At 42.5% G+C, this 273791-nt stretch overlaps 74 protein-coding genes across 74 annotated transcripts in view; 43 read left to right on the top strand and 31 right to left on the bottom strand.

The window, feature by feature from the left end:
* EAF02_010496 (uncharacterized protein) overlaps positions 1-899 on the top strand; it is a gene marked incomplete at both ends in the record, with an annotated part of 1140 nt that extends 241 nt beyond the window's left edge. Inside the window, one exon of the mRNA XM_038906544.1 lies at positions 1-899. This exon is cut by the window's left edge and continues 241 nt beyond it. Coding sequence (XP_038753808.1) covers positions 1-899 — 899 coding nt within the window.
* Positions 1-2244, bottom strand: part of EAF02_010495 (uncharacterized protein) — a 2574-nt gene extending 330 nt beyond the window's left edge. The window contains exons 1-2 of the mRNA XM_038906543.1: positions 1828-2244; positions 1-1604 (exon numbers count right to left, since the gene is read on the bottom strand). The exon at positions 1-1604 is cut by the window's left edge and continues 330 nt beyond it. Coding sequence (XP_038753807.1) covers positions 1210-1604; positions 1828-1954 — 522 coding nt within the window. The 5' untranslated portion in view covers positions 1955-2244 and the 3' untranslated portion in view covers positions 1-1209. The remainder of the gene's footprint in view (positions 1605-1827) is intronic.
* A 1061-nt stretch (positions 2245-3305) lies between these two features.
* Positions 3306-4404, top strand: EAF02_010494 (uncharacterized protein; the record flags this gene model as incomplete). The annotated part of the gene is made up of 3 exons (XM_038906542.1): positions 3306-4067; positions 4131-4205; positions 4303-4404. The coding sequence occupies 3 exons, from the start codon at positions 3306-3308 to the stop codon at positions 4402-4404; spliced, it is 939 nt and encodes a 312-aa protein (XP_038753806.1).
* A 1273-nt stretch (positions 4405-5677) lies between these two features.
* EAF02_010493 (uncharacterized protein) lies at positions 5678-9142 on the bottom strand (the record flags this gene model as incomplete). Its single annotated transcript, XM_038906541.1, has 3 exons — positions 5678-5810; positions 5867-8633; positions 8689-9142. 3 exons carry the CDS (start codon positions 9140-9142, stop codon positions 5678-5680), a joined length of 3354 nt encoding a protein of 1117 aa, XP_038753805.1.
* Positions 9143-9794: 652 nt separating this feature from the next.
* On the bottom strand, positions 9795-10823 carry EAF02_010492 (uncharacterized protein; the record flags this gene model as incomplete). The annotated part of the gene is made up of 4 exons (XM_038906540.1): positions 9795-9818; positions 9937-10116; positions 10171-10621; positions 10690-10823. 4 exons carry the CDS (start codon positions 10821-10823, stop codon positions 9795-9797), a joined length of 789 nt encoding a protein of 262 aa, XP_038753804.1.
* A 900-nt stretch (positions 10824-11723) lies between these two features.
* On the top strand, positions 11724-12217 carry EAF02_010491 (uncharacterized protein; the record flags this gene model as incomplete). The annotated part of the gene is made up of 2 exons (XM_038906539.1): positions 11724-11965; positions 12019-12217. 2 exons carry the CDS (start codon positions 11724-11726, stop codon positions 12215-12217), a joined length of 441 nt encoding a protein of 146 aa, XP_038753803.1.
* Positions 12218-12931: 714 nt separating this feature from the next.
* EAF02_010490 (uncharacterized protein) lies at positions 12932-14791 on the top strand (the record flags this gene model as incomplete). The annotated part of the gene is made up of 3 exons (XM_038906538.1): positions 12932-13772; positions 13872-14341; positions 14390-14791. 3 exons carry the CDS (start codon positions 12932-12934, stop codon positions 14789-14791), a joined length of 1713 nt encoding a protein of 570 aa, XP_038753802.1.
* A 230-nt stretch (positions 14792-15021) lies between these two features.
* Positions 15022-16194, top strand: EAF02_010489 (uncharacterized protein; the record flags this gene model as incomplete). Its single annotated transcript, XM_038906537.1, has 3 exons — positions 15022-15057; positions 15110-15448; positions 15499-16194. The coding sequence occupies 3 exons, from the start codon at positions 15022-15024 to the stop codon at positions 15934-15936; spliced, it is 813 nt and encodes a 270-aa protein (XP_038753801.1). The 3' UTR covers positions 15937-16194.
* Positions 16195-16602: 408 nt separating this feature from the next.
* Positions 16603-18080, bottom strand: EAF02_010488 (uncharacterized protein; the record flags this gene model as incomplete). The annotated part of the gene is made up of 4 exons (XM_038906536.1): positions 16603-17739; positions 17807-17835; positions 17892-17907; positions 17958-18080. 4 exons carry the CDS (start codon positions 18078-18080, stop codon positions 16603-16605), a joined length of 1305 nt encoding a protein of 434 aa, XP_038753800.1.
* Positions 18081-18694: 614 nt separating this feature from the next.
* EAF02_010487 (uncharacterized protein) lies at positions 18695-20021 on the bottom strand (the record flags this gene model as incomplete). The annotated part of the gene is made up of 5 exons (XM_038906535.1): positions 18695-19070; positions 19215-19271; positions 19323-19338; positions 19401-19758; positions 19950-20021. The coding sequence occupies 5 exons, from the start codon at positions 20019-20021 to the stop codon at positions 18695-18697; spliced, it is 879 nt and encodes a 292-aa protein (XP_038753799.1).
* A 3817-nt stretch (positions 20022-23838) lies between these two features.
* Positions 23839-24549, top strand: EAF02_010486 (uncharacterized protein; the record flags this gene model as incomplete). The annotated part of the gene is made up of 1 exon (XM_038906534.1): positions 23839-24549. One exon carries the CDS (start codon positions 23839-23841, stop codon positions 24547-24549), a length of 711 nt encoding a protein of 236 aa, XP_038753798.1.
* A 1043-nt stretch (positions 24550-25592) lies between these two features.
* EAF02_010485 (uncharacterized protein) lies at positions 25593-27481 on the bottom strand (the record flags this gene model as incomplete). Its single annotated transcript, XM_038906533.1, has 6 exons — positions 25593-25919; positions 26033-26241; positions 26689-26799; positions 26861-27006; positions 27170-27302; positions 27391-27481. 6 exons carry the CDS (start codon positions 27479-27481, stop codon positions 25593-25595), a joined length of 1017 nt encoding a protein of 338 aa, XP_038753797.1.
* A 184-nt stretch (positions 27482-27665) lies between these two features.
* EAF02_010484 (uncharacterized protein) lies at positions 27666-29635 on the bottom strand (the record flags this gene model as incomplete). Its single annotated transcript, XM_038906532.1, has 2 exons — positions 27666-29000; positions 29055-29635. 2 exons carry the CDS (start codon positions 29633-29635, stop codon positions 27944-27946), a joined length of 1638 nt encoding a protein of 545 aa, XP_038753796.1. The 3' UTR covers positions 27666-27943.
* Positions 29636-32044: 2409 nt separating this feature from the next.
* Positions 32045-35066, top strand: EAF02_010483 (uncharacterized protein). The gene is made up of 3 exons (XM_038906531.1): positions 32045-33562; positions 33615-34276; positions 34332-35066. Exons 1-3 carry the CDS (start codon positions 32789-32791, stop codon positions 34453-34455), a joined length of 1560 nt encoding a protein of 519 aa, XP_038753795.1. The 5' UTR covers positions 32045-32788; the 3' UTR covers positions 34456-35066.
* Positions 35067-35634: 568 nt separating this feature from the next.
* EAF02_010482 (uncharacterized protein) lies at positions 35635-36461 on the top strand (the record flags this gene model as incomplete). The annotated part of the gene is made up of 3 exons (XM_038906530.1): positions 35635-35691; positions 35752-35876; positions 35945-36461. The coding sequence occupies 3 exons, from the start codon at positions 35635-35637 to the stop codon at positions 36090-36092; spliced, it is 330 nt and encodes a 109-aa protein (XP_038753794.1). The 3' UTR covers positions 36093-36461.
* A 190-nt stretch (positions 36462-36651) lies between these two features.
* Positions 36652-39006, top strand: EAF02_010481 (uncharacterized protein; the record flags this gene model as incomplete). The annotated part of the gene is made up of 9 exons (XM_038906529.1): positions 36652-36878; positions 37011-37233; positions 37419-37616; positions 37662-37780; positions 37829-38047; positions 38097-38384; positions 38441-38558; positions 38606-38817; positions 38880-39006. 9 exons carry the CDS (start codon positions 36652-36654, stop codon positions 38983-38985), a joined length of 1710 nt encoding a protein of 569 aa, XP_038753793.1. The 3' UTR covers positions 38986-39006.
* A 1678-nt stretch (positions 39007-40684) lies between these two features.
* EAF02_010480 (uncharacterized protein) lies at positions 40685-42544 on the top strand (the record flags this gene model as incomplete). Its single annotated transcript, XM_038906528.1, has 4 exons — positions 40685-40913; positions 40978-41572; positions 41839-42120; positions 42178-42544. 4 exons carry the CDS (start codon positions 40685-40687, stop codon positions 42542-42544), a joined length of 1473 nt encoding a protein of 490 aa, XP_038753792.1.
* A 745-nt stretch (positions 42545-43289) lies between these two features.
* Positions 43290-46893, top strand: EAF02_010479 (uncharacterized protein; the record flags this gene model as incomplete). Its single annotated transcript, XM_038906527.1, has 3 exons — positions 43290-43582; positions 43851-43941; positions 44020-46893. 3 exons carry the CDS (start codon positions 43290-43292, stop codon positions 46891-46893), a joined length of 3258 nt encoding a protein of 1085 aa, XP_038753791.1.
* A 726-nt stretch (positions 46894-47619) lies between these two features.
* Positions 47620-48391, bottom strand: EAF02_010478 (uncharacterized protein; the record flags this gene model as incomplete). Its single annotated transcript, XM_038906526.1, has 2 exons — positions 47620-48036; positions 48104-48391. 2 exons carry the CDS (start codon positions 48389-48391, stop codon positions 47620-47622), a joined length of 705 nt encoding a protein of 234 aa, XP_038753790.1.
* A 478-nt stretch (positions 48392-48869) lies between these two features.
* EAF02_010477 (uncharacterized protein) lies at positions 48870-49406 on the top strand (the record flags this gene model as incomplete). The annotated part of the gene is made up of 3 exons (XM_038906525.1): positions 48870-48986; positions 49052-49154; positions 49252-49406. The coding sequence occupies 3 exons, from the start codon at positions 48870-48872 to the stop codon at positions 49404-49406; spliced, it is 375 nt and encodes a 124-aa protein (XP_038753789.1).
* A 445-nt stretch (positions 49407-49851) lies between these two features.
* Positions 49852-50519, bottom strand: EAF02_010476 (uncharacterized protein; the record flags this gene model as incomplete). The annotated part of the gene is made up of 3 exons (XM_038906524.1): positions 49852-49976; positions 50029-50350; positions 50517-50519. 3 exons carry the CDS (start codon positions 50517-50519, stop codon positions 49852-49854), a joined length of 450 nt encoding a protein of 149 aa, XP_038753788.1.
* A 192-nt stretch (positions 50520-50711) lies between these two features.
* EAF02_010475 (uncharacterized protein) lies at positions 50712-51957 on the top strand. The gene is made up of 4 exons (XM_038906523.1): positions 50712-50789; positions 51071-51253; positions 51442-51511; positions 51568-51957. The coding sequence occupies exons 2-4, from the start codon at positions 51121-51123 to the stop codon at positions 51755-51757; spliced, it is 393 nt and encodes a 130-aa protein (XP_038753787.1). The 5' UTR covers positions 50712-50789; positions 51071-51120; the 3' UTR covers positions 51758-51957.
* Positions 51958-52189: 232 nt separating this feature from the next.
* On the top strand, positions 52190-55722 carry EAF02_010474 (uncharacterized protein). Its single transcript, XM_038906522.1, has 2 exons — positions 52190-54949; positions 55006-55722. Exons 1-2 carry the CDS (start codon positions 53037-53039, stop codon positions 55070-55072), a joined length of 1980 nt encoding a protein of 659 aa, XP_038753786.1. The 5' UTR covers positions 52190-53036; the 3' UTR covers positions 55073-55722.
* A 5344-nt stretch (positions 55723-61066) lies between these two features.
* On the bottom strand, positions 61067-62161 carry EAF02_010473 (uncharacterized protein; the record flags this gene model as incomplete). The annotated part of the gene is made up of 3 exons (XM_038906521.1): positions 61067-61508; positions 61586-61739; positions 61813-62161. The coding sequence occupies 3 exons, from the start codon at positions 62159-62161 to the stop codon at positions 61067-61069; spliced, it is 945 nt and encodes a 314-aa protein (XP_038753785.1).
* A 149-nt stretch (positions 62162-62310) lies between these two features.
* Positions 62311-62829, bottom strand: EAF02_010472 (uncharacterized protein; the record flags this gene model as incomplete). The annotated part of the gene is made up of 1 exon (XM_038906520.1): positions 62311-62829. One exon carries the CDS (start codon positions 62827-62829, stop codon positions 62311-62313), a length of 519 nt encoding a protein of 172 aa, XP_038753784.1.
* A 1590-nt stretch (positions 62830-64419) lies between these two features.
* EAF02_010471 (uncharacterized protein) lies at positions 64420-66445 on the top strand (the record flags this gene model as incomplete). Its single annotated transcript, XM_038906519.1, has 7 exons — positions 64420-64443; positions 64498-64782; positions 64824-65020; positions 65116-65192; positions 65341-65793; positions 65839-65964; positions 66015-66445. 7 exons carry the CDS (start codon positions 64420-64422, stop codon positions 66443-66445), a joined length of 1593 nt encoding a protein of 530 aa, XP_038753783.1.
* Positions 66446-66709: 264 nt separating this feature from the next.
* On the bottom strand, positions 66710-70001 carry EAF02_010470 (uncharacterized protein). The gene is made up of 8 exons (XM_038906518.1): positions 69734-70001; positions 69476-69528; positions 69280-69423; positions 68249-69217; positions 68093-68200; positions 67525-67653; positions 67318-67473; positions 66710-67239 (listed from the first exon to the last, which is right to left on the bottom strand). Exons 1-8 carry the CDS (start codon positions 69844-69846, stop codon positions 67187-67189), a joined length of 1725 nt encoding a protein of 574 aa, XP_038753782.1. The 5' UTR covers positions 69847-70001; the 3' UTR covers positions 66710-67186.
* A 286-nt stretch (positions 70002-70287) lies between these two features.
* On the bottom strand, positions 70288-72729 carry EAF02_010469 (uncharacterized protein; the record flags this gene model as incomplete). Its single annotated transcript, XM_038906517.1, has 12 exons — positions 70288-70455; positions 70682-70761; positions 70822-71018; positions 71069-71087; positions 71140-71248; positions 71300-71365; positions 71415-71565; positions 71616-71775; positions 71828-72212; positions 72263-72345; positions 72428-72609; positions 72677-72729. 12 exons carry the CDS (start codon positions 72727-72729, stop codon positions 70408-70410), a joined length of 1533 nt encoding a protein of 510 aa, XP_038753781.1. The 3' UTR covers positions 70288-70407.
* A 271-nt stretch (positions 72730-73000) lies between these two features.
* On the bottom strand, positions 73001-75530 carry EAF02_010468 (uncharacterized protein). The gene is made up of 4 exons (XM_038906516.1): positions 75427-75530; positions 74511-75330; positions 74132-74464; positions 73001-74081 (listed from the first exon to the last, which is right to left on the bottom strand). Exons 2-4 carry the CDS (start codon positions 74551-74553, stop codon positions 73165-73167), a joined length of 1293 nt encoding a protein of 430 aa, XP_038753780.1. The 5' UTR covers positions 74554-75330; positions 75427-75530; the 3' UTR covers positions 73001-73164.
* A 564-nt stretch (positions 75531-76094) lies between these two features.
* On the top strand, positions 76095-77042 carry EAF02_010467 (uncharacterized protein; the record flags this gene model as incomplete). Its single annotated transcript, XM_038906515.1, has 2 exons — positions 76095-76576; positions 76646-77042. 2 exons carry the CDS (start codon positions 76095-76097, stop codon positions 77040-77042), a joined length of 879 nt encoding a protein of 292 aa, XP_038753779.1.
* Positions 77043-79480: 2438 nt separating this feature from the next.
* Positions 79481-80053, bottom strand: EAF02_010466 (uncharacterized protein; the record flags this gene model as incomplete). Its single annotated transcript, XM_038906514.1, has 1 exon — positions 79481-80053. The coding sequence occupies one exon, from the start codon at positions 80051-80053 to the stop codon at positions 79481-79483; it is 573 nt and encodes a 190-aa protein (XP_038753778.1).
* A 3523-nt stretch (positions 80054-83576) lies between these two features.
* Positions 83577-85061, bottom strand: EAF02_010465 (uncharacterized protein). Its single transcript, XM_038906513.1, has 2 exons — positions 84930-85061; positions 83577-84868 (listed from the first exon to the last, which is right to left on the bottom strand). Exons 1-2 carry the CDS (start codon positions 84931-84933, stop codon positions 84579-84581), a joined length of 294 nt encoding a protein of 97 aa, XP_038753777.1. The 5' UTR covers positions 84934-85061; the 3' UTR covers positions 83577-84578.
* Positions 85062-90152: 5091 nt separating this feature from the next.
* EAF02_010464 (uncharacterized protein) lies at positions 90153-93248 on the top strand (the record flags this gene model as incomplete). Its single annotated transcript, XM_038906512.1, has 6 exons — positions 90153-90197; positions 90251-90446; positions 90498-91879; positions 91929-92207; positions 92259-92814; positions 92863-93248. 6 exons carry the CDS (start codon positions 90153-90155, stop codon positions 93246-93248), a joined length of 2844 nt encoding a protein of 947 aa, XP_038753776.1.
* An 8133-nt stretch (positions 93249-101381) lies between these two features.
* EAF02_010463 (uncharacterized protein) lies at positions 101382-103274 on the bottom strand (the record flags this gene model as incomplete). The annotated part of the gene is made up of 4 exons (XM_038906511.1): positions 101382-101413; positions 101470-101814; positions 102075-102273; positions 102447-103274. The coding sequence occupies 4 exons, from the start codon at positions 103272-103274 to the stop codon at positions 101382-101384; spliced, it is 1404 nt and encodes a 467-aa protein (XP_038753775.1).
* A 16139-nt stretch (positions 103275-119413) lies between these two features.
* On the top strand, positions 119414-119926 carry EAF02_010462 (uncharacterized protein; the record flags this gene model as incomplete). Its single annotated transcript, XM_038906510.1, has 1 exon — positions 119414-119926. One exon carries the CDS (start codon positions 119414-119416, stop codon positions 119924-119926), a length of 513 nt encoding a protein of 170 aa, XP_038753774.1.
* Positions 119927-120192: 266 nt separating this feature from the next.
* Positions 120193-120508, bottom strand: EAF02_010461 (uncharacterized protein; the record flags this gene model as incomplete). Its single annotated transcript, XM_038906509.1, has 2 exons — positions 120193-120386; positions 120424-120508. The coding sequence occupies 2 exons, from the start codon at positions 120506-120508 to the stop codon at positions 120193-120195; spliced, it is 279 nt and encodes a 92-aa protein (XP_038753773.1).
* A 176-nt stretch (positions 120509-120684) lies between these two features.
* Positions 120685-121003, bottom strand: EAF02_010460 (uncharacterized protein; the record flags this gene model as incomplete). The annotated part of the gene is made up of 2 exons (XM_038906508.1): positions 120685-120833; positions 120880-121003. 2 exons carry the CDS (start codon positions 121001-121003, stop codon positions 120685-120687), a joined length of 273 nt encoding a protein of 90 aa, XP_038753772.1.
* Positions 121004-121466: 463 nt separating this feature from the next.
* Positions 121467-122095, top strand: EAF02_010459 (uncharacterized protein; the record flags this gene model as incomplete). The annotated part of the gene is made up of 3 exons (XM_038906507.1): positions 121467-121512; positions 121580-121999; positions 122055-122095. The coding sequence occupies 3 exons, from the start codon at positions 121467-121469 to the stop codon at positions 122093-122095; spliced, it is 507 nt and encodes a 168-aa protein (XP_038753771.1).
* A 564-nt stretch (positions 122096-122659) lies between these two features.
* Positions 122660-124455, bottom strand: EAF02_010458 (uncharacterized protein; the record flags this gene model as incomplete). Its single annotated transcript, XM_038906506.1, has 5 exons — positions 122660-123538; positions 123588-123736; positions 123786-123897; positions 123956-124016; positions 124337-124455. The coding sequence occupies 5 exons, from the start codon at positions 124453-124455 to the stop codon at positions 122660-122662; spliced, it is 1320 nt and encodes a 439-aa protein (XP_038753770.1).
* Positions 124456-124729: 274 nt separating this feature from the next.
* Positions 124730-125715, top strand: EAF02_010457 (uncharacterized protein). Its single transcript, XM_038906505.1, has 4 exons — positions 124730-124886; positions 124945-125017; positions 125129-125289; positions 125353-125715. Exons 1-4 carry the CDS (start codon positions 124820-124822, stop codon positions 125502-125504), a joined length of 453 nt encoding a protein of 150 aa, XP_038753769.1. The 5' UTR covers positions 124730-124819; the 3' UTR covers positions 125505-125715.
* An 814-nt stretch (positions 125716-126529) lies between these two features.
* On the bottom strand, positions 126530-128317 carry EAF02_010456 (uncharacterized protein; the record flags this gene model as incomplete). Its single annotated transcript, XM_038906504.1, has 1 exon — positions 126530-128317. The coding sequence occupies one exon, from the start codon at positions 128315-128317 to the stop codon at positions 126530-126532; it is 1788 nt and encodes a 595-aa protein (XP_038753768.1).
* Positions 128318-129050: 733 nt separating this feature from the next.
* EAF02_010455 (uncharacterized protein) lies at positions 129051-130102 on the top strand. The gene is made up of 3 exons (XM_038906503.1): positions 129051-129295; positions 129355-129418; positions 129484-130102. Exons 1-3 carry the CDS (start codon positions 129137-129139, stop codon positions 129678-129680), a joined length of 420 nt encoding a protein of 139 aa, XP_038753767.1. The 5' UTR covers positions 129051-129136; the 3' UTR covers positions 129681-130102.
* Positions 130103-130571: 469 nt separating this feature from the next.
* EAF02_010454 (uncharacterized protein) lies at positions 130572-133292 on the top strand (the record flags this gene model as incomplete). The annotated part of the gene is made up of 3 exons (XM_038906502.1): positions 130572-130932; positions 130990-131963; positions 132015-133292. The coding sequence occupies 3 exons, from the start codon at positions 130572-130574 to the stop codon at positions 133290-133292; spliced, it is 2613 nt and encodes an 870-aa protein (XP_038753766.1).
* Positions 133293-134994: 1702 nt separating this feature from the next.
* EAF02_010453 (uncharacterized protein) lies at positions 134995-136088 on the top strand (the record flags this gene model as incomplete). The annotated part of the gene is made up of 4 exons (XM_038906501.1): positions 134995-135121; positions 135426-135497; positions 135559-135766; positions 136007-136088. 4 exons carry the CDS (start codon positions 134995-134997, stop codon positions 136086-136088), a joined length of 489 nt encoding a protein of 162 aa, XP_038753765.1.
* A 1022-nt stretch (positions 136089-137110) lies between these two features.
* EAF02_010452 (uncharacterized protein) lies at positions 137111-140893 on the bottom strand (the record flags this gene model as incomplete). Its single annotated transcript, XM_038906500.1, has 2 exons — positions 137111-140533; positions 140678-140893. The coding sequence occupies 2 exons, from the start codon at positions 140891-140893 to the stop codon at positions 137111-137113; spliced, it is 3639 nt and encodes a 1212-aa protein (XP_038753764.1).
* A 1885-nt stretch (positions 140894-142778) lies between these two features.
* On the top strand, positions 142779-147428 carry EAF02_010451 (uncharacterized protein). The gene is made up of 5 exons (XM_038906499.1): positions 142779-144151; positions 144212-144411; positions 144476-144635; positions 144695-145439; positions 145494-147428. Exons 1-5 carry the CDS (start codon positions 143381-143383, stop codon positions 146369-146371), a joined length of 2754 nt encoding a protein of 917 aa, XP_038753763.1. The 5' UTR covers positions 142779-143380; the 3' UTR covers positions 146372-147428.
* Positions 147323-148369, bottom strand: EAF02_010450 (uncharacterized protein; the record flags this gene model as incomplete). The annotated part of the gene is made up of 1 exon (XM_038906498.1): positions 147323-148369. One exon carries the CDS (start codon positions 148367-148369, stop codon positions 147323-147325), a length of 1047 nt encoding a protein of 348 aa, XP_038753762.1.
* A 1339-nt stretch (positions 148370-149708) lies between these two features.
* Positions 149709-150823, top strand: EAF02_010449 (uncharacterized protein). Its single transcript, XM_038906497.1, has 2 exons — positions 149709-150321; positions 150376-150823. The coding sequence occupies exons 1-2, from the start codon at positions 149824-149826 to the stop codon at positions 150811-150813; spliced, it is 936 nt and encodes a 311-aa protein (XP_038753761.1). The 5' UTR covers positions 149709-149823; the 3' UTR covers positions 150814-150823.
* Positions 150824-151968: 1145 nt separating this feature from the next.
* On the top strand, positions 151969-152901 carry EAF02_010448 (uncharacterized protein; the record flags this gene model as incomplete). The annotated part of the gene is made up of 2 exons (XM_038906496.1): positions 151969-152409; positions 152655-152901. The coding sequence occupies exons 1-2, from the start codon at positions 152108-152110 to the stop codon at positions 152899-152901; spliced, it is 549 nt and encodes a 182-aa protein (XP_038753760.1). The 5' UTR covers positions 151969-152107.
* Positions 152902-152943: 42 nt separating this feature from the next.
* On the top strand, positions 152944-153123 carry EAF02_010447 (uncharacterized protein; the record flags this gene model as incomplete). Its single annotated transcript, XM_038906495.1, has 1 exon — positions 152944-153123. One exon carries the CDS (start codon positions 152944-152946, stop codon positions 153121-153123), a length of 180 nt encoding a protein of 59 aa, XP_038753759.1.
* Positions 153124-153568: 445 nt separating this feature from the next.
* EAF02_010446 (uncharacterized protein) lies at positions 153569-154678 on the bottom strand. Its single transcript, XM_038906494.1, has 2 exons — positions 154567-154678; positions 153569-154454 (listed from the first exon to the last, which is right to left on the bottom strand). Exons 1-2 carry the CDS (start codon positions 154585-154587, stop codon positions 153903-153905), a joined length of 573 nt encoding a protein of 190 aa, XP_038753758.1. The 5' UTR covers positions 154588-154678; the 3' UTR covers positions 153569-153902.
* Positions 154679-154932: 254 nt separating this feature from the next.
* Positions 154933-155898, top strand: EAF02_010445 (uncharacterized protein; the record flags this gene model as incomplete). Its single annotated transcript, XM_038906493.1, has 5 exons — positions 154933-154956; positions 155021-155150; positions 155227-155304; positions 155453-155671; positions 155726-155898. The coding sequence occupies 5 exons, from the start codon at positions 154933-154935 to the stop codon at positions 155896-155898; spliced, it is 624 nt and encodes a 207-aa protein (XP_038753757.1).
* Positions 155899-158157: 2259 nt separating this feature from the next.
* EAF02_010444 (uncharacterized protein) lies at positions 158158-160827 on the top strand (the record flags this gene model as incomplete). The annotated part of the gene is made up of 5 exons (XM_038906492.1): positions 158158-159141; positions 159209-159358; positions 159421-159756; positions 159809-159970; positions 160021-160827. The coding sequence occupies exons 1-5, from the start codon at positions 159127-159129 to the stop codon at positions 160825-160827; spliced, it is 1470 nt and encodes a 489-aa protein (XP_038753756.1). The 5' UTR covers positions 158158-159126.
* Positions 160828-162109: 1282 nt separating this feature from the next.
* On the bottom strand, positions 162110-164309 carry EAF02_010443 (uncharacterized protein). Its single transcript, XM_038906491.1, has 4 exons — positions 163995-164309; positions 163589-163938; positions 162887-163533; positions 162110-162834 (listed from the first exon to the last, which is right to left on the bottom strand). The coding sequence occupies exons 2-4, from the start codon at positions 163723-163725 to the stop codon at positions 162710-162712; spliced, it is 909 nt and encodes a 302-aa protein (XP_038753755.1). The 5' UTR covers positions 163726-163938; positions 163995-164309; the 3' UTR covers positions 162110-162709.
* Positions 164310-165512: 1203 nt separating this feature from the next.
* EAF02_010442 (uncharacterized protein) lies at positions 165513-169688 on the top strand (the record flags this gene model as incomplete). Its single annotated transcript, XM_038906490.1, has 3 exons — positions 165513-166438; positions 166490-167942; positions 168006-169688. The coding sequence occupies 3 exons, from the start codon at positions 165513-165515 to the stop codon at positions 169686-169688; spliced, it is 4062 nt and encodes a 1353-aa protein (XP_038753754.1).
* Positions 169689-171774: 2086 nt separating this feature from the next.
* EAF02_010441 (uncharacterized protein) lies at positions 171775-176733 on the bottom strand (the record flags this gene model as incomplete). The annotated part of the gene is made up of 4 exons (XM_038906489.1): positions 171775-171895; positions 171950-172335; positions 172389-176054; positions 176110-176733. 4 exons carry the CDS (start codon positions 176731-176733, stop codon positions 171775-171777), a joined length of 4797 nt encoding a protein of 1598 aa, XP_038753753.1.
* Positions 176734-178336: 1603 nt separating this feature from the next.
* Positions 178337-179078, top strand: EAF02_010440 (uncharacterized protein; the record flags this gene model as incomplete). Its single annotated transcript, XM_038906488.1, has 3 exons — positions 178337-178545; positions 178687-178826; positions 178945-179078. The coding sequence occupies 3 exons, from the start codon at positions 178337-178339 to the stop codon at positions 179076-179078; spliced, it is 483 nt and encodes a 160-aa protein (XP_038753752.1).
* Positions 179079-184824: 5746 nt separating this feature from the next.
* Positions 184825-185607, top strand: EAF02_010439 (uncharacterized protein; the record flags this gene model as incomplete). The annotated part of the gene is made up of 1 exon (XM_038906487.1): positions 184825-185607. The coding sequence occupies one exon, from the start codon at positions 184825-184827 to the stop codon at positions 185605-185607; it is 783 nt and encodes a 260-aa protein (XP_038753751.1).
* A 1324-nt stretch (positions 185608-186931) lies between these two features.
* EAF02_010438 (uncharacterized protein) lies at positions 186932-187603 on the top strand (the record flags this gene model as incomplete). Its single annotated transcript, XM_038906486.1, has 1 exon — positions 186932-187603. One exon carries the CDS (start codon positions 186932-186934, stop codon positions 187601-187603), a length of 672 nt encoding a protein of 223 aa, XP_038753750.1.
* Positions 187604-188555: 952 nt separating this feature from the next.
* On the top strand, positions 188556-189038 carry EAF02_010437 (uncharacterized protein; the record flags this gene model as incomplete). The annotated part of the gene is made up of 1 exon (XM_038906485.1): positions 188556-189038. One exon carries the CDS (start codon positions 188556-188558, stop codon positions 189036-189038), a length of 483 nt encoding a protein of 160 aa, XP_038753749.1.
* Positions 189039-190018: 980 nt separating this feature from the next.
* EAF02_010436 (uncharacterized protein) lies at positions 190019-191059 on the top strand (the record flags this gene model as incomplete). The annotated part of the gene is made up of 1 exon (XM_038906484.1): positions 190019-191059. The coding sequence occupies one exon, from the start codon at positions 190019-190021 to the stop codon at positions 191057-191059; it is 1041 nt and encodes a 346-aa protein (XP_038753748.1).
* A 1004-nt stretch (positions 191060-192063) lies between these two features.
* On the top strand, positions 192064-192396 carry EAF02_010435 (uncharacterized protein; the record flags this gene model as incomplete). Its single annotated transcript, XM_038906483.1, has 1 exon — positions 192064-192396. One exon carries the CDS (start codon positions 192064-192066, stop codon positions 192394-192396), a length of 333 nt encoding a protein of 110 aa, XP_038753747.1.
* A 126-nt stretch (positions 192397-192522) lies between these two features.
* Positions 192523-193757, bottom strand: EAF02_010434 (uncharacterized protein). The gene is made up of 3 exons (XM_038906482.1): positions 193486-193757; positions 193056-193417; positions 192523-192944 (listed from the first exon to the last, which is right to left on the bottom strand). The coding sequence occupies exons 1-3, from the start codon at positions 193638-193640 to the stop codon at positions 192691-192693; spliced, it is 771 nt and encodes a 256-aa protein (XP_038753746.1). The 5' UTR covers positions 193641-193757; the 3' UTR covers positions 192523-192690.
* Positions 193758-194371: 614 nt separating this feature from the next.
* On the bottom strand, positions 194372-196162 carry EAF02_010433 (uncharacterized protein; the record flags this gene model as incomplete). Its single annotated transcript, XM_038906481.1, has 3 exons — positions 194372-194429; positions 194487-195873; positions 195922-196162. The coding sequence occupies 3 exons, from the start codon at positions 196160-196162 to the stop codon at positions 194372-194374; spliced, it is 1686 nt and encodes a 561-aa protein (XP_038753745.1).
* Positions 196163-196770: 608 nt separating this feature from the next.
* On the top strand, positions 196771-198951 carry EAF02_010432 (uncharacterized protein). The gene is made up of 2 exons (XM_038906480.1): positions 196771-197217; positions 197269-198951. The coding sequence occupies exons 1-2, from the start codon at positions 196945-196947 to the stop codon at positions 198712-198714; spliced, it is 1719 nt and encodes a 572-aa protein (XP_038753744.1). The 5' UTR covers positions 196771-196944; the 3' UTR covers positions 198715-198951.
* Positions 198952-203560: 4609 nt separating this feature from the next.
* On the top strand, positions 203561-204638 carry EAF02_010431 (uncharacterized protein; the record flags this gene model as incomplete). Its single annotated transcript, XM_038906479.1, has 2 exons — positions 203561-203574; positions 203648-204638. 2 exons carry the CDS (start codon positions 203561-203563, stop codon positions 204636-204638), a joined length of 1005 nt encoding a protein of 334 aa, XP_038753743.1.
* Positions 204639-206946: 2308 nt separating this feature from the next.
* EAF02_010430 (uncharacterized protein) lies at positions 206947-208528 on the bottom strand (the record flags this gene model as incomplete). The annotated part of the gene is made up of 2 exons (XM_038906478.1): positions 206947-207894; positions 207950-208528. The coding sequence occupies 2 exons, from the start codon at positions 208526-208528 to the stop codon at positions 206947-206949; spliced, it is 1527 nt and encodes a 508-aa protein (XP_038753742.1).
* An 894-nt stretch (positions 208529-209422) lies between these two features.
* Positions 209423-211318, top strand: EAF02_010429 (uncharacterized protein; the record flags this gene model as incomplete). The annotated part of the gene is made up of 2 exons (XM_038906477.1): positions 209423-210343; positions 210395-211318. The coding sequence occupies 2 exons, from the start codon at positions 209423-209425 to the stop codon at positions 211316-211318; spliced, it is 1845 nt and encodes a 614-aa protein (XP_038753741.1).
* An 813-nt stretch (positions 211319-212131) lies between these two features.
* Positions 212132-214552, bottom strand: EAF02_010428 (uncharacterized protein; the record flags this gene model as incomplete). The annotated part of the gene is made up of 16 exons (XM_038906476.1): positions 212132-212354; positions 212431-212607; positions 212665-212769; positions 212823-212961; positions 213019-213046; positions 213096-213317; positions 213370-213393; positions 213449-213476; positions 213535-213540; positions 213604-213613; positions 213667-213761; positions 213814-213944; positions 214005-214074; positions 214130-214211; positions 214268-214309; positions 214363-214552. 16 exons carry the CDS (start codon positions 214550-214552, stop codon positions 212132-212134), a joined length of 1572 nt encoding a protein of 523 aa, XP_038753740.1.
* A 1123-nt stretch (positions 214553-215675) lies between these two features.
* On the top strand, positions 215676-217556 carry EAF02_010427 (uncharacterized protein; the record flags this gene model as incomplete). Its single annotated transcript, XM_038906475.1, has 1 exon — positions 215676-217556. One exon carries the CDS (start codon positions 215676-215678, stop codon positions 217554-217556), a length of 1881 nt encoding a protein of 626 aa, XP_038753739.1.
* Positions 217557-219699: 2143 nt separating this feature from the next.
* Positions 219700-221384, top strand: EAF02_010426 (uncharacterized protein; the record flags this gene model as incomplete). The annotated part of the gene is made up of 4 exons (XM_038906474.1): positions 219700-219748; positions 219814-220166; positions 220219-220852; positions 220906-221384. 4 exons carry the CDS (start codon positions 219700-219702, stop codon positions 221382-221384), a joined length of 1515 nt encoding a protein of 504 aa, XP_038753738.1.
* A 665-nt stretch (positions 221385-222049) lies between these two features.
* Positions 222050-222633, bottom strand: EAF02_010425 (uncharacterized protein; the record flags this gene model as incomplete). The annotated part of the gene is made up of 4 exons (XM_038906473.1): positions 222050-222147; positions 222205-222395; positions 222470-222510; positions 222565-222633. The coding sequence occupies 4 exons, from the start codon at positions 222631-222633 to the stop codon at positions 222050-222052; spliced, it is 399 nt and encodes a 132-aa protein (XP_038753737.1).
* A 950-nt stretch (positions 222634-223583) lies between these two features.
* On the top strand, positions 223584-225701 carry EAF02_010424 (uncharacterized protein). Its single transcript, XM_038906472.1, has 4 exons — positions 223584-223882; positions 223933-224096; positions 224155-224322; positions 224372-225701. The coding sequence occupies exons 1-4, from the start codon at positions 223678-223680 to the stop codon at positions 225422-225424; spliced, it is 1590 nt and encodes a 529-aa protein (XP_038753736.1). The 5' UTR covers positions 223584-223677; the 3' UTR covers positions 225425-225701.
* A 1262-nt stretch (positions 225702-226963) lies between these two features.
* On the top strand, positions 226964-227393 carry EAF02_010423 (uncharacterized protein; the record flags this gene model as incomplete). Its single annotated transcript, XM_038906471.1, has 3 exons — positions 226964-227041; positions 227174-227229; positions 227321-227393. 3 exons carry the CDS (start codon positions 226964-226966, stop codon positions 227391-227393), a joined length of 207 nt encoding a protein of 68 aa, XP_038753735.1.
* Between the last annotated feature and the right edge of the window lie 46398 nt (positions 227394-273791).

Below are 273791 nucleotides of genomic sequence, written 5' to 3'. Positions count from 1 at the left end.
TAAACTTCGAGATTACCAAATTGGAAACGATGGGCGACAAGAATCAAGTAACTGCTCTGCATGATTTCGGCGCAAAGAGTTTATGGACGCATGAACTTGAGGCTTTATTACTGGACAGGAAGTTGGATATTGTGGTTCACTGTCTTAAAGATATGCCGACGCAGTTACCGACTAAATGTATAATTGGTGCAATTCTTGAACGAGAGGATCCTCGAGATGCGTTGATCATGAAGGCAGGAAGCACCTATAAGAGCTTGTCAGAGCTGCCAGCAGGAAGCGTTGTGGGAACGAGTAGTGTGAGAAGAAGCGCGCAGATAGCTAGGAAGTACCCCGAGTTAAAGTTTGAGAACGCGAGAGGCAACATTGGAACTAGATTGAACAAGCTGGATGCGGATGATGGGAAGTATTCATGTTTGATTTTAGCGGCGGCGGGTTTGTTAAGAATGGGTTGGGGAGAGAGGATCACGCAGTATCTGGATAGTAAAACAGAGGGTGGCGGTATGTTGCATGCTGTGGGACAAGGTGCATTGGCTTTGGAGGTTAGAGATGGCGACGAAGAAATCAGCACGATGATCTCTGCGTTACAACATGAACCGACTCAATTGGCGGGGTTGGCAGAACGAAGTTTGATGAGAACTCTGGAGGGTGGATGCAGTGTGCCGATCGGAGTTGAGACGACCTGGATCGAAAAGGGGAAATTGTTAATGAAGGCTATCGTTGTCAGTCTTGATGGCACAGAGAGTGTGGAATCAGAGAGGTTGGAGGAGATCCTAACACCAAAAGACGCTGATGAGTTTGGATGGTCTCTTGCTCAAGACTTGGTTAGCAAGGGTGCTGCCAAAATACTGGAGGCCATCAACCTTAATCGACCTGTCATTAAGGAGGGTGGTAATGCATAGTTGAAGCCCCGAATGACTTCGTTTTTCACAGACACATAGGCTACAAAAGTAAACTTTTCCTTTACATAGATTGACTGGCTGGACCACCAATAGCTTTCAAACATGTTCCAAGAAGGCTACAAGCTGCATACATGTATAAATGTAGCAAATCCAGTGTCATTCCCCTCCAACCCTTATGTTTGTTGAATAAACTCCATTCCCAAATACACATTCATCAATGTTGAGTTGAATCCTCCGTCTATGCTATGCCCCGCCCGTCCATGCAATCATGCTCTCGTTTCTCGTCATACACCAACTCCCATCGCGCTGCTTATTCCTCAATAAATGTCTTGTAAGCACTTTCATCCATCAACCCTTCCAAGTCCTTAACTCCTTGTTCCCCAACTTCAACCTTGGCCACCCAACCTCCGGCACTTGTTTCATCTTCGGGACCCTTGTTGATGGTGCTTGGTGCTTCCTCCAACATCGTATTAGCTTGCACAATCTTGCAAGTGATAGGGCTGTTGATATCGGATGCGCTCTTGACAGACTCTACGGCCCCAATGGCATCACCAGCGCCGACCTCTAATGGGACGGTGGGAAGCTCAACATAAACGACGTCACCGAGAGCATGTGCGGCATAATCACTGATACCGATTGTGCCAGTCTTGTTATCGGAAGAGAGGAGAATCCATTCGTGGTCTTTGGTATACTTCTTGTTGAAAGCTGCGGTTGGGGAGAGAAAGTGTCAGTATTGGTGGGATATATGGTATGAAATGGGTAGAATCGGACTCCAATAAACATTCCCATGATAGTGATTAGATTGCGAGTCTTCCAAAGTCTCATCCACACGCCGTAGACCACATTGGCTCAACTTCTTCACTCTGCGCATAAAATCTCCATGACATAGGCCGGTGTCGGAGCACCTTGGATAAGAGGATCAACTTACCAGCTCTAGATACTGAGAAAGCTCGAACAGCTCCAAAAGATGAAGATCTCCACGACGGAACCGTCTTAAAAGTGCTGGATGTAATTTTTGAGGCACATGGCCTTAAACTCCTTGCGATTGATGCCATTATTGTATATGTAAATGGTGTTTGAGGGGTAGAATTTTGGGGTGGAGTTGAGCTTTAGTCAAGGAATCGTTGATTCAATTATCAGTAGAGTGTAAAGAGAGGTGTGAGATAATAAAAATTAGGATTGTTGATATGGATCAGAAGAGATTGAGCCAATCAGAGAAATGTCCCAAAATAAAGCCGACAAAAATCCAGGGCGGTCTCTTGTCTCTTGTCAAGATGTCTTTGTCTCTGTCTCCGTCTCCAAAGACAGGGAGGGAGGACAACGAGGGAACCCAATGGCGAGCTATTGAATTGAATGAAACCCCCACCTGAGGAAAAGGAATCTGAATATCAATAGGAGCAAGAATATCAATTGGCTAATAATATGTGTATCTCGTATATGTTTCTGTATAATGTATAAAATGACCATATATTAAAATACAGATATAATTACAAATGAAAATTCAAACAAAAATAACAATAACAATAACAAACACAATATAAATACAAGCACAAACACGATATAAAAACAAACACAATATATAAATACCTACCTAGGTAGACTCTATCGTATTACTTTCCCAATCTGAAGACAAAGTACTGGTCGAAGTGTATCTAGGAATACAGCCTTTTTCCTTCTTCTCCTTCAATACCTAGGTACTTTGATGATAATATCAATCAACATCATAATAAACAAACACAACCTTATTCTTTTCTCACATCCACAACAAACCAAAGAACTCTCAGAGGAAGACGCGTCGAAAGAAGGAAATACCTACTATCTCCTTTCCTCCCTCCCTCCCTCCCTACCTCCCTTCTTTATTACGGAGTAAACTGTCTCTGGTCGACCTGCCCGAGTTGCCTTTCGCACGCCCAAGCGCCGAACCACCGCATGACAATTATTTGCCTTGCCTTGTCTTCTGGCCTTGTCTTTGTCCCAAGCTTATTAGAAACCCCCTGGATATTTCTCACGAGGTATAACTTCAATCGTCCAAACCAAAATACAATTCAAAATCTCTCCGTGAATCTCATTAGTCATTCATATCTTGACTTTCATCGTGGTGGCTTTCATCTACGGCGGTTATAGATTCGTCGACAATTTTTGATACCAAAATAACTTACACACTACACTACATTACACTACCTACACTACCTACACTACTCTACAATCAGCCGTGAATGATCTACCATAACATCCCAGTGTTGATCTCCTTCTTCCAGCCGCCAATTCGAGATCTCACCCTTATAAAGATTCATAGGTAACCTTACACATTCATTCATCTCTATAATTACCCATAAATCAGTCAACCTGGATCCTACCACTTTACCAGTGAGCTCTCCCGCTCAATTTCACGACGCAGTAGATTCGATGGACGCCGAAATCGCATACGACAATCAGGGAGTCGACCCACCTCAAGACGATGCTATGGGCGGAATGGAGGAGAGAGCACATACGCCAACGCATAACAGTCGACACTCTGCGTCTGCATCTGCAGATTTTCAAACCCCATCACAATATCCACAAGAATATCCTGCGTCACCTCCACAAGAAGAACCTACAAATGGTCGATATGCTACCCCTCCCACGACTTTTCCCGCGTCACTTTCGCGCCCGGCTTCGGGTTTGTCAGGTCAAGGCAACTATGGCAACGCATACCAAGAACAAAATTCACGGGGCTCAGGTGCGAGTACAGATCAGCAACAGCAGCAACAACGGGGCTCGAAGAATAGTGTCGTCATCAAAGTCGGCATGGTAGGGGATGCTCAAATTGGCAAAACCTCCTTAATGGTCAAATATGTAGAAGGTAGTTGGGACGAAGATTACATTCAAACCTTGGGTGTTAACTTCATGGAGAAAACTATATCTATACGCAATACTGAGATTACATTTTCAATATGGGATCTGGGAGGACAGAGAGAGTTCGTGAATATGTTACCGCTTGTTTGCAACGATGCAGTAGCTATATTATTCATGTTTGATTTGACGCGAAAGAGCACGTTGAATAGTATTAAGGAGTGGTATAGGCAGGGGAGAGGTTTCAACAAGACTGCGATTCCGTTCCTGGTCGGCACAAAATACGATCATTTTGTGAATTTTCCGAGAGAGGATCAAGAGGAGATCTCAAATCAGGTTAGTTTGACCAATTCTTCGATTTTGTTTCGTTTTGAGGCGTGCTAACAGATGCGACATCAGGCTCGAAGATTCGCAAAAGCAATGCGCGCAAGTCTGATTTTTAGTAGTACAAGCCATAGCATCAACGTTCAAAAGGTAAGACCATCTATATTTCATTCTTATATACTTGCTTGCGGTCTACGCCATACTGCTTATATACCAAACCTTCAACTAACAAACCACCCAATTGCAGATTTTCAAGATTGTCCTCTCAAAAGCCTTCGACCTCAAATGCACAATCCCCGAAATCGAAAATGTTGGCGAACCTCTTCTCCTTTACCAATCCGTCGGTTAAATCGTTGTTTTAATCTTACGATTTGAATCGAATACCTATTTCTTTACGCCCCCAACCAATCTCTCTGTCAACCTCAATCCTCGATTCCGCGACCATCATTCATTCTCCTTCTACATTGTGTAAATTCTACTTATAAACTACCCACTACTCAATACCAACATCAACCTCTCCCACAATCCCAATCGAAATGCACAATGCAAAAGAGGAAAACACGAAACCTTCAACACAGGAAAGTCGAGGAAATCTTCACATACCACATCACACCGGATCATTCTAGAAATCTGGCAATTTTTCACATTACACACATCTCAACCAATGGGCATTCGGGAAAGGCGCGCGGGGAAATTGGAGGAAAAGGGGAAGAAATTCTTGTAATTTTATCTCTCCTACTTTCTATCAAGTCCATTCTTGTCTTATCTTGATCTGGCACTGCATTCGCTGCATGGCCAGTCATCTTCATCAGAGAAGGGGAAGCATAGTATTCATTGGTTTCATAAGACAGACACAGACGGGCAGGCATGCAGGCAGGAAGGGAGGGAGGCAAGAAATCAAATTTTTAAATGTAATAAGAAAATCTTCGTGTTCATGTTAGAATGAATCCATCCATACAATCAGTCAGTCAGTCAGTCAGTCAGTCAGTCAGTAGCGAGTGAAGCAAGCAAAGACTTGCAAAATATATCTTGGGCGACTCTTTTTGAGGTGATAGTCAAGTGAATATGAATGCGAATGCGAATGAATGAATACACGGTAGGTAGGTAGGTAGGTACCTACGAACTTGCATGTAATGAATGTGATTGCGGGACGGATTCTCGAGATTATGGGGTATATATGGAGTACGATGCAGGGCATATGCTTGTGTGTGTGTGACCTGCAGATGGGTCTGGACTGCGTATGTATGTCGTGCATAAGTTCTTTCTTGGAAATTTCCACCTCCTCTATAAATTACCAGCCTCCTTGTGTACACGCATCCATCACATATATCCACTTTCCAAATCTTCGACTGCCCAAGTGAGCCAGGCAAAATGTCATCATGATAACGAATGAATTTATTAAAGTATGCCTTTTCTTTCCGTCATCTCTCCTCTAGTATTCAATTCCATTTTGCGGATTCAAGCTATGTATGTATGTATGAATGGCATTTTGGAAACAAAACCCACAAAAGAATGTAACGGGAATGGATATTATATACATCCTCATCACGAATAATATCACCCATAGCATCACCACTCGTAACGATATGATCCGCTCCAATTCTCCCAGTCTCCGAATAATCTCAACTCAAAAACTCCTCCAGCTCCAATTCCTCAACTGATACCTGTTCAACAGCTCCCAATCCCATACTCCAAACTCTACTTGCATTTCCACTCTCAACCCCTCTACCGGTATTACCACCAACATCATCGATTCTTACAAGCATGTCAGCGCCGTCGCAATCCGTAAAAGATCAACAGTGGCCACTCACAACCCAGACGATGTCTTCTTGGAGCTACCGAATCCAAAGTAACTAGCAAACCCACTCCCCGCCGAACTTTGTTCCGAAGGAAATCTCCTCTTTTCTTTCCTCAGGCTCGAAGGCGTGATGGATGGCGGATAGGCGCCAGAAATATGCAACGGCGTGATGGGCGACGGATAAGGTGCAGCGGGTGATGGAAATGGTGCTGGCGGTGCAACGCTGCCTTTTCGGCTCGCCATACTCATGGTTCCATCCCCGTTAATTGGAGTCACACCGATAAAGGGATTCTCTTGATCTTCAGAAAGGACTTGGGCAAGTGTAAATCGAGCGTCGCTTTCGTGTGAAGCAAAATCGTTAAGTCTAGGTCTCCGACTCCCTTCTTTTCCGACAGTGGATTTTTCATTGAACTCAGAGCTTTGGTCGTTGAAATGTCGAGCAATCCTCGTAGTGTATCTTTCATATTCGGTGTCCCGACTTGCACTAGCTTCCATTCTCGCTCTGTCGGCTGGAGCAATACAGTCATCCAGACTGTGTAGACAATCCTCGTAGTTTGTATGAGTTGATTGGTCATTATCACTGGTATCGACGAGAAGTCCACCAGGAAGTTGAAGAGAATCATGAGATGTGCTGTTTGGTTGGCTACCCTCGGCTGGTATGATAGAGGGGCAACTAGAAGCTCTGTGCTGTTTTACCACGGAAGTTCTATTGCTTGAGGGGCTAGAGACGACACAACTTGAAATTCGGTGTTGTCGGAGAGGAGTAGAAGGGCCAGAATCTGCAGCACAATCTTCTAGTAAGTGCTCCTGTTCTTCTTCCAACACCGCCAACAGGTGTCCCTGCTCTTCTCCCGACACTGAAGTTACATCGCAGTCTATTTCATTGTGTTGCAAAAGTGGGCTGCTGATTTTAGAATCATAATCGCAATCATCGAGTAAATGCTCATTGCACTCCGAAATGGCACTAGAAGCGATGCAGCTCACGGCCCGATGCTGACGTGGGTTAGGAGTTGATGAGCCCGATGTGACATAGCCGTTCTCGTTCTTACTATTTGCTGAATTTCCGGAACCGGCATTGCCACCGCAACTCGCAATACGATGCTGCTTGACAGGGCTTGCAACTCCAGAAAGTAGACATCCATCTTCCATCAAGTGAGCCATCACCGCTGAACTTTTACGACTCGATTGAGGACTATCAGCCGCATAGCTTGCAAATCTATACGGCTTACTGAGAATAGGCGTAGAAGATCCAGTCGTAAAGCTGCAGTCTTCTAACCTATGAGACCCAACTCCATTGCTTTGGTTTATACTACCAGAAGGAATCGAGGCACAGCAGCTCGATATACGATGTTGTCTGGTCGTAACAGGACTGCAGCCACCAGACAGGGCAGAGCAACTCTCTAGGGAATGTTGCTCGCGAGAAGCAACAGGGTTAAGGGCCGTACAACTGAAAGCTCGAGATTTTGATGATAATCTAGAGATAGGCGAGCCGGATTCGAGAGTACTCTCGTCCAAAAGATGACCGTATTGTGAATATTGAATAAGAGGAGTTGAGAGTTTGGAATCATCCACGATATCCATGATAGATGTTGAGTGATTGTTTTGCATAACCGGAGAAGGTGAGCTTGATGGAGGTGCGGTCTCGACGGTGCAACTCAGCATGCGATTTTTTTCTGCAGAGCTTCCGGGAGTCCTAATAACCGGGGTGCCAGGTGTAGCAGGACAGCTTGCTATTCGATGTTGTCTTATTGACCTTTGGATACTAGACGGGTTCCTAGGCATAATGGAACAACTTGTGATTCGATGTTGTATTGGTATATCCAATAACCAAGCGGAATCCACCGATTCAGCGCAGCTATCGATACGACGCGGGTTGGCAAGCTCGGAAAGCGGCATTTCAGCAACATCGTCTTTAAAGGTATGCTGCCGAACAGTGCTTAAACCAGAGGATGTGGTAGATGGTACAGCAAGATCATCCAAGGCGGGCAGCAGAAGATTTTCTTTATCTTCACCAAAGTGAACGGGACAACAGACGCTTCCTTTCTCCTGCAAACGCCTTTCTTCCTTCGCATAATGATCCAATACAATCTTGGTAGCGGAGTAATCAGAGAAGTCATGTACGTAAGAGAGATTTCCTCTTGCTGGCATTCTAGAGAGCTTCTCGCAGCCTTTGACTCGTAGATAACTTCCATGAAGTGAAGGAGTGGGCGAATCTGGCTCAATGACGAATGTACTACAACTGGCAATACTGCCCAGACTGAGTCTCTCTGAACTTACTCGGGTTTTCTGTTTTGAAGATGTAGTACCATCAACAGCGGCACCGGCATTTCTGGAGTTGATAGCTCTCCTATGCGGCTCCATAAGCATATGATCCTTCAATTCCTCCATCTCACAATGTTGAGCGGTGCTCTGGTAATCCGAACCCCGACAGCTATGTTCACTGGCACTCAGAGCCACTGCAGGAACCTCTTGAAGCTCAGAGTTTGTAAAACGCCTTCCTTGATTGAATATCCTGCTTTCTATACCAGGATTTTCGGCAGAAGGTGCTTTCTGCGAGGTATATCTCATTGGCTGCGATAGTTTGGGTTGTATCCGAGACATTTGTGCTTCATTGGGGAATCTCGCTAGCCCTGAAGCACCTTCTCTAACCCGTACTTCTCGATCATGTTGCATCATAACACATGGACCACAGAAACATGACTTGATAACATCATTCCCCATAGACCCCAAGATTCTGTATTGGGCACGAATCCGGGCACGTTGTATAAGAGTAAGACCAACTATTTTTGCTGGTTAGCAGAGACATGATGAATAATGACCTGAGTGTTTACTGACTCGACAAACAACAAGCAGCTGTCAAAGCACCATGGATCCAACACATCGAGTTACAACCGTCAGAAGACTTGAAATTATGCGGATCTCGACCAAGAGCTACATTCTTCAACCGCCAGTGAGTCTTTCCATATAGAAGACAAGGAACGAACAATCCCTCCAAGGCAGTTGTGTGATCGCCCTCGGGATGATGGCAGAACGGAACCATCCAATCACTTTGTCCTTTATGCTCAGACTTGTTCCTGTTCATAGATAGCTCCGATCTTTGTGGTTGATCGGGAATGGCATAACGTAATTGAGGAGTGACAGCGGGCTGCCTAGCTTCAACCATAGCGGGAGCGGGGGCAGTAGTTGCAAGTGATTGTCGATGGACTGGAGTAGTTGGATCCAAATTATATTTCGTGACTGGTGGATTCTTGGCCAACTTCCGTTTCTCCCGGCGAGCTGCCATGGTCATTGGAGCGATATTTATGAATGAGCCTGTTCATTCAGGTTAGTAATAGATTTCAACGTGGTACGAAATTCTCAACTTACGATGCACTTATTATAGTAATGATTCGATGCCGAAGATAATAATTCTGATGATGTTTGGGTAAGGGTACAAAAGTGAAGGGGTAAAATACACATCAATAAACACTGGAGTTCTGTCGCTCCTTCTATATAGTCTACCACTGACTAGCAATTGCTCTTCCTAGATTGTATGGATACTTTGGCAGGTGTGACACTTATGTTTGGCTCCTAGAGTACGACTTTCACTTGAACTTTGAAGATTGGCTTTCCATCAGCAATTATGGTTGGTTCATGGAATTCCGACACTAGACAGTCAAATAACTTTTTATTATCAAAATCTGCTTCCCACTCTCGAATCCAACACAACTACAGCACCAGTAGTTATTCAGTAGAGCAGTCGCCCCAGTATGGCATTTAAATCGACCCATGAAGAGATGCACACATTGCGGAAGAAACAAGAGGAAGATACTGCAATTCATGATAATTCCCCCAGGAAATCTATCTTTACGCTTTTGTGAAGGATTTTGATACATTATGTACATTACGACGAGGCAAAAGACACATTATTGTATCTCAATCGAGATCATGAACATGAATATTTAAGAATCAGATTCTTCCTCAGGCTGGGATCATCGTTAGCATGGCTCATATCTTTCCAATGAAAGACTGTATCTCTCGTGAGCTCAAAGCATTGAGGATGCACAATCTTTTCCATAAGTTCGAATTAAATTTAGTTTATACCTGGGGGCGGTTTGGGTCGACGGTTCCCTTGACCTTGGCAGTCTCAGGAGCACCTTCACCCTTTTTACTCTTGGTAGGGTCGTTGGTGATATCGGTGGAGTGCTTTGTATCGGTGTTTGAAAGACCTTCTTGTTTGCCAGATTGAGTGTTCTTGCCTTGGGGCTCCTTTGAAGCAGCGGCCTAGGAGTAGAGATGTTAATTTCGGATATAATCCTTCGACGTGTAACAACATACCTTATCCGATGGCTCTCCCTCCTTTGCTTCTGAGTTATCCTCGCCTTGCTTAATGGCAGCCTTGCTCTCTGATCGAGCTTTGTTTCCGCCCTTTGCATCAGGAATTGACTTGCGGATGTTCTTGTCGGTCTCTCCTACAGTCTCTTCGTCATCGGAAGTAGCTGGTGTGTCTTGTTCCTTAGCCTCGTCATCACTGTCGGAGTCTTGGGTCTTCTCGGACTCCTTTGGCTCTTCCTTGTCCTCGGTCTTTTCCTCGGTCGTCTCTTCAGTCTTCTCTTCAGACTCGGCTGGCTTGTCTTCTTCTTTCTCTTCTACCTCCTCTTCCTTCTCCTCCTCATGCTCTTCATGTGCATGGCTATCCCCGTGTCCTCCATGACCGTGAGCAGGTTCTGGTTTGTTTGAGATCAGGAACCAACATGATGGAACGGTAACAGCTACTGCTCCGGCAGCCCTAAATTAATGACGTATTAGCTCACGAATTCTTTCTATTAAGGTCAGTAAGAACAAAGTAAAACATACCAGACGGCATCACCACCGGACTTTGCATGTCCATGACCTCCACTGGCATAAGCTCTTCTAGCGACTTGGTTGAATTGAGGACGTGCCCGGATGTTGCGCAAGTTGCGCACAATAGCTGCTCGTGAGAATGCCATTATCGGAGGGGTAAGATTGAAGGGCGGGTGTGAGTAATCTAACAAAACGTTATCAGTAACAATTTTAATGATAGTTAAAGCTTGAGAAAATAGCTGTATATATCAATTGATATGTGGGAGGAAGGATAGGAAATGTAGGTAGGTACTTTATGAGGTAATACAATATTATGGAGTGAATTGAGATTCCGAAAAAATCCTGGCAGATTAGTAGTTGGGCGAAAGATCACGCCAGCTGAGTCTAATTGGAGCTTCTCTGGAGCAAAGCTTGGTGCAGGTGGAGCTTCCACACTATTTTATGTAATAACCTGAGGCAATAATTGTGGGGAATGACTAAGCCGATCTCCCACTTTCCCACGGCGAGTCACGGCTAGAACCGCCAAATTACCTACCTAGGCACGTGCTAGAGTCTAGGTATCAAATCAACAGACACCTGCTGTACGGAATACTGTACGTACTAGCTCAACCCCCCACTACTTCTTCCGTCACCTCAAGGACCCATAAGCCATACTACACTACCTACCTAGTAGTACTTTAATAATTATCTATCAACTTTACAAACAAAATCAACATATACTCCGGATTGTCACTGTCTTTACGACTTCATACAACCCTTTCTCAATACACTATCTCACCAGGTAAGTTCGCAATTTCCCATTCCCTAACACTTTCTTGCTTGCTTATGGATCTTGGAAATCCAATCTCAAAATAACATCCAAAACTAATAGCTAACTTAGCTCGACCTCCTCAAGGCTCCTCCCATTCACGCCCGTATCTAAACTAGAAAAAAACAACAACAAATAACTACCAGTTTCTCCAAAATACAAATGGTAGTTTGAAATTGTCACAACACACATTTCTCCTTCTAGCTATCATCATTAGGCCTGCCGGTCCATAGTGAAGATGGCTTCCAGCTCAATAACCGTCAATCCGACTTCATCAACAGTTGCATCTCTGTTGCCAAAACTTCACGATGCGGATCCAGATTATAGATTCATGTCATTGAATGATCTTTTCCAGGTGTTGGAGAGTGGAAAACCGGATTTCCTTCACCACGATTACAATACAGCGGCAAAGACTGTGGATGGTATTATCAGAACGTTGGATGATCAAAATGGAGAGGTACAAAATTTGGCCATTAAATGGTTAGTCTGCCAACATCCCTCGATCTAAGTGGAACTCAATTGACTTGAAATAGCCTTGCTCCCCTTGTTGCAAAGTTACCCAGCAGTATAATCGCTCCGTTGATTGAGAGACTTTCGACATTAACAACTGAACATTCGGTTGACAACTCAATACCTGCTATGGCTCTGCGAACGGTTGTCATCACTTTACCAAGACCGATCAGTGTGTCACCCCCTCCAAAGGATGTGCTCGCAAGCATATTCTGCTATTAGCAGAGTTTTGATCCCAAGATTAGTCGGACGTATCGTTGCTCAAAAAACCAAAACAAGAGCCAGAACCTTCCAATCCCCCACCAGGAATGCTTGATCCTTCCACAAATACCGAAATTGACTCGGATGCTGTGATGTTTGATAGAAGTTGCAAGATGCTTCGGCCCTCTTTGCAGCACACAGAAGTCGAAGCACTACAAAGTTTGTTAGTGTCGGTATCTTAGAGACCGAGAGAGCTTAGTTCTGTCGTCAAGAAGCGGGCTGTTGTTGAGTGTCTCTACTTGCTATGTATTTGAGGATTCCGATCTCAGTGGCTTTGTATCTCATATCATCGAGTGTCTTCGTAATCCGCACCTGACCCCTGTACAACGACGTTTATACATTACCATTCTCGGATCGATGGCTCGATCCATACCCTTGAGGTTTGGACCTTACTTGAAAACTCTTGCGCCATTCGTGCTTTCTGCGCTGAGCGAGCAAGAACTTCAAGATCAGCTTGAGAACTCCGCGGAAGATGGTGAAAGTAACCCTGAGATGGACGATTGTGAGGGAATCTGCACTCGTGGCACTGGACGGCTTTCTAGCATCTTGTGGTGCAAGAATGCGAATTCATACAGAGAAACGATCTCAGCAGCAGTCTCAGATTTTGAAGTATGATCCAAATTATAACGACGACGATGACGACGAAATGGAGGAACTCAATCTGATGAAGATGACATGGCCGATTTTGACGATGACGATGATTTTGAGGCAGACGCTGGATTTGACGACGATGATGACGACGCAAGTTGGAAGGTTCGAAGATGTGCTGCGAAAACTCTGTATACCTTGATCTCAACTAGAGGTAGTGGTGACCTACTCGAGGATGGAACTCTATACGCCCAAGTGGCTCCAACTCTTATTCAAAGGTTCAATGAACGAGAAGAGAATGTTCGACTTGAAGTTATTGCTACCATGGCATGTCTAATTGGGAAAACTGGGGAGGGTGTCCTAGTCAACTTTTCGCCAGATGAGTCTTTAAGCCATGCAAATCAAGCGCCCCCAAGTCGAAAGCGCAGAAGAGAGAGTGCTGGGTCAGCCACTTTTGATACTAAATCTTTTATTTCAAGATCTGCTGGTCTGACATCACCAACCATTGAGCCGCTCCCTGCTTCAGGTCCCCGAACAGACCTGGCAAGATTGACCCCTGTGATTGTAAAGACTGTTGTGAGATTACTGAAGACAAGCCCCATTCCAACGAAGCAAGCTCTCATCAATCTTTTGGATGGAATGGTTTCAGTTCAGGTGGGAGGCTCTCAGAATACTTTGGCTCAGCTTTGTGGATCCTATCATAGATTCTATCAAAACATCGGGAGGTTTCATCGTCTACCGCAACTACTAGTGGCGGTGCTGCCTCGGCCACTGCACATACTCTGCGAATTGCTGCTCTCAAGTTATTGGGTTAATGTTGCACAAACTCATTCTTCGAGCGTTTTACAGCCACACCTACCTAAAATCATTCCATGTGTAGCATCAGCTGTACATGATAGGTTTTTACAAGATTCTGGTGAGGCTGTCGGTACAGCGAACAACTCGTAAAGGCTTTGACACCTCCGAGAGCGAAGCCGGCGAAGTCCAACTCAGCAAGAGATATATTTGAAATTATATCAAGTTATAGTCGATCGCGTATCCGCTACCGATGCAGATGTTGAAAGTTCGTCAACGTGCTATACATGCTCTAGGTATTATGCTTGCTGCACAGCAAGTCCCGAGGGCTTATCACTTCTCTCAGAAACTAACCGAAGTTCTGCTCTCACTCTGCTCAGTGATAGACTAAAGAATGAAACCACTCGCCTCGCTGCTGTAAGAGCTATTGATACTATTGCTGTCGGTTCAATTGAGGTTGGTCCAACCACTAAAGGCCAACTGCAGCCACCATGGATTCGAGATGTTTCTCTAGAGCTTGCAGCACAACTCCGAAAGGCCAACAGATCGCTTCGCGGTGCAAGTCTTGGAGCCCTTAAGAATCTCATCGTTTCTCCGGCAGCCAGAAATTCCCTCGACGCTCCGACTGTTCAAGGCCTTATTGACGCGCTTCTTCCGCTTTTAACCACAGTTGATCTTCACCTTCTAGGTCCGGCGCTTTTAGTACTGGCTACTTTGGTAATGATGAAGCAAGCTTGTTGTTACTGACAGTTAAACCTTGCTCTTTGCGGCTTATTGACTTCATCATTAAGTGGCGCTGTACTTGACGCTGTCCTTCTTTTGGTAGCCAATATCGGCAAACAAGGAGTTGGCCAACCTTTGATGTCTGGTTTATTAAGATATGTTAGTACTCGCGGAGACTCTACAGTCGTAGGAAAAGCTATTGGCACGCTTTTGGTATTTGGAGGATCCTCAGTCGGAGTCTCACTTGACAATTTCTTAAGCGAAGTACAAAATCCCTCCTCGGATGAAGCTAGACAATGCTTAGCCTTGGCTGTTCTCGGAGAAGCTGGATTACAGTTGGGTGCAAAATCGCCATTGAATCCATCAACCTTCACAGCTCATTCAATCCTCTTATGGACAAAGTTCCTCTTGCTGCAGCAATCGCATTAGGACGCGCAGGAGCTGGAGACACATCTTTGTATCTTCCAGAGATATTAAAAATGATTAAAGGTGGAGATGAATTTTTACTTCTACATTCTATCAAGGAAATACTTCAGCAAGCTGGCAACAACCCCACTGCCATCACCCAGCACACTACTACTCTCTGGGAAAGATGACTTGCCGCTTCGCAAGCTGAGGACAACAAGGCTGTTGGCGCAGAGTGCATTGGTCGTTTGACAATGATTGATCCTAAGGCATTCATGCCACAATTGAAGGTTTGTTGCGATTGGAAAGATGTGAATTTGCATCCGCTAATGATTTTAACAGGGCTATCTCTCCGATCCAAATGCTTCAATTCGAGCTATGGTTATTCAAGCAATCCGTTATACCTTATCTGCTAGTTATGACTCACTTGATTCAGTGCTGAAGGTCCTGTTGATTGATATGCTGAAGGTCATGCTGACTGATACTGAGTTGGAGAACCGTCGGTTGGCACTGACTACATTGAACGCTGCTGCGCACAACAAAGCAGATCTCATCAACCCCAATCTCAACCAGTTACTTCCATTTGTTATGAGTGAATCAGTAATAAAGGAAGAGTTGATTCATGAGGTAATGATGGGACCTTTCAAACACAAGGTTGATGATGGTCTAGAGGTCCGAAAGGTAAGACACTGCTTATAACTTCTGTGATACATCGCTAATATAGGTTGTAGAGTGCATATGAAACGTTATATGCTCTTATGGAGACCGCATTCTCACGTATAAACATTCTTGATTTTTACGATCGTATTATCGCCGGTTTGAAAGATGAGCACGACATCCGATCTCTTTGCAATCTGATGTTGAATAAGTTGGTCATCCTGGATCCTGATGAGACAGCTCGACGCCTCGACGCGATTGCAGATTGCTTCCGCGTTACTCTGTCGGTCAAATTGAAGGAATCAGCCGTCAAGCAAGAAATCGAGAAACAGGATGATGCAGCCAAGAGTACCCTCCGCTCAACGCTGAATCTGCATGCTCGGATTCCATCAGCGAGCACAGGCATGGGTGCGCAAAGCAGCCAACATCAGACATGGAGAACCTATTTTGAATGGGTAGAGAAGGATTTCGAAGCGCAGTTGAAAACACTGAGAGAAGAGAAAAAAGATTAAATTCTGTTTGGCGGAGCGGAGGAGATGTAAATTTGACTAATAATGCTGATGACATGAATGACGATGAAGACGAATGTGATGAAGATAGCGACGAATGATATTGGCATTGTTACGTATATGGTTTTACAAAAGTAAAGAGGCTTGCATACATGATTTGCAATGCATACAAAGTGAGCGAACATGAAGCAAAGGCGGTCGATTTTAAATAGTGGAGTTCAGTATGAATCCGTTCTCAAGCTAGATAGCTACTTACGAATCATTTACATTCTCAAATGACGTGCTATACATGTGTTAGATATTGTGAGTAGACTGTTAGGGAATCAAAAGAAACCATCACCCAAGGCAGAAATGAGAGGAGTTCTATCTTTCATTTCCGCTAAAAAGCCACCCAGCTATTGCTGTAATCTACAAAGAAAGGGTTTTAAATTTACATGTGTAACATTGAATAAACGAACTCCTTTCTCGCTATTCAAATATACAATAAAAGATCCATTTCTTCATAATCTTCCTTTCTTTCCCATCCCATTTTTCCACCTTTCCCTTTCGTTTTCATTGGACGTTCATTTTGTACGATGCGGTTGCATTGTATTTTCTCCCTTCCGTTTCATACACGTTATACGTCATCCCATTCGAGCCCTTCTCTGCTGTTTTAATGCATTATATGATTTACTTGATGATTCTGGTAACCAATCCAGTGGCGACGGTTCGTCCTCCCTCACGAATGTTGAAACGCTGACCAACGTCCAAAGCGCAAGGCTTCTCAATCTCACATTGCATCTCGACATTGTCACCTGGCATGACCATCTTGGAATCGGCGTCTTCAGTTCCGTCGGGGAAGTGGAGAGCAGCAGCTTCATCAGCAGTTCTGATGAAGATTTGTGGGCGGTAGTTTTGGTGGAAACCAGTGTGGCGTCCTCCTTCTTCCTTGGTGAGAACGTACATGGAGACGAGGAATTTGGTGTGGGCCTTGGTGTGTCCTGGAGCGGAAATGACCATTCCACGTCGGACATCTTCACGCTTGATACCACGGAGCAAAAGACCGGAGTTGTCTCCTGCACGAGATTCGTCGCAGGACTTCTTGAAAGTCTCGATATCGGTGACCTTAGTCTTGATGACTTGGTCTCCCTTTCCAACAATCTCGACTTCGGAATCCTTCTTGAGGACACCACGCTCGACACGACCAGAGGCAACAGTTCCACGACCTGGGATGGAGAAAACATCCTCAACGGACATGAGGAAAGGCTTGTCGAGGTCACGTTGTGGGGTTGGGATCCAAGTATCAACTGCGTTCATCAACTCATCGATCTTCTCGGTTCCAATTTCTGGTCTGCGGCCCTCGAGTGCGCAAAGGGCGGATCCAAGAATGATAGGTGTCTCTTCTCCTTCGAATCCGTATGTGCTAAGGAGATCACGCATCTCCATCTCGACCAACTCCAACATCTCAGGGTCCTCAAGAGCATCGACCTTGTTGACGAAAACGACAATCTTTTGAACACCGACTTGACGGGCAAGCAAAAGATGCTCACGGGTTTGAGGCATTTGTCCGTCAGAAGCAGCAACGACAATTACAGCTCCGTCCATGTTGGCAGCTCCAGTAATCATGTTCTTGATGTAATCTGCGTGACCGGGACAGTCGACGTGGGAGTAGTGGCGGGCTTCAGTGGCATATTCGATATGGGCAGTCGAGATGGTGATACCACGCTTTCGCTCTTCGGGAGCCTTGTCAATGGCACCGTATTCGAGGAAATTGGCCATTCCCTCTCTCTCGCTTGCCCTCTTGGTAATAGCGGCAGTCAATGTAGTCTATACAATCATGATCCAATTAGCATTTATTTGCCTCTGCGGGGCTTTCGAGATTGATATGATGTACCTTTCCGTGATCGACGTGACCAATTGTACCTGTAGAAAAATTAGCAAACGCCCAGTGGCATATATATAGAGACAGAAAACCATACCAATATTAACATGCGGCTTCGAGCGCTCGAAAGCGGGTAAGCATATGAGCGAGCAGCATTGATCACAGCAGCTCCATTTGTCTTCTCAAAGCATGCTGCAAAGGTACTGACAGCATTAACCCTGACGCAGCGCAGATCGTGCTGTCTGGAAGAAAGGAGTAATTGATCTCGCAAAACCCGGGCCTGCATTTTGAATGTGAGATTAGAGGAAAGAAAGAAAAAAAAGAGTGTTTTGGATGGGATTTACAGACACTGGTGCCACTGACAATATTTTGGTTCCATCTCGAAATATTTTTTTGGGCCATCTGAGGTCGCCGTAGTGGAGTATGAAGTTGGTCTGGTGCGAGGTTCTAAAATGACTTCAGGACTACGAAGTACAAACATGTTTGAACACAGCACCTAGTTAGAAGTTGTTCCTAATTTGAATAATATATACAATGGACGTTCGTTCTTCTTTCCTACCTCTTCCTTCCCTATTGCTTGATGATGGACAACCCCTCAACGACCTCAGTCCCTGAATACACACGTGACATTACATCAGGTTTCCACCAATTAAGAGATTCGGATTAGTGGTTGCAGATCCACTCCGCACATAGCTTTTCAATATCTGAATTGTTATTGAGATCGAAAGACACTGAGAATTCAAGTGTGCAAAAGTTATCCAGGCAGCTCTATAAAATAAAACGAAGAACGAGCCGTTCTTCAATCAGCATCTATATGCCTATCTCACCGAACTCCTAACTCCCGCTATGCTAATATATCAATATATGCTATCGTAAATCACAAGGCAATGTCAAACTCTTCTAACTCCCTCGCACCCAAAGATCAATTTGTGCAAAAGCTTCCCGGATACCACCCCATGCATCTAATCGCTCCAATTCTGCTGCCTCTACCTCGCTTGCTACACGAGCACTTGGTTGATATTCGTGCCATGGCCATTCATCAGCGGGACACTTTTCCCACTCCCCGTCAAGCAAATCTGATCCATTCCCTTTGAGTCTTGGAGCATCGGGAACTTTTCCCTCTCGAAAATACGCCCTGACTTTCTCAATGGTACATCTGGATTTCACAGCTATAGTGCAATGTTCCTTCGATTCTTGTTCAAAGAACCCCGCGTCCACGAATTTTGTGGCCATTTTTACTCCTGCGAATAATGGTGTAACGGGGTCTGCGCTGTTGCTAATATAAAGCAGTGGAAATGCAGTTATTGATTGGCTTCTGCCTGTGTGCTGGATGGTCATCCCATCGCATGGGGGGATCAATACTTTGGATATCATATCCAGAACATTGTATCATGAGCGACATCCATGCATCCGCAAATACTGATTGGGCTTCCATGTCTTCGAACATGCTCTCAATCTCAGAGTATGTGTGGTTGAGCTATAAAACAAGTTAGAACTTCAAAAGTAATTCGTGCAGTGATATGCTTACTGGTTACTTCTTGTCACTGCAAAGAAGACTCGTTGCGCATTCATTGAAATAACTCCAACTTTGGCAGGGAATGGTTACAAACGAGCCCGAGATCGTACGACGGATGTGTTGGAATAAAATCAAACCAATCTTCGCCGTTGCGTTCCAGGGCATCAAGCAATTCAGCGGCAGCTCGGAATCCGTACAGAGGAGCGTAGAGCATCAGGAAAATTTGATATTTGACGTCTGAATAGGTCACGAGAAAGGGTGCTAAGACGTCCTTTGAAATAACAGATATCGGGTTCTCTTTCAGTCTCTCCATAAAAGACTCGAACCTTTCCTCGATATCTGTTACTTTGTCGTTCTCCCTGTAGAATTGACACGCAGATTTCGCCTCGTGGCAGTATTTGAAAAAAGATGACCACACCTTGTCTGCATCTCGTTGACTCTCGAGCCACTGCAAAATTGAGAAGTCCGCATCGCTTATCACGGAATAACTTTTGAAGCAAAATGAGAAAAAGCGAGGTATAAAATTATATCGGGATCCCAAAAAGTACATGTTATAAAACATAAAAATGAAATTTGGAGATCAGGGATTAGGATCAGGTAGTAAAAAGAAAATGATTGTTGTGGACCGGTTGAACTTACAATAGGAGCAACATAATGATCAGCATCAACAACACCATCCAGGACAAGTCGGCCTACTCTATCCGGGAACATTGCTGCGAAGGTAGATCCCAAGAAGTGTCTAGAGAATTCAGTAATTATCACGAGATGGTGAAGATACATACCCGTAGCTGAAACCCCAATACACTAATTTACCCTTCGTTTTTAGACTTGCATCTTAGGGTTCATTTTCTGCTCTCTTTCATTAGGAAGATCAATATCGGTAATATCAGAGTATGGCGATTCTTTTTAATACTCGAGGTCCAATCATCCCACGCAATCTATGATACTAATCATATCTCTTGCAACACTTGGTGTTTCCCGTATGTCGGAAAATACTGCTTTGTCCACTCTAGAGAATCCTTTCTCCGCGCACAATTTTGCCATAGACTTTTGCACGTGCGTTAAGATGTCGCAATGCTGTGAACTCGTATTAGCCAGACTATTGCTTGGCCCGCGACGTGAAGAGTAGCATGTGGTAATCTCCTCGTGTCTGATCATCTCCACTCCATCATTATGTCCCTCCATACGAAGAAACAATCGGCTCGTGGGTGTCGTTGCTCCAATACCTCGAGGATCAAATCCAATCACATCTTGATCGCCACCAACAATGTTTTGAATCAATGATCCGGCTCCTAAACCAAACAATGTACCAGAACCTCCGGGGCCACCTGGATTCAAGAGTAACGGTGATTCAGAGAATTGATCTCCATTATGATTCCCAGGTATTAGAATTAACGCAATATGTACTTTAGGATTATCATCCGATTCATTAAGAGGTCGATGATAGTCCATAGGAACTGTGAGTCTTGGCACATTTGAACCTCGATCCAGGCTCGTCAAGCATGGATACCATTTAAGTTTTCACTCGGTATTATCTGTAAATATGTCAGACAACTGAGGGTCCATAAACCTGGAGCGAAAATTCTAAACCTCATCAAATTCAATAGTACTTGTTCCCATGGTTATCAGGTATTGGTTCCCCAGACTCAACTAAATCTGATATGACGAACCACGTCCACCAGACAAACAAAATGGTAGCAATAACGAGACCTGGCCATTTCGGGGAACCTCTAATAACCTTTACGTTCTCAACTCGTCTGATGGTTTTAGGAAGAAGACTTCTTCTTTCCTCCACCTTGGCATCATCAACATCGAAATCTTGAAGCGTCTTCATTGTAGAGTCCTATAAACTAGCTGGTTCATCGAAACGAGAACTCGCTAAAAAATCGAACACCAGTGAAAAGTCTGTGTGTCGTATTTGTAGATTTAGAAACGCAATAACTTCAAGAGCAGGCGCAAGATATGAACAAGAATGGTGGAAATGGAAGTAAAGGGGAAGTGTAGGTCTAAAGCGGTACAGTTCAAGCAGGCCGGGGGCTCGGGTGTAAGCGCATAGGTCTCATGAGGAATTACAAAGATCGAGCACGTAATAGATCGGATGAGTTGTGTCCAATCATAATCCTGGTGATGTTTCGTTTGTATCCATCAGCTGGCGCGTTTGATCTCCCTCCCTCGAGCGTAACAGAAGGTGGGACTGAATGGTACGTGCGCCGCAATTTCCACCAGGATCAGGTGATCCAAAGGTTGTGGAGGAAGGCGCTGAGTACCACAAGCGTTTATATATGCTAGAAACACTATCGACGACTTAACAAGCTTGGGTCATGTTTGATGCGCAACGAAATGCTCTGAAAATAACAAGACTCGAATCACCAGACTCACCAGTTTGAATAGCAAATAGAAAGAGCAAACTACCAACAATAATTGGTGGCCCAAGAATATAGGAAAAGCCAATTTTGTCGAAGGATTGGGTTTCGGCTGGAACGAAAGTAACGTTGACAATGAACTTGAATATCATTTACAGGAAAGCAAGAAGACCCTTCATATGCATACCTAGGCTGTAAACTCCAGCATTCCGGTTGCAGGCGTCGTTCTCAGTATGCGCATACCGCGCGAGTACGAACGGCAATGTCTCCCTCCAGATACATACCGACTTCAAGGCACATGGACAATTGAGATTTGGGAGATTTTGAAAGGCAGCGATACATCTGCATCGAAAAAGCTGAGAGTGACACGGCGTCCCTTAACTGCAACCGACGAACAATTTCCCATTGCCAAACTAATCGTGTAGCGAGCTTCTAGATAGTAATATAGCAAAGTTGTCTCTGCGATGGACACGCATAAACGAACAAAATGAAGCGCTTGTCGAATAGCACTGTGTGGTACCATTTACATGGATAACAAAGCCACACAAATATACAAACTAACGGCTCGAAGCTTGATAGTATACAAATAGATGACGGTTATATGGCACTGTTGCTCTGTGTTGCACTTCCAGCAAATGACGGAGCTTTTGCCTCCCGCCTTCAATTTGCATAAGGTCACCAGGCCAGTATCAAACCATTGGTTGTATCACCTTTACAATACAGACCCTTCCTTCGGAATATCCATGAACCACGGACTTGGGAATTCGCGTAATCAAGATAGGTGTGGAACACTCAGAATGTCCGCAACCTTTTGGTGACTTTGGTCTCGTGATACCCAAAATTTCGTCGTTGCCAGCCTGAAGCATTCATCCGAGCTCTATGCCCTTGTTTGAGAGGCTCAGACCCACTCCATATCATCGCTATCATACTGCAAAGTATAGAGTTGTGGCAGCATATGCGGACTTGCATGGACTTTTAGAACTGCAATCTCTCGCATTTGTAACACGAGAACGAACCTGAATCTACATCTCACACGCGTGTCATCCTTTCCAATCCCCCGAATGGTACTGGCATCATATGATATCAAGTCTACTATGTGCAAACGTAGATCTGTGTTTGTTTTCATGCAGTTGCAATGCAGTTTGCTAGAAATTGAAGGGTACCCGAGAAACCTTGTTTACGCCTGTACTTCCACGCACATCCGATATGGCACAACAGCAATAGAAGTAATCGCAAAATTGTATTCCATCAGAAGAATGTTCGACACGCCAGATATCGTCATTTCATGTCGGTGAGATCCATGTCTCTCAGGGCTAGCGCTAATCTGACTTGAAACTAGTCATAGCTTAGCGGATATCTATCCCTATCTTCATTCCCTCCACACTTCTTGTAATATACAACTTCATCTGTCAAGATGTATCATCACTGTGCAAGTTTTATAATTTATGATTGCGAGTCGTGCATATGAAAGGCTTACCATGTGACCTTTTGCGCTTCGTTGTTCTGCTTGGTTACAATCGTAACCAATTCACTAACAAGCTAGGAGGGTGAATTTCAGGGGTATTGTCCAACTCAGTCGGTTGCATCTTGATGTCCCTATTTTGATGTTTTTTCTATACTGCTACAAGACAGGTAAATTGTTTCTCCTTTTGGACCACTCGAAATGCATGAAAGACCTTGGACACCACGTTCTATGTCTGTGTCTCAATGCTTGATGAGCTCTTCATTTATCATGGTATGGCAGCTTGAAGTGAAAAACGTTGTTGCTACCGGTGTTCTACCCTTCTGATCTTACCACTCTAGTTTAGGGGTTTTGAAGTTCCCGATATCCCCTTTGAAAGGGGTACAATCAAGTGACAGCGGGTACCGCACGAGGAAGTTGCGAAGCCTTGTTATTCTACTGTACGCACAAGGAAGGCACGAGGTCTCGACATTTTCAAACACGGTTCGTTGACTCTACAGTTTACACTACAATCAATCAAGAACAAATGCACATAAAAACAGACCCAACTGCTCATCCTTCAACATCCTAAGTTGCTACCAACATCCAACACATAGAAATAATCAGAAAACATTATCACCCAAATGTCTCCTTCAGCTATCATCGACGAGACCAACTTCCTTCCAACTGTTGTTGACAATGCCAAGGCTGCTCCCCCTATCCCATGTCCACTGGCACCAGGAAAGGGAGAATTCCTTCTGTCGAGTACTACGATCATCTTGCTAGAACCTATGAGGGTGCTTTTTCCCACGACATCGGTCTCCGAGAATTCATTGAGAGAACCCTTCTGGAACTACCCCACAATGCAAAAGTTCTCGATGTTGGCTGTGGAACTGGCAAGCCTGTCTCATACACGATGGCAGCCCATGGTCATAATGTTCATGGTCTCGACCTATCCGGCGCCATGGTCGATCTATCCATGAAATGCGTTCCCACGGGCTCATTCACGCAGGCGCACATGTTGGATTATACCCCCCAATTCCAGAACAATACTCCTGACTTTGACGTCATCTTTACCATCTTCTCGCTCTTCTGCTTGTCTCGCGAAGATATGATGACAATGGCCTCAAAGATGTTCAATTGGTTGAAACCAAACGGACTCTTGTGTATCGGCACCATCTGCGCCGAAGACTTCAAAACAACACCTTCGATGTATGATGCGGATGGATTGTGCGCCACGAATGTTGAAATGACGTTCATGGGATCAAAGTGTTCTTCCATGACGGCATTCACAAAGCAGGGTTGGAAAAGCGTGATTGAGGCCGCTGGTTTTGAGATAATCCACACGAAGAGTGATTTATTTACGCCACGGCCAAGTGCAGATATTGCTTCCGATGATGAGATGCATTACTATATCATGGCAAGGAAGATGTAAGAGGGTTGGTCTTCTTAAGTTTAGTCTAGAGTGTATCAATTGAGCTTGCGCATCCACACTTATCTCTCATACTCCATTTTATAGTTACATTTCCACAAAACTGCATGCATGCACCGATCTACCTAGGTATGTTGTGTCAATCTAGATCCGAAAGTCATCAAATTCTACCAATTTATCCTCCCCCCGTCATTCACCGCCCAACATTCACTCTCAAAATTCCCACTCATTTCCCCTCATAAAACAAGTGGGTCCACCACCTCATCGTCGCTCAATCTCCAACCTCCCCCGCCCCTCAAAAAGAAAAACAAACCCCAAAAACCCAAGATAACCACCACCCAAAAAAACAGCAAAATGATGGGGTGGCCAGTCCCACCATCCCAGCTTCTCACGCGCGTGAGGCTGTGGCCAATACCCTGTTTAGCGCATTCAAGCCAGTCACTTCGACGACTTCCGAGCCACCAGAAGCCATCTCTATGCTAACTCCGCTAAACGAATACATATTGGTTGAAGATAATGCTGGGTATTTGGATATATGTATTGATAGCAAATGTGAGGAGGGGATATGAATGCGATACTAGGAGATTCATCGCGCCTATCGTCTTGATTGTAATCTTACTAAAGATTTCTGCAAGCTCGATTCTCCCGCCCATCGGCTGAAGGTGTTACAATTAAATATAGGATGCAGCATGTGCCAATTCAAATGATGTCTTTGAAACCCTATAACAATAAGCGCATCACAAGGAATAGATAGAATATGCGTATAAAATCAGAAATATTTGAAGTTGGGCTGTGTAGGTGTGGTGCAACGAGTATCTCGAAGTAGAAAAAATCGACTCTTAGTAGTAAAAGCAGACCTTAATCTCATCCGTACAATAGAAGCAAACGTCAGACAATCATTGTTATAATAGTTATGCCAGGAAAAGACCCAAACTAATTTTGCTGAATTGCGCAAAATGCCTCGAATTTCCACTTTCCCCATACCATTCCTCACTCCCATAGCCATAACCATTCCTGCAACCGGTTTATCGCTGTTATCTCAACATCTAGCATCTTCCCCAAGTCCAATTTCCAATCTCCCACCCTTGACTACCCTTCTTTTCAAGACAATCCTCTCCAAACCCAAAATTAGGTTGGTCATGATACTCATTCTCCACCACGAACAACTTAGTTTCCACACCACCCGTTTCCGTTCCTACTTTTTGCAAGTTGTCCGCGAAGGCTTTCACGTCGTCGACAAAGACTTCGTCTTCACCAGCTACGATTAGAATTGATGACACGGCGGTGGGAAGGCGTGACCACCATGATGAGGAAGCGTAGAGTGGTTCAATGTAGTTATCTGATGGAGCAGAAGCCTGATAATCACTTGACCACTTATGATTGATGAGTTTAGGTTAGCCGAGTAATAACGGAATTAATTGAACAGTGAGGTTGAGATTTGGTTAAAGAAATATGAAGGAAGTGCAATTGGAAAACGGAAACTTACAATTTTGATAGCGGAGGGATGAATTACATCTTTATATTCATTCCTCTCGTAGGATTTAGAGCTGGTGGCAAATGTAACCCAAGGTGCTAAGAGCACAGCTCCATCCAGTGGTTCCGAGAGGTGAACTCGAGGAATGCTTTCATTTGGGTGGCCATGCATGATGTGAGACAGCAGAGCGAGGACGAGATTTGCGCCTGCGGAGTCGCCGGCTAGGATTATAGAGGATGGAGCGTAGCTGGAAGAATGGAGATGTGACAGTTAGTCTTGGGAGCTTGTGATAATGTGACTTGAGCTTTTCCAATAATCTGGACTACAATTCATTTAAGATTCTAGCTTTAAGATTCTGAAAATACTATCATCGATATACAGATTCATCATTTCAAATCAATTTGATAATCAAAACGATTTCAATGCTTAAAGGGGATTGAATATTCCTAAAGCTTTGGTTTTTGGGATGCAGTCCGGACTATTGGACACCCACTTTCAGAAAATTAAAAGGTAAACTTACTTCAAAGTTTGAACGACATGATTCAGCAACGCGGCAGCTTGTTCCAATTGCCGAGGATAGACCCTACTCGGGAAAGATCTATATGCAATCATCAGTATTCACATATCAATACTCAAATTACATGCAGATATAAGATAAAATAGCATACCATAAGATAGGAACAATACCGCCAAACTCTTTCCCTCTTTCTCCGCACCATCCACAAGCCTAAACATATATTCGACGGCGTCGGGGCTTGCAGGAAGTGCAAACCCACCCCCTAATAGACACAAACAATTCAGACCTTGTACGCGATACAATGAGAGGAACTTTGGACGAACCATGGAAATTAAGAATTATTTTCTTCGCTCCTTTTTTGCCTATCCAGTGCGCCTGCGTTCCATCCTCCAAAGTCTCGCTCAAGGGCTCTACATCCCGCTGCTTGCAGACGGTTTGATATGCATGATCGGTGTTTGGATTGACATATCTTATTAATTAGCATTTGATGCCAAGCTTCTACCTTCGCTATTCATTATGGCAACTCGATAGCGAATTGGAATAAAGGCCATTGAAGAACTAAACACAAGATATTCCAGTGAACACCTCAAGCAAGTCCGCAATTTCCCCAGCCAGTTTCAAAGACAACTTACAAAATTTGCCTAGGACTCATTCTCCTACACATGGTCCTAACAGCTGTAAGAAGGACATATCTCTTATAACTTCCCCTCTTCGCATTTCTCGTACGCCATATACCGGTCAGAAGACTAAAGAATGTGTTTCCTACTATTTCGGGTTTCTCTAATTAGTCCAAGTTTGCAATGATTTGGTACATAAGAAAGGAAGCATTGGAGAAAATGAAGGGGTTGCATACAGATACTCGTGTATGCTAGCACAACATCCAGTTTCTCGGCAATAGATAAAGTATCAGCCAAATTTTTCTGCGAAATAGTCGAGGAGGACATTTTGAGATAAACTTTGTTGGGTTTTTGAGAGACAAGATTAATGAGTTGAGAAGAAACGAAACAAGATTTGTTCAAGAAAGACCAGCGATGAGCTAAACAACTCTTCAGCTGAACCCCCCCGCATCGATATGCAACATCACCAGGATCGATCCTACTGCATACAGTTAGTTGCATGAGCTGCAGCTGGCATCCGAGCGGAATGGCGGCTGCAATGTAACCTCCAATAGTCATTGAACAACAAGAGTAGAACAAATAATAAGAGAAGGATAAACAATAAAACAAGGATGAACAATGAGAATAGGAATAGTTTAGATAACGCGAATAAATTGAATGACGCACAAAGGCTAGCATAGGAAACAACATGTCCAGTATACAAAAACCTTCCGCTAAACCATCCGTACGTTGATTTTCTGGCGGGTATAAAAAAAAATTCATATTTGGGTATCATTGCTCTCTTTGAATTCAATTCAGCTTTTTCATGCCCCTCTTTCGCTTTCCACCAACTTCCCTTCCTTCCTCAATTTCTAACATAGCTTCACGTTTCTTCTCTCCTACCAACTTCAGCGATTCTCTGATTACTCTCGTTTCCAGGTTTACGCCATCCTCGGCCCAAGCTTCCATTTGTCTTCCTACTCTGCTCTCAATGGCCTGTATCAACTGTACATCCCTTTGGCCTACGAATGAAACAGCTTCTCCTTTCCTTCCAGCTCTGGCTGTACGTCCAACTCGGTGAATATAATCATCTGGATCTCTAGGGATATCGTAATTGATTACTAGACCAACCTCTGGAATATCAAGACCACGAGCAGCCACATCAGTCGCGACTAGAATTCTGGCCGCAGAGGCACGGAATCGACCCAAATTATCAATTCTTTGTCTTTGTGGAAGTTTAGAATGGAGGGCCGTAACTCGATGATCTAGAAGTCGCAATAAGTGGGTAAGGTAATCGGCAGTAGCGGTTCGATTGCAAAAGATAACGATGGATTTTGGTAGGTTTTTTTCAGTAAGTAGGAACATGTGCAGATAGTGCTCTCTATGTGTTACCGGTACCTGCAGATGCATTTGATTGAGGGAAGGTGGAATCGCCAAAGCCTGTGTATCCACTTCGCAAACAAAAACCGGAAGTTTTCCTGGTGTGCGAGGCATATCCTTCAAAGCTCGCACTTCTGGAGTGACTGTAGCCGTGAACAATAAAGTTTGTCGTTTGGCGGGAGGTGGAAGGATAGATAGACATTCTTCGACATCTGGTAGCATACTTCCTGCGCTACCGGATGCAAGTAATCGATCCGCTTCATCAAGAACCACCATGCGCACCCTACGTAAAGCACCAATCGTGTCTTCGCCCGAGGTTCGAATATGATCTGCCAATCTACCAGGGGTTGCGATAACAATATGTGGTCGTTGAGCAAGGGCCGTTGCCTGGGGCCGCATGTCCGAGCCTCCCGTTATCAGGACAGCCTTGAGAGATTGAGGAGATGAGATCGCTTTGAATTGCTCGTAAATTTGTAATGCCAATTCTCTGAGAAAGTGATGTCAGCCAGATGATACCATGTTTAACACGGCAAGGTCTTACCTCGTGGGAGTAAGCACTAAAGCAAAGATCCCGAAAGGATCTTCAGCCCATTTTTGTAGGATTGGGACAGCAAATGCCACTGTTTTTCCAGAACCTGTGCGACTACCTCCTATACAGTCTCTTCCCTTTAATATTTCTGGTATGCAGCCCTTTTGAATTCCTGTAGGCCGCTTGATAGCCATAGATCCCAGCGATCCCACCAACCATGGCTTCACATCTAAGGCCGCAAAAGTGGTTTGCGCATCTGTAGGAGCCAATATTGCGCCATTGCTAACATTTTTGGCATCGAGAGAATTCTTTTGCGATTTAACCTTCACCCGCGAAGGGACAGATGTGGTAGCAATCAAGGGGATATCTTTTTGCGTTGGCTCCTGGGATGTTTTTCGCCGTTTCCGCGAAGCTTGACTGTCTAAAGAATCTGAATCTGAATCTGAACCCACACCGGATTGCGAAATATCATCCTGTTCATCTTGTTCGTCATCGGATGAGGAATTGTGATTTGATCGTGGGGATAATCCGGGCGCTTCAATTGAAACTTGATCAACGGTCTTGGATCCTTGTATGGATTTTTTGGAAGGCATCTTTGGGAGGTCCACGTCGTTTTTGGTGATTTGAAAAAATCAGAGGAAATTATTTTTTTTCCCTTATTCCATGGCTCGCTCACTACCATTTGCTGACTGTACTATGGTACCTGCCAAATTCGCGCGCGCTAAAAAGCTTGGCGGGGTTCATCGCCTTTCTCAAAGTTTCTGGATTGAGACAAGTAGTTCAGCCAATAGGATCATCTGGATTCATATTTACATGGGCAGACTATTCGTAGGAGAAAAAACAGGCGGCATTCGACCATTTATAAAATATTCTTTATAATTCAATTATTTCCCTTCAATATTATATAAAATAAAATTTCGAAATATAATCTGAACAATAAAAAGCTGATACTTCTTTTGATTTCCTTGAATTTATATAAATCATTTATAAATTATTTTTTATTCAATTAAGTTAAAGGATTTCAATGAAAATTTGAATTGTCAAATTCCGCCTGTTTTTTCTCCTACGAATAGGCAGATACTCGTAAGTTCATGGTCTTGTTCTACGAATTACCAATCGTCTACGAGTACAAGCATCAATAATCTCAATTCTGCATAGAAATGGAAATAGAATCACTCATGCAAGATTCTCTATAAAAATAGCTCGGTTATCCTTTTCATTCTTGAAGAATTGATCTTGTGAGTGATCAGAGAAACAAAGAAAGCGATACTTTCTTTAGTTACAATTAGATTGATGTTGACTTCCGTCTCTTGAGCCAGCTATGATCTTCTCATATACGAAGTGCTGTATCTCGTGCCAGACAAGGAGATATGGGGAAGGGGAATTCCAGGAACCGGCAGTTTGGGCGGCTTACTACATACGGTTCAACTACTCCGTAAACAGAACATTGACAGCCTATGAATTGGTTTAAATGAGTTACTTGGCTCAGAAAAATCCAATAAGTCAACATGTACAGCTATTCAATTACTAGGTATCCATTATCTGATCACATTGAATAATGAGAAGCGAGATAGTAATGGAGAATTACGAAGTATGTACTCCTTTTGATGAATATACGAAGCGACTTGCAGAGCTTCTTCATTGCATATGTCCGGTACCGAAAATACTCTTGATGTTAATCTAATATGCAAATAGATACATGAGAGTGCTTCTGAAAATCGGTGCTCTCTGTATGACTGCATTTCTCTGACCACCATCATCTTACCTCTCCTCATTCATACCTTTATTACTGCACTTTATTCTTACGCCCCCCATGATCTATACCAGTGATTGGGTTGCACGGAGTATACCGAGTAGAATTCAGCTACGAAAGAGGGATTGTTACGAAGAGAAAAATATATATGGCTGAACCCTAATTGTCCAATTCGCTATGAAACACCGATGCACTCGAAGGTAAGCAAGCACCTCTAATTGATTGATGAAGGTAGACGACGATGCCAGCGACGACGACAGCTTTTCGAGCATCATCCACCGAATATCCGACTTGCCTTTTCATGCTTTTCGGGAAGAGTAGCCAAATGCAGCTGTCTCCATAGCAATCTACAATTAGTTTGGCGCTGTGCTGGATGTATATATATATATGCTACCCAAGCGAACAAGGTTGGACTAATTTACATAGGATAGCCGATGAGCCGTTAAGAGACAAGACTCAAAAGTCCCTGGAACTGGAGTAGATCCGTAGCTCGTGCTATTTTGATCGATAGCCAATCCCCGGGATGCTGTAAAAAGAATTCATGTTACGTTCTGTCCTAACTCGTTAGATTGTGCAGTAGTACTGATGAAGCGACGAGGTAAGGAGTGAAAAACAAACAGGCATTGAGTAGTATAGATTGGTAACAATGATTTGCAAAAGAAAAGAAGAGATCTTTTTTTAAATAGAAACATTCAGGGCGGTTGGTTGGGTTGGTTAGTTGAAGGAATGCCCGGTAGTTTCTTGGATCTCCATTGCACTCTCTCTACCTTTTGAGCCTCTCTACTCTCTACTCTGTACTCGTAGTTTCGCATGCCTCCTACCTTGGTAAATCCAATCCACCAGATCGGTCTCATCCGGTCACAATAATTCTTTCAATCCTCATCGCTCTCGTCCGTTGTTGTTGTTTGTTTGTTCCTTTTCGGCTACCATTTCTGACAATGCAATGCTCATGATAATATTTTATTGATCTACTCCATCTATAACCTTCTCTCCCTGTCTCCTTCGCTCCCTCCCTCCTTGCTCGCTCACCCCCCTCTCCCCCCCTCTCTCTCCAAAAAGATCCAACTGTCTTCTGTCTTTTACAAGGATTAAATATAAACTCTTGTCGTACGCGCATCGACCCCAATATTGCATTCCCTTGCAGCTTTTTAACGTGTATGCGGGCACGGCGGGCTTTTCCATCCAATCCCATTTCGATTCAAGGGAATCAAATCTTCCCTTTAAAACATTCTTTTACCACCTGCACCCATTGCTATTTCTTCTTCCACCATCAGTTCATTCACTTCTTATTGTTAAAGAAAAGAAACACAACATTGTTTGTGCATGTTGTGATCGATACCTACTTGTTATTGGATTCTTATTATTTATATATTATACCGACTTTTATATATCTTCCGATTAGAAAGAAGATCCTCTCCAATTGTTTCAAATATTACCATACAAAGGATTATCACATATCCTTTTCCCCTCTTTCCGCCAAATCCCTCCCAAGAACCATACCCTCAATTTACTATTTTATCGACCCACACTTCGTGACGATAAGCTTTGAAACGGAAACGAGTCTCGGTTTGAATACCCGCAGATTATTACGAGTACCTACCCAACATTGGAAACTGGAACTAGAAGTTGGAACAAATTACCTTGCCATCCTTACAAGAGTTGTCACAAAAATCCTTTTACATAACAAACCTTTCTCTGCCTACTATTCACTCAATTTATCCAACATCCAACCTAGCCAACTTTTTGAGAATTGGGATCAGTCACAAGACGGACCTCGGACTCATTTCGACCATATAAAAGCATTTCCTCATTTGCAGCAACAGTCTCTTGCAGCGGTGGACTGCATGCCGATGCAAGATCAGTGCAATAACATAAAGAACACCGGCAACGGTGTGACCCGAGATTCGGAACTTAAGACAACGGCAACGACTTCGAATCCTGCCGTGTCCGTTTCATTTTTACGCCGCAACCTTTCGACTATTCTGTGTGTACTATGAGTAGACAATACGAAGATCACACCACCGATTCGAAGACCTCGAGCAATCTCTCCCTCAACCCATTACCCAACATGTCTTCTCCAGCTCCATTGTTACGCCCTCCAATTCCAGGTAGTCGACAAAATGGCGGCGCAAGGACACCTAGGTTGGGCCTGGCCATACCACCTTCTCCTAATGCTAAGCCCGTCAATGCTCCTGCAACAAAAGGTCTCACACTTCAAATGCCTGGCTCGATGCCTGCGCGACCGGCATTGCCTCGATTACAACTAGCCACTCCTATGGGAAGTAATGCTACGCCATATGAACAATCTGGAAGGGGTGCAGTTGCACCAGGACAATCTGCAAGTGGAGGAAGCGAAAGTAGTGCAGCACATTCAAGATCAGGTAGCTTTGGGCCGATGGATGGGAAGGGAAGTGGTCCAACATCTGCAGGTTCCCAGTATTCTGCATTCTCATTAGCATCGCAATATGGTTTGAGCAAGCCGCAAGGTACACCCGATCCGTCATCAGCTGTAGGCTCATTATATTCGGAGAGGAGCGAGGGAGGTGTGGGCATGGAGCGGGATGGCAGCATGAACGGACTTGAAGCATTCGACAAACTTAGCTTAGAAAAAGGGAGAACATTAGATGTCGAAGATTTAGATGACGATGGATGGCGGATAGCAAGTATGGAGAAGAGGATTGAGGAACTCGGAAGCTTGGGAGAGGGAGCAGGAGGTGCAGTAACTCGATGTATGCTGAAGGGTGGAAAGACCGTCTTTGCGTTAAAGGTAATTTGTTATGCCTCACAATATCTTCTACGCCGCTTACTGACTCTCTTAGATCATCACCACAAATCCCGATCCTGATGTCAAGAAACAGATTGTCCGTGAATTGGGTTTCAACAAGGGTTGTGCTAACGAACACATCTGTCGCTACTACGGAGCTTTCGTAGAACCATCGACGGCTACCATTTCCATTGCTATGGAATTTTGCGAAGGTGGTTCTCTCGACTCAATCTATCGTGAAGTAAAGAAACTTGGTGGTCGCACTGGTGAGAAGGTCCTCGGAAAGGTTGCCGAAGGTGTCCTAAACGGTTTGACCTACCTCCATGGGAAGAAGATCATTCACCGAGATATCAAACCTTCCAACATTCTCCTGTGTCGCGATGGTCAAGTAAAACTATGTGATTTTGGGGTAAGTGGTGAGTTCGGTACAAAGGGTGATGCAAATACCTTCATTGGAACATCATACTACATGGCGCCTGAACGTATTACGGGTCAATCATACACCATCACTTCCGATGTCTGGTCAACTGGTGTAACACTTTTGGAAGTAGCCCAACATCGCTTCCCATTCCCAGCAGATGGATCGGAAATGCAACCTCGTGCTGGATTGATCGACCTTTTAACATACATCGTTCGACAACCTATTCCAAAATTGAAGGACGAGCCCGATGCCGGCATCAAATGGAGTGACAGCTTCAAATACTTTATCGAGTGTTGGTATGTTCAGTCCTAGTTCATTTGGGTGGAAAAAGTCATACTAACTTCAAATTAGTCTCGAGAAAGACCCTACTCGTCGTGCCTCACCTTGGCGAATGTTAGAACATCCATGGATGGTCGAGATGCGAGGCAAACGTGTGAACATGGCACACTTCCTAGCCACCGTATGGGGCTGGTGATCTAACTTCATGAATCATTCTACGACGTTATTATCGCAAAGTCTATCCGATATCAGAGGATGGAATAGCAAACCAATGTGGACCAAATCTACTTGGCGACGAGAAAAAAAAAAGCCAAAGCACACCATGATGATATATTACACACAACGACCTTGAGCCCTGACGATACGAGACGATTACGCTATTACATGAAATTCTACCAGATATGAGAAAGATCTACACCATAGTTTTATCATCATACCATCCATCTACCTATACTTTCCCTTTGTATCAACCACCTCCCTTCACCTCGCAATCTACAATCATCTGCATTTACCGGCGTCGCCATGTTTTTCTTCCTCTTGAATCGGGTTCGGCGAAGCGGCTTCTTTTTTTGGGTATAGGAGAAATGGTTTTGGGAAGCATCGAGAGTGAGCGAAACTGAGCGGATGAAGGGGATGCAATTTGCGTATGCGAATGAGTAGCAACTGTTGAAGGCTTCTCGTTCCAATTGTACTACTTACATATTCTTAGTTATCCACCGACCTACCAATCTATCTATACATTTATCTATATTTGAATCTCTTATGGCATAACATCATGTGCTTGAATTCTATCATGGCGATGCCGTAGTTGGAAAGTGGAAAGTGGAAATTGGATGAGTGATCTAGTGATAATCGAATTTACCGACTTCTCATTAGGTCTCGATCTTGTATACCTGGATATTTGGCACAAGATTTAAGGCTCGTTCTATGAAAAAATGCGCGCATACTTACAAACCCCCTCGAACCCCCCAATCTTATCAATGCCAGGGTTCTTGGGGACCAGAAAGAGCCTCGCTAGCAAGATTGTTCCCCCTCCCTCCCCCCTTTATCACTTTGAATATCATGTTTTGGCTTCAATATAAGTACAATGTTAATATCATAGTACATCAACAATAACCTAAATTATGATTCAATATACATCACCTTGTTGGTAATCTCATCGCCACCATCAAACCCATTTTTATAGCCATCTTGGTATCATATTAAGGGCACCCATAACTCCACTATGATTGGCTGACTTCAAAAATGCCGAGGTTGAATAATCCTTGGAACACATCCGAATGAGAGGGGTCTACAACCGAACATACGGAGATATGAACCTCACTATCAGCAAGAGGAATACACCACATCACATTTATTCAATTACCAATACATCATGTCACAAATAGATCTGATAGCAATCATCTTTCCCAAGGAGGGAAAAGCAGATAGAGTGAGCGTTGATCTCCCCCAACATGTGCCCTGGTGATAACTAACCCCTATACCTCACTAGGTTGCAGAACTCCTGAATGAAATCTCTACACATATCGAGGCAACTGAGCCTGGGACATTGAAGTATGAGATTAAGAAAGAAGTCAACAAAAAGACGGGTGCTGTAGAAATTATTATGCTTGAGAGGTGAGTTTGATCTCATTGACGTCATCTGCTACATGTGGATTATATGAAACTGATGAATGAATCAATAGTTACAAAGACGAAGCTGCAACCGCAGCCCATGGATCTTCAGAAGAATTCAAAGCTTTTGGCAAGATGTTAAAGGATGAGGATCTGATTGCCAAGCCCATGGAATTGAAGTTTTTGCAGCATGTTGGGGGATTCTCGTCGAGGTTGTGAACGCGGAGGGTTGCAGTATGAGAGACTTTAGTAATCGTATCTAAACTCTCGAATCTAAACTCTGCGAGGGATATAGAGACAATACAACTAATTTAAAAACTTGGTTGGTGGATTCAATCGATGCATACCTTAGATGTGAGAGTCGCACGTGACAGAGAAGTACCTCGTCATTGACCCTTCAAGAAGGATTTGGAAGAGAATGTAAAGCAAGAGAATAAGTCACTTTTGGTCTTATTATTTCCTTAGTTGCCACAAGCTTCCATGATGCATTCAAATACAATTTTAGTCTGCCATGGATTTCCAGAATAAATGGTGGATTGTGGAATATGGATTGTGGAATACAAAATAGTACCAATCTACTTCGATCTGGCCACCAGTCGTGACTTCCCTTTTCATTCTCACCACAACAATCATCAGCATCGATGACCAAATGACCTTACTCGGCAGATCCTTTCAAATCTACCTCTTTCAATGGGTGGGTTTGTTTCTCTAATAAATCATACTCCTTGAATCTTTTTGTCACTCTTCTTTCTCTATCAACTCATCAAATCTCGCAATCATGGAGCATGAATGTGAGCAACAACATTTCACGCCCTTGGTTTTCACCTCTCACACGGGAAAGGTATTCCAGGTGGAAATTGATGATATCGCACAATTGTCGCCAAAGCACGGCAGATCCAACAGTGTGGTATCAATCATTGAGCTGAGAGCTTCATCTCCATCCCCAAAGATATCTGCCTTGGGAGGTTTTGATGGCCATGGACCCGATGATCCACAACTTCCAAAGTATGTTCTCAACCCAAAAGTTAAACTGGAAGTTACGATGGCAAGATCAAAGCATAGTTGATACACGCAAACACTGATACGAATGGAAGGTGTACTTAATCCAGAACACACCATGCTGACAAGAATCTCTAGAGCCCTGCCTTCACACCAGCGGAAACGTTCCTCGTGCGGAGGCTCTCCTCTTGTTTCCTTCACGACTTCTACACAGTCGTGCGAGAAAATGGAAACCTCGGGCATGAAATCATCGTCATCTCGCAAGAAGCAACCGGAAAATTCTTTGTGTGATGATTTCCAGGAGGGTGAGGAGTTCGATGTCTGCAAAGCTTATATGGTTTATAATGAATATGGTGAACTGGTTGATGCTCATAGCCATCTTCAAACCAAAACACCCAGGATTTGTCAGTCACAGAAATATTGAGATTGATTAAAAAGCATATCACCATGATGTTAGTTCTTCCCGTCATCCTTGAATATTGTGAGGCTTGCACTTCGCATCGCTATAGGGAGTTTGGAATTTCATGCTGACTTTACGTTCAATAGTTCAGAGCGAGAATGAAAGATATCGAACAGATCAAGGGCCAAAGCTCATTGAGCTCAGAAAAGGACAACTTAACATCTGAGGAAAAATTGTCATATTGGGAATACAACCCGAGCCCATCGACGAAAACTACACCGGTCAGTGGAGAGCTGCAGTCTCGGTCTGTTCCTGTTTACCAAGGACCACCTCGGGTCTTGGAGGTATGTCTTTTCTGCTGTACATTGGAATCGTACTAAAAACCACAGATTGGGTGTAGCGATGGGAGTTGGTGTTTCAAAGTTAAGGAAGACCAACCAGATTGGACTGTGGAGGGAATCGATGAGACAGACCACTGGTCTTGTGTGCAAAGAGACATTCAACTTGAGTATGATGATTGTACTCGTTTGGAATCAACGTGCTAATTATTTCATAGGGATTTTATTGTTCCGACTCCCGAAATGGACATGTCCGATTATTTCAGCCGTGTCAATTCTTCACAAACCCAATCCGCTCCTGCCTTTAACGTTCGAAACCTCAATTGTCTACTGGCGCACGCGGATCCTATTCCACATAATCTATACTCCTTTATCCGTGGAAGAGATGTCTTCGACAGAGTTGAGAGTTACAAGAGCTTTTTGGATGATGTTCGCTTGTGAGTGAGTTCCTGGGATTTACTAGCTGCTACAACTAACGGCGAATAGAATTCTACAACCTGGTGGAGTTGTGGAATTTTTGGAAGTTGACCCTAGACCAAGATCAAAATTGGCAGGTCATACTACTGTGAATCGTGAAGAATATCACCGGAGCGTACCCCAAACTGACTGGACTGATAATATTGCCGATCGTCTTAAGCGGCCATCTTACGATAGCGAACTTGCAGATACAGTCCCCGGTTGGATGGAAAGAGTCATAGAACGCCATAAAGCAATATTGCGTCCACGTGATGGAATTCCCGCCGCCAATCTAAAGTCTTGGCTAGAAGGGGCGGGGTAAGCTAATGAATAGGCAATCTGTCTCATCTTAAGAAGAAGCTAACGGTACATAGATTCTGGGATGTCAAAGAGATTGTTCATCGGCTACCCGTAGGAGGATCTACAACTACCGGTCAACGTCTAAAGGAATTCATCCTATACCAGATTGAGCTCGAGAACGATATACCTCAGGTATTCTTTTTCTGGCCATTTTGAATCTCTCGGCTAACTAAACGTAGCTTCGCGAGAGGTTGTCACCTGTCGAAATTGAGGAGATTGAGAGTGGCAATCACTACCTCACCTTACACATCGTAACGGCACGTAAGCCGCGCTGCCCCCGAGCTGGCGATCTTCTCATGAATGGCACCAGAGAGGAAATGACGGATATGAAATATGATCAGATGGCTCGAGTCAATGAATTGCCAGTGAAGAACCAAGCAGGATGGAAAAGGTTATTCCAGTGCAGAAGTAGCCTCTTATCTCACACCTGCTAATTTGTCTGCGTCTTGATAGATTCGATCTCGGTCGTATTTCCGAAATGATGACATCATTCGATGAACATCACCCTGGAAACATCTCACTGTCATCACCACTCTCTCAATTAAGAGATGGGGCTTGATGTAAGTCAGAGTGAAGTAGGTATTATGAATGAAGCCAGGAGAATGATAAGGTTGAATGATGACATGGTTAGAGTGAGTATATGGTTTATCTCAATAGCTAGATTATATAAACTATAAGCATTGTACCGCAGGGTGCTTGCTTCCATGATACACAATTACAATCAGACATTTACAAAACTATAGCTCTTGATATTTGGCCATCCAATGAAAAGATTACTGAATTCGATCAAAGGCCAAGCGATCAACCATATACTCCCTTAGACTGTAGTTCAATTGCTGATTTCTTGATACATAAATTGTAATTTTATAGAAAGGATACGCAACCCGGCAGGAGACAGAACAGTAATCACTTAGTAGTTTTCGGGGACCGGATCAAGTCCTTGCATCTGAACGACATTAGGAATCAACAGCACAGATTCCCCCAATATATAGGGAATTTGCCGTTCTCATTCTGAAAGAATTTGCTTGACAGCAGTAAGGAGCTTACCACTTAAGCGAGTGGTCTACGCTGTGTTTGGTAACAAAGCATCACGACTTTCGTGAAATACACTAGGAAAGCTTAGTATGACAACAAGGTATTGTTATTTTCTTGGGCGGGAGAGGAAGTATCAGGCATTATCCGGCGATGGAGATGACATAAAATTAATGCTTTACGATTGACGTTTGACGTATCCTTGGACCACAGTTGGAATTAACCTCTAAATACAACAAAAGCCCTCGGAAACTCAGAAAATAATCTATCTTCGTGCATTGAGGGATTGACATTCCAATTTCTGGTTGATTGCCTCGATAATCCTAATCTACGGTGTGTAACTGCATCTCATAGCAGATTCGAACAGTAGGGATGATAGACCTCTTCATAATGGTAGAAATTATGGGTTGGCAATGAAAAAGACGCAACAAAGAAACAAAAGATATCCCACGTGAAATCTTGCAGAAGAATTGACGGAGACATCCACGCAACAACGTAAGAATCATGATATCAAGTATTTTATCATTGGTTTCAACCTGCCAATGTTTGTTCGCTTGAGATGAGAATGTGGAGATATCCTTCTGACAAAAAGGGAAGGGGGGTGATTCTACTTTGAAAATCCTTTCAAAATCTGGATTTTACCGTTTCAAGACATCGGATTTCGATATTCTACGTGTGTACTCTGTACAAAGAAGAGGTGTGAAGATGAACTGAGAGGATCATTCTCTGGACCTTGCATTGAATGTATGAATGTATGAGTGTTCTGTCTGCTCATGATATTATCATCCAGCCGAGGAAAAAACTATAGCCTTACGTTTGCTTCAACACCAATCTCTTCAGTTGATCTTTCCTTCTAATATCTCAAAAATACAAATATCTAATAATCAATCAACAAATCTTGGAAAGAAACATGTTTACTCAATGGCGATTCAAATGCGGAAGAAAATGTGAACCCCGAAAATTAAACACCGTCTACTTGACTTATCTCGCGGGGTGAAATTTGAATCACACTGACACAAATCTCAAGAGGAAGTGACTGTTCTCTAAACCTGCCTGTTATGGATTCACATACTATCTGTTCGCCATTTCCGAGAAGTTGCGATCATGCAGGTCCCATCGAAACACTTGCTTGTCGCAAGGACTCCAGAATAGACTTGAGCGATATCTGTCAATACTGTAACGCTTTTCATGTGTCACCCGAGGAGTGTGGAAACATTACAATTAAGATGAGTGAAGCCCTCTCAGATTACACGGTCACGTTGCCGAAGGTACCGATATATCTAGACACGATACAGGAAATCGACACTGAAAGCTCGACGACAGTGGCGCAGACCTTGAATCTCGATGGCTTTGATGGGACTCGGGAAAGGGACGATCAAACTTATGGTTTTGTTCAGCTTTCGAAGTCGGGAAAGAAGATTTCATCGAGACAAGTTCCAGCAGGAACTCATATGTGTAAGATAAAAATGCTTCTGTATTTTTAACTTCTAGGTGGAGTATCGCGCTGATAATATGGTAGCTCCGCTCCATCAATTTGTAACCTCTCCTTTCAATTTGATGCCATTATCTCCAACGTTTTCGGATTCTTCAGGTCAGTCTCTTTTGTACGGCGTATCGAAAATATCAGTGTTGTCGAATCCTCCACGGGAGGACGAAGATGACTACCGTCTTGAAAAGTCAGACTTTATACGCAAGGAATTGAGGAAGCCGGTATTTCCAATCAATGAGATACACACGCTGGAAAGTCTGATCGATGACCTACTCGATGAAGGACCATCTCTCGAATTCGAAGTTATCACTTATGCCCGGCTGGACAAGATAGTCGAGGAGATTTTGCAACACGTCCGGAACAATTTTCTCAGCCAAGGACCTTCATTCAGACAGATTATGAGGAAAGCGCAAAAGCTTCGCGAACAGTGGATTGAAACTTTCGGAGACAGGTTTCACACTATGGATGATGAGCGATTGAGGTTCATGAAGGAATCTGGCTGTCTTCGGGACATTGAGCTACAGACCACTTCTGAGATATCTGAATTAGATGGTCCTACGTGGAAAATAAGAAGGGCCGCAACATTTTCGGAGAAGGAGGCCAATGAGAATTTCGAGCCAGGAGCGTAAGTTGGAAATTTCCGTTGTTTCCCAATGCCTCTCATTGTACAAATCCCTTTCAATACACAAAAGCTTCTCAATGCACAAAATTCTCTCAGGGTACAAGAGCCTCTCAATGTATAAAAGCCTCTCAAAGACCAAATTCCTCTCAATACACAAATGTCTTTCAAAGCACGAATACCTTTTAGAACACAAATGCTTTTCAAAGTGCAAATTCCTTTCAATACACAAATACCTCTCATTGCAAAAATGCTAACCAGACAATGAGCAGTTGGTTTCTTAACACCCATTGTGCTGTTCGGGATGGGATTTTGCCTGATGCAAAGGATGGGTTTACTTGGGGAGTGAATGGTAAACCAATTGCATTTTCCATGCTTTCTGGGTTTGAAGTTAAAGGTTCCGGAAAGAGACAATGGGTACATATCATCGAATCGAGAGTCTGCGCATACCACGCTCGCCGGCTCATGTGTATCGGGAATGTGATCAGACTTCTGCGGGGCTACAAATTGAAAAGTGAAAGGGCACCCAGACTCGGTGTTCGATATGATGGCCTGTAAGTAAATTTCTGACACTCATTGCTTGATATATTTATATATGCTGACTTGTATAGCTATAAGATCGAAAGTTGGGGCCAAGTTCTCTTGAAGCTTTCGGCGGGACCTGACATCTATCGTAACACCATAACCCTAGTGGAACTCTCAGGACAAAATACAATGGAAGACCTGGATGTGATTCCAACTCCGTGGCAGATGGACAACTTCTTGATTTATAAGAAGATGATTGAGAATGATATCAAGGCACGCGAAGGTGAAGCTGCTTACAAAGAATACAAGTCCTCGGAAGGTAAAAAAGAAGCGGCTCGAAAGGCTTTTGTATCGAAATTGAAGTCCTACGACCAGCCTGCATACAAATTGCTACATTGTACGACTCACAGACTTGAGAATGCATTTCCGCTTCCACTATCATTCGAAGCATAACCAACCACGCCATCTTAAGTATGCTTAGTTTGAGAATACACACAACGTGGAGAGCCAAAACGATTTTGTGATGAACATGATAAGAATGGATGTCGAAGGAGGCCGGGAGAAAGAGCGAGCCCTTCTGCGATTATAACGAAGTATGATACATAATATAATATAACGAATTGACGAATCAAGATAGATTTGATGGTCCTCTGTGATCTTGATTCCAACAGCATTCTGTTCTCACCTACTCAGGCAGAATTTGCATTTAAACTTTGAAACTATCTTGAACATTGACAGAGCATTTGACTGTATTTGATCTTGACCTGTCTATACGTGAAAGAAAAACACGATTGGGATTGATCACTAGCGAAACTCTTCAACAATCCAATTGTTCCATTTCGATTCAGAGAATTAAAAGATTGTATATTATTATAATTATAGATTATTCAAGGATTTGTTCAATACTGCCAACCCTCATAGATTTTTTTTGTAGTTGATTTATTACAGAATTTGTTAGGGTGATCATTTTTGGCATCTTTTCCCTCGTACGCATATAGCCTGCATAAGTTACGGGATTGGCTGGTTGCCGTAGTTAGTGCGAAACGAAATCACGTGCAAATATACCTTGAGGAAAATCTCAATTCATTTTCAGTCTTCACTTCTCACCTCACCTTCCGTCGGAACCTTCCCAATTTGATAATTTGAGGTTCTTTCCAGTTCGAGATTTTGGACTAGCAAGTGAATTTTATCGACAAATATGGCTAGCTTAGAAAACAACGAACAAGGTTCGTCACCTCGCAAGAGACAGAAGCTCGATTCTTCTTTAGCTACCCCAATCTCTTCAACTTCTTCTTCTCAATTGAACATCGCAACCAGTTCAAATCCAATCGCAAATTCAAGCGACAAAATGGAGATTGATCCTCCAGGCCAAAGTTTGGTTTCTGACGTTCCATTATCTTCCCGACCTGAACATGCTCAAGAAGTTCGATCTGGAATTCTTCATTATGTCAATAAGAAAAACCCTGGATTTCAAGGTATATTGAAGCAGAGGTATGTTTATTTGTCTTTCCTTCCCCCAATTCAATGCGATGTTTGTCACTGCGGTTCAAGATGGTTGCTTTTACAATTCTGTTTGTTACCTGCCCTTTCACAAACTATGGCGTGTACCTTTCAGAATCCGTTGGAGATGTCCAATTACTTTGATTTCGCTTTTCATTGAAGTCAAACGGAGTGTAGTTATTGCCAATATGGCTTTACGATTTTATTTATATTGTAACTTTATCTTCAGTTTGAACTCTAGTTAATTATGGTGCATTAGATATACGGATTTCCTGGTCAACGAAATTTCCTTGAGAGGCGAGGTAGTCCACCTTAGGGATCTTAAAGCTCCCCAGAGCAACCAGCGCGGAGTGAGTTACTACCCCAAAAGATATCTTAGATCAATCTACCCTTTTCTAGCAGAACGTGAAACTAATGGTTGTGAACAGGATGCAGCAAATGCCATTGCCGTTTCAACAGAAATTGGTAAAGAGAACCAACCAACAGCAGGAGGTTCGGAGCAGGCTGAATCAGTACAACCTACTTCTACTGGCTCTGCTACAGCTGAAATTGCGGCTCTCGCAGATGTCACAAACAAAAGTGATTCTGTGGCTCCAAGCACTTCAGTTACTGCAGTCAGTGGTGATGTCACTACACAACCATCAGCTGAAGAACCAAATGTCGTCAGTATCAAAGAAATTCGACCCAACGATATGGAGATTCTTGTTGAATACTTTGGCGACGCTCTAGCACTCCAGATCATCGAGTTGGACAAAAAGATACAGCAGAAGCCCAATGCCAAAGCTGCTACATTTGGCTCCCTAAAATCAGAACCAATCGATGATAGACCCCGCCGTGGACGCATTCATGGCTTTGTGCGTGCGCGTTTTGAGTCGCGTCTGGAGACTGAGGCTATGGATGATAATTCTATCAGTATCTTCGCGGCAGCTCCACAGCAGCAAGAACGTGGCAGAGGACAAAACCAGCGCGGTAGAGGCCAGAATAATGCCGGTCGAGGCAATTTTCGCAGTCAACCAAATGGCCAGCCCAAACCAAAGGGAAAAGTTGGATGGGAAGAACTTGGTGGGGAATATCTTCACTTCACGCTTTATAAGGAAAACAAAGACACTATGGAGACTATCAACTTATTGTCTAAGTTGACTAGGACTGGCGCCAAAGACTTTGCCTACGCAGGTACCAAAGATCGCCGTGCAGCCACCGCACAGCGTGTTAGTGCTTTTCGACACCATGTCACAAGCATGGCTCAGCTCAACAAGACGTTAAGAAATCGGTGCAGAGTTGGCGACTTTAAGTATGAAAAGTATCCACTCAGACTGGGCGATCTCGAGGGCAACTTTTTTACCATCACACTGCGCGATTGCCATTTCGGAGACGATAATGATATGGACGATGCTACAAAGGTTCAATCGGCAGAAAAAGTTATTGGAGATGCTATTAAACACCTGCAAACTCGTGGTTTTCTCAATTACTTTGGCTTGCAACGTTTTGGTACCTTTGCAATCGGTACACATGAAATCGGCAAACTGATTTTGAAAGGTAACTTCAAGGGTGCTGTCGATTCTTTGCTCGCGTTCAACGAAGATGCACTTGCAGCAGCCCAGTCAGGCCAAGATAGTAGCACCATTGGTAGAGATGATATGGCGCGTGCCCTTGCTATTCATAAATTTCGGGAAACCGGCAGGAACTCTGGTGGCAGGGACTCACTTCCACCAAGATTTTCCGCAGAGCGAGCTATCATTCAACACATGTCTTCTGAGCGCAAGCGCAACGACTATGCGGGTGCTATACTCTCCATTTCACGCCATCTTCGTACTATGTATGTGCATGGATACCAATCTTTCATTTGGAATATTGTAGCCTCCAGAAGATGGGAACGCTATGGAGACAAAGTTATTGAGGGCGATCTTGTTCTGGTAGAGAGCAAAGCTCCGGAACAAAAAGATGAAGTTGATGAAAATGGAGAAATTGTGATTCACGCATCTGGAGGGGACGCCGCACTTACTTCAGATGAAGTGTTCCAGCGTGCACGCTGCCTTTCGGCCGAAGAAGCTGACAGTGGAGCCTTTACCATATTTGATATTGTCCTTCCTATGCCAGGCTATGACATTGAATACCCCAATAACGAAATTGGAGACTTTTACAAGGAGTTCATGGCTAGCGAGCAGGGTGGTGGTCTGGATCCTGCGGATATGCGTCGAAAGATCAAGGACTTCAGTCTTAGTGGTAGCTATAGGCACCTTATTGGCCGAGTTAAGGAGGGAATGAGTTTCGAAGTCAGAACTTATCACGATGAAACCGAACAGCTAGTCGAGACTGACTTGGAGATTATCGAGAAGAACAATCCTCAAGATCATGAGCCTTCCCATATTCAAACAACACACGTCTACGCTAGGAGAGAAGGCGACCCACACGGCTATGCAAACTTCCAAGAGAATAACCGCCATCAGAATGATAATCAACAGGAGAACGGACATCGAGATAATGGCGCTCAGTACAACCAAGGCGGAAGACAACAAGGTGGACGTGCTCGTCACATGGCTGATGCTGCAGAACAAGGTCGCCAAAACCATGCTGTCTACGGTGGTAGTGCTCAGCATAATGCTTGGAAAGCACTACCTAACAAACTTGCCGAAGAAGACAAAGCTGCAGCTGAAGCATGGGAGGTAGAAAAATTGAAGCCTATCAATGTGGATGCTATCAAGCAGCCAATCTATCAAGAGACATTTATCCAAACTTCTGTGGACGATGAGGGTCGCCGTACTGGAGTTAGAACTCAACAAACTCTCGGTTCGAAGAACGAGCTTCTTGAAGCAAACATCTTGGATAACAGAGTGGCAGACATCGAGAAAAAGTCGAAGGTTCAGGTCACTGAAACTCCATTGTCCGAATCTGATGATGACACCGAGACTCAAGAGGGAGGCGTCAAACTTGAAGTCTCGGCTGGTACCAAAAGACCTGCCGATGAGATCTCGAAGGGACCTGTTGGCGAAAGCAAGAAAGATCAAGTAGTCGTCAAAGTTATGGAAATTGAAGATAAGAAGGACGGCAATTCCGCTATAGTTTCTACTGAGATCAAGGAAGACACCCAATCATCCGAATTACCTCAGCCAGCATCCACTGACACTGAAATGGCAACCGCACCAGCTGTAGAGGAAGTTGCCGAGGAAGCAAAACCTGCTCGACTTGCAGTCATCGTCAAATTTGGTCTCGGCTCAAGTATGTATGCTACAATGGCTCTTCGGGAGTTGATGCAGCAAGGAGGCGTCCAGGTCTACCAACCAGACTTCTCTTCCGGCAGATAGTTTTTTTATTACATGCATTGAAGCGATTGTTACATAGTCAAAGGTTGGAGTTTGTGGCAAGATTTTCTGTGGTCAGATCTGGTATGATTTGTTGCTCATCGAATAGATGGATTTATTCTATGATACACAGGAAGGTCATGGATTTAGAAATACTGAGCAATGACTTGTTGATAGATAGACTATATCTCTGAATGAGACATGAATAAAAGTACATGTTTTAAGAATGAATTTCATGAAACAGTAGCTTGATGTAAATTTTGACGTGAATAACGATTCATCCCCCTCGTTTCTATCCTACAATTGCTTGTCATGCCTCGATAAAATAACGAGGTGTTAGTGTCCATTATGCTTTACATTATCTATGTCGTATACCGAGCTGGGTGTTACTGGACAGCTCGATCACACAATTTGACATTGCATGTCCAAGCCCACGCCAAGCATTGTTTTAACAGTCTGTACATATCTGGAGCGTCTGACACATAATGTCCAACTCTTTAAGATAGGCATTGCATTGCTGTGTTGCGCGGTTAAGGACGATCTAAAAAGCACCTACAATGATATCCAAGGACACCAAATGAGGTATCGTTTGTTCCATCCCAATTTCTAGATATCGTACAGCTTAAACTTGCATCTACATCTCCTCTCATCTCTAGATATTTGACAGACAAAATACAAAGTCTAGATCTCTTCTATCTCTAAATCTACAAAACAATCATACCATATAATTTACACCTGTCCGCCGACTCTTTCCCCAAACACCGAGTAGAAGTTAGACTGCGTAACATGGCTTTTCCTTCCCGTTTTCTCGTCAAAAATATGGCAGCCCTCTCGCGCCGCATTCGGGGGTGTGTATAGATGTAAACTCACAGCCACGTTCTCGGGATCGGGATTGGATATTCTGTGGAGGCCAAGATCGTCGGACATGTAGGTTACTTGGTTCGTGGTGTAGGTTGTAGTTTTTATTACTGTGGGGGGCGTGTTGAAAGGCCGGGATGCGGATGGGGAATATGTGGAGGAAGTGGAGGTGGATGGGAATGTGTATTGGGTTTCCGAGAGAGTTCCCGCGAGTACTTTCATGAGACAATGCGCATCTGCGTGGTCGTGCAGGGGCGAGCCTTTTCCTGGACTCCAGACCAGAATTAACTAGATAGAGATTTAGGGTTAGTTCGGTAGTATCGAGAGCGGAATGAGAGGGGTAGGTGTCCAGTACCAAATTACTCTTCCCGTTCCCTTCATCTACCAAATTTCTCGTGTAGCCTCTGCTTAAATCTGCAAATGCGTATTTTCGCCACTCGTCTTCGTTGGAGATGTAGCGCTCCATTAGGGAGCGAAGCTGCTGCACATCTACGTCCGCGGATGTGAGGCCGGAAGATGGGCCGAGAATTTGGGAGAGGTCTGCGACGAGTTGATGGAAGGAATCGGGGGGTGAGGAGGGTTTGGTGGATGAGAGAGAGGTTGAGCATGCGCCGGTAGCGTCGAGAGCTATGGATGGAGTCATTTTGAGTATTTAGTGAACTATTGAAGGTAATGTCTAGCGGGATAGGTAATTTTCCTAAGGAGGGAGGTCTTTCGGACAAATATATGAATTTGATATATGGAGATGATACAAGCAAGTGTAAAGGTATTAAAGGAAGAGGAAACCGTTTGTACAATTATAAATACATGAAACAAATAAAATGATATCCTACGTAAACGACTGAATGATTGTATGTACGAAAAAAATAGAATATCCAAAAATCATTCTTGAAAGAAAATTGTAAGTGAAGTCAAACTTTTGGTCACATCATCGGACTTTCTTTCCGCGGTCCTAGCAAGCATATCAAATGCCCCTCCATTCACATTCGGTTAGCCTAGATCAATGACATTGATATCAAAAAGTCACGCTCCGCTGACAACATCCAGCTTCAGACAATTGCAACCACCCCTCAACGCAACGAAACAAAAATCCGGTATCCTACATTGCCCAAACTATCACCATGCCACCAGCCAAGAAAGCCGCCGGGAAAGGAGGAAAGGGAAAAGGAAACGACACGGGCGACGCGAAAGAGACAAAAGTTAAAGGAGCCCAGCAAATTAATGTTCGACATATACTGGTGCGTCACCTGATCTTTGAATCCTTCCTCAGTGAATGGGATATTGATATGCGTACCTACAATAGTGCTCCAAACATAGTAAAATGACGGAAGCTCTCCAAAAATTAGAGGCGGGTGCAAGCTTTGATAGTGTGGCTCGGGAAATGTCTGAAGATAAGGCGAGAGCTGGTAGGTTTTTTTTTGTTTACTAGGTCAATTTTGTAGATATTTCCAGTGAGTAGGGGAGGATTCCAGGAAAAGAAGCTGACAAGGGGTTTTATCATAGGAGGTGCATTGGGATGGAAGGGGAGGGGAGATTTGGATGCTGAGTTTGAGAAGGTGGCTTTTGAGATGGAAGCCAGTACTACGGCGAAGCCAAAGTATAGAGACGTGAAGACGGGGTTTGGCTATCATATTCTTATGGTTGAAGGGAGGAAGTAGGCAAGAGCAATCTAATGGAGCGAGGAGTGAATATTGGAAGCTGATTCAAGGACGAGAAAGACTTTGGTGGATGGGATGTGCATTGTAAGGGGGTGATGAAATTACTAGCTGAAGTGTTGGGCGTTGTTTGCGTTTTCTCGATGGAGTGCATGAAAAGGTTCTAGATGAGCCCATGGATAGGGCTGAGAACCTAGCCTGATTAGAATTAATAAAATTTTCTCCACAAACGGCAGAAGCAAAGGTCAGAAAATGCGGCGCGACCGGTGGAAGGTTATAAAATTGGCCATTGAAGGTGCATGTTCACGTGCGTTCACTGTGCGAAAAAAGGACGAAAATTTGATGCTCCATAGCCAATGTCATTGCCACCAGTAATCCACGCTATTTGTGTGTAAATCCGAATGATACAATGTATGTCCGCTGTAGAAACTCCATATCCGTGGCGTATTTATTGCTCGGTTTGGAAGTAGTTGAGGAGCATGGTGCGCTCTTGAGACTCCTCACCCCAATCCTTGACGACAACGCAGGAGCAGTTGACAACCTTGCGTGCGTTACCCTCACGGTCCAAAACACCTAAATGTTTGTCAGTTAAAGCCCCAGGTGATCATATACCGGATATACTTACACAAACCAGCCCACTCGCCCAATTGCTTTCCGTCTGGAACCTTGATCAAGGGGATCTTGTGCTCGGAGCAGAGAGCAACGACCAACTTCTTGTATGCTTCCTCCTCGCATGCCTCGTTGAGAACACACATGTGTGCTTGGCGACGGTCGAGAGCCTTGGAGGCTTCACGGAGACCTCTGGCGAGACCATCGTGCATAAGTGCGAGCTTGAGGACACCCTTCAATGCGTCGATAACGGACATTTGTCCCTTGGATGCATCTCCGGAAACTTCGACCTCATCGGCCTCGGCGACAATTGGGGAGGTTGGCTCTTCTACGTCAGACTATGAGAGTATGATTGTTAGCGACGATTACTTTATGTAAAAACCCAAATCATTGAATTTCGTATTTTTGTGGGGGATATATCCCAGATATGCGACTTCATTGCGCCAATGGCGCATACAATCGATGAAGCTTTTCGACCAAGAAATAACAAAAAAACCAACTTACCATCTTGATTGTGATGATATCTTTAGGTCCTCGAAGAGTATGTTGATATATTTGGATTTTAATGTATGGAGAAAATTAGCTTCAGAATCTTGTGTTGTAATTATTCTGCGTTTAGCGAGACCCTAGCACAGGCGACCAATTAGGTAATCACGAAAAGTTCCCACAATGAATTTTAAAATTCTCCATAGTAAATTTTGATTGAAAATCTCACGATCTTGAAATTTATTCCGAATTCCCTTCCTACGACAACTTCAACGCCCATTCTACAACGAGGTGTGTAAATACTGCTACGATGGCAATTCTTTCAGAAAGTCCTTCATGATTGACAAAGAAGAGCAAATCGATCATCTACTCAACTGTAAATGTGGTATTCTTTGGTTTCGATAATCGATAAGCTTCGGCCTACTTTGTTTATCACCATGAATCCATAGCAGTTGAAAGATGTCGACACTACTTACTCTATCATTCGACACGAGCTTTAGAACCCTCTTGTCAATCATGAGGGCACTCTTTATGCTTGAGAAATCTTGAAGGCTAACATATCGACCCTGCAGATACCTCATCTTTGATCAAGCAGATTATTTGAGAATCTCTATCCGTCAAAATGGTTAAGACTTCAGTCCTCAACGATGCGCTCAACGCCATCAACAACGCTGAGAAGGCCGGAAAGCGTCAAGTTCTCATCCGCCCATCCTCCAAGGTCATCGTCAAGTTCCTCGGTGTCATGCAAAAGCACGGTATGTCGACAAATCTTTCTTCTTATTCCTTCATTCGGCATGATAACTAGATAATGATCTCAACTCCACACGATCAAAGTCCTTTAAGTTGCCGATATATCAAACTGCGCGGATCTTACACGTTCTCTGATTATTATTTATGAAGTTATATGTTTAATCTTTCGCAACATACTAATGTCTCTCTTTAGGCTACATTGGAGAATTCGAGGAGGTTGATGACCACCGTTCCGGAAAGGTCGTTGTTCAATTGAACGGCCGGTAAGCAACAACTTCCACCCTGCTATTAAGAACACATTGCTAATTCTATGATATAGTCTTAACAAGACCGGTGTTATCTCCCCAAGATACAACGTCAAGATTGAGGACTTCGAGAAGTGGGTTGTCAAGCTTTTGCCTTCCCGTCAATTCGGACACATCGTCCTCACCACCTCCGCTGGTATCATGGACCACGAAGAGGCTAGACGCAAGCACGTTGCCGGAAAGGTCCTCGGTTTCTTCTACTAGACGAAAGATACCAATAAAGGAATACAAATTATCATGAGAGATGTAGCCATCTAGGGAACCCAGCTTCCGGGGTTGGAGTAATATCTAGAACAGGTCGCTGAATATACCCATTTCGTTCTTGCTTTACGCATGGTCCGAATTCTTCATCTGAAGAATAGATAGGTCTATTACCAAAAGTCAATTTAATCTCATGATTTATATTTTTTGTTCTCCAATCGTGCAAAGTGATATTTATTTTTCATGATGTTCTAGCTTGATCTACACAAACGACACTTCACATTGGCGAAGTTACTCCATTCGATTAAGCAACAGGAAATTCAGGCGGCATAATCTAAGGCGCGCGTATAGCGCTACTGTCAGCTTATGGTAGTTTACCCATAGGTATGTTATGTTACATCGCCATTGAGCAAATATGTTGTAGCGTCCATCTACGAGAACCTCCTGAATGTGTAGACCCAAGATGCATGTTCGTGGCGTAAACATCAATATTACCTAATCCTAAGCTTTTTTTGGCTTAAACACCGAAGATGTTCTTATCTACCTAAGGTACCTACCTACCCTACCTAGCTGGAGTATGCATACAAATTCTTGGAAACTACATCGAGACAGAGAAAGTGAATGAAGGAATGCATCACGCCATATCATGGCCTACTTTACTACATCACAAAATGCATTATACCTGATTTCGAGCGTCCTTGACTCCTGGTAGAACCACAACAAAATACTTGCAAGGTTTCAATCCCGATAGTGAGCGAGCTTTCGTTGGATCGGATTCGCTCAGAATCTCAGACACAACTCCTTTTGCACAATCATTCATAAGACGAAAAAGGAGTACTATGGACCGTATCATAATGTGGCGCAATTAACATAACTTTTTCCAAGAAATGAAGAATGGTTCATATGGTAGCATGTGGTTGTGGCCAGAACATCGGAAGGAATCCCCACTACAACCAGCAACTTTAGGACGAAAGACTCGTAAATCACCAGCAATTCAATTCAGCCAAAGAAGAGAATAACATATTGCGAAACTTTCAATTCGTCGCCACTACTCACACGCATGCGACAAACAGTTATATTTTATACGGTATTTCCCTTTTGTTTTGATCATATTCGTACACGACTTTATCCACTCCACTCATATGCGCGTCTCGTCGGCAGGAAGGCCGCATTCGTTGTGCAAGGATAAATTAACAATTATCCAAAGAACAAGGGGGTCTCACGAGCACCCGGAAGTCGCAGTAAAGAGTACAAAGAGTCTGCTTCTGGCCCAACCGTTACTATGGCTGGACAAACTCGTCGTAGGAGCTCAAGTGCGGCATTTCAACATCGCGCTGAACAAGTGCACTTTGTTCCATTCGATGGACATGATGAGACAAGAAGACCTTCTCTCAGCGCAATGATAATGAAGACGCGGCGGAAAATGAAGTCTCGCCAATTTCTACTGCTGATTAGCATTCTTACCTTGGCTACATTTTCGATATTCTACCTGCGAGCGCCTGTTCCATACCATTCGACCCCTTTCCCATCCTCTAATCAGAAACCGAAACAGCCAAGCATACCCAATCGAATATCAACTTCCATTGATGATGTCAAGAAACCGCAGGAAGCTTCGTATCATATTGGTCCTTCGCATCCAATTTATCAATTAATCAAGGATAATGAGCAAGCATTCGAGAATACCAAAGCGAAACAATCGAAGACATTGGAGGAAGCAGTGGCAGAATATAGAAAACGATATAGGATACCTCCGCCCCCTAATTTCGACAAATGGTATAATTTCGCGAAGTCAAAAGGTGTAAAACTCATCGACGAATATGACAACATACATACATCCTTAACGCCGTTTTGGGGTTTAAAACCGGAAACAATCAGAGGGAGAGCACGAGAGGCATTGGGTTTTCCTAATAATCTCATAGGATTGTTAATTAGAGGAGGCAAGGTTACAAAGATTGAGGGAGGGAATCAATGGCAACAAGACGCTACGGTAGGAATGATGAAGCCATTTTTGAAGTACCTCCCCGACATGGATCTTTGCTTCAACATTCACGATGAACCTCGTGTGGTTGTGCCATATGAAGATTTGGCCCGGCTAGTACATGTTGCAAAAGATCAGAATATGCCAAATGCGAATTCTGTAGAAGCACCCAGAAACTCATGGTCTCCTAGACCGATTGATGTCGCTAGCGACGGCCTGCGAGTGCCGGAAGTGAAGACTACACGATTCAACGTTTTTTCACATCAGCCAACTTGGACCCATTCAAGGATGTCTTGCCCTCCAGATAGTGCCGCGAGGAGTCTCAACGATGGACTGAAAGAGGACAATTATGGTAGTTATGCCGTGACGGAGCTGGGATTTGTGTATAACCAAACTGCGTTCTCAGATATTTGCCAATCCCCTTCTTTTAGCGAATCCTTCGGATTTTTCGATCGTCCCAACGCCTTTAATATCGTGCATGACTTGTTCCCGATTTTCTCTCAATCAAAGATCTCGTCGTTTTCCGATATATTGTATCCATCTCCTTGGTACTGGTATGGCAAAGTACCATATGAGGAAGCCGAAGACAAGGCATGGAAGGATAAGAAAGACAAAATATACTGGAGAGGTTCGACAACCGGAGGCTTTAGTCGAGATGGTGGCTGGAGACGGCAACACAGGCAAAAAGTGGTACAAAAAGTTAACGCTGGCGATCAAGCAAAGATTTTGGTCAATCGAGGCGAAGAGACAAAGGAAGATTGGCAGGTGAAGAGTGTACCGCGAAGTGATTTCAAGGAAATTTTTGACATCTTCTTTTCCCACGTTGGGCAATGCGATCCTGGTGATTGCGAAGCCCAAAAGAATTTCTTTGATGTGAAGGATGCAGCGAAGCAACAAGATGCATGGAAGTATAAGTATCTGCTTGATATGGATGGAAATGCTTTCAGTGGTCGATTTTACGCATTCTTGAAGAGCAAAAGTCTGGTATATAAAATGGCTGTTTTCAGAGAATGGCATGAGCAATGGCTCAAGCCTTGGGTGCATTATATTCCTTTAAGCTTAAGAGGCGATGAATGGGTTGAGGCAGTACGATGGTTTGCGGGAGAAGATGTTGGGAAGAAAGAAGCAGAACGAATTGCCCTCCAGGGAAGAGATTGGGCAGATCATGTGCTCAGAAACGAAGACCTAGAAGTGTGGTTCTTCAGATTAATGCTTGAGTAAGTTCCGCTCTCGTCTACGTTTCTATTCGGGCGTAGTACTAATATCTGTTCAGATACGGAAGATTAGTTGACGACGACCGAGAAATCATCGGATATACAGGAACAACAGGATCGACATAAACACAATTTCATCATAATTAACTATATTAGAATCAGCTATGTATAATACGAAGATTCCAGATCTTCTTTTAATTATTCCTGTACGATACGATGTTAACGAAACAAAATGCTAGAGCAATCGCATTTGCATTTTACGTGAACGCCCCTCCATTACGAAATAATGTTGAGATAGACGGTCAGGAGCTCATTTACAGATTAACGCATCAATACTTCGATTGCTTGACTCGCTGTGGAAAGGGGGTGGTACCGGGTTTGATACAGTCGGACCCTTTGCTATGTTTTGAAATGTGTGCAGGAGCATGCATATTACACCAATTTTAATATACCCTGGGCTTTCTTTTCTCTTTAATTCAGATAGTCGATGGATATAGGGATTGATACCCTATGTACTTAGTTTGCCTTTATATATATAGGTGTGTGCAAGTTTTAGTTCCCTAAGGTGATAGGAGAAATTTATCAAACAGATATTGGGAAAAACTTAGAGCTTCGTACCATTTTTTTTACTTTAACATGAGTGTTATGTATACACCATCAATCTTGATCTTTGAAGTTTTCAAATGCAGATCGATGGATGAGTGAGCTCTGCGGCTATCTGTGACATACCGTCTCGATATTGGAAAGAGGAATTTGAAGGAAGTAAACTTTCGCGCATTGACTTACATTCACAGTATTTGATTAATATTTAGTTTAATTCTGCATTTCGAAAAGCACTTATGGTTCCAGTTGTGGGTTTTGCCGGCTTTGAAATCTTAATGTTCATCATCAAAGTCAGCCAGTCAGTCTTAAAATGATTAGATAGCCACCCAGCGCATAGGTATTGGATCAAAGGGGAAGTAGAGAAAACACTCTTGTTATACTAGATCTAGTTCTATATTGAGAATTGTCGTTATGCGATGCTTCTCCATATGGTTAGATCTCTATGTGCTTTCAACTGCCTCATGATATGGTTCCACCAAATGTGCATGCCAGGATACTCTCAAACTAGTTCTCGTGCATCTCTATTTTGAACAGCTTGGCCCTGGACTTATCGCTCAACTTATCCTAATTGCCATTTTGGATTGCAGAGATATGAATGTAATGTCTTGTGGCAGGAACAATGGGCACAGCCAATCATAAGGACACCGTAAAGAGTAGCTGAAAACACAGCCAGCAGATTCCAAAGTCGCGATTCGGCTACTTTGTTCCCCTCTCGTCTTTCACGGCCTGAAATGGGTATCTTTCAAGATATGAACTGCCAAAACAACGGTATAATGAGGGAGGAGGCTATACTCGAGTTGACAAGAAGTGTCCCGATATTGACGTGGAGCTGCAGTTGTGAAGTTATCTGGAGTGTTCAGCTGTATGAATGCTCAAAATCCTTCTTCGTGGATCCGAAGCTTTCTCGACATGGATGGTAGGTAAGCATACGGTAAATTTTGATTGGGAAATGGTATAGGTTTGCAAAATGATATACGTGGAATGAATGTCCTCTTCTCATATGCGAGAATAGGTTTTTGATAATACTGCATTCTTACAGTGGTGACAGTCAGAGTCAGTACTGTCATTGATGCGAAATTACAAAGCAATTGACTCCAGGTCCGACGCTGAACCTGTCAAAGACGTCAAATATGCCCTCGTCCTCATAAATCATGGCTTAAGCTCTGTATAAAGAGCTAAGAGATACCAGAGATGTTGTAGAAAGCGTTGGCGTGAGGGGAAACTAATAGAATGGTGTCAGCGCGTAGAAGCCAATTAGTAATCTCCTTCCCCATAGAATAAAAATAACTGTTTCAGGAAAGCTAGTGATAGGTCTTTGCTCGCATGCTGGGTCTCTTGTACTCTTTAAAGAAGATGCGCTTGTTTGTGCATTTATATGCAATTAAGCACTTGGAATGAAGTAGAATCAGAGTTTGATATCTCTCAGCGGATGATATACGCATGATCTCTCGCTCACGAAAGAGCTTCGTCAATGCAGCTCAGATTAAGCAAAGTCATCGAGGAAATCGGTCAAAAGGTTCTCCTTATTTTTAAGCAATTAGTGGCCAGGATGATTGACGGCTTATATGGTTTGTCAGAGCAGAAGCAAAGGGTATAAGCAGCCAATGTTTGGAAATCTATCCGTTCGAAACTTGATACATCTCGACACAGTCCTGAGAAGTACATTCTGATTGTTGGAAAATCTACCCATGAGGCACTTCAGCAGCTCGTCGAGAAATTTCCAGCAAGGCATGTTACAAGCTATCGCTGCTCTCTCGTTCTGGAAGTTGGTATATAAGGACGAGGCAATATGTCAGGCGCGCGGAGAAGCTTTGTGGAAATGGGTCAGACTCTCCATCTTGAAACCATACGGTATGTTGGACCTTCTGAGTGCCATTGATGATTGCTAATGAGATTTGATTCAGCATTAGTATCAATATTCAAATGCAACGCAGTCTGTCACATACGACCATAGACTGAAGAGAATTGGGCATCCCGTCCGCTCTGCCATACACAAGCTTCAGATCGGTGGATTAGTAGTTGGGTGGGTGACCACCAGCGAATCCCCACTGTTGTATGTATTACTTTTGCTTTTTCCCACTGCGAATGTTGAAGTAGTTTCGAGGAATGCCAAGCAAGAGAAAAGGAGACGCGGATAAGGCTAAAGACAGAGTACATAGGGGTCTAAACGATAATTATAGACTATTGCCGTTTGTTTTTCACATCAAGAATGCCGCCGTGCTTAGATTTGCTTGAGGAATGAATGATGGTGTTGGTCATAATTTTTGAAGTAGAGGAGGATTAGAGTGCAGGAATTGAGTAATGTCAGCTATGATGAATATGAGATAAGGAGTCGTGTATCCGTCCACCTCTGGATGGGAGGATGGGAAGTTGTTTCTAGATCTGCCCTGTGCTAAAACCGAGTCGGAGTATTTTGTTCGCCGGTATGTCCGAACCACGTGGGGGGAGCATGCATGCTGCTTTTGTACACGGAGAATTCGGATTTTATAAAAGTGAGGGCGATCATGCCGGAGAATAGAATGAGCCCCTTCACTTTTTAGACCGTAGAGATAAAATGTTCATTAACGAAGGTTGAAAAGAGTACCGACTCGCTGTGACAATGGGAGCATGGACTACCGGAGCGCTCCTCAACTCTCAACATTTGTAGTCAATTTCATTTAGCAATGGTTTGGCTTCAGAATTGAGAGTCTCCTTGTTTAATCTGTAATAAATTGATGTAAAGATTTATATGATGTATGGATGAGAACTGAAGGAAGAATGCCAGATCAAATCTAGCATTAGTTCAAGCACCAACGGTTGCTACTTGCGGTAGTTGGTGGCATAGCATTATTGTGAGAGAAGAGACTGAAAGCAAGACACAACGGGAACGAGGGGTGCCAAAGCCAGATTCATTAATGAGATATGAAAGAATTGACTGAAGTTCCGAAGCTACAACGTCTTGATGATATGCTTTGTAATATTTTACATCACAAAATGCATGCGTCCGAAGCCCGGCGTCCGAGTTTTGACATCAGCAGCATAAACAATCACGGCGTAGCAAACTTCTTACTGCCGCATTGCTAAGCTTGCAAGAATGTATCCTGTGTATTGTTGTGTTTGTATTGTGTTATGAGTATTTGGGAACTTGGGAACATGATATTTAATATCAAAGGTGGGAGAATATCGTTAAGCCCCCTTTCCAGCATTTGTGCAACAGTAGGAAAAGTGTATAGGCTTGACGGAATAAGAAACAACGAGAAAGAAAGCAGAGCCAGAAAGCTCACATATCTTCTGATTTTGAGGAAAATTTAGGATAAACCATCAGAGACTGAATCTAGAATGCTGCCAACACTGGCGACAAGCATTCTCCTTTGACTTCCATGATGGGGGCAAGCTCCATATATTACCATTTGGTTGCCCGAGTCAAACGAAACATCTAGAACCATGTGTGCTTCGCAAAGCAATGGATATAGCGCCGATATCAGCCACTGGACATTCCTTTCGAAAGATTTGTTGCATATCGACATCTTGTCGGTCCCGAAGTTCATCTCATATCTCGCGAGGCGGGCCGTTAGATGCGAAATGATTGGTCGCTTATGACGACGGCGCAGTTGGATATTTCTACATTCGATACTAAAAATTGAGTATATGAAGGAGCTGAACACCAATAAATTAGAATAATGCCTCAGTTGTTGCATTCGGTCCCGACAATGGATATTGCGATGATTTTCCAAGTGGACGGGTTTTGCTTGATGGTTACATATCGCAACGCAGATTGATCCCAAACGGTCTGCTTGCGCCACATGTTAAGAAATTAGTACCACCCAAACCAAGTATTGATAAATACAATCCTTCCCTCAGAGCCTTCGGTTAACTGACTGATTATATCCTAAATCAGATATTTGCCATATGGAGTAACTTGCTGTACTATACACGTTTTTCGTTAGCTCCTTCATCCTGTGAGGTTCCAATAACAAGTCAAGGATTTCTCATTCTCATATACGGATCCATACTTCCACCTCTTAAACCGAAGAAAACCCTTTGGTCCCCACTCACTCAGTTGAAGCATAAGATTAAAGTTGTCACAAAAATCAAATGCTAAACCAAGCTCCAGATTAGTGTCGGCGTACTAGATACATCCACAATGAGGTGGGAAAAGATTTAGTAATTGCCGCGTATTGGCTGGCGAAGCTGGCACAAAGATTGTACGTTGATTTTGTGTTCGTTGCCAAGATTAATACTGGTAGGCGATCAACAAATCGGAGAAGGAATGTCCGACCCTCCTCATCTCCCTCACCGGTACCGAGATTTTGATGGATATTGTCCGACTTGTCCTGGGTGCGATATTGCATCGGGCTAGATAGGTTTGGGGGTAATTTAACCGCAGAACGGTTCGCTGGATCATGTGAAGACACAAACGAACTTAAAGAGACGTCCACGTCAATTATTACTACTAGGTAGACCAGTTTCACTTGCTACATTCAAACGTTTTTACACTCAATAACAACCAAAATTGTCTTATGAGTACAATGCAACCGTTGAATTAAAACCTACCTCATCGTTCCAAGATGAGGGACATAAGCCGACTTGATTTCCCAACTTCCCGGCGGGCTGTATAACCAATGACCACTCATTATATCACGGACTTCAGCTCGAACATCTTTCAACCTCTTCTTATTCATCTCACGCTCCTACGTATTGATCTCGCCAAGGTCGTCAATCATCTCTGTTGTCGTAACAAACTTGCGCGGTCAAAGTTGGCCTAGGAAGGTAAAATGAAGAGAAGCAGGGTTGGTCACTATTATATTAATGGGTAGCATTGTGAAGGTGGCCTATTTCTCACGCCAATTTTCCCAATAGAATTCCGAAGTACTCTTGGGTTGCAAATAACGCTCATATTGTTTAGATCATCGTCAAGAGAAAACGAAGCGGATCTATTTACTTTTAATGACAGAATAACATCCGTGTGTTCTCTTAGAAGCTCGTTAGCAAAATAGAGAGTACATAAAACCTGAGAAATCAGGGGAAGACTGGCTATTTGGCCAGATGCCGACTTTGATGTCAAGAATAACGTGCTTCGGATTAGCGTCTATCTAAGGAAAGATTTACTTAAGTACCCAATGCTTCTATCTATTTGTCTACTCGCTAGCCTTCATGTAGATCCGGCCTGTGGTACTTGACCTAAGAAAAGATCAGCACCTGGTCCCTGGCCTATAGAATCCATCCATGGACTTCTCAGTGTGCCAGGGATTTGGGCCTGTATCGCCTCGGCTACTTCCTGAATCCGCGCCGACCTAGTGAGCCCGCCAGCTTTCTGAATGATCCCCGTTGTCTTGTCCATAACAAAGCTTCTTGCTTTTAGATCGATAGTCTTATAAAAATCGTCCACAAATTCTATAAACCATTGCGAAATACCCTCAGCCAGAGCAAGATTTCGTTCCCAGTTTATTAACTCCTCAAGAAGGGCCAGGTAGACGGTTTGTAATATGGCCTCGTTGTCTGGAAAGTTCATATAATCGTACGTCGCCATAAACCTCATCAAATATCTTCCGGGTCTTCATATTCTAGTTCTGAGCCATCGTCATCGAATATCCCGGAATATGGAAACATTTCAGGGGAAGTGGAACAGAACTCTGGATCTCCTGGTTGAGGTCCAATAAATAAATCTCCTGCACCCAGCCCCACAGCACATGTGATGAGATAATAATTGCCAAAAACATAAGGAGCGGGGTATTTTATCACATCATTAGGGAGATCTCGCAATATCATGGATCTTCCAGAGAATGATCTAGGACATATCGTCGGCAGATCGGAAGACTTTGTGTGGCTCAATATTTGCTGAGAGGTGTCATCACCACTCCAGGGCGTGAAAGAACCTGCGGCACTTTCCAGGCTAATTTGAGCACCACTAATACCTGCTTGCAAGGAAGGGCAGTTCTTGTCGTCGGATGTAATGGCCACAAAGGCATCGCGAAATGCACTAATTTCTCATGTATCTCTACTTTGCCCGTGCAGTATGAATCGATTGTAATGTCCAATTGCATAGTAGGCATAAACCCAAATCTAGCCGTGCCAGCCGTTGAATCCGAGAATCCATCGCCTAATAACATAGCCTGCATTTCAAAGCTACCATTAGCAGTCCCCAAAGAAGAAGGATAGTATTGCGTGATTGGGGTCGGTGTGGATGTATTGAAGAATACCTCAAAGTCGGCTGCCATTTCAATATTAGCATTTAGTGTGGCGACAATCTGCAGACTGGGCTTTATGTGAATGAGGCCGGGTACGCCTGAATTCCTTGGAGGTCACTGGACTAGGGAATACATTTGCTTGGGTATTAGGAAGCTTCAGTCCACCGTATACTTGGATGTCAAGCATAGCTATTACTTCAATCTCGCTCTGTGAGAAACCATAGGCCTGTACAATGTTGAACGAGACAATGGTACCAACAAAACTATAACCAAATCTGGCTTTTGATGAGACATTTCCACTGAAACCGATGGAGGCATAGTTTTCATCCTCACCTTCACAGCTCTTACTGCTACTGTATAGTGGAGATGTGAAGGCTTTTGCGAAAAGAGTGTGGCCGAGGTCACCTGATGCTTCACTTCGAACATCATCAAACCCTAAGATCATTAGTATCTTGAACTATTGGAAGTGTAAATGATAATAAACCTACTACATTTCCATGATGTTGCATTTTGGACTAAAAATCTCTTCGAAATATCATCAGTAGATCTTTTTTTCGACTCGCCAGCACTGTTGACGACCGTGTTCCAATAACTTTAGAGATTGCTGTAGTCAATACGTATGTAGACATCCCCAGCATCTCTTTTAACAAGACCGAAGTCATAGCTGATTTCTAGATCTGATACTGTCCGATTCGCTGCGCCTGTATAGATTGAAGGAAGCTTCTGATTATCGGATAAGGACAGGCTGTGAGCAACAGCATATGTTCCCGAACCACAGCCTTCTGGTAGCTTGATAATGGTTCCATCGACTTCACCTTCGAGTAATTCATGACAGTTAGATGGGAGACTATTAGAATTACAGAAAATCCGCACGTTTCGTCGGCTTTTCCCTACGGGACAGCCCAAAAAAACATAATCCGAGCCATCTCGTTTGCTCATAGTAGTCACCACACTACTAGGGCCATCAATAAGCACAAATCCAAATCCTTGATTATCAACACCACCTGCACCGAGTCCTATATTCATAGGCAACTCCAAGGCTTGCAGATCCCATTTCGGTACATCTACTTTCTCGGGTAGTGTTGGAAATATTACCATAGTATCCGATGACATTGTTTCGAACATCAAATGAGTTTCTTCCTTCAGGAAGCGAGGGTGTTCCGCAGTTGCTTTGACATGTAGAAACATCGCAAAACTCTGAGGAGGTACCACAGAATCCTGAGACCACGGTTAATTCTTAACATGGACAAATGTGCGAAAGAGGTTGTCTAACCATATCTGTTCGAAAAGGTAAGCATGTAAATCACTAAACTAGAAATTCAGGAACTTACTGGCTGCAACAGACATTCAATGGACATTTAGTTCCAACTACCTTTGCATCTTTATCACATTCCGCTACAGCACTGCAGTTAGAGACACAAGTGTCACCGCAGTATATGTCACCATAACCACAAAACAACGGTTGAAATGCACTTCCACAACAAGCTCCATTCACACAAGGTTTGCTTGCGGAGCTAGATTTACAATTAGTTTTTTTTACACCAAAAGTACAGTAGAAGAGAACCTGCCAGGAAAAATCATCTCTTCTTAGAGAATCAACATTTGAGATGGTGTTCAAAGGCGGCAAAACATCTTGAGAATTAGAAGTGGTGTGAGTATAAGAAGATAAAATGTTCAAGGCTGGGAAGAAATAGGTATGCAGAATGACTGTAGACACGAGCAAACCGCAAAACAAAAGAATAAAATACTTGAAGGGGCCATGGAAAGCCATGTTAGCTAGCAATTGGCCAATGAAATCAAAAACCTGTCAAAGGAAAAGAAGTCAAACGAAGGCTATGATATTTTGGTCAGCAGATTGGACGTGCTGTGCAAAAGTTTGTTGCAATAGTTATTATTATGATGGCCAATATCAGAAAGAGAGTCTTAGGCGCGCGAACGGAGAGAAGCTTTTAGTGTAATTATTCATTCATTCTGCATGCTGTTTTTAGAAAATGTTCATGAGCAAATTTAAAATAGATTTTTTTTCCAGCCCTGATCATTTCGGGAACCTCCATTGGTGCTAGTGGAGGGCAGATAATATCAGCAGGGACGAGTATTGACCACAGTCCAAGAGACAACAAAAAAGAATTGCGTGCATCAAATTGTCCGTCAGAACTATTCTCTTAGACACATCTCAAAACTTGGTTCTTATCTCATATAATGGCACTGACCGTAAGATGCGGCGGACAGGCATCTCTTTTGAGATTTTCATTGTTGTTAATGTTTACTGGACTTGTTGATGCTCAATTCTTTGGGAACTCACTAGTTGATGTCAATTTCCCTGGCATATCTGCACTTTGTTTGAACGCATTGAATAGCTCCATCACTTGCGATGATAGCCTTCCCACGGCGATGTGGAATCCTGGTGTATACCTGGACTCGGATGCTTTGGCATCACTTTGTGTTTCTTCATGTGAGAAGTCCTTACAGGCTTATCAAAGTACTGCAAAAAAAATCTGTAATCTCGCCGATATCCTAATTTTGGATGATCTTGCATACCCAGTATCGAGTAGGGCCGATGAATACATTTACTATTATAATGTATTTTGTCGAAGGGATGTGTAAGCTTCAATTCCAAACTCCTTTCCAACTCTCAAGTACAGCGACTGATGCATTCTCAAATCATAGTTCTTCTGGCCAATTTTGTAGCTCAGTATTTGACTCATGGGCCAACTCAACTGTGGAAACGTCAGAGCAAAACTGCTCCGACTGCGCACTAGGAATCCAGCAACTTGAGCTTAGTTACCATATGGCTATCATTCTGATGCAGCTCTCGAATTCGCTTCCACTACATCATCCTGTGGTAAGACAGGATATCCCTATACATCGCCAACTCCTATCGCACTTAACAGTTCATCGATCTCTTCTGCCACAGCCACGTCCACTGCTTGTGCCACACCATATACAGTCAAAGCTGGAGAAGATTGCAACTCGATTGCACGGGCTCAAAACGTATCTACATTTTCATTGCTGTACGAGAATAATCTCCAGGCATACTGCGCCAATTTTCCAGCTCCTGGAAAATCCGTATGTATACCAAAACAATGTGACGTATACACAGTCAGTAGAACGACACATGTCGAAGCATCATTTCCACCGTCCCGGGAGACATCACTTTGACACAACTCAGCTCCTGGAATCCAAATATCAACATAGCATGTGGTAACTTAGGCCAGCTTTACGGCACAGAAATATGTATAAGCCCCAGAGGAGGATGGAAATCATCTACCAGTGACACTTCACCAAATTCCATGATGACTGCCGCGTAAGTGAAATGTCTCTCGCTATTGATCATTAGTGAGGCTCAAAGCACACGGTTACAAACAACATTCTCGAGGTGCTTAGCTAACTGCGATATAGGCCTGTGCCAGCAACAATCGCTAATGGTACAAACATCTATTGCGCAAAATACTACGTGATACAAGCGGGAGATAGTTGTGCCTCGGTGTCTATTCAACAAAGCATATCTCTCATAGACTTTTAGTTTTGAAGTGTGTCAGCCCCTCTACCTAACTCACCAGTTGAACTGTTGTGGTACTAACCCATTAAGCCCTAATATCAACAGCAACTGCACAAACATTATAGCCGGCGAAAGTTACTGCGTAGAAGCGGTAGGCTCTATATCCACGTACACTTCGTTTCAAAAAGCCACAATTGCCGCAAATCCTTGCCTCCAAGCATCGCCGCCCTCGACTTGCCTCCTGCCGATTGATATTACTCTCTATCCAAGTGCACCGTATTGGAGCGAGGGGGCCTCCGTTGTTGGAAACAAAACGATAAAATGGCTGGACCCTGTAGCTTCGGACACAATTCCCACCTGTTACGAGTATCGGGAATACTATTCTTTGAACACCACTAATGCTACATTCCTTGAAATTGAGAAAAGCATCAATGAATGCGACTGGGTAGCCGGCATAGAAGAAATCACACTGGCAAACTTCCTGTCATGGAATCCATCGTTGGCCGCACAGGATCCTATAAATTGTACTCTTTCGCCCGGGTATCGCTACTGCATTCAAAGATATAAACCTACTCCATGTAAGTCAGTTCTATTTCTACGTTGATTGAACCTGACAAGTATAGCGGCCACTGTCTCAGCTTCGACAAGCATCAAAAATCCTTTCATTGCTACCACTGCGACTGACGCCCCACCTGGTACAGCCACAAATTGCAATGCATACGGATTTATGTACGGAGGCGATATAGAAGGTAAATGTTTCCCATCTTTCAGCATATGATAAGAGCTAAAACAATTCCAGACATCACGTGCGATGCTACTCTCAGATTTCATGCCATCGATTTGCCAAAGTTTTACGCTTTGAACCCATGGGTAAACCCCGATTGTTCTGGATTCTATTCAGGGTTGAATTCTACCTCTTTTCGATCCTTTTGCGTTGGTACTTCGAGTAGCGCCGCGACTGCACCACCAGCACCTGCTCAATCGGGCATCGTTTCTACTTGCGGCGAGTTCTATACCGTCCAGCCAGGTGATACGTGCCCCAGTATTGAGCTTCGATATGGGATTTTGTTCGAGCAATTCCTTGCCTGGAACCCAGCCGTGCTTCAAAACTGCACGCTCCTAATAATTGGGGATTCTGTTTGTGTTTCTGCGCCTACTCCAGCTTCTAACATACTCACAAGCACAAGTGCAAGCACGACCACTCCCACTGAGGTTGTGTTCATTGGTTAATTGTGGTATTTTACCGCATAGGTGGGTAGAACCTTGGAACTACAGCATGCGCGGAAAAAGTAGATATTTCTTGCTTCTCTCATCGCTAGCTCCAATTTTACTATTCAGAATACCACATCTTGCTCTCTTACTTGATGAAACTGTGATTTATGTATGGGCACCAACTGGAATTTTCGCAGAACTTGCGCCAATTTCACTTTGTTTGCAGATGAACCTTTCCATACCCAAGAAACAGCAGCACAAAAAACATACACTGAACAAGGAATTGTAGAACGCCAATGTTCGAGAAGAAAACGATCTCATATTTTTATACTATTTTTAATCTAATACGAGATATTTTCCAGTTAGAACTAGCTACAGAGAGCAATCTAGTTATGAAAGAAGGAACGCAAGTTAAAAGCACATACAAGTCCTAGCCTTCATCTCTTCGTCAGATGGACATGGAAATGTGAAGCAATCTATAATACCATCCATCGAGCCTCAACCCTCAGTCTAATTCATGGCAATGCCACCCAATTTTTTCATAAAATAAAAGAGAAAGTAAAGTCAAATTACAGAAGAATTTTTGAAAGGGTGCGCAGAAATCACGTAAGACAATTCTACCCCTCCCTACCCTTTTTAAGAGAACCAAAACGCCAAAACGACCATGGGATGAATATACGTCTTTTCGTCGTCATCAAAGATGGTTATCGATAGTCGTGGTTGTTATAACTCCGTTTCGATCGACCGGGATAAGACATCTTACCAACGTCTGCCTCCACCTAAAGGAGCGGCGTTAGAAGATGAAAAATTGCCTACCAACGGCTCTGTTAGTCCCATCGTTTGATGGAACAAGGAAGAGTGAGAAGGTAGGAGGATTTAGAATAACTTACCACCGCCACCACGTCCACGGCCACCGCCGTAGCCACGTCCACCATAACCTCTACCTCCGCCACCACCTCCATATCTGGTCATCTCAGCAAGACGAGGATCAATGACCTGCTTAGCTTCAGTGAGAACGTTCACGAGATCACGAGCCTGCTTTTGATCTAGGGAATATTGTTAGCCAATGTAAACCTCAAAGCGGGCGGGAGACATACTGTCAGTGGTGAAGAGAGTGATTGCGGTTCCCTTCTGTCCAGCACGACCTGTACGACCAATACGATGGATATAATCCTCCGAATTGTTAGGGTAGTCATAGTTGAACACATGGGTAATGTTTCGGACATCTTCATTGATGGGTTAGCAAGAACAGAAAAATTTGGTATAGCAACGGTCCAGGGCGGCTCATGAAGAAGCTGCATTTGACTGCATCCAATACTCTCTCGGCGACTGGCATGAAACTGTCCAATGCGGCTTATGCCAGGGTAGGTGATCCAACACATCCAGGCTCTCTGGAATGGGAGTCTTGGAGACAGCTTGATCAAGTCAAGAAATGCCAATTCCATATCTGGTACCTGTTAAAGTACTGTCGAGTTTGGAATTACGAGCGCAGCACGGTCATGCTACACTTAAGGATCCAAGACACCCTAGAATTAGAGAACCGAAAGATACGATAGGGCCCGGGCAATGTAACGCAATCTAGGAAGCGCCGAAGCGTCGAGAGTAAAGCACCACTAAAAAGGCTACTGAACGTTGCTGTGAGGGGGGAGGGGGTTTTAATCATACCAATACCACGCGAAGCTACATCAGTAGCAACCATGATCGGGCTCTTGCCAGTCTTAAATTCATTCAATACCCAATCACGCTCATTTTGTTGCTTGTCACCGTGAATAGCTAAATTTTGTTAGTGATGTTCACGTGGAAGTTCACAATAGTACTTACAGAGCGCAGGCCATCCATCTTGTCTAAGGAAGCGGGTAATATCGTCAGCAACACGCTTGGTTCCTGTGAAGATCAAAATCTTGTTATCCTTATCTTCCATAATCTTTTCCAAATGTTTGGTCATCTTATCGCGCTTCTCAAATTCAGAAACAACTTCGACGATTTGAGTAATTCTGTGATTAGCAGAGAGCTCCAAGGAACCAATGTTGACTTGAATGAATTCATTCAAGTAATCAGAGGCAAGGGCTCTAACTTCCTTTGGCCAGGTAGCAGACCACATGCAAGTTTGTCTGTCTGGTCTGATTTGTCCAAGAATTTTACGGATTTGTGGCTCGAAACCCATGTCCAACATACGATCGGCCTCGTCGAGAACAAGGTATGTAACACGACGGAGGTTAGTCTTGCCAGACTCGATCATATCAATGAGACGACCTGGAGTGGCAATACAGACCTCAACACCCTTGGCGAGATCGCGGATTTGACCACCCTTAGGAACACCTCCGTAAACACAAGTGTTGCGAATACGTGATGACTTTCCGAACTTGGTGATTTCTTGTTGAATTTGAACGGCCAACTCACGGGTAGGTGCAAGGACCAAGACAATTGGGCCGTCACCAGGAGCGAGAAGTGGTTGTGCGTTGATGTGTACGATAGCTGGAAGACAGTAGGTGAGGGTCTTTCCGGAACCAGTCTCGGCAATACCAACAACATCACGTCCGGAGAGAGCCATAGGCCAACCTTGAGATTGAATTGGAGTAGGCGCTGGGAAACCTTGGGCCTTGACTTCGGTCATGACGTATGCAGGGAATCCAGCCTCATCGAATGTCTCGACGGGTTTTGGAATGTTTGGGCCTTGAACGGCAATGTTGTGCTGAGCTCTGAATTTGGCAACATCTTCTTCTGAACGAGCAGCAACGACTGGATCCTCTTTGTAGAAAGATTTCTCGAACTTTGGCATGGTGTTGAGATCTGCGTATGGAAGTTAGCATTTTGTTTTTGCGGAATATTCATCAACAGCCTTTCGAACTCACCCCAGTTTTGCTTTTGGAGGTTAGCACCAAGGTTGTTCATGCGGTCTCCACCAGCACCACCTCCGCCATATCCGCCACCTCCTCCGTATCCACCACCACCACCTCCAGAGTAGCCGTTGACATTTCCACCACCACCTCCGCCGCCTGTGAAAATTGTTAGTGGTGATTCTAATCGAGTGAAAATTTGTTTGCGTACCTCTGCCACCTCCGTAACCACCTCCACCGCCTCCAGAGTATCCATTAGATCCACTATGAATTACACGTCAGTAAATACCAGCAAGTCGGAATGAATGAATGAAATAAAATGGTGCTACATTGTGATGGCGATGAGAGATTAGGCTTCGGCTTCAAAGCGAAACGCTAGCCTTAGCCTTATCTCCTACACACTCAACACAATGTAACGCGATGCGCGAAAACTTATCAACAATATCTAAACTCGTAGGTTTTTGCATACCCATTCGAATATCCATTGGAGTAAGAGTTGCCTCTGCCATATGAGGAATCTCCATTTCCGTACCCGTTACCGCCACCACGGCCGCCGCCACCATATCCTCCTCCATATGACATATTTGCGATAGTTTTTGAGAGTGAGAAATTTGAAAAGAGAGTGTGATGTTATGATGGGGATTTGAGATTTGCTTTGATGATTACTGCAAAAATGACTTCTTGAGTTGATGAGAAGAAGTCTGGCAGATGAAATTATTGTTGTTGATGAGAAGAAGTCAAAAAGCAATGGAAGGTGAGGAAAGAAGAGGTTTTGAGTAAAAAAAAAGTAGAAAGGAAGCTACGCTATATTCTTTTGGGATTAGCATGAGAGACGTGTGACTAAGCCCAATCAGGATTTAGCGTTATCCATTTTTCTTGTTCTTGGACCCTGAAATAAGATCTTGTCTCCAATTGAATTTTTCTTTTTCTTTCAGCCAATCAAAACAATCAGATTGTTCCAAAATACTGTAAATCTCTGAATGCAATTTTTCTTTCTCTATCCCTCTTAACTGGGTACATCCACGTCTGAAAGCTTTTTTACCTTGCCGTCGTTACTATCTTCTACTCCGTACTTTGTACGTACCCTCGTACCTTAGAGCTACCTACTGCGGACCCGGTACTATACCTTGAAGATTCTACATTTCAATTTTTCCCTCCACCGCCACCCATGTCCCAGAATCCGGTCTCCATCTGCAAGGCAATAGTAAATGTTCTATGTGTATTTCTCTCGCCTCTGTGTTGTTTCTGAGGCTTTCTCTGTGCTGCACGGTAGATATTCCTCTTACGCCCGTTATCCAGGTGTGTTTGCTACCCCCATATTACAACGCAGACAGGTTCCAGGTCAGGGGAAGCGTATGGAAGTACGCAGCTTTTCGATCTCTGAAAAAGGTATTCCAACTGGTTAAAAGATGCGTACCTTTGTTGCATGAACAAATATTTTGACCAATTCCTCTATCCTGTGGGGTGACTGCAGCAGAGCATGTTTTTCAAGCAAAGCTGCCCAAATGGTCAATAGTGTCCAATCCCCATGAGTTGTAGGGTTATTCTGTCACATACCTGATCCAACTTTCACTGCTTCCGTATAATCATCTGCAACATAATTTTCTATCCATTTCCAATAGACATTTCCTTCCCGTTTTGTCTTCGGGTCTGCATGTAATCGTTTTGCTATCTCCCCGTAGCCGATAAGACAAGGCGCCATGGATATTTGAAGAGCCAACCAGTCCTCAGATTGTCCGATATCGAGAACATACCTATCACTTTTTAGTATATCATTGCTATCAAGGGAGAGATATTCATGTACCTTGTGTATGCTGTGCATGCTATTTCGGTACTGTCAAAATTAATTCGATTTGTGAACGCGAAGAAGCTTACCTTGGCTCTCTTCGCAGGCTTCTATCTCTGCTTTTGTCATACCAAAACCCTCACAGTAACTGATATGCAGCGCCATCTCCCGATGGATATGAAGCACGATACCTGCAGACTTTATCAAGAGTTAGCACACACCATATCCAGGAAGGGTTCTTATTCATACTGCAGCAATGCCTTCCATAGTTTTGGCTTTGTACGAAGCTAAAGCAGTAGCCCTAGCAAATTGCACCTGTAACTTGTTAGACTGGATAGATAAAAGTTTCAGTGCTCTGACAGACAAGATAAAGATAGTCTTGAATAAGGTAGTACTTGAATGACTCCAGTGGTAAGGTCCCGTCTCCAAGTCCTTTAACAAATGCATGCTCAGTATGGTCTCGCCACGCTCCTTTAACATCCGGTCTGTCCAGAAGGTATTCCACAAAGTGACCCCTGCAATGATCAATTCAGGAACTTAGCATCACTTGGGAAGATAGACTTACGGAGCGAAAGGTAAGGTGTAAGTCGAATGGAAATGATTGATCGGACCATTACCCTTCCCCAAATCTGGCGCTGTTCGTATTCCTGCTTCAATGTATCGACAAGCACTTCTCACAGCTTGTACCACAGATAGTCCATTCGCAATGTTCGAAGCAATGGCGGCTACTCCCATTTAGCTTCTGTTGCACCAGGTATACATGAATAATAAACTCACAAGCCATCGAACATCCCGTTCCATGGGTGTTCCGCGATTTCTGATATCTAGTCCGGATTTCTGTGATGACTCCCTCTCCGTACAAAATATCAACCATGAGTTCTTTTTCTTCCTCCTTGGTAGCTACTATTCCATCTTTCTGTAAAGGCAGATGACCTCCTTTCACTAGTACATATTTTGGGCCCAGTGATTGTACTGATTTCGCTATCTCTTTCAAGTCATCCAAGTTCTTAGGTTCTTCGACAAACTTGCCAGCATCGGAAAGGAGTAGTTGCGCTTCAGGCACATTGGGTGTGAGAACAGTGGTATAGGGAAACAGAAGTTCTCGTAGCTGGCGGATTGCTGTAGAAGGCAGAAGCTGTGATCCGCTTGTAGAGACCATTACCTCTTGGATGTCAGACAACTTGTACATCGATTTTGGGAAAATGAACGCACAGGATCAACGATCAAAGATTTCACGTGATGTCTTTTTAATGCTTTTGCCACCACTTCTACTGTTTCTCCAGATGCTAGCATACCTTAACATATCGTCAGTATCTAGGCTATCCGGATTCATGATCATCTCATCGTCAATTCAGATATAAGCATCGGGTAATTTACCAGTTTTCACTACATCAACCCCCACATCCCCAACCGACACATCAATCAACTTCCCAACAAACTCGGCAGGAACATAATGAATATCCTCAACACCCAGAGTATTTTGAGCCGTCAAGGCTGTTGTAGCAGTCATAGCATAGCATCCATGAGCAGCAATCACTTTTTGGTCGGCTTCAATTCCGCTGAGATGATAACCATTAGTCTGTGGCGGGGTAAAATTGCGGAAAGGGAGGATGCCGGAATACTAACGCTCCACCGGAACTATCAGAACCCGCGATGACGAGCACACGTCCTACTCCCATAATGAAATTGGTGATGTGAAGAAAATTGTTTATAATTTGCGAGGGAGCAATATCGATTGGGAATCACTACTCTTTAAGATTAAGATGCTAGGATACAGTGCCATTATGTAATCGGCCGTAGCGAAACTCAACCCTCAATCTTTATTTACCACGTGAGAATCTTTGAAATCTCGTTATGATTTGAATAAATTAAGTAGAATCAAGATTTTAAGTGGTAGAACAAATGAATTTAATTTAGTTAAATTATACCGTGTCAAAAAACCATTGTCCAAGATGAGGATGAAAAATATTCGCTAAAAACAATATGAAAAAAACTCCCCCCCCCTCCAAGACCCATCCTGTGTTGTTACTAGCATCCAGCCCTACTATACAGGCTTCGTGGCTTCTATCATAAATAAGCGTCCCAGTTTGACGTATGAAAAATCGTTATAAGGTCTAAGTACGATGAGATGTAGGTGATCTAGCAGGATCATGTACTCCCTGCATAGATTGAGGAGGCGACGAGTTATTGTGGAAGTAGGATCCTTCCGTGCTTGACTTCTCCCTGATTACTGAGGTTCCAGATCCACCCATACCACTGCCACGACGTTCTCTGATCTTCACTGTTGCAAAAAGAATGACTGCTACCCACAAAACCCACATAAAACCCGCGATCACGCCGTATGCGATCTCACCCTTTTTACTATTGTCAGCTAACCTCAGACCCAAGCCACCGTTGATAATACCAAGAGTAATAACCGCACGGCCCCACCAAACATGGGGATAAGTTGCAACATTGGAACCACCGTGACGCTTGTATAACATGTGGTGCGTCAATCCAGTGATAGGCTGAAGTAGTAAGCATCCGGCAACAACAAGGCCTATGATTGAGTGGGTGCTGCCGAGGAGATTAGACATGTGTGCGATCCATACCCCCATTCCAAGTGACGCAAGTACAATTATATAAGCGCCAACCATCCAGCCGGCATGGAGCCATAGCAAATTACGGAAATTAAAGATCCTAATTGCGATCGCACCTGAAGGGAAGAGAATAACGTAGGCAAGGGAAGCCAAAACGCCATGTGCGATGGTCACTCTCGTTATGTCAGATGATCCAATCGCAGCATCACTAGCGCCAGAGGATGTTTGGCTGGGCGTAGAAACGGATCCAACCGTCAAGAATGGGTTCGTGCTTTCTCCGCCGGTGGCTGTCTGTAAATTCAAAGTGGCTACTCCGTATGCATCGTGAAATTCGATATCTGCATCAACGCTGTTGGACGATAATGCAGCGCCGGTCTTATGGGCCCAGATCCACGACGAGGAAGAATCAGTGAAGCTCATAGACCCACCGCTCCAGCTATCACAATTTGAACCTGCCTGAATGGTTAGAACAGGTGCCAGATAGTTTTGATTCCGAACATACATCTAAAATTGGCTACCATTTGACCATTTATTATACCAGAACCATCCAGTAAAGTGACCTGGGCAGAAGTGTCGGAATTTGGCTCTACATGCCCAACACCGAGCCTAGGACTGATTGTGACATTGCTCCCAGTCGAATCGGCGTACATTACAAAAATGTTGGCACCTCTCATAGCGGATCCTTGTCCAATGCCTATCCAAGACATTGTATCTGGTCCACTCATCTGTATATATATACCCCCTGAGCCACTCGAAGCAGTCGAGGCTGGTATGTTGACGGCAAAACATACGTCACCCGTACAGTAGGAGACATTCTGAGCGGATATTATCGATGCTAATCGATTAGTGGTGACTGTAGAAGCAGGGGAAATATCACTCACACGCCAGAATAGCACCAGCCAAAAAGCGTGAAAGAAACATCATTGAATTTATGTGCAGTTGATTTACTGAACAGGACAAAACTTATGAAAGAATGAAGGAATTATAACGGTTTATATGTTCGTTAGCACTAGCTCCTCTAGTCGGGTTAATAAAGACTACTTTGGTGAGGGGTAATATGGCAAAACTTAAAGATAAGTGACATATCAAGACAACCACACAGCCTCTCTTGGCGAGAGCATGAGAAGCTAACCAAGAGATAACATAACCGCGTGGTCTTTCCCAAACATGTCTTTGAGGAAACATTATTTGTATTGGGAACGAATAATGAAGGCGTCGACGAACGCAGAATCATGGGTCGAGAATTTGCAGGTAGAGATGGTCCTCTGTGACATCCGAGTGATGTTACAGTGACACCAGAGGCTTTTGTAGAAACTTGAAGATCAAGCAGGCCAAGGTGTGGACCAGAGAAAAACGGGAAGACGTTCTCCGGGATCATTACTTGACTTGTAATCTAGAACCTACAGTACAAGCTTAAACTCAATAGCTTCACGAAGCACTAATCGCCAGCTTAGCGATGTTCTCATATGCATGAGGTGCCGTATTCGTTTAATTTGGCTTGTAGTAAGCAAGGGTAGCAAATTTAAGCAAATTTAAGCAATTTTAAGCTTCAATTAGACCGCTTTTAACTGGGGCAAATCGATTGAAAGATGGAAAGCGTACCCCAGTTTACCAAATGAATGGGTATGTGAAGAGTGATGTTGGTGATCTTATCGTGTCGGTAGCGAAATGGGTTCCTGCATTGCACGGCGGAACAATGTTCTGATGTGATATGTCAACTTCATGATGAACTCAATTTTCGGATAATCGATTGCCAAGCGTGGCTGTCAACGTAACCGGGGATAACTCCATATATACCTTATTTAGCCAAGGTGTGGACACACGAGGTGATTCGGACTCTCCCCTTGCCGGCATTGTTGACATTGGGGTTTGAAGGCTGAGTGACGTTGAACCACATAGAAGCTTCAGATAGTAATACAATAAGAGAATTACAATTCGGCGGTCTGGGTTTGTCCCGTCGACAAACGTGGGAGAGGCAGTCGAGGCAGTGCAGTACGGTAGCCAAGACGAAGCAACTTGGCACAATCACGACGATTGGCTCGTCAATCTCTCGATTGTGGCCACCGTACCTAGTAGGTACTTGCACGATTCTTTGGAACGTCCATGGAGTACCCAACGTACATTTGATAGTAAGACTATCTTTGGATGTGATACGCGATCATAAAGTTACTGGAAGAAAAACTCCATAGGAATCAAGTGATCATGGATGCAGGAAATCTTTCGAAAGAACGATAGGAAAAGATGGCTCAAACCAAACATGAGACGAGAGCTAAAGTGCACCAATCAAGTTGAGAATCGCCGGCTATTGTTACCATGACAATTCGCCAGAAAAGTATATTCACTTTCTAATTAACTTATTGTACCCTGTTCAAGTGAATTTCTAGGGCGAAACTTCTCCTACCTTTGCCTTTTTATTATTGATGCAGGCATTGACCATGACTGCATAGCCTTGCTTCACCTCAACAATGCGTCGCGCTCTCCAAGCAGTGCTTTCCCGTCGAGCGCTAATATTGCCTCAATCATCTTGCAATCTTGATCACCATTATTCTCATCGTGCTTTGAACAGGCTCCTATATTCAACCTCCTCACCGCGACTACTCCCGCAGAAGCCCACCACGTTCAACATAACCTATCCTAACCCTGCGCATGATTCGGGCCCAAATTTAGAATACGATGGACACTGGGTGAAATTGATCAAAGAAGTGGTTGAAGGACAATCTAGTTCATTGTGTCCTGTCAACTGCACTGGCTCGGTATCCTATCGTACATGTTACAGTGCGTGCGACTCTACTCGCTGGAATCTATTTCGACAGGAGTTTGATAGGCTGATTCTGAAGAAGTGGGAGGCACAAGCAAAACATGGTGTGGATCCAGATGGTGCCAGGTTCTTGTGGAAGCTGTGGTGGTTTGACGCGGATGAAGGTGCAGATATGACCTCATTAAACATGTATGTGCTTGCCGTTTCGCCAGTCCAGATGCATTGGCACATATGATATAAGTGCTGACTACTATAAAGCAAGTTTGCAGATGTTCCTGGTATTGGAGATAACAATCCGTCTCACAATATGGACCCTGATTTGAATCCAACCCATGCATTCTTTCTCCTAGTTAATGAAGAAGTCATTGCGTCTGTTCTGGAAGGTCCAGCAAAAGGCGAAATTCCATTTGTCTATGTTGTAGACACTCATTCCTGGCCTCCGTACGAACCCGACGAGGACGAGATTGAGGACGAAATTGAGGACGAGATTGAGAATGGGCAATGTAAGGACGAGGATTACAAGGGATATCTCGAAGTAGCCGTTGAATTGTATGGGGAATTTTGGTATTTTGTATCCACGGGACATTTTGGAATGGAGGAGCTTGCGCCTTCAGATGAAATAAGCAAGGACATGTTTACCGAATCAATCATGTGAAGCATTCACACGGCGGAATATGACTTTCAGGGGCGCGAATGTCCATTTTTGTAGGTAGCCCTCGATACTAGAACATTTGGAAGGGGTGTAAAAGCCCTTTATTCTAGTCCCATCAGTGTCCTTTTCAAGCATACGCCACTTATCAATATGATTTATGTGCACGCCTTGAATTATTGCACACCCCTTTTCCAATCTTCCAACACAACATCCATCCTCCATCCCAGCACACAACTTTCATTTCTACCAATTTATTTATATAACCTCGTAGTAGAAAGCCCGTCTTATGGTTCCAAAGATTAAGGATCTCGCCATTCCACCCACCCCATACCACGACATAACCAACATACATCTTTCTGATTCGAGCTATGAAGCCTCACTTCCACATTCTGGGATAACCCCCGAGGTGTGAAATCCCCTTTTCAAATATTCCCTCTACCTAGGTATCTATCGCGTTCCATGCAAATCATCCAGTCACCCGCCCGCCCGACCAAGTAGAGAGTAGTTTACCGCACCAACGATCTGTTGCATTCTTAACATACCTACCACCAGACACACCTCTCTCCCCCCCAACCTCAATTGAGCTTCTCCTATCCTTCCTCATCCCCCTCCACACCTCCCCACCAATCCCAAACCAACCCCTTCCAACCCTCCAAAACCCTCTCTTTAAACCCACCAAATCCATTTCTTCAAATTCATCTTCCCTTTTCCTCAACCCCTCCCAACCTTCCAAATATCCAAATCCCTTTCCTTCAACCCTCCCAATCCTCAAAGACACTCAAAGCAACCACCCGCCCCCTCCACCTCCTCCCAGCCCTCAAAACCCCACTCTCCACCCTCCACCACTCCACCACTCCAAGACATTCCAAAACCCTCATCTCATCTCCTCTCAACTCATCTCATCTCGTATCAAAAAACCCCACAAACACACCTACCTCCCTACCTCCCTACTCACCAACCCAGAAGCCCAGTGATCCATCTATTCATAGCAACAAACCCAAACCCAAATCCAAACCCAAATCAAACCAAACCAAACATATGAACCCCTTCCCTCCCCTCCCCTCGCCTTCTCTCCCCCCCAAGATCCCCATATAACTCCCGAAACCCAAAACATCCCTCCCAAACCATCCCATCCCATCCCTCCCAAACTCAAAACATCAGACGAACCATCCAAATCAAAATCACATACCCACTCCACCTCGTTTCGTTTCGTATCGTTTCGTTTCATCTGATCTACCCTACCCGTTCCAAGTTCCGTTTTAATCTAATTTAAATTTACGAAAATTTACCGTCTATCTATCTATCTGTCTATCTATCTGTTTGATTGACGGATTGATTGATTGATTGACTGATTGACATCTGTCAAATGCACATACATGCATGTCTAGATTTACATGTACATAGGTACATATACACATCCAAATTCATATCTAATTTCACATCCAAAACTCAAATGTACATGTCTAGATTCAAATTACACATCCAAAACACAAATTTCACATCCAAATTCACATCACAATCAACACAACCAACACAAACCACAACCACAAACCACAACCACAACCCAATCCCAAGTCTCACACTCTCAAAATTCACAAAAAAACAGACCTCAAAAGTTTCAATAAGAAAAACATTAAGATCATTCATTAATCTCATCATAAACTTTAAAAAGTTAAGTCCTTAAGGTAAGGTAATTTCTCTCTCGCTCTGTGTGTGTGTGGTCTTATTTCCACATATATCCGTAACTTTGTAAACCTGCCTTTTCTTCACTTCCCAAGAAGTAGAGAGGCAGACAAAAATGAAAATGAAAAAGGTTGGAAAGAAAAGAAAAAAAAAGATGAAAAAGGAAAATCAGAAAGGAAAAAACAAAGAACAAAAGCCATTTAAATGAACAGGCGCTCTCATAATTTGAAGAAAATTACGTAGAATACATTAAGTACAATTATCTTGATCTTGATCTTTTAGTTTGTTCGAGAAAGAGGTTTCTTTATGTTCCACTCCCTTGCCTCGAAAAATAGGTAGGGTAGGTAGGTTGTGTGAATATTTCCTTTTTTTCTTTCCAGTTCCAACCTACAAAAAGAAATTGGTCCACCACGAATTCTAACGAGAAGGGTATCGAGGTACATGTACGAACGACGCCAGTTGCCCTAAATCCTGCCTTGATAACACCTTGCTTTGCCGTTCATAAAGTTGATTGGGGTAATGGGGGGAAACAATTGTCGATGAGCCGGTTCGAGAGAGAAAATTTTGATGTTATTATGTAACTGAATAGAGTTCGAGGAGACGATATCATTTACATCATTGCGTGATGATGAAACGTTGAAGGTGGAAAGGAATTTTATATGCAAGATGAATGTATGAGAATCCTCCGTATGTTCATGTGATTTTGGGAGTTAGGTCCAGACAGAAAGGAAAAAGACAGCAAAGTCATAAGAGAAGATTTATGACCAGCTCTCCTTCTCCTTCAAGCCACCGATGCGATCCATATCGATGGATTGAAATCTGGTTCCTCCAGTTTCCTTTTCGTAAGCGGGTAGTTGATCCTGATCCTTCAAAGGCTCAAGGCCAACACCGGTTTCTCCGATACGAACAACCACTACACGACCGCTCTTCTTGTGTCCAGTAGATTCATCATGCTCATCGGGGAAGGTGATGCGAATTTCAGGAACGTCTTCGGGTGAGAGTGGTGCACGGTCGGAGTCCATCATGGACGATTTTTCGTCATAGACATGAATGGTGGAGCCGCGGCCACCATAGGGAGTAGCCGTAATAGTCAATCGGCGGTGGTTTGATCTTGGTTGCTCGTTATGTAAAGGCAATTGCTGACGAGCAACGGCTCTGTTACGTCGAAGCTTGCGCACAATGTACAAGGCCCCCGTTAAACAAAGCCCGATGAATACCAAGATCATCAAGGCAATAAGAAGATCAACCATTGAGTTTGACATGGTGGTAGTTGAAGAGTCGTCACGGACGTTGAGAATAGATCTAGTTTTGAGCATTGATATCGAATCCATGATTATGTAAATGAATGAATGGTATGGTAAATATTATTGCGTCGAATTGTCGTTGAATGGGTCGTAATTGGGTATCGATGTCATGCACACAATAGCAAAAAATCGGAGAAGGTATTGACGTTGATTATGGCTATGGCTATATCGCATGATGATGTTAGTCCTTGTTATTAGATTGAATGGGTCAAGATAGATTGAAGCTATTCATCTTTATTGAATCTCCAAAGTCATATCTCTATGTGTGTAGATGCTCGCATTGGCGACAGGATAGTATGTATATCGCACACCTGATCCTCCTCCATTCACCACACCACCTCATAACCACAACATTTATAACCACCACCAGAAAAGAAGATGAACAACTTACACAAAGAGTAAGAAGTTCCAAACAAGACAAGAGCAACAATCAACTGCTACCAAGGTAATGAATGATTGGAGTAATATTCGCTGAATCTCCTAAGATTTTAATTTATTGATCTCTTCCAGAACTGAAATTGGGCTGGACCTTTCGAAAGAATGGACGGTTAAAATCAACTAAAAAGAGTGAAGTTGATTAAAACCTATGAAGGAGTGTGAGTGTATGGAGGTAGTTGTTGTTTAAAAGAATGTGGATATCCCGAAGGAAGGAGTGTTTATTTGTTGTTGTCTTGTCTCTTGGTTGTTAAAGCCTTTGGGGAAGAATTGTCGATACTTTCTTCAAGTTGTATTACGAAGAGAGATGGAAGGAAGGTTGAGGTGGAGGATAAAGAAGGTGAGGTAAGGTAAGGTAAGGTAAGGTAAGGAAGGTAAGGTAAGGTAAAGGAATTAAAAAAGAAGAGGAAAGGAGGAAGGGGAAAGATGAAAAAGAGAAATTGTGCAAGCGTAAATATAATAAGTGTGATAAGTGTAATAAGCGTAAATATAACAAGTGAATAATACCTAGGTAATAAGTGTAAAAGTCGATAGATAAATATAAGTGTAAATGTAAAGTGTGTAAGCCTCGTTTTTTCTTTCTTTCCTTAGTACTCGGTAACTATCTATTATCTATCATCTGTCTACCCAGTAACAACCAAACCCCGACATGGACATGAACATGAACATGAACATGAATGACAAGCTGAGGACCAATCATTACCAATACTACGGAGCAACTCACTCTTTGGAACCTTCTTTTCTTAGTAACAATCTATCTCATCCCATGTCATCCAAAGTCAATTCAAGTTGAGTCAAGTCAAGTCAATTCCACCCTATTCCATTCATAAAAGAATAATCACAAATTACCTAGGGAGTTGGATCTATACCTATACCTACCTACCAGCCTAGAAACTTGCTTGGTTGACTGCTTGAATGCGTGAATCAATGCTTGCTTGCTTGCATGCTTGCGTGCGTGCGTGCGTGCGTGCTTAAAGTTACTCTGGATAAAAACGGGAAAATCGCAGCGTGCAATTTGTACATACGGAGGAGTACACTTGACTGGACTTGGATTGCAGACTGCAGACTGCAGTTCGTACCTGCTTTGAAGAGATCCACACCCATCCACTCATCCACTCATCCACCATCCACCATCCACCCATAACAGTGGATCCCGCTGTTCCTAGTCTAGAACGCATTTGAACAAATTCATTTAAACAAAAACGGTCTTGAATCGTGCGTGATTGGTGCCGGGAGCGCTGGTGGAGTCATGAGCATCATCAAGGGAAAAAGGGACAAAAAGGGACGAAAAATGGAAAAAAAGTCACATCTAATCTGCAATGCAGCCAATGAAATTCGTCCGTCGTTCTCGTTAAGGTTGCATGTGTGCCTCAATTTACCATTCTCGTACCTCCAGTACCTCGACCTAGTACCTACAGAAATACTCCACCGAAACAACATCCATCAACGTGCATGGGACCTGACAACAAGGCCAAATTTTAAAATGAGATCTTGCCCACTTTGTTCGTGTCGGGGAAGCTGGGACGGACGTGGGAGATTTGGAGATTCCCTTTTTCACTGCCTTCTTCACTGCCAGGTTTCTTGATCCATCCATTCATCCATCCATCTAATCTCCAACGCTCCCAGAAACGAAAGAAGGAGAAGGCGAAGAAGAGAAAAATCAAACTTCCGAAGTTTATGTCGGTGTAGGAAGTCAGAAAGACTAAATACCATCCATCCCTAGTGATACGAAGGTCTCCAGGAGGAAATCTTGTCCATCGCAATAATGATTCTATTCATAGACGCAACTAGTGAACGCTATTTACAATTTGTATCTCCAAAAGCGTATCCAGAGCGAAGATCACAAAGACAAAGACCCAAATCATTTTTATGCACTTGATCTTTTTATACCGATCGCGCGGTCTGTCTAAATACCTATCTACAAAGATATTTATATTTCCGTCTTTCAATAATGCTCCCTTTCTCCCTTATGCATCTATCGAATCTCAATCTGCACATCCAACCGCCCAAAGAAAAGTAAGCAAATCATCCATCCCCTACCGCAAGTATCTACAAGTCCCTACCTACCTAGTCTTCCCGAACCCCCTTCTTTCATTTCATCCCGACCCAATCCAATCCGGTAACCAAGCGGCTTCGAAGCGTTTATTATTTCCACCGTATGAAGAGATGTGATGTGTTGAAGAGAAATGATAGGAGAAGAACGAACGAGTATCGCTTTCTTGGGATAATTGTAGTTGTGATTGTTATTGTGATTCTTGTTGGTTTCTTTCCGTGTATATATGTATGTGTGTATATATGTATGTATCAAAATAGGTAGGTAATCATGCAGAAAACCAATATGCGTAAATCCAATTCCCGCACCCTGCTCTGCTCTATGGAGGGAACAGGCTCACAGAACAGAACGAACATCCATGGATTGCGGATGTATGCAACCAACCCAACTCCTGTGATTTCGTTTCTTTCCATGTTATTTTCGACAGATAGGTACTTACTTGATGACAAAATAAATAAAATAAAATAATCCCACAATACTAGATACAAACTCACTCACTCACTCACTCACTTACAACTCGAGTTGCATCACTCACTCGCTCATTTTCCAATCCCGTATATATACGGTACTAGGTATATATATCTTTAAAAATCCAATCACTACTAATAACTACCTAACTAACATTGAAGTTCATACATACATACATACCTATGTACATATCTAGTCGGTATTTTCATCATCACGATTTTATTTTATTTTTATCGCAGCAAATGACATCCCTAGAATAACATCATTACTCATAACATACATATATACTTAACAACAAAAACATACAGCTTCCCAAAATCAAATCAAATCAATCACTAATATTTTCCTTCCTTCCTTCCCGTTCGTTCATTCCCATCAAAAGTGGAGAGAGAGTTCATCCATCAACTCTCTCTCTCTCTCCATAGATTCTAGAACTCTAGAACTCGGGAGTCGGGACGGATGTTGAGAATTCTGGACTCGTCAAAAATACTACTAGGTACTAGGTAGGTATAGTATATCAACCCTCACTTATTATTAAGATTTTATTCGGTTCGGACGAAATATGCTTAATATATTCTTAAATTCCTAAGTTCTAATTCCTAAGTTCTAATTCCTAAATTCTAATTCCTAAATTCTAATTCCTAAATATTTAAATATAAAAAAATTCAAAATCCAAAATCCCACAATACACCTTCATCCAAAAAAAACAATGCATGTTTCAAAATGCGCAGATGAGGATCTTCATCATCTCTAATTGGTGCTAGCTTGGAACCTACAGAATGCATTCGGAACGAACACCAGTAACCATAACCATAACCATACGAAAGAGTTACATATAATAAATAAAACTTCACTGACCACCCACCCACCTGCTGCAACAACCTCCGGGCGCGACTTGACTTTTTCTTTCTCTCCCTCCTGCGTTGTTTTTCTGGGGTTGGGGCCGTAGCCATGCCATCAACCAATGACGGGGGAGGGCACGGATAAATAGACGTGGGAGTGCAGCAGTCATCGATCACATGAATTCTTTTCCTCGTCTCTCCATCGTGGCGGTCAGACTTCGAGGCTGAAATGCGTGGAGAGATCTTTGGATCGTGCACCGGTAGTTAAGGAATATCTACGATATCGAGTAAAAAAAAATATAACCCGTGGAAAATTCAAAGTCTATGCACATTCAACACATTTGTTTCCGTACTGATATTGAAGGAGCAAAACGCAAAAACCTTCGATTATCCAAGCTCTCCAAGATGTTTGACTTTCGAGTACTTATCACTCACAAATCATATCCCATGTAGTTGTAGAAAATTTCCTTTAACCTTCCCGTTTGGACATTGAGAAGAAGTTCAAGAGCTAAGGGGGCTCAAGGGGACCGACCGAAGATTTCATTAACTAGCATCGAGCCGCTCGAAAGCATCTCTCTCGTTTCCGAATTCCGAACCGCAGAAATCCTCCAAAATCAAAAAACGGGGGATCGCTCTTGGAACAGGTACTTCGAAAAGGGTAATGTCAAAAATTTTCGGTTATGTTATGTATTATACTTCCATTATTGCCAAATTCTTTGTATGCTGAAAAGCTCTCCATCCATCCCTTTAGACGTCATACTTGTGAAATTAACAATCCAAAGTTATTGCTTTTGATAATCCATCTCAAAAGGGCTCGAGATACTCCAGTCGGAGATGGGGAGGCGGGTGAGCGGGTGAGGGGTGAGGGGTGAATGAGGAGCCGATATCTTGGCAATCCCAAGTCATATATTCCCTTCTTGCTGTATTTAATCACATCTGTTTGAAAAAATCCTTCCAGGGTCTTCTGCATCATGCGCATTGATGCACTCAGAAGTAGCTGCTCGTCAAACGGGGTTGAGCGTTGCCTGTTCTGTCTAGTTGATACTGGTTGTTCAGTTAATATTGGATGCCCGGATGATATTAGCTACCAGTTGGTATTGGCTACCCATCTGATATTCGTGAGATACTTAACTGTAAGTTTTCCAAAGATCTTAGCATATAAAGAACTCAGGGTTTTTGGGCTGACCAGTGCCGCTCTCTGAATCTTTCTCTGCGCAATTTTGCCGCCTTTGGCCATATATCAATCTATTTCCGTAATGACCTTACCAAAGTTCAAAGGCAATTGCTCCATGCGCCTTTCCAGATATTTGCATCTTCAATTCTCATGCCATTCCGAAACATTCCTTGATTGCTTCTATAAAATTTGTAAGCTTCATATCCAAAAGCATCTTGCCCCTCGTAATTTTATCGGGGTTTCCAAACCGCTAATCATAACATTAATACTCACACTACTGAATCAACAAAGATGGTGATACTAGACCCTTAGACTTTATGGTTTGAAAAGCTTTTAGTGCTGTATTGCGTATTCATACAATCCGTGCATTCCTGAAGTCATTGACTGAACCTCGAACTTCGTCAGAAAACGCCATTTGAAAAGCATGAGGTTTGTCTTTCAGAGCAAAAGCCAATTCATCCCTAACAAATGTTTAACCTTCAATCATTGTTTTCAAAGTCTCTATTTGCCGCGATCCTAAGAGAGGGGTTGAATCAAGATCCTCCCAAGTGATGCTTCTCGTTGAGATGCTCAGTTGGGGAATTTCTTCCAAATGTGCTTTCCGTTCAGGCAGTATTTCCCTCGAGCATACTTTCTCTTGATCTTGCTGATTATTATATGGCGTCACGGCTATAAGTGAAGCGGCAAAATCGCATAAATAGCACCAAGAATTGGAGCCAATGAAAGGTCACACAGCTATTTGGGTTGGTGATGCCCAGAAGATTCTAGGGTTCCGCAAGTATGATTGCATCTTTCAGGTCTCATCAAACTTGGTGGTTGAAGTGTGTTTTTCCTTTGGTGTGACTCAATATGCAATCATGCAAGTCATTGATGGATAACCTGGATATTACCTCGTCACGTGTTCCCACGAGGCTCTCGATATCCCGACGTGCAAGTGGTGTAACCACACTAGGCCTTCGCTCGTTGGATAGCAAGAGACGGAAGTACCATGGGAGCCCAATTCGTTGGCCTCACTTTTCAGTAAACAGCGGTGAGCAACAGGAAAGTAGGAAAACAGGAAAATTCGGGACAAATTTTCTATTGTGCATGTCCTAAGTGGCGCATACTTGTCACTTTTTCAGATCCAAAGACTCCCCAGAGACCTTCTAGCGCGTGCTTATATATCCATACATGGTCTGATCACCAGTGTATCCATGTCACAAAGTTTCTTTCCTTGCTTGGTTTTCCTCACACAGACCAGACCCAAAGCCAGAAAACGGTGATGCAGATGAAATAGATCCGATCTCCTACGGCTTCGGTATCTATCGTAAAAAGGTAGCGGGATGACCAGTCGAATGGAACAGATTTGTTGGATGGGGATACATAGATCTGCAGAGGTATGAATGCGCCTTTGCTGTTTCGACGTGGCTGATGATTTTCCTCAAGATGAAAGAAAAGGCTTTGGAATATGCAAGAAGGCAATCTACTCGCAGAAGGGTCTATGTGTAGTGATGCGAAGCTTATTCGTTGGTTGATGACCCCCATATGAGGAAGCTTGCCCGACACAACGACATGAAAGGCTTCAAGCCTTGACAGATACTATTCTGGATTTTTACGTTGTCCCATGAACGCTACGAGCGAGTAGCTTCATCGTTGGCATTGATTGTTATGCGAAGGAATCAAGTGCCACGATACATTTATCAATATACTGGTGTCTGTGTTATGTACTTATGCCACTTCCCGTTGATAGACCTCGAGCAACATTAGCGTGTTAGGGTTGGATGGCGGCAATGAAATGAATCCGCTGATCTTCTAGAAATAGATCTCGTAGTAGATATTTGATATCATCGTAAGTCTTTGTAAGATCTCTGGGTCATGGTATTGTGACAAGTGAGTACGAGAATGATTACTTCTCACTGACGGAGTGGATCAGAGAGAACAAGAAACTAGAGATGGATCTTTGTATAGCATAGTGATGACACCCGATTATTCATGCGAAGGGATGGCGTCCAATGTGTTCCCCGGATGAAACATCAGCGTAATGTAGTCTTCTCGACGAATCATCATTGAGTGATGTAGAATGTAAAGAATGCAGATGCAAAGCATGTTAATGAAATTGTTCACACTCCTCATAGATTCGAATTGATGAGGCTTGCTGAAGCAGTGTAGATTCCATCTGACTGGAAGATGAGAACGAATGGCGAGGCCGTCTGAATAACTCATGGGCAATGGCGTCGTGCTGAATTTCGTAAATTGGAATGAATTCCTGCCGCATTTGGCCAGATTGAGGCGGTCGGCGTACATACTAGGTAATTTAGCTGACATTTCCCACTTGCATTCCTTGGGGCCCCAATAAATCAGCCCGGGAATTGACAAACATGGAGGAGATTCTCGTCCAGGAATGAGAAGACGAGATAAGAATATACTTTGTATAGGTATGGTTGATTGATTACATTCCAACAAGAACAATTTTTAAACTGTTGGGATGAGGATGATGAAGAATACAGCAATGAAGGGGGTTTTAATTCCTTATCCGAGATCTACCAAAGTGCATTGGAAATCGAATAACTTTGCTTCTTTCCGATTTCCCAAACAATGGAACTTGGAAGCATCTTCAAAAGTAATGAAATATGACACTAGGTAGAAATACATTCTCAATTTGTGATAATTACATATGATTGTGGCCCGCTCATCACACAGGCTCCCATTGGTACGTACGACGGACGGAGTGGTGTAGGTTCTAGGAAAAGCTTGAACGAACCGGAAGCTCTGGAACCTTGAGAATTTGTGGAAGCATTGTAAAGGCTAAAAGAATACTCCGTGCCTATCAAATCTCAAATCAGGACTTTTCAAGGTCCATAGATCGATTTGTCTGTGCTTCTGGGGGGGGGTCTTTGTTCTGTAGATAATAGATAATATATTACATCTCTATTTATATTTATTTCGAAGCGAGGGGAAACCCGGTGAGAGTCAGAGACCATGCATTTACTACCATTTGTGTTGATATATGATGAATCTGGGAGATTCAGAGATGGTGGCCAAGTAGGAGATAGCGATCGTGGTGCAATGATAATGGACGGAGCTGTTTTCCACAATCGAATGCCTTTCACCGAGTAAAGACGGGTTGTTCTCTGGGATCGATTGTAAGATGAATGAGTATTGCTGAAATGCAGGTACATGGACTTTTAGTCACATCACCGAAGATGCTTTTCCACTTCCATGGACTTGATTGATCTTCGTCGGTTCTAGTCGCTTTAGTAGGGAATGGTTTCCCATATAAGTTTCACCTCATTGGCATATGTCAAACGCCAACTGGAGGGACGAAGTCATTCTGTGGGCCAGCTCCGTACTCTGAAGAGAATATTGGATTAATATGTGATAAGATGGAGGAAGTGATAGTATAGTTGAGGGTGGTAAGGTTACGAGAGTATGAGACTAGGTACATGTGAGGCATGAGGTTCCAAGCAAGCAACCAAGCAACCAAGCAACCATTAACATGATGACAATGACAATGACAATAGCAATAGTGATAGTAATATAATAGTAATAGTAATAGTAACAGCAACAGCAACAGCAACAGCAATAGCAACAGAATAAAGCAAAATGTGATCGAAAAAGCCACATTACCCTGTCCTACACGATCCTTTCAATCAGATTCACGGTCTCCTGGTGGTTACAGAAATACTACCTGGGTGCTAGTTCCAGTCCCAGCTCTAGAAGACTCCCCTCCCTTCAACCCCATCTCCAGATCCATCTCATCCAATTGGATCTTTCCCTGCAAAAGAAATAAAAATTAAAAATGGCTCAAGGTTAGATGTCCCTAGTCAATGGAAAGGAAAGTGTACCCATCGATCTCATGGAATAATCCATCTTAAACGATCGTACAGCTTTACACCTCTCGTTTTTCTTTCTTTCTCACTCACTCTCACTCTTTAGAGTGCCTCGTCTTCTTCCTCGCCTTCTTCCTCAACCCTCGCCTTCTTCCTCAAACATCTCCCTCTTCCTCAAACATCTCCCTCTCCCTCTCCCTCTCCCTCTCCCTCTCCCTCTCCCTCACACTCCCTTCCATCTCTACTTTGGTCAAGAATTCTCTGCGAAAATTCCTTATTCTTTTGATACACTTCCCCCTTCCCCCACGCTATCGTAAATAAAACATTCAACTTTATTTGTTCATCCCAGACAGGAATCGGGAAAACCTTACCTCATTTGATCTCATTGATTACCCTCTCTCTGCCCTACCAACATTACAAAACCTTTCCCCACAACCCCTGGTCGAACCTACGCCCCCAAAGATTACCTGGAAACATAAAGTGTGCTGCCAGACTAGGTACATACTACTTACTGCCATACTACTACTTACTGCCACACAACGAAGAACGATCAAGAATTCCACTTCGACAGTGCAACCTATTTATCTTCCTTTCCCTTGATCATCGACGTCGTGGAACAGGGACTAACCGCTCGTTTCCTGACACAAACTGCAATCCGGACCCTCGATTCGATTCTCCACCAAAAAATCCACCGAAAACTTTACGTTCCTGACGATTTTCCCCTTGCTTCCCCAGGCGTCCCTCCCGCGTCAAAACCAACGAATTCCCAACCCAAAACGGGACATAGACTCGATCAAAGCAAGACAAATCACACAAGGAAAAGGCAATTTTACTGCAAAATATTAATCTTATATTTCATTCTGGCTACTGCTGCGCGGGTGCCTACCTCGACACAGAAAAGCGCGCTTCTTGACGTTGCATATGACAAACGAAGGGATTGTGTCGCGCGACCTTTGCCCTACCCTTCATACTTCAATATATCCCTCTCTCCCCTCCCTCGATGCTCGATTCCTCATGAACTCCAACTTTCCGCACATCCTTCTTTTGTAAATGAGCCTTCACCTACTGTCGATTACATATTCCGACTTCTTGCACTGGTAAGATTTGTCCTTGCAACTCAGCTTAAAACCGGACATCAGCCTTACCGCACGGCATATGCTGACATTTCCAAATTTCCACAGTCATATAGATCTACAACCTGTCAAATACCTCATAGAAAGACTATCCTTTGGTTCAAGTAATCTGCCATCAAACATATCGACTCCTTTCAACATATTTTCGTCCTGTTTTTTCCCTCGTCCAGAAACTCCCACGTACATACCGAATTTTCAATACATCTTCAATAATGTCCTCGGCTGCCGCCAACAGACCTGCAGGTGCCATGAATGCAGTGAGTACCCCAATCTTCTCAAAACTATATTCACAATTAATATTTGAACTTAGCAACGGCCTACTCGATTTGGAGATTTCCCCACTGCCCCAGGCAGGCACAATAGCGATGACAGAACGTCGCAAAGTTCAACGCTTGGCCAAACTTTTGGAAATGGTGGTACATGGCAGCCTTCGAGTGGAATCTGGGGTAGTAACACAATCGGGAGTGGTTTTGCCAATACGAAGCGAGATGCCTCGCGCTCTCGAGGTATTTATACAAGCGAAATCCAAACTTCTACATTCACTGATGACGGTCTAGCAGCAGATAATGAAAACTTCTCCGATGCCCCCAGTGGTTCGGGTGCCTTAGCAGCATCTTCAGAAGCCGACCCTTGGGGTGCTCGTGCAAATGGGCCTTGGAATCCTCCAGATACAACATCTCCAACATTGCAGTCCTCGCATAGCGGAAGTACTTCTCCTTCTCACGTCCGCAACAATATTCCGTCACAAACACCACAAAGTCTGCACGAGTTGCAACCATACCAACAATCAAGACCTGCGATTGGACAAGGAGCTAGTTTCGGTCGACCACAGCCGAAGAGTAGTTTGGATCCCTCCTCTGGAAGTTTCAAATTTTCGCGCAAGCCTTCCTTTGGATTCAACGACGACAAGGAAAATTCCTCCCAATTCTCGTCTAATCAAGATGGTGCATATGACATTGATGTTTCATCCAGGGCCTTCAGAATGGATCAACTAACCTCTCAAAACGGAGGCTTCCTTGGTATAGGCTCGGCTTCAAGGGATGGAAGTATGCCACCCTCCAGAACCTCGGAGGCTGGCCTCAACAATCTATCGTTTGGCAACGGAAATGCAAGCTTTGGCTCCATTGGTGGCCATACTCCTAGCAACTCGATCCACTCCCATCGTCCTTCTTTCTCGACAATTTCGGGCTCGTTTGCACAACCCAATTCATCGAGATATGGTGACCATATCACGCAGACGGAAGCCGAACTACGAGAGAAGCTTGCAGGACTTGGCTTGACCAACGATATTGATCAAGCCAGCGCATCTCAGATCGGCAACGTTATGAGTTCTTCATATTCTCCAACGAATCAGAACTTTAATCCTCAAGCTTTCCAGGTTAATGGTAGTTCAGCCATGTGGAATGATGGGTCAAGCGGTCCCAAGGTCAACAATTATGATCATTTCTCAAACCAAGCACCTTTTGCAGACCAAGGCTATCTCACCAAAGGGCCCAGATTTGATCGGGGTTCTGTCTCTCCTGCGTCAAGCGACTACCGTCGTGGCCTCAATAGTCCTAAATACTATTCCGGCACTCCTCCGACAGGACCTGAACAAATTTACCGACCAAGCTCAAGGGCAGGTCCGAGAATACCTCAAGGCCCAAGTGAACTAGACCGTAGACTTCAACACGTCCAGTACTCTCAACATCAAGCATACCTTTACAGCAGTGGTAATTTCCAAAGCCAGTATCCGCCACATTTGTACGATTACCCGCCCCCAAATTTCAGACAAACGAGCGTAGCACCATATGGTTATCCTATGCCATTACCCCCTTACCCGGCACAAAACATACCCACTCGCCCAGCCAAGGATCAAGATGTTGGGCTTGGAGTTAGAAGCGTACTCTTGGAAGAATTTCGCTCAAATGCCAAATCCAGCAAAAGATACGAGTTGAAGGTATGTATTTTCCCGCATCGCAATTTCTACAATCACTAACCGAAACTAGGACATCTATCAACATGTCGTAGAATTCAGTGGAGATCAGCATGGGTCACGATTCATTCAGCAAAAGTTGGAGACAGCTAACAGTGACGAGAAAGAGCAACTTTTCCGAGAGATTCAACCCAACGCGTTACAGTTAATGACTGATGTTTTTGGAAATTATGTCATCCAGAAGCTGTTTGAGCACGGCAATCAAGTACAAAAACGGGTGCTGGCTGAACAAATGAAGAACCATGTAATGGAACTCTCAATGCAGATGTATGGCTGCAGAGTTGTGCAAAAGGTTAGTTTTGGCTTTGAACTTTACACACCACCTGTACTAACAATTTGAAAGGCCCTCGAACATGTACTTGCCGATCAACAAGCTGAACTAGTCAAGGAGCTTGAGGCAGATGTCCTCAAGTGTGTCAAGGATCAGAACGGCAATCACGTTGTCCAAAAGGCTATTGAGCGTGTTCCAACGGAACATATTCAATTTGTCATTGAAGCATTCCGGGGCCAAGTCCACGTTCTCGCAACTCATCCTTATGGATGCCGAGTGATTCAGCGTATTTTGGAATACTGTCAACCTCGCGATCAAGAACGAGTACTCGAGGAATTACATCAATGTGCATCGAACTTGATTACCGATCAATACGGCAATTATGTTACTCAACATGTCATACAGCATGGAAAGCCTGAAGATCGTGCTAAGATTGTCAAGATTGTCACGGCACAGCTTTTGACACTATCCAAGCACAAGTTCGCCTCGAACGTTGTGGAGAAGAGTATACAATTTGGCACGGATGAGCAGAGACACACTATTGTCTCTCTCTTAACAGCTCTTCATAGTGATGGTACAAGTCCTTTGCAATTGATGATGAAAGATCAATACGGCAACTATGTCATTCGTAAGTCAAGCCATTCTCAATTGGACTTCACTATGCTAATCTAAACAGAAAAACTTCTTGGGCAATTGAAAGGTGCCGAAAGAAATGGATTTGTCGAAGACTTGAAGCCACAACTCTTGGCTCTCAAGAAATATAATTATGGTAAACAAATTGCTGCTATTGAAAAGTTGATCTACGGTCAAGATGACTCGCAGCAATCATATACTACATCGTCAACTGGTCCAAAATCTGGTACTATCACACAATCAATGGAGTCGAATTCGAGTGCCCCAACTCCTCTGCTTACGAATGGACAAAACAGTCCCCAAAGCAGCAGCATCCCTAGCGCCAACGTCAGTACTATTGACGATCCAGCCGATAGTACATCTTCAGACAACACAACTGTTGCTGTCAACGAAAAGTCTTGCCCTGAAGTCGTTATCAGTGGTGTTTAAACTTGTCAATTTTCTTTTCGCCGAACATTCTCTTCCACTTCACGTCATATACAAAAAGCATTATAAAAGGGCGTGGCGGTATTGGGTCCGGAACGGCAATTTGGGACTGGACGGTTTCAAAAAAAAAAGTGAATATTTCTTTAATGGTATTATCTACCTCTTCGAATAGTTTTTATTGGGGTGTTAGAAGGCGGGTTTGGTCTGCTTTACTTCCGCATGGATGCATGCATATACAAGCCAGGATTGGCGACGGTGGATTTACTGTGGATGAATATGGAAATGAACGTGCTATGTTCTTGACTCGTTTTGTTTTAAACATTTACGAGTATTCAATATCATCTTTGGATCAGGGACTTGTGGGAAAGGTTCAAGGACAACGGAAGAGAAAGTCCGCTCTATTTATACTTCTTGCTGCATATTTGGCATTGTTTATTGTTTTTGAAAGGAAAAAATATGGAAAGGATACCTATTGATCATACTATTGTCTTTTACGCAGATACGCTGGTTATACTTGCTTTTTTGGCTTGATGTTTTTAAGGTTTTGCCATGTTTTACTACGTATGGTGCAAGCTTAATACATTTGCTTGCTTGCTTGTTTGGCAGCGGAAGGAGAAAATATACCTACTTATATATATTTTTATTATATTATTTACGAATGTATAGTGGGTACTAGGCATCTGGGATTAGGGGGTGAGCTTACGGATTGTTTGGCTGATTATACAAATGGTGATTGGAAAAAATATTTTTTATATGGTAGGCGAGAACGGAATGGACTGGGTTGGATAGGGTAGGGTAGGATATAAATAGACGGGGAAAATCATATGTATGTCAAAAAAATCGGATGGTATGTTGCGATTGATTGATGGACTTGGACTTATGGAAACTTAAATTTGGCTTGTTGGGTAATGATAGTGTTGTTGGAGTGGATAGATGAGATTGGTGGGGCCGGTGGGTTGGATAACGGAATGGCGTGTTCTTCTTACGCCTTATATAAATGATATCATAACTTTTTGGGAAGTTCTTTTTATATATGTATTTGGGTTAATTGGAGCTGTGATGAAAGGTACGGATAGATGATATGAGATGAGATGTGTGTGAAGTAGATACCTAATGTATACGACAAAACAATGGCGACTAGAGGCGGGGGGGTTGGGGAGAAAATTGTATTTGGTATTGAGAAACGTGCAAAGGATGTGAAACTTTGGAAAGGATGGGAGGGAGGGAGGGGCTTGCTGCTTGATTTGATTTGATTTGATTTGATTTGGAAAATAGAATGTGAATATGTGAGAATATGGATCCATGTTGAAAGCTGGAAGCTTGGTGTTTCTTTGTGATGGATGAATGGGAGTCTTGATTTCAAGGCGCGGAGATGGGTGGAATGGGGGACGGGTAGAGAATTGAAGGGATTTTTTGGGTTTGGGATGGGATGGGTAGAGAGGGAAAGGGGAGGAGGAGGGGGGAGAGGTGGAGAGGTGGAGGAGGAGTGATGTTACCTTGCTCTGAGTTGAGTATCCATTGCGGCTGCCGTGGCGATGCTGTGTTTTTTTGAGTTTGATAGGCTGTGGAGGAAGTGGGGGATGATGTTGGTTTTTGGTTTTTGGATGTTGGATGTTGGATTTTGGATGTTGGATCTTGGATGTATTGGGTATATTGGGGAGGTTTATATTTGGGTGTTTTGTGGTGCTTGTGTTTGTGGTTGTTTATCGATGAGATTTGTATTTGTGGTTTCTTGGTTGGGGTTCTTGGTTGGGTTTCTTGGTTGGGGTTTCTTGGTTGGGGTGTTGGGATAGATGGTATGGGATATGGAGGGGGATGTGGAAATGAGGAGAGAGGAAAAGAGAGACTCGAGAGTATCCATAATAGAGAGAGGGAGAGAGAAAGAGATGAAGCTAATAAAACCTAAAATAGATAAACAAGCAAGTAAGCGAACTCAGTTATCTTTCCTTTCTTTACTTGAGTACAAAGCGTTGGTGATACAGAGAATTGACTAGATTATTTGCATTTGTATTTGTATTCTATTCGGTCTTCTTTCCGTGGATTTTCGAAGAGTAGATATTTTTGGGTCTTGAGATGTTGGTTGGTGATTTGTTGTTTGTTGGGTGATGCTTGATGATTGATGCTTGGTGCTTGAGGGGAACTTTGTGTTTGGGTTGAGGTTAAGATTGAGGATAGAGATAGAAATGAAAATGAAAATAAAGATAAAAATAAAAATAAAATAGAAATAAATATAGAAATAGAAATGGAAATAAATATAGAAATAGAGATAGAGATAGAGATAGAGATAGGGAATATAGGGTGGAGGGGAGGGGAGAATAGATTGTATATGTATATGGGATGAGATTTGGAGTAAGAATGAGAGTGGGATAGGATTGTTTTTCGGGGTTAGAGAATGAGAAATTGGAAGATTAGAAGATTGTGTGGGAGATTGAGCTGAAGGGAATTGATTGATGTTGGATGAATGATGTATATAATCAGGAATATCACGCTTGACATACTTGCTATTTACATGGGGAAAATGATGGAAATATATATATCTGCTTGACAGTTGGGGGTGGAAATTGAAAAGTAGATTCGAGAATTAATTTTCTTTCAGAGGGGGAATAGATGGTTTAGTTTAGGTAGGTAGTAAAACATGAAAGTGAAGTGCGGTATTGAAAATTCGATAAGAATGTATGCAGAAAATAAACGAATGGAGGGCTATCTTATTGAAAGGGGGATAGGGATCTCTCTAGGGCAGAGAAATTAGACGACAGAGGGTTTAGTACTTATACCTTATACTCTTGCGGTTTCCCTATAAAAGAGAGAGAGAGTAATCAACTGTGCATGAGAATGAATATTCACAACCTTTTACTTCACGGGTCTTGATTGTACTTCTAAAAGTTACTATTCACAATTATGTGTATCACGGTAAGATATCGTGGTGCTTGCTTGCTAATTGTCAATACGGTTGCTTTGGTGATTATATACAAATTTCTAACGCTATCTTGTCACTTACTGCTTGCTGCATTCGTATCTGTATCTAAACTTTCCTCTTTTCATTCATTCAAATCCTAAAGTTCTATATCCAACTGCTCATAAACCATGTAATGACTTCTACTTTCCCGAATCTCGACCTTCTCTGTCCTCACTGATCCCATCCCTCTGAAATCGAAGTACTTGAAAAAAATTAAGTTCCGCAATGGATGGATATGATATTAAAATCAATACATTGCCGTGGTATAATTGTAAAGAATCCACAATGGAGTAAGAGTTGGTATTTCCCACTGTCCGCAAATGCACGAGTAGATATGAGGTTTATGTACATCTCTGCTCAGAGGTAGCTGCCAATATATAGTTGAGCGGTAGAGTTATCGAGCTCGTTGATTCTCGTTTATTTCTTGTAGATATTCACTCTCTCTGTAAGCGAACAACAAACTAGCGAATCGCTTCCAATCAATACTTCTCTAAATTCTCTTGTTGCATATCCTTTATAGGGTATCAAGCCCGTAGATTGCTTCTATAGCCTTAGCACCTCTGCATCTATTGGTGTGTTTGAGCCAGTGTATCTAAGTGTATCAAAACCCAGAGTTTCTCCATTCATCTATTGCATAAATAATCACTCAGAAAATATACTTAAACCTACCTAGTATCTCATCCTGCCAATCATTAACATCTGATAGTCCTCTGTGGGGTCGAGAATCGACCACAAGTTATGATGGAAGAATTCCAAAGGTAAAATGAATGAAAGTATACGAATGCAAGATAATGCTCAAAACAATAACTGAGTCGACTTCGACACAAAGCATACACAGCACAACAACCATGCTCTATCCCCTCCACACTTCAAATCCCACCGCATGGTAACCCGCTGAGATATCCGAGTATCATCAGATGATATCTCTGAATACCGACAGCACCCGACATCCGTATTCTTGAGATACAGCCCACTTAGGATATTCTCGGGTAATATCCCGGGGTAGGAGAGAGGTAGATCGGGGACTTTTCCATGACTATAGACCATATATTCGGTGACATTCAGCAGTGAATCTCACTCCGAGTGATACTTCGACATCCAAGCCGGGTGTGCAGTCCTTCGGATACCATACTGGGAGCGAAACGTAGGTCCCGCTTATGGGTAAATGTTCCTTGGGGTTTTGGACGGGAGTGATTATAGTGATAGAGTAATACAGTATCTAGGTAGGTACATACAGGAACTCATCGTTTTTGTGATAGAGAAAAAGTCCCGTATTATGATTTACTTCGACTTGATATCTAAAGAAAGAGTAAAATCACATGTGCCCAACGATTGAAAAGCAAATCTTCAAACTATTCATCATCCATGGAATAAATAAGGCTCTCTGAATAGGTGAACCCGAGATGGAATTCCAAGGACCATGCCATGCCTCAAAACAGAATTCACGGTATCGACATATCCATATTGACAAACTGTGCCCATCATACCATCCACAAACGGACTTGATCTGAAAATCCCAGGCTCCTCAGTCGGGAACTCGATATTTCGTAGTGTAGTGATCATTCCGTTCTTCTCTATCAATGTCATAAGTTTTTCCTCGTCATCATTTCAGAGATTATCTTGGTGCACTTTCCTTCTATTGCCTTTCTTTTCCTTCGTTGAATGTATCTACGACAAAAACGATAATCATGATAGCCATGATAGACATAATAATACTAACTGTCAAACTCTATCCATTCCCGTAAATCTACATCTCCCAAAGAGAACTCTTCCCCCCCCCCCCCTTCGATATCCACGAACCTACCATGCACATTCAAACCCATATCCCATCTCCCCACTCCCATCCTCTCCTCTCAGTATATACTTTCCCCAAACCGATCGCCTTCCCATCCTCTTTCTATTACTTACTATTCACACCCCTCAGTACAAGAACAGTATTCGCGTAATAATAATGTTTACATTTCTTCACAACCACCCCACTCACTCCAGCTCTCAAAGCATCTGAAATTAACGTTGTTGTCCCCTCGGGTAATTTAGAATATTGGTATATTGGTACCAAGAGAAACTAGTTTGGGCATTGGATCTACTGAGTTAGTATGATGTATGATGGCATGATCTACCGAGGATAGATATTCCTTAGTTGAAATATTGAAAATTAAAACTTAAAATTTAATGATGAAAACATCAAAAAACAACAAGAACATTAAATCCAACTAGGTACTGGATCTCAGAATCATCCATCCAATCCCCTCCACCTATCCAATCCAATCCCAACTCCCCTTCCAAACCCAATCCCCTAGCCCCCTACGCAACCAGCTCATCCCATCCATGGCCATCCAATTCCCTAGCCTCATTTTCCAACTCTCAAGCTCACAAACTCAAAACTCCTCACGTAGGTATTTAAACTCCACGCTAACCATCCAATAATCCCCATCCATCCATCCAATCCATTCCAACTTCAAATCTTGGTCTATCGCCCGATCAACACTAATGCACATCATTCTGCATCATTCCCTTAGCATTCATCATTCCACCCATCATCCGGAAATAAACTTTCTCTTCTAATGCTACATTCCCCAATCCGTGACAGTCATACCGGTATCTTTCTTTGATAACTTTCTCATACCAAGGAAGATCATCTACGTATACACTGTTTTTTTCTAGAGAAGATTCTTTCATTGCCAAGAGATAGGAAGAAAGAAAAAGCGAAAAGAGAAAATGAGAGATGGAGATCTGAGAATTGGATATGGAGGTGAGGTTTTTTGGTTGCTGGACTGGGGAGGGAGAGTGGAGTTTGTATGTGTGTGTATGTGGAGATTTGATTTTGATTTTGTTCTTGTTGTTAAGAGATGGATGGATTGTGAAGAGGTGGAGATGGAGATGTACCAAGAGTTTCTTTCTATAGGATATTGGGAATTACGAATTGCGAATGCGAATATAGAAGTCACAATAGACTAAGTGTATAACAACCTAACCATCGGGAAACATATTTTTGCTACAAGATCACAGAAGAGTGAATATTGCATTTATACTAGCAGGTGACGGCACGTGAAATCACAAATTACATTTCTCGAAAGCGATCGTCCATATCATATCACATCATCATGTCTTCCAAGTTTCCACTGACGTAGAGTCCAGAACCGCATTCATTCTCTACCTACTCAACAAAGCATAATACATCATAAGAGTTCCTCATGCTCATAGCATAGCATCTTTTCCCGAGTGAGTGAATGACTGACTGATGTAGATAGAGGAATAGCATTCATCTCTACTCAACTCATCAAAGTATAAGTATAAGCATGAGCATTATGAATTTCCTTACAATTATATCATATCATATCAATATATATCCTGCTTTTCCTAGGTGGACTGATTGACTAACTGACCAACTAACTGACTGACGTATATTCATCCCAATCATAATCATTCTCAACTCAACTCAACTCATCAAAGTATAAAACATCAAGAACTTCAATCAGGAACGTCCCCACAACCATCACATCACAATCAGCACATCACACCACACATCACACATCCTACTTTTCCAACTATCGTAACATACACATCACTCTCCCCATCATTCTCCCCGTCATTCTCCCCGTCATTCTCCCCATCATTCTCCCCGTCATTCTCCCCATCATTCTCCTCATCATTCTCTCCATCATTCTCCCCATCATTCTCTGGAAACTCTGCTCCTCAGGGGTCTTGGAATCAAAGAGGGACAGTTTACACTCCCACTTCACTGCTACAACTTCCATCTACAACTTCCCTAACACAACTTCCACTCCCACTTCACTGCTACATTTCCACACCCTTCCACACCCTTCCACTTCACTGCTACAACTTCCTCCTCCTCCTCCTTCTCCTTCTCCTTCTCCTTCTCCTTCTCCCTCAAAGAAGAAGAAAGAAAAACTATATCTATCACCTATCATATCATTCCTATAATACAAATTAATACAATATAACATAACAAAACAAGCTATACTATACTATACTATAACATAACAAAATACAATACAATACAACAAAACAAGCTACACTTTGAACAAACTACACTATAACAAGCTATGATACAATACAATACAATATAATATAACAATCCAATAACAATCCACCACCACCAACAAAACTCGAAAATGATCCTATCTATCTCCTGAAATTCGAATTCCCCATACCAACTTACCTACCTACCTACCTACCTACCTACCTACCTACCTAACTAATCAAACAAACAAACATAATCCCCTAATCCCCTACTCTCCTACTCTCCTACTCTCCTACTCTCCTACTCTCCTACTCTCCTACTCTCCTACTCTCCTACTCTCCTACTCTCCTACTCTCCTACTCTCCTACTCTCCAATAATCGTGTTCTGCCCCCTCTCCCTCTCCCTCTCCCTCTACGCCATCATCTCCCCGTAAAAGTAGAATGAAACACCAACACCAACACCAACAACATCAACATCAACATCAACATCATATATACACCTAAACTAAACAATCCAGAATTGAAAATCAAAATTTCTACAGGTCAACAAGTTTCTTTTATTATCGTACTAACTAACAATTACCAACAATGAAATCTCATCATTGGCTGCTTTGTCATACATAAACTTTTGCCCAAGTTTGTCCCAGTAACGCTCATACAATATGATATGCAGACTCAACAATAAAATAATTTTGCGAAAATGCAGTCAGACTATTCGTTTCTTCATTAAAACTAATAGAATAACATAGCCCGCAAACATAAAGTTGTAGACTTTCAAACCCGGCAAAATAATCTGAATGCCCCATCTCCTTTCTTTGCCTGTTACTAAAAAAAAACCTTTTGTTTTCACGCACCATGAAGCCTAACAGCCACACCCGGATCAAACCCCCCATGCGTGTATGTCAACTCCCCAACCCCGTTCCGTTTGCGTGCAAAGTAATGAAAAATAAAAAAAAAGTGGCGTGTATTCAATCCTCCAAAGAGGTAATAACAGCCATAACCAATGCGAGAGAATACAACCATCCACCACCCCATGTACCGTGTTTTCCACATAGAACAACGTGATCATCAAATATTTGCATCATGTACGGCAGCGAACCGAATAGAAAAGGTCCTTCTAAAAACTTTGGTAAGGAAAACTTGCAAAACCGAACAACCTCAAACGCAAACCCAGATATGTTACATATGATACAACTTAATGCTCATACTTAGTTTGAGCTGGATTAGCTAAAGTAAATGTTAGCTCCGGGTCAAGCAATGGGGAGAAGTGAGGGGATAATGACATTGGTGGCTATACATATGGTTTGACCCGTAAGGCGAAGCTGGGTACCCGGTGTAGTGATCCATGGCTGGCTGGCCATTGCCGTAGCCTTGTAAATGTTGGACGGAAGAAGTTGGTGTTTGGGTTTGCTGGTATTGGTTTGGAACCTGTGCACCAGGCTGGTACCCAATGGGGTTGGAAATGGGTGGAAGTTGAACAGTCGACCGCGAATAGGCCGCAGAGCCGGCCTCCGGATGGGCTTCCGGAACAGCGGGAGCACCGCCGGCACGAGCGACTTCTTGCTCCTTGCGTTGCTGTTCCTCCTCCTTCTTGCGAGCTTTCCACTCTTTCCGGATTTCTTTGAATTCTGCAAACACCAGACGTTAGCTTGCCAATGTTTCACGGCATATTTTTGATCCATGCTAGTGAGCAAGGTTATCGCCAATCGATGTCAGACCTAGCCCAACGCCTCTTGTAACCACCCGTAAATGGCACTTGGCCCCGACGAATTACTCGTGAAGACAATGCGAAAACCCTGAAGGGGCACATGTAGAAGAAATCCCGAATAATTCTTCGGCGGTCCAACGAATGAATGTAGAATTACGTGTAAGAAAAAAATCAACATACCTTCTGGTGTACGTTTGTTTCCGTGGGATTGCATGGTTACGTGAGCATTAAGATGGTTCAATGTACCATACGCTTTCTCACATCCTTGATGTCCACACTTATACATACGTTCAATTTCTTCAAATCGTCTTCTAGGTCGCTTCTGTTGACTAGATCCAGGGATTGGGACAAATGAGTAAATCTGGGGTAAGCGCGCGTCCTGTTAATTCTTAGTTGTTCTGCAAAGTGACAATAAAAGAAAGATCTGGGGGTGAAAATCACGCGTCGATTCTCGCGCCGCGTTCTGTACATCAAAACATTGCGACGCGCGCTTTGGATCTCACGCAGGGAATGCGCGCACAGAGTGAACGGGATAGGGAAGATGAGACTTACTTGGCTAGGTCGTCCAGCTGAAGCGGGGAGCGACTGGGCTTGAGGACTGGCAGAAGTATAAGGAGTAGGTACCATACCGGATGGATGGTTTGTGACATTTGGGTGATTTGGGTGGTTTGCGACATTAGGATTAGGGGCAGAGGGGTCGGCGTAACCGTGCCAATTGGGTCTTGGTTGCGAGTACATCGAGCCGCCGGAATGTGTTGGGGGATATGGGTGATGCATCTGTTCTTGTGCGGAGTATGTGGCGTGCTGTGGGTTGTACGGAGGGTAAGTTGGGCTGGAGGCCGCAATTGATGGATCTATAGGAACATCCTGGTCAGATTTGATTTGCGAAGTTTGATGGGTTGAACGGCCATCTTGCAAAGGTATTGACGGACTTGTTGGTTGAGCCATTCCTCCACTGCTATTGCTATTATTGCTCGAATAATGTGCTCTGTGTAAATGATCAAAGTTGGCTGAACGCGCCGACGATGGGGGATACGCAGCACCGTACTCGGAGGTGGGAGTAGCTGTTGTTGAGTATTGGTTCGAACGAACGTCTTGGTGTTGTGGTGGATACTGCGCAGCAGATGTATTATCTGCAGGGGATTCTTCAGATTGAGCGTCTGTGAAGGCGTGTGGATAGGGCGTTTGCAAACCTGACTGCGTGTATGCGGTAGACCCTCGTTCCATAGAGGTGTGCTTCTGACCGTTTGTATATGCCCCAATAATCGTACTTATGTTTGCTTCTGTCTCGTCAGGGGGATTCTTACTCTCAAGGTCGGTGGTGGATGATGTTGACGGTAAAGTATTATTGAAGGGATGCTGTGTGGAGGCCAGGGACATATCACACTTGGAAAGATGCTTAGAGTATCGACTTGACGTTGCCTAGTGTATACTTCAAGTTGAAACTTATAAGAGTCCGTCGAAAGTAAGAAAGAAGGAGCTGGTGTAGATTTATTTTTAGAATTTGGGAGACGAGGCCCTTTAAGTAGACTTCTCGAGTGATGAGAGAAGTTGACGGAAAGGACAATTGATTGGTCGAAATGCCCAGGAGACTAACTTTGAGGAGAAAGCAACTTATGATGCTTGGACTGCGATGGAATATGGGTCTTTATGGGATTTAAAGTTTAGTAAATAGTTGAAGATCGAAACTCTGATGATCAGGTTTGGTAGTGAGCAGGTAGTGTGTGGAGTATTCCCAGAATGGACAAGACTCGAGGACTAGAGACTGGAGTTGGCAAAAAGTTTCCGAAGACCGGTGTCTTGGGAAACCGAGTCAAGTTCGAGTCAAGTTCGACTCAAACTGCAAAGGTTCGCGGTGGGTTGGATGGAATATTTTTTTGACGATGATGATCTAAAGATTTAAAAAAAAAAGAGGTTGACGCTAGTGTAGCGTGTGTGGTGGTGTGTGGTGTGAGTGGTGTGAGTGGTATGTGTGGTATGTGTGGTATGTGTGGTGTGTAATAAAAATCACCGTAACCTTTTTAAGACTTTTAAGATTTAGAAAGGATGATGGGAATTGGGAAATCAAGAGGTAGAGGTGTGTGTATGTAACAAGGTAGGAAGGAGGGCGAGTAATAAATGGATGAATGTGGTTTGGATTGATTGTTAGGATTGCCAATTCGAGGTAAGTGTGAGTGGTAGTGTGAGTGGTAGTGTGAGTGGTAGTGGTGGTAGTGGTAGTGGTAGTAGGTGAATTGATGGATTGATGAATTGATGAATTCAATTCAATTGATGGTGAATAATTGATTTAATGGTGGATGATTGATTGATGGTTCCAAGGTTAGATCGATGGTTAGATTGAAGGTGGTGGCTTCTTCAATGATCAAAAGATAAAAAAAAGGTAAAATCTTTGGGGGGGGGGGAATCCTCAACTCTTCTTCTTCTTATTAATAATCAAAGAAAGAGAAGAGAAGAAAAAAAAAAGAAGAGAAAAAAAGACCAGAGTTTTGTGGAGTACCGTACTGTACCGTACAAGAATGAAGAGTGAAGAGTGAAATGTAAAAGGTCCAGGTAAGAGTAATAAGTAAGAGTGGCTGATGCTGATACTGATGAGAGTGATTGATTGATGGATGCTGATGGATGCTGATTGATGCTGATTTGATACTTGGGAGGTCCCGATGCTCCGTAATGATGAAAGTGCCTCGGAATGATCAGAGCAATGATCGTCAATGAATAAAATTGAATTCCTCTCGTCTTTTTCCTTGGGCGGATGAAGAAATTATGAATATGAATTTCCAATACGTCTCCACAATAAAAGTGAGAGAGAGTCTCTCTAATTCAACCGAATAAAAAAATAATAAAAAAATTCAATTGATGAATCGAATTGAATTGAATCGAATTCAACCAATCACATCAATCAAATCGCTGCTTCACCCGCACAAATCGATAGAAGCGGGAAAGTGGCAAATCTTTATTACCGATTTCCGAGTGTACGATATCCTTGCAAGGTACCTACGTAGGTATTACCAGGTAGGTATTGATTGTATTGCTGGGTTACCCACTTTTCGCTTGTAGATGTGATGTGATGAGATGCGATTTTAGTAAAGGGCTGGGTGTCAATCTATAGAATTAATGCGTGCCTGCGGTTCTGGTAATTCGGCTTCTTCTGCTTCTGCTTCTGCTCCTGCTTCGGTGTCTTGCGTCTGTGCTTTTTAAACTTTCGCTTTATTGTAGTGGCGTCGTAGATAGCGCGTGCGTAGTGGTGTTGTAGTGCCGTAGTGTCGTAGAATCCTACTGTATCCCAAGTACCAATCGTGAGAGGTTGCTCGTGGTTGGTGTCTATCTAGAACTCTGGTCGACTGCAGCTCGGATTTCAATCTTCTCCTATACTTTCTCCCGCTTGACTCAACTAGGGAATAAATCCGTTAGATCCGATTCAGTTCACTTCCACGAGCGTGCTGCATCAGATTTGTTCACTTGCAGATGCTATTGTGAACAATTGGCAATGGGAAAGAAAAAAATGATGGCTCGGTATGCTTGGTTTGGGATAGTGGATGTGGGGTTCGGAAAACTTTCTTTCTCTTTTCTTTCGCGTCAGTTCAAAGAAAGAGAAAAAGGTATGATTGTCCGAGGGCTCTCAATGGCTTGTTCGAGATCCCACAAATAATGAATGAGTCAGCAACAATGATGATTCCTTGGCTTTCGGATGAGTGATCAGTGTCCAAGATGTTCTGCGGTTCTGCTGCGTTGGGGAGACGGGAGACTGAGGAGCTAGTCCCGTTGGTGTGTGGCCGTAGTAGATATTGGGGACTTACTGGCAATTTGTGAATGCGAGAGATGTTAGTTGTATCTGCTAGTGAAGTTGACACCAAAGTTTATCGACGGAAGAAAACGATCGTTCTTGGGAATCGACCGTAAGCCCTAGGTAGCAGGAGACGCCGTTGAGTGTGATGGTCGGGCAGTGATAGTCTGGCAGTGAGAGTCCGGCAATAATGGTGGTAATAATCGTTGCACGCCCGTTTCGCAATGGATGGCCAACCTGGTAAACTTGGAAATCGCTGGGACTGAATCGTGTATGCGCTATGCCTGTATGAGAAGGCCTCGGTCAGCTGATAATCGCGAGGATACAGTTGAAGTGCGTCAAAATTACCTTTAGCGTCGAGTCTAAGAACTCTTGGACAAGAGCACTGTGTAGATCGCTTTGCAATCCTTATTCTCAATGCCAAAAATTCCTGGCGAATGTGTCTATGTGACGATGACACGATATCAAGATGTCTCGTCACGGCAATTAATGTTTAATTCCTATGATTGAGAGTTGCTAAACCTTAATTTCGATGACTTCTACTGAGCGAGAATCTAGGTCTGTTCGCAAACCCACTTCTCTTCACAATATTATCCTGGTCACAGTGAGGGGCGCGTTTCAATCTTTCGATATGATGATGCAGAGGAAAGTCCAGAACACTTTTTGCCGTTTTGCTGAGAGGGGAAAGTCGAACTCGTAGTATTACAAATACTTATGACGACGGTTTGAATTGAATGCGGAATCTCACGGATATCTGCGGAGGTAATACGAACTGCCGTCACGTCTCGATGTCTGGAGGAAGAATCTGAGAGTCTGCTTGACGATGCAGACAATCCTTTTTTTCTTTCTTTTGCTTTTGCTTTTTTTTGCTTTGGAATTCACTGAAGGCACGAAGATGCACTTAAAAAGTGCCCTCTCTTAGGTTGAATAAACGGATATGATTGATCTTCTTCGATTTGATACCCCTATTATTACTATTTTGGCGTGTCGTGCAATGGTTCTGTCCGTCCGATCTTGTCTCCAAAGTGGTGGATATAGGACAAGTAATGACAGGAGACTTGTATCGTAGCTCTTCCGAATGGAGAATCGTTTCAGTTGATACTGCCGTTTGTAGTGTACGGGGTTGGGCCGTGATTGGTATGGTATCGAGGGAAGTTATAGCGTATGCCCGACCACAAATACCCAGAAGGATCTTGGTGTGGGTGGTTAGTTGAATGATCTGAAGAAATTCGTACGATTACGGTTATTTTATCCAGTTGATATCCCCTAAATGTCTGGGCTAGCAAATGGCAGAAACTACCCACGACGCGTCGTGCCCTCTTTTGTGTTAATAAACAATTCTCGGAAGTGAGTCGAGGGATAGAAGTGCGATAGAAGCTCCGCGTCGTCGTAGACCTCTAACTTGTATCTTCGTAAATAAAGGATTGAAATTGTGTCTATCCACAATGCTTTGATAGATTTGTTGTAATGAATATTTGTTTCTTGGTGGCAGAGGGAGGTGAAGACTGGATAAATCCCGTCTGTTGGGCCCGCAAAAATGATTAATGTTGGACAACTTATATCTGTCAGTATGAATCAATTAAAATTGGGTGAAGCAGATGCGCATAAGGCGCAAATGCACTCTTTACGAAAGAGATCAAAAATCTCCTCCTGACACAGAGATTGGAAGTTTCAAAGCTTCAAAAAGTCTTTGATATTGATTGATATCGATGTCATTGTTGATTTTCCCATGGGAATATTGTCTAATGATGGAAGCTAACTTACAGTGACTAGCGCAGGGAGAGATATCAAAGCCTCGGATGAATCCTTGGCAAGCCCCTGCACAATTGCGAAGCGTTGACGGGGAATGATAAGTAAGTCGTCTTTTGATTAATACTTATACACGTGATGTCAATTGACAGTTCGATAGAAAGCTTCGGTATAGCTTAAATTGATTTAGGAATCGATGAGTTCAATGCTATCAATCTCGAAGATTTAGTATGGATGCGGCACTGCGTATGCCGATGGTGTGGCGGTAGCGTTGACGGAGGGGATGGTTGAATAACGCTTGTGTAGGCGACCCAGACGTGCGGGAAGCGACTTTGATTTGGGGTTCTCTGGGGGGGAAATTAGTCTGGGCAATAATGCCAGAGCTAAATCCCGTATGTAAGATTACTTACTTGGATTAGGCGTTTGTTTCTAACGAACGACAATCGCGCGCTTCGTTTCAACTATTAACAAATCTTGCTACTCTAATCCAAGTCTAGTAGATGCTTTAGTTAGTTTGACGAATTCGTCTATCGTGATAACAGGGCTCAAGCAATACAGTACAGTAGTGCTAGACAATCCATGGATGGAGAGAATGGAGTGGGTGGGAGACTACTGACGTGCGTGCGGCCCTGGTTCGTGTTCAACAATTTATTTTTCTTCACTGTCGGCTGCCCCCGAGTTATTGTCTCTCGGTATATGCTAATGGAATAACTAGGAAGAAGGGGGACTAGGGAGGTAAATAAGGGTCTGGAGTAAGAGGGAACCCAAAAAAATCGGGAAAGGGTTAGCTGATGTTTGATCTACTTCGAGTCGGTCAAAAAGATTACTCGCACGAATGCTTAGAAGGAAATTGGTGTTCTAGTGAGAATGTTTTGGAAGGCCTGGGCTGAGAGATGCGTGTCAACCCTGAACATGCGTGCTCCTAGCGTTAGAAAATAGGATGGGGTGTGTGCCAAGGATGGAAATGTAACGAATAGAACGAATCACACAGGTCAATCAGTGTAACCAGCGGTCGGCCAGATTTCACGGGAGATATGAACTAAGAAGAGACTAGGATCAAAGACTCATGGACGTCAGTCGGTGACATGTTCAATTTAACCACTCGCTCAAAGTTCAACCAGGGGGTCCACGTTTATCGAAGGAAGGATGGGAATCTTTTGAGTGAAAACTCCGTAGTTTTCAAATTGCCAATATTGGCAAGCTAAGCCTTGAGGTGAAGGAAGTATTGAATAGGATCATACGCTATAGGTCTCAAACGAGAGAATTGTACATAGCCATTTCTAAAATCTGATCATGTACGATTGAGCATGCTGTGACGATGCGATAATGGGATGATGGCAAGTGAGAAAGTTTACAAAGAATGCCTACATGCAGCTGGTGAGAGTCGCTGATGCTGTACATGATCGATTGGAAAAAGGCATGATATATCTGATATACAGTCACATTCGATATGTATAATGCTCAGGTTCTCTTGGCACCAGAATGGCCTCACTATCAATCTTTCGTTTCTCGTTTCTCGTTTGGACAGTACAGTGAAGGGAGGGAGGTCCGGGTTGGGGTTTGTGGATGAGTTGTCATCCAACTCAATCATAAAAACTTTAAAAGATTGTATAATCCATACCTGATTGCGGATTGATGATCATCTGGGTACTACATAGGAGATAGCCTACTCGTTGAAGGATGTCGCTGCACTGAAAGGAAACGAAACGAACCGAACCTTCCTTTTCTCTCCATCCCCAATTGGCATGTGATATATGATTATGTTCGGTTTCGTTTGTCTACGTAACCAACGTGCAGGAGCTGAGTGGTGGCAAGCTTCATAATTTGACAGATATCGACATTTACACCTTCTTACCGCCGCTGGCTATTGTCTAATCTGGCTGCATTCATTACTTTATTGATGATTCGTGCTCTTTTTCTGTCATATCAGATATTTCGGGGATTTATTGATTCGTCGGAACAACTGTTTGTCCTCCTTCCCTTGACAAATTGACGGCGAGTTTTATTGGTTGACACGGGTGAGTTCACAATGAATCACTTTGCATTTTGATCCTGATTTGGGATGGCCACTTCAGCTTGCCGAGATTGAAGTTATCATCATCATCATCGGATTTAAATGCTGTGAAGAGAAACCGATGCGGATTACGATTTTGCGAACATTGCAAAATAATAATGTCACTCCATATCACTTTTTTTTTTCCATCTTTCTCAGCTGACCAACAAATATATATGGCACCAGGGGGAGCATTTGTCCACTTTCAAGCTCTTTGTCCGCACATTCCCCTGCTCTTCCGCTCTCTTCCCCTCTTTCTGATTTTTCATCTCCACTCTTGTCCCATAATTCGTCTTCTAAGATGATTAAAAGATGATCAATTCGGACGTGCCCAGCCAAACAATTGAATAAAATGTCCGTGACTTCCGCCGACAGGATCCAGAGACAGAGTGCGCAGCGTGGATTATCAAGGATGAGGATGAAATCCTTCGGTTTCGAAAGGCAACAAGTGATCGCAAACGAGACATATCTTTACCCTTCGGTTCCACTATCTTGTGGTACTATATACTCGCGACATTCGACCGAAAGAGGAGAAACAGGATGCACATCCATCCATCGTTGAATGTATTTCTCGGAAGAGCGGTCATTGAATACCACCAGGTCACAATTTCACAAAGTTACAGATGCAAAGCAACACCTATCTCACATCTGCCGTTACTTTGGCAAGGGTTCGTTAGGATAGAATATGTGATATGCGGTTCTGCGCCTGCAGCTTTCCTCACTCGGTGAGATGTGTGTGGCTGAAAGGGCGCAGTACGCAAAAGTGGGAGAGCAATGATTCTAATGAGTGGTGCGAGGGGGAATTCCTAGTCATTGCCAACTTCCGGGACTGAGTCGAAAAGGACATAAAGTTTTGAGCAGAGCATATATACGTGACATTGAAGTTGTTCTGAAGACATGTCGTCCAGATTGAACCTTGAGATATTCCAGATCTTAGTTCTCCGATAAGCATTTTTATGGTACTGAAATCATAGTGTTGTGCACTTAAGTCGTGGCTTTGTGTTAACTAAAATCGTTCACCCGCAGTAGCAGCTCCCGACATAACGGTCATGGGAATCCATTAGCAGGCCTTTGGTTTGATTATCGACTATCCGCGTCTGTGAGTGGTGGAAGCGACTTAGTAAGAGATAAAAATGGGATTATGGGAATTCTGGGAAAAGCATCATTTCTCAAGGGCGACGCCTATTTTACCCAGAGAACCAGGGGAAAATGAGACTAGATAGATCGCCATTTAGGGGCGATCTAGTAGCAACTTGTTTGGATATCAGAACAATTAGCATCAAACTTAATAGATATCAAATTGGTAATGAAGTCTCTTGAATAACTAACTTGATCATACAACAACCACAACCACAACCACAACAGCAGCAGCAGCAACAGCGACAATAAGAGACACTCGACGCCCCCAAGACTGGGATGAATTATGAAAATATGATAGATCATATTTCTCCAATTCTCACTGCATAGTTGGATGAAAGGAGTTGTATTCAGTGATCCATCATCCATCCCTCTATGAATAATATGTGCCACGATCATCGATCCATGATTAGCCTTTCTACTGTTATTTGAACTTATTTCAAGCAGGTGTGTGCGACACGGAAATCCACTCCCACCCATCTTTCACATTTTATTTTCCGTCCCCTTTGAGATCCTCGTATATGTTGACGAAACAAATTGATATGAGCATCACCAGAATCCCTGGAGGGCTGGAAGCACGCACATACATACAATCTCCATTTCTCGGACTACGAGTACTGTATGGGGGATCACGAAAAGCATATGACCCAATCATTTCGCCCCCAAATCTTGATTTTTGTTTTTGACGAAGAATGGAGCAATGGATCCAGAATTTGGAATTGAAAACGCATGAGTTCAGTGTTCAGTCTGCTCAATCCCCACATGTAGGCTGAGGGGGGGAGAGCTCGGTGTCAAGACTCAAGACAAGTCTACGCTTTGTGCCAATACCATGCCATGCCTCTCCCAAATTGTCTCAATGCCTGAATTGGTTTGATATTGAACATTAAACATTAAATATTAAACATTGACCGGACTTGATGGATCAGTGATCTGACCAAGTCCCCTCCCCCATGTAACAAATCTTTCTTCGGCGGAAATGATGATACAGTACGTAAAACGACCGGGAAATCTTCTCCCTAGATTCCATACAAATCCCTATCTCAGTTTGTGTTACATGATTGTAACTTCAACTGCCAATCAAAACATTCCAATATCCAAAAACATCTCCATGGAGGTGAACCTAGGAAGAGAAAGCCATAGCGTTGTCCAGAACTGCACGAAATAATCAAACTTGCTCGCTTCAAAGTACACACACGCTCTCTCGATTCTTATACATTACTCATCGAACATGGAAGGGAAAGTGTGTATGTAGAAAGATTATGTAGATTGTATAGATGGTGGTGCAGTGTGCACAATGCACATACATACACACTTACTTACATGCATCTATCTACTCGGTACACACACTCATCCATCTGAATTCTGGAGTTGCCAATATGGAACTGGAGATAGCCCGCCTCGAGCCCGTCTGTGAGTCTGTGAGTATGTGACTTTCCTTTCTTCGTATACGCTCGTGATTAAAGTTTAGCCCGTTACTCGATTCATGTCTAGGTGGCAAAATGAGGAGCAAGGTATACGGCATCACAAGGTTTAGTGTCGATGCTACCCTGTACATCGTCTTGCATACATGAGAAAGGACTTGAATAGTTTCCCCTGTCATGTCGTAGCTGCCGCTTTCCAGACTCGCCAGACTCAGTCCAATCCCTCCCTTCAGTCCGCTGAGTGTGCGGGACCATTCACAAAGTGGATTTCTTAATATGGGTACGACAAGGTTTATATTTTCTCATGATGACTAACACAATGGGATGCTTTGAGGATCAAATCAAATGAAATCATTCCATTTCCTTCTTCTTTCGTACATGGTCATCCAAATGTAGACTCTCGTCCGAAGATTGTATCTACATAGGATTCTCTTGTCGCTAGTCATGCGAGGGTCGACACGCTCTCAACAATCATGCAAAATACCGCAATGGGATTAAGCCACCCGTGATGATTCGCCATGATTGCTCGTCGGTTTAAGCCCCTCAAACTGTTTTTGCAAGACCTTCCGAGGTGGTTTGTTGACAATACAACATGATACGTCTATATCCGCGTGCAGCCGGCAACACTACCCGTCATTCCCCATCGCCAATATCTGCTCAATACTTGATTCTCACGAGTCACAACCAACTCTAGGCAACGGCAATTGTCAATGGAAAGGTTGGATTTTGGAATCACCAGTCAATTTTCCACATATTAAAAATGCAACATAGATTCACACAACTTACCCACCCATGCTGAAGCGGAACTGCGTAACATATCTCGCTCAAATTCACCAGCGTCTTTAGTCAGGAACTATAAAGCCAACTCCCTCTAATCGTCTCCAATCATCACATCACCGCCGAAGACTCTAATTCAAGTCGAGTCTAGGTCTTATATGATCAAGGCTTCAATCGAATAGTTCCCGTGTCTTCCCCCACTCCGTTTCTTTAAAAGTCTTAAACTGGACCCCTCATTCGTTATATTGACCACGCAGTATCAGACGCGGCACAGGACCAAAAGGAGTGTATACTTTTTGTAAGATCTCCCATCGGTTTCTATCTGTGTGGGCGCACCTCCTTCCCAATTCTGTTATGGGTCGCTTCTTCCACTTTATTCTATACGCTCAACGTTCTCTGATTGCTTCAAACTTGCTTGTTATCCTAGTTGGATAACCAGCCACCAACATGGGTTACACAAAGATAATCTGTGCGAAAAATCCAATATCGCATTACTTCGTTCACACCTCATCAAGTGATTAGACGACTCCTGGCCTTTACCCCATGCTACTACGTACATGAATTCAATTTATACCTCACGCAAAAGTACGAACACCGACCGTGCACTGCAAAGAATCTTGGTGCCTTTCTCGCTTTCTTAAAGAGTACCAGACTATTTCGAGTAAATAGTGGAGTGATCCTATTCTGCAACTTACGACAAGACTTTCTGTATACATATAATAACATGTAGAGTATTATAGATCTACCGAACGGAGCCATCTCCGTCCGGTCCTTGGCAGAAGTTCTAGTCTTCGCACTATGAGATCTGCATCATTCCCGCTCGCGGCAATATTAGTCGTAGAGGCCAAAAGAGACGCAGACTTGAGCACTACGAAAAGCAGGGTCTGGCAGCTATCACCGGTTCCGAAATGAATGCAGATGGATCTTTTGATTAAAAAAAAATGGATATTCGAAAACATCCATCTTTCGCAAATTGGCCCAAATAGAGTCTTGTGTGCAGATACTAACCATCACAACATGCAATCTCATATGTATAGCTACGGGGCAATAGTTTGTCCACACGTAGACGTCTTCGACTGATCATCTTCCCGATGACCCAGGACTGCAAGATGAATCACAAAGCCTTTCGAAAAATCAACGTCATCAGCCTGGATGTACGAATAACCTTACGTTTTAGCATCAATGCAAGATCGATGTGCATCTGCTATTCGGTCTGATCTAAAGGGCAGGTCTGAGCTCCTCTGTGAAATCACTAGTCGTCACCAACAATCCGCAAATGCCTGTGCATCGAACAACACATAGTTCAGCTCAACACCCTTAAATTATTGAAAGAGATTGAAACACGGGGTATGCACGTGCCATAGACTTTCACTAATCTGAAGGCTTCGAGGACTAGATTGGAATCTAGGCGGGAAGACCGAATTGACAGCTTCCATTTGCATTGGGTCAAGAGGCCTAAGAATTAAGCTGTTCAAGATTTCGGGATTGCATCGAATTTGAATTTTGATATTGTGGTTTTAAAGCGATTTCGACTTCTTACCACATCAGCTCCCTATGACACTTCAGGAACTCTTCACGATGATGCTGAGACAGGGATGGACAGAAGGAAAAGGAAGTGCGAGCGGCCAATTTCTGTCGCAAATGCGTTGTGTGTGTGAATGTGAAAGATACTGAATATGCAGGATATGCCAGGGATGAACATGTGATCGTCGGCATAAAAGTACGAGTCAGGAATCCTTACATGTTGGGCATTCCTGCACCCTCGCCACGGATGAGTTGCATCCAGATTCCATATGGAACTGCAGAGATCCATCCAAGTGGAGCAGGAGCCAATTCTTCTGCTATCTCCCCCCTGATTCTCGAACCATCATAATATTGGCGAAATCTTTTTATTGGAAACGACCTTCCAGTCGAGAGAGGATCAAATGTTGGGCTCGGGTAAATGATTTTTTGCATCGATGCTTGAGAGGGGTCGAGTCATACATACATACGTACCCATTGCTCGTTTGATTGTTTGCATTTGAAATTTGAACCCTTGCTTGCCGCATTTCCTACTCCCTGAATGCAGACATAGCTACTTGCTCGCTTGCAGCTTGCTCGGTTACTTATCAGATGACAATAAGAGACAACAAAAAGCAAACATGTCGGCTCCACATATGCAAAGTACGAGGTCATTCAGGAGCCAGGAGAATGCCTTTTGCACGAGTGTGCGGTGCGACGTTTCTTGTCGTCGTGAGAATATAATGGGGACCATACGAGGACAAAGGTGAGTCGCGAGTCGCGAGTCAATACCCTTGAGCATTTGGTCGATTTGCTTGACCGCTGTTGTTTCGAGAAATATTGGAAAAGAGTAGCTTCGTTGCCGCCGTACCCTTTGGTGTTGATGTTGGGAGAAAGCTCTTCTGTTGAAGTGCATACATAGCAAGTAAGGCATCGTATGGACACACTATTGGGCAAGAATACCTCAATTTTCACCCCTGGATGTATCCTCAGATGTGTAAGCAAACTTTCAATGCCATCAACCCTTAATGGTGGAGCTGTGCAATTGTGCTCGCTTTCGTACTTAGCATCGTCGGAGCTTCCGGCACAATGGTGGTGTTGATCATAATGACCGTCTACTATAGTATACACATTTAGGCGGGTGACAAGTTGCATCTACAATCCCTATTGTGGATGATGTTTGAAAGGGGTTCGTCTACGAGGAGGTGGGATGGGAGTATGTACCACATTTATTCGCCACTCCTTACATCCCTATATTGCACATCTCCGGGAGATCGAGTCGTACGCATTGACACATTCGCCACATGATAGTGGACGAGAAGGGAGAGAGACTGCGCAGAAAAGATTTTGGTTCACATCATTCTGGCACACCTGAGTAGTTAGACGCCAGCGCATTAGATACACAATCGCAGTACAGTACACATATCTGTCTTTAGCAGACCTCTACTTAATCCAATAATCTATCAATCCTCAAACATTCTATCATCCCTAAAAAACTCGAACTGTGACTTGACCCCGGTGCATTGATCTTATGTACGGTATATAGTGACATGTGGTGTGACTGAGATAATGAGGGTTACGTATCTGGCAATGTATACAGATTACCTCGAGGCTTGTGAGATGTGAGGAGATCGAGGCACGAGACCAGTATTTTGAGGATTGGGGCAGTGATTTAGGGTCTTGGAATAAGATGAGGTGTGATATAACACGATACAGATAGCAGATTCTATAGAATCTAGACGATGAATTTGCGGCGATAAATAGGTATAGAGTATCTCATGTGAAGCACGGAGGGGAAAGGGGGGAAACCCTTATGTATGAAGATAGACATGCTGCATTAGATCTCCGATATTCTGGATCTGCTTCTCTTTGGGGATTTCAATAAACTTTGATATAGCAACTGAGATGCCAAGGTAGATGCGGATCTTACGTCGCTGCTCTGGGGAATGAAGGGAGCGGGGAAAGGGGTTGTTATATATATGTATATATATCTTCACCACTCTTCTAGCATACTCGAGGCCTCTAGTATCTTCCTTTCCGGGCAACGATTATTTTCCCCTCCTAATTCAGCGCAGGGTCTTTGGTCCACTCGATGTGTCTTCTTGTGCATGTATATTCATCCCATTCAAAACGTCTCTTCATCGTCGCTTGCGTTCCTGGTGTCTGGTTCGTTATCATATCGTCTTGGATCTTGATTAGTACTTTCTATATCTGATTTTTAAGGACTGGTCTTTGATTATCTTGTCTGTTTCCTGAGTTACCTTTCATTCCGATATCTTTGACTCCAGAATTCTCCTTTATCTATTCGAGAGGGAGGGGTGCTTATGGTGTCTCCCCTCCCGTTCCAAAGAGAAAAAAAGATAAGAAATAAGGCGGTGGGTTTGAAGTAATGGCACATACCTATATATGTTGAACGATCCGGATTCGTTAAGCTGAGATTTAAAGCATAGTTTGGGAACTTTCGCCATTCGGGACTGGGTTGGGTGTTTTGATCGATTATGCAGAACTTTTGAGAAGATTGGGTGGTTGAAAGGTATTAGATGATTGAAAGGAGTTGGGTATTTGAGTTGAGTTCAATGTATCTTCTCTTTGAAGTACAATCTGGAATATTGAATACACTGAGATTGCTGAATGATAGTATTGAGTACCCCAGTGCTTTCATCATCGTCAGTATTCCCGCGATTCTTTCCGCATTCCTCCTTCTCCGTGTTGTCGCACATCTTATTAGTTTGTCCCCCAGCGGACTTCCTCGTCGGGGTTTGTGCCCAGTATGTTTCACCACAGTAGTGACCACATTATCTCTCAGAGACTCCTCAGAGGACCCCAAAACTTCGCTGTAAGGAGTCTTCTCTGACTTAACTCTATCAATGTTGAAATGCCTTTCTCTTGACTGCTGTATTCAAACACTTGATCTAACCATAATACACATACCGCTTTTCCGATAAACCATCGTTTGGGAAAGCAAGTTTCTTCCTCTAAAGTTTTACAAACCCGGCAACTGTCAATAGCGTGCTGGTTTGAAAAGGCTTTGCTTCGAAACCCCAGTTCTCAAGCACTCACTTCATAGAGACGAGGAATTATCGTCATCTGACACGCAACGAACACCATGTTTAGTTAATATTCCAAAATTAGACTGTGTTTTGTGAATCCAGTTCATAGAGAATATCTTGTTGCTTCAACCTGACAGTTGTTAAATTTGCAGCATAACGTGTTTCTTTAAAGGGCTCCAAGTATGAGAAACCAAGCACCATCAATATATCTCCATACCGGCCTCATCCCAAGCCACAGTACTCCACCAACTGACCTCTGGGGATCGTGTGTTGTGCACTGGATCTGTTTGTTATGGTATGAAGTTATAACATCAGTCCAACATCAGCTCTCCTCGCCAATCCAACGTATCGATTGATTGATTGATTGATTGATTGAATTTACGTCCACGCCAATCCAACGTATCATAATCTTGGTAATTCATCGTTGTGGTAGTTTGTCGTTCACCAGGTCCAGATTTCTACTATTTCGGCGTGATAATTCTCTTCTCGGTAGAGAAGACTACCAAAATCATATCAGAATCGCCTTCTCGCCTTCGAGTCGATTTTCCTTCACGAGTGTTGCGTCAGGGGGAGCATCTTTTTCAATTATTGGCTCCTGTTCGTTCGTCTTCTTTAAACACAATCTTATAGCCTGGAAACATCTAAAACAATCGATATTCTCACAGAATTGGCTCTTCTCTTCTCTAACACTGCTTGTTTTTTGTCATCTTTCGACAATTTATATTGCCACACGTGTCGGGTTCTGTGGTTGAAATTGCTGGGGAAGATGCCGAATGTAGTCTTCCTGACGTTTGAGCTCCAAAATCGAGTATTAGCAGACACTAATTCACACCAGCAGTAGTGAATTTTAACTGATTCAGTATATCTATAGCTGATGCTACGCCGAAAATGTGATGCGCCTATGTATGTATTATACTTGAATAAGATGATAGAAAGAAAGTCATAAAGCCCACTTCCCCCAGATATTCTCTGAATCACCCATGATAAAGTCCCGTAGTGCCCAACACTTGTAGCCTGTGATACCTGCACTTTCAAGGAAACCGAAACTCGTTACCTATCCCAAGAAACTACATACAAGCTATGAATGCTTGAAGGTTCAACATTTCAAAGAGTCTAAATCTTCTAGCCAGATTGATAAGAAATTGAACGCTTCTGATTGCTGGACTACAGCCTGGGTTATTAAGAACCTTGGGTACACTGAGAAGTCGAATGAGGAAAGACCGTTTGCCCTAAAGCCCAATAACTAAACCAGATTTACATCATTTTGAATGCACAGAATGAATACAAGCCCCTACTCAAGCAAAATATGAGTTGCGTCGTTTAAGCTCTGATATCGCTCTATCAAAGTTTGTCGCCAGTGACTACCTAGCGCGTACTTAAACCAATAAAGGCTTCACAATAGATCAGATCGCGTGGCCAGGTTTGGGAGTTAAATGTTCAGAGAAACTTTGTGCATCCAGAAAAGAAACACAGGCTCTAACAGCTAGCAGTAGAGAAAAGAATCTTTGAGCTGCAGACAAGAGAAACATCTGCTTGCTATCGAAAGCCTGATATGACTTGCAAACTGCTGTTTATTAAGTAGTTACTAGTAGACCGAATGAATTGGATTATAGCATTGAGGCAACAATACGTTAGCTAGGATTTACATTGATTCCTGACAATTTGCTACACATGGACATCATGGTAAGACACGAGCGAGCAATCGCACATAGTGACTAGATCTTAATGGAAGAACGGTAATGGAAAGATAGTTTTTGCTACGGCTTGCCTCTGATCCCTAGCTATTCTTGGATGCAGTCTCCGGGTTGCTAGCCAATACTGACGAAAGGTCTATCGCCACAAAAGCTATTTATCAATACGGCAGCATAGTCCCTGGGACAACAAAGTTACCATATACAAATTTGAGCCCGTATACTAATTGTATATAAATGACGAGATTGAAAACTGCATATTAAACAACCTGACATTCAAAAATCAAGACTGAAAGCATTTTAAAGACACTCGGTTCTGCCCAAGGAAATAGAGAACTTGAAACCCCCTACTTCAACGCGATGCAGACCAACCACGTTATCGGAGTTATAGTTATTGCCCTCATTGCATGTATGATTTTATTCGGTATGGGCATTTACTACTCTATCCAAGCCATACAGAGACGTCGCTCCCGGAGAGCCCAGCTTTTGGCAGAACCAACGATAAGTGGAACACAAGGGACTCGGTCGCTATTTTCCTCGTTAGAATCCTCGCATCAATGGAGTCAAGAGTCGCGATCGTCGAGTTCGACGCAATCACATTCGACTCCGGCCTCGTCTCAATGGAACGGTAGAAGACATCGTCCGACCGAAGCAAGGCCTAAAAGATCTCATAGACTCCCCAATATTGTGGAAGAATGGCCAAATGAGGGATCCCGAGGAATTTCACCAGAAGATACCTCCCAAGGAACAGCAGAGTCTCCTCCACAGCTAGAACCAGAAATGCCAGGATCTTACAACCGGTCCATCAGACCCAGTATACGTCAGGTCGGGCTTGGTAATGCTCGTGTAAAGGAACGTCTTGTACATTCATAGAAGGTGTAGATCGATATTGATCACTTTCTCCGTCGCGTAGAAGGCAATTCATTTATATAAGCACATGTATGCTATCATAATGATCCTTATCAGGTTGCCGATTTGAAGTGTAGAGTACCGTCGTTTTATATGTGAACTTTCCACTGCCCACAACTTTCGTTACTTGGAACCTTTTCTGATGATGAGATTTCGTGTTTCGTTGTTACGTGGTATGTTTTAAGTTTACCTTCATCATCCAGTATTTCCACTTTCGTCCACTTCCAGCATTAAATCCAGGGCTTCCAATACTCCCACTCTTCGCTTTGTTTGTCGACCCATAACATACTCTCTGAGACTAGATCTTCAATTGCTGTCTTGGCTCTTGCTCTTGGCCATCGAAGATTTAACATGAGCATTCCGACGCTAACATATCCAAGTAGCTGCGCAGCTTCCAGAACTGCACTCTGATCTGTGTTGAGTTCTTTGGGTATCGAACGGATATATGTTTTATGGCCAACGGTTATAGTGGAATAGGAAGAACCCAGGGGTTTTAGGGGTAGTCACGGCACGAAAGGATATCATCACTAGGATACCAATTAGCATTTGTTATAGTCACAAGAGTAACATAAGGTGATCAATACTCAGATATTTCAGCTCCACCTTCCAATTCGTGTGCTCAGGATTCTGTCTTGACTTCTTTAACACCAATAAGGCCCACCATTCTCTTCCCGTGTAGCGCCACAGACTTCCACAACTCTCACTGCCAACTCAAATAGAAATCATTTCACACTTGTACCAAGCATCTGAGCCCAAAAACTTCCACTCCCATCTCTACCTCCGGCATTATTACTACTAGCTAAGGGGTCCACTCCGATAGCTGAACACATGCGCGCAAACTCGGCGCGGAAAGTGGGATTCGAACGTATATCTTTGGCATGAGTTTGAGCAAATTGCTGAAGTAAGAAGCGAAAGACCGATAACTGGAGTAGCTATAGATGTGGAATGAGCGCTGCGAAGATTATTTCCGTGAGATGCGTATTGAGCAGAGGTGATTCGAGACCTATCGAAAGCTGCTAGACCAACACCTTTGCGAGACATCGTGGCAGCTATTTTATGAAATGGATTTGAAGTCTTACAGTGCAGTTGACATTGAATGCTTTGAGATAACGATAAGACATCGGTGTGTGATCTGGGGCGATGGATGGAGCTAACCTGTTTCGGTGTTAGTCCATTTCGCTAATTGAATGGCTCGCACTTTTTGCAAATCGAAAATTACACTCAGAAAGAGAACGTTCCGCGACAACGACGACAACACTTTACAACCACCTCGACAATCCACGCCAAGGTGAGCTCACATTCCGACCTGATTTGATTTGCGGTTGTCCTGGAGTTTTGGGGTATGGAAGGATTTATGCGTTGCTTGGAGGTTCTGGAACTCGACCATTAGTCTTTTTTCGACATTCGACAAAAGCGTTACCAATTATTTTCGACGATACGGAATGGCAAATTTGGAGGAATAAGAAGCTAACATCTATTCGATTTTAAAGGAAAATTATCCAAGATGGCTTCCAACCAGTCTGTTCAGTGTTTCGGAAAGAAGAAGACCGGTAAGAATTTCAATCCGAGTCTCGCTCTCTGGAATTGAATCAAGACTGACATTTTTTTTCCCAATAGCCACCGCAGTTGCCCACTGCAAGGTACGAACTCCCTCGACAGGAATCTCACAGATTCACAACGAACCCCCGAGAACTCAAATACTGATTAGAAGGATAGGCCGGAAGGGACTTGTTAAGGTCAACGGAAAGCCTTTGAACTTGGTTCAACCAGAGGTCTTGAGATTCAAGGTCTACGAGCCCCTCTTGATCGTCGGTCTCGACAGATTCGCCGGTGTTGACATCCGTGTCCGTGTTACCGGTGGTGGTCAAACCTCCCAAATCTATGCTATCCGTCAAGCTATCTCCAAGGCCATCGTTGCCTACTACCAAAAGTTCGTCGATGAGCACTCAAAGAACCAATTGAAGCAAGCCCTCGTTACCTACGACAGAACCCTCTTGGTTGCCGATAACAGACGTTGCGAGCCAAAGAAGTTCGGAGGTCAGTTATTTTCTATGGCAGGTACTATCGAAATTTTGGCTAATGTTTTCAATAGGTCCCGGTGCCAGAGCCAGATACCAAAAATCTTACCGTTAAATTTGTGGTTTTATGGGGTTGGATTTGGGGGAGTGGTCATGCTGCATTTGCATTGGGCTGGCTTTTTACGCCGGTTTATAGAATTTTAAGCAAGTAAATGCAAGATTCTTCCGAAATGTTCATAATATGAGGAGCATATGGCAATGGAGATGTTGAACAATGCTACGACAACGTGCCGAGGATTCGCAAGAGTTCTGTTATGTGATTATCTGGTGATCAGGGGTTCGCTTCAATCGACGAAAAGCACGAGGTAGAATGGCCACAACTACAAATACACTTCCCATTCCCAGCAATTGCCTACATCTTGACCGTGTGTGAGGGATTACTGCACAGTGAAAGCATCATGCACGGGGTTTCCGCCTGTTTCATTCCAGATATTGATGACGTCAAACTTTGTGATTTAAGTCCTTTCTAAGTTTGAAAAGAATATCATTCAGAATTGCAGTGATGCTTGAAGTATATCCTCTATAGAGTCCCAATTCATGTTGAATGTCAGCCAGCCAGCGAAAACTCCACAATCAAGTTGAACCATACGCCCGTTCCCATACCACCCAAACTGCGTCTCTAATCCTTAATGTTTGCCAGAATCGTCTTCATCATCTCATTACCTACTCTAGTTGCCTCTGGAAATCTTGGAGCGAAAAACATTTGCGTCTTCTCAAATCTATCTTTCCAACTCTCGAAATCTCCAAACTCTACACACTCGCTCCATCCCCTAGCTGCAAATGTAAATTCCAAATCGTCAGAACGAAATGTATTGTCTTCAATAGCAGTATTGATAACTTCATCCAACAATTTATCATTTCTGAATAGGTATTCTGAGACACCGAGCCAGAGACGAAAGAGAGGTGTGCTACAGATCATATGATCATATGGACTAATGTTGAGACGAGCCCAACAATCAACGATAGCGAGAAGAGAGAGATGATTGTTTGGCGTTGGTTTTTCAGGCTTTTTACCTAGGGAGAAACGATCAAGTACTTCATCGCGCAAGAGTAACTCATCAGACTTTTTTCGTCCAGCAAAGACGAATCGTCCTGCGCTCTTGATTCGCTCCTCTAACTCTCTTCTGTGCCCTCCAAGCATTAGTTTGTATAGATCCGTGACACTTGACGCGTACTCTCTGATCTGTTCTTTGGCGTAAGGGTTTAGGATGGCGAGACCAGCATAAACGTGCCATTTCTGAGAGTAGATGCGGAGGGTAAGATTAATCTTGACATTTTCAATACCACCAACATATCGGGCTATTTCCCAAGGGAATTGGAGATTGGCGTGCCAGGCTTTGCCCATGGATAAAAAGGCTGCATGGGTCACGGCTTGGGTATCTGCTGTTATGCGGTCGTGTTGAGAAGCTGAGAGAACATGTTGTTTGGAGCCGAGGCATGAGAGAACATGCTCAACCTTTTCGAAGTTCTCTTGGGATGCACGATGTTTGATCAAAACCTATGATTTTCTTAAGCACGTGAGGTCGTGATATGACTGTGATACTTACGAGTGGTTGACCTCGAGGATCTACGTTGGGACCATGAAGAGAATGGCAAGATACAATATCAACGTCGGCAGGAAGATACTTTTCAAAGGCAGCTATCTCAGGAGCTTTGCAAGAAGTTTGTCCTCCAACTATGGCACCTTGCTTGGTGGCTACACAGGGTGTTAGAAGATGAAGGTGACGGGATCATGTACAGCATACAGGGACCATATTCAGCAACAACCTTGCCGATTGCGGCAGCTTCGACATTATAGATGGTATAATCACTTGCTCTGGAAACGAGGTGGCCATTGGGAAGAATTGTAATTTGTTTCTATGGATGTCTCAGCACAAGCTGCAGGACAAGAACTATCTAAACACTGGGTATTTACTCTATCTGCAAACTCTTCACACAAAGCTTCATATTTGTCCTCCCTATCGCAGGCGTTCACTCTGCCCCAAGAACATCAGTAGTGGTCGGATATTAAACATTATAACTATAGATTTATTGTTAGCTTCTGCGATTCCAAAAGGTAACAAAAACGGCAGAAGTAGTTTGATTGATTCAGACAAAATAAAATAAGGTAGCTGAGATTTTTCATCATTGAAAGCCAGCTTCCGACCTGGTACCAGAATGGTAGTCAGGTCATCTGAAGGCGATACTCGAGCCAAATGCACTCAGGTCATCATTATAAGAGGAATGAGGGTGAGAAAAAAGAGGGTGCTTACCATTGCAAAAGCGGGCTCAACGAAAACTCAATTGGGGGAATTACCTCCATCCAGCATCGCTGAGCCTGCGGGCATACATCTTGCCCATATCACCCATACCAATGATGCCGATAACAAAATTGTCCATCTTTCCTTCAAGATTGGACTTGGTTGAAGTCGCCATTGTGCGTGATACTAAACCAGCTACTCCGGCAAACTGTGTATTTTAAATACCCTTCGTAAGTTCCCAAACCGAGGCCAATGGTCTGAATTCGACACGATATGAAAAATCGGAGAATCTCAACGCATGGAAAATATTTGTTGTTGTGGTTGTGTATGAAAGAAAAGTTCCAGTCGCGCGACGGAAACTTTATGCCTTTTTTTTTGAAGCCCCGTAACGCTAAGGAAAGCTGTGCACCATTCCTAATTCAGATTAGCGCGCACAAATTCGCCAAATTTTGGAATTCGAATCTCTACCCATTCATTTTGAAAACCTCTGATATTTTCGAAAACTTCGTCGATCAATCCTTCAGCAACTAACCGTCAACATGCCTCCAAAGAAAGCAGCACGCCCAGCGCAAGAGAACATCAACCTTGGTCCTTCGATCAGGGAAGGTAAGCAATTATTAATTCCTGGAGGAATTTTGTACGGATTGCTAACCCCGCTGTGCAGGTGAACTCGTTTTCGGTGTCGCCCGTATTTTCGCATCTTTCAACGATACCTTCGTTCACGTCACTGATCTTTCGTACGTACCCCCCAGGCAAAATTTTATAGTCAGGAATTTAGTGTTTTGATTTCATATATTGCACATTTTGGAACGAAAAGGTTCATAGGCTGACTTTCTGGGTGATTCCAGTGGCCGCGAAACCATCTGCCGTGTTACCGGTGGAATGAAGGTCAAGGCCGATCGTGACGAGTCTTCCCCATACGCTGCTATGTTGGCTGCTCAAGATGTTGCTACCCGCTGCAAGGAATTGGGCATCACTGCTCTCCACGTCAAGATCCGTGCTACCGGAGGTAAGAACACATTCGAGAAATCTTCAAATTGCGGCAATGAAATCTAATATCAACTCTTTACAGGTAACGGAACCAAGACCCCAGGTCCAGGTGCTCAATCCGCTCTCCGTGCCCTTGCCCGTACCGGCATGAAGATTGGCCGTATCGAGGATGTCACCCCAACTCCATCCGACAGCACCCGTCGCAAGGGAGGTCGTCGTGGTCGTCGTTTGTAGACGTGTCAATTCTTTGGCTACACGCATGGAGCAGAATATGGGTTTTATTGTGCAATTGATGACAACTACGCGGGGAACGGCATTTACTGCCTGGTCTCCATATCTCAAATCTGAAATCTGGGCTTGGATCGACCTTGTCTCATTTGTCACATAAGCGCTTTAGCAAAGTGCAGCCATGAATATCACGAATTTTCAAATGACTTCAATCAAATCGCGCCTGCCTATTATATGTGATGTGACAATTTTGTTTGTATACTTTATCAATCGCAAATATATACGAAAGTGCCCTTCTTGAATATCAATCCTAATATACACCGCTGAATTATCCATGCCCAAATGACCCCTTTGTAATACCAAGTAATCCTCCATTTCAGAACTTCTTAAACCATGCCACATCCATTAATATGAGCCTCCTCAGAACACCATCTCCCATTGCACCTCGACCTAGATACACCCTCCATGCCAGCCTTGTATAATACAACCCAAAACCAAGCCATTATTCCATCCATCTATAACGGGTATCCAGTGATCATAATGTCGAAGAAGAAAGCCATTAAATCGTAAAATCGTGAGTATATGCTCTTGGAGTAAGCGAGAACTCAAGAAGTCGTAATTAAAAAGGTTGTGGTAATACACTTGCTTCATCCTGTTTCTCGGGGAAGAATCAGGGGAGCTGAGAATTGAAAGTTCGAAAAGAAAGCTGCGGAAGGAGTAGTTGAAAAAAAAGTCGGGAAAAGGAAAGCCGAATAAAAGGAGAGTCGAAGATTAGGATACATTTCAAAGAGCCCACGAGAAACCAGAGCGGCTGATGCGATTGGTCTTGGACTTCTTGGGTTTGTCAGATTTGCGACCTAGAGACGCAACACGAGGATTTGGTTAGACTATTGGTGGGAACGAAAGAAATGATGGGGAAGCAGGGAGGAGGCCGCAAACGCAGGAGATGGTATCGGAGACAAATAGTGTTGGATAAGAACTATGTAATAAGTGGTGTAGAGTACAAGCAGTGTGTGACATGATTTGAATTGCTACAGAATTATTCGATCCTTCTCGAGTCCTTCTTCATCGAGATCGACTATCATTGGCGCGTACTCACCTCGTTCATCCTCGTCTTCGAAATCCTTGAGCTCGGCATCAATCATCTCTCCGTCCTCCAGCTGAAATTTTCCAGACCTAAGATAATTTCCTCGTAGATCCCAGCCCCACTTCCACAGCCACGACTCAAAGCATTCGAATGCCTTACCTACTTCCTCTTGGTCGCGTGTAATATTAGTACCGTAGGAGAGAAGTTGTTCATTCAAGCGGGACTTGAACTTGGTAAGAACGATCTTCAAATCGTCGCCAAGATGAGAATCATGATCGAAGATACTAGTGTCGAATCCCTCTTCATCATACATAAACTGGGCATGGACGGCGGTGATGACCTTACGGAAGAAAACCGGCTGATCCATAGAAAGACGATAGGCTCCGAATAGCTTGTTGACGATGATACCCCACTGTTCCATACACGCAAGGTTGCCGAGGATCATTCCGGTGATGTAACAGAATTGCAACTCTCCAATAATCTCATCAGAGTCCTCATATGTGCAACGTCCGATAGCCTCAACAATATAAGACGTACTATCGATTGCTTGCTCGGTGCGCTCGCGACCTGAAGAAGATTCTGAGAAGGTACGGGCATTTCTTGGGAAAACGAAGTTTAGAAATTCGTCTCCGTCGAAATTTGTGCTGCCACCCTTAACGTCACGAGGTGCGCTTGAAGCCTGTAGTTCTGTAGTTTTGATGTCATGACTAGACGAGACTTTCCAACTATTCCACTCGCCACCTGTGACTCTCTTGAGGTAGGGGTGCTTGATGCAGAAGGTTAAGCGACGCCACTTGTCGGTGTCATCGATACTATGGGCAGTGATTGGAGAACTTGGAGAGCCAACGGGAGTTGACGACGTAGAAGTAGAGGGGACGGGATCTGGAGTCGACGGAGCACTCAAGTATGGCTCGAGCTTGTTGACGATTTCGGAAACGCTTGACTTTTGGATGCGCTTTTCGGCTTCGCTAAGCTCTTCCTCCAAGGACTCGTGGTAACTATCCCATCTTAAGACATGAATGTCACCCAATTCATCCGAGGCCAACTTCATTGTCATCAGCCAAAAACCGGTTCGTGAAGATCCATTGCCGGACCCACCCCAAAAAAAGTGAGCACCCGCCGGGATCTGCTTGACGCCCTCAAGTGTTCCCTCAGTCTTAATGGTATAGGCCTTCGTATCATACCCAAAAATTGTACCGACTGGAAGGTTTCGAATGATGACGGCATCACCATGCTCCAAAATTTCGTGATGCTCCACACCACGCTCTCCGGTTGGCGATGGGGAGTGGACTCTTAACGTGCCAAGGGGATAGCTTCCAACCACATTGACAGAAGTGACCGACTTTTCTGATTTCATTGACAAAACAGAAGTATGTGAATTTGACTTCAGTAGTGTAGTTTTGCTAACTTCTCCAGCATTACTTGCGTTAGAATCACCACGCGATCGCCTCTGTCCATCATCGCCATGGGTGATAGCAAGTGACGCAAAACCCAGTCTTGGACTGCTTCCATTGGATTTAATTGATAATTGGCTGGAAAGGACTGACACATGTGATTTAGCGGTCGAAGGGCTTCTTTGTAGGGAAATCTGATGCTGAATGAAAGAAGGGTCAGATTTTGTTGTTGATTCTTCGATCTTGGTTGTTTCCGAGATCGACTCGTCCATAGTAATTGGAGAGGAGTTATTCAAAATTGTGTCATTAACAAAAGGGTCTTCACCGATGTTTGCCATTGTGAAAGTTCCTGCAATAAAGCAACCTGTAGATTGTGGTATTTGTGAATAAACAATTTTGGAAATTATAAGTGTGTGGATGGATAGTCTCAACGTCACAAAATAATTACCGAAGTAACCAAAACTAACAGATAAATAATAATAAGACTTCTGCCGCTTTTCTCCGAACTTGGCCGATTGGATCTTCGAACTCAAAATGTGTTTGTTGGCGTGGAGTTTATTATTTTGAGGAGGTAAAATCCAAACTTGGGGGCTTTACCAAATTTTGAGAGAAATTAACTAAAAGTTTTTCTAAGACTAAAGCCCACTAGGACTTTTCATTTAGAAGTCTTTCAGATGAGATATATCTGCAAATGGTAGCATTGTACTCCTCATGAAGACTTTTTCAATATGTGACCATCTAGAAACTTTTTTGATATTGGTCGGCTCCGGAATAACAGAAAGGCCGATTCTCCTAAAGTTGCCAGACATTGAAACATGAGTTCACAGGTGTAGTAACTCTCTCTGAAAGATCTTAGGCAAGAGGTTATTCTGAATGATGGTATCCATTCGAGATTAGATTCTAGCTCTGTCTGGTTGAAAGAAGGTACAAATTTATCATTCATATATTATATTGTCTTTCTAACATGTATTGAACCTGATCATCCTTTTCGCTTATGTAACCTCAAAGTCAATGCAGCAAGGGTCCCACATGGCGGAGAAGCCCCACCATTTTGACATCAGTTTAAAGCTTCCTTATTCCATCGAAACCGGTATCCCTACAAAGTACGCCAAAAATAGAGCACTGCATGGAATTGCTATTGCTGCAGCCTTGAAAGAATGAGTTCAGGTCAAACAACTGCGCCGATTGCTTCTGGCCAGTCTGGAACAAATGTAGGTGGAAATGCTCAACAGACTGCGGGTTCTGAGCCTGAAGAAGTATGGGATGAAGCAAAACTCGAGCAGGCGATGAAAACTCTAAAGGAAATGCACATTCAAGTCAGCCCCTTCTTTCCCCGAAGAAAATCACAGTGAGCATTAGCTGATACGGTATTTAGTGTCGCAATCTACGATCTACAATTCCAAGACTCCTTACGCCTTTGGCAACCAAGCAGCAATCACGTACGTTCCAATTCTACGACTCCAATTCCCAGCTTCTGATATTTGTAGCTGACCAATACAAAAAGCTGAGCAGCTCTTTTCTTCCTTTCAACAAGCCGCAACAACTTCAAATAAGGAAGTTCGAGATTTCACACGATTGATGAAGGATGAAGAGGGTGTGAAACTCTTTGAGCATGCAAAGAAGAGTCGAGCTGAGAATCCACATGGAATAAAACCATGGAGAGTTACAGAACATCCTGATTGGCTTGATAGAGATGCATGATTTTCTCACCGCGACAATACATTTCGACATGCTCAGACCGGAGAATGTGCCATAGAATCTAGGCGTACTTGCGGCTTTTTGGGTAGAGGGCAGGTCTTGGGATACCCGGTACAGGGCGTTAGGCAATTTTGATAGCACACGGCGGGAAAGACATATTTCGATATCCTAACAACCTAGAGTTCAATGCTCCTACCAACAGCAATAGTACCCTTTCTCTATTCTACGATTGATCATATACGATGAATCATAAATCTACTAACACATTTTCCGCAGGATTTATTGAGAGAAACTATGAACATCTGAAGTACCCAATAGCGGCTGAATACCTTTGAAGATTACTTGTGTTCCTGAGCTCAGGCCTCATCAACATTATCGTAAAGCACTGTAACATACAACGAGCAATGTCACAGTTATTATTGATGATTTAAACACGTAATTATTATCTGTACCATACCTTGAAATAATTGTATGAATGCAAATATGTGACCAGTGGATGATCCATTATATATGAATGAAATTCACAATGCATCGACTTCTTTCAAGGTTCAGAACAATGTGCTAACTAATCGGATGCCGATTTCTTATTGGCTTATGATAATTTTTCCAACCTTTGAAGCTGTGTCCTCAACCAACGCCAAAATTGAGTGAATAGTATAGAATTGAATTTACGAAATCGTCAGTCATCTTGATTCTTTATTACTTTGATAATTTATTCCTTCGATTCAAGTTGATGCGTACTTGCCTATATTCAACTTATTGATCTTTTTGTTAGGGCACGAAGCCATTTTGGTGCCAAAAAGGTCGCTTAATTTTTTTCTGCCCCGCGCATCAACAATCCTACGGGCAACCTTTTCGACACCTCTAGGCTTACCAAATCTCAACACCATCAACATGTCTAGATTTTTCCGCGGTGATAGCTCCAGCGACAGCTCCTCCGACGAGGAGGAGGATCTCTATTCCGATGACGAAGAAGTTCAAGAACAGCCCGAAGAAGAATCTTCTGAAGATGACTCTGAGGAGGACGATGATGATGATGATGACTCCGATTCCAGCAGCGATGATGGAGTTGGCAAAAAGACCGGAGCGAACGCTTTCTTGAAGGACGATTCCGATTCCGATAGCGAGAGTAGTGGAGATGAGGGCGTGAAGGTCGTCAAGTCTGCGAAGAACAAGCGATTCGAAGAACTCGAGGCAACCGCAAAAGCTATTGAAAATGGCGAGAAGATTAACGATTGGGGATCGATCTCAGCAGGTCAGTAAAATCTATCCAAGAAATCACAGGGAAATTTAGCTAATTAATTTGTTGTAGAGTTCGACAAATTGAACCGCCAAGTCGCCAAACTTCTACAATCAGGCACAATCCCAAAGGTCTACATCAAAGCTATTGCTGATCTGGAGGATTTCATGAATGAGACCTTGGCAAAGCAGAAGGTGACACCAAAGAAGATGAACGCCACAAATTCTCGCGGTTTGAACGCTGTTAAGCAGAAGATCAAGAAGGCCAGCAAGGAGCACCAGAAGGACCTAGAATCATTCAGAGCCGATAAGGACGCGTACATGGAATCAGAAGACGAGGAAGTTGTGGCACCAAAACAAAAGAAAACAAAGTCCTCTTCTGCAGCACAGGATGTTGCCGCCGATGATGATGATGAAGGATGGGGAACTGTTGGTAAGGGTGGACGAACTCTTCAATTCACACCAGAGAGCATTCTCAAGCATTTGAGGACCATTCTCGAATCCAGAGGAAAGAAGAACACCGACCGCAATGAACAAATTAAGATTATGGAGAAGTTGTACGAAGTAGCAGCCACTCCATACCAACGCATCAGAGTCCTATTAACCCTCATTTCAACGAGATTCGACATGACCACTGGTACTCAAACTTTCATGTCCCAAGAACAATGGAACGCAGCAGAGAAGGAATTTGCAACCCTCCTGAGTGTGCTTGAGACAAGTCGAGAATATGCAGTTGTGGAGACCGCTGAACCTTGGGAGGATGATGAAAAGCTTCCTACAGTTGCCGAAGGCGCAAAGTTCGCGATTCCAGGAAGCGTCGTCTCTTATGTTGAAAGACTTGATGATGAACTTACAAGATCACTTCAACACATTGATCCTCACACGGCCGAATACATCGAACGTCTTTCTGACGAGAGTGATCTTTACAACAACATTGTCAGAACTATGTTGTACCAGGAGGAGATCAGCAAGGACGCCAGCTTGAACGAGCCTCAACGTAGCTTGAACAGAGTTGTCATGAGAAGGTTGGAGCACGTATACTTCAAGGTTTGTAATATCTCATCTCCGTATCATAATTTTTTACTTATAATTCTATAGCCATCCGCAGTCATCAAGATCCTCGATGAGAACTGCTGGAAAGCAGTTCCTGCAGAGCTCGATTCCACCATCACACCACGCGGCTCTGTTGAAGATGCCAAGACCTTGGTCAACGTTCTCTGCAATTACCTTTACATCAACACTGAGGGTGAAGGACTTACTAAAGCAAGAGCTATGCTTTGCCAAATCTATTTCGAAGCTTTACACGACAACTACTACAAGGCTCGTGATATGATGCTTATGTCCCATTTGCAAGAGACTATCAATTCTTTCGATGTTCACAGTCAAATTTTGTTCAACCGTACTCTTGTTCAAGTTGGTCTCTGTGCTTTCCGAGCCGGTTTGGTCTATGAGGCTCAAACCACCCTCCAAGAAATCTGTGGCAGCGGCCGTCAAAAGGAATTGCTTGCCCAAGGTGTCATGATTCAAAGATATAACCAAGTCACACCAGATCAAGAACGTCTCGAAAAACAACGTCAACTCCCATTCCACATGCACATTAACCTCGAGCTCCTTGAATGTGTTTACCTCACCTGCAGCATGCTTCTCGAAATTCCTCTGTTCGCACAAACTGGCTCATCCCCTGATATCAAGAAGAGAGTCATCAGCAAGACATACAGACGTATGCTCGAATATCATGAGCGTCAAATCTTTACTGGACCTCCAGAAAACACCAGAGATCATGTCATGCAAGCATCAAAGGCCTTGGCCCAAGGTGAATGGAAGAGAGCAACCGAATTTATCCACTCTATTAAAATTTGGGAACTTATGGCCAAGCCTGAGGAGATCAAGGCAATGCTCTCAGCGCAAATCCAAGAAGAAGGTCTCCGAACCTATCTCTTTACATACGCTCCTTATTACGATACTCTATCCGTCAACAGACTCTCATCAATGTTTGACCTCTCTGACCGAAAGGTTGCTGCCATCGTCAGCAAGATGATCAGCCACGAGGAACTTGCAGCCGCATTAGACCAAGTCAACTCCTCGATCATCTTTAGAAAGGGTGTTGAGTTAAGCAGACTCCAAAGCTTGGCATTGAGCCTCAGCGACAAAGCTAGTGGCTTGATTGAAAGCAACGAGCGTACACTCGAGACAAGAACACAAGGCACAGCCAATGCTTTCGAGAGACAAGGCGGCCGAGGTGGACGTGGTGGTAGCAGAGGAGGTCGTGGTGGTAACCGTGGTGGACGTGGTGGTATCTCCAATGCTCCAAGGCAAGCTGGTGGAACACAATTTACCGGTGGCGCTTTGGGAGCTGCTGTAGGTAGCAGAGCTTAAATACGGATGGATAGATGTGTTAATGCATTGGGAATGGGTTGCTTACAGCGCTGTAATTGGCCCAAAGGCGTTTTAATGTAGGGCTTAGGAAAAGCTAGGTTCATGCTCCACGAAGACAAAAGAATGAAATTTTTTGATCATATTTTTGGTGTTACATTTAAGGCTCCTAGACCTGTATTCCTAAACCTTTATCACTTATTTTAATGTCTCATTTTGCGATGCAGAAGATGTATCACATATTGAAACAAACTTTTTTCGGATTCAAGGCAATCACGCACAGAAGAGACAATAAAATACGTTACCAGTCAATCCGGAGAAACATTTTACTGCCAATCTCCATTAGTATATCGAATAACGTTACCAACAATAGAAGCTTCCAAGTTTTAGATTTGGCACTCTAGTTTGTATATCTCACTTCATCTCATTTCACCAACAATCATGTTACATGTACACTCGAGACCAACGATTGACGGGACGCTGTCCAACTTTTTTTTTTTTACTTTCTAATAAATCCAGCCTTCAATTAATCTAGCTCCGAATATACAATCTCGTTATTCGATCCAAAATGTGTCACTTCTTGGAATCTCCAAACCTTTAGATCAGCATTCTCAAAAACATCTATCTCCAAAATCCGTCGTCTCAGTGTCTCGTCACTCTGTACAATCACCGATGAAAATTTTCCCCAGATCTCACCTCGCACAATGCTGGCTTCAGACTTCGGGTATGACCCCCCACAACGGTGTTGCACAATGTAAAGTGATAGAAGGACTGACTGAAACATGTATGTATGTCAGACCGTTGGTGATCGATCAGGGAGGAGGAGGAGGTACGAAGTAGGTACGGTGGGTGGAACGGATGGGTGGGTGATACAGATACAGGTACGGGTACGGTGCTGGGGAGGTTTGAGTTTTGTGGAGAAATGCGGAGAACCCGGTTGTGGAGAGGTGATGGATGAGGAATTGTGTGGGAGTGTTGTGTGGTTGGATTTTTGCGAGGTGGGATTTGTGCCGAGGTGGTAGATCGATAGATAGAGAGTTGGGTGTACATGTATATGTATATGTATTTTGTGTATATCAGTTCATACCTACGCGGTATAAAGATCTGATTTGCTATACTATACTATACTATACTACACCATTCCATCGAACCGAGCTATCCTACTCAAAATCCCATGCTGATGAGATTCGAACATCATGACAAGATCCCCAAACGCGAGTACGCGAGATGAGGGGTTACATGCATATCTCGTATAGAAACTTGATTACAGAGTTTCTCGTACCGAACGAGTATTTCCAATGTTACGGTTGTGATTGATGAGGTCATTGTAGGGTGAGAGTTACTGTAGGACTGTAGGAGAAGATTATAGTCATATTGTACTGTACTGATCTGGTGGAGAAAGGGAATGAGGGGTACAGATACAGGAGATACTTGGGACACTTAGGATACGAGATGTGTGTCTGATGATCGATTTCTTAGGTAGATGAGTAGATGGAGATTTCGTTAGAGTCGTCTATGACATCCTCATATACTCTCCTAGACATGTACTACCAACCCTAAATCTCTAAATGTCTATAAAATCCAAACCCTCCCCCCTTTTCCCATATCATATCTTCACTTCTTCTTCATCCTTGAGTATTATCCTCAACATCATCAATCTCTCCAAGAACTTCCAGAAATAAACCTAACAAACAAACAAATAAAAATGCATACCAATTTCCTCCTCCTCACCGCATTCGCAACATCAGCTCTCGCGGTCTCGGTCCCGCGCGCAGTGAGTTCCTCGAGTTTGATCCCGGATGTGCAGTGGAAGGTTTCGGGGTTTACGAGACGTGAGTTTTATTCTTTTTGTGTTGTGGTTTTATGTTTTATATGTTTTATGTTTTATGTTTTATGTTTTATGTTTTATGTTTTATGTTTTATGTTTTATGTTTATGTTTTATGTTTTATGTTTTATGTTTTGATGCTTCGATGAGGAGGGGAGGTTTGTTTCCTAGGGGAGGAAATGCGGGATAAGTGGATGAGAAGGAGAAGAGGGAATAAAGATATATATGAGGAGGTGACAAAATGTGAAGGAGACGATTGACATAGAAGAGAAGTCTCTATCAACAGAAAAACATACTAACCCACACCCAGCATGTACCGCCACAATCTGCACATACAACTTCACTATCAGTGTGATCCCCAGCAGTGGTCCCATAGTCAATAGTACGTTCCCCCTCTCCTCCCATCCTCCCATCCACATCCCATCTAACGCCCCCACCTCCAGTCCCCTGCCTCTACAACGACTCCTTCAGCACACCCCCCACGTCCTCCACCCCCCAAACACACTCCTACTCTGCGCTCTCCTGCAGCAGCAGCCTCGTCGATGGCAAAGCGGTCCCCAGCCATTGGCAGGTAAATTGGGGATATAATCCCAATGGAGATTTTGCAGTCATGACGATTGTGGATACCGGGAAGGGGAATGATGCGTTTTTGTGAGTTTTTGGTTTCTTTACTTTGGGTTTTTGGTTGTTTTTTAGAGGGGGGAGGGGATGATGTGTATTTTCAACCTCGCGTTCCAATCCCCCTTAACTTCTCTTCCCCCCTTCCCCCATTCATCCCCTCTCTCTCCCCCTCTCCCCTCCACCCCTTCCACCCCTTCCACCCCTTCCACCCCTTCCACCCCAAAAAAACAAAAACAAACAAACAAACTAACCCCTCCCCTCCCAAAACAGCGGCTGGAACCAAATAACCAGCACCACCACCTTCGAAGACAAAGGACCCAACACCGTTTACAAACTTGGTACATTTACCTAAATCATATGCAAATTTCGATTCCAAATTTCCATCCCACTCCAAATTTCAACCCCACACAAATTATTTTCCCATCTCCAGGAACCGATTATCGACAACTTCCCCTTTTCAACCTTCAACCTTCAACCTTCCATTTCCCTCCCTCGCTCGCTCGCTCGCTTACTCGAGAGACCCAGCTAGAAAGAACTTGGCTTTGCTTGCTTGCTTGCTTCCTAGCTAGAGAAAACCTAACTCGAGAGTGAATAAATATCTCAAAGTGTGAGTGAGAAAAAGATCCGGATGCAGTTGCACGGGTGAGTGTGAACGGGCTATTGGAACTTGGAACTTAAAACTTAAAACTTAAAACTTGAAACTCAGGAGGAGAATTACTGGCTGTGTGTTCTTTGTTCTTTCTTTCTTTCTTTCTCTTTTTCTTTGGCGGGGATAGTAGGGGGACGGACAGTTTTGATTTGATTTTGATTTTGATTTTGATTTTGATTTCGATTTTCCTTCTCATCTTGATTTTTCCTTCTGGCTTGGTTTCAACCGTATCGTTTCACGAATTAGAGAAGCGAGGTGGCAAAAGAGATGGATGGATAGGGGTGGAGGAATGGATCTGCGTACCAAAAAAAAAGGAGTGATTCAGAAAAATGGATATTATCAATGCGAAAGTCTACCTACCCACTTGATATTCGGAGCTTCATCAAAGATGAGATTGACATGTGAATAAATCCCGTTTGCCCAAGAGAAGAGTCTACCAATATCAACATTGATGCAAGAAGCCTGATTCAAGTAATTGTTGTATTCTTGATTCATCCATGATGACAATCCTATGTATCCGACGATTGCACCTACTCCGCCGTGCTGTCCCAACCGAAGCACTAAAGGATATCTTCCAACGCCCTTCGCCAATGCATGCATATAAATGCTATGGTACAAAAATTTGTTAAATCTACCACCCATTCCGATCTACTACACCTCCATATATATTCCCACCCTTTCCTGAACGCCTCGATAAAATCTAATGAAATGCTCAATCGTATCAACTATTTGAATTCATCTTTCAGAACCCACTTAGCCCTCATCCTACTATTCGTGCCATGTTCACATATTGCAACTTCTGTCAGAGTATGCTTGAATTCAGCCGTCACTCGATCAGAAGTACAATATCGATTAAAATGGTTGACTACGGCCTGACTTGGAACTGAACCGCCCATTCTCTTGATGAAATCAACAATCATCTTAGCAAAATCATGACGTTGACGCCCAGCTGGACGATTTGGAGTTGCAGCGCGTGAGCTACTCGAGCTAGAAGGCTGCGTGATACCTTGTCTGTTTGAAAGACTTGATAAAACACTTGATGAACTTGGACCTGCACCTCGTCTAACATTAGTCGGTCTGCCGGCGGATCCATATTCTCCAGTCCAAGTGACAGTTCCAGGTGCAATGCTTCTTGCTGCTTCTCCAGCACGTCTCAGTGCTGTAGCAGATTCAGCAGCAATTTTCTTAGCTTCACGCTCAATCATGCCACGGTCTGCCGCAACCTTCATCTTCCCATTAATGATTTGATCGTGTTCAAGAGCACTATGGACTCCAGAACGAGCAAAGATGCCTTCCATTAATCTAGACTCTTCGTTGTTATCTTTATCTTTCTCCTCAGAAGGATCATTGAATTGCTCGAGTTCAGCAACACCGGCAAGATTACGAAGATCGGATTCTGAATCACCTTGACCAGGGTCGGCAGACAAACTACGAGATGATGAAGGACTGGAAGTCTTGTTGAATTGAACCTCTGTACCTTTGAACATTTCACCAGTCTCTGTGGTCCCACCATCTTGGTCACCAAGAGTAAATAGGTCATATAGGTCCTTCATAGCAAATGTTTGTCGCTGCTTCGGATCCTTGAGAATTTTGTTTGTAAGAAACTGTTTGAAAATTTGTCGATGGTAGATCTTCTCTTCTATAGTACCAGCAGTCATAAGACGGTAAATAGTGACCTCCTTCTTTTGACCAAGACGCCATGCACGTTCTCGAGCTTGTACGTCGGTGGATGGATTCCAATCAGGATCAAATATGATTACCCGGTTTGCACCAGTGAGATTAACCCCGAGACCTCCAACTTTGGTGGTGAGGAGGAATACATGCATGTCAGGATCATTGTTGAACTGATCGACGAGAGTTTGTCTATCCTTGACTGCTGTACCACCATCCATACGAAGATAGTTGAATCCACCAAGTTTCTTGACGAACTCCTCAAGAATGTCAAGCATCTGAACACCTTGACTGAAGAGTAAAGTCTTGTGTCCATAGCCCTTCCACATTTGCAAGAGTGCCTTTACAACTTGCATTTTCCCAGATTTGTTTCCATTGCCCCATTTGTAATCGGGCTTGGTTTTCAATCGTTTATCTAAAAGATCTGGATGATTGCAGATCTTGCGCAGTATGTCAATGCCATAAAGCGATTGACGACTGCGATTTAGAATTGATTTCATGTCATCAGATGCAAGGAACATTTCATATGCATCTCTTTGAGGTCGCGTAAGCTTGCAGAACAAGACCTGCTCACTCTTCTTTGGCAGATCTGCCGCAACATCAACCTTTAATCGTTGAAGTAAATATGGACTGATCACATCTTTCAAAGTTTCAGCACATTTAGTAGCCGTGAGGACTTGTAGATTGGTGGCATTCGCGTAACCTCCGATTTTGATAGGAACTTCGAATGATTGTCGAAAATTGACCAAAGTACCTAAACGCATAGGAAAGACGAAATCAAACAGTGACCACAGCTCTATTAACCCATTCTGCATGGGAGTACCCGAGAGAATCACACGATTGGGTGTACGTAGTTCTTTGCAGTAGATAGTGACAGCAGTGTTAGGGTTTCGAATCTTATGTCCCTCATCCAGTACAGCGTAATCCCAGTCAACATTGATGAGGGTATCACTATAGGTCTGAAGTCCAGCATATGTGGTAACCAAGACATGGCCATGCTTGACAACACGATCGACAATTTTCTGAGCAAGCTTTTGCGACTTTGGAGCTTTCTTGGTCGTTTGACCGTAAAGAATCTCATCCTCTTCGTCTTCCAATCTGCCTTCATTTCCAACGTTGAGCATGCCGGTACCAGAACTATGCAAAATCGAAACTCTCAAGGCCGGCCACCATCGATGAAACTCATTAACCCATTGTCGAAGGACAGTTGCAGGAGCAACTACAATAACAGGCTTTGTAAGCTTTTTACTGTAATGTAAACCGGCTAAGAAGGATATCATCTGGATGGTCTTGCCAAGACCCATTTCGTCTCCAATGATACCTCCAACTTGTTGATTGTAAAGTTCCGACAACCATTGAACACCAGTCTTTTGATAGTCAAAGAGCGCAGGGAAGATATCACCAGGCAACTTTAGACCGTTTTCAAACTCATGATCAGGTTGTCCTGGACATGGCTTGAACCATTCCTTTTCCAAGGATTTTTCTGCAGCTGCATCCTCCTCATTTTGAGGATTATTTTCTAGATGCTGTCGTCGTGCAGCGCTTCGTTTCTCCACCCATTTTGCAAGGCGTGCTTGATACATATTCTCGTTTCCATCATCAATCCCGATCAAGCTCTGTGCCTCGTCTGTTCGAGCTTTGCCCGGCTTAGACCTCTTCTTAGTCGCAGTACGAGCTGTCATCAAGGCATCATCTTCATCATCTTCATCATCCAATTCCTCATCTTCATCGGCTAAATTTTCAGGGCTAAAAGCATCATCATCTGCTGGAGGTGAACGAGCGGGAGATACATCTGCAAAGGAGCCATTGGCGAGCCTTCTCTTCTTTCGAGGACGAAGACCAAATTCACTCTCAGTTGTACTCAATTTAGTATCTGCGACATCTGCGAACCCTGGTAGACGAAGATTCTGATGTGATCTAGGCTCCGCTTGAACATTTCCTGATTCGTTGTCATCCTTCTCTTCCGCGTCCCTTAGCGCATCAGTAAGTGCCGATTGAACATGATCGGTAGCTGCATCTGAAGTTTGTTGAAATGGGGTGATTTTTCCTGTGCGAATCAGGAATTCTCTTTGGCTTTCATTAGGCATTCGTCTGCTTCCACCAGCAGCGTCAGCTTCGGCATGGTTATCATTGTGCTGATGCCTTTCATCGATTCGCTTTTGTATGTCGGTAATGTCATTCTTGAAAGCAAAAATGTCGGCTTCAATCTTCGAGATCTCATCCATGCACCTTTGGCGCATCAATGGATTGTTCGAGAGATTATTGAGACGGCGTTCTTGGGCATGTTTCTGAGTCTCGAGTTTCTCGATACCATTCCGAACCTTTTCAATGCGCTTCTGGTCCCGCTGATCTTCTTGCTCGATCATTACCAGATTGGCTTGGTTCGTAATGTCTCGTTCGAGGTCATCCTGATTGCGAACCGTTTCAGTCAAACCGGCTAGAGCACTGGCTTCATCTTGAGGTTGCTGCTGGCCAGTCTATTTAGGAATAATGTTAGTATACTTAGGAGTAGATGTTAGAACAGGGGGAAGCCTGGGGGCCTAGAGCACTTTGAATGGATGTCTGAGATAACCTTAAACACTGTGAAGTAGAATTCGTGGAAGGGGGGCATTCTAACATACCAATCTCTCCGATCCAAGACTGTAGTCTTTTGTATCCACATCGTTATCGCTGAGAAGTGCCTCGTCGGCAACAACGGCCGCAGCTTCTTGGATAGTATCAGTGTGTTCTCGGTGAAGTCTAACATTGTGATGAGGTGGAGACATGCTCTCCGATTTGATATGAGTTGAATTATCACGACGATTGTGAGGCTCGGTAGATGGACTCATTTTGGCCATTCATCAACCTAGTGGATGTTGATTGATTCTGGAGAAATGGAAGATTGTTGTAAAAGGAAACCCGTACAATATGAAAGGGAACGTGTATATTAATTTGTGGGCAGGTAGAAGGTTTGAAGAGGGAGGTCGAAGGTGAACACTACTAGGCAGGTACCGTAGGTAATGATGAGAGGCGACTACGGCACCGGGTGAAGTGAATTAATTAAGATACGGAAAACAAACCTTGGATTTGATTAAGGATAGCAAATAGTTTACGGATAGTAAGTTAATGAAGTCGTCCTTCAATGAAGAGAACAAGATGTGAAAATTCGCGGTCTCTCTTCACCATCGATACACTCGATCATTTGTCATGATGGGAAGAGAAAAAAAAGGATTGATATCGGATGCTTCTTCACCGTATGCGTCATTGGATTGATGTAGGTAGGGATTGATTGCTTGTGAAAATTAGGTGGTAATTATTTTAGTCGCGAGGCTAGCCTTACTGGAGTTGAGAGACTGAGGCAAGTGAGGTACGTGTGAGGGGACCACGAGTAGATCTACAGCCTTATTAATAATATCTTAATAATCCAATCCCATCGTACGTGCACTTTTACGTTGTATGTCGAAAATCTAGATCTTTAACAGACGGGTTTCTCTTTCATCTATTTCATTCTCACATAGTAGATGAGCATCTATATAGTATTTTGTAAGTATCTTATTAATTCACTGAATAGGTACAGAGTGTATCCATATATAATGTAATACGGAAAGTGGCTCAGTCAATTATCAATTAAGTTCACCGGTGAACCAAACGTTGGATTGGGATTTCACATGGCTGGTGCTGCTCAGTACATACCTACTACTGGGATAAATTCGATGGAGCACCCATACCCAAATTTGCTTTTGCTTACCTAGTACTTATCTTTGAAACTTTGGGGGGTAATTCTTGGGAGGTGAATGATCAGATCAATAAGAATTCAATGCATTTGATTAACAGATAACGTCATTTGATATGTAGATTAATTTTCCTGCAAAACATCTACCAAATATCAAAATGGATGGATATACGGATGGATGGGTAATGGATGGGAAACCATCGTCGGAGTATATTGAGTATTGAGGATTTAGGATTAAGTGAGTACCTAGGTACCTACTGATGGCACGCAACTCATACCTCCCTAACCGACTAGCTGTTCTGACTTCTCTCGCAATCAAAGAAAGAGGGTGTCACGATCAAGAAGAAAGGGCATTCTTATTGAAGGGATGATCTTGTTTGATTTTAGCTCCTCGCAGTTTGGAATATGCTACAACCACCATTCGATACTTGGGTTTCCAAAGAACAAAGACGACCCGTCCTTCCTTTCAAGAAAATGGGTTGGCATCTCTTTTACTTTGCTTCGAGATTAGACTTCGTATTTGGCTACTAGGGAGGTATGGCTGGACCTTGATTTGCTTGACACATGAATAACAATCATAAACCACCACAGGCATCTGATGATCTCCTTGAAACGCTTTCCAACGGTAATTGAAAAGGTCTATATAGACATGAACGTTACCATGTTATGATAACAATACGTATAGAGAGATTGAAGCCATGAAGCTCTTCCACGGTTATGAGTAGCATACAAAGAATAATACAAAGTAAGACTTACAATAAGAGGTACTGCGTGATTGTCTGCGTCGATTGTCTGCGTAAGCCAATGTCATCCTTCCAAACCATTGGGCATCCATATGGGCAACGTGCATCTATACCAATCCCAATCACATGTACATACTGGTATAAACAAATCATAAATATAGGTACTAGGTCGGTAGGTACTAGGTAGGTACATATATTTCGACCTAGGACCTATCCTGTGTTGAATTCCTGTCTATATGAATGCCATACCATCTATCCCATCCATACCTACCTACATCGTAAACATTCTCTTTATTCCATCCACCCACCCACCCATCCATCCATTCATTCATTGTTTTGGTGCCCAGGAATCTTGCTTTGCTCTAAGGAATAGTAATAATAATTTCATGCTTCCATTGGGCAACTCGTTAATAAAACCGTTCCCAGGTTCGCTACTCTTTTTTAGTTCACAAATTTCCCCCGGCTACGGCTACGAAAAGCAACGAGGGTCCTATCCTATGTGGTGGTGTGTGTGAATCCATCAATTAATTCTAGGACACTTGCTTGCTACATCATTCCCCCCCCCAGTCTCCAAGTGAATTCATCTACTACACTCCACTATCTCCAACTTCCTTTTTATTCACTCACCATGATATATTGAGCAGCATTTGGTACTCCAAAGGCTATTTTTGCCTCTGTATAGAGGTTGAATTGGTTTTATTGCGACGCGTTTCTCTACCCACTGCTTTCTGGTGGCAGACCTTTCGACAACATTGTGCGACATATCATATCTGCGTCCTGAATTATTCCTTCACAAAGGCGACAATTGTGCCCAATACCTTCAGAATTCCCCCACTCAAAATCTCGAGCATCTCCACAGTATCGCCAAAATGGACCAGTGGCAGAATTATTCTGAATCATCAGGTTCAAGAAGGTACAACGGAAACCCCCCACCAGCCCATCCCCAAATGGCTAGAGATTATAACGGGAACCCCCAAACCCAACCTCCAGCAGGTTTTACATACGACCAATATCAAGGAGGTCTAGGATCACATCCTCAATCTCTGGCAACTTGTCCTGCTATTCCTCAGATGACGGATGGAAACGGAGATGTGGCCATGCAAGACTCTGGAGATCAATACAATATGAAATATCCTATGCGCCCTCACCATCAACAACATCTTTCAGGCAACCAAAGGTTATCTCACCAATCGCCGCAAGAACCATCTGCGGCGGCTCAACGTTATTCTCCAATGGAGACTTTATCGCCAACATCCCCATATGGCGCAACGCAACAGCAAAACTCAAATCAATACATGTCACCACCGGGGGCTGGTAGCAGACAATCTCCTTCGAAGAATGCCTCGTATTCTTCACCAAACGCGTACTATCCTAATCGTCAACAATTGCCTCCCATTCAGCCGTATGCTTCGAATTCTAACAATGAATCATACCCAACTTCCGCGACCCAACAGCTGAATGCCATGTTTGGTAATGATCAAAAGTCTCCTCGGCGGCCAGTACCTCAGTCGGCGCAAGGTCCACCTGGAAGAGGACCAGTTCCTGAATTTACCAAGATTCGTTCTACTTCTGATTTGCAACCAAAGGTTAATGCGCAACCGGCGTTTCGCAGGGCTAATCCAGAGGGCGGGTTCATAAGTGTAAGCTCCATTAATATGCGCAATACGATTGAAAATTGTGCTAAATAGTCCCCATTACAGCCCCTTCAAGCTCTCACGAGCCATCTCCCTTCTACCTATCGGATATGCAATCCCAGCTTCAAGTACGAATCCTCGCGGAATCCCCGCAGAGTGCTCACGAAACCAAGCAAAGGTGTCAAGAATGATGGATTCGATAACGAAGATAGCGACTATATACTTTATGTGAATGACATTCTCGGATCTGAGGAAACTACTCATAAGTATGTTTCGAGGTTGATATTAACTCTAGATTCCGAGGAATCCTCCTGCTAACACATTTCGCAGAAACCGCTATCTCATACTTGATGTTCTTGGTCAAGGAACCTTTGGACAAGTTGTCAAGTGTCAGAACCTCAAGACTCAGGAAGTTGTTGCTGTAAAGGTGGTGAAGAATAGAACTGCATACTTTAACCAAAGTATGATGGAGGTTTCCGTTCTAGACTTGGTAAGTTCTCGCCATGAAACTGTATCCCTCATTCACTGACTTCCATCTTTTTATTCTAGCTCAACACAAAGCTTGATAAGAACGATGATCACCATCTACTGCGGCTCAAAGACACATTCATTCATCGTCAACATCTCTGTCTTGTTTTCGAATTACTCAGTGTGAATTTGTATGAATTGATCAAGCAGAATCAGTTCCGAGGCTTGAGCACCACACTTGTGCGAGTTTTTGCCCAACAACTTTTGAACGGTTTGAGCTTGCTGAACAAAGCGCGACTCATTCATTGCGATTTGAAGCCGGAAAACATTTTGCTCAAGAACCTCGAAAGTCCCATCATCAAGATCATCGATTTTGGATCAGCCTGTGATGAACGTCAAACAGTATACACATACATCCAGTCGAGGTTTTACAGATCCCCCGAGGTATTACTTGGCTTGCCATATTCATCAGCTATCGATATGTGGTCATTAGGCTGTATTGTTGTTGAATTGTTCTTGGGTCTCCCTCTGTTTCCAGGATCCTCCGAATACAATCAAGTTTCCCGAATAGTGGAGATGTTGGGAAACCCACCAAACTGGATGCTTGAGATGGGAAAGCAATCCGGAGACTTCTTCGAGAAGAGGCACGATGTAGATGATTATGGCAGAAGAACATACCATCTCAAATCTATGGAGCAGTATTCTCGCGAGCATGGATCAAAGGAGCAACCAAGTAAAAAATACTTCCAAGCTACCACCCTCCCGGAGATTATTCGTTCTTATGCGATGCCACGGAAGAATATGAAGCCAAACGAAATAGAGCGAGGTAAGATAAAGCCCAGTACTTCTTGTGAACCTTTGGCTAACAACTGTATCGTAGAAATGAACAACAGAGTTGCTTTCATCGACTTTGTACGTGGTTTACTCAACATCAATCCTTTGGAGCGCTGGTCTCCACAACAGGCCAAGCTACATCCATTCATCACTCAACAAAAGTTCACCGGTCCATTCGTTCCACCAATGAATCTCAAGTCGAGTGCTATAAATAGATCTCCTGCCCCCGGAACGACACAGCAGCAGCAGGCTGAAGCATTGAGTAAGCAGCGAGCCCAGGCAGCTCAAGCTCAAGCCCATTCCCAGGCTCAGTCTGCAGCTCATGCTTCATACAATACCGGTGTCCCGGTTAATTCATATGGCCAAGTGCCACCAAACCAACAGCACCCGCCGATGTACAACAATAACAACATGTACACTCCAAACTCCAACCATCAGGCTCCTCACCAGGCTCCTCATCAAGCACCTCATCAGGCTCCTCACCAAGCCGCCCCACCTCCATACCCCACGCAACAAGGGTATAACCAAATGGGAATGATGGGGCAACCACCAACACAGATGCCACCAGCGCAATATGGAGCTGGTCCTTCACAGCAACAGCCAAGTCTCTATCAGCAGGCTACTGTGAGGTCTGGAAGGCAACGTGCTTCGACAATGGAAGTTCAACAGGGAGGTATTCCTGTGACGATACAAAGAGTTGCTAGTCATCTTGACCCTAGTCAACCTATTCGTTTACAGCCAAGTCCTGCGTATTATCCACCTCCACCTGATGGAGTTCCTGATGGAAATCCTGGTAGTGCGCGAAGAAGGGGGAGCAGAGCTGCTCAGGGTGGACAAGCACCTACCAGAAATCGAGATTTTATCCGAAATCTAGAAGATCGAACATTGGAGGAAGGATTCATGGGACAGAGCCAATGGCACTGAGCTCCACGACCTTAAAATTTGTAGGACGAGTAGAATGATCGAGGACCAGCGACAGCGAATCACGCTAAACTTATAATCTAGAAATGCCAACTGCAGTTTGGAAGCTAGTGTTCATATTATTCTTCGCGCATTATATGATGGGCGTGTGTTGTCATAGGGATCGGGAAAAATTTGAATCATGATACCCAACGGCGGGGCCTTTCTACGAATATCACTCTAGGGCGGAGACTATAGGTTGCTACGTAGTGATGAGTTCTGCAACGAGATGAGAAGGGCATAATTGGAATGAAGGGATGAAATTATAGGGAAATGAACTAGCGAGGATGCTTTAAAACGTCTTCGGAAATTATTAGGGGAGGGAGAATGTGCGCGGTCTTTTGCTAGTATGAGAGTTGCACTTCAGAATTCGATTCATGTAAGCTATTAGTTATTGCATGGATGGATGGATTCAATCAGTTAAAGATGAGACAGAGCTAGGTGAAAATGCAATGGGGAGAATATAAAAGAGCGCAATACGCCGGGGTTTCTCAGTTTGATGGCTCTGGAAATGTGCTTGTGATGGATGTAATCTCCTCTGGATGTGTTCACGGGTGCTAACGATGAACGACTGGACACTAGTGTGTTTTGGTCTTTGACTAATGGCTGGGTTGAATCTACACTCATACTCCCGCAAGATGGGGAGGGTAACATTACACAACTCAAACTTCAATTCATCAGTCAATTAATAAGCCTTGAACAGTGTCGCTGAGATATGTTCTGATTGAGCTCTAGACACGTGGGTGCTAGTTACGCTGTGTATGTACAAAATATACAAATTCTATCCTTTCACCAACTCCCCTTTAAATCCTCAATCTATCGCTCGACCCAACACCAACATCAAGCATCTTTGATAATCTACATACCCCAAACTCTCAACCCCAGTCCCCGAACCCATACATAATCCACAACCTCCTAATCCACCAATTCCCCCACCACCTTCAAAATCTCCATCTCTCCCGCTTCCTTGCGTTCCTCCTCCCACTTTCCATAAGCATCCCACCACCACCCATGCGTTACCCCATCATTCCCCTTATACCCCGCTACCCCATCTGCACCCACGCGTTTTGACCACGGCTTATCAACAATATAATGCAAGGCTCGCACCTCCTCATCGCGCCACATCTCTGGATGCCAATACCGCCATGTTTTCAGCGCATTCCATTTCCACCCCACGCTCACCCATCGATCGCGCCACCACTCGGTAATGAAATCTTGATCGGGAAATTGATAGCTCGAAAGCTCAGTTTGATGCGTGTCGATAAATTTCCACATATCATCCCAAGTTTCCTTGCTGGGCGCAAAAATAAATACTCCCGAATTGAGAAGCGTATGTGTTTGCGGCCCGCTGGATCCAGATGGCACCGGTGGGTTGTGTTCGACGGGGTTGGGGCTGGGGGTTACATAGGCGCAGTTCTCGCGCGTCCAGGACTCCGGGGCCCAGGTGTCATTTTCGAGATTGCACACGCAGACGTGGTTGGCGGCGAGGAGTTTGCCGGCTTCGCCGGGGATCGAGGGGTTGCGGAGCGGATGTTTGAAGAGGAGTTCGTCCATAGGACCGAAGATGAGAATGTCGGCGTCGAGGAAACAGATCCGTTCGTAGGGGTAGGTGTACAGGGAGAAGACTTGCAGTTTGGTCCAGGTGGAGGCGAAGCGGGCGGCGACGCCCGAGTTGGCGCTGAGGTTGAGGAGGGGGGTCGGGTGGAGGATTATATTGGAGCGGAGGGCTTCGCGCTCGAGAGCCGGGAGGTAGTCTGCGGGGAGGTTGGCGTACATGAGGACGAGCGGGAATTGGGAACCGTGTTTTTTGAGAGTGTGTGCGAGGAGGATGGCGCCGGGGAGATAGGAGGGCGAGGTGATCAGCGTGGCGTAGGCGGCGGTGGGGTCGTTGGGGGGTGTGGTGGTGGTGGAGGGGAAGTGTGCGGAGGTGGGGGATACAGTGGCGGAGCTGGGGGTGGACATTTTTGGGGATTGGCTGGATTTAGAGAGGGGTGGGTAATAGGTAGTAGGTAGGTAGGTTAATGAAGATTCAAACTACTATTTGCTAAAAGAAAAATACTTGTTGTCTGTGTAGCAATACTGATCAGGTACCGAGAAGTAGGTAGGTAGATATCAAAACCAAACGGTAAACATGAATAACATCTCAATAGAAGAACAAGAAAAATACTAGAGTAAATACTTAGGCACTTCTTATACTCGAAATTCGAGAGTCGTCCCTGCCGCGTTTTCTCATCGCCACTGTATACACGGCAGGAATGAATGATCTAATGGGAATGGGAATGATCTAATGTTAATGTTAACAGGGAGGGACATGTTGGTTAAGGTATTGGTAAGGAACTACTAGGTACGAGTACATAGGTAGGTAGGTAGGTAGGTAGGTAGGTAGGTAGGTAGGTAGGTAGGTAGGTAGGTAGGTAGGTAGGTAGGTAGGTAGGTATGTAGGCGAGAAAAATCTAGACGTCATGGAATTGAAATTGGATGAAAGGCGTGGGTAGCGAGTGAATGGATGGATGGATGGATGGATGGATAAATAAATGTCTTTGTATAGGTACCTATGTAGTAGGTAGGTAGGTGCTTAGATGTTGTGAAAGGAAAGAGGAAATTTTGGGGGTTGGAGGATTTATCTGCTTTTTGATGTTATATCGGTATCTTGTTTGTATGTATGTATGTATGTATGTATGTATGTATGTATGTATGTATGTATGTATGAGTACAGAAGATAGATGTATTAAATAATCTTCACTTCATCATCACCCAAATATCTACAATACACCAGTACACCAGTACAATGAGTATCAAGTACTGTAGATACAAATCCCAACACAAATCCCAATTCCAAATACTGAGAAAGAAAGAAAGAAAGAAAAAATCCAAGTCCCATAACCTTAGCCAGCCCGCCCGTCCCCATATGGAAATCCAAGTGGCCAATTCGAATCCGGGTCTGGATTTCTCTAGGGATTATTTTTATTTTTATTTTTATTCTCCTATGTAGGTACTGGAGTGCGGAACGAATCCATGCGAACGAGCGAGCCCATGGGAGCTTGGCATGGCATGGGAAAGTTTATTCCTCGGCTAGATCGTTCCCTAGATCTTATCTTATCTTACGATGATGGGATGGTATCTACGAATCAATTGGATTAATTATCAAAAGCTCGGAGGATTCGCATTTCTTCGGCATGAGGATACCGGTGGTCCACCGGGTGGTCAGCAAGCGAGGCAAGAAATGGTCAGCAATTAAATTGGATGCAGTGGAATGGTCAGCAATTTGAAATCACCCCCTCCCCCCCTCCCTCCAATCCGCATCCTGGGGCAGGGCAGGTGGAATTTTATCGCGACATGAATATTTTCCAACTTTTCCTGTTTCTTCTTCATAATGTATAAATCTAAATCTCATCTAATAAAAGTGACAAGTGTAAATGCGTCGTGTGTTTCCTTTTCCTCTTCGCTCCTGGCTTCTCTTTACCACCCTGAGATTGGACGCTGTAGTTCCGGTTCCCAGTACCATTTCTACGTGTGCTAGTTCGGTCAGATCTTTATCGACATCTTTATCTGCGGGTTTTGGTTTTGATCCCGCGGCGAGAAATATAAATTGGACGGCGCTGGTGAAGGGAAATTACATCGCGTGGAATACTCATAATCGTATACCCATTCCTCAATTTACGCAAGCTCGAAGCGCAAAGATGTCGACGTCGAGTAAGGATGTAGAAGAGGTGATTGATAGGGCGACGGAGCCGGTAAGTAGGCAAGAGGAGATATTGGGAGAGAATGAGGGGAGGGGAGAGGCATTGAAGGAAATTGAAAAGGAAGAGGAAAAAATAGAAAAGAAAGAAGAGAAGAAAGAAGAAGCGCTCCCGAAATTAAGCGCTGCGGATTTCAAAATCTATAATTCCATGGCGGAACATATGAATTACTTTGTACGTTTACTTCTTCCTCACTCATCCAATTCAACGCAACTAACTCACCCCCAGCACAACCACTTCCGCCAAACCTGGACGCTCCTCAAAACCGCCACGACCACCAACCAACGACCGCGCAATCTCTCTCTGCGGCAATTCCTACAAACCGGACTTTCCTTTCTCTCCCAACTCGAGGTTCACCATGGCATCGAGGAGCAACACATCTTTCCGGTTCTGGCGCGCAAGATGCCGGAATTTGCGAATGGGAAGAATGCGGCGGAGTTGTTGAGACAGCATCGGGAAATTCACAAGGGGATGGATGTCATGCAGGAGTATTTGGAGAAGTGTAGGGATGGAGAGGTGGAGTTGAGTTTGAGGGTGCTGGGGGAGAAGATGGATGGGTTTGGGGAGGTGTTGTGGAAGCATTTGGATCAGGAGGTGGAGACTTTGGGGGCGGAGAATATGAGGAGGTATTGGTCGAGGGAGGAGATGAGGAGGATGCCGATGTAGGGGAGGGGTGGGAAGTTGTATGGGGTTTAGCGAGGATGGGAAAGAGGGGGGAGGAGCTAACTTTAATTTAATGGGAGAGGAAATATCGTGAGGATCTCCTGAAATTTGCTAGCCTGAAGAATTTTATTATACAGAGAAAGTATAAATAGAACCATTGAACATCTAATTTCCATAGAATAGCCAGAGCAGTGTAGTCCATACACTCGTCCGCCTCATAGAACCGAGCATTCGATACAAGCCCGTACCATATAAAACGGGATGTATCATACACCCACTTTCCCCATACTCGAGTAATGTTCGAGAGCAAGGCTTTTGTTCATGGGTGAAATTATTGGTGCGTGTTTACTCCCAGCATCGAAAATGAGGCTTGCGATGTGCATGATTCAGCGGCTGACTTTGTACACCCCGGGATTGTTGTGCTCAAAATGTATACACACTGTCGCGTTGGCACTCAACACCAAACTCTACGCACCTTTCTCTACGTAAAATCTTTTGCTGAGTTAATGGAATCATTAATGGAGGTGCGGCGTATTCTTCACTACCTACGTGGCATTACGTTCCGCTGCCCTAAAGATAGGGCACTTGTTGCGCCTCGTACATGTCAAGTCCCAGCGAGGCTTGCGACGTTGATGAGTTTAGAATTTTTATATGTAAGTCGAGTGTGATACCTACATTTTCTCATTTTTCGATTACATGTTTAGATTGCTTTTTCTTGTATTTTTTTTTTTCACAATCTTGTTTTAACATCACGTCGACAACTCCGACTCTATGGACAACATCAATGTGTAAGTCACCAGATGACTTTTTTTGCTTGACATGCACGACATATCTTTCTGGGGAACCGGAGAAGCTTTTTCGGAAGCTACACATCAACCATTGCGACATTTCCATGCAGCGGATTGCCGGAAGGATTTTTCCAGTGGTTATTGTACCAGTTTCCTGTCCTTATGGCGGGATTCCCAAAGGACTTTCCACAGAGGACTTCCCATGGATTTTCAACTATATTCCCAAGCTTTCCCAAAGCGAGGACAGGATTTCTTGAGTGATCTTCGTGATAGAAGAAACTCAAGAAATCCCGAAATTCCAGGACTTTTTATAAAACTTTCAATTGATTTTGAAGTTTTCTCAAAATGAGAGTAAGATTTCTTGAGTATGCTTCGTGACAGAAGAAACTCAAGATATACTGAAATTCCAGGACTGTCCACGAGGATTTATCTACGTACTATAGAATGGACACACGTATCCACTATGTACTTATTGCTACCGGAAACCGAGAATTTTCTGTTGCTCCATTATGCCATCAAGACTAGTCAGACCACATGCTAAGATTTGGTTATTGTGCAGACCGTCATGGGACCCGGGTGATGAATTTGGTGATAATTATTATTTCCTTAATACATCCAACTTCTTTAATAAATCACCGTACTTAAAATTATATGCTTGCAAAGATTTATTGCCATTTGATAACTTCCCGTTCACGCTGTTGGGACTTGACCGGTGTGGCACCACTTTCAACTATGAACCTTCGGACGCCTGGAACGCGACTCAACAAGTCTCGGATCCCTTCCATACCACGCAGCAACTGCCTCTAGAACGGTACAGAAACTCCTCATTCCAATGTCCATGTGCCAATGGGCAATCCAGGTCCTAGGATCAAAGATTGTATGCACTATTGATGGACAAAGACTGACACATAACAGAGCCAACAGTGTCCCAGTTACCTAAGTGAGCCTCCCATCTTTGTCTCAAGATAGTATAAATAACCAAACAATCGAGAGACCAATTACCCAAGCGTAAGTCACGTCTTCTCATCTTCTGTTGAGTATTTACTAAGTCATTAGAAGGCAAAACACAGAGGACGAAGAGCGCCCTCACAGGTGCACGGTACGAGGCTGTAACGTCCGCGGCTTCAAAAAGCAAGCGGATCTCCGGCGTCACCAAGGTATCCATGGAAATCCTTTATTCTTTTGTCCCGTGACAACCTGCAAATCTCACACCAAGGGATTCAAACGCAAAGACAACCTTACGGAGCATCGGAAACGAGTCCACGATGCAATTGCACGCGCTTCCGCGGTTCCTGGCCGATGATCAAAACAGGCTTCACGAGCCGTATTAAGCGAAGACGAAGAAATGGAAGACTCGATCTCGGTGCAGGTGCCGAAGAGTATGCAAAATGGTTCTATGGTCGATTCACCGGCTAAATCGTTTCTCCTGGCAAAGCTCGTGGAGTTACGCACCTCACGAGAAAGATTTATTTTGGAGAGAGACGGAGAGATCAAGGCAGTTGAGACGACTTTGTCTTTGATGTAACCTATTCACATTAGCTGCAGCCAATGCATTTCTTTGTGATTTGGGTTTATAGCTTGGCTTTCTGGGTGTTGGGTCAGATGTTAATGATGATCTGTTGGGAAAAGGACATTGGGGAATTTCTTTGGACAGATTTCTTGCTGTTTTGGTTGTACTGGTTGGTTCTTGGAAGGTTGAAAAGGCTTCTTTATTCTGCTTGAGTTCTTGGTGGGTTGGAGTATGGTTACGGACGGGAAAGATTCCAATTTATTCTTTTAATAGTCGAAAGTTGAGTTCTCTGTGTTCGACTAATATCACACTCAATTTGCCGTTCCTCCCAATAAATGTGTTGTCTGAATATTCAACTAACTTGACATCTGAATTTTTGATAATCATATATTTGAATGTCCGAGTCTAAACTGGATGTGGAACTGCCATGCCTGAGATTGAAGAACATCTGGAGAATGATCTATTGTTCTGGGAGTCTGCATGCTATATACACATGATAATTTATTTCGCTTATTAAGTCACAAGAAGAAGATCCCTCTAAATCTTGACCTCCATGCAGCCACTCGGCAAGTCAAAGTTAAGAATAATGGTAAAAAATCATATTCACAGACCTCGGCGTAAACTCCAATATACACAGTGACATGTCTTAAATCATAATGTGTTTTTCCTGATATATAGTGTCCTTATTCACTTTCCCATGCACCCAATGCATATTATACACACTCGATTTCCCATTCAATAGTGCTCCTCTCCTCCAATTTTAATCATCATATATCCATTCCCTCTGCAGATCCTCAACTCTTAGCCTCTTCAACCTTCTTCTTCGCCCATCCCTCATCCGGCATCAAGTCCCTCCTTACTCCCTCAAACCTAATCAAATTTTCCTTATACGGATGCGCCGCGCCCTCAAACGCCTTCAATCGTCCCAATCTCCCATCCCGCAACCGATTCTTCGGTAACATTCCACTAACCGCCTTCCTCAGAACTTCTGCACCTCCAAACTTCTCCATCAACCCCTCCATACTGATTTCCTTCAAACTACCAGGTCGTGTATTGTGACGATAATATTTCTTCTGATACATTTTTTTGCCCGTAGTGTGGAGATTCGCGCAATTGGTAACCACGACATAGTCGCCGCAATCGGTGGAGGGATCCCAGATTGGCTTGTGTTTTCCCATGAGGAGGAGTGCGATGCGGGAGGCGAGACGCCCGAGGGGTGGTGGTGTGATGCGGGCTGGGACAGAGGGGGGTGAGGAGGGTTTGGACGGGGTTCGAAGGGTGGAGAGAGGAATGTGCGGGGCGCTGGCAGAGATGTGGTGCCAGGTGCGGGAGTAGGCTAGTTTTGTCTGAGAGTGTGTTAGTTCATGTATGCAGTTTGTTCTGGGACTTATTCATGTATATCGACGACTTCAATTGTGCAAGCTAGATGAGTACTAAAGGAAGAGGTTGAGAACTTACAAATCCATTTGTTTGCGACATCTTGGGATATGATTGGCACAATAACCAATGCTAAATACGATGCGCGAGGAGAAAAGAATTGGCAGCTAAAAGATTCCCTCGTTGTCGTCGTCAAATTCAAGCCTTGAAGTCAATCGTGATTCTAGATGCCAAGACATTTTTTCTCGAATGGCTTTATATGGATCTTGATTGGCTAGATCTTTTGGCGAGGCTTCCGAGGCTGGATTTCAAAGCATTCATTGTTGCCCCACGTATGATGGAGATGTTGTATTTTGAACTTCATTCATATTGAATCTTCTCTTATTTATTGTTCTATCACACACAGAAGATCTGAGCAAGAGTTCTCAAAAATCCAAACTCCTCAAAATGGCCATCACAACTCCCTTCCAGGTAGTTCCCCTCGATTCCGATCACGTGCATCGCGCCAAATCGAAATATCACTAATGGAGAATAGACACAATTTGCAGTACCTATGACATGTGAAGCATGTATAAAAGACATCGAAGGATCTTTATTCAAACTAGGTGGAATACAGAAAGTTGAAGCAAATCTAAAGGATCAACTTGTTACTATTGAAGGAACAAGTAAGTTTGTAATTTACCCCGCCAAGAAAATGGGGAGGATTTGGGAGATAGGGATACGTTACTGATGTGAAAATAGCTGCGCCTTCGGAAATCGTTAAGGCGATTGAGGAGACGGGGCGAGATGCAATTTTGAGGGGTTCCGGGGGGAGTGATGGTATGTTTTGTTTTTTACGTTGTGTTTGAGTAGGAGTTTGGGTTCAATTTCATTTCATGGTTGATGTGTTGAGGTCCTTGTCTGAGATGTGTATAGGTGCGGCTGTCTGTATTTCTTGAGACACATGATACTACTGTATCGGACAAAGTACGAGGATTAGTGAGGATGGTGCAGGTATCCCCTACATTAACGTTGGTGGATTTGACTATTCGAGGATTGCAAGAGGGAACATATTGGGCTACTGTTAGAGAAGCGGGGGATATTTCCAACGGGGCAATCTCTACGGCAGGTCTATGGAAGGGAGGTAATGAAGACACACCGAGGGGTACGTTTGGTACCGTGAGTGTGGGGAAGAATGGAATGGGAAGTGTGTTTTTGGACAAGCCAATCCAGATATGGAAATGATTGGAGGGAATGGTAGTATCGAAACAACATGAGGGAGATAGGAAGTTTGAGAAGAACGATGAGAATACTCTCGTGGGGGTAATTGCACGGAGTGCTGGTGTATGGGATAATGACAAGACAGTTTGTTCTTGCTCGGGCAAGACATTGTGGGAGGAAAGGAAAGATGAGGTCAGCAAAGGTATGCTCTGATCATATATCAGATGATCACACAAGAAATGGAACGATAGCATGATATGATAAGTACGCCCAAGAAGCTTATTCTCTGCCACCCGCGCTTTTTACATACCTATACGTGCTTTCCGTCTGAGAACGAGCCGTGGCTGATTAGAGAATTGCAAAGAAGCAATTCAGAGGAAGAAAGCAGGGAATGTTCAAGTGTTCGATCAGGCTACCAGGGATTACATCAAACCTTAAGGATGAGTGTTATGAAGAGTAAGCTTCTCTTGTCAAACGTTAAACCCGAATGCGTTTCAAATCTGTCATATACCGGGCAATGACTCCACTTTTAATACCGTCAAGATTGCTTTTATATGGCGACCCTTATCAGCGATATCTAATCTCTCAATCGTAGCCCTACCCTGGACCATCATCTATATTGATCTCATTATTCTTCACGGACCAAAAGGCTGGATGCGACAGAGAAAGCTGCATGCAACCTTAATTTTACATCTGTGTTTGAACTATCGTAGAATGTGCCGTACTTTTTCATAGTGTCGGCTATTGCATATCTCTTGGGTGATATTCGTTCTGCTTGATTTGTCCACCTATTAGACTGCCGTTAAAGTTGAGACGAAAGGAAAAATGTTTTCTTCTTCCAAGCTGGGCAGCATCATGCAAACGGATTCAATCACGATGACGACCAGTTTTTGTGATCTGGCATCTTTGTTTTCGAGTTTGTTCTTCTCCCGCGTGGCCGTTTAGAACTTTAGATGTGCCCTAAATTCTCAAACAAGGTGAGGAAGGTGAGGTGGAAGCGAGTTTCGTCCAATCGAGGTGTCTTCCCCTGAGACGCCAAGCTTCCTGCGCTTCAATTCCATGCTTATCCGATATCCGATAAGATGCCGGCTAGGATATTCGGCGGTTATCTTTTGAGGATTTGCCCTACGGTTATGTGCGTGGCCGTTTGTGATCTGTTCGGAGGTTACTTTCGGGGTCGATTACTGTATTGGTCTGGGCCCAGCAGGCGAGGTACTTCTTTTGTCTTTTGGAAGTTGGTATGAATTGCATGGCATGGATGAGTATATGTATAGCATGCGTTCTCATTGCCAAATCGATAGTTTGCAATGGTAAGTTCTCGGTCAAGACAAAAATAACTTTGCATATCGAACTCTTCCAATTGCATGACATAACAAGCCCGTGGATCTGAAGTTATTCATAGTTCTAAGATATCACAAGACCTTAACCTATAAATAATGTCGAATTAAATTTATACTCAGGTACCAACAACATAAACTATTGAATCAATCCCGCTGCAAGCAAGACTATCACAGTCACCGGTGACATTCTATTCTATGTGAGTTCATGATCTCCAACTCAAGTCTACCAAGTCAAGAAACTCGACTAATCCAGACTTTACATACTGAACCATTAAAAAGAAAAAGAGATATCGTGGACATTTGAAAAGCCAAAAGAAATGCACGGACAAGAAAATACGTTGGAATACGCGCCGATGGAACAAAAAGTGACAGAAAGCGTAACTCTTGACCATCCAATCGGCATGGTATAGGGGATCTTGGAACACTTGCTGCTTTGAACCAGCCTTAAGCGAACAGAATCCAAGTTTCGCAAGCTCCAAATGTGTGGCCACCAACTTTTCATATTTACCAATCATTTTCATTATTTTGGAGAATAAAAGTAATTTTGCTGGTGGCTTGGGCGATTAATCACGATGCTTTTGTATGAAAAGCGTCTCGATTGTGGTTTACGCTTTCCGTTCATTTCCAACATCGAGTGCGGCTTTTCGAAGTAGATGGACAGTACGGGTATACACATATTGCGAAATATGTCAGAACACCGGAACGTAAGGGCAAGACAAAACGAGGTTATTACATACTGTTGCGAAAGTAGTCCGATAGATGAATGGTAAGATGGTTACTCGAGTAGATGTTGAAGCAGCGATTGACAAGGGGGATTTAAGAAATGGTTTGGAATATGTAACCCATTGCCCAAGGACTAAAACCAACGCAAGGATATAATGACAAGGGCAAGAATACTTTCGTAAAATAGAAGAATCTATTTCCAAAATTCATGTACTGCCCTGTGTTCCATATGTGAATAGAGGTATGTTTGTACGTATGTATATGTATTTCATATCAACGCCCCTTGAGCCACTGCTATATTTGAACCTCCATCTCTGTATATAATATGGATAATATGACCATCCGCATGCATGAAACTCCCATGTTCGATCTACTTGGGTAGTCAATACTTCTTCCTACAAATCTCCTCCGTACTAGTCGTAGCCCCGTTCGACACGATACGTCGATTAGTTGCCGTGGATCGTGTCGGGGTTAGAACTTAGCAGGGACCATTTTCGACTAGGGAACCCCTCTCCATCCACATTTTAGTATCACTGCACCATCGACTTGCATCGAGAGACTAATCAATCCACGTACCAAGAAATTCAAACCTCGTCTCCTCGTCTAACTCTCCATTTTCAATCTTCCATATCCAAAAGAACTTCTAGGGCGCTACCCGTACATTGAAACTTCTACTATTATCCACTCATCCTCCTCCGTTCGTTGTAAGAGCGCTGCTAGCCAGCCATCGTACCTTACATTTCCAACCCAATTCGTTCTGCTTCGTGCATACACCCACACTCCCTTGTCTTTGAACTTTTCCACTTTATCCGTATCTTTTTGCTGTTCTATTTTCGAGTATTCACATTTGAACATCAAGCTGTCAATCTTTCAACCTTTCTACAATTCATTCATCACGAGAACGGAAGATATCGAAGTCAAATCAAGTCAAGTCTACACGTTCCTTCGAGGTGCCGAATCGTTATTCCCCACCAGCCCACCACTACTTTACGATCAGCAATCAACACTAATTAATAGCGACGGGAGGAGCCCGAAAGCCAAATCCTACGAAAAGTACAAGGACTCGCATACGATCCTTTGAATTTATATACTTTAGAACATAATCTCAACCAAAATACAGTTACTCGACAATAAGACACTCCCATCGCTGGACGGATTCGAGAATATTTAATACACACACTAGTTGCATCAAAGAGAAGGGACGTACGGAAGAAAAAAAGATACCGACAATTCGAGATAGCTTCGCACAACATACGAGTATTGCAACACGACATAGAATTTCCTTACACCGCTTGATAGCTGGTCGCTCACGAAGGCGACCAGCCAGCTACGAAAGAATATCTCACGAATACATAATTTTTGAGGGAGAAAAGGCATCATGTCTTTGAAACAGGTTAGTGGATGGAAGGAAGAAAGATGAGGATTAGAGAAGGTCACTTCGGTACTGACTACTTGCGCAGGAAATCGAGACGTGGGTCTCTGCCCTTGGTCGTTACGATAATAATGAATTTGATGAAGCATTGAAGGAGTTTGATGGCATTGCAGACACTTCAAAGATTCTCTTCAATTGTGGTGTTATTCATGCGACATTGGGGGAACATGAGAAAGCGGTTAGTACTTCTCATTCCTGGTGACGAACTCAATTATACTGGCAGAATCTAATTCACTACAGGTCGAATGTTATCAAAAAGCCGTTCGTCTGGATCAATACCTAGCCGTAGCATATTTTCAACAAGGTGTCTCGAATTTCTTGGTTGGCGATTTCGAGGAGGCTTTGGCCAATTTCAATGATACTTTACTGTACCTGAGGGGAAACAACATGATTGACTATGCTCAACTTGGTCTTCTTTTCAAACTATATTCGTGCGAAGTGTTATTCAACCGGGGGTTGTGCTACATATATCTACAACAGAAGGAAGCAGGACTGCAAGATTTCTCCTTCGCTGTGAAAGAGAAGGTTGTTGAGGATCACAATGTCATTGATGAGGCAATTCGCGACGAAGCCGAGGTATGCTTGTCATTCGGAGTTTCATGTTGAGTGTTTACTAATACTCTCATAGGGTTATACCGTTTTCTCGATTCCCGTAGGAGTGGTTTACAGGCCCAATCAAGCGAAAGTCAAGAACTTGAAGACAAAAGATTATCTAGGCAAAGCACGTTTAGTTGCAGCTTCAGACCGTGCTAATGCTTTTACTGGATTTGCTGGTTCAGAGATTAAGAATGTGAGTAATACTCATCGTATACTCCGAACCTGTGACACTAATTGTTTCAGGCTGGTATAATTCAACCCAAGGATGACCGTCCGACGGAGAATCTTTCATATGCGGCGGCGAACCTTGTAAAGCCCGGTTTGGCTAGCAAAAGACAACAATCAGAGCCACCTCTGAACCGAAATGTTTTCCCACCCACACCACCTCCTGAGGCAGAGAAAAGTTCTGGACCTCCACCCATGAGTCGCGGGGCATCTGTTCGAAACGGACCTAAACCCATGCCAGCTAAACTCAACATCGAAAAAGCACGCCCTAATGAAAGTTATGAGATTCGTGAACGTGACGATGCAAGAAGTCCTCCAGATGCGCGACCCGCCAGACGCGGGACTCAAAGAACAGCATCAGAACCAAGGGGGCCATCGCAAATGCAATACTCCAATAAAAGATCCGAATCACGTTCAAGACAACCACCGAGACGAATGCAATCAACGCAAGAAGAAGAAGATGACTACCCGGAGGATCTCTATGATATGTATAGCTCCCCAGGTCGGAGATCGAATAACTCTAGACGCAACACCCGGAATAGATACATCGAAGAAGAAAGTGAATACGCAAGCGACTACGACGAAGGTTCTTTTGACGAAGATGAATTCGAAATGGTCTCTAGTCGTCCGCCTCCTAGATCCCGCACAACATCTTCGATTAATGGTGGTAATGGTCGAGCTGGCTCTCGTCAACCTGATGTACGCAAAGTTCGTGTGAAGGTCCACGCCGAGGATGTACGATATGTTATGATAGGCTCGGCTATCGAGTTCCGCGATTTCCAAGACAAGATAAAGGAAAGTTTTGGGCTGCGTGGATCGATTTAGATCAAGGTTCGTGACGAGGATGTTCCTAATGGCGATATGATTACGATGGGTGATCAGGATGATTTGGATATGGTTTTGATGAGTGTGAATCAAATGCAAAGAGAGAACGATTGGATATGGAAAAATGGAAGTGAGTTTATATTACCTTCCCCTTTTTTACCACGGATATCGCTTACTGACATACAAACTAGTCTGGGTAGTAAAAAGCGTGATGTTCGGACAAGTAAGATAATGATGAATGTTTGACGATTATGTCTTCCTTTTATTTTAATTTTCTCCTGTACCAAAATTTCTACTATTTTTTGGAAGAAGTTTTCGGGAAGAGAAGCGAGATTTTTGTCTACTTAATTTGTTCGCCGATGGAGAAAAACACTTCTTTGATATGATACCAGCAAATATCCACATTAGCGAATATAAATGTATTGTTTGCTTTCTTATATCCTTCTGAATATTGATATTTGATTTACAGCGCTAGAATTGTATAAGCGAGCGCCGAATCCGATGCGAAAAAAGGGACTGTATGTATGTATGTGGATGTATGAGTACATGCATGCCGTTGTAATTTGGGGAGAAGAGAGGAGAAAGAGGGGGGGAGGGACTATCATTAATATATTATGTCTGGGACAAAATTGATATATCTTTCCTTTTCCTTTTCCTTTTTGTGAGTTTGGGTTTGGGGGGTTTTGTGTATTTGAATTTGGATTGTGGCTTTCTCTCCCTTTTGTGTTGTTTTCTTTTTTGTGAAGGGGAGAAGAGGGTTTAGGGGAGGGTGGATGAGATGAGATGAGATGAGATTAAGTGGTTAATGTAAAATGGATGGATGTATGCATGGATAGGGAGAACTCGGATATCGAGGTTTGAATATCCAGCCGGATGGGTGTGTGTGAGAATGACGATTGGATTGCATAGGACTGGGGAAATTGGAAATTGGGATGGGTTATATATATATATATATATATTTACTATGATATTGATTGGTATGAATAATGGATATATCTATGTGTGTGTGTATACTGGACAATATGAAGATTTATATTATATTGATCGATCGATCGTTTGATTGAGTATGAAGACTTAAGTGAGAATGGAAATGGAAAGTATGCGTGGATAGGTGAATAGGTAAAATAATAAGTAAACAGGTAACTTGTGATTAAATCAACATCAGTATTTAAATGCTATCATATATCTATCTATTCAATACAGCTACACTACACCTATCTACCAAACTCAATCAGAAACCCCCCCCCCCCCCCCCCAAAAAAAAAGAAGAAATCAAAGGACAGGACAGGAATTCATAAAATCTCTACCTAATCTCTAACCTCTAAACTCTCATACCCCCTCCCTTCTATGAAATAAGATAAATCTATCTGATACTCGGTAGGTAGGTAGCAAGAAAAGCAATGTCAAAATCAATATCAAAACAGAAGCGAAGAAATCCCAAAGGTTTAGCTCCGTCAAATTTGCGACGATGTGGAATTTCTATGTATTTTAATGATTCCCATTTTCATTGACAGAAAAAGAAAAGGAGAAGCGAAGGGGCCTTGCTTTTTGTATCTGTATGGGGCGAGGTCTTGCGAGTTGGCTGATAGATAGAAATCTAAGGAAGGCTGCTACTGGGGGACGGGGTTGGACATGTAGTGAGATATGAGAAAATTGAGACATGCTAACTATTCGTAAAACATAGGTAGACTGTTGTTTTGTTGTGAGATTAAATCGAGTTGAATTCCATGCTTAAATGGTATCTGCCATGATCTATATACATGGCCCTGAAAATGCGCCTAACGCTCTATACCCGAGATGCCAAAACGCCTTTCCAATATAAAGCAATGGTGAGTGGTGCCATGCAAATTATGCGATCATAAAATCATGATGTACGTCAAATCTATAGCTTTGGTGTGACTGGAGTTCTAGTGACGGTGACATTGATGAGACCGTTTGGTCCAGATTGAGGAGCATAAACTTCTGCGTCCTTTCCGGTGTTCTTAAGACCCTTGTGCCAGCTGAGATCTGGAGAAATGTTAGAACTTTTCTAGTACATTGAAATGCCTCGTTTACTTACCAACTTCGAAATAATGCTTGTTGGGCAAGGAGTAATCCACAGTCTCGACTTCTGGGACGGCCTCCAAATGGAGCCGCCACATCTTGTACATGGTGTTTTGTACAGATGGGCTGTTCTCCTCAGCGAACGTCTTCATGGTGATATTTCTGGCATCATCAAATGCTTTATCGAATTTGGGGATGGCCTCTTTCACAGCGTCCAATCCGGCAAATGTTTTCCATGACCAGCCACAATCAACATCAGTTGACAAAATTCTGTCCCAAACCTCAGGGAGTGTAGTGTACTCGTCTCGGACAAAGCCGTGGAATTGCGAGCCGGTGCTCTTTAAAACCAAGAGCCCAACAATTCCGCTGCGGATATCGATGCCCTTTCCTCTCTTGATAACGGCTTCAACATTTCGTGTTTCACTTCCGTCTCTGTAGAATGAGTGAGGGTGGGGTTTGCCATCGATAGTCATTCGTGTCCATCTGTGAGTAATGATTTTGATGTTGGCTGCGGTGAGATGGGGGTAGGTCTCGATAAAGTGAGTTCCGAGAATACTAGCAAAGAGCTCGGGTGGAGTAACTGGATGTTCCTTGGCTTTGATGTAAACTGTGTTCTTCATGGAATCGGTTGCAACCACAACACTGTTATCGGCCTTGGTATATCTAGGGATTGGTTAGTTCTCGATTGCAGGGGCATTCAGTAGAAGAGGCAACATACGAGACGTCGATAGCACCCTCCAGTAATACACAAACGGTCATTTCAGTGACAGTTTGAGTTCCGGTCTGCTCATCTCTCTCTACTTTATAGACGCGGACATTGTCCTTGCCATATTTTGCTGAAGCTATCGATGCCATGATAAATGTTTAAAATTGGTTTGATGTCTAGAAAGTAAGAAGATGCAATAGAAGATGTTTCGTTAGTGTTCTTGTAGAACGTAACTGAAAGACTTGATAGGTATTAGTATAATGTGAGTGACAACAAGAATGAGGATAGCAGATGAATGAATCGAATGAAGTCAAGGGGACTTTGGTCTCTTTATGGAATTCTGAGTATAGTCGCTAAAGAGTCTTAGCGGCAATGAAGTTAGATATTGTTTCGAGGAGAACGGAGAAGCTCAAGCTACCTGCAGGAGTCCACCGAATAAGATAGCTACGGGATGTTGTATCTTGGCTCCATATGCGAGAAGTTGATTCCAACATCTATCGGAAGGCGCCGAACGCACGAGGCCGACGTGTAGCCTTGTAATGAAACTTAGATAATTGGTCTTGCTTTTACCTAACAACCATCATTTGGGATGAAAAAGTCTTTGCACATTGCGGGTCTCTGGGAGAAAGGCATTCGAAACTTCGGGATATGAGAAATTAAAGCGATATTGATGAATATTTCGTTCGCATGATTTTGTTCTGTCATTACATGAAGTATTGAGGAATGGAAATGCAAGGCTGACCTGACAGAACCAACGGGGTCGTCCGCCATACCTACCTATTCCTATTACCTACTTCGTACTAAAACCACAGGTCTGACAGGTCTGTTCTCTCGTACGATGATTCTTATGTCTCATTGGACCCCACTATGCAACTTGGAAGCTTTGGATGGTTCTAATCTGATGCCGCTTCAATGATGGAAGAAGACTGTGAAGGTCATGTCGAGGGTTTCCAAGGTTGTATACAGAGAGATCAAACAACTCCTTAAAAAGAGCGACAAGGCGGTCGGTCTCTCTTCTTGGAACTATCATGATGAACTGAAGATCTGATAGACAACGGGAACGGGGTTACCATGAGATTCTCTTATCAGACTATTGCCGTTCTGATATAGAGTTACTACTGCAATGTTCATTGATAAAGAAGTCTGATTTCCTGAAGGAGGGTATTTTCGCACATTATCTTGAGGCGTGAAGCACCATTCCGTACAATTCATCCAGTCTGTACGCCTAGCAACCAAGCGTTCCTGATGAACGTTTCAACATTTCGATTATATCTTTCATTTCTAGAGCTGGATCATAACCATCTAGAGTAGGAACGTATCCGGACAATAAATAAGAAGAAGAAATAGATACAAATACCAGTATCCACAAGAGTTTGAAATGTAATGAATGTATCTATCCATCTGTCCATGAACGATTTCCCCATAAAATGAACACCAAAAGCAATTTGTTAGCGATGTCTTCATGGTCCTCTTGGTCTGGTTGGTCTGTGTTGTGATTTTTACACCCCATCATCTATCTATCTGCGGGAATGGGGGCGTTAAAGACCGAATTGATTGATGAAACATTTTAAATATTCTATAAACCTTTCGTCGCAATACAATCCAACAGTTTTTTTAATTTCAGAATTTCCAAAGAAGCTGTTTGATACCTCTATTTCCCCACAATCTTTAGTCAGTTTCTAGTACAGCGACACCTCAAACTTCACTATCTACAAGCTTGGTGCCCATATCGACTGCGGAACCTCCACACATACCACGACAAGCATATATTGTATTGCCCACGAATAGCGTTTAGCTGGACCGAAATCCATTGCACTACAACTGTATCTCCCGTTCTCGCATAGGTACCTGGATGACTTTTGTGTCGGTCCCTTAACTGCACCACCTATGTCACCCCCGCACGAAGAACGTTGACCCCGACCTCTCGAATGGGCAGATGGTTGGACCATCGAGCATTCTGGGTTCGTCTGTGACGACTGCCCAGAAAAACACATACGCACAACAATATGCCGGGAGGACGAGTTTAGATCAACCTGGGGGTCTGCAACCACCAGGTCAAAATGGCTCGCGAATGGCCTCAAGCTCAACAGCCGCATTTGCGCCTCGTGGTTCCTCTCTCGCGCCATCTCCCGCCCCGGGAAGCTTCAGCTCGACAATGCGTAGCCAAATGCCACGGCAAGCTTCGGCTCTCGATACAAATGTTTCCATGGTAAACTTGGAGCGATTGGACGAAGACGATAGTACGACGCCGGTGAAGATATTGTCGAATTTACGCGAAATGCTGAGTAGGGAAATGAAAATAAAAGAGGGCAGTGAGAATATGTTGGAGGCGCTGAATACGAAGAAAGCAAAGCAGACGAAAGAGCAAAGACAAAGGGTGGAAGCGGAGCTGAATATATCCAACCAGAAGATCAGAGATTTGAGATTGAAAATTACGGAAATGCAAAAGCCTAAACCACCCACCACTCCTACGCGCAGTCGAATGGATGCTCTCTTCCAAAGTAATGGTGTGAGGTCACCTCCAAGTGCTTCTAAAAGTATGGGGGGCTCAGAAGCAGCAGATGAGCCTACAGAGTCGCCAACGTATGTCTTAGCTGAAATATTACAAGCTCTAGAGGTGGAAGGTCTCACTCCGGATTACTACGTTGGTCATGCAAACGATCTGGTTGAGCTCTTCAAGCGTCACCCCACCTTGAAGTATGATCTAGTCTGGTCAGTATTTGGCTTGAGAATGCAAGTTATGCTTCTGAGTGGGAGCCGGGAGGTTGTCGCTGCAGGATATCGCATGACAAGATATGCAATTTCGGATGTCAGCTCTTTACAAAAGATTCGCAGCCTAAACACCGATAATCTTGTTGTCGTGTAAGTACTGAATCTGGTAGATATTCATGTCTAATACTAAAGAGTTCTTAGATCACTCATCAAGAAGGGAACTTCTGACGTGGAAAGAGAGCAGGCCTTGAAATTTATCCGAGCATTTCTAGATGTAAAAGACGGCATAAAAGAGGTCTCTAGGGCCGTGGTAAGAACTATAGCTTCAGTTGCAGATCATGAGGAGGATCGACTCAAAGCTATCTGCATAGAGACACTTGCTGAGATCATGGTTCGCGATCCAGGTCTTGTCGTTGCCTCTGGTGGTCTTAGACCTCTTGCCGATGCTCTAGGCGATGGTACTTACGACGCTTCTGAGAGTTTAACAGCAGCGTTTCTGTTTTTGCTTGATTCTCCTCATAGACGGCAGTATTTGCGATCGGGTTATGAGCTAGAAATTCTCTTTACTTCTTTCACCGACTCCCTGTTTGTGAAAGAAGAAATTTTGAAGCAAAACTCAAAGGCCATTTCATATGCTATGAATTCATGGCCTGGTCTTATGACATTGTCTATGTACGACTTCAGAGCTATCAAATCACTGATATCATGCTTGATCCTCCCCAATCCCATTGTACGCGAGACTGTCATAGATATGCTTTATGGAATCTTGCGCATCAAGTCTCCTTTTTGGGCAACCTCTTTCCTCGCTGGCAGGCGTCTCACTACCTATGGAAGAGTTGCAAACCTCAAAACAGCACCGGCAAAGGCATCGGCGCAGTCAGCGACCGATGATGAATCAGGCGACAAAAGTTTCGTCGATCATTACACAGCGCTTCTACTAGCAGTGCTAATAAATGCTGGCATGGTTGAAGGATTGTTGCAGGTGACCTCAGATACTGACAATGCGATGTTAAAGCGAAAAACTACTCTGCTCATTGGAGAAACCTTGAAGCTTGCGAGTCAACTATTGCCATCAAGCTGGAGTGCCGAACTTCAATTACTTCCCGGATTGTTCGCTGCTGCATCTCAATTCGGGAACGATGGACGACTTGTGGCCACTAGCACGGTATATCAAATCAGCAGTGTGAGTCGGACATTGTATAGATCAGCTCCATCCATCTCGACAACTCTTTCGATAAATAATAGTCACGATAACTTGTCAAGCTTGGGAGATCAGCCTAAAAGTAATCCTAACGTCTCGTTTGACGAGACAACATTCAGACAGCTATTGGTTGAATCTCAAGTTTTGGCCAGCACAAATCCTATTAAGTGGAAGTGGGATATTATCTTGCGAATCATCGAGGGCCCGCTCACAAACGGCAAGCGGCTAGATGAAGCTGTGAAAGCCTCAAAGTTCATCAAAAGGATAATGAGTTTCTATCGGCCGTTTAAGTACAAGTTCTCTGAAGTCAGAAACACAAGGATAAATCAAAAATATATCAAGGTCGGTTGTGCACTCATGCACACTCTCCTTCAAACCGTGGAAGGAGTCAAATACTTGGCGGACAACAAGCTACTCAGACAAATTGCAGAATGTCTAGCTCAATGTGACCCGGTAACAACCCCCCCCCCCCCCTCCCTGATTATGATGATTATCTTGTATACTAACACCTAGCAGACGAGTGGCCTCACCGCTTCTCAACCGACATTCTCAAAGGAAAGACTCTCAGAAACTCTTGCATGCGGTTATTTTGCTATGCTCGGAACTTTGACTGGCGATCCAAAAGGGTTGCAAATGCTCGATCGTTGGCGAATGATCAATATGATGTATCACATAATCGATTTGAAGCAACGTCCCGATTTGATTAGGTTGCTCTTATCAAATTTTGACTATAATTTACCGGGACACCCGAGAGTCCTCTTATCTAAGGCTCTGACTGCAGGATCCAAAGAGATTCGTATACATGCGACGAACGTCCTACGTAAATATTCAAGTCGAGCCACAGGGACCACCGACTATAAATGGGCAATCGAGCTTTTAGTCACCCAACTTTACGATCCAGAGGTTGAAGTCTGTGCAACTGCTATCAAGATTCTTGAGGAAGCTTGTAATAGAAAGAGCTATCTCGAATTTATTGTGGAGTGTCGTCCAGCTTTAGACCATTTGGGAGAAATCGGTGCTCCTTTACTACTACGTTTCCTTTCCACGTCAATTGGATATCATTATTTGGACGGACTGGATTATATCAGCAATGAAATGGACGATTGGTTCCTAGGACGAAATGATAGTTATGTCGGAGTTATCGAGGCAAGCTTGGCAAAATCTTTTGTAGAAATGCCCGAAGAATCTTCAAATAGGATGAGTATGGACGAAGATAACTTTGATCTCGAGGGCGAAAACGATGCACAAGTTCCTCCTCACTTCTACAGAGAACTTACTCGTACAAAAGAAGGCTGCAAACTTCTTCAAGATAAAGGGCATTTTGAGGAATTCGCTTGCACTATCCGTGAATATGGTATGCTAGCCGATGATCCAGAACTCATTCTCAAAATCAAAGGATGTCTTTGGGCAGTTGGAAACGTAGGATCCATGGAGCTAGGTGCGCCTTTCTTAGAAGAATCAGATGTCGTCGAACAAATCGTCAAGATTGCTGAAGAACATCAAATCATGAGTCTACGCGGTACCGCATTTTTTGTTTTGGGGCTCATTTCGCGTAGTCGACATGGACTTGAAATTCTCTCTGAACATGGGTGGGATTCAAATACCAGCTCTCTAGGTGTCTCACTCGGCCTCTGCATTCCTCAAAACCTGAACAAATTCTTCTCCTACCAACCTTGGGAACATAAAACCATCTCGGACATAGTAATCACAGATGAAGAAAAAATCGAAATCGATAAAGCGAGAGTAGATGATCGAGACATAAATCAACGTATCCTAGAACTGGTGGAAAATCTAGGAAATATGATATTGCACAAAAAGGCAATCGGGGAGCTGATACAAATCAAGGAGAATCAAGGGGATGCATTTAAACAGGTGGGACTTTTCAAGAAGGTTATGATACTGTTGGAATATCATCATTTCAGATTGCCGATGAGGAGGTTCGTTATTGAACTTTTCGAGAAGAGGGTTCTTAGACGCATTGTGCTGGATGAGGATAGTGATGATGAGGTAGAGATGGGAGTGGGGATGGGAGGAAGGGAAGGAGCGGGGAGGGAGATGGGGGTAAGGGAGATGGAGAGAGTACAAAGAGGTCCAAGACACGAAGAAGATAGTGGGAGTGAAGGCGTAAGGACAGAACGTCAGAGAAGTGTCACGGATATTAGAGTGGTGGGAAATGAAGTAAATAATGCTTCAATATGAGTTGATGTGGTTCAAATCAGTGGATGGCTGCATGGATATATGCATGGATATGTACGATTACAAGAGATCGACAGACACACACAGAGAGAGAGAGAGAGAGAGAGAGAGAGAGAGAGAGAGAGAGAAACGGAGAGATGATGAGTGAGATGTGGTGATGCATCCATCATACACTCTACATCAATTGGCAAAAACCAAGTAGCAAAGAACAAATTTTCTTCACGACGTTCGTTTTCTTTCTCCTCTTTTCTCTTTCCCTTTTCTCTTTCCCTTTTCTCTCTCGCGTAAAAGGGAAATATCGCGCAAAGCGAAAATCCTACTCGCTTCTTTTTCCGCATTTCCGCTTCCGAATATGTATTTTCAAAATTTATCTAGCATAGACATAGGTTGCTTAGGCTACCTACCTACCTATCTAGGTAGGTAGGTAGGTAGTTAATTAGTCAGGGTGGTACGTACGGACGGATAGACGGGCGTGAATTCATCGATTTATCTAATTGGTTGGCTGACAGGCGTAGTTGGCGTGGTTTGGTGTATGGAGTGCGTGGAGCGATTTGGTATTTCTTTTTTGGAGGCAAGGTTTGGTTTGGTTTGGTTTGGTTTGGTTTGCATTTAGGGGGTGGGCCCAAGATGGGGTTTGAGGAGAGTTGAGATTGCATGGATGGGTGGATGGGTGATGGGGTGAATGGATGGATTGATGACATGAATATTTGAATTGTAGGGAAGCAGAAGCAGAAGCAGATGCAGATGCAGAAACAGGAAATAGAAGATGAAGATGAAGATAAGATGTTGGGATTTTGAAAATAAATAAACTGGATTTTTACTTATTTTATGCTGGATTCGATTTGACTGTTTCTGTTTTGTTTATGGCTTGGATGGATGCAGGAAGTGAGTGAGTGGGTGAGTGAGTGAGTGAGTGGGTGAGTGAGTGAGTTGAGTGGGTGAGTGGGTGAGTGAGTGCGTGCGTGAGTGAGTGGGTGAGTGAGTGAGTACCTTTGTCGTCTATAACTTGCGGTGAGGAGATCTAGAGAGCGAGAGAGAGATGGGTAAGGAGGAATTTATAAATGCGTGACATACATGATGTAGTTTCAACCAAGTCTCACACACATAATGTAGATAAAATCCAGAATTGTACAAAGAACTCCATCTGCAGTTGCAGTGCAGCCCAACGATTCAAGCAAACAATCACATTCAAGTCGCCCAAGATCACAGTTCACATCAAGGAGCATAGATAAATTTCATAAATTTCATTCGTTCTGACTAACTGCAGCTGGCTGGCATGATGAAAAAGAAAAGAAGAAAGTTAAAGAACCAATGACGAAGAAAAAAGAGATTATAATTGTACAACAAGGTTTTCCGAGCATCCATCCTGCGTTCCTCCCCACAAGCAGGGACCTCCAATACCCCCTTGACACAAATCCACAGCTTTCACAATAGATTCATCTCCCAGCTCCAGAACAAGACAAGCCCTTCCATGTTCTGTTGCTCTGTATTTCACTCAAGACCAACCGCCACCAGCCAGCCAGACTATCAGAGAAAACCCTCATAATCACTGCGCAACAACCTTGAAGCCCCATGCCTTACTTTGCGGAGATAACATTAGGGTATCAAGTCGTAACAGCGCCAATGCAAATAAAACAAAAACGCAAAAGCTGAAGCGTAACAGTCGTAGACCATCGTATGGATGCATTGAAGCAAGCCGGGTCATCGATCATTAGAGCCACGTAAAGACGAAAAAAAAAATATGGACAGAAGAATAAAAAGCTTTTAGAGGTCGTGATCGGCTACCAACCATATCGCCGTCCAAATCCAACCCCTGCCAGCCAAAGAAATTTGCAGATAAAAAGCATCCCATTTTGTCCCACGCACCAAATACCGGATAATGCATTAGAAAGATGACCGAAAACAAGATCTGATGATAACGGAATTTAGTCTAATGTGTGAAATCTGAGGTATCACAGTGAACAGAATGAGGAACTTTTAAGACACCCTTTGAAGATAGGCCCCGCCGTAAATGCAAGATTAGCCCGCCGTCTATGCACAGAAATTAGAATGATCCGTTTTATTAAACACTTTTGTTAATGCTCAATGATCAAGCATCACCCTCCTTCTTGTCAGAAGCTGCTGTGGACTTCGACAATACTGGAGAAGTGTGAGTAGAAGGAGGAGATGCTGGATTCTCTGTCTCGCCGGATCCTAATCCTGCTAGTAGACTATGGTAAAGTTAGTTGAGCGTCAATGGATTGTCAAGAATAGAATATACGAACCTAAACGCATTTGCGGAAGTAGCTGATTTCCTATCCTTGTCTTGTGGGGGTGTGCCTGTTCTTGAAGAAGCTCCAGAGTCTTCACCTGTTCTGCCCAAGGAACCTCCTGGTCCCATCTTTCGGCCACTGTTGCTTCTTGAAGAAAACATAGATGATGGTCCGAATGACATCTGTGCATTGGTGTTTCGGCTTGCACCACCCTTGTTTGTGAGACGACGAAGGTCATCCATACCAACAGTGTTCTTCTGGTAATCAGGAGGAGGTTGGTTACCATATCCACCAGAGAAGTTTCTTCCGTCACCACGACCCATTGGCATGCGTCCTCCACCACCACCTCTTTGACTCCTAGAGTTCTCGGCAGCCTTTGCAGCAGCAGCAGCCTCGGCCTATAATCAATTAGTATATCATCACTTATCAAAATTTGTGAGGAGACTCTTACCGCAGCTCTGACTTCATCAAGTGTCTGAGGACCCTTGTTTGCTTCCTTTGAAGCCCATCCCTTCTTACGAAGATCGACAATGTCCATAAGCATGAACTTGAGACGACTTGGTAACTCAGGTTGCTCCATCATGGCATTAATACGAGCGAAGTATACATCCATCAATGGTCTACCCTTCTCGGTGCTGTCAAGGTTAAGACCAATGGTCTTGAGGAGTTTGGTCAGAGACTCAATCTCAGCTTCGTCAGGAAGACCATTGTAGTCCACGAGTTTCTTGACACACTCGTGCATGATACGCTCTGTAAGCATACTAAGCTTGTACAACTCACCAATGAATTGAACAAGACCAAGACCACGTCTCTTGGCAGCAGCAGCGATATAATACTCGTCTGAGAGCATAGCAGCTTCTTCAGTCTTGGCATCCTCGCGTTCACCCTCGGGCTTCTCTGGCAAGTCAATCTTCCAACCTCTCTCGAATTCTTCTTGACATCTATTGAGCAAGTATTTTCGGAAAAGGTTACCACCAGAGACGATGTTTCCATTCTTGTCGACGATGCTCTCATCCTTGATGTCAGGGCTCATGGTCTCTAACATACGCTTACAGAACTTGGCATACATGGAAGCCCAGTGGGCTTCGTCAGTGGCCTTCTCGAAAGTAAGTTGGATGACCTGTCTCAATGTGCGGCCATCTGCTTCGTCTCTAGACTGTGCAGCAATAGCCAAGATTTGGTCGGCGATCTTGTCGAACTTCTCAGGAGTCATCTTGTTCAAAGCTGCCTTGACCTTTCTTTGGACCATGTCAGGATCCATGTGGCCAGCGCCTGGAGTGGCACCAGGTGTAGGTCCAGCAGCACCAGTAGCTGTTTGAGTTTGACCGACACTGCGTGGTTTCCAACCAGTGGAAGAAATTTGAATGGGCTTGATCTCCATACCGCTGGTAAGAGGCATCTTTGCTGCGGCTTGGGCCTCTTGCTTGGCGTTACTGCCTTGGTAACCACCTTCACGCTTGCTACCACCACGAGTGGATCTGCTTGCTTGACGTGGGGAGTGTGGCATAGAGTTGGTAGAGTTGGTTCGTTGCATAGAACCACCGGGGAAAGCTCCACCGGGACGTTGGAATGAAGCCATAGGGTTGTTGATAGCTGGTCGTGCCATATTGCCTTGAGACATAGCAAAACGCATTTCGCTTGTAGTGCCTGGTGGAAGGGTCTTTCCGCCTTGAGCACCAAATTGACCCATAGTGAATTGACCAACAGCATTTCCGCCACCACGGTTTGATCCTCGAGGACCCATACCACCAGGTGTTCTCTGTGATCCACCAGGTCTGGCAGAGCTTGGATCATCTCCGATGAGGGCCTTGATTTGTGACTCGAACTCCATGGATGGCTTCTCGGTGAATACCTTTTGGAATTGGAGCAAGAATTCTTTGTCGTATTTGAAGGTCTTGCCCTTGGCATTGGCGGCAGAGTTCAAAGCAGGGTTTGGCGAATTGATGTTGGGTGGATAGATAGAGGAGTCAAGAACAGCCAAGAAACGGGCAGACTTGAGCGACTGGAGAGCTGCACTAGGTTGAGGTGGCTCAACAGGCTTGGTGTTAAGGGGTGCAAGGTTAAGCGCAGCAGGCTTGCCTCGCTTTTCGGCAGCAAGTGTCTTAGGAGGTGGACCCATGGAGTCATCAGAAGTAGGAGTTGATGCACCGCTGTCGGTTTCGAGGGTAGCCTTTGAAAGCTTTGTAGCGAGAGTATCTGGGGTCTCCTCATCCTTCTTAGCATCGCCACCTTTGGCCTTGGCTTCCGCCTCGGCTCTCTTCTTCTCCTTTTCATCTTCGAGGCGCTCCATCTCGCGCTCCTGCTCCTTGAGTTTGCGGTCATTTTCTGCTGCATTGGCCTTGTCGGCTTCAGCTTTCTCGGCGGCGAGTCTTGCTTTCTCGGCGTTACGCTTCTCGAGAAGTTCGGCTTCTTTCTTCTCTCGTTCAGCTTCAGCTGCCTCCATCTCGGCAATTTGTCGCTCCAACTCCTCGTCAGCTTCCTTTTGGGCCTTCTCGGCAGCAGCTTTCGCGTCTGCTTCTTCCTTTGCCTTGGCTTCTTCGGCGGCCTTGGCTTCTTCCTTCAATTTGGCTTCAGCGGCGGCGGCGGCTTCAGCAGCCTTAGCAGCCTCCTCATTCTTGCCCTCGTCGACCTTGTCACCTGCTGCCATTTTCTTGACCTTTTCTTGCATCTCTTGACGAATCTCTTCAGCAGACTTGGTAGCCAAGCTATCAGTGCGAGCATGTTGAGGAGTAGCGGACTTTGGTGGAGGTGTTGGTGTAGAAGAAGCAATGACAGGTGGTGTTCTAGTTCTGTTGCTAGGAGCTGGAGAAGCAGGTGCCTTGATTGCGTCAACATTCAAGACATCACCGTCAGGTCTCTTAATGACAATAGCAGCGCTCTTGCGGGTTGGTCTAGAGAAGGTGTTTTGAGCAACAGGCTTTGGCTGAGGTGTATGTGAAGTGGTCGGTGCGATCATAGAAACTTGGGTTTGGCCCATGCTAGAAGCTGGTCGATGTTCAGACATTTGAGACGAATTGCGGGACATAGGTTGTGGTGCCTGTTGTGTATACTGACCAGCGATATATGGTTGGTTGTAGCCTGGTTGCGGTGATTGGGGTGGAACGGAGTGCATGTAACCAGCTTGAGGATATTGGAAAGTTGGAGGGCCACCCATTAAAGGCATACCGGGGTAAGGACCGTAGGGATGAGTCTGTGTACCTGTTAGAAATTTGTCAAAGTTGCCAGAAGCTGGCGAGAAATCAATATTTGAAACATTAGAAGAAACGTTGAAATAGGGAGTAGCAGAAGGGAGAGGGGGGAGGCTTGGGTCCGTAGAACTTAGATCTGCAGGTTTCTTCGGAATAACTGAATCCTTGGCTGGAGGTGAGGGCAAATTCAACTGTTGGTTGGAAACAGGAAAGCCATTCTCCTGGTGCTCCGACTGCATGGATCCTTTTCTATTTCTGGCAATACCTTGACCGTTACTTCCACGGGGGAACGGCTGTTCATGGTAGGTAGTGAAGCTGTGACCAAAAAGTTCTGTTGAAGGCTTTCGGTAATGTTGGGCTGAAGACTTATCAGACCACTTCTTGCCTCTACTACCAGCACCACCGCCGCCTCGATTGAACGTTGGACAAGAGAAAGAATCGCTGGAGTAAGAAGGGCATTGGTTTACCGGGTATTGATAGCCTTGTTGTACTTGAGGAGCTCCCATGTGAGATGGCTGATAGTAAGCATGAGCGTTGAATGGTTGTGGACTTTGCATGGGCATCGCTTGGTTCATGTTAGGAGTGCCGGGAATGGAGTTCGAAAGGGCTGGGCTTCGAGCGGCTTGGTGTGGAGAATTTTGGTACTGTGGGCGACCTTGGTTTTGGAAAGGAGGCATGCCACCACGTCCGGCATTTTGGTTGTTTCTGAATTGTGGTGGGTTTGGTGGAGGGAAACCAGTATGACCTGTATATTGTTGGTTGAATCCACCACGTCCACGACCACCACCTTGTTGATAGCCACCACGTCCAGCTCCTGGGCCTTGATTGTTGTCACTTTGTGCCGAATGCGATGATTCACGACGAAGGTGACCGCCTGCTTGACTGTTAGGTGCTAAAGGTCCTTGGGAGACTGCTTGTCGCATGTGTCGCTAAAGAGAAGCAAGTCAGTAAATGTGCCATGAACCTGTGAGGAATGATACTTACATCACCATCGTTGCCTAAACTACCAAAAGTCATGTTTCCTTGTTGAGAAATTCCGGATGGGGGTCTTCCACCACTTGCAGTTGGCTGAGGAATAGGAGATGGCGAGGTTGCTGGCGAAACTACTCTTGGGTTGTTTCCGGGAATTGGAATTGGTTCCGAGGCGGGTTGAGAGATTTGTGGGATGCTGTGAGAAGCGGCAGGAGAATCCATTAATGCTCCAAATCGAATACCACTTCTGGAACCACCGACTGGACCTCCATTGGGCACGTAACCTGCGGGACCGTTTGCGCTGATTGTAACCGAACTCTTACGGCTGTGGTCAGTCGAACCACCATTAACTGCAGCATTGCTATGGGCGATAGCAGGTGCAGAAACTGCCGGTACAGCTGGAGGAATCGAAGCTCTACCGTTTACCGGCGAGATAGAGGATGATTTTCCATGTTGCTGTACCGGCGCAGAACCTCCGACAGCCACGGCGGGTGATGGAGTCGAGGAGCTCGTCGCGATAGGTGGCGACGAGACTGCCTTCTTTGCGGTAGAAGCGTACGACTGGGTCGACTGCGACGCGCTAGTGGTGTTTGAGGCCTGGCTTTGGTTTTGAGATTGTTGAGGAACGGAAGTCATAGGGTGAACTGTTTGTCGAAGGTGACCTCGTATCTTTTCGTAGGAAGGGATTTTAATTAAATTGTATGACGTTATCGCGATAGGTGTGGATGACGGGTGGTATGCCTTCGCAGACGGTCGATATTGAATTAGAATCGAAATCTATTAACAAGAAAAAGAATCTTCTTGAATTAAATCGATAAGTAAAGGTTGAGTGGAGAGAGGATTTGTGGTTATGTTTCTTCCTGAGTGGGCAGAAATTAATCGCTCTCAAAAAAAAGTGCGAATATCTGGAGATTCGCCCTCTCTTTTCGTGTGGGTGAATGGATGGGAGAATTTGTATTCGTTACAGTCTGAAGAACTATAACTGTACAATTCTGGTGAAAGGTCGATAGTTTAAGAAAGCTATCGAGGAGACTATTCCTGCTGCAGTCGTTCTTCTAAAGAATAGAAGATGTGCTGCTGGGATAGTATTTTTGGATTTTGGGAGGTATTTTCAAGTTGTCTTGAAATTGTTGGTGGTAGAAAAATTGTTTCGAGAGAAATCCTGATATCTTCGATGGTGGCTCGGCTAGTTGGTAAATGCTTAACTTTTTTTTCTAGCTGGTCTGGGGCACTAAGGGAAAATGTGAATGTGTGAATAGATGCCTTGGATATAAGGCTCATATGAATGGTATGAGGAAAACTAAAAATTAACTAGTGAAATATCGACCAATACATATAATATCTACTAGGGCGGTAGGTACTGTTCCCTCCAAAATCATCAAAATGAATGATGCTTTTGCCTCTAGAGGTTTGCTAAGGCTTTGTTTGTACGGACGAATTATCACAGTACACAGGTGAAATGGTGAAATGGTGAAATTGGGTGTAGGTCCAGCCAACAGAATATCTACACTACTAGGTACCTAGTGAGTGGGCGATTGAAGGACGTAGCTGCCTATTGACTGGAGGAATTTATTTGTGGTTTTCTTTGAATCCTTCATATACTACCTAGTCCTCAGCTATATATCCTTATATCCTTCTTAACAAAGTATAAAGGTTGACATAGACATAGATTATGATTGTACTGATCTCTACAATGAAAGTTCCATATTATGTTAAAGAAGATTGGGAAGACAATGTGAAGTGGAAATATGTACGTTCATTTCAATTGGCTGGTGAATCGATTATACTGGGTAAAAGATAGACTTGGTTGGCTCTGATTTGTACGTATGGTTTGTCTCTTTATGGAAGGAATCATTAACTAGACCGTTTTTCAAAGGAAGATACATTCTCGACATTCAACTGTAAATATATCCTTAACAGCTATCTACCTAGTGGTACACTTCGACATAACCTTATGAGTGACCCCGACCTTATGTTATACTGTTCTTTCATCAAAACCTCTGGTATCTCTGCATGAAGAATCAATTGAATGACGCTCCGCTGGCCCTCTGGGAGCCACTGCCGTGGGGGCAGACTAGCTAGGTATGTATGTATGTGAAGAGGAAATACTTTTATATCTTCAACATTTCGAGCGCAGCGAGCTATGGGGGTTTGGGGGCTTACCCCCATAATAATACAATTATAACATCCTCCTCTGTTACTCCTATCAAAAAAGGAATAAATCAAATTTAACTTTGTCATGCCACATTATTCTTCCTTATTTTTTGAATCCATCACTAAAAGAAAGTTGAGACTTGCTATGACTCGACCGACGCCAAATGCCCGAGGAGTCAAGACCTTTACGACTGGCACAGTCACGGTGAGACTTGACATTTCATCATTACATCGAATCACACACGGTACCATTTCAAACACGCTAGGTATAGTCATGGATAACCAAGCCCCTGGGTAAGAGATTTATTTATTCTTGGACTTGGGTGACATGGCAATAGGTAGGCAAAGCATATTTTGGGGATTTCTATCCTTGGTCTGACCTGAGTTGCATCACCAGTCAGTCATAGTTTACGTACCGGTGAGAATCCAAAGTAGTTCTTACTTCTTCATGGACACTTATTCGAGAAAAAGTTCCCCTATTTCAACCCCAATACTTATACCAAAATGGGCATTTTACCTTCCAGCTGAACATTTCACATCATTGACATATCACCAACTCATCAGCTCTGATACCGGTACTCCACTCTCAAGCTCAAGCTCCAAACATTATAAGTTGATAAATGCTAGTGCCACAATTCTGCACCTCGATAACCAATCGATCCTTGATCTGAAAGTCCACCGCCATTGGAACAGCCTTGAAGAAATACAACAGGGCGTATGATACAACTTACGAGGTATCGGTATTGCCCGGTTCCTCAGAATCATCACGTATTATTCAATCTGTTTTTGATATCCAATTCTTGATTCAATGGTGCAGCACAAAATAACACCGATTCATCAGACGATACAACATGATAGAATTCTTCCTAACCACCTCGAGCCCATCTACTCAAGTATATCATGGCTCACCTCCGAAATTTGTACACATATCACCCCAACGAATTGGAATCATTCGAGAACACATAAAGATTACACAGATCTCTTCTTTAGCCACTTTACATGTGTTACAGCTGAATATCTAAAATAAAATTTGGAATTGGATTCTCTACCCATCAGTACCTCGAGAGTACCTACCTACCTAGGTACCTAGTCCATATCAAACCCGACCATCCGTCCCCCTTTAGAAGCAATTTTTGTTCGTCAAACACCTCCAGCTGCATCCCTTGAACTCTCAATGGAGTAATACTTCGTACATCAGAAAACCTCAACCAATATCAATATATATCAATATCAATATTCCATTCAATAGATACCCATCATCCCATTTTTCATCCCCCTTACCTTTCCTTGAGAGATACCTAAATACCTAAATACCAACATGCGTGTCATCCATTTCACCAATCTATTCAATTCAATTCTTCCCACACCAACCAATCCCATCCCACATCCACATTCACATTCACATCTATATTACTCTCCATCCCATCCCATCCCATCCCATCCCCATCCCATCCTCCACTCCAATCACCACAATCCTCATCTAAACTCCACCACAACACAACCGACCGACCACTAACCAACTTCAAAACGTACATCGTACAGCCGTTCTTCGTAGCGCATGAGTAAATAATATAGTAAGTGAGTGAGTGAGTGAGTGAGTGACTCATTCTGACATCTATCATCTATTCATATTCATGTACTAATTATCTAGTATCTAGGTAGGTAGGTAGGTACTAGTAGATTATAGGTACTCGTAGATACTGTATCATCTAGATACCGGTAGTGTAGCGATGAACTACGGGGTATCTATCAACGGTGAATGGAAATCGGAAATCTGAAATCTGAAATTATGGTGTGAGTTTGCTGTATGAGATGATGGGTGGGTGGTTGGGAGAGGTAGTGGGTATAGATATATATATATTGAGTATATATAGATACCTATATGTAGATAGGTACTTACTAGTTCTAGATACTTTTACTTATTACTAGATAGATAGGTGTTTATTTATATGACCTCGATATCTTATAATATATATTCAACTTTATCTATTTAATCTATATATATTACAGAATGATATAAATAGTATAAATAGTATAAACAAATATATTATATCTACTAGATATCTATCGATCAAATATACATATATAAACAAATACCTACCTATCTCTATACAATATCATACAAAGTACTAGCTAGATATTATAGATATTGTAGATATGATAGATCTACCTTCCTAGTAGGTATTTAGACGTGCTAGATATAGATTTCTGTGATTATAACGCTTGAATTGTTAATAGATTGAAATGATAACTCTAGAGTAGAGACTAAACTTATAGTAAGTAGGTAATTAGTAATTAGCTATGAATGAGCAGGTAGTAGGAGAATAGGTAAATCCATAGGTATGAGATAATAGAGTGAATACTACAGCCCCTTCTAGCGTGGTTTTACTAGCTTTCTAGCACCTTAAATAGCTTCAACCTTTCATAGAAATACAATCAAGCTTTTCACCCTCTTCAATACGTATTTAGCCTCTTTTCTGTATGTAAGTAAATAGGTAATTTGCGTAAGCAATCCAATCCAATCAATAGAATCGAGAGAGAGAAAATAAATGCGTTATCCCCTAGAGTGCGGACATTCGGCGCCCTCGCTTAACAGGTATCTTAGTGACCAATCAGAACATCAGGATACTTGGAATTAATCACATATTCATATTCAATCGTTAATATAAAATATTTTTGATATTATTTCTACTTTGAAACTTTGAAGAAAATAATATAGATTAATTTCTAATCTTCCTTCTCTTAATCTTTTTAGAAAACCATGATTTGAAATCAAGATTCCTTTTTATAAACAGAGTGATTAAAAAAGCATTACAAAAGCCAATCTAACCAATCATATTTCTTCATACAAGGTATATTGCACGGACCACAATGGGCGCCATTTGCCCGCACTCTAGGGGATACTAGCTCACTCCTACCTTTTGCATGTGATTCCGATCGACCATTTCGCTGCTTGGCATACGATATACAACTATCTAGGTAGGTATATACAAATATCGTAGAAGAATATTTTTTGTCTATGTGCGAAGGTTACATAAACACAACCATAATATCGTAATATAGAAAAGATAAATCTCGAGATTCGAGATTCGAATTTGCCTCTTCTTCACCTCTGTATGTAATCTTATATACGAAGTCTGGAGATCTTGATCTCCGGATGCTTTCTACGATATCTATGATTATGATGCATGCATACCTAGGTACTTTTAGTGTACTGGTGCGATGATATGGTACCGGTACCGTATGATAATCATTGATACTTTATCTATGCGAGCTATGCTCTATTATTCATTCTATCCACGCCAACTGGTGAACCTACCCCGCCGCATCAATCAATCAATCAATCAATCAAATACTAGGTCGATACTTATTAGCTCCACTCCACCCAATCTACCTACCTACCCAAATCTAATCTGGCAATGGTCATCGTCTGTTAGTTAGATATGGTATGTATGGTATGGTATGGTGGGACACACCAAAGGAAAATAAAATAAAATAGAGGGAAAGTTAATAAAGTTAATCCAAGATTTCCCTGGGTAGGTAGGTAGGTTACTATTACTGGGTTACTAGGAGGAACTTACTCATCATGGTATTTGATGGGTGGGTTAGGTATGCGATTTTGTGGTTGTTGGAAGTACGGAGTAGAGTGTAAGCTAGAGAAGATAGGGGGTATGGATTAGGTGGTTCTGGAAATGGAAATGGACATGGACATGAAAATGGATATGTATGGAGATCGAGGGGATTTGGAATGGAATTGAGGGAGGGGATGCGATGGAGGGGAAATGGAAAGAAGGGTTCTTGCCCTTATCTCGTGATTTTTTGGGAGGGGGGTGGATGTGGTTTTTGATGTGGTAAGGTATTGGTAAGGTATTGTGAGGTATTGTGAGGTACAGTAAGGTATTGGTAAGAACATCGTCAAATGATCCAATAGTGGAAGAAGAGACTAGATATGTACGTAGTAAGTTGAGTTGTAGATTGGTGATGTGGCATTTTTTCCGTGTGGGGAATGGGGGGTTGTCTTGAGAGGGAGAGGGGAGATTTATGGTTAGGTATGCTTACCATGGTGTGATTGTTAGGAAATCGGGATTGGAATTGGGATTGAGATCACGACCTGGCAAAGAAGAGGGGTAACTTGAGAAAATGGCGGGGGTAGGGTTGGAGCGGCCCGAATGTGGATGAGGGATGGGTGGGTGAGTTGAGAATGCGATGAGATTGGTAGGGATAGGGATGGGATAGTAGTTGGCTGAGTGGAGTAAGTGAGCGGAAGGGCAAGTGCCCTAATTTGGATTTGTTTTGTTGAGGGGTTGAGTTGGATTGAATTGAGCTTGAATTGAACTGAATCGAATCGACTCGGGATTGGGGATTGGGTTTGGGTAGGTATTGGCATGGAGGGGTTGTTGTGGCGTATACGTGTGAGTGGTGGGGGTGGGAAATGAGATTACTCCCGGTGAGTATCTTGATATGGTTGATCAATTGTTTGATGGTATGTGAGTTTGATAGGTAGGTAGATTCGAAAATCTTATGTCTTTGGTTTTTTTATGTTATTCGGATGGATGTTGGTTCGACGATTCAATGGGAAGTGAGTGAAGGAGGAGGGTGTTGATATGAAGATCTTTGGGTATAAAGTTATGTTCATTTTGTTTGTACATAGCAAAGTGATGAAGGTCTAGTGGACCCTGATATCATGAGAGTTAATTGTCAATTCATTTATGAGTTTACTTCTGCGAGGTTACTTGTCGTTGCTGCTTTCTGTTTACGGTCTATCTTGCCCAGAAAAGGATGATTCTCATAAGTTTATTCAGAAAATCTGTATCACTATTACTCGTCATCACAAAATCTTCAGAGAAGGGAGGATACTCCTAATTTGTATCTCGGAACTGGAATCAATAGTACGGGGTGATGTTGTAGTCCTGATACATACATATATTCAAACCGAATATCTAAACATCACCGCTCACAGGACGTTGTGCTCAATATCTACTTTCTGTCAATCAACTACTTTTCTAGAGAAGAAATTCGTCGGTACCATATCAAGTAATATACATATAGAACTCTGCCCGTTGTGGAGATCATAAGAAACTTAATAATTACAGAATTTCATCTGTTCTTGGGAGTGACTTCGTCGCTGAGCATGATATTACATACCAGATATTGCATAGTGCATACCACGTATCATATTGAAAACTCTGGACTCATTCACAAAACGAAGGTTGGTGATCATGTGGAATCGAAGGGGCGACGAGAAAACGTTTAGCTCGTCTGCTACTGTAACGAAAGGTATTCTAGGTGTTTATGAATCTATTCCATATTGTTTTTGAGTGGAGGCTTGGTGTAGAACTTGTTGGTTTCTTGCGTATGAGTGGAATAATCTTGTATTGGGGAAGATCACCTCGTGAGCATTGAGAAGCGATCCGAGAAATGGTGCTTGGCTCTTAAATGGGTCGGTTGTTTGGAACTTGAGGCCATATATTGGATGAGGGAGCAAATATATCTAACTTTTATGCCCTAATGCACCCTCGAAACAATATCACAGCGCGCCTTCAGACCCCAGCACGTTTTAATACCCAGACTTCAAAGCAATAAATAACAGTATCAATCTGGCGGCAGAGCATGTATTCATGATTAAGCAGCAGGAAGAGGGATAAATGAACAATGGGCCTGGATATTTTGACAAGAACGAAAAGAGAGGAAGATAGAAGATGAAGACCGAAGAGATGAAGAGCATAAGAAAGAATTAACCTTTGAAGAAATAAAATAGGCCGAGAAGGAAGAGCAACGGGAAGAAGGATAGAAAAAACGGGGGAAGAACATCTGACTGCAAGCGCAGACGCGAAGCCCGCGCTCATAGAAATAGGGGGCAAGGTTCTGAGAATGAAAAGTCATCGCAGACTACGAATAATCTAGTACTTGCTGGAATATAAGCGACAAAGGTCGACCCCTGGAAGAGCGACTATCTACCGACGAGTATGTCTGGTATTAGACTGAGAGAAGAATGAGGGAACGATTGTATGGATAATGGATGGAGCAAAACTCAGATAGAGATTATCGTTTGATGAGACTGAGATACCTGTAGGAGGTATATCACTTGGTATATATATAATCATGAAATAGTTGAGTGGTATACCCCATCGGCGAGTTATCTTTTTGAATATTCCTAAGACTTTCCATAGTATGTATCATATCGAGGCTTTGTAGAGTATGTGGTGCGGAGTACGGTGGGATAGGGTAGGACATGAAACAACTTGGAGGTTTCTTTAGTTTTCTTCTTTTTGCGATGGAATGAGGACACATGAGTGTTTTCTATCATTCAAACGTATCCTATCGATGACTGTAGACTGATGATTCATAAATAGGATATAATTGATTCATACGAGATTTTCATTGGAGTCACTGGTATTTTGATGGGAATAAATGGATCGAGATTCGCAGGTTTGAAAAAGCTTTTCCTTAACCTTTCCCTTTTCGTTTCTCTATCACTGGCATTACGCATCTATTCAGGAAACTTCATATCATTTACATTTTTCTCAAGAGGCATCTATCTAAATTCACAACAATCATTAACATCAAGCAGCCATGCTACCCCTAACTCGAATTTTCTGGAACAGATCTTGGCATAGCTACAACACGGCATTGGAGGAGTGCGATCATTGTGAAATAATCTTTACAATCTACAACTGCGGCTGTGTCCGAATGACTCTCCCTGATTTCGACAACGATCCCCTCAGCAAATCATGCAGAATTTATCCTATTTCCGACGACCCCTCCAAACCCGAACCCAAACCAACCACAAGACCCAAAATTTTCTACAAGCAAAAAAAGCATGGCTGTGAAAGAGTCGTCATTAGAGACCGTAAAGATAAATGCCTATGGAATGGGAAAGAAGAAAAACAATGTCCAGATTGCGAAGACTGTGCTTATTTCTACAAGAAATGTACTCATATAAAAATGGGCCCTAGGCAAAAATGTCGGGAGGAAGCGGATCTTTATGCTCAAAGAAACCCGCGGAAACATATGCCACATATTGTTCGTCGTGATAGGGACGAATTCTGCAGTGAAGAATGTGCAGATACACAAGCAGTTCTTGATGAGGAACAACGAATTTTGGAAAAGAACGCCCGAAGAAGAAGTGAGAACGAGGCTCGGGAAAAGGAAGAAGCTAAACGACATCTTAAGTTTGTAGAAAATCACGAGCGAAATAAAAGGGCCCAAAGACCCCAAAGTGATATACCATCCACTTATGGTAGAGTTTCGTCATCATCGACTTCCTCGAGATCGTCAAATAATCCATATCGCCATTATACTGATGCTCAGCTTGCGGAAATCGCGCGAAATACCACTCGGACGTACAGAAAATAGCGAGGGGGTGGGACGCTGGGTGTAGTTGACTGCTTTGACATGAGTCTTGTCAAGGTCGTGTTGCTTGGTATGTTTATTGAGTATAAGTCAGCCATGCATGTAGATGGCATGTCTTACGGACTATTGTGGATGGATTGCTAATATTACCTTATTCTAGGATATTCTGTGGTGTTGGTAGTATTAGGGAATGGGGGAGTTGGTTGCGGAGTTTAGATAGGGGTTTTGGGAGTTATTTTTTATTTGTCATTCGAGGAATTTGGGGAAAGCTCGACATGGAACTTAAGGAGAGATCTTGGGGAGTTCTTTGGTGGTTTTGCGGGAACTGGGGTTTTGGGTTAGAGAAAGACGAGGCTTCCTATATTCAATATCAGGTGAGTGTTTGTCAAGTGCAGACTCATAAGTTGAATCATTATGGAACATGTATTTTTAGTTTATCTGGGAGTCACTCAGAGAAATGTGTTCAAAAGGATTCACATTTTCGATTTGGAGTTTCTTTTTCACTTCTTCTTTACATTACCAATACGAGAGCTTTAAAACCATTCACATCACATTTTGATCTTTGAACTAAATCAACAACTACTATTCAGATACTACTATTTCAATATGTCTCATTACTCGAAAACCACTATGGATTCCCAATACGATAATCCGCAGCAACAACGACAACGTCAAAGCACAGTTAGCGAAGAACAAAGAGGGGCTATCCGTAAACAGAACGAAAAAAATAGAGCGCGAGAAATATGAACAGCGAAAGAAACAGGAACGTCGATATGCAGAAGCTCGAGTCAATGGAATGGTCGATGAGGAAAAAGATCGTCCCCAAGGCAAAGCCAGTGAACGCCGTTATGGAAAGAATTCTTCTGGAGAAACGAGCGTGAGGAAAGGTGTTCATTGGAAATAGAGGTTTTGAGGGGTATCAGACGTGAGGAGGCTATCATGGTATGTGGTGTTCGATGACACAATTTGGAGGTTTCTTTGGTTTCTTTTGTCATATGCTTTTCGGTTTCGGGTTTGATGGTATTTGGATTCTGGCATGACTCTATCCTAAGAGAAATATCATATATATGACTGCAAAGTACAGTTGTATCTGTCGACTCAAAATGGGATAGGTTGTTAGATTCATAGACAAGGATCTCTTGAGTCTTAGTTGGGAATCATCCTGAAGGGTTCGAGCAGATATACCTCACAGGATTGAAATTCCTAAATTGAGATTCTTTCTTACTTTTTATTACATTACCAATACGAGATTTTTTTTGAAAACACTTTGCATCTTTCGATCTTTGAACTAAGTAAACAACAATAATCAAACTTCCATTCAAACAAAATGGTTTACTATTCCTCACGCTTCATCTCCCAGAACGAACACTACAATGATTACCGACCGCAGACTACCCAAGCATCTGGCTACTCTCCTTCAAATCTGTTTTCACCACCAACGCCCAACACCTCTTCCCGTGATCCACAACACGATACCCGTAGAACTTACCCACCCCAGCCCCAGAGGCGATTCCAGCGCTCCTCTTCGCCTCTTCCGAAACCGCCAATAGGACCAACCCAAGACTCACGTGCGCCTTCACCAACACCTCCAAGGCCGCCTCCTCGTGCCCAGACATATCCGTCCGTTAATCTGCATGCTCGTGGAAATAGCACCTTTCACGGCTCAGAGGGCAAAAAATCACAAGGGAATCCCGAACAGGAAGATCGGACAAGATCTGCCAGAAGGGGAGTTCAATATGAAGAGATAAAGAAAGATGGAGAGCGAAGGAAGGAACCTGGAGAGAAGAGAAGAGAGCGGGAGACCAGAGATCAACGTAAATATAACGCCGAGAAGGAAAAATTGGATTATCAAAGACGAGTGGAGCGAGATTGTAATCGACCGGTTGATAGACCAGAGGTTAGACCTCGTGGGAGATCAAGAGAAGGAAGTTCACTGGGAGTGGCAGAGGGTTCGAGATTCGCGTGGTTAGTTGCTTGTGGGATATGCATAGCTTGGTAAGTTTTTCTACACTTTAAGCGGTGGTTGCTCAATGTACGTTTGGATTCGTGGCTAAGTTTCAACTCTTCTAGGGATCTTTCTTAGGATATAGATATGCAGTATAGAATGACGCGGTTTGGGGATTTGTCCGCTTCTTTGGTTATTTCTTATTTCGGGGGGGGGGGGGTTGGAAGAGTGTATTCAGGCGGTGTTAACTTCAAGGGATATCACTACAGAGTGCAAACCCATGTTTAAGATGGTTGGCTCAAGATTGGTACCTTTTAAATTCACAGGCAGGGGTTTTATAGCTTGGAGTCATTTCAGAACCTGAATAAATCCATAAGAATTCGTACTCGCTGGTTCGATTCTTTTTTTTCATTTAGTTTGCTGTACAATGCAACTTTACTTCTCGTGCTTTACAATATTATGTCTTTTTGAAACTTAACACTTTATTCTTCTATCGTCTAGATATGCCAGGCTTTTGTGGTGAATACTTAAGATGTCTTATACAGTAAATCTTCTACCAGGTGTCGCACGTGTGCGATTACCTTCTGTACCCATAGTTGTGAATATATCATAATTGAATTATCAGAAAACACAAACATTACGCCCCAAATTAGATCACTGATGTACAATCACTGTTAAAGTTTTTTTTTAGAAAGGAAATGACTCCATTTCTGAGTTGAGTTCTTACTATGCCATGACTGTTAAAAGCAAAGTCTTACTAGGCTTCGACTGATTCGTTCTGTATTATTTCTGCATGAGTGTCATTTTCATTGGATCATTGGAATTTTTGTTATTATCCAGCAGTCACTTGTAGTCTAGAGTTGGTTATAAGGATTCAGGGTCGCCGGTTTGGGGATTTTCTTCTTTTCCTTTACATCAATAATTCAAGTCTATCTGCAGACTTCATACGAGACATCAAAAGTGTACAGTATCATCAAATAACAACAAGCATACATAAATTCCGAAGATGTCGTACAACAACTACCGCCACCAGGATAACCGCCATCGGCTCCAAGATTTCACTCCTCAGGCGTCACAACTTCCTACAACTTCCTATATTTCTCCTTCATATAGGCAGCATACAGCCCGATACGCTACCACGGCGCCACAGAGCGACGTAACTTCGCGGTGGTCAGATACAAATTCTACCACGAACTTGTCTGAAACAACATCTCTAACAGGATCAGAGAAAGAGAGGCTGGTTCATGAAGGAACAGAGGGAGATCGTCGACGTTATGAGAAATGGAAGAAATGGGCACGTGAACAGAAAGAAGAAGATAGGAAGGAATGGGCACGTGAACAGGAAGAAGAAGATAGGTTAAAACGTGCAGCTGCGAACGCTCGTAGACAGAAGAGGAGGCATAGACTCCAGGTACTGGAAAGACAGATACGCGAATATGAGGATTTGATATTGGAAGCTGATAGACAGAGGAAGGAAGTTGATGGATAAAAAAGGGAAGCTGACAGACGGGCGATGTTACGCACAAGTTCCTCAGACAATAATCACTCAAGAAGTGAGCAAGCCACTAGATATGCGGTGGGAACATCAGATCGACGACTTCCCTACACGCATTTGTCTGATGAAGCGCTCATCGGCATTGCAAAAGAATGCGAGAAGAGAAGTGAGCGCAGACACTAGATATTGCAGGTAGAATTTTGAGTCGAAAAAGGTATGCTTATTCACTCTTACCAAATGAAGAGTGCTGACGATGATTAGCATAATTCGGCCAGTTGGGGCTTTTGAACAATTTTAGTTAGTTGGAGGATGGATGATATTAATATTTTTTGGATTTTGGGGCAGATTTGAGGAAGTAGTCTTACAGGTGTTTTTGGAGGAAGTTTTCTACGTATCTCAATTTTTTCAATTATGTTCAAATGCGTCACGTTTCGATAAAGTGAATGAACATATACCATACAATTAAGCGGCGATGACAGTTCAAGCGGTCTTGGCAGACAGTGAATATGAAAATAAAGACGTCGCTGAAGATTGAACAGTAATTTGCTCCCCTTGAACTTATCAATCTTACGAAAAGTTGAGTTTATGCTTGTTGGACACCTTTCCTCGGTAAAAATAGGAGAGACCCTACATCTCATTTGACGCAACCATTAAATTCCAATACTACGTCAACTTCCTTCGAGCATGTTTCAATCACTATTAAAACATCGCCACTGGTTGTGTAGTAGAGCCAGTCACTCATATGATAGTTACGGAGTCATTATGAATTGTGTTTTTGATTCATAAGAGAATTTGGCATTATCTTAGAGTCAATATGGTGGATACTGAATCCTGATAAAAGGTTCAGCTTACCCTGGACTCTCTTTTTTCTTTAAATTCTCTTCATACTGACAACACACTTCTCTCTCTCAAACTTCGAATCGTTTACACTACATATTTCTTGATAATACACCACCACTCAATATTCAATGGTCATGTCTCTTAAGAACTGGCCCGACGAAAATTATCCTGGCTGCGACGTGTATTTGCCAGAATGCAAAACATGTATATTACAGTACTGGATCTATCTTTGTGGGTGTATCCAATTTACCTGCCCTGATGTTCCCAATATTAGGGTAAGAGGTAGCTGCTGGACATGTCATCAGTATCTGCCCAGTGACGAACACCCGGAGCCAACTACAAAACCAAAGATCGAGAGCTATATAAAATCGACTACTTGCGGAAAGAAGGAATGTGTGGAGACCTCTGGGCTTCCAAATTGCCGAAAATGTGCAACTGTGATCATCATCTACAAATGTGCATACTTGAAGGTCAAAAAATCAAGACACTGGTGCGAAGGGTGCCATTCTAGCAAGAGCAAATATCGCAGCAGTCAACCAGAGCTACTACTCGTACCTCACAATGAAAATCCAGATGGCATGGTTTGTGAGAATTACTCAGACCACGAAGAACGTCGAAAAAAGCGAAAAGAGTTGATTTCACAGAAAATAGTACCAGATTTTTCTAACTCTCAATCCTTTCAGCCAGAGAGCCACAGGCAACTAAACCCTGATTATCCCAAAGTCCGGGACGCTACTTTCAAGAGACCAACAGTAACAATACAACGAGGACCAACGCTACCGCCACATCATGACCATCAATATACATATCCACGAGAACGTGAGTCGAAGACCAAATACGCTCATACACCGGTGATGACATCGACCCATGAATCTACAACATCAACCTATGGAGGTTATGGATATGCGGGGGGATATCCGCAGAGGCAGCCAAATCCCCACTATGTCCCTGTCCCTGGTTATGTGATACCACGAGCTTGGGATCAGTCACTGCAACCATTGATACTAGAGGAAAATCCACAAAGATACGCAGATTGGCGGAACGAACGGAAACGAGAAGAAGCCCGTTTCAGTAGGGCGGCCGACAGAATAAGTACCGAGGACGCTGCCCCTTATGAATCAACCTTACCCCGAGAAAACGTACGCCCGAGGGAGCATAGAAAATCGACGCGATGATCAAGCCGCCATGGCAGATAGTCGTCGAGCGATAGAACGTACTTAGACGAGTGGGCGTTTTCAGTGGAGTTCAAATTACTGCTTGTGGGATACACTTCTTGGTGAGTTCCTTGATGACTCCATATGCTCTAGAAAAACATTACTAATCTATAGTCACTGTCAAAGTTTCGTTTGAGGGGGGATGACTCTACCTTGGGGGAATTGGTATCATAGTGTGAGTCTACACTACACAATCATACTATGTATGGTATTAACTGAATCATTATCGAATATGTTTCTTTTTATTTGGGAGTCACTTGGAGTCTGGAAAGAGGGTTATATGGGTTGAGGCATGCTGGTTTTGGGATTTTTCTTCTTCTTCTGTTTTCTATCAACAATACAATTTTACTTTCGTTGCTTTCAAATATCACAAATCTTTTGAAACATACCTATCTTGAATACCCAACTTGAATGCCCAACTCTGTCACACTACATTATTGAAACCGGTATGCCTAACATCATCAACTATAACTGTTCCTTGGTTGGACGCGATGTAGGATTGCCGACTTGTCCAAAGTGTAAGATAACCTACACAGTCTACGACTGCGGATGCTACCAAATGTCTCACCCTATTTATGAAACTGACTGCAGCACATGTGTTCAATGACGACCCGAGGACCTAAAACCAGAGCCAACCAGCATACCAATAATAAATTGCCAATGTAATAAATGTCACTTGTGGGAACGAGGATTGTATCAGAATTTCCAAGCTTCCGACTTGCACAGAGAAAAGGGGATTTTGCACGACACGTTTTATGGTCTACGCGTGTGGGGAGATAGAAAGACGAGAGCGTTTTTCCTCTTCTTGCAAATTGTGCCGGCCTTGGGGACACTTCTACCCCGCAACTCGACCAATACGTCTTAAGGCTTTCTTCGGTCACCTGCAACAACCAAAGCTCCAGAACGTCTGTGGGAATTACTACGAACACGAAAAACAACGAAGAGATCGATAGGACGCGGCTGAGATGGCGAGAAGAACCGCGGAGCATGAAGACAAAAGGCGATATGAACGAGATAGGAAGCTGCAAGGAACCAGCAACACGAGCAAAGCTGGCAAACAGCACGCCCCAGTATCACAAGCTTATGATTCCCCTGCACCAACATATCCTGGACAGCAATATACTCCACCGAGATGGCCTGGTCCACAAGCTCCTGATCCATATCAACATTATCTTCCCATTCATGTTCATTTCTTTGGAAGGAGTTTTCTTACTATTTCGCTTCTGTATCAACAATACCATCCCATCCCATTTCCTATCTATTTCCTTGGGAGGAGTTCCGATCACATTGTGTTTTAGAATGGAGGTTACATTTCATTTTTCATTGGCGTCGTTCTCTCAGGGAAAGTTCAAATAGCAGGCTATTTAAGAATGGTGGTCAAATCACATCGTTGTTTTACTCTCTTCATGAGTCTTTTTATTTGCGCGTGATATCAATTGTGCATCTTCAAACGGTGAACTTCTTGTTGTAATGAAATATACAGATGTGAAATACAGATGTGAAATTAAGGTCTGAAGAATTGCTACCATCCTACCAACCAATGATAGGAAATCCCATGATGCAAACAAATATGTATACAACCCTAGCCCATCTCAAACCCGCTCAAACCACCCCTGAGTATTGAAATTATTCCCCTTTCCCTCCCTATGATACTTTTCATAAAGAAAATTCGCTCCCACAACCGTCAGATTTTCTCTCTCTGCCCATTCTCTAATCCCACTCCCTGGTTTCTCGAAACCCCAATGTTTCCTCTCCTCGGGTTCCTTCAAATCTACATTATCACCCTCTAGCAACACAAATACATATCTGTGTTTTCCTGTTCCTTTTGGTGGCGCTGGTGCTTTATCTATTCCTTCTGGTCAGCTTACTCTATCCTCCTTCACCAAATTCTTTCTTTCCCGCAAACTTGTCTCCCCGATAAGAAGAAACATAAGAATGACAAAGAAGAGAAACTCACAATCGACAACCCCTACCTCCTCCAACTCCCTTCCACTCCACTCTCCACTAACCCCTTCCCTTCCAACTACAGCCTCAGGAATCCTCGCAATCCAATGGCACATCTCAGACATGCTATCATCATCTCTCGAAGGTGCGTCTGGATCTGTAAGGATAATAGTCAACCCACCCTTAACATGATATTTCCCAGGACAGAAAACTTGGATCGAGGGCGCGGATTGAGTCTGCGAGGGGCGGAGTTTATTGCCCAATTTTACTTTCTTTGAGGAAGACGAGGAAGAAGATGGGGAATAAGAGGGAAGAATGTAACAGGTTGGGATAAAAGGATCTAGAACATCGGGGATGATGGATGATTTTTTAAGACTGGCCATCAAAGTGTTGGTTAGCATGGTGACGATTTTAAAATCACGTTGAGGATAACAGATACGGACGTTTTCTTGATTCCTTTCAAGGACTTGAGTTTCTCAGTACGTAGTCCATCAGATCCAGAAATATCATAATCATACGATTCTGGGGATAAAACAAGAGCGGAGCTGAGCTCAATGAATGCTGGTAGAAGAAGCGTGAGGGACGCAAGTAATTGCATTTTAGCTATATGAATTGAGTTGGTTGGAATTGATTTTCTGCTTGCAATGTAAGATAGTTTTGATAAATGAACAGAAAGAAATTAACGTTGAAATTATGCTTCTTTATATAGACATTCGATATTGTAGCACCCGTTTGGCTGGGCAGACGTTGCCGGTGACGTCGGCATGCTCAAAAACGAGGGGTAATCACGTGAAAACTTCCTCCGAGTGGCAATCACGACGTCGATGCAAGAACTATTCTCGGTAGTAAGGAGCTCTTCAAGATGTATGCGAAAAGATTCCGATGGACCCCTGAATTGAGGAGTTTCAGGAGGTGAATATGAAGAATTAGAATACATTGCACTTGTATTTTAGTTCTTGCTGGCGGTGGATCTTGTCCATGACCAGGAAGAAACCCCGGATCCCAACTAAATCGCCTTTTCGAGTTTTCAACGCTGGATCGGCTGGCATATTCTGAGATGCGGAGATTATTTGACATTGGTATAAATGATTATAATTGATTTCTTTCTCACGTCAAAGATATCTTATGAAAGATAAGTCCCAAAAGGTAAAGATATAACATAATGTGTGGGAGAAGAATAGAATGGTCATGAATTATTTACTTGATCAAAGCTGTTGTATAGGAACAGCTTCGATCCCTCTAAGTTTTAAATGATCTTTCAAAGTCGATCCCCGTATTACGCCAATCATCCATGAATCATACATATCTCGAGGCTCATTACATGATCATCTATGAGATTTCCTTGACACGGCATTTCCAACCGGAGCCAGCCTCAAGTAACGGAAGACTATTAATTGTTAGATTTGGAATTAAAAGGGAGAGAAAACAGAGGAATAAAACATACCTAGCACCGAGACACCATCCAAGCTCATTACCCTTGAGCTTCTTTGCAATCTTGACCTCTCTGTCAATGGGCATTTCATAACCAGTGTGCAACAAAGCCATCATGAAGTTCAAATCAAGACACCATTCGGGTCTATCTCTCAACTCCTTTATGGCATCAGGGATACCAGTAAACATGTCCCAGTGAGATTCGCCGCCACAAACTTGGCTGGTAAGATCGTGCATCTCTCGTAAAGTGAAGGATTCTGGCATTCCGAGTGGATCGGTACGGTCGAAGAAGTATGAGAAGGTGTAGACGTCTTCATGTTGGAAGGTCTTTTCTAGAGAAGGTTGATGAACACCATTGAAGGAGCAAGGTGCAACTTTACATTCGGCTTCTTTAAACAACATCTTTTCTGCGAGTTTGCGGCATTGAGCTGGGGATGGGGAAGAAGGACCCTTCATGACGAATTCATTCTTCTCGCCCAACTTAGCACGGAGAGGATGTTTCTCGTCAAATGCAATATCAACTGAACGGTTCATGCCTGGTGCAATACAAGGATTGATGATTGGCGATGCGGTCCAGGAGAGGTCTGAAGGATTGGCTGCGTGAATATCATCGATGAGAGTCTTGTGAATTGTTTCACGGGCTGCCATTAGACCATATCCCAAGTGAGAATGCTGGTATAGCTCGAAATCTCTTCCGCCAAATGTAAGCTTGTATTTATGGTCACCCTCAGCCATCTTCTCGGGTAATTTGAACTTTGGCTCAAAGACAACTTGGGTCGAACCTCCACCAAGATCGAAAACTGCTGCAGTATCTCCAGGAGCTGGGCCTCCAATGTTGCCGAGTAAGAAGTTGGTTGTGATCCAAGCGTAGACACCCTCATCAGTACCATCCATAACTTGGACTCCACCCTTTTCGTCGGATACAACCGCGAAAGGATAGACAGTCTCCAATCTGGTACGAACAGCCTTGAGGATATTGTTGCTCAATTCCGGACCAAGTTTTCTTAAACCAGCAGTAGCTTTGACAGCCACAGGAGTACAAGACTTAAGTGCATCAGGGACAGTTTTCACTGCAACATCCATAAGCATATCGAGACTCTTTGCAGCACCTTCAGCATCAGATCCATAAGAACTCAATCCGGAGCCGCCCTCTTTCTTCTCAGTCATTTTGAACTCCTCAGACTCCAACTCTGGTGTAGGGCCGCAGTTATTAAATTTGTATACGTGAACTCGAGATCCGGTACTTCCAGCATCAATCATGATGGCATATTGAACAATCGGCTTCGACTTGCTGTAGGATTTCGAGCACTTCGTTGTCCCATAAGTCGAATCAGATGGAGATTGTCCATCATTACCACCACTCTTGACTGTATCGACAGCACCTTCGACAGCACCTCCAACTGTTTATGTTAGAAAATGATATATTAGATTTTTTTATTGTGACATACCAGTGCTTGGTACCTGCGTACCGCTTGGAGACAGATAATAGAACAGGAAGACTACGAAGAGCAGGATTCCTCCTGTCTTCAAGTATCTGGACCGCTGACTTTGGGTCATCCTAGCGTTCTTTGATTTCTCCAGTTTGGAAGCGGCGCTTTCGTTTGCGCCCGAATTACTATATCTTGCAAACTTCTCGTGAGGGTCGTGTGATGTACTCTTCGATGGGAGAGAGACAGAAGTACGTCGCATCTGCGAAAGAGCGACTATGAATGATAAGTAGAACTAACCACCTAGACTAATTACCAGCTCAAGCCAAGTAAATATAAACTAAGAAAAAGCGAGTGAAAAGTCTGGTAAGAGAAAGGATTGGTGAAGTTCCAGATCCTATTACTTAGGTATACTTTTAGGGAATGAGAAAAGAACAAAGCTGTTCCCTTTTTTAATTTCATAAGAATAAATTTAAGTAAGGGCAGAAAATGGGAATGAGAAATAGGGGACGTTTTGCCTTCTATCCTTGCATTGGATTTGAGTGCTGTGGCTAAATTTGGGATTGCGGCGATGAGTGATTGGTTGCAGGTGATGTGTTGTTAATTAGAGTGAAGGGGCTTGTGGAGGTGTGGAGATATCAACGCCTTAAATGATAAAGATTTTTATTTTAAGTTTGGAGCTTATCGTGAAAAGCATGATCACGTGTACGAGGTAAAAAGTGATTAGTCACAATCGAGACCCTCAAAGGCGGGGTTTCTTTATCAACATGTTAATGACACCCTTCGACCGAGTTTCCGAAACATCGTCAGCTCGAAGTTGCCTTCGGTGATAAATCTTATGTCTTTCATTCATAGAATGATATAGAACAGATACTATACCCTACATGAAATCGTTCATGATGCTGCCTCAATAAATACCCTAAGTTTGGTTTCTCTTATTTTGCTTTTCTCTTTCCTACTACTTTCCTCTCTGTCTCTCTCTTCTACTAACCTGCGCACATCCCCTTTCTACCCAACACGCTCAAAAATCACAGCAACAGAATAATGAACGTTCAGCTATATGTCTATGATCTGTCGAAGGGCCTAGCACGCAACTTGTCAGGAGCTTTGTTGGGAGTCCAGATTGATGCTATTTACCACACCTCTGTTGTTTTCGAGGGCATTGAATATACTTACGATGGAGGGATCAAAACTGTCAAGCCTGGCGAAACTCATCTGGGTAAACCATTGCAGATTATAGAGTTGGGGAAGACGGATCTACCTATGGATGTGATTCTGGAATATCTGGACTCTTTGAAAGAAATCTACACCTTTGAGGTAAATTCTCCTACAATTTCAAATCTCTTGTCATAAGCTAATTGCATGTAGGCGTATGATCTCTGGAAACACAATTGTAATAACTTTTCGAACGATTTTGCTACATTTCTGGTTGGCCAGGGAATCCCCGAGCATATTACGAACCTCCCGGAAACTGTTCTCAATACTCCATTTGGCAGAATGATTCAACCGCATTTCGATGATTATGTTACTTTGAACAATATGAACAATGGCGGTCTGTTGGGCATCCAAAATACAGAAGATCCACAACAGCAAGCATCGATGTCACAGGTTCGACATGCCCAAACTTCTGCTGAACTGAATAATCTCTTGAACCTAGCCAGGAAGAAATGCGCAATTATTTTCTTTACTTCCCATAGTTGTGCTCCATGCAAACCTCTATATCCTGTCTTTGAGCAACTCGCAAAGGATGCAGGACGCAAAGCCGTTTTCATAATAGTTGATATTGCCCGGTCATATGAGATTGCCACAAGATACAGTGTTACCGCGACGCCGTTCTTTGCAACTTACTTACAAGGCGAGGAGGAAAAACGTTGGGCGGGAGCGGATGTAGCAACTCTACAACGAAATGTAGGGCTTCTGATACAAATGGCGTTCCCGCCACATGCACATGAGTCTTTACGTTTACCAGCACTTCGTGCACCAAATACGTTGCCAGTTATTTTTACCAAAGTTCCACCGCTTGAAAAACTCAAAGCAAAGATGGGACCTGCTGCTGATGTTCCAGCAGTCAAAGGGGTTCTCCACTTCGTATCAGAGGGACAATCAAAGCCCGCAGCACAGACTCATCTCCCGGATCTGGATGCTTTCAGTTGGTTTTTACGAGAAGCTCCCTCTAAATTACCTACTGAAATCTTGTTTACAATCGTTGATGTCCTTCGATGTGCTCTTGTGGACCCAAGACTTAGTGGTTATTATGCCGAGGAAAAGAACCACAAAACCATTGCACCACTATTCTCACATATCAATAGTCTTAAAGACTGTCCCTATTCACTCCGTTTAGTCGCACTTCAAGCAGGTTGCAATCTATTCACAAGTCCCTTGTACCCTCAACACATTCTCGGCTGTCCGGCCCTAACCAACCCACTCGTTCAACTAATCACAACCTCGCTGCTTGATGACGCACATCATAACGTTCGTGTCGCAGCCGCAAGTCTTGCCTTCAATATGGCATTTGCCAATTCTAGTCTCCGTATAGAAGATCACAAAGAAGTATTACCAGAAAGCGAACAAATAGAACTTGCTGCATCTTTATTAGAAGCTATACAAGAAGAAAAAGAATCCCCAGAAGCATTGAAGGGATTCTTATTGGCGTTTGGACATTTGGTGTTTGGGACCCCGAAAGATGGAGAGTTGGTGGATTTATTGAAGAGTATGGACGCCCAAAGGACCATCCTGGGTAAAGCGAAGGCTTTTCCTAAGGAAAGTTTGATTAAGGAGATTGGACAGGAGTTACTTGGGAAGGGCTTGGAATAGGTGTGCTTGTGTAGATATCTGGTGTTAATAGGGAATAGACTGAACAACATACCACTTTTCCTGAAATTGCAAGCCAGTACTTCATGTGTTCATTCGTTTGTGATACTCTGCTTCGGCGTTGGTCAGGAAGTGGACAACTTGGAGGTTTAGCTCGAGCATAGATACGATGTTCCGTAGACATAGGTCATAGCCTTTTGTCGACTCGGACTATAGTCTGCAGTGTAGAATTCCGAGTGCAAAAATCAACAGAGATACCTACAAGATATTGATATGCCGGATTAGATCGCATTTCGATTTCCCTACCATGGAAGCCTTATCTGAAGATTATCCTCCCCAATCGTGTCTTCCCCTTGTTTTCTTTCTCTTATCCTAACCTCAAATTTACATTATTCCGTTGTAAAGTTTTGACATGGATCTCTTGACCATTTGTTCTCACCTACTACCCATTGGATAATATTATCTTTGACTTCTCTGTTTGTGCTGTGTTTCTAATTGAAGTAGATGTCATTTTTATATCACTACTCACTTTATGACATACCAGATCTCGCATATCAGGACACAGTTATCTCATCACCCACTTTCTAGAACACACCATAACGTCGCTCTCCTTCCATCCCAATCTTCACCTCACTTCACCTTTCCACTCTCTCTCCATATCCATACTATACATAGAAATAACACCAGTCTTTCACTTTGCGATACGAAAACTCATAGTTCTCATCTTGATAAGATTAGTTTCAACTTTGAGTTATTTCTCTCTTTCTTCATAGGTATGGTTTTGTTTGTTTACCTTTTCAGTTTATGAAGTAGGTTTGTCTACAGTATGTATGATTTGCTTTACTTTACTTTGTGGGAATGAGAATTGAAAATTCAGGTTTGATTAAGAGGTGCTAGAACTTGGACAAGGCTGAGGGGTTTGAGATGGGGGGTTGGGTTTGAGTATGAGAGTGAAGAGAGAATGGAAGAGAGGATTAGATTTGAATTTGATATACCGGATTGAAGTGCAAATACTATATGGTGGATGAGAGGCCATGGATTACTTCGTAATATTGCACTTCATAGCACTTTACATAGATTTTTTATGCTGTAGTGGATGAAGCTTCAAAGACCAATTCTTCTTCAAACTTTCCTTCATGCTATTTTTGAGCGATGCAAAGGTGGAGTAAACAGCCCTCTGTCGATGTCATATAGCATGAATATCAATCTTTAGAAATGATTCATTAACATGTAAAGCTCTGGAGATACGAAAGACCATCAAAATGTAAAACACAATGAGCGAGATTACTAATGTTCATCGCTTATGATGGTAAAATTTCGCTTACAATTTTGGTGCACGGAGGGGCTAGGGAGAAGAATTGTGCATTTGGTGTGGGATTTGTGGTGAATCAATAGGCGTGTGAAATGATATTGTATGTAATGGCAAATTTCAAGGACAGGATCTGTGGTGTATCGGAGCGTTTGGTAAATTTTGCTCATGTAACAATATCAAATTGTGACTTCCAGCAACACTCCAGAAGACTGGGTTTAAAGCCCTGTGTGATGTTCATTTTCGGGGTATAGTCCTGATTTCTCTAGAGTCAATAGGACTCTGAATCTCGTGGATGAAAGTTAATCGAGCAAAGTCTGTTATCCCGTTTCTCATGCCCGACATTGAGAATCCTGCATCTTGCTGATCCGGTGTCTGCAGACGAGGCTAGGGAGAAAGAAGGGGATTTGGCTATATTGTAGATATACAGAGGTAATGTACAGTAGATGGAAAGGGTAGGTGTGTATATTTGTTTCGGGCTGCGGAGTCTTATGTGTGGTTTCCAAACAGAGGTCTTGCTTGTGTCACAATCTCATGGTAGCTGCAGAGCTACAAGGCTACAAGGACGTCGACTACTGTCCCTCGTATATCTGGCTAAAGCATCCCAAACGGGTAATGCACTCTTCACGCTTCCCAAGTACTCACCTCGCCCCGCCTTTCTACTCCAATTCCCCACACCTACCCCACACTTCATCTCCTTCCGAGACCGCACTTATTCTCCGTACTCGGAATACAAAATACCAAGGGCTCAAGAAGCTATAAGAAGGGATACTTGTATCTCCAAATTCTCCCAAAAACAACAAGCTCTCTGAGGCCGTGATAGCTCTACATGGCTTCCGTCTTCCTGATATGATCCCACACCTTTACTTTGCCATATTATTATAATGTATAACGACAACCGACGGACGCTCTATCGACTGTTTGCTATCTACTTCGAAGCCATTCTGGAGTTATCGGCATAGCATGGCTTGACGACGGGCTGCTGTCCCTTCCAGGGAATGTCCAAGGGGCGCCGAGAGCGGAGCGGGCCTGACAGAGGGACTGACTCTGCCAACTTTCACAGTGTAGCTCCAACGAGGAACAAGGTAGAAGCAGGCTAACGGCTTGCAAGAAGGTACTCTTGCTTGAAGCTGCAACTGGATACAAGGTCTTGTATTGCGACCAGAGCAAGTTCTGATAAGGCTTGAGCCTCCTTCCGAACCTGGTTCAGACATCAACAATCTGCTGGGCTTTCTCTTCTCTACACCTTTGCTTCATCCAGACACTTATCCCAAGCTCACAGTATTTGTGTCCCGAGTCACTTGCTTTTTCGTGGTTTATTTTGGGATCCTTAGACTGCATTGTAGAATGTGGTCAGCCTATGATAACGAATGCCATGAGAGTTCCTTAGGAGGCTTACTACAGGACTTTATTTTGAAGTACATTTCATGCTTTAAAGACACATGTCAAACGAGACTTACCGTGGTGCAGCTTTAAATTTGCGGTAAGATCTGGGAAGCGCAAGCAGATTTGGTATGCAGTGTGTTTTCCAGAACTAGGATTCAGTATCTTGGACTCAACCAGAACTTCATAAAGCACCGGGATACTCCAGAAACGGAAGTTGTTGCAGTTGTTGTAGGGTGCATGGGGTTTGGGGTATTTCGCAATAAAGAAGTTCAGAGTAACGCAACTGGCCATAACAAGCAGATCGAGAGACTTGTGAGAGTACCTAGGTAAGATATAATCTCAAAGCTCGAAGAGGATAAGTGAATTGGAGAAGAAATCAGTTGGTGTGATAAGGTATAGTTGAAGATCCATGAAGCACATTTTACTAATTTTTGGTTCATCAACATTTCCAGTTCATACCATTCCTTACTGCTACCACGAACATTATAACATCAAGGCACTTCCCATGTCCTCATAACAAGCAGAACAAGGCTACAAGAAAACCTGACGTTGAAAGCCCTGACTTTCTCGAACAGCTATTCGCTCGGTTAAGGTTGTGGTGGTCGGGCCTTGTTGCTGTCTAGCAACCTGATTATAATACTTCAAGCTTATTGTTCTTTCGCACAATAACCACAATAACCACTTTCGAACACAATACCAACTTTTGAGAAGAATTTGCACAATACACTTCCAGGAACGACAATACCAATCACACTCTTTTTTGATACTTGTCGCTTTGCGAGAAAATTAATCTGCTTTTGATTCTATTGTGAGTACTTCAAAGCCATTATATAAAAGAATACACTTGCATTCTCTTCAATTTTCCTTGAAATCAAAGTTACTCGATATCCCATTCCAACACAGAAAGCAAACTTCGATCTATCAAAACTCACGATTTTTCACAGGCCTTCCAAACAGACAATTCCAAGTGTCAATCATCCAAAGTAAGTAATCCTCAGCATCTCCGTCATTTTCATGGTCAATGCCGCGACTCTTCTATCCTACCATTTCAGCGAAGAACCTGCTTTGCCAACCTAGAGACCATCAATGCTAACTTTCGTGGCAACAGGATTTTCTCATACACCATTCTTGTTGATCAAGATCGCATGTTTACCATTGAGTGAGTCAAACCTTTGAACTGATATGAGGGTTACTTGCTTCCACATTCTGCACCACTCCCGTTCTCCTCAAATTCCTTATTCCCATCACCATTACACCCTCTCCAGAATCCCAAAGTCATACATGGCTCTCGATATTCTCTTCAAAAACATATCTTCACGTTTGCTGCCATCATGTCTTGTACCATCCTTTCTCAGATATCGCACAATCTGATTCTCTCATATATTTCACCTACATGGGATCTTGATGATCGTGTTTCTCTCCTTCATATTTCTTCAGCTTGAAACACATGCCTCTATCACTTGTCCCTTTTCATTCGAGTCCTATCTTTCCCGTTCAACATTCATGTATAGCGCACCAAGATCGAAGGTCGCATAGCTAACTCTCAGACTAGCTTTTTAATTTCAACCTTCTTATTTTCCTCTAATAAATTCGATTTGTAAGTGCCGTTGTATTCCTCTTCCATTCCGGCGACTTCTTAAAGAATTGAACGTCTGCTTACTCCATAACAGTTTGAAACCAATACTTTGTGCCTTCTCTGTCGTCCTTTATTGAATAAAGACCACTTGGGCGTTGGTAATTCGCCGACAACAGGCTTCTGCGGCCGTTCTCTGTCGCCAGGACCAACCTACCAAGTTTTCTCGATCTACGATCAGTAAGTGTTTGCTGTTGCCTCTGCTTTCTCGAACGCCTCTTGGAATCGAATATTTACTTACATTGAAACAGATTTTCGGCGTCTTCGTCTCTGCGTCCTTTCCTTGGCACCAGAAGCAAACTTGCGAATATCTTCTGATTTTTGACCCGTAAGTGATCTCTATCCTGCACACAGCGGGAATTTCCAGACTGAACAATTACTTACAAAACAACAGGATATCAAATCTGAAATCCCTTGGTCGTTCTTATCGGCCCTCAGAACCCAGCATAGTCAATTCTCAATACCAAGTTAAGACATAAAATCGAATCCTCTTTCTCCATATACCACTGCCTAAAAACGTCATGTCTTCTACTCAGTAAGTACTTTCAGTTCAAAGCGGCGCCGATTTCGGCACTATGTTTGATAGATCACGCTAACTTGCTGAGTAGCAATAACATGACCTGGTTTGCCAACATGCCACTCGCAAGTGTCGCCGATTTTGAAAACGCTGCGTGGCTTGATCTTGCGCTTACAAGAAAGTTCGTCGGTGAAAAGCCATTGATGCAACTTAACTGGCTCAACCTTGAAGTGAAGTCCGTTAGAAATAAGCCATTGAGCCAAAATTTCGCGGTAGTTCAAGCAGTAGCTCGCAAGCAAGTCGCCACAAACTTTTCATTGTTTCCCGAACTTCCTACCGAATTGCAAAACAAAATTTGGGTTATGGCATCGTTGAAATGTTCTCGTTTTATCTCAATCGTCGAGGAAAATGTCGATGTTGCCACACACCCTGATGCTGACCAGTATAGAGTCATCGGAGCCACGCGCCCAAGACTTTTATACACTTGTAAAGCTGCTGTATCTGCCATGGTTGGCATCTATAGACCAATGTTTCAGCTTGATGCGAGCAAGTACCATGGCACTAAGAAGGGCGTGATGGTGAATCCAGCCGTCGACATCATCGATTTTGTATCTCTTCTCAACTTTCAGACGCCTCCCCTCGATTATGTCGGGGCCCTTTTGAATCCTGGAGAGCTCTCTATGATTCGTAACATTTGCCTGCCTATGCAGGAATTTCACGACAATTTCCAGGCTGTTACCCGAGTTATTCGCAACCTACCTTTACTTGAAACTGTGGTCGTTGAGACTGAGCAAGTCGATCCAACACTTTCCGACACTCTCCAAATTGAATTTGTGTTCGCAGACATTCATTACGCTAGACCTAGCCGATCACCACGCACTGAGATGACCATAATGGTCATGTATGGCGGTCTCCATTTTATCGGTGCACAGGCTATCGGTATACTATTCAATGACGTTACCACCTTAACTCATCAAGCTGGCATCCTTGAGTCGTTGGCGAAGGTAAATCTAATGATGCGACAGGAGTCGAAATTTCCAGACAAGGTCCTTGCCTCTTTCATCTATCGTAATCACTGGTGAACTACCTTGAGTTCTTTCCGTTCTTTTCCAAGGTACATGATTCACTCTCTTGCCAAATATCTCGTGTCTTCACTAACATCTCGCAGCTTTGAGATTTATTCGACATATTTGTGATTTCCCAAAATACAATGGCTAGGGTCTTGCTTTGTTACATTAACGACTAATGGCTTGTATCACCGTTTGTGGTCGTAGAATGTTTTGAAATTGGTGCGTTGGATGCGATCGGTTTTTGCATCTTCTCTAAGACTATTTTGGTCAATGAGCTAGCAATACTATTAGCTGAAGACCTAAAGAACCAATACATACTTGATTTCAAACGTACAATTTCTTTCCCTAAAAGTGTGCTGTGATGATTGTATGATGGCAATCCCATAAATCCGAAGCAAATGCTTCCATAATTCCCCGAAGTCGTGGCAGATTTGGAAAGGATTTTGGCACCTCTTAAATAGAAGTAGGAGGAGATAATGCATTTAAACTTGGTCTCATTAAATTAAACAACAGTAAGCTTAGTCTTTTTTGAAGAAAGCATTCTAAGTACGTGATCAGACTCAGACCAATGCTGACCGAGATGCTTCGCAAAATTTATGGCATCATGCCAATTTGCAATAAAAGATACTTCTCCAAGGACCGCAATTCAGCAAGGGGTTTGAGAATATCTCAAGAGTCGTGGTGAAGGAAAGGCAACATAGCGCAATTATAAGTACCGAAGGGAAATCAGCAATGAAGGTGACCACTGGGTGTTTTGATTGCTGCGACTTGGAACTTTGAAGAGTGGTGTTGGCTAACTTGTACAAAAGATAGTTAGTTGAGATTTTTCCATGCTAATAAAAGTTCAGGGGAGAGAAGATCTGTACCTTAATTGCGTGTCAATTATGATTGATGGTAAGTTGACATTCTCACAGCAGTAATGTCCAAAGTTTCAGGATTTCAGTTCGAGATGTTTGCAAAAGTTCTGTAAGAATCTGACCTCAAGGTAGACTCAGATTGTTGTTAAGAATGTTAAGAAAGTATTGTTGAGATGAAGTCATCAAAGATGATGTATTCGAGTTATACCTGATAGAAGGTCGGCTAGACGACCATAGACGGGGATGGCTGGCCAGCATTGGCCTGTGAATACTGGATCCCAAACAACAAGGAACAATAAGATACTGTCTATCCCATGGTTTTGTCTTTGGCTTTGATAGTCCATTGTATTGGATCCTTGCTGTCAACTGTAATGAAATAGGAAATTTGAAGTTACAGAGGGGCAACTTTAAGTCTTGGATCCAACAAAACTGCAAAAGTCTAGCAACCAATTTCAATCCCATACTCTGCTCTGTTATTCCTAGCATCTCAGTACTTGTGCTCAGACTAAAAAAGCTCGAGGGTGATTGTAATGAGAAATTTGGTAGGAGATCATGAAGAGTAATCAGTCCTATTGGAAGCATTTCCGGAACTTGGTATTTAAACTGCTGCTCTAGTTCCAGAATACATCAGCCTTAGCTTTAAACTGGAAGAAGTGTGAATCGAGCGGGGAAGAAGAAAGAGAGTAGAATTTAATCGATTATGGGTAGCAATCACAGTGCATAGAGGGGTAGCGGCTGTTCGTTGGCTGATTTAGGAACGTTGTTCGGGTTATCGGAGAAGATGTTAGGAAACTTCTTAATGAGATATAGGGGTAGCCCTGAGAATCGTAGCATCAACGGTTCGATATACTTAATAGATTCCCTCTTGCCATCATCCTACCTGGGTTGGTTCGATTTGATCATGGCATTCCTGACCACAAAACGATCCTAAACGCTCGCAGGATAAAGACCAGAATGACTCCGTACTACCTATATACAGCTGCTATGGTAGTACGTCCACTAGTGTATCGGACTTCTGGTATCTGGTATTATGCGATGACTACAATATAATGACTGGGACTAGATCTATGAGGTTGAAGTCTGTTTGGTGGGTATACCGCCTTTTTCTGCCGATACCGTTGCTGATTATGCAAGTCCGATGCATTCACAATTTCGATCTGTTGGAAAGTTGCAGACAAGACTGGATTTCACCGAAAGACAACGATGGTCTAAGTCACATACTGGCATGAGCTTGACAACATCTAAAAAGATGGTGAAATTTCTGTTACGATAATCTTTTAAGAACATCACTAATGTATGAGGCCCAGATCATTCTCATTACCTGGGCACCCAAATGAATTCATATCCATCGCCAGGTACACCAGTCTGCAGTTCAATCCGTTATAGAATTCTACCTTTGCTTTCAAGGCTTTGTGTTACAATTTAATTCGCTTTGCCGTTCACTCTGAAAGGTTCATTCCTACTCATATGAAAGCAATCTTGGCGCCATTCATGCTCTCAACGCCCATCTTGATCAATTGCAAGAACTCCAACTCTGGATCCCGATTTTCAATCACCTCAAACTTCTGCGTCAGCCTTACCAAGACATAGACAGCCTGGGTCATAGCTTGTTGTTGCGCAGGGCATATTCTTGGACCTCCATAGAATGGAAGGAATTCCCAATTCATCTTACGCCCAACAAATCGATCAGGCCTAAAACTCTCCACATCATCACCCCAAATGTCGCTGTCGTGGTTCATGCACCATGTGCCAAGCACTACTGGTGATCCTTTGGGAACAAACACCGGTTGTGTTTGATCCTCGCCACCTCCTCTTGGTAAAGTAGTGTCGCGCACGGCAGCTCGCCATATTCTAGCTGCCGGACCAACAGTCCTAACGGTCTCTTGCAACACGTACCTGAAGTCTGCTAATTGTTTTAGCTTTTCAAATGACAACGGAGCATCGCCTAGCTCAAGCGAAATGCGACGAAGCTTTTTCCATTCGTTCGGATGGCGTGCAAGCTGGAAAAGGGCATTTGCTACTAGCCTGGACGTCACATCCCGTGCTGGCGCAAAGAAACCTAATACGTGATATCGAAGCGCAGTGGGATCTCGGATCTGCTTAGCCATTTCATGCAACAGGACATAGCGCTTTCTCTCAGAGGGTGCACCATCGGAATCCGTTTTTGCAGTGTCTTCAAGAGCCAACTTTACTTGTTCATCTACAAATCGATGGACTGTCTTGTATGACTTCTTCCAATTCGGATCCTCAATAAGTCGTTGGTAGTGGAACTGGAACCATGGTGCGTCGCGCCGAGCACTGACCCCTTTCAAACCCGCAGTGAAAGCTTCAGTGAACTCAATACTCTCAGGCGAGCCTTGCAGTCCATTTAAAGAGCGTCCAAAGATAAAATCCATGGAGGTATCTAGGAACTACGCCACGAAAATGTCAGCGCCTGACTACACACTATTTCTGCGAGCCACATACTAGTCTATGCAGCAATGGTTGAATATCAAATGTCTGTCCCTTTTCCGGAATCAACTCCAAAAACTTATCTACACAAGAAGCAAAAAAGTCGAGATCTGATAGTTCTGCCCTTGCAAAAATAGGTTTCGCTGAATCCCTCGACAGGCTCCAAGCAGGTCCATCTGAGAAAATACTAGGTCCCAAAAGTGGCCATTGGGCCGTTTCTCTGTCTGCGTCCTTTCCAAAGTCTTCCGCAGCTAGTGCTGCTACATGTTGAACGTTCGTCGGATCAGAAGTATTGAAGAGTATCGTACCACGCCAAACTTCCGAGAAAGTCTTCCCGTAAGTGTCGAATTGCGACTTATATAATCTGAAAAGGTGGCCCTCTTGAACTGCCTGAGCTCGCAGATGGGCTAGATCAGTGCCTAGGACATCCTGATGAGGATACTTTTTTGGTTCCGCGCAGTTTTGTCGCCGCTTCAGATTCCGAATATTCCTCGATCTTTTCAATTTTGGCCATAAAAAAATCAGGGCGATGACTACTATCACAATTATGTATCGTGCAAGTGGTTGTTTCCCACCATAAAATGACACATCCATAGCGCCCTATTTGAACGGGGATTTGATGGAACTTTCATTTCTCGTGAAGACTTACCATCTCTATATATTTGAGAGCATTACCATCCTTGAATATGAGAATTTTCACAGACACAAAATGCATATCCAGCGCGGAAGCCAAAAATGGAGGCCCAGCCAGGGACTATTTTGGCACTCTTCAATGTACAAGTTGGAATCAGCAGTGAGCATGGTGAGAGTCTCATAATTGGTGGAAACTTTATGCAATACGTAATACCTACTGTGCATGGAATGAAGGATCGTTGAGGAAACCCACTTCCCCCGAGTTAAATATCGCGATAGTCTACCTTCACTTCTATGTAGATGAAAACTTGCTTCATGCCTGCTGTTACGTTCAATGCGGATCCACTAGGGCAGTACAAGGGTCCAGAGATAAGCTCATGTTGGCCGAAGGCCGAAATATCAACGCTAAGTCTAATGTATCGCTAGCGCATTGCTTGTTTGTGGTAATCAGGCTTATTTGTTAAGTTTATCCTTGAGATAATGTCGTAATCTGCACGCTCGGATTCGTTTATTTTGTCACTTCCAGTAGATCCTAGTCGCTGCATATCCTTGAAATTTATCCGGGTCATTCCTCCTCCCCTTGTTTACTAGTGACTACGAGGCAAAAAGCTTCTTGTTCTGTTCTTCGTCTATCTACATGTGTAGAACTTGGCAAAGAAATCTGTTTCGTTTGTCTACATCATTTTCATGAGAACGTGAGAAAGTGGATGCCATTTTTATGTACGTGCGGTTTCATTGTATCATGTAGGTCACAAGTCAGCCCTTCGTTTTTACTGGCTCAATGTATTAATCTGGACCCTTCAGCTGCTACACCTATCTCATGTCCTTCCAGTGCCTCAGTAAATAGTATTACCAATGCTAGGCGACGACAAGACTCGGTATGTCGGCGATTCTGCAGTCAATGCGTTTCCCGCAGATGCAAACTACGAAGACGCAACATTAAAAGACGGTCATTCACCTCGATCATCCTCAGATAGCACCTCTGATAGTTCTATAAGTGACAGTGACAATGAGCAAGTCCAGCTCATCGAGTCTGATACTAGTCATACCTGTGAAGGAGGGCTTGCCTCACGTGAGACAGCAGAGGAGCCTCCTAAAAATCAAAAGGAGAAGCCCGCATCATGGTTGTCTCTGCCCAGAAAAGATCAGCTTTTCATCTTAGCCCTCGCACGTATGGCCGAGCCTATAGTTCAATCCAGCATCAACTCATACATGTTCTTCATGCTGCGCTTTTTTGACCCATCACTTTCTGACTCGACTATTTCTTCACAGGCAGGTTACCTCGCTGGGGGTTTCACAGCCGCTCAATGCCTCACAGCAATGGTATGGGGCCGCGTGGCTGATAATGCTTCGGTGGGCAGAAAGAATGTGCTCATTATTGGATTGTTAGGCACTTTTACATCCACCATTGGAGTTGGATTTTCTAGATCTTTTGCGCCTGCGTTATTTTTTCGTTGTCTTGGAGGAGCTTTGAACGGCAATGTTAGTATCATGCGAACGATGACTTCTGAAATTATCCGCGAAAAGAAGTACCAAACAAAGGCATTCTTGTTAATGCCAATTATGTTCAATGTTGGTATTCTCTTCGGCCCTTTAATTGGAGGTTGGCTGCAGGATCCAGTTCATACTTTTCCCGGTGCGTTTGGACCTGGAAGCAAACTTGGTGGCAAAGATGGCGTGGGATGGATGATGAAATACCCATACGCGTTACCAAATTTATTCAATGCTTTCCTCTTATTGCTTTCGCTGTTCCTTGTAATTCTAGGTCTCGAAGAGGTATTTAATAGCCCGCAAGGTCTAGCTTGATTCCACTGACATGCTTTCCAGACACATATTGATCGTCAGCATCTCTCTGATCCAGGCCTCAAGCTCGGTCGTTTTGTGGCTCGAATTGTTTGCTGCAAATCGCGACAGACTAAATATGCTCGCTTAGGAGTGGAAGAAAACATGAACGATGTTGAAATGACAACACCTTCCGAACACAATACAGAACCCAAGAGCTCATACAAGCCACGTGCAAAGCTGCCGCTCCGACACCTACTTCGTCGCAATGTTATCGCTACCATGGTTGCGCACGGGCTTATACAATGCCACACAAGCGCTTTTCAAAATCTTTGGTTCTTGTTTCTGTCTACGCCACGCTTTGATCCTGCCAGTTCAGAACCGCCGTTTACACGACACCCCCCTCTTTTCTTTACAGGAGGCTTGGGTCTTTCACCGGCTACTATTGGAACTGCAATTGGTATTATTGGCGCAATGGGTTTGATGTTGCAATTTGGTGTCTACTCTTGGGTAACGCACCGTTTGGGTGTATTGTACGCATACCGCTACTCTCTAGCACTATTTCCGTTCGCGTACGCCCTTGCGCCATTCTTAGCACTGTTCCCTACAAAATCAGAATCGCCACACGCAGCAGACGGACCATTGATTTGGATAGGAATTTGCGGTCTACTGTTCGTTATAGTCATAGGTCGTACCTTTGCACTCCCCAGCTCGCTCATCCTTATCAATAATTGTACACCACACCCGAGTGTTCTCAGTACTATCCATGGTATTGCGCAGAGTGTGAGTGCTGGGTCGAGAACATTGGGCCCGCTTGTTTTTAGTGCAGTGTATGGACAAGGATTGAAGAAAGGGATTGTGGGGATGGCGTGGTGGATTTTGATGATTGAGGCTTGCGTTGCTTTTGGGACGAGTTGGGTGGTTTATGAAGGTAGTGGACATGAAGTGAAAATGGAAGGAGAATCTTGAGGATGATTTAGTTTGATATATATGGATGGTATTACGGGGTGTATACGCTACACGAGACAAATTTTGGGTATCGAAAATTGGAATATTTATAGAATAACCTACTAGCATATTCAATCTTTCAATTCCATTACTGCACACACAAAAAAGTAACGCGAACTCTATTTACCATGAACCTCGTGAATAATCCCCTGAACGAGAAAAGAGACCCACAAAGTTCTAGGTAAGCCTAAGCTTACCCTACGTTCCACAATTTTTATTTCACAGGGCTACAATTCCAGGGCAACCTCCATAAATCAAGCAAATTCTCCACTTTGCGGGGTGTGTCAGTCCACTACATATATTTTGACAACAGAACTTCGAGTCAATCTGTGATAAGACAGCGGAATCATGATTCTGCTAGTTTTTGTATTTACGTAGAGAATTATGATGATCGATTTCGCTGGGTCGTGTAAATTACCAGATCTCTCTTGATATACCACATGCATCAAAAATTGTGAATCAACAGTTGGTCAAAATTTTTGATATTTAAGAGGTAGAAAAAAACTCTTTTGGGTTTTCTAGTGCCTAACATGTCTGAAGCTCTAATGACTTGAAAAGAATAGACGTGTAGAACAGCATAGATATCCAGAGTAGCTAACAAACTAATAAATAAGATTCATAAAGGAAAGCATTTCAATCTCTGTACCAATCGACGAAACAACGCCAGTTTTCACCCCTAGCCCCCATATTTTTCATGAATTTGCACCACTTTGATTTGAAATTCCGCCTTGAAAGTTCAACCTCCTTATATATCATTTGGGTCAGATGTTCGATTTAGATGTTGTACGATGCGTTGGAACCTTCCAAATGTGCCATATCAGCATTGGCGCGTTCCGCGTCAGCAATAATAATCTCTCTATGTCTCTCGCTACGGGGTACGAGTTGGAACTTCAAATTGGCTGGGTAGCTGACTAGCCCGTAAGTGAAGTCGTTCTCGTCTGGGATGTATGGTTTCCCATTAATAGTAATGGGAAGGACATCGTATGCCCAGATCAATCTGAGTTGATAAATTAGTGCTGAACATTTTGGGGAAAGAGTGTGATGTTGATGGAAAGCTAAGAGGGTGTACTTACCGCGCAATAACGATATACATCGATTGAAGTGCGACGTGCATACCGGGACACATTCTTCGACCGAAGCCAAAACAACCAAAACGGTAGTTGAGGAGCCTGGGGTCATTTGTCTCCAAGAATCTTTCCGGTATGAATTTCTCGCCTTCGGGGAATACCGCTGGGTCTTTCATGATTTCGCTGGTGCAAAGTATGTCAACGGATGAACTATCATTCTTGTCATTTATGAGAACTTACGCGGCGTTGGCATAAACAGAGGCGTCTTTCGGAATTAACATGCCCTTATAGGTATAGTCCTGAGTTGAAGAGTGAGCAATGCCTGTTGGTGTTACGAGTCGCCATCTGAAATAATAATGTTAATAACTGATCCTATACACAAGATTACAGATACGTACCTCAATGTTTCTCTAATAAAAGCGCCCAAGTAGGGTAGTGATTGCTGATCTTCAAAAGTTGGCATGCGATCCTTTCCAACAACTGCATCTATTTCGGCCTTTGCCTTCTGGAGACATTCTGGGTAATGTAACATGGCTACTAAAAATACAAGACATCATTAGACTATTCTATGCTAATTTATAAGGAAGGACGTACGAATTGCTATTTCGAATGCGGTGGTGGTCTATGTCAATATTAGCTTGTTGTACTATGAGAGAATGAATTAAACTTGCCGTGCCGATACCTGCGGCCCATGGTGCAGAAAGAGCATATGCTAGCTCGACGTCATCATTCATGTCTAACTCCTTTTGCTTTGTAAGACCATAAGTGGATGTGCATGGGACGGCGGTGCCATCTTGCATCTTTCTTTTCACCTCGTTCATAGCTGTTGTGTATAATCTTGTATTGGTATCTCGATGCTTCTCAGGCTCATGTCGGAACCATTGCAAAGGACGCTTCGGAAGGTATTAGTGGTAGTTCTTACACAGGAAAACATAGCTAACTTACTGGGAGCCATAGCAATATGGGCCACTAATCAATTTTTCAGTTAATTGTGTCGACCTTACATGCTGGGAAGTTCACTTACGCTCTCAAGGGGAAATCGACCAGGTACTCTGTTAAAGATGAGTTAGCATAAGGAATCTGATTAATCTTTCTGACATAGACACTTACTTTGTACTAGGAAAAGTGTGAGTATATGATCAACACACCCCTACACACCGTGGTATGGATGTAACTTACCTTTCAATGTCTAGAGAGAAGATTAGCAAAGATCTCAAAGATAAAGAAGAGGTTTCTACTTACATTCTTCTTCCTGATCATGTGCTACGCAAAGAGGGTCGTCAAGAGATGTAACGCGACGCCCATATCCCATATAGAACATCAAAGATGCTGTGTACCTATGGAACTAGAGTCATTTTCACGTATCTATTGTAGGAAATTCGAACGTACCTTCGGAGAATTTTGTGCTGCTTGGAGGGGTCTTCATTCGTCAAGTAATCATGCATCAAGATTGCGGATTCATTGATTTGCATAGGTTTGACTTTGGGTGCTACCTGGGGACTGAAGTGCGAGTTTTGTAGCTTGGATGAAAATGTTAGTTAGATTCTGATTAGTAATAGTCTTGGAAAGGGGAGTCAGACTGTTCGCCAGTTTCGCCATTTGGGCCCGTAGGTCATTGAGAAGCCACGCAGTCTTGAGAAGAGAAATTCTCTAACTTTAGTTAGCATCCCAATCCACATGATCTTTCGTCCAGTGGGATCCTTACCCCATTATAAAGTGTGGACGGCTGGAGAATGTTTCACCCGCTTTCTCGAGAATGTCTACAGCGGCTTCCATGGTCCCGAGCACTGGGGAACATTAGCACAACAGGAAGGGCTTTCCCTAATTAGTATATACAGCATACCGATGTTGAGCTGTTGTCCAGTATAGAAGGTTACTACATTGCCTATAAACTGTTGTCAACAAGGCAATCTTCAAGTCAAGAAAAGAACGCCGAACCATATTGTTCGTTCCATGATTTGAACATGTTCCAGCGATCATTGTCTAAGAGATTCGCATGATCACGACCTGGAGGTCCAGGTGGTAGTTGACCTGAATCATACTTTCTGTTCGATTTTATTTTCTGAATAAATTGAACAACGGCTATAGCTAGAGCCAGAGGAATAACAAAAAGTAGTAAGTTTCCCATGATTTGTAGTAGGAACAATGTTGTTGCTTGGATCAATAGAAACCATTCAGATTGACAAAAGGAGTTCGCAGTCTTCTTATACTATTTCAGATGGGTTTGAGAGTATGACAGTGATGCTGATGCAAGTTTCTTGTTATCATGATAACCCTAGTCTTCTTGAAATTCCACCCGTGAATTGAAACTAGCGATACTGCATCACGGTACATCTTAGAAAAAGCTACACCTTTCGACTTCGCTGGCATAACATCTTGCGCGTATAACGGCTTCAGCGTGGACCTCTATGGTATCAACAAAACAGAGATTGCCAGACAAAGTTTTCTGGTCGTCAAGATCTGCAACCGACGTATGTGATGATTATGGCAGAGAAAGCTGTGGTCGAATTAGACTACCGTGAGATGACTTCATGGACATGCTACAGTCCATGCTACTTTCCTTCTATGGATTTGAAGTCAAGGTAGGAAATCCTTTAGAAATATGCCTTGTCGTTGTATCACTCGGGCCTCGGGTTCCGGCTCGACTTGATCGACTCAGATCCATTTGACCCGCGTTCTGAGAAGAGCTGTAATCTAGATTAACTGCCTCCATTAATGACGAAAGATCTGTCGGACATGAAAACAATTAAGCAATTGAGGGCGAGGAGAGTCTGCATGTGCTTGAATGCACTGGGTTATCATTTCCTAGTATGGTTAGTGCTTATGGCATGTACCCCTGAACAAAACATCTCGCCAGGCCTATCCGTAATCGAGCGAGCATGGGTTAACTAGCGCGCGAGACTTAGTATGAGGGCTTGAGAATGAATGGATTGATGGATGTGCCATGATCTACACAGCGGTTGTAGTATTCCAAATTGCAATCAATGATAAAAGTTCTTGATTCCTGTATCTATTTCCCATGTTTGAAATTTTGAACCCACTCACATTTTTAAGCTGCATTCAAAGTTTCAAAATACTTTGAACTTCGGAAACTTTCCGTTCCGATCTGCTAGTTCGGAGTGTCGAAATTTCTACTTCTCCCATATTTTACTGTTTTTAGTTCAAGCCGCAATTAATCTTTAAAGCTATTAAAGTATTATTTGCGTCGAAATTGTTTATCCTGGAATCACAGGGCAGAAAGCGACATTACAATGGAAGTGACATGGCGGGCTCACCCCCTTCCAAAAGAAACCTCTCTTATTGCCATAGACGTGTTCACTAGAACGCAAGCTGATCAAGAGCTCCACGGCTTTCAAAATAGCCAGATTGATGACTCTTCTCTGGCATCAAAGTTCCTTGTTCAACATCTCGAAGGAAGCGATTGCGTTATCCGACTGCTGTTCCCAACGGTCGGTGGATACCTTGTCCAATCGGACTTTCTAAACAGACGGCTGGTCGATTGTAGCGACGTTGTCAAAATCCAGACATTTACATCACTTGATCAACATTTTGAGGGTATTAATATCGATGCCTGTAATGCGCTCGGTATTGCCGTCATCTCGAAAAATGCGATTGGAGCAATAGTCATATCGTGTACAAGCAAAGCTTGGTCCGAGGCTAATACAGTAACTCTGGATGGAGAGCTGACGCGACGGTTTTCGTTCGCATGGCATTCTGCAAGACAAACCCCAAAGCGACGCTTGGCAGTGATTCGTCCTGGTCCTCCTTCACACCTACTCAGTCTCTCAAAGCTTGAGGATCTTGCGATAGCGGCTACGTCGCTCAATATTGTACTCATATTCTTTGATGATCTGTGTCATGGGTTGGCAGGTGCTGAATGGGCACACTTGCGCGAGGACTTCGTCCCTCTGGATATGACCCTAGACGAAGACATGCCTCAGCGGATCGCTTCGGCAGTCTCTGCCTACCCAAAACAGATCGATGGAATTATTGGCATGTACGAACCTCTCCTCACTATAGTTGCAGAGGCAGCTACTTTATTGGGATTCTCTACCTCATCACCAAAATCCGTGTCGATGGCACGTGATAAGTATCAAACCCGCCAATTCAACCAAAGTCTCTTCTGTTACAGAATACAAAACATTCCAGATCTTGAAGACGTTGTAGCTCGGTATAGAACTGTTGCACCCCTATCCCTCCCACTCATTGTAAAGCCAGCAAATGGGTGGGCTTCAGAGGGGGTCTGTAAAGTAACATGTGAGGACGAACTGAGAGACGCGGTGCTTCGATTATGGCAACCTCCTTTCTCGGAAAAGTACGGCCGGGATAGCCAAGGCTTAGTTTTAGTTGAGCCATACGTAGACGGTCCAGAAGTTGATGCTAATCTGGTACTTGTCGATGGAGAGATTGTCTTCTTTGAAGTTAACGATGACTTCCCAAGCTCCGGTGATGGCGATGGACAAGGATTTGTCGAAACCTTAAATGCCATGCCTTCTGCATTGCCGGAGAGTGAGATTGATGCTCTTCGACTCAGATCACATGCTATTGTATTAGCCATGGGTTTTAAAACGGGTATATTCCACGTGGAAGCCAGAGTTCATAATTCCACGTTCGCTTTTGCCACGGGAGACGATAATATCCTAGATCTTTCAGTAAAACCAGAGATCGCAGAGAGCAAGAACAGAACTCCTACAGTATTTATACTAGAGGTCAACCCGCGACCACCAGGAATGCGTACACATACAGCCATTGCTCGAACATATGGAGTGTCGTATCGAAGCATAGCGCTTCTCACTGCTCTTCAGGACCATGAGCGGTTGCGGGCCTTGGCAGTCCCTTTCGTTGGCGGCGCACAATACGACATGCAAGTCTTGTTTATAGCAGCACAGAAAGGTGGAGTTTATCAGTCCGGGGATGTTTGTTCAACTATATTAGAGCGTGAGCCAGACTTAAGTAGCCACGTCAAGCAGTCCATGGGATTTCTTCACAATGGACAAGAAGTTCCTGACCCAAGAGGTCGAACAAGCGGAATTGCTTGCTTTTGGATTGCTTCTCAAGGGGGGAGACGAGAAGCTAGGTTGATTAGTGAAAAAATCCAAGAGTTAGTTTGGGAACTCACAGATGGGTTTTGAAATTACGGTTACTGTATAGGCCTCGACTAATGAAATGAACCCGGTGTGTGCTTTGAATTGTAAAGGAGAAGACGGGGATTCCGCCGCCACTCTTCCTTGTAGAGCTTTGTTAGATATAGATATCACCACAGAACCACTTCTTCTCAATGTCTTCGGAACGAATATCAAAGTATTTTCCCTTCTTTTTCTAACTCTTAACGTTTAGCCAATTTTACCATCTCCGAATATAGTTTCTTTTTCCAACTCGGTAAAAGAATCAAAATTTCCATCACCATCCTTTGTGTGTGTTGCAAGAAGCTTAAATCAAAGGGGTGAATTGTTGCTCGATATTGATGTTCAATGATTCAAGACCTTTCCACCTTCTTTGATGAATTGCTTTGTGGCCCTTAGGGCCTCAATGATCTTTTCTAAGTTCTTCCTAGAATCCTGACAACTTGATTTCCTTTCCGGCACCTTTAATTGAATTGTCCCTTGTTAGCCACCCTTCTTCGCATCTGGAGTGTCCTTGTCACAACAGTATATCCCTCCAATACGTGGCGACAGTGTTTCCGAAAGCCAAAACAGACGGCCGAGATAACGAGAAGATTTTCACTAATGTATTGAATCGAACAATATAAAAAGTTTGAAATACCGAACCCCATTTGAACATTGTACTATGGTTATATGTATATTTGCTCTCCATATTGGAACGAGCAAATCAAGAATTTCACCTAGTTTCCAAAGCTCTTCCCAACAATTCTGTTCTTGACTGTAAAGCGTCGGCTCCATGCCCATGTATACCATATGGGTAAGACACTCAGCCTTCCATTGAGGCAAGGTTTGTAGTAACTCATGGTATAGAACATAATTCTGATAGTAGAGAAGATTATGAGTAGTGATGGTTTGTCTTTCGTCAAAGTCATTGCCTAAACCTGATCTCCACGTTTGTCAGTTGTCTGAGAGCAAAAAATCACCTCCTCTGAGAGACCATTATGCCTCGATTTGGTATAAATCAATCAAGAAAGCGCATTCTGGCTTGATGGATCGGCGACTGTACAATGACACGCAGCTCCATTTACAACGACCGAAATTAAATGGGGTATGGGCTCTGCCACAATACTTATTAAGCTTTCAATTGGGGTTTCGAATATGACCCTTTGTATCTAAGTTCCCCAAGCCTGATATTTGTATTGTAATGGAACTTCAGTCTTTCTGATTGATTGGCGAGTAGAATCATGAGGGTTCGTTGCTGAGTTATTGTTGTTCATAAATAGTTCTTTTCTGTATGCAAACCAAATATGCTCTTGGGCTACACCGCTCACGTGATATAATGGCAGAATAGCATCTCCACTAAGCGAAAATTTTTCAATATATTGTTAGAGACGCTTCGCCTGCCACAACAAAACACACATCTTTGATGGTCTAACGGTCATGATTTCCGCTTGTCATCCTGATGGCAAGTACGCGGGAGACCGGGGTTCGACTCCCCGTCAGAGAGTTCTGATTTTATGCAGGTCGATTTTTGTTGCATTTTTGGCTGATTTTTTGGGCAAAATCGCATGCAGGTGGTTAACTATATGAGGGATTTGGTCGTTTGAACGGAATCAGCTCATAGAATGATTTGTGCCAAGTTGCAACAGACCCCTGGCTCCCCACCGAGATAAGCTGTCAACATGGCTGCAATGGCTTATCTTTCTGAGTCAATCTACGAAGCCTTGGCAGAAGTGCAAATCCTGCAAGGTCCGGACTCCGCACGTACTCGTTATGCTCAACGAATCATGACTGGTTGATTGCCGCTAGGTATCTGTAATAAGAAGCTGAGTAGATAGGTATATGGTCAGCACTCATGACCAAGCAACTATGAAGTATACAAACCAACATTCAATTTTTTTCGACAGCAAGTGTGCTTTGGAGTCGAGGTTGATATTGAACTCAATATATCTATCCCATACAGATTTTATGTTTTTTGTCGTCATTTTTGAGTCTTACTTGTAGTATTATATATCTGCCCCCCCTTCCTCCCACCTTTCATCCTCACGGAAAAGCTACGAGTGTATTCTTCTTTTGATGCAAAATTACGCATTCTCGGATGTATAACTGTTGGAGGCAATTCTATGTTTGAGTTCACCATTGCTCCATTAATCCTGATTCCCTCAGTGTAACTATGATGAAGATTCCCAAAAACCTGCCTCTAGGGCAGATCCTGATCTTGTGTATGTTGCTCCAACCCAGCTCAAAGCTATCTACCAGCATGACACATGACTCATCATTCATACAGCACTCTCTAGATTTGCACATCCATTTGCGTACTCAGCGTCTCTACCTTATATCCCAATGCTCATGAGATATGTCGGTGTTCCTCCAGAGACGCTAGGCTTTTGGGTTGGTGCTGCTATTTCCTGTTTTTCCATCTGTCAAGTAGGAACTGCTATATTATGGGGCCATATCTCCGATCATATTGGTCGAAAGCCCGTAATCATGATGTGTAGCATGATGATTATGGTTGGTGTCCTCATGTTCGGGTTCTCAACACAGTTATGGATGGTCCTGTTAAGTAGGGCAATCATGGGGTTTAGTAGTGGAGATTCTGGGGTTATCAAAACGAGTCTAGGAGAGACGATCAAAGACAAAGTTATTTTCCACGTTCCTCATGTCTTTGTCTAAACGCTGATATTGTTTTAAGAAACTCCAAACAGTCGCCTTTTCCATTCTTCCACTTGGACTTAATTCTGGGTGGGCAGTAGGTCCAATTCTTGGTGGTCTCGCAGCAAACCCATATCATGTTGAGCCTGGTAAGCCACATGGTGATAGGTTCTTGGAGAGATACCCATATGCTCTTCCCAACCTCATTGCCACGGGGTTCTTTTTCGTTAGTTTGTTTATCGTATTTTTCGGATTCAGAGAATCACTAGAAAGTAAAAGGGGGCAGTCGGATTATGGGATTATGTTAAGAGAAAGATTTGTTGCAGTAACTAGTAGGTTCTACAATAAAGTAAAGGGCAAAAGTGATGAAGACGAAGATAAGGAAGAAGACGATTTGGAGACCGCTCCTCTTCTATCAGACGAGAACTCTTTACCACCAGCTATTCTCAATGTCGCGGAAGTCATCCCTCCAGTACCTGAAAATCCACCATCAGCGACATGGAAGCAAGTCTTGGATCGACAAACTGTCATGTGCATTCTTTCGTATGGCTTCTTATCCATGCACTCATCATCATATGATTCGCTCATATCCGTGTTCATGCACTACGCAAAACAAGATCCATCCTCACCTCAAATACATCTTCCCTTCAAATTCAATGGTGGATTTGGTTCCAGTACGTTTTCACCTCCCTGGCATAAAATATCCTATTACTAAATCAACATACAGATACCACAGAAATCGGTCTCATGTTCACCATCTTCGGATTTTTCTGCATGTTCATTCCCCTATTACTTGTCGGTATCCTCAACCGATATTTTCCCGTCCTGCGCGTCTTCCATTACTCGTGCAGCATTGCGATTCTACCCATCTATCTCGCTACTCCTTTCACAACCCTTCTCCCCAAGCCCGCAAACTTCATCGTGCTTAGTATTCTCTTTGCTCTGAAGGGATGTATATGTGATTTTGGATTTATCTCTGGTAGCATACTTGTTGCGAGATCATGCAAGATTGATAACGGAAGGGGGAGAATCAATGGTTTACAGAGCATGGTTAGCGCGATGGCAAGAATTGTAGGACCGCTTTGGGCGGGAAGTATGTTGGACTTAGGAGCGAGAATAGGATATATAGGGATGGGGTTTTGGGCAGGTCCGGCATTGGCTGTATTGCTGGCTTTGTTGCCTCTTTCGTTGATGACGGATGATTGAATTTGAAGGGGGGAGGTTGGGCTTAAAAGAGATACATAGAGATATTTGAAGTAGATGCTAATGGAAACATAGATTTGGCACGCAGTATGTGATAATGACCATCATTCTCGAATTTAGTTATTCTCCACAAGCGGGGTCCAATCAACACGTACTTCCGTACTACCCCAAACAAGTTGCTTCGAAAATTTGAATGATCAACGGCCAGTCAATGCACCTTAACCAATCACTATAATCCAAAATATCACCATCGAGAGTGTCGTGTATTTCTTGTTATCTGCTGACATATCTTCACAATTTTGTAATTGATAGCATTTGATCGACGGAAACACATAAACGTCTCACTTTGCGAATCCCATTAAATCACCATACTGCAGTGTTTTAAGGGAAACCAAAGCCCTTATCATGCCTTCCCAAATAACCAAGTGAGAAAATAAAGAGAATTGCAAACGAAAAGTCTATTCTGTAAATATCTGCTAAGTACATAATCCCTTGTACAACCAATCAATATCGTAGACGCTAAAAACAAAAACTCTCTAATAGTCGTACAAACGAATCAACATATGAGCAAAATGAGAACAACGAAAACTGCAAAGACTAAGCCAGGGATTCACAGAGCCCCGATGAAGGTTTCAGATGTAAGCGCACTTGTGAGAACTCCTCTCAGACTAAGTAGTGCCATCCATGATAGTCAAATCACCTGTTCCCGATTCGATAGCGGGCTCCAGGGGGGTCGCTTCATCGAAAGCCCTTTTCGCAAGCGTATCTTCAACCATTTCATTAGTGAAATATCCTTCCGAAAAAGCAGGAGGGTAAAATTTACCAATATCAGCAGGCAGAGCTACAATACCCTTGTCATGTAGCGTGGCAAGGCTATCCTTCATCCAAGTTCTGCAACTGAAAGTTTCACCTGTCCGCTTAGATATTGGACCAAAGTCTGTGATGGCTCGTAAGGTTTGGTCTAAAGCCGCCTCAGAGGATACAAAGCCAAGCTTGTAGGCAAGGACGATGGTCCTGGAGTTTCGAATGTTGTGGTTAATTTCACTTCAAGTTTCCAGCCGCCGGATTTGTTCGTTGCATGATAGTACCATCCCTTTGCTCCTGAACATGGAATAAATATTCCCCAGTGCTAAACATTGTTAGTAGAATATTCCGGGAGAGAGTCGAAGTGGGAAGGTCTTACGAATGTTCCAGGTTGACCTCGTGTATTGAGGGTCATGTAAAGGGCGCCGTTTTCGAATGATGATGACATTTGAATATCTTATGGATTGAGGAAGTAGGAAATGTGGATAGATTATATACTGTATTGAAATGAGAGGTTTTTTATGAGATGCTACAAAAAACAATCAATTTCTAGAGGAGGATGAGAGATTATATACATGGCAAAACATAACAAAAAATCGGCAGTAACAATAGACTTCATAGTTAGCTTAAAATGATCAACAAGATCCAATTGAAGATGGTTTCAAAACAGGGACCTGACAGTGCAACTCTAGGAATCGACAGGTCAACGTTGTCAGTTGGAGAGGAGGTATATATGAAGAAAGCGCCTGTCCAAACGAATGAACATCAACATTCGTGGGGTCGATTTGGGGCGGAAAATCTATAGAATCATCCATAAGCCAAGATGACAAGAACTAGATTAGATTCTCGCTTTTCTCCATCTAAATGGATTCGTCAAGGTCGAATTTAGTTTTTATGGTCAAGATAATTTGCTGCCGGCACAAAAGTTTTGATGGTTGTAAGAGTCTCATCATGGAGTCCTCCTATATTGAAGCAAATCAATTTTCTTTTAAGGTGGTTAGAGACTCACTTGAGTCACTTATTGAACCCATCCAACATTGTATATCCCAGAATATGCCATCTGGTTCAAACATAGGTGAAGCCGACGATCTGGCGCTGATGTTTGTAACCGCCGCCGCGTTCTAAATAAGCATCTAGATAGACCACAAGAAGAAGAAGTTGTCTGCTCTCTTTGTTGGGTTTAACTGTTGGTTACTAGTTGGTGAATAAAAATCAAGCATAATGCATGTAAAGTGTGCTTTTGAAACCTTTCTTCTGTGATTAGCAAAACTAAAAGGCTAACCGCCCTTATGTGTGGATTAAATGCGCCGCTCATGTGACTTGTAAAGCAAGGACCAAAGCATCCCACTCACAACTCAACTCAACTCAACTTGACTTAACTCAAATTCTAATAATTTCATCTCACACTCATCATTTTTCTTTTTAAGTTTAGTATTCATTCTCTCTTGAGCCTGTGTCGCTTTAATTTGTTTGTTTTGTAGCTTTAGGGGTTATGGAAAGCGATAAGGCTCGTGCTCTTAGTATTGTTCGAAATGCGGAACTTGTACATCCCGGTCTCCCTTTAATTGAAGCATTCCTCAGTGATGCTATAGATGGCGAGCAGGCTGCAAGATATTTGTTGCAAACCTACGTCGATGATAGAAGTAATGTTAACTTTGTAAAATTCTTAAAAGATTGGAAAGATCTGCTAAGACTTTGTAAGTTTTATCCCTAAACATGAATGGGCCCACTGCTGATTCAAATCAAGTCTATGTGGAATCTTCCCACTCGAGAAATCTGAGCTGGGCTCTGAAGAGAAGAGTTGCGAAAAGAGATAATTATCGATGCTGTCTGACCGGCGTGCGATGCAGATTCTGGAGCAATTGGAATGTGTTTCCCATTGTTCCTCCGACCGCACTTTGTATGAAGGAAGTAGGGCAAACAAACCCAATTGCATATTTCTGGCAATTTTTTCTGATTTTGGTTGTAGCAAAGATTATTTGATGTACTCGGTGCATTTACTACATCTTTCCACCAAGACCTGCTCAAAGACAAAACTCTAGAGAATCAGATTCGTAATCATTGGATTTTGAGCGAGGATGCGGCAATGCCCCTTTCGAGAGGGGTGATAAGACTCAAAAAGCTGGAAGGAGCAAATGTCCTCATGCCTTCCCTTACTTGGACCTATCCATGCTAACTTTACACAGTACAGCATCTTGTATAACAATATTGGCGGCAATGTTCCAGCGATGTATACGTACAGCCAACAAGTCAAGTGGAAATGTGATCTAGTTGATCACTCAAACTCGGGAATTGAGAGCCCTGACCCGTATCTTCTCGATATACAGTCTCGGCTCTCCAAAGCTCTAAAGTGGGCTGAAATTGATACGAAGATAAACGGCCGCACATCCTTACGCCGAAGTCAAAACACAAGCAGCAGTGCTTTCAGAGAATCGATCACTACTACCTTTCTCGTCATGTGGTCTAAGTTCCCTGAATTTGTCCGATTCAAGACCTACCGAGTTTTGAGAACTGTTGGATCATATCTCTATGGATCTACCACGAGAGGAGTTCAGAGGCTACCATTCGGAATGTACTTCAAATATGGTCCAGAATACGACGCTGATAACCACGCCAGAGAATTCAGCGCTCTTAAAATTGTGCGAAGTCGGACTTCCATCCCTGTTCCAAATCCCATAGATCTCTTAGTCTCACCCACTGAGTCCTTTCTTGTGATGTCCCGCATCGAAGGCGTACCCGCCGGACACGCTATAGACGAATGTAGTGACGAGGAGGTGCATCAAATGGCTCAAGATCTGCGTTCCTACATTGCGGAGTTACATACCATAGAACAGAACAAAGACTCTAAATACACCATCACCAACGCAACCGGGGGTCCTTGTTTGGATTACCGTATCGACAGTGAGCCGGTAGGTCCTTTTCCCACCGAGAAAGAATTTAGTGAATCGTTGCAGTTGGGGATACTTCCTGGATTGATGCATCGTACTGATCACAAGATATTCTTTACGCACGCGGATTTGAACATGAGAAACATCTTGGTCAAGGATGGGAAGATCTCAGGAATTGTAGATTGGGAGAATTCTGGATGGTATCCGGAATATTGGGAATATATCAAGTGTCGGTTTTCGGTCAAAATACACAAGCGATGGGTGAAGATGATAGATGAGACATTTGAGAATAAGTATGAGGAGGAGTTGGCGATTGATAGGCAATATTGGGATTACCAAAGCGCTTGGTAGATTGGATTATGCTTGAGGATGTATTGTGTAGAAAATTCATGGAGATGCAATCGAGTTGATGGGGAAGAAGAAGATCTGCTAGCGCTGTTTGACTAGGTAGGTAGGTAGTTACTGCATCAGGCTTCCACGTGATCTACCAACTTTTCTACTGAGGAGATGGTTTATGATCATCACCGAATCGGTTATTAGTACTCAGTACGCCTTACCAGTTCGATATCCAAGAACAAGATCTTTAAATCAGTTCTCCATCATGCTGAAGTGGATCTAAGGAACAGGATACACGTGTTAATCTACCATAATTTCCCTTATCTAACAAATGACCACCAATATCTGTAATGCAGGAGGTCTTCTGAAAAAGATCCAACTAGCAAATCCGGGGAATTCATCCTTCCTTTTCTATGATGAAAATCAAATCCTTCTCGGAAATCATACTTTCGTATAATTTCGTGCCAGTTCGTATGAGCACCCTGTCTCTCTGCTGACTCATCTCTAATCTATCCATCCATCCATCCATTTATCCATGCAGTCTCCAAAAAAAAAAAGAACATGCACCCCGAAAAGCCTCCCCAAAATCAAGCAACGTAACAACGGGAAGAACGGGCTTGTCTCCTTGGCTCTTGGCTTCAAACTGAGACAAAAAATAAGCTTCGTCAAGACTTTGATCCAAGGGATTTCCAAGCCGGGAGTTTCGCTTTATGACGCTTTTTTCTTTCTATATTTTGATATCTTTGGAGGATTTGATAACTATCGTGCGCGGCGACTAATCAATCGATCGATGGGAATAACTTCATGTATAACATTACACTTGCCGGAATGCCACAAAGTATATTGCTATCGCTCGAACCAAAGTGGCTGAAGAGATGACACTGCACGAGAAAGACAATCAGGATAAGCCTGTTACTGTCCCCTGTTCACAATGCCGAAACCCCGGAAACACCAAGCTGTGGAAAGTTACGTATTTCATTAATTTATATTGGGGCTTTGTGACTTTGAGAGTCTCTACGCGTATTCCGTTTCTAGAAGTCTGATACGATTGCCCTTCCCTTGCTTGATCCATACAGAGTACGTGCGGGACTGACTCCAGAGGGAGAAGCAAACACAGCCTTCATCCACAGGCTGAGCAACACCGAGGTCTGATTGTGGCGGATGGATGGAGCGAGTGGCTACACCTGCAGTCATGAATAATGAAATTGGGTTCAAGATTGGGTCAACAAGGGATATCAGGGGGTCATCCCATATGACAATCCAGCCCTGTACTTACTGAATGGGGAAATGGTACATTGATTCTCCTCCAGGTGGGCAATGTGCATGCATGGTGTGGTGTGTAAAAATAAATCTGTGAATAAAATGCAATTTACGAGTGAATGACCCAATGTATGTGCTTGTTTTACCTTTTAAACCCCTTCCTTCCTTCTTTCTGTTTTATATCTCTCTCTTCTTATCAACAATCTCTACCTTTGATATATAACTCCATATACAACTTTCAAAGAACCAATTCACCTCAATCCATCTCAACCACCAATCTACAATCTAATCAAAATGCCTTTCGAAGCTCAACAACCCCAAGCTCAACAAATGGAGATGTCCACAACCAATGGTCCCATCACCGAACAACCTGTTTGTCTCTCCCTTCTCAATCATACCCCGATCTCCCATTTTCAATCCCGATGTCTATCTTGCAAATACAAGTCTCGATGAAATAAAACGAATCGAAATATAATCACAAAGTACTAACTAACATTATGACAGCGTCAAAATGAGGGAATGAGCGCCGATGTATCTATGCGTGGTGGTGGTGGATGCTGGTATGTTTTCTACTTTCCTTTCCTCTCTCTTACAATCACATTCTTCCTGTCTGTCGAAAAGAACATCAAACTAACCATTTTCCCCAAACAGCGAAGCATGTCTCGCCTGCTGTCTCCTCGAGGAAGTCTGCGCGTGTTTGATTTGCGAGGAGTGCTGTTGTTAAACGCTTTTTCGTGGGGATATACGCACAGAGAGAGATGCATACATATGTGTATCTAAGATATAGGTCGCACACCCACAATGCGATGGAGAGGAGATGATTGATACCCGGTGGTTTGCGGATGTGGATGTGGATGTGGATGTGGATGGATATTGCGATGGAGGTATAGATATGGATGCGAAAGTAGAGGACATGGGATGGGGAAACTATGAATTTCAATGTCTTTACGCGGATGATGAATTTGGGTGGATGGACGGATTTTGCTACCTAGGTATGCTGGATGAGGAACAAGAGGAATTATATTTTGCGAATATCCAAATATTATATCCGGTTTTTTATCTTTATGATTCTTATGTTTTTACTTCTTCATTTCATTTCGTGCATTTTGTTGCTTACTTGCTTGCTTGCTTGTTGCTTACTTACTTACATCTCTATTCCAATTTTCTATACGATAATGCTTGATATGAGCGATTTTTCACTCCATTCATTTCCTTTTAGTCTCTCACCGCTCGTACCTAACTAATAAGTACCTAGGTATGTACCTAGTGAGAAATAAAGTTGCACACAAGTCGAGGCATAAAAGAGCACAGACATCACACAACGTGTGTGCGTGCGTCAGCTTAGCCTAGGAGTGAGATTTAGAGTTTCGTGGATTGGATTACTGGGTGGCTCGGTGGGTGGATGCGAGGTGTGGCGTAGTTGGAGTCGGCTGGTGAAAGTTTGAGGTTGGTTGGGTTGGGGTTGGATGATGATGATGATGATGATGATGATGGATGTTTTTGGGGAAGGGTGAGGGTTTTTGTCGGGTGTGGGATTTGTGGATTTTTGGGGGGAGCAGAGGATTGGGGAGGGGGACTGAGGATTTGGATTTGAATTTGAACTTGAATTTGGGAGATGGGAGATGGGAGGTGGGTGATGAAGGATTGTTGAGTGAGCTGGGTGCGAAGAAGTGATAATCTGACGGTGGTCTTTTGGTGGTTGGTTGGGAGATGAATTGGGTTAGGTTAAAATTGGGTGAGGGAGATGTGATGTTGAAGTTTGGGTGTGTTGTTTGAAATGGAATTTTGAGGTAGGTAGGTAGGGTTTGAGGAGGGGGGGTTGTGTTTGATGAGGAATGTTGTGTTTGTGTTCTTTCGAACTCAATTGAATTGAACCACATGTTTTCTTATGTACGACAAAATCTCGATGACATTGCTTCGTTGATTTTTGGATGTTCTGCTTGCCTTGCATGTGGATGTGGAGAGGTTGAGGGGGATAGTTTGAGCGTTGATGACGATATTTCTCTCTCTTTTTGAGAGTGGAGGCGGGAATGAGAATGATATAGCGGGGGAGGTGGAAAGGTGGAAAGATAGAGAGATTTTTTTTTGAAATTCGCTTGTGATATCAGAGGGAGGAGAAGGTGGGGAATAGCTACTGGGATGGAAGAGAATGGACTATATACCTAGTAGAGAACGAACTTATCCTATCAAGGTAGAGGGAAAGACTCGAGATTCGTGGAGATGTGGGGATGTGGAATTCGTTGCTCTTCTCCTCGTTCTATTGCTCTATGCAAGGTTCTTTGTACATGCTTAGCTTGTCGATCATTCTGATTTTTCTTTCGGAATTGTAGGTCGAGGGATTTTCGCTTCGTTGATTCTGAGTTTGCGAGACTTTCTGCATGACTGAGGGGGTATTCGGAAGGTGAATATCCATTCTTTGTAGCTCGCAGCTGGGAGCTGGTATGGGAAGTTTGCTGGGTTTACCGCGGGTTAGGAAACGGAATGGAGTTCAGATATGAGGGAAGAATGGGTTGCTAATCGGAGGGTGGACGGCTGTTTGTGAGAAAGGAAATTTACAGTGGTGGTGTTGCGTATATTGATGAATGACTTGAGAAGTAGGGACGGTGGCGTTTATTGAACGATGTGAAATTGTCAGGCATTTCATTTGTGGTTTATATCCTTTCTAGTGCTTGTCTTCTCCTCGTTCTTTGCAAGAATGAAGGCTTGAACGAGAACGGTACGGATCGCTTTACAATCTTCTAATCCAGCGGGGAAAGTATTACGAGTTAGGGAGTCGAATTGCTGTTTTTACTGCTTAAAATGGTAATGGATGTTCGAATATTCAAGATCGTACTTCGAGTTGACAGGTGGCAGTTGATTTAGATGATGGATAGGCTTTTTCGGGGTATGATGGATATGTCTAATGACCCGTGGGTAAAGTTTTGGATGGGAGTTAATCGAGTGCAACGGGTATAGCTATAGAGAAATTGGAGGTATAGATAGGTGATGGAGGGGATGATTTGGAGTGCAATTACGCGAGTAGCTCGAGGAAAGAGTTCCGAGAGCTTCGGTAAGTCGATTTGTGGCATGCAGAAAGGAATCATCTTGCTATTGTGCTTGCGCTTGCTTGACTCATTTTCTTTTGTCAATATTTTTGTCCAAGGTTAGATGTGAAGATTAGTTGAGCTCGTGGAGGAATTGGCTGCTGATATGAAAGATTGGTCCATCCGCATGCTGCCGACTGATAGTTACCATCGTAGTGGAACTTTCGGGTAGATGTTATTGACTGATGTGGATGTTTGCGATTTGAGACCACTACGCACTATCACAGAAATCACTGCGTTTGACGAGACAATGACGAAATCATGTGCGAGCGAAATCATAATATAAGCCATTAAAATTCCTCCTATTTGACATTTGACATCTATTGATCTGTCCTTGCCTCACCTGCTCTTCGGTAATCTCGAATAGAACGCCGTATCTGGGGAAAGACGTGAGATGAGTCGTTATGCCACCTCGCTACCAGTCCTCAAGCTTCTGGATACATTTATTGGCTCGTGTACGTGGGATCTAGTTGATAATCGGAGGCACAGTACCCTGAGTGTGATGTGAGATGAGATTGGTTGTACATGCCACGAATAATCTCGTTGGAAATGATCGACGCGCACATACAGTAAAGATAAATTATAACACTTGAATGGATTGACACTGTTACTGCCCTACCGCCCAACTTTCGATCGCTTTTGTGCTCTTTGTATATTCTCCAGCTATACCCACCAGCCGCTCTAAGCTTTTCGTAGTTCAGCCGTAGCAGACTTTACGTCTATAAAGATAACTTCGTGGGATACTTGACTGGTAGTAGGTACTCCTCTGATCAAGTGTTGTGGTTTGATCCTTGGCTTTTCTAGCCTAAGCAGTAGAAATACCTGCTTGCGTAGCTGTGGTGTTGCTATGTTGTGTTCCTTCCGTTAGCGTAGTCCCCGGTTGGTATTCGCTTGTATGATAGGGTCTAGATAGTGTCTTTTCAACGTTTAGCTTGCATTCCATTGGTAATAAAGCATTATTCCTACAACTTACTGGTAATGGAGTGTGTTGGTAGGTGTAAAACCCATGCTTCCATTGTAGGCTGGAGATCATAGTCTTTGATGTTTGGCCAACGCTTCTGCGTGAGATCACTAGCACAGTTGACGTGAACATCAGCGCTTGTATCAAAACTTATGCAATGTAGCTGTCGGCTTGGGAAGCAAAGCCACGGAGACATGCTACTCGCGCACTGATTTTTGGTGGCGATGTGATATCCAGATCGACTGCTGTCTTATTCCCGCGTACATCAATAAATTAGACTAGTGGATATTGTCGAAGATGCAGAGGGGTTGTGAAGTGCAAACTTGTGGATATCTAGAACCACTGCTTGTATATCAGAGGTGTCAAAGCAATAGCTTCAATTTCTGCTGCAGAACCATTGTTACCGACCTCGAAGCTGTGAATTCTCGGAATTACAAAGTGCCATTTTCTGGTGCCCCACATCTAACTACATTCGAAGACATGGTCGGAATTGGGACCTCGCCGTTAGGTGAACAAACTATGGTCGGGAAAAACTCTTCTTGCGCTGGAGCATTTGTTGACGGAGAATTTGGCAGGAAGACATGTGGCAGCCCTTTTGTAATAATGCGCGGTATTCGTAATATCTGTCGAGGTAGTTATGACTTGTGTCAGCGGCTATCAACTACATCGTAATCCAGCCTCGTGAAGTCCGATCTTCGAACCAGTTGAGCCTGCTGGCATGGTAGAAACCATAATTCCGTCCCATATTCATCAAATATATACCAATTTATCTAGTTCTCTGTTTATTCATTCTGCCTTCTAATAGAACAGCAGAAGCCAGGTGGGGTTTTCGATGGGTCACCACGGCAGTCGAGCTGTAGGTACGATAATCCCCAATTCAAGGGTTAATGTCTTGCCGAGACCAAAACCTCACTAATTCAAGCCTCTCAAAGACTTCAGGTCTAGGTGACTGCAGTTTCGAAGCAATGACTTTGTGGTGATTCGGTATATGAGAAGTAGATGACGTGGACTGATTGCTTGAGATTCCAGCGTCGGACAAAGTTTCGAATTCCAGGAGGTCTATAATTTTGAAGATTGAGACTTAGATACAGGGTTTCTATTATCAATGCTTATTGTTAGCTTCAATTCGTTCCTGTAAATGCTTGGGAGTTTATTGCTGCTGCTGCTGCGAAGAAATTCTCTGCGAATAGCATGGATTGCGACTTACTGCTTATTTTATGAGATTGAGTTCATCGGCGCTCGAAGATTCCAGGATCAAGAGAACATCTTCTACTTGCGCTAGAAGAGTGGTTAGTAGAAAGTGATAAAGAACTATTGATAAGCACAAAGGGGAATCTGCCCCAGGACCAATGGGCATTCTCAAGAGCAATGAAGACAATTCTAAACAATCAACAACAAACCAGATTGGAAAGATGACAGTATTTAGAGTAATACAAGAGAAGAGTAATGTCAGTCAACTTGCAGAAGCAGGTTACCAGGAACAATGTACATGCCAGAAGGGAGTGAGGAACAACTGTTGTAGAATGACGGTAGGAACAAATAGCTTATACCAAAGAAGCATAGGTAAAGTGTTTGCAACGGATTCAGATTTGCTATAGAAGAGGCTAGACTCAAGTTAAATGCGTATTTTGGAATTCTGTTGCAGAATGGTTAAGACAAAGTTAAGTCTTGTTGTGATAAGTCAATGACAGAATTATAAGCTCTGTATGCAAGTAGTATAGACAAGTGATATTAGCAATGGCATAGCCATATGATTGATTGATTGATTTCATTTACGTCCACCTTCAGTCTAAGACTATATAGGACGGCTAGGCCTCTAGAGGCTCTAGCGGATAACTTTTTATTCTACAAAAATGGATATATACGATTTAGGGAAGTGAAAACAAATGCTGGGGAACAGTGCCCGCTCATTATACGCATTGCATATAATAAGAAAATTGTGAAAATCAAGAAATTGTAAGGAAATCAAAGCCCTCTCTTATTTCCCTAATTACTTCTTCTTCATTTTCTTCTCCTCTCTCCTCTTCTACTACTATTCCTTCCTTTATCTCGTCTTATATGAAAGCCCTGGCTAGATGCTATGCTCTTGTGGTGATTTTGGTGATATTAATGAATTTAATGGCTAATTCAATACCTACTTTTGTATGGAATAGGAACTATATAGTGATCTTAGATAGTGGTATATTCTTGAATATTTCTTTTCTTTTTGTTTTGTATATGGGATAACTAATAAGGAGATGTTATAGAGCTTCAATATTACCACATATACATTTGTTATCAGAGAGTTTGAATCGATATAAATAAGATTTGATATATCCATGATCTAATTTGAGTTGAAAATATGTACTAATAGTGTTTCGCTTGGTTTTGCTTGGTAGCTTGATTTTCAATCCTATTTTCTATGGAAATAGCTTTGAATAAGTCAAAGGGAATTGATTTGATCTGAGTTTGTATTGATTGAGAGTAGAAAGCTATTGATCTGAATTGTATTTTTTGATTATTATATCTAGAAGTCCAAAACTTGTTTCGTTTGAGATAGAATGTATTATGATTACTTTCTTTGTTAGTTTATCTACTAGTTCATTTCCTTTTATTAAAGTATATCCTGGAATTCAATTTAGAGATACTTCAGCTCCTTTTGCTTTGATGATTTCCGCTGCTTTGATTACTCGAATCTGATAGGCCTGTCTAGAATAGTCTGATGGTGTTTTTAAGTGATATAGATTAGCTTGGTTATCTGAATATATCTTGAATTTGTTGTTAATACAGGCAATTGTGCTAGTATATTCAATAGCTCTAGTAACCCCGTAAAGCTCTCTATTATATATTAGTTGATTGCTACCAATATTCAATTGTTGTTGATATGAAATTCGATTGTTTGGTTGTATTGCGATTATACCTATATTTATATCTATTCCTTTTTCAGTAGAAGAGGTATCAGTATAAATGTAGGTAGTATCCTTATCTCTGTGATTGAAAACGATATTGTGAAGAATAGCAGTATCTTCTTTTGATGAATTGCTAATATTAACTCTGAAGGGAATTTCCTTTTTCCATGGGGGGAAGTTGAAGTGAATAATCTTTTCAAGTGAAATAGGATTGAGATCCTGATTTATTGATCCTCTAATTCTATCAATTTGGATTGATTTATATCGTTTTCTTTGAGGAGTAAGGATTACTTCCAAATCGGTTTGATATTGAGCTGATATTTCTTTTTCGATATTGATTAGATGGTTTGGCGAGAGTTTAGCTAAACGAAATGTGTATTGCCTAATATTTGAATCTAATCGAATTTTTGGGGGCTTTAGGTCTGCTTTTATTTCTATTGGAAGGATTGGGGCTGTTTTGAAGACTCCTAATATCTTTCGAAGAGTTAGGTTTTGAAGCGATTGTATTATATTCTTGAAATAAGTTTGATCTCTTTATCAAATCATTGATCCGTAATCAGCTATACTGATTATATATACTATATATAATTGTTTAAGGGCTTTAGGATTAAGGCCCTTTTCGGTATTAGCTAATCGAGCTATTCAATGGAAAGCACTTTTCGCTTGTGTGATTTGAATATTAATATGTTGATTGAATTTGAGGTTCGGGTTGAACCATATTTCTAGCCATCTAATGAAAGATTGGGGTACAATTATTTTCGAATTAGGTAGTGTGATTGGATATTTTTTCATCAATTTGGATAATGAAAAATGCATTAACTCTGTTTTTGCCAAATCGAATTGGATTGCATTTCTAGAACTGAATTTATAGATTTGTTTTATAACTTTCTCTAGGGTTTTGATATTCTTTTTCTATATAAATGAATATGTGATTAAAGCAATATTATTTATGTAGGAAAGAAACTTAATCGAATTGGGTAAAAAGAGCTCCCTGATATATATAAGGAAGAGAATTGGAAAAATCGGGCTGCCTTGTGATATTCCGGTCGAAATTGGCTTGAAAGATTCGATTTGATTATTAAAAGATAGTTTTAATTGTCTTTGTTGAAGAAATGAGACTATTCAGGCTATCAGATTTGTGGGCAGTTTTAGCTTCTTACAAATATCTAATAGTCGATTTCTCGAAACGTGATCGAATGCTCTCTTTATATCTATAAATAATATTGAGGTCTTTTTATGACTTGTTTGTTCTTTCGATTTCTGTAGTCAGTAAAAGTGCAGTATCGATTGCTGATTTCTTTTGGCATCCTCCTATTTGATTCTTGTGAAGGAGATGGGTTGTTTCCGCTAAATATTCTAATTGTTGAGCTAGAATCCTTTTGTTTATTTTATCCAAACAATTTAAGAATGCAATTACTCTATATGCTTTTGGAAGGGAATAATCTGGTTTGAAAGCTTTCTTTAGAATAGCTCCTGTAGCTTGTTTCCAACATTTCGGATGATATTTTAGATTAATAAGTTTACTAAAGAGAGTAAAAAAAGGTTGTAGGATTGCTTTATAAGCCTTTATAATAATCTCTTAAGTGATTCCATCTGGGCCAAGGGTTTTTCCTTGGATTTTGGCTAAACAGGCATTGCTTAATTCGATTTGAGTGAGATTAGGCCATTCCCATTTCTTGGATTGTTTATACTCTTCCTATTGTGGTTTTGGGGTAATAAAAGAGGGTAGGAATAGAGTTGATCTGAAAGCAAAGCATTTTCCTTTGAAAGAGCTTTTTGTTGCAATATCCAGTATCCTTTGATCTTGAAAGTCTTTGGTATAAGCTATTGCTTTGAAAATTGTCTTTGTATCCTCCTTCTCTAGAAACTTATTCTAATAATCCTTCTTTACTGTTTTAATAGCTTGAAAGTACTTGTTTCTAGCGATTCGATATCCTTCCTTAGAGCTATAATTCTCCAGATCTGATTCAATTCTTTGCTTTGCTTCTTTTAGCTCTTTTTGGAGATCTTTCAATTCAGGTATCCACTATGGTTTGGCCCTTTTGATTGAAACAATTTTAGGTATATACTTGATTGATTGATTGATTGATTGATTGATTTAATTTAACGTCCCTCTTCAGTCCATGACTATATAAGACGGCTAGGCCATAAGGGCGCTAGCGGATAACTTTTGAAATACACAATGGGAATGAAATAATGGGGGAGGTGAAAACAAATATTGGGGTATAGTGCCCACTATTGTATGTAGTCTATACAATAGGTTTTGAAAGGGATTTTACCCCTCTCTTTCCTTTCTTTCGTCTCTCTCCTCTCTCCCCTCTCGTATCTCTCCTTCTAGCTCTCTAATTACTCTCTCTCCTTCGCTTATTGAATCTTCCTCTTCAACTATTTCGTTTTGAGTTTCGGCTCTGGCTAGATGCCAGGTCCTTGTAGCAATTTTGGTAGTATTGATGAACTTGGTTGCTAGTTCGATGCCTATTTTCGTATATAGCAGGAATTGTAGGTTGGTTTGGGATATTGGTAGATTCTTGAAAATTTCTTTCCTTTCTTTTCTGTATATCGGGCATCCAATCAGGAGATGAGCGGCAGTTTCGATATTATTGCAAATACATTTATTATTAGAAAGCTTGAATCGATATAAATAGGACTTGATATATCCGTGGCCAATTTTGAGTTGAAAGAAGGCGCTAGCGGTATTTCGCTTGGTGCCTTCCGGTAGCTTGATTTTGGAGCCAATTTTCCATGGAAAAAGTTTCGAATAGGTTGTATCGGATTGATTCGATCTGGATTCGTATTGATTGAGTGTCTCTAGCCATTGATTGGCAGAAATGAATTATATTATAACTACTTTCTAGAATATATTATAATACAAAGTAGGTTCGCTATATCTACAGACGCTTTCCCGGCTCACTTGTGATAAAGCCATTAGTACTAGGTTTTTGTAGAATCTTTTGATTACGTTAAATTACCTATTGTATGATTACCTTCGGAAGTTCTGGCCAGGATCAAAACCATTCCTTTATGTCTCCATTCCTGTTTGCTTTTTAAGCCTATCTGATATTTCCATTATGCTCTTTGCCCTATAGTATCCGATTATAGACTGACACACGCATCCGTCCTTTCGAGCTATATAGACAGTGTCGCTGTCGCTGTCATTATATGCTATGCTTCGCGGCTAGTAGTCGTTTCGCGTTACCTTGCTGGATCTCTCCTACACAATAAGGCCGATTATGTCTTGCAGGCTTGTTATTTCAGATCTCTAGCTAGGCAGCCTTTTTATAGTGTTTCCAATCTACTAATCAAAGCTCTGCTTGTAAAATCCATTCCTTCAATGTATAGTTTGTAGTCGAAAGTAGAGCACTAGGAGTGCGTTGCATATATATATTATAGGATTGGCCTCTACCTGAGATCCTCCGCTGCTGTAATACCGATCGAGCATTGTCGAGTGTGGCTTGCTAAAAGCGTTCTTCCTATATTGGAGCTCTTCTGCCGCTATACTGCTCCTGCACACTCGGAGATAAGGTGCTAAAAACGTTCCTTTTCCTACTCCATATATGCTCCCGCCGGCCCCAGTAGATACTATCCTAGTTTTTGTATACTTCTTATTACTCCTTTTATTATTTGTAAATATCCGATTTGGTATATCTGTAGATCGTATGTATTGTTGGGTTGTAAAAACTCTGCACGCTAGCGTCCCAGAGGTGTTCTGTCGATTTTCGTTTGTCAAGTTAAAGATATCGGCTTTGTTCCTAATATAGGCTTTAGTCAGATTTAGCTATATTATAGAAGCTTCATTATCCACTATTTCAAGAGTTAATTCCGCTTTGCAAATGCTCTGTTACGATATGCTCTGGCTCTGCTCCCCATATAGATTCGTAAAGACATGGTTCCGCATCAATCCCGCTCTTATCTCCCTTTTATTGTCGAATGGTTTTCATTTTCGTTTTGCTGGTAGTTCTCTGTTCCGAGTATCTTCGCGATCACCTTCTGGTGATCAGTTACGTGTACCTTCGCTTCTAGTACGGCCTCCGATTAGTGTACAACCATCACCCGGCTCCAGTTAACTCTACTTAGCTCTCCGATCGCACGATCAAAGGTTTGTAGGATACACCACGTACAGGTGAGAGTCATCGTATCCCTAGGTATATACTTTTCTATTGCTTTTTGAATGATTCTAGTAAGTTCGCTTGCTGTTTGATCTAGAGTTAGATAGTGATTGTCTTTATCTTTCAAAAGGTTTAAGGAATCCTCTTTGATTGGAATAATTAATTCTAAATTAGACAGAATAGGGGAATATAAGGATTCCGATTTGAGTATTGATTCGAACTTTTCCCAATTCGCTAGTTTAGTATTATATCTAGCTATCGATTCAGTATTAGAAGTACTTAGATCTTCTTTTCCTTTTAATTCGAATAGTATTCCTGTATGATCAGATCCTGTATCTGAAAGCGTTTGCCAATTGTGAATTTGAGGAGAGATTCCCTCTGATGCTAGCGTTAGATCAAGAACACTTGGATTAAAGAGATTAGTTCGATAGAAAGTGCTGATTCCGGGCTCGTTTAAAAGAATGAGATTCTGATCTTCAAACCATTCAGCTAATTGATCAGCGTTTCCGCTTTTCTTCGAAAAAGGATCCCACCATGGGTGATGGGTATTGAAGTTGCCTAAAAGGATGGTTTCTTGTGTGATAGATATATTATATAAGCACCTTTCGATTGTGAAATCTTTCTTTTTAGCTTGATCAGCTTCGTTGTATATATTGATGATTTGAAAGGTTTTGTTTCCATTTTGACAATTGAAAATCTGTATATCAGAATCTATTGGAGAATCGGAAGCTAGATTGATTGTAGCTTGAAGAGTTTTTGATGTGTATAGTAGTGTATGTAGCTGGTAATTAGGATTAAGTCTTGGTAATGTTTGTGTGAAATTGGAGTATATAATAGATCTTGAATTTGAATAATCGATTCTGTTTTTAATAATCCAAGGTTCTTGAATCATAATGAGGTTGATGTTAAGTTTTATTGTAAGCTGTAAAACGTTCTTTATAGCTTATGAACTCTGATTGAGATTTATTTGAAGGATTCGAATATTAGTGTGATTTATTAATGAGTAGTATTCGATTTTTGTTAAATAGTCTAATAGGTTTCGCATGTTTTCGAATTTGCTATATGATTTTCTTAGTAATTCGAGTATTTTACTTTTAAGTGTTGATAGAACTTTCCTCTGATATTATATACCATACATAAGTGTACTGATGTAATATGCTTGCCTCCATATAATCCACAGGAAGGGTTCCTTCTATAATAGGCATCCTGATGCCCAAATCCTTGACATTTCTGATATTGTGTAGTTGGTTTTGATTCGTAGAATTGTTTTATTTTTATATTACTTCCAGTAATATATAATCGCTTTCGAATAGCTAATTCTGCTTTTGATTTTGTAGCAAAAGCAATAACAATAGCACCCTCTCATTGATAAGCTCTTCTGGAGGTGGGTGTAAGTCAAAAGGGGGTTCCTATAGACTTGAAGTCTGGATTGAAGGTTTTGATTTCGTCGAGTATAAGATTCATTCCTTTTGTATCTGAAAATTCTTTAATTAGGATTTTGTAAATAATGACTTTGTACTATTCTTGATCCTTTTGGATTCTTTTGAATTTGATAATATTACTCCAAATCGCTTTCTTCTCCAATAAGAATTGTAATATAAAGGGATCATTTATTATAATAATGATATTATTATTAAAGAATATAATTACTGCTGCAATAACTAGCCCTTTGATTCTGATCTTTTGAAAGGCTTCATTTATTTTGTTTCGAATAATTAGGAGGGAAAAGGAGGTAGGGTTTGGAAAATCTGGCTTGATTAAGATAATTCGTTTTTGGATAAAGTTAGATTTCTTTTTTATATTAATAGATGTAATGTTTTTCCCTTTGGGAACTAAATTCCATTCTCCTTTTTTTGAAATATCAGTGTATATTGGTTTCAATATAGTGATAGTAATAATAGTGAACGAAAGAGGTTTAGCTAATGCTTTTGCTTGTGATTCGATTTTGCGTGTAACGATTTCCAAATAGGTGATTTGAAAGGTGATGATATTCGAAGCTATAGTAAGCTTTCCCTTTTCAGTATATTCTCTAAAGATCTTTAGGAGATCTAAAAGCTTGAATTGTTCTTCGCGTGATTGAAAAAGAAAGGAAGCTAGCACTATAAGGTCTCTAGCTTTCAAAATAGCTTTCTTAGGTATATTTGGGTTGTTTGGATTCTAGATTATTTATTCTAATTGCTAAGAGGTATTGTAGGGCCCCGTTTCTTATTCTGATTGAATATATAGATAGTATTGGTTGTATCTTAAGTAATAAAGAGATTACTAAATAGATTAAACTCTTCAAATCTTCTTTTAGTACTAACTAACTAGTTGATTGATAGAATAGGGCTAGAGATTTCGAATTAAGGGTTTTCAGAAGGCGGGGGACAACAAATTTCGAAGGAAACTTTTTCTTCGAAATACGACCTTCTCACGATCGCTCTAGATCATAGTTATCAATACAATTCCATTGCAATTATCTCCAAGTGATTCTGGCCAATAGTTGTTGTGATACTGCTGCTGACGCTTCGAAACACGAAATGCATGCGAAAAAACACGTGAAAAACTCTATTCCAAGATTTCAGAATAGATAACCCAATCTCAACATCAATATGGAACACTCCGATTGTATAGTTGTAGAGGTTCTAAATACTAATCTGAATACTCTTTCAGATATAGATATGAGAGAAGCTATCCTAGATTAATTTATAATATCAAATACCTATCTAGCAATCACTTCCAGCTTTCCTACAACCCCAAATTTGCCTACTTATTTCAGAAGAACCCCAATCGAATTATCAAGCCTTACTTCATCAATCAATCAAATAACCAGTCCTGAAATCAGAATACAAGATTTCAGTATACCTAGCGATCCTTTTATTACTCAAAAGTCAAACAACATTATTCAAATTTTCAATTAAAACAAAAAGCGAAACTCTATTACACTACTCACTAATTCAAACAAGCAATTCAAAATCCAAAACGATCTAATTACTTTTAAAGAAGCTATTCTAAAAACTAGAGATCTTATAATTCTAGTTTCCACTCTCTCTCAATCACATAACGAATAATCTAAACTATTAGATCTTTTAGAAATCTTTAGAGAATACACTGAAAAAGGAAATCTCACTACAGCTTTCAAAATCATCACATTTTAAAATCAATTATTTGGAAACAGCTACACAGAAAATCGAATCTCAAACCAAAGCTTTAACCAAATCGGCTCTCACTAGTATTATAATATCAATATCAAAACCTTCTTATACTAATATTACAAAAGAAGGGGAATAGAATCTAGTTACTAAAGGAAAAAGTAATAAATCTATTCCAATAAAGAAAAAGACTAGTATTATTCAAAAACAATTATTCTTAATCAAACCAGAAATCCCTAACTCTAAAATCTTCTTGCCCTTAACAATTCGAAATAAGATCAATAAAGCCTTCCAGGAAATTGAAATCAAAGAACTAATAGTTGCTATAGCAATACTCTTTCTCAATAATAATATCATTATCACTACTAATAATCCCTTTATAACACAATTCCTAATTAAAAAAAAAGCTATCTGGAAAAATGTTATCAAATTCAAAAGGATTCAAAAAGACTAAGAATGGCATAGGGTTATTATTCACAATATCCCTATAAAAGAGTTCTCTGAGCCTAAAGGAATGGATTTGATTATAATTGAAATCAAAATCTTCAATACAGATTTCAAGCCAATAGGAACTCCCTTCTGGCTCACTCCAATAGCCAAAAGAGCCCACCAAAAAGACGGCGCTATCGTTATAGCTTTTGCCTCAAAATCAGAAGCCGAACTAGCTATTCGAAAGTGGTTGTATATTGCAGGTATTAGTATCAGAGTAGAATAATTCTATGAATCCAAACCTATTATACAATGTTAAAAATGCCAGGGCTTTGAACATCAAAGCTTGTATTACAAAAAAGACTCTTCTTGCAGATTGGTGCAGAGGCAAATATATTATAGCAATATACCTTTATATGGTCTGCAACTTAAAAGGAAAACTCTACTTTCATATTATTACCAAATGCTTTAATTGTTAAGGAAATCATATAGTTAGCTTTAAAAGCTGTGAAATCTTCAAAGCTATTCAACAAAAAAGCTAATAGCACTAATCAATGTGTTACAATAATATCAGATTTCTTTAAATAAACCTCAACAAAAGCTTTCAAGCCATAGAGAACGTTTTATAGCTTGCTTTTGAGCTCAATATTGATTTGATTTTAATTCAGAAACCTTGGATTCAAAAAAATGGAATTAATTTCTCTAATTGCAGATCGACTATACACTCCAATTTTATACAAATTCTCCCCAACTTCAACCCCGATCTCAAACCCCGAACCCTCCTATATATTTCCAAAAACCTCCGAGCTACAATTAATCTAGCCCCTCATTCGCCAATAGACCCGAATATACAAATAATAAACTGCCAAAATGAAAGCGAAACCTTCCAAATTATCAATATATATAACGAAGTAGATCAAGTATAAGAAAAAGGATATATAATTGATTGGTCTCTTTATAATTTATCAATTAATCAACAAACAATAATATTAGGCGATTTTAATTTCTATTATTTATTATAGAATCCCTTTTTAAACAAAAGCGCTAATACCAATCAACTAACAGAGTAAATTGAAGATCAAAATCTAAATCTATTGAATGAGCCTAGAACTACTACTTTCTTTCAAACTAATTTAACAAATCCAAGTATACTCGACCTTATACTAACTTCTCAAAGTATCTCTTCAAGAATACAAGATTGGCAAATACTTTCTAATATTGGATCCGATTATTTAGGAATTCTATTTGAATTAAAAGGAAAAGAAATTTCAAATACCCCTCTTCAAGAGCCAATAATCAGATATCATACAAAGCTAGCCAATTGGAAGCTATTCGAATCTATTCTACAATTCAAAGCCAAACACTCACCCACTCTAGCCGAACTAAATATGTTTACAACAACTACACAAGATTCGATTAATTTCCTTCAAGAAAACGATATATATCATTCCAAATTGGATCAAGCTGCTAGCGAACTTACAAGGATTATCCAAAAGGCAATAGAAAACTGTACTCCGAAGGTTATAACAAACAAAAGAGCTAAGCCATGGTGGTCTCCTGAATTAAAAGCCCTTCAAAAAGAACTAGGAAAAGCAAAACAACAAGTTGAATCCAATCTCGAAAATATTAGTTCAAAAGAAGCTTATCGAATTATCAGAAACAAATACTTTCAAGCTATTAAAACAGCAAAGAAGAATCATTGGAACGATTTCCTAGAAAAAGAGAACACTCAAACTATTTTCAAAGCAATGGCCTATACAAAGGATTATCAAAATCAAAGGATCCCTGATATTACTTCAGAAACCTCTTTTGAAGGAAAATGCTCTGCTTTTCGAACTACTCTGTTCCCTCAACCTCCTATCACAGCCGAACCTGAATGGGAAGGATATCAACAATCCAACGAATGGGAATGGCCTGATCTCTCTAAAAATGAACTAAAGAACGCCTGTTCGGCTAAAATTCAAGGGAAAACTCCTGGTCCAGATGGTATTACTCAAGAAATCATTACAAGAGCGTATAAAGCTATTCCACAAACCTTCTTTATTTTATATAGCAAGCTTCTCAATATTGGATACCACCCACAATGCTGGAAACAAGCCACTGGAGCAATCCTAAAAAAAGCTTCGAAACCAGATTATTCGATACCAAAAGCGTATAGGGTTATTGCACTTCTCAATTGCTTAGGAAAAGTAAGCGAAAGGATTCTAGCTCAACGATTAGGATATCTAGCGGAAACTACCCATCTCTTACATTATAGCCAAATGGGAGGACGACAAAAGAAATCGGCAATCGATACAGCTCTCCTTTTGAATACAGAGATTGAAAGCAACAAGCGAGCTAATAGTAAGACTTCGGTTTTATTTATGGATATAAAAGGAGCATTCGATCATGTTTCAAAAAATCGATTATTGGATATCTGCAAGAAGCTGAGACTACCAACCAATCTTATCTCCTGGATAGCTTCATTTCTTCAACAAAGACAACTAAAACTATCTTTTAATAATCAAATCGAATCTTTCAAGCCAATTTCGACCGGAATACCACAAGGCAGCCCTATCTCGCCAATCCTCTTCTTGATTTATATTAGAGATCTTTTCCAAAACAATTCAATCAAATTCCTTTCATATATTGACGATATCGCTCTTATCACTAAGTCATCTACTTGGAGAAAGAATGTTAATTCGTTAGAAAGAGCTACAAAACAATTATACGAACTCAGCTCAAAGAATGCAATCCAATTCGATTTAGCTAAAACAGAGCTAATGCATTTTTCCTCTTCCAAATTAACAGCTCAATATCCTATTACTTTACCCAATTCGGAAACAGTAATACCCCAATCTCTAATTAGATGGCTTGGTATCTGGTTCGATCCGAATCTCAAATTCGATCAACACGTCAATATCAGAGCAGCACAAGCGAAAAGAGCCTTTCAACGAATGGCTCGCTTAGCTAATACAGAAAAAGGCCTTAGTCCTAAGGCTATGAGACAGCTATACATAGCTTGTATAACTAGTATTGCTGACTACGGATCGGAAGTTTGGTGGAAAGGCCAGATCAAATTCAAGGACACGCTTCAATCACTTCAAAATCTAGCTCTTCGAAAGATACTTGGAGTCTTCAAAACCGCCCCAATCCTTCCAATGGAAATCGAAGCAGGACTAAAGCCAGCAAAAATCCGTTTAGACTCAAACATAAAACGATATGCCTTTCGATTAGTGAAACTATCACCAAATCACCCAATCAATATCGAAAAAGAAGTGCTATCTCAACACAAATCGGACCTAGAAGCAATGGCTACCCCTCGAAGGAAACGTTACAAGCCACTTCAATTAGATAAAATAAGAGAATCCATAGAACAAGATTTCAATCCATCTACTCTCGAAAAGATTACCCATTTCAACTTCCCTCCCTGGAAAAGAGATACACCTTACAAAGTCAATATTAGTAAAGCCTCGAAAGAAGATACAGCTACTCTTCACAATATTATATTTAAACACAGAGATCAAAATACAGTTTATATATATACTGATGCATCTTCTACCAAAAAAGGAATTGGAATAGGAGTAGGGATAGTTGCAATACAATCAAATGGATCAATCTCTTATCGAAAACGTTCGAATATTGGTATCAATCAATTAGTATACAATGGAGAATTATTGGGAGTTACAAAAGCTATCGAATATGCTAGCACTGTAGCATATGAAGGACAGAAATTCAAGATCTATTCGGACAACCAAGCTGGACTCTATCGTCTAAAAACCCCCTCCGATCACCCCGGGCAAGCCTACCAAATACGAGCAATCAAGGCAGCAGAGGATATTAGAGCAAAAGGAGCTGAAGTCTCTTTAAATTGGGTTCCAGGTCACACTTCGATACAAGGAAATGAAATGGCTGATAAATTAGCGAAAGAAGCAACTTCAATACGGGCCACTTCAAGCGAAACCAGTATAGGGCTACTTGGTATGATAGTAAAGAAACACGACTCCGATCAATGGCTAGAGACTCTCAATCAATACGAATCCAGATCAAATCAATCAGATACAACCTATTCGAAACTCTTCCCATGGAAAATCAGCTCCAAAATCAAGCTACCAGAAGGTACTAAGCGAAATACTGCTAGCGCCTTCTTTCAACTCAAAATCGGCCACGGTTATATTAAGTCTTATTTACATCGATTCAAACTTTCAAACAATAAGTGTATCTGCAACAATATCGAAACAGCTGCACACCTCCTTATTGGTTGCCCAATATATAGAAAAGAAAGAAAGGAAATCTTCAAAGAAATACCAATCTCGAAAATCAACCTACAATTTCTGCTACATACGAAAATAGGTATCGAACTAGCAATCAAATTCATCAATACTACCAAAATCGCTACTCGAACTTGGCACCTATCAAGAGCCGAGATACAAAACGAAATTGTGGAAGAAGAAGAGACAATAAGAGAAGGAGAGAGAGCCATTTTGGAAATGGAAAGAGAAGGAGGAGGATGAGAGAAAAGATAGAAAAGAAAGGGTTTAACCCTCTCTACTCTATATCTTACTATACGCACTTCGTATAGTAAGCGGGAACGAGTCCCCAGTATTAGTTTTCACTTACCCTATTGTTAAAATTCCTAATTTTGTACTTTAAAAGTTATCCGCTAGACCATTTGGCCTAGCCGTCCTATATAGTCATAGACTGAAGGTGGACGTTAATTAAATCAATCAATCAATCAATCAACTAATAAGGAGGTATTGTAAAGCCTTAATATTATTATATATATATTTGTTATTAGAGAGTTTGAATCAATATAAATAAGATTTGATATATCTATAATCTAATTTGAATTAAAAATATATGCTAACAGTGTTTTGCTTGGTTTTGCTTAGTAGCTTGATTTTCGATCCTATTTTCTATGGAAATAGTTTTAAATAGATCAAAGGGGATTGATTTGATCTGAGTTTGTATTGATTGAAAATAGAAAGCTATTGATCTGAATTGTACTTTTTGATTATTATATTTAGAAGTCCAAAACTTATTTTATTTGAAATAGAATATATTGTGATTGTTTTCTTTATTAGTTTATCTACTAGTTCATTTCTTTTTACTAAAATATATCCTGAAATCCAATTTAGAAATACTTCAGTTCCTTTTGCTTTGATGATTTCCGCTATTTTGATTATTCGAATTTGATAGGCTTATTTAGGGTAGTCTAATAGTGTTTTTAAGCAATATAGACTAGCTTGGTTATTCAAATATATCTTGAATTTGTTGTTAATATAGATAATTGTGCTAATATATTTAATAGCTCTAGTAACCCCATAAAGCTCTTTATTATACATTAGTTGATTACTATCAATATTCAATTATTGTTAATATGAAATTCGATTATTTAATTGTATTACGATTATACCTATACTTATACCTATTCCTTTTTTAATAAAAAAGGTATTAGTATAAATATAGATAGTATCCTTATCTCTATGATTGAAAACGATATTGTGAAGAATAGCAATATCTTCTTTTGATAAATTACTAATATTAACTCTAAAGGGAATTTCCTTTTTCCATAGGGGGAAGTTGAAGTGAATAATCTTTTCAAGTAAAATAGGATTGAGATCCTGATTTATTCATCCTCTAATTCTATCAATTTGGATTGATTTATATCGTTTTCTTTGAGGAGTAAGGATTACTTCCAAATCGATTTGATATTGAGCTGATATTTCTTTTTCGATATTGATTAGATAGTTTGACAAGAGTTTAGCTAGACGAAATGCGTATTGCCTAACATTTGAATCTAATCGAATTTTTGGGGGCTTTAGGTCTGCTTCTACTTTCATTAAAAGAATTGGGGCTATTTTGAAGATTTCTAATATTTTTCGAAAAGCTAGGTTTTGAAGTGATTATATTATATTCTTGAAATGAGTTTGATCTCTCCACCAAATCATTGATCTGTAATCAGCTATACTGATTACACATACTATATATAATTGTCTAAGGGCTTTAGAATTAAGGCCCTTTTCGGTATTAGCTAATCGAGCTATTTAATGAAAAGCACCTTTCGCTTGTGTGATTCGAATATTAATATGTTAATCGAATTTAAGATTCGGGTCGAATCATATTCTCAGCCATCTAATGAGAGATTGGGATACAATTATTTCCGAATTGGATAGCGTGATTGGATATTTTTTCATCAATTTGGATAATGAAAAGTGCATTAGCTTTGTTTTTGTCAAATCGAATTGGATTGTATTTCTAGAACTGAGTTTATAGATTTGTTTTGTAATTCTCTCTAGGGTTTTGATATTCTTTTTCTATATAGATGAATGTGTGATTAAAGCAATATTATCTATATAGGAAAGAAACTTGATCGAATTGGGTAAAAAGAGCTCCCTGATATATATAAGGAAGAGAATTGGAGAAATCGGGCTGCCTTGTGGTATTCCGGTCGAAATTGGCTTGAAAGATTCGATTTGATTATTAAAAGATAGTTTCAATTGTTTTTGTTGAAGAAATGAGGCTATCCAGGCTATTAGATTTGTGGGCAGTTTTAGCTTCTTATAAATATTGATTGATTGATTGATTTAGTTTAACGTCCCGCTCCAGTCCATGACTATATAAGACGGCTAGGCTCTAAAAGCTTAGCAATGCTAGTGAATATCTACAGTAGATATGATCAATTTTGGGGGAGTAAAAACAAATATTGGGGTGCTCTGCCCGATCTCTATTCGGAGTGCAAATAGAGATATAATGTCTTCATCCACTGGGACCTTTCCCTCTTCCTTCTTCCCCTACCCCTAATCCTATTAAAGTATCCCGATATCCAATCCTCTTTCAAACTTGGAATCCAATTTGCTATCCCTTCCTTCTATAAGGGGCAAGAGTTATCCCCTCCCGAGTTGCCTTCAGTATAGCAAAAGGTCCTCTTGCTAGTGAGATGAAAATAGAAGGCACCACTCTTCTTTTAACTCTATCTCTTTTAAACTAGCCCTTTGTATACCTTCATAAGCTTGATATCCTCCAGCCCTTATTAGATGTGTATAGTCGAAACTGTTGAAAATAGTGGGGTAGAGTCGAACCCTAAGCCCTACAACCCACACACAAATCAATTCGAAAAATTCGAAAATTCGAAAATCGAAGGAAAAACGTTGTATCGTATCGATACCCAGAGTATAGAATTAATTAAAAGGCGATGGCATTCTCTGTATCGTAAAGTCGTATTCGAGTGGCTGAAAGCCAAAGAGAGAGAAAGGGTTGTAATTCGAAGAGAGCGGCGACGAGCTCTATATTGAAAAGACTCTTCCAAAAGAGAGAAGAGGCTAACTTTCCGTATCGTACCTGTAGAGGTAGTAATAAAAGGCAGATGTTGAATCTGACTGGGGCTTCCATAACCTTTGTATCCGCGTTGCTTTGCTGGTATTCATCTTTTCGTAGGGATCGCTGTCGCAAAATCGTAATATAATCCTTCCTTCCCTATATCTTCCAAAACCCCTTTTCTTCCAATTCTTCCGATTCCATCTGCGACTCAATCTTAGCTCTACAGACTCTTGAAGAAGAGCTGGAGGTTCGTAGGATGCACCGCGTACAGGTGTTGAGTCTTCGCATCCCTTCTTATAAATATCTAATAGTCGATTTCTCGAAACATAATCGAATACTCTCTTTATATCTATAAATAGTATTGAGGTCTTTTTACTAACTTACTTGTTTCTTTCGATTTCTGTAATCAGTAAAAGTGCAGCATCGATTGCTGATTTCTTTTAGTATTCTTTTATTTGACTTTTGTGAAGGAGATGAGTTGTTTCCGCTAAATATCCTAATCGTTGAGCTAGAATCCTTTTGTTTATTTTATTCAGACAATTTAAGAGTGCAATTACTCTATATGCTTTTGGAAGGGAATAATCTGGTTTGGAAGCTTTCTTTAGAATAGTTCCTATAACTTGTTTCCAACATTTCAGGTGATATTCTAGATTAATAAGTTTACTAAAGAGAGTAAAAAAGGTATATGGGATTGCTTTGTAAGTCTTTATAATAATCTTTTGAATAATTCCATTTAAACCAAGGGTTTTTCCTTGGATTTTGACTAAACAGGTATTACTTAATTCGATTTGAGTGAGATTAGGTTATTCCCATTTCTTGGATTGTTTATACCCTTCCCATTATGGTTTTGGGGTAATAAGAGGGTGTCACGGATCGCACCCAATCGCAGCTGCGATCGCTCACGTGCGCGCTTGCGCACGTGCACGATCACGTGTACATAGCTAGTATATAGGAGCGCTCTACGAGCGCTTTGCTCCCGATTCTGTAGTTGTAGATTCTAAGGATAAATTGTACCCTGCTCTCGCAGTTCTTCTAAGGCAAAGTGTCACATTATCTACAACTCACTATACGATCGCACGGCCATCTGGTGGCCGATCAAATAATACCTTATAACCATAATACCTTCTTGGGTATATCGAGGACGTTCGATATTACTTATAGGAAGAGGGCTGATTCCGAGTAAATCTACTCGACGGAAGACAACAAACCCCCAACATACAGAGTTACAAGTACCGCTATCATGTCCGACCCATTTACCTCAAAGGGACTCCATCGCTCTCCCCCTCTCGCCGGCCGAGCGCCCCCAGCCGACGACAGTCAATCTCAACGGAGCGACGGTTACAGTCCTTACGGTTCTAATGTAAATACTGATAGACGTGGAAAGGGTAAACAGCCTGGAAACGACTCCTCGATCGAGGCATTAACTCTCGAGGGTAGCATGCCGACGCACACTCTCCCGTCACAGGAAGAACAAGTGCCGACCCTTAAAGACTTTGAGGACTTGCGGAACGAAATCGCAAGACTCAAAGACGAATTGTTACAGCGTAGTCTTAGTACCGCTCACCCATCTCAACCTCCAAGACACCGACAGCAACATCACGCAGATTCCCTTGCGAATCGCGGAGTCCGGACTCCTGATGTTCCAGTCGATTCTATTGAGAGGGCATCTCCTACTACCGGGAAAAGGAAGAACAAGAAAAACCCCCGCTCGCGAAGTCAGTCTTCGCGACGATCCCTTCCGAGTACCGATAGCAGACCCCTCTCAAACCCGGTCGCCCTGCCGAGCGACCCACAAATTCACCGAACACCCCACTCTCGTTCACCTACCACTGCAGTAGAGCGTCCGTACATTCCGAAGCCCACCAATCTTTCATCCAAACTCAAAGATGGTGTGGAGCCGAAAGCAAGCCTCTGGCAGCTATTGGTCACCGAGCGACTCGAACTTTACGAAAATTCGCTCATCTCGGAAGCGCAACGGCGATCTTATGTAGTAGATCAGACGGAAGGAGAGGCACAAGAACACGTGTTCTCGCTGTACACTCAAGTCCCCCGCTTGACAGGACAGCAATTGATCGATCAGCTCGCAGCCATTTACAAGAACCCGGCCGAAGCCGATCACGCACGAACTGAGTACGAACACTGGGTTATGCCTAATAACACCCAACGAGGAAACTTCCTAGTATGGTATCGCAGGTTTAGACTATTAGCTACACAGGCGGAAATCACCGATCCGACAACTCTCCTCCGCGATCTGGAAAGAAAAATATCCGATTTCCTCCGACGAGCTATTGGCCTCCACATCAACGAATGCTACACTGTTGAGGACCTGGCTACCAAGCTTACTGAGATCGACGAACTCGAAGTTACGCTTCGAGAACGCAATCGTCACAGAACGACTAAAGAGATACCTCTTAGAAAGCCATCTAGTAACACCGATTCGTCGACTACCCCTAGAAGCACTCTCCGCTCATCGGGTAATTCGAACCCATCTACTCAGTTTCACACCCAATATCCTCCTCGCACTCCTACTGGCTATACAGGAACCTTCAAGCCAAACAACACTCCATCTCCAGGAAACAATTTCAATCGTAGTACTACCGCCCCCGCATCGGGAGTGAATCCCAGTTTCACGCCACGCACAGGTAATGTAAGCGCTATGGCCGAGATCCAAGAGATTGGAGAAGACGAAGAGTTCTACGATGTAGAAGAGAATGCCGAGGAGGATGTAAACCAAGAAGTGCAAGCGGAAGCTGTCGAGTCCGCTCGCACTGCCGAAGACCAACGTTTAAATCAACACGCTTAGGTAGAAGTTCCCTCCTAAGCGCGATCCGGGACATGAGATTCCTCGATTTGACAAAACTAATGGGAGGTGATTCCATGAACCTACCATGCACACTTTCGAAGAACGGATATTCATACAATACTCAATCTCTCATAGATTCCGGAGCGAATGGCTTCGCTTTTATCGACAAGACACTCCTTTCATTATTGTTCCCTATGTTCAAACCCCGCTTCATACTACTCGAACCACCGATTGAAGTCAAAAGCTACAATGGTGTACGAGGTGAAGCTATCACTCATTTCACATTTCTTAATTTCACGATTGATGCTCGACAACAGTCTTATTTGCCATTTCTCATCACCGATTTGGGTTCACATAGTGTAATCCTAGGTCGCAAATGGTTGGCAGAGACCCGAGTTAAAGTCGATTGTTTTAACCGACGCCTCGAATGGCCTCCCGAGCATCCTCCTACTGTTTCCTTATCAAAAAATATACTTTTAACCAGAGACAGTCTTCAACAACCCAGAATCAGTCACTTGAGACAGAAAGATGCTGACGATCGGAACGCCCGATTGGAAGAGATGTACCACCGACTTGACAATGGACAACCGACCATAGCACCGATTGTACCTGAGATACTTATTACCCCTCCCCAAGAGACTAATACAGTAATCTCAGATGCGATCGAAGCTCAGGTTCCAGTCAATCTGAAGAAGAAACCTACTCTCGGTCAAATCTCTATTCAGTCTGTTTACGAATCCCTCCCGCTTCGTATCTCCGACACGTTCGACATCTATGCACTCAAGCCGACTCAATTTCAACTCACCTGCAAGAGAAGCAAGGATCATGAGATCTTTACAGTCACATGTACAGAGATTGACGATGTCATCTCGATTCACAAATCTAGTCAAGACAACAACCATCGAATCTCAACCGCAGTTGCTGCCTTAAACAGTTCTAAACCAGAAACTATCGCTGCTCTCAATCGCGTCATCGCAGACGTCGAGACGGAGCCTCCGATCCCCGAAGCTTACCAGCAATATCACCGAGCGTTCTCCAAACGCGAGTCCGACATCCTACCTCTCTCCCGGTCGTACGATCACAAGATCATACTTGAAGGAGAAGGTGAAAAAGCTCTCAAATACAGTCCCCTGTATAAGATGTCGCTCGAACAGCTTGAGGTCGTTAAAGAATACATCACAGAGAACCTTGCCAAAGGATTTATAGAACCCAGCCAAGCACCGTTCGCAGCGCCGATTCTCTTCGTGAGAAAGCCGAATGGAAGCTTAAGGTTCTGTATAGACTTCCGACTACTCAATTCTTTAACACGCAAAGACAGGTACCCTCTACCTCTCATTGACGAGACACTCGCACGACTCGCTGGTGCGAAGGTGTATACCAAATTAGACATTCGACAAGCGTTCCATCGCATCCGCATGGATCCAGCTTCCGAAGAATACACTACCTTCCGCACTCGATATGGTTCCTACAAATGCAAAGTTTTACCTTTTGGACTGACAAACGGCCCTGCGACTTATCAACGATATATGAACGATGTCCTATTTGACTATTTAGATGACTTCTGTACTGCTTACCTCGATGATATTCTTATATATTCTGAAAACGAAGATGAACACGAGGAACACGTCAAGCGCGTCCTCGAACGACTTGAGTCCGCTGGCCTCCAGGCAGACCTCAAGAAGTGTGAATTCAACGTCAAACGTACAAAGTATTTAGGTTTTATCATCTCTACAGACGGCGTACAAGTCGATCCAGAAAAGATTGAAGTGGTCGCTACTTGGACTTACCCCACTACCGTAAAAGGTGTCCAATCGTTCTTAGGTTTTTGTAACTTTTACCGCCGATTCATCAAGGATTACGGTATAATAGCAAAACCTCTTCATGAACTCACAAAAGCGAACGTCAAATTCCACTTCGACGAAATCTGTCAAATTGCATTTGATATACTCAAAGATAGACTCATCTCCGCTCCTCTCCTGCAGCATTACGACTATACACTACCCTGTATGCTGGAAACCGATGCATCCGATGGTGTAGTCGCTAGCGTGCTATCTCAGAAGCACGGCGACGAATGGTTACCAATTGCCTACTTTTCGAAAACGATGGTCGCTGCCGAGCTGAACTACGAAGTTCATGATAAAGAAATGCTCGCGATCATCAAATCCCTAGGCCACTGGAAAGCCGAACTTGCCGGATCCCCGCACCAGATCAAAGTGTACACCGATCATAAAGCGCTCGAGTACTTTATGTCTACCAAACAGCTAAACGCTCGACAAGCGCGCTGGGCAGAACTACTCGCCGATTATAACTTCATCATCATGTACCGTGCTGGAAAGAACAACCCACTCGCAGATGCGCTTACACGCCGCACTGACGAGTTGGATCAACAGAACAGTACTAAGAAGAAGAATCGTCTTCAGCAGCTTATAAAAGATGATCAAGTGGACACAAAGATCATGCGCGAATCTCTGCGGCAAGACCCGGACGTAGTCGCAAACATCGACATACACACAATCACACCGCTTTTCGATATCGTAAATCGCATCATTGAAGCAAATAGATCCCATCCGAGTTTAGAAGCTCTGCGCGTTCAGACTACCAAATCGCACAAGCATCTCACGCTCGAGAAAGGACTCTTGCTTTACGACGATCGACTTTACGTACCGGACACCGAAAATCTGCGAACCTATTTGATTCGCGAAGTTCACGATTCAGTCTCCACTGCACACCCTGGTGTCAAAAAGACCTACGCTCTCTTGGCCAATCAATACTATTGGAAGAACATGAACGATACAATCGACCAATATATACGGAATTGCCACAAATGCAAGCGCAGCTCCGTACCAAGAGATCGCACTCCCGGTCTCCTCCACCCGCTCCCGATCCCTACGCGAGCATGGCAACACGTCACCATGGACTACTGCAGTTTCAACAAGGATAAATACGGTTACGACAACGTATTCGTCATTATCGACCGATTGACCAAACAAGCTATTTCGATACCCTGTCATAAATCAATCGATTCGAGAGATCAGGCCCGCTTGTACCTATACCATGTATACAGATACTACGGTGCCCCGGAGACTATAATCTCTGATCGTGGTCCTCAATTCATATCCAAATTCTGGCAAGAATTCAATAATATCTTAGGAACGCAAGTCAAGTTATCTACCGCTCACCACCCGCAAACTGACGGTCAAACTGAGATTTATAATCAATATCTCCAACAACGCTTGCGACCCTTTATAAGCTATTATCAAGATGATTGGTCTGAATTCCTACCAATGATGGACTACGCTCAACTCACGCTTCCCCATGAATCACTAGGTGGTCAAACCCCGTACGAGACCTTGTATGGCTACCTACCCCGCAATCCCTGGGATTGGAAACTCGACTCCACCGCGCCTGTCGACGATTTGAATATAACCGATGCTAGAGAGTATGCCAAACGCAATAAACTAGCACTCGATCGAGCAAAAGAAAATATCTTGCGTGCGCAAGAAAAGATGTCTCGATCGGCCAACTCGCATCGCCGCTCAGTCGACTTCGACGTGGGAGACTACGTATGGCTCAGTATGAGGGACTTTCCGACACAACGACCATCCAAAAAACTGGATTACCCTATTCAAGGTAGATTCAAGATCATTGGTCGGGCCGGAGATTCCTTCCGATTGGACTTACCGCCCACTATGAAAGTCCACCCCGTGTTTCCACCTAGCAAGCTCCGCAAAGCGGCAGACGACCCACTTCCCGGACAAAGCCTCGAACCACCGCCCCCAATAAATATCACCGGTGATACCGAATGGGAAGTGGAGCGTATTCTAGCTGTAAAGAAAGTACGCCGACAGCTTAAGTACAGAGTATCGTGGCTGAACGCCGATGACGATCTCACCTGGTACCCCGCCTCTGACTTAAAAACTGCCCCGCACCACCTCCGTGACTTCCACCTACGAAATCCCACTCTGCCAGGACCCCCTACGCACCTACCGGAGTGGATTCGTCTCTACGAGAGTGGAAAGGATGATTACGATTTCACAGACAACAATCAATGTATGAATGAAAAAGACAGAAAGAACTTCTTTAATTCATTATTGTGACAAAGAAAATCCTAATCGCACGAGAGGCTGAAAGCGACCGGACAAAGATGAAATGTCAACAAAGAAAGTCTTTTCCCCTGCCCGGCAGACTTAAACCAAGCCAGAAAGAAAGCCTCTACGGGCATCAACGGTTACGGTCGGGCGAGGTACGACAGCAAAGACTGGATGGTTTAAACCGAAATACCAGCCGAGTCCCCAGCCAACAGCGACGACAAGCACACACAGGACAACCACAAGCCGAAAGACAAGACGACCCTTAGTCGCAGCACGCGCGACAACAAGACCGAGCTGGCGCTCAGTCGCACCCAACCGCTCGCGAGCTGCCGAAAGCTCTGCTTCCATCTGAGTTACGACGAGCTGGTGCTGCTGCTCCAATTCGTCTCCCCGCGCTGCAACCTCCGCCACGCGACGCTCCGCGGCTTCTCGAGCAAGGGTAAGAGGAAGCATTTCTTTCGAAACGCGACTCTTTAGCTCCTCCCGCATGTCAAGCTATCTCAAGAGTTAACTTTGCTAAAAGCTGGCAAAGTTGTAACTTACCTCTGCCATGTTGCCGTACTCAGCAACAGCCGATCGGTATTGGAGAAACATCTTGCGCGTATCCCGTCAGGCAAGCGCTCACACTTATGCTTGCCAGCCAGACAAAGCAGACAGCGAGATTGACCAGACGATTGTCCAGGAAGTCGATAGCAGACGCCATCTCCCTTGCCGGAAACACAACTGCGTACGCAGCCAGCACAAACCAGCCGTCCTCCCGAACGCATTGTTCCCGCTGTGGTACCGTCTTTTTTGGTGACCTCTTGCTTGGAGATCCCCACTCGTCGACGTCAACGAAGCCAATGCTTCTGCGACGGGGCGTATCGAATTTGCGACCAGGTTGACTTTGACGCAAGGCCTCCAGGATGTCTTCCTCAACTATCTCGCCATCATTTTCGAGATCACGAAAATGACGTACCGCTGCGGTCAACTTGTCAGCGAACTTCTTTTCGTAATCGTCAACACGATCGATCAAGGGATCGTATTCTTCCTCCGAATTCTGCCTCGGAAGACGATGGAACGGATACATCCAATGAGCATATCGAAGATCGACCCCACCCTCAGGCACGTTGCCTTCGGCATCTGTAATCGCACTTGTTAGACAAGCCGACCGCAAGCCGGAGACACCAAAAGAAAGTCTCGCTTACGTGCATCTTCGTCGTCCAACCCATCTTCCTCATCATCCTCCTCCTCGCCGACAGGATCACTGCCACTCCCGCTGCGGCTCGACTCCTCCTCTTCCTCAACAGGACGCTTGCCTCGCGCAACAGAAGAGGCAGACGCTCTCTTCGCCGCAAGCTGTAAAGAAGCATATCAGCAAAGCAAACGCAAAAGAAAAATAAACAACTCACCGCCGCACGCGCGTCCTCCCGCTGCTTCAGCTGCGCTGGCGACAACTTGCTCTTGCTGCTGCGTTTTCTTGATGGTGTGGAAGGCATATTGATTATTGATCGAGGGATACGAAGAAGGTGAGTGACCGGAAAAGATTTGGAAGAGAGAGGGAAATTCGGGCGATCTATATGCTTCGAAGGTTTCGCGCTGTTGCTAGGCTACAGGACGGTTTCCTCCGTTTCCCATGCGCCTTCCCGTCGCGAAAAAAGCAAAATTTGCGCACACGCCCGTTTACCACGCCATGCTACAACGTAAACAACGACGCCTCATTGGGATCGCCGATGCGTCTACGGATTAGGTAATTGTGAAGCTTGAGGGCAAGCTTTTTCGAAAGGGGGGGTAGTGTCACGGATCGCACCCAATCGCAGCTGCGATCGCTCACGTGCGCGCTTGCGCACGTGCACGATCACGTGTACATAGCTAGTATATAGGAGCGCTCTACGAGCGCTTTGCTCCCGATTCTGTAGTTGTAGATTCTAAGGATAAATTGTACCCTGCTCTCGCAGTTCTTCTAAGGCAAAGTGTCACAGAGGGGGTGGGAATAGAGTTGATCTGAAAGCAGAGCATTTTCCTTTGAAAGAGTTTTCTGTTGCAATATCCGGTATCCTTTGATCTTGAAAGTCTTTAGTATAGACTATTGCTTTAAAAATTGTTTTTGTATTCTCCTTTTCTAGAAATTTATTCCAATGATCTTTTTTTGCTGTTTTAATAGTTTAAAAGTATTTGTTTCTAACGATTCGATATCCTTCCTTAGAGCTATAATTCTCCAGATCTAATTCAATTCTTTGCTTTGCTTCTCTTAGCTCTTTTTGGAGATCTTTCAATTTAGGTGTCCATTATAGTTTAACCCTTTTGATTAAAACAATTTTAGGTATACACCTTTCTATTGCTTTTTGAATGATCCTAGTAAGTTGATTGATTGATTGATTTAATTTAACGTCCCGCTTCAGTCCATGACTATATAAGACGGCTAGGCTATAAGGGCGCTAGCGGATAACTTTTGAAATACACAATGGGAATGAAATAATGGGGGAGGTGAAAACAAATACTGGAGTATAGCGCTTACTATTGTATGTAGTCTATACAATAGATTTTGAAAGGGATTTTACCCCTTTTTTTCTCTCTTTCATCTCTTTCCTTTCTCCCCTTTTGTATCTCTCCTTTAGCTCTCTAATTACTCTTTCTCCTTTACTTATTGAATTTTCCTTTTCAACTATTTCATTTTGAGTTTCGGCTCTAACTAGATACCAGATCCTTATAGCAATTTTGGTAGTATTGATAAACTTGGTTACTAGTTCGATACCTATTTTCGTATGTAGTAGGAATTGTAGGTTGGTTTGGGATATTGATAGGTTCTTGAAAATTTCTTTCCTTTCTTTTTTGTATATCAGGTATTCAATCAGGAGATGAGCGGCAGTTTCGATATTGTTGCAAATACATTTATTATTAGAAAGCTTGAATTGATATAAATAGGATTTGATATATCCAACCAACACAACAAATTTCGAAGGAAACTTTTTCTTCGAAATACGACCCTTTCGCGATCGATTTAGATCATAGTTATTAAACCAAATTGATTGCAATTGCCCCCAAGTGATTCTGACCAGTAGTTGTTGTGATACTGTTGTCGGCGCTCTAAACACGAAACTCACACGAAAATTCGCGTAAAATTTTCACTCCAAACCTCCAAAATAAGAATATAACTCCCAATATGGATTGTTGCAATAATCCATCAATACTTCGGGATACAGCTATGATGGAGGCTTCTTCTGAAGCCTTCATCATACCAAACACTTATCCCACTGTTGTCCTAGGTACCCCAATACCTTCAAGCCCTCCCCCGCCTTCTGAAAACCCTCAATTCGAAATTTCTAGCCCTATTCTACCAACCAACCAGCCAACCAGTTCTGGAAGAAGAGTTGAAGAGTTCAATCTACTTAGTGACCCCTTCATTACTCAAGATACAACCAATACTACCTATATATTCAATCAGAATAAGAAACGGTGCCCTACAATACCCCTTAGCAATCAGAACAAACAACCTAGAATACAAAACAAGGCAATTACACCAAAGGAAGCGATCCTAAAAGCAAGAGATCTTATAGTATTAGCCTCAACTCTTTCTCAATCACGTGATGAGCAATCGAAGCTATTAGATCTCCTAGAGATCTTTAGAGAATACACCGAAAAAGGAAAGCTCACTATAGCCTCCAATATTATCGCATCCCAAATCACTCACCTCGAATCAGCTACACGGAAAATCGAATCCCAAGCTAAAACACTAGCCAAAAATCCAATCCCAATTACTACAATACCAACTAAATCAACTTTTGCAACTATAGCAAAAGAAGGAGAATGGAACCTAGTCAGTAAAGGAAAAGCTATTAAGCCTACTCCAATAGACAAAAAGATTGAAATCACTCAAAGACGCCTAATCCTGATCAAACCAGAAATCCCAAACTCTACTTCCTTCTCCTCCTTAACTATTCGAAACAAAATAAACGAAGCCTTTCAAAAGAGTGGAATTAAAGGGCCAGTTATTGCAGCAGCTACTCTATCCTTCAATAACAATATCATTATTACAGCAAACGATCCCTTTACATCACAATTCCTCTTAGAAAAGAAAACTATTTGGAATAATATTATTAAATTCGAGAGGATTCAAAAGGATCAAGAATGGCATAAAGTTATTATCCACAAAATCCCAATAAGAGAATTCTCAGGACCGAAAGGAATGGATCTTATTTTAGAGGAAATCAAAACCTTTAATCCAGATTTCAAACCAATCGGAACCCCCTTCTGGCTCACACCAGCTTCCAAAAGAGCTCATCAACGAGAGGGAGCTATAGTTATTGCTTTTGCCACAAAATCAGAAGCAGAATTAGCTATTCGAAAGCGATTATATATTGCTGGAAGTAGTACAAGAGTAGAAAACTTCTATGAATCGAAACCAACTACACAATGCCAAAAGTGTCAAGGGTTTGGACACCAAGATGCTTACTGTAGAAGAAACCCTTCTTGTGGTTTATGTGGAGGCAAGCATATCACATCAGTACATTTGTGTATGGTATGTAACATCAGAGGAAAGTTCTGTCAACACTTAGCAGCGAAATGCTCGAACTGCCAAGGGAACCATGCAGCAAATTCAAAAACATGCGAAACCTACCAGGCTATTCAACAAAAATCGAACAATACTCATTAATGAATCACACCAATATTCGAATCATTCAAATAAATCTTAATCGGAGTTCACAAGCTACAGAGAACGTTCTACAGCTTGCAATAGAACTCAATATCGATCTTATTATTATTCAAGAACCTTGGATTATCAAAAATGGAAATGATTATTCAAATGCAAGATCGACTATACACTCTAATTTCACACAAACACTTCCGAGATTCGATCCCAAATACCGACCACGAACACTATTATACACCTCAAAAACCCTTCAATTTACAATCAACCTTTCTCCCGATTCTCCAAGAGATCCTGATATTCAGATCTTCGATTGTCGAAATGGAAATAAAACCTTCCAAATAGTTAATATTTACAATGAAGCTGATCAAGCTAAAGAAAAGGGCTTTACAATTGAAAGATGCTTATACAATTCAATGATTATATAAGAAACCATTCTCTTAGGCGACTTCAATTCTCATCACCCATGGTGGGATCCTTTTTCGGAGAAGAGTGGAAACGCTGATCAACTAACCGAATGGTTGAAGACCAGAACCTTACTCTTCTTAACGAGCCTGGTTTCAGTACCTTTTATCGTACCAATCTCCTCAATCCAAGTATCATTGACCTTACATTAGCCTCAGAAGGAATCGCCTCTCAAATCCAAAACTGGCAAACACTTTCAGATACAGGATCCGATCATACAGGAATATTATTCGAGCTAAAGGGAAAAGAAGCAAGCCCCCTTAACACAACATCGCTAGCTAGATACAATACAAAGCTAGCTAATTGGGATAAATTCGAATCGATATTGAAATCAGAATCATTATATTCCCCTATTCTCTCTACTCTGGTATCAACAGTCTCATCTGAAGAGGATTCGCTAAACGGTTTGAAAGAAAGAAATAATTATTCTAATCTGGATCAAGCAGCAAGCGAACTTACAAGGATTATCCAAAAAGCTACTGAAAATTCCATACCTAAAGCTTCGTCGACTAGAAGAGCGAAGCCATGGTGGACCCCCGAATTAATAGATCTTCGAAAAGAGCTAGGAAGAGTAAAACAATCAATTGAATTGGATCTGGAGAACTCAAGCCTCAAAGAAGAATATCGAATTGCTAGAAACAAGTATTTTCAGGCTATTAAAACAGCTAAAAAGAATCATTGGAATGAATTCCTAGAAAAAGAGGATACACAGACAATATTCAAAGCAATGGCTTATACGAAGGATTATCAAGACCAAAGAATACCGGACATTTCAACAGAAAGCTCTTTTGAAGGAAAATGCTCTGCTTTTAGATCAACTCTATTCCCACCTCCTCCTATCACTCCAAAACCACAATGGGAAGGATACAAGCAATCCAAGAAATGGGAATGGCCTAGTCTTTCACAAATCGAATTAAGTAATGCTTGCTCAGCCAAAATCCAAGGAAAAACCCCTGGCCCAGATGGAATCACTCAGGAGATCATTATGAAAGCATACAAAGCAATTCCACGGATCTTTTTCAATCTATTCAGCAACCTAATCAATTCAGGATACCACCCACAATGCTGGAAACAAGCCATTGGAGCGATTCTAAAGAAACCTTCAAAACCCGATTACTCAGCCCAAAAGCATATAGAGTCATTGCACTTCTAAACTGCCTTGGAAAGATTAGCGAAAGGATCTTAGCTCAAAGATTAGGCTATTTAGCAGAAACTACTAACCTATTACACAAGAGTCAAATCGGAGGCCGACAAAAGAAATCAGCAATTGATGCAGCCCTTCTTCTAACCACCGAAATCGAAAGAAACAAGCAAATCCACAAAAAGACCTCAGTTCTATTTATGGATATAAAGGGAGCCTTCGATCATGTTTCAAGAAATCGATTACTAGATATTTGTAAGAAATTGAAACTGCCAACGAATCTCATCTCCTGGATAGCCTCTTTTCTACAACAAAGACAGCTAAAACTTTCTTTCAATAATCAAATCGAATCCTTCAAGCCTATTTCGACCGGAATACCACAAGGCAGTCCAATTTCTCCAATCCTTTTCCTAATATATATTAGAGAATTATTCTTTTCAAAATCGATTAAATTTCTTTCCTATATTGACGACATTGCTTTAATCACAAACTCATCCTTATGGAAAAAGAATATTAGATTTCTTGAGAAAGCTATAAAGCAAATCTACGAACTCAGCTCGAAAAGTGCGATTCAATTCGACTTAGTAAAGACAGAATTAATGCACTTCTCAGCATCCAAGCTAACCAAAAACTTCCCAATCACATTACCCAATTCGGATATTATTAAACCTCAATCTTTAATTAGATGGTTAGGTATATGGTTCGACCCAAATCTCAAATTCAATCAACATATCAATATCCGAATCACACAAGCAAAAGGAGCCTTTTATCGAATGACTCGGCTAGCAAATATTGAAAAAGGCCTGAGTCCTAAAGCTCTTCGACAATTATATATAGCTTGTGTGACTAGTATAGCTGATTACGGATCAGTGATTTGGTGGAGAGGACAAGCCCACTTCAAGGATAAAATGCAAGCTCTTCAAAACCTAGCTCTCCGAAAGATACTAGGAGTTTTCAAAACCGCTCCAATTCTTCCAATGGAAATCGAATCGGGATTAAAACCAGCAAATATCCGATTAGACTCAAACATCAAGCAATACGCTTTTCGATTAACAAAACTCTCACCCAAACATCCAATCAACATCGAAAAAGCTACTCTAGCATACCAATACGCTAATCGGGAAGCGATCAACACTCCTCAAAGAAAGCTATACAAGCCAATTCAACTCGATAGAATTAGGGAATCAATTGATAAAAAATTTGATTCATTCTCTCTCGAAAAGATTATCCATTTTCACTTCCCTTCATGGAAAAAGGAAATCCCTTTCAAAGTTAATATTAGCCAGGCTTCAAAAGAAAATGCAGCAATACTCCACAATATCATTCTTAAACACAGAGATCAAAATACTATTTACATTTATACAGATGCCTCTTCCACTGAAAAGGGAATAGGTATTGGTGTAGGGATAGTATCAATACAATCGAATGATCAGATTTCATATCAAGAACAAGTCAATATTGGAAGCAATCAACTAGTCTATAATGGAGAGCTATATGGAGTCACCCGAGCCATCGAATATGCTAGCTCAATCGCTAGTAGTGGAAAGAAGTTCAAGGTCTATTCAGATAATCAAGCAGGCCTTCTTCGATTGAAAACACCCTCAGACCACCCAGGGCAAGCATACCAAATTCGAGCAATCAAGGCAGCCGAAGCCATTATAGCTAAAGGATCTGAAATATCCTTGAATTGGGTACCAGGGCACACATCAGTTAAAGGGAATGAGCTAGCAGATAAGCTAGCAAAAGAGGCTACTACAATACAATCCACCTCGAATGAAACCAGTTTTGGATTGCTAGGAATGATAATCAAAGAATCCTCTCTCGATCAATGGAGTTCAACTCTCAATCAATATAAACTCAGATCCAATCAATCGGCATTAACCTATTCAAAGCTATTTCCATGGAAAATCGGATCGAAAATTAAGCTACCAATTGGAACCAGTCGAAATACTGCTAGTGCACTCTTCCAATTGAAATTAGGTTATGGATATATCAAATCATATCTATATCGATTCAATCACTTTAATAATAGATGTATATGCGGTAATATTGAGATACCGCAATACCTTCTGATTAGTTGTCCTATATACAAAACAGAAAGAAAAGAGATATTCTAGAATATATTATTATCGAAAATCACTATACAATTCCTATTGCATACCAAAATAGGTATCGAATTAGCTATCAAATTTATCAATATCACCAAAATCGCTATAAGGGCATGGCATTTAGTAAGGACTCTTGAACAAGAAGTAATAGAGGAAGGAGTAGTAGTGGAAGAGGAGAGAGAAGAAGAGAATGAAGAAGAAGCAGTTGAGGAAATAAGAGGGGGGCTTGACCTCCTCACAATTTCTTGATCGTCAGAATTTTCTTATTATATGCAATGCGTATAATGAGCGGGCACTGTTCCCCAGCATTTGTTTTCACTTCCCTAATAAGATCATAACCAATATTGTAAATCAAAAAGTTACCTGTTGGGCCCATCGGGCCCAGCCGTCCTATATAGTCTTAGACTGAAGGTGGACGTAAATTCAATCAATCAATCAATCAATCAATCGATTTGATATATCCGTGGCCAATTTTGAGTTGAAAGAAGGCGTTAGCGATATTTCGCTTGTGTCTTTCGGTAGCTTGATTTGGAGTCAATTTTCTATGGAAAGAGTTTCGAATAGGTTGTATCGAATTGATTCGATCTAGATTTGTATTGATTGAGTGTCCTTTAGCTATTGATTGGAATCGTGTTTTTTTATTATTATATCAAGTAGCTCTATATTGGTTTTGCTTGAAGTGGCCTGTATCGAAGTTGTCTCTTTTGCTAATTTATTCGCCATTTCGTTTCCTTGTATTGAGGTATAGCCTGGGATTCAATTTAAGGAGACTTTGGCTCCTTTTGCTCTGATAATCTCTGCCGCTTCGATTGCTCTTATTTGATAGGTTTGCTCTGGGTGATTAGAGGGGGTTTGAGGCGATAAAGTTCGGCTTGATTGTCCGAATAGATTTTAAATTTCTGGTCTTCATATGCTATAGTGCTAGTATATTCGATAGCTTTGTAATTCCAAAGAGTTCTCCATTATAAACTAATTGATTTAAGCCAATATTGATTTGTTTTCGATAAGAAGTTGATCCGTTTGATTGTATTGCAACTATCCCTACTCCTATTCCAATTCCTTTTATAGTAGAAGATATATCGGTATATATATAAACTGTATTGTTTGTCTCTATGTTTGAATATAATATTGTGAAGAGTAGCTGTATCTTCTTTCGAGGTTTTACTAATATTGACTTTGTAAGGTGTATCTCTTTTCTAGAGAGGGAAATTGAAATGGGTAATCTTTTCAAGAGTAGATGGATTGAAGTCTTGATTTATTGATTCTCTAATTTTATTTAATTGAAGTGGCTTGTATTGTTTCCTTTGAGGAGTGGCTATTGCTTCTGAAATTCAATTTGTATTGAGATAGCAATTCTTTTTCGATATTGATTGGATGATTAGGAGAAAGTTTTACTAATCGAAAGGCGTATTGTCTTATATTTGAATCTAAACGGATTTTGCTGGCTTTAAATCTGCTTCGATTTTTATTGAAAAGATTGAAGCAGTTTTGAAGACTCCAAATATCTTTCGAAAAGCTAGGTTTTGAAGTGATTGAAGGATATCCTTGAATTTGGTCTATCCTTTCCATCAGATCTCTGATCTGTAATCCGTAATGCTTGTTATACAGACTAAATATAGCTATCTTATAGCTCTAGGGCTAAGACCCTTTTCTGTATTAGCTAATCGGGCTATTCGTTGAAAGGCTCCCTTCGCTTGTACTGCTTTGATATTGATATGTTGATCGAATTTGAGATTCGGATCGAATCAGATGCCAAGCCATTTAATTAAAGATTGGGGTATTATTATTTCTGAATTAGGCAGAGTGATTGGGTATTGGATTGTTAATTAGATGATGAGAAATGCATTAACTTTGTTTTAGCTAAATCGAATTGGATTGCATTCTTTGAACTAAATTCGTATAACTGTTTTGTAGCTCTTTCTAACGAATTGATATTCTTTCTTCAAGTATTTGAATTAGTGATAAATGTAATATCATCAATATAGGAAAGGAATTTGATTAAATTATATTGGAAGAGATTTCGGATATATATCAAGAAGAGAATCGGCGAAATCGGATTACCTTGTGGTATACCTGTGGAGATTGGTTTGAAGGATTCGGTTTGATTATTGAAGGATAGTTTTAGTTATCTATATTATAGAAATGAGGCTGTCCAAGCAATGAGATTTGTAGGTAATTGTAGTTTTTTATAAATCTTTAAAAGCCGATTTTTCGAAATATGATCAAAAGCATCTTTTATATCTATAAATAAGACTGAGATCTTAATATTGGCTTGTTTATTGCTTTCAATCTTTGTATTCAAAAGGAGAGCTGTATCGATTGCCGATTTCTTTTGTTGTCCTCCCATTTGGCTATAATGTAAGAGATGAGTAGTTTCCGTTAGATATTCTAATCTTTGAGTTAAAATCCTTTTGTTTACTTTTCCTAAACAATTGAGGAGTGTAATAATTCTATAAGCTTTTGGTATCGAATAATTTGGTTTCGAAGCTTTTTTAAGGATTACTCCAGTAACTTGTTTCCAGTATTGTGGGTAATATCCGATATTAAGAAGCTTGCTATATAGAGTAAAGAAGGTTTGTGGAATGGCTTTATATGCTTTTGTAATGATTTCCTGAGTAATACTATCTGAACCAGGGGTTTTCCCTTGAATCTTAGCCGAACAGATATTCTTTAGCTTGTTTTGAGAGAGAGCAGGCCACTCCTATTCATTAGATTGTCGATATCCTTCCCATTCTGGTTTCAAGGTAATAGGGGGTTGAGGGAAAAGGGTAGTTTGGAAAGCAGAGCATTTTTCTTCGAAAGAGGTTTCTGAAGCAATATCAGGGATCCTTTGATTTTGATAATCCTTTGTATAGACCATTGCTTTGAAAATGGTTTGAGTACTTTCTTTTTCTAGGAAATCATTCCAATAGTTCTTTTTTGCTGTTTTAATAGCTTGAAAGTATTTGTTTTTAGTAATCCGAAGGGCTTTTTTTGAATCATTGTTTTCGAGATCGGATTCAACTTGTTGTTTTGCTTTTCCTAGCTCTTTTCGAAGAGCTTTTAGTTCCGGTAATCACTATGGCTTAGCTCTTTTATTTATTGTAACCTTTGGAGTACAGCTTTCTATTGCCTTTTGGATAATCCTTGTAAGTTCGCTAGCAGCTTGATCCAATTTGGAACGATATATATCGTTTTCTTGAAGGAAATCAATCGAGTTTTGTGTAGTTGTTGTAAATGTATTTAGTTTGGTTAGAGTAGATGAGTGGCTAGCTTTGAATTGTAGAATGGATTCGAATAGCTCCCAGTTGGCTAGCTTTGTATGATATCTGATGATTGGTTCTTGAAGAGGAATATTTGGGTTGTTTTTTCCCTTAAATTCGAATAGAATTTCTAAGTGATTGGATCCAATATTAGAAATTGTTTGTTAATTTTGTATCCTTAAAGAGATGCTTTCAGAAGCTAGTGTCAGATTGAGTATACTTGGATTTGTCAAATTAGTTCGAAAGAAGATACTAGCTCCTAATTCATTCAATAAAATTAGATTTTGATTTTCAAATCACTCTGCTAGCTGATCGGTATTTATACTTTTGTTTGAAAAAGGGTCCCATAATGGATGATGGGAGTTGAAGTCGCTTAGTAAAATAATATGTTGGTTTAAGGAAGTATTGTATAAGGATCTTTCGATTGTATATTCTTGAGCTTTTGTTTGATCTGCTTTGTTGTATATATTAATGATTTGAAAGATTTCACTTCCATTTTGGAGGTTTATTATCTGTATATCCGGATCTATTGGCAAATGAGAGGCTAGATTGATTGTAGCTTGAAGATCTTTGGAGATATATAGAAGGGTTTGAGGTTTGAACTTGGGATTGAAATTGGGGAGGATTTGTATGAAATTGGAGTGTATAGTCGATCTACAATTGGAGAAATTGGTTCCATTCTTTTGAATCCAAGGTTTCTAAATTAGAATCAGATCGATATTGAGCTCAAGAGTAAGCTATAGAGTATTTTCTGTGGCTTGAAAGCTTTTGTTGAGGTTTATTTGGAGAAATCTGATTTTGTTGTAATATATTAATTAGTGCTATTAGCTTTTTGTTGAATTGCTTTTAAAGATTTTATAGTTTTTAGAACTAGCTGTATGATTTTCTTGACAATTGGAGCATTTGGTAATAATATGGGAATAGGCTTTTCCTTTCAGATTGCAAACCATACAGAGGTGTATTGCTGTAATGTGTTTGCCTCCGCACAATCCACAAGAAGGATCTTTTTTGCAGTGCGAGCTTTGATGCCCAAAGCCCTGGCATTTTTGGCATTGAGTGATTGATTTGGATTTGTAGAATTACTCTACTCTAATACTAGTGCCTGCAATATACAGCCGCTTTCAGATAGCTAATTCAGCTTCTGATTTCGAGGCAAAGGCTATCACAATAGCACCATCTTTTTGGTAAGCTCTTTTAGCTAATGGAGTAAGCCAAAAGGGAGTTCCTATTAGCTTGAAGTCTGTATTGAAGGTTTCGATTTCGGTTGTAATCAAATCCATTCCTTTAGGTTCAGAAAATTCTTTTATAGGGATATTGTGAATAATAACCCTATGCCATTCTTGATCCTTTTGGATTCTTTCGAATTTGATGATATTCTTCCAGATAGCTTTCTTTTCAATTAGGAATTGTGATGTAAAGGGATTATTGGTGGTAATAATAATATTGTTATTGAGGGAGAGTGTTATTGCAGCAACTACTGGTCCTTTGATTCCGATTTCTTGAAAAGCCTCATTAATCTTGTTTCGTATTATGAGAGGCGAAAAGGTTTTGAGATTGAAGATTTCTGGTTTGATTAAGAAGAGTCTTTTTTGAGTAATTTTGGGCTTTTTATCTATTGGAATAGATTTGTTGTTTTTTCCTTTAGGAACTAACCTAGCTCTTCGAAAGATACTAGGAGTCTTCAAAACCACTCCAATTCTCCCAATGGAAATTGAAGCGGGATTAAAACCAGCAAACATTCGATTAGATTCAAATATCAAGCAGTATGCTTTTCGATTAACAAAACTTTCATCTGATCATTCAATCAATATCGAAAAAGCTATTTTAGCAAACCAATATGCCAATCGAGAACCAATCAATACTCCTCAAAGAAAGCTATATAAACCAATCCAACTTGATAGAATAAGAGAATCAATTAATAAAAAATTCGATTCGTTCTCTCTCGAAAAGATTACTCATTTCTACTTTCCACCATGGAAAAAGGAAATCCCTTTCAAAATCAATATTAGTAAGGCCTCAAAAGAAAATGCAGCAATACTTCATAATATTATTTTCAAACATAGAGATCAAGATACTATCTATATCTATACAGATGCCTCTTCTACAGAAAAAGGAATAGGCATTGGTGTAGGGATAGTAACAATACAATCGAATGATCAAGTTTCATATCAAGAACAAGTGAATATTGGAAGCAATCAACTGGTTTATAATGGAGAGCTATACGGAGTCACTCGAGCTATTGAATATGCTAGCTCAATTGCTAGTAGTGGAAAGAAATTCAAGGTTTATTCAGACAATCAAGCAGGCCTACTACGACTAAAAACACCCTCGGATCACCCTGGTCAAGCCTATCAAATTCGAGCAATCAAAGCAGCCAAAGCTATTATAGCTAAAGGAGCGGAAATATCCTTGAATTGGGTACCAGGACATACTTCAGTAAAGGGAAACGAGCTAGCAGATAAGCTAGCAAAGGAAGCAACTACAATACGATCTACTTCGAATGAAACTAGTTTCGGATTATTAGGAATGATAATCAAAGAATCCTCCTTTGATCAATGGAGCTCGACTCTCAATCAATATAAACTCAGATCAAACCAAACAGCATTAACCTATTCGAAGCTATTTCCATGGAAAATTGGATCGAAAATCAAGCTACCAACTGAAACAAGGCGAAATACAGCTAGCGCTTTCTTTCAATTGAAACTAGGTCACGGTTACATTAAATCATACTTATATCGTTTTAATCACTCCAATAATAGATGTATATGTGGTAATATTGAGGTACCTCAACACCTTTTGATCAGTTGCCCAGTATACAAAGCGGAAAGAAAAGAGATATTCCAGAATATACCACTTTCTAAAATCACTCTACAATTCCTACTTCATACGAAAATAGGAATCGAATTAACTATCAAATTCATCAATACAACTAAAATTGCTACAAGAGCCTGGCATTTATCAAGGGCTCAAATGGAAGAAGAAAGAGAAAAAGAGAGAGAGATTGAAGAAAGAGGAAGAGAGGAAGAATACTCCACAGAGTAGATTTCCTTATTGTCTTACTATATGTTATACGTATAGTAAGTGGGCTTAGGTCCCCAATGTTCGTTTGCACTTCCCCAAATTGTTTATTCCTATTATTGTAAAATAAAAAGTTATCTACTAGGCCCTTAAGGCCTAGTCGTCCTATATAGTCTTAGACTGAAGGTGGACGTAAATTCAATCAATCAATCAATCAATCAATCAATCACTAGATTCCATTCTCCTTCTTTTGTGATATTGGCATAAGAGGGTTTCGGGGTTGGATTGGTATTAGTCGAAAAGGGTTTAATTAAAGCTTTTGCTTGTGATTCGATCTTTCGAGTTGCAGATTCAAGATAGGTAATCTGAGAAGTGATGATTTTGGAAGCTGTAGTGAGGTTGCCTTTTTCGGTATATTCTCGAAAGATTTCCAAAAGGTTTAGTAGTTTAGATTGCTCTTCGTGAGTTTGAGTAAGAGTAGAGGCTAAGAGAATAAGATCTCTTGCTTTTAGAATAGCTTCTTTTGGAGTAATAGGTGTAATTTGGGTTCGTAATTGTTTTCTTGGATTGTGAAGGGGATTCAAGGGGCCTCTTTTTTTGTTTTGAGTGAATAGAATTGATTTGATTGGGCTTTGAGTAATAAAAGGGTCGCTAGATAGATTGAGATTCTTTATTCTTACTATAGAGTTGAATGTAATTGGGGAACTAGGGATCGATATTGGTAGCTCTTTAAGGGGACAGGAAGGGTTTGCTGAAACAGGAATGCCTAGAATGATTGTAGGATAGAAGGATAATGGGTTAGAGGCTTTGGGAATAGCTCCTTCCATTTCTATCTCATTAGATACTACAGAATCGTTTGAGCGATTCATATTGATATTGTATTTCTAGAGTATGAGGTTTTTGGAGAAAATTTTTACGCGATTTTTCGTGTAACTTTCGTGTTTGGAACGCCGACGACAGTATCACAACAACTACTGGTTCGAATCAATTGGGGATAATTGCAATGGAATTGATTTGATAGCTATGATCTAAAACGATCGCGAAAGGGTCGTATTCCGAAGAAAATAATTCCTTCGAAATTTGTTGTGTGATATCCTAGTAAGTTCACTTGCTGTTTGATCTAGAGTTAGATAGTGATTGTCTTTGTCTTTCAAAAGGTTTAAGGAATCCTTTTTGATTGGAATGATTAATTCTAAATTAGACAGAATAGGGGAATGTAAGGATTCCGATTTGAGTATTGATTCGAACTTTTCCTAATTTGCTAGCTTAGTATTGTATCTAGCTATCAATCCAGTATTAGAAATATTTAGATCTTCTTTTCCTTTTAATTCGAATAATATTCCTGTATGATCAGATCCTGTATCTGAAAGCGTTTGCCAATTGTGAATTTGAGGAGAGATTCCCTCTGATGCTAGCGTTAGATCAAGAACACTTGGATTAAGGAGATTAGTTCGATAGAAAGTGCTGATTCCGGGCTTGTTTAAAAGAATGAGATTCTGATCTTCAAATCATTCAGCTAATTGATCAGTGTTTCTGTTTTTCTTCGAAAAAGGATCCCACTATGAGTGATGGGCATTGAAGTCGTCTAAAAGGATGGTTTCTTGTGTGATAGATATATTATATAAGCACTTTTCGATTGTGAAACCTTTTTGATTGATTGATTGATTTAATTAACGTCCACCTTCAGTCCATGACTATATAAGACGGCTAGGCCATAAGGGCGCTAGCGGATAACTTTTGAAATACACAATGGGAATGAAATAATGGGGGAGGTGAAAACAAATACTGGGGTATAGTGTTTACTATTGTATGTAGTTTATACAATAGGTTTTGAAAGGGATTTTACCCCTCTCTTCCTTTCTTTCATCTCTCTCCTCTCTCCCCTCTCGTATCTCTCTTTCTAACTCTCTAATTATTCTCTTTTCTTCACTTATTGAATCTTCCTCTTCAACTATTTTGTTTTGAGTTTCGGCTCTAACTAGATGCCAGATCCTTATAGCAATTTTGATAGTATTGATAAACTTGATTGCTAATTCGATACCTATTTTTGTATGTAGTAGGAATTGTAGGTTGGTTTGGGATATTAGTAGGTTCTTGAAAATTTCTTTCCTTTCTTTTCTGTATATCAGGCATCCAATCAGGAGATAAGCAGTAATTTCGATATTGTTGCAAATATATTTATTATTAAAAAGCTTGAATCGATATAAATAGGACTTGATATATCCATGGCCAATTTTGAATTGAAAAAAGGCACTAACAGTATTTCGCTTGGTGCCTTTCGGTAGCTTGATTTTGGAGCCAATTTTTTATGGAAAGAGTTTTGAATAGGTTGTATCGGATTGATTCGATCTGGATTCGTATTAATTGAGTATCTCTAGCCATTGATTGGAATTGTGTTCCTTTACTATCATACCAAGTAGCCCTATACTGGTTTCGCTTGAAATGGCCTATATCGAAGTTGCCTCTTTTGCCAATTTATCCGCCATTTCGTTTTCTTATATTGAGGTATGGTATACAAGCTATATATAGCTGTCTCATAGCCTTAGGACTAAGGCCTTTTTCTGTATTAGCTAAGCGAGCCATTCGTTGAAAGGCTCTTTTCGCTTATACTGCTCTGATATTGACGTATTGATCGAATTTGAGATTCAGATCGAACCAGATACCAAGCCATCTAATTAGAGATTGGGGTATTACTGTTTCCGAATTGGGTAAAGTAATAGAATATTGAGCTGTTAATTTGGAAGAGGAAAAATGCATTAGCTCTATTTTAGCTAAATCGAATTGGATTGCATTCTTTGAGCTGAATTCGTATAATTGTTTTGTAGCTCTTTTTAACGAATTAATATTCTTTTTTTAAGTAGATAACTTAGTAATAAGAGTGATATCATTAATATATAAAAGGAATTTGATTAAATTGTTTTGGAAAAGATCTTTAATATAAATCAAGAAGAGGATTGGCGAGATAGGGCTGCCTTATAGTATTCCGGTCGAAATTGATTTGAAAGATTCGATTTGATTATTAAAAGATAGTTTTAGTTGTCTTTGTTAAAGAAATAAAGCTATTCAGAAGATAAGATTGATTAATAATCTTAGTTTCTTGTAGATATCCAATAATCGATTTTTTGAAATATAATCGAATGCTTTTTTTATATTTATAAATAAAATCGAAGTTTTATTATTAGCTTGCTTGTTACTTTCAATTTCTATATTCAAAAGGAAAGCTGTATCGATTGTCGATTTCTTTTGTCGTTCTCCTATTTAATTATAATGTAAAAGATAGGTAGTTTCCACTAGATATCCTAATCGTTAAGCTAGAATCCTTTCGCTTACTTTTCCTAAGCAATTAAGAAGTACAATAACCCTATACACTTTTGATATCGAATAATCTGATTTCGAAGCTTTTTTTAGAATTGCTTTAATAGCTTGTTTCCAGCATTATAGGTAATATCCAATATTGAGAAGCTTGCTATATAAAATAAAAAAGATTTGTAGAATAGCTTTATATACTCTTATAATGATTTCTTGAATAATACCATCTGAACCAGGAGTTTTCCCTTGAATTTTAGCTGAACAGGTATTCTTTAATTCATTTTTAGAGAGATCAGGCTATTCCCATTCATTGGATTATTGATATCCTTCTTATTCAGATTCGGCTGTAATAGAAGGTTGAGGGAACAGAGTAGTTCGAAAAGCAGAGCATTTTCCTTCAAAAGAGGTTTCTGAAGCAATA

Source organism: Botrytis sinoallii (genome assembly GCF_014898435.1).
Source record: "Botrytis sinoallii strain Bc 23 chromosome Unknown BSIN_025, whole genome shotgun sequence".
NCBI classification, from domain to species: Eukaryota; Fungi; Ascomycota; class Leotiomycetes; order Helotiales; family Sclerotiniaceae; genus Botrytis; species Botrytis sinoallii.
Note: the sequence above shows the minus strand (reverse complement) of the source record. Positions and strands in the feature narration are given on the sequence as shown.

Coding starts and splice junctions, on each gene's coding strand:
- EAF02_010457 (XM_038906505.1), top strand. CDS start 124,820: ATGCCTCCAAAGAAAGCAGCACGCCCAGCGCAAGAGAACATCAACCTT. Junction 124,887..124,944: donor TGGTCCTTCGATCAGGGAAG/GTAAGCAATTAT, acceptor CCCGCTGTGCAG/GTGAACTCGTTTTCGGTGTC. Junction 125,290..125,352: donor CAAGATCCGTGCTACCGGAG/GTAAGAACACAT, acceptor AACTCTTTACAG/GTAACGGAACCAAGACCCCA.
- EAF02_010443 (XM_038906491.1), bottom strand. CDS start 163,725: ATGGCATCGATAGCTTCAGCAAAATATGGCAAGGACAATGTCCGCGTC. Junction 163,534..163,588: donor GAGGGTGCTATCGACGTCTC/GTATGTTGCCTC, acceptor ACCAATCCCTAG/ATATACCAAGGCCGATAACA. Junction 162,835..162,886: donor CAAGCATTATTTCGAAGTTG/GTAAGTAAACGA, acceptor ACATTTCTCCAG/ATCTCAGCTGGCACAAGGGT.
- EAF02_010432 (XM_038906480.1), top strand. CDS start 196,945: ATGAACGTTCAGCTATATGTCTATGATCTGTCGAAGGGCCTAGCACGC. Junction 197,218..197,268: donor AAGAAATCTACACCTTTGAG/GTAAATTCTCCT, acceptor AATTGCATGTAG/GCGTATGATCTCTGGAAACA.
- EAF02_010483 (XM_038906531.1), top strand. CDS start 32,789: ATGAGTAGACAATACGAAGATCACACCACCGATTCGAAGACCTCGAGC. Junction 33,563..33,614: donor AGACCGTCTTTGCGTTAAAG/GTAATTTGTTAT, acceptor TGACTCTCTTAG/ATCATCACCACAAATCCCGA. Junction 34,277..34,331: donor AAATACTTTATCGAGTGTTG/GTATGTTCAGTC, acceptor ACTTCAAATTAG/TCTCGAGAAAGACCCTACTC.
- EAF02_010424 (XM_038906472.1), top strand. CDS start 223,678: ATGGAAAGCGATAAGGCTCGTGCTCTTAGTATTGTTCGAAATGCGGAA. Junction 223,883..223,932: donor GAAAGATCTGCTAAGACTTT/GTAAGTTTTATC, acceptor ATTCAAATCAAG/TCTATGTGGAATCTTCCCAC. Junction 224,097..224,154: donor CCGCACTTTGTATGAAGGAA/GTAGGGCAAACA, acceptor TTTTGGTTGTAG/CAAAGATTATTTGATGTACT.
- EAF02_010475 (XM_038906523.1), top strand. CDS start 51,121: ATGGTTAAGACTTCAGTCCTCAACGATGCGCTCAACGCCATCAACAAC. Junction 51,254..51,441: donor CGGTGTCATGCAAAAGCACG/GTATGTCGACAA, acceptor GTCTCTCTTTAG/GCTACATTGGAGAATTCGAG. Junction 51,512..51,567: donor GTTGTTCAATTGAACGGCCG/GTAAGCAACAAC, acceptor TCTATGATATAG/TCTTAACAAGACCGGTGTTA.
- EAF02_010468 (XM_038906516.1), bottom strand. CDS start 74,553: ATGATGTTTCTTTCACGCTTTTTGGCTGGTGCTATTCTGGCGT. Junction 74,465..74,510: donor GGCTGGTGCTATTCTGGCGT/GTGAGTGATATT, acceptor CTAATCGATTAG/CATCGATAATATCCGCTCAG. Junction 74,082..74,131: donor AATGGTAGCCAATTTTAGAT/GTATGTTCGGAA, acceptor CCATTCAGGCAG/GTTCAAATTGTGATAGCTGG.
- EAF02_010474 (XM_038906522.1), top strand. CDS start 53,037: ATGGCTGGACAAACTCGTCGTAGGAGCTCAAGTGCGGCATTTCAACAT. Junction 54,950..55,005: donor TTCTTCAGATTAATGCTTGA/GTAAGTTCCGCT, acceptor ATATCTGTTCAG/ATACGGAAGATTAGTTGACG.
- EAF02_010455 (XM_038906503.1), top strand. CDS start 129,137: ATGAGTTCAGGTCAAACAACTGCGCCGATTGCTTCTGGCCAGTCTGGA. Junction 129,296..129,354: donor TAAAGGAAATGCACATTCAA/GTCAGCCCCTTC, acceptor TACGGTATTTAG/TGTCGCAATCTACGATCTAC. Junction 129,419..129,483: donor GGCAACCAAGCAGCAATCAC/GTACGTTCCAAT, acceptor CAATACAAAAAG/CTGAGCAGCTCTTTTCTTCC.
- EAF02_010449 (XM_038906497.1), top strand. CDS start 149,824: ATGCGTCGTGTGTTTCCTTTTCCTCTTCGCTCCTGGCTTCTCTTTACC. Junction 150,322..150,375: donor CGGAACATATGAATTACTTT/GTACGTTTACTT, acceptor ACTCACCCCCAG/CACAACCACTTCCGCCAAAC.
- EAF02_010470 (XM_038906518.1), bottom strand. CDS start 69,846: ATGTCATATGGAGGAGGATATGGTGGCGGCGGCCGTGGTGGCGGTAAC. Junction 69,218..69,279: donor CCTCCAAAAGCAAAACTGGG/GTGAGTTCGAAA, acceptor TTCCATACGCAG/ATCTCAACACCATGCCAAAG. Junction 68,201..68,248: donor AGATGGATGGCCTGCGCTCT/GTAAGTACTATT, acceptor AACAAAATTTAG/CTATTCACGGTGACAAGCAA.
- EAF02_010451 (XM_038906499.1), top strand. CDS start 143,381: ATGGACCAGTGGCAGAATTATTCTGAATCATCAGGTTCAAGAAGGTAC. Junction 144,636..144,694: donor AGGTTTCCGTTCTAGACTTG/GTAAGTTCTCGC, acceptor TTTTTATTCTAG/CTCAACACAAAGCTTGATAA. Junction 145,440..145,493: donor GCCAAACGAAATAGAGCGAG/GTAAGATAAAGC, acceptor ACTGTATCGTAG/AAATGAACAACAGAGTTGCT.
- EAF02_010446 (XM_038906494.1), bottom strand. CDS start 154,587: ATGTCGCAAACAAATGGATTT. Junction 154,455..154,566: donor TGTCGCAAACAAATGGATTT/GTAAGTTCTCAA, acceptor ACACACTCTCAG/ACAAAACTAGCCTACTCCCG.
- EAF02_010434 (XM_038906482.1), bottom strand. CDS start 193,640: ATGCAATTACTTGCGTCCCTCACGCTTCTTCTACCAGCATTCATTGAG. Junction 193,418..193,485: donor TTGAAAGGAATCAAGAAAAC/GTCCGTATCTGT, acceptor TTTGATGGCCAG/TCTTAAAAAATCATCCATCA. Junction 192,945..193,055: donor GGAGGTAGGGGTTGTCGATT/GTGAGTTTCTCT, acceptor CAGAAGGAATAG/ATAAAGCACCAGCGCCACCA.